Source organism: Carica papaya, chromosome 7 (assembly GCF_054855325.1).
Source record: "Carica papaya isolate Zhongbai chromosome 7, ASM5485532v1, whole genome shotgun sequence".
In the NCBI taxonomy this organism is placed as follows: domain Eukaryota; kingdom Viridiplantae; phylum Streptophyta; class Magnoliopsida; order Brassicales; family Caricaceae; genus Carica; species Carica papaya.
The window spans coordinates 23,684,058-23,970,739 of NC_142315.1; the positions used below are offsets into that span (position 1 = coordinate 23,684,058).

The 286,682-nt window shown below is 35.8% G+C and overlaps 22 protein-coding genes across 46 annotated transcripts; 12 read left to right on the forward strand and 10 right to left on the reverse strand.

Annotated features, from left to right (window-relative positions):
* The first annotated feature begins 11,858 nt into the window (after positions 1-11,858).
* On the forward strand, positions 11,859-32,213 carry LOC110820895 (homogentisate geranylgeranyltransferase, chloroplastic-like). Its single transcript, XM_088208525.1, is given in 17 exon segments — positions 11,859-11,929; positions 12,003-12,228; positions 25,256-25,369; positions 25,794-25,848; positions 25,962-26,026; positions 30,129-30,197; positions 30,301-30,378; positions 30,434-30,501; positions 30,648-30,735; positions 30,857-30,970; positions 31,064-31,165; positions 31,290-31,385; positions 31,545-31,616; positions 31,753-31,848; positions 31,928-32,005; positions 32,007-32,037; positions 32,122-32,213. Coding segments are annotated over 17 exon segments (1,515 nt in total).
* On the reverse strand, positions 32,211-39,442 carry ASP5 (aspartate aminotransferase 5). 2 transcript variants are annotated; one of them, XM_022050497.2, is made up of 12 exons: positions 39,226-39,442; positions 38,972-39,043; positions 38,567-38,644; positions 37,937-38,137; positions 37,724-37,762; positions 37,546-37,635; positions 37,315-37,423; positions 37,124-37,233; positions 36,615-36,758; positions 36,346-36,512; positions 32,841-33,105; positions 32,211-32,716 (listed from the first exon to the last, which is right to left on the reverse strand). In XM_022050497.2, exons 2-12 carry the CDS (start codon positions 39,041-39,043, stop codon positions 32,585-32,587), a joined length of 1,407 nt encoding a protein of 468 aa, XP_021906189.1. In that variant the 5' UTR covers positions 39,226-39,442; the 3' UTR covers positions 32,211-32,584. The 2 variants fall into 2 exon arrangements, with proteins under 2 accessions (XP_021906189.1, XP_021906197.1); XM_022050505.2 differs by having other exon boundaries at positions 37,937-38,131; positions 39,226-39,438.
* A 1,379-nt stretch (positions 39,443-40,821) lies between these two features.
* On the reverse strand, positions 40,822-41,572 carry LOC110820870 (Ribosomal protein L39 family protein). The gene is made up of 3 exons (XM_022050489.2): positions 41,412-41,572; positions 41,183-41,286; positions 40,822-41,074 (listed from the first exon to the last, which is right to left on the reverse strand). The coding sequence occupies exons 1-3, from the start codon at positions 41,412-41,414 to the stop codon at positions 41,026-41,028; spliced, it is 156 nt and encodes a 51-aa protein (XP_021906181.1). The 5' UTR covers positions 41,415-41,572; the 3' UTR covers positions 40,822-41,025.
* Positions 41,573-41,959: 387 nt separating this feature from the next.
* Positions 41,960-46,435, reverse strand: LOC110820859 (putative receptor-like protein kinase At1g80640). The gene is made up of 10 exons (XM_022050479.2): positions 45,958-46,435; positions 45,322-45,504; positions 44,931-45,193; positions 44,437-44,569; positions 44,206-44,269; positions 44,025-44,121; positions 43,789-43,891; positions 42,705-42,823; positions 42,471-42,560; positions 41,960-42,313 (listed from the first exon to the last, which is right to left on the reverse strand). The coding sequence occupies exons 1-10, from the start codon at positions 46,121-46,123 to the stop codon at positions 42,155-42,157; spliced, it is 1,377 nt and encodes a 458-aa protein (XP_021906171.2). The 5' UTR covers positions 46,124-46,435; the 3' UTR covers positions 41,960-42,154.
* Positions 46,436-64,916: 18,481 nt separating this feature from the next.
* Positions 64,917-66,200, forward strand: LOC110809237 (serine/arginine repetitive matrix-like protein). The gene has a single exon (XM_022034999.2). The coding sequence runs from the start codon at positions 65,161-65,163 to the stop codon at positions 65,722-65,724; it is 564 nt and encodes a 187-aa protein (XP_021890691.2). The 5' UTR covers positions 64,917-65,160; the 3' UTR covers positions 65,725-66,200.
* A 3,843-nt stretch (positions 66,201-70,043) lies between these two features.
* Positions 70,044-74,051, forward strand: LOC110809228 (uncharacterized). The gene is made up of 5 exons (XM_088207881.1): positions 70,044-70,625; positions 72,747-72,803; positions 73,038-73,100; positions 73,206-73,274; positions 73,375-74,051. Exons 1-5 carry the CDS (start codon positions 70,269-70,271, stop codon positions 73,654-73,656), a joined length of 828 nt encoding a protein of 275 aa, XP_088064007.1. The 5' UTR covers positions 70,044-70,268; the 3' UTR covers positions 73,657-74,051.
* Positions 74,052-78,438: 4,387 nt separating this feature from the next.
* ALF4 (aberrant root formation protein) lies at positions 78,439-84,499 on the reverse strand. The gene is made up of 14 exons (XM_088207998.1): positions 84,232-84,499; positions 83,468-83,644; positions 83,223-83,372; positions 82,186-82,258; positions 81,606-81,772; positions 81,460-81,519; positions 81,199-81,349; positions 81,010-81,078; positions 80,626-80,897; positions 80,477-80,548; positions 80,190-80,267; positions 79,895-80,086; positions 79,293-79,344; positions 78,439-78,738 (listed from the first exon to the last, which is right to left on the reverse strand). Exons 1-14 carry the CDS (start codon positions 84,322-84,324, stop codon positions 78,518-78,520), a joined length of 1,827 nt encoding a protein of 608 aa, XP_088064124.1. The 5' UTR covers positions 84,325-84,499; the 3' UTR covers positions 78,439-78,517.
* Positions 84,500-85,494: 995 nt separating this feature from the next.
* TRS120 (transport protein TRS120) lies at positions 85,495-103,416 on the forward strand. Of its 3 annotated transcripts, XR_015813209.1 has the most exons (12): positions 85,495-86,135; positions 86,468-86,674; positions 86,798-86,980; positions 87,402-87,511; positions 90,109-90,168; positions 91,140-91,419; positions 91,575-91,867; positions 92,164-93,041; positions 93,958-94,884; positions 95,382-95,650; positions 97,790-97,824; positions 103,193-103,416. XR_015813209.1 is itself a non-coding variant. In XM_088207163.1 (11 exons), the coding sequence occupies exons 1-10, from the start codon at positions 85,725-85,727 to the stop codon at positions 95,600-95,602; spliced, it is 3,570 nt and encodes a 1,189-aa protein (XP_088063289.1). In that variant the 5' UTR covers positions 85,495-85,724; the 3' UTR covers positions 95,603-95,650; positions 97,790-98,148. The 3 variants fall into 3 exon arrangements, 2 of the variants coding, with proteins under 2 accessions (XP_088063289.1, XP_088063288.1); XM_088207163.1 differs by lacking the exon at positions 103,193-103,416 and having other exon boundaries at positions 97,790-98,148; XM_088207162.1 differs by lacking the exons at positions 97,790-97,824; positions 103,193-103,416 and having other exon boundaries at positions 95,382-95,763.
* Positions 103,417-111,909: 8,493 nt separating this feature from the next.
* On the forward strand, positions 111,910-117,471 carry LOC110807039 (homeobox protein knotted-1-like 3). 3 transcript variants are annotated; one of them, XM_022032057.2, is made up of 6 exons: positions 111,910-113,060; positions 114,496-114,616; positions 115,985-116,178; positions 116,250-116,381; positions 116,776-116,912; positions 116,991-117,471. In XM_022032057.2, the coding sequence occupies exons 1-6, from the start codon at positions 112,308-112,310 to the stop codon at positions 117,040-117,042; spliced, it is 1,389 nt and encodes a 462-aa protein (XP_021887749.1). In that variant the 5' UTR covers positions 111,910-112,307; the 3' UTR covers positions 117,043-117,471. The 3 variants fall into 3 exon arrangements, with proteins under 3 accessions (XP_021887749.1, XP_021887750.1, XP_021887751.1); XM_022032058.2 differs by having other exon boundaries at positions 111,912-113,060; positions 116,994-117,471; XM_022032059.2 differs by having other exon boundaries at positions 111,913-113,060; positions 117,002-117,471.
* A 965-nt stretch (positions 117,472-118,436) lies between these two features.
* LOC110807047 (uncharacterized) lies at positions 118,437-121,776 on the reverse strand. Its single transcript, XM_022032067.2, is given in 2 exon segments — positions 118,437-119,194; positions 121,233-121,776. Coding segments are annotated over 2 exon segments (1,026 nt in total). The 5' UTR covers positions 121,653-121,776; the 3' UTR covers positions 118,437-118,588.
* Positions 121,777-122,235: 459 nt separating this feature from the next.
* Positions 122,236-135,057, forward strand: LOC110807040 (neurochondrin family protein). Of its 8 annotated transcripts, XM_022032060.2 has the most exons (20): positions 122,238-122,679; positions 122,760-122,853; positions 122,939-123,131; positions 123,450-123,612; positions 124,415-124,551; positions 124,818-124,921; positions 125,066-125,161; positions 125,704-125,797; positions 126,496-126,616; positions 126,705-126,901; positions 127,373-127,464; positions 127,529-127,584; positions 127,797-127,886; positions 127,975-128,074; positions 128,270-128,374; positions 128,489-128,561; positions 133,044-133,207; positions 133,543-133,597; positions 133,812-133,915; positions 134,462-135,057. In XM_022032060.2, the coding sequence occupies exons 2-19, from the start codon at positions 122,851-122,853 to the stop codon at positions 133,865-133,867; spliced, it is 1,899 nt and encodes a 632-aa protein (XP_021887752.2). In that variant the 5' UTR covers positions 122,238-122,679; positions 122,760-122,850; the 3' UTR covers positions 133,868-133,915; positions 134,462-135,057. The 8 variants fall into 8 exon arrangements, with proteins under 8 accessions (XP_088063158.1, XP_088063156.1, XP_088063159.1 ...); XM_088207026.1 differs by lacking the exon at positions 134,462-135,057 and having other exon boundaries at positions 122,239-122,679; positions 133,812-134,051; XM_088207029.1 differs by lacking the exon at positions 134,462-135,057 and having other exon boundaries at positions 122,239-122,572; positions 133,812-134,051.
* A 1,010-nt stretch (positions 135,058-136,067) lies between these two features.
* Positions 136,068-137,905, forward strand: LOC110807034 (flotillin-like protein 4). Of its 2 annotated transcripts, none has more exons than XM_088208198.1 (2): positions 136,068-137,120; positions 137,201-137,905. In XM_088208198.1, the coding sequence occupies exons 1-2, from the start codon at positions 136,188-136,190 to the stop codon at positions 137,726-137,728; spliced, it is 1,461 nt and encodes a 486-aa protein (XP_088064324.1). In that variant the 5' UTR covers positions 136,068-136,187; the 3' UTR covers positions 137,729-137,905. The 2 variants fall into 2 exon arrangements, with proteins under 2 accessions (XP_088064324.1, XP_021887743.1); XM_022032051.2 differs by having other exon boundaries at positions 136,068-137,096.
* A 1,107-nt stretch (positions 137,906-139,012) lies between these two features.
* Positions 139,013-151,850, forward strand: LOC110807046 (uncharacterized). Of its 2 annotated transcripts, XM_088207052.1 has the most exons (20): positions 139,013-139,412; positions 140,331-140,994; positions 141,087-141,175; positions 141,290-141,388; positions 141,820-142,504; positions 142,618-143,715; positions 143,816-143,936; positions 144,955-146,768; positions 147,472-147,610; positions 147,772-147,892; positions 147,987-148,070; positions 148,269-148,736; positions 149,145-149,240; positions 149,472-149,636; positions 149,775-149,951; positions 150,313-150,426; positions 150,505-150,687; positions 150,814-150,858; positions 151,382-151,535; positions 151,677-151,850. In XM_088207052.1, exons 1-19 carry the CDS (start codon positions 139,320-139,322, stop codon positions 151,514-151,516), a joined length of 6,390 nt encoding a protein of 2,129 aa, XP_088063178.1. In that variant the 5' UTR covers positions 139,013-139,319; the 3' UTR covers positions 151,517-151,535; positions 151,677-151,850. The 2 variants fall into 2 exon arrangements, with proteins under 2 accessions (XP_088063178.1, XP_088063177.1); XM_088207051.1 differs by having other exon boundaries at positions 151,382-151,850.
* A 1,231-nt stretch (positions 151,851-153,081) lies between these two features.
* On the reverse strand, positions 153,082-157,427 carry LOC110807050 (hydroxyproline O-arabinosyltransferase 1). The gene is made up of 8 exons (XM_022032070.2): positions 156,886-157,427; positions 155,564-155,631; positions 155,262-155,463; positions 155,080-155,177; positions 154,889-154,958; positions 154,156-154,227; positions 153,836-153,949; positions 153,082-153,350 (listed from the first exon to the last, which is right to left on the reverse strand). Exons 1-8 carry the CDS (start codon positions 157,291-157,293, stop codon positions 153,294-153,296), a joined length of 1,089 nt encoding a protein of 362 aa, XP_021887762.1. The 5' UTR covers positions 157,294-157,427; the 3' UTR covers positions 153,082-153,293.
* A 756-nt stretch (positions 157,428-158,183) lies between these two features.
* Positions 158,184-160,805, forward strand: LOC110807031 (small ribosomal subunit protein uS17-like). Its single transcript, XM_022032049.2, has 6 exons — positions 158,184-158,310; positions 158,415-158,455; positions 159,062-159,162; positions 160,150-160,294; positions 160,377-160,466; positions 160,551-160,805. The coding sequence occupies exons 1-6, from the start codon at positions 158,299-158,301 to the stop codon at positions 160,639-160,641; spliced, it is 480 nt and encodes a 159-aa protein (XP_021887741.1). The 5' UTR covers positions 158,184-158,298; the 3' UTR covers positions 160,642-160,805.
* Positions 160,806-163,010: 2,205 nt separating this feature from the next.
* On the reverse strand, positions 163,011-171,686 carry LOC110807037 (Ubiquitin-like superfamily protein). Of its 10 annotated transcripts, XM_088207498.1 has the most exons (17): positions 171,443-171,685; positions 170,479-170,614; positions 169,967-170,116; positions 169,577-169,694; positions 169,072-169,152; positions 168,087-168,214; positions 167,918-167,983; positions 167,614-167,769; positions 167,439-167,508; positions 167,131-167,306; positions 166,244-166,408; positions 166,055-166,126; positions 165,836-165,965; positions 165,250-165,657; positions 164,124-164,452; positions 163,863-163,937; positions 163,011-163,407 (listed from the first exon to the last, which is right to left on the reverse strand). In XM_088207498.1, the coding sequence occupies exons 3-17, from the start codon at positions 170,093-170,095 to the stop codon at positions 163,399-163,401; spliced, it is 2,112 nt and encodes a 703-aa protein (XP_088063624.1). In that variant the 5' UTR covers positions 170,096-170,116; positions 170,479-170,614; positions 171,443-171,685; the 3' UTR covers positions 163,011-163,398. The 10 variants fall into 10 exon arrangements, with proteins under 10 accessions (XP_088063624.1, XP_088063626.1, XP_088063625.1 ...); XM_088207500.1 differs by having other exon boundaries at positions 165,836-165,959; positions 169,967-170,614; positions 171,443-171,686; XM_088207499.1 differs by lacking the exon at positions 170,479-170,614.
* A 2,310-nt stretch (positions 171,687-173,996) lies between these two features.
* Positions 173,997-179,822, forward strand: LOC110807043 (uncharacterized). The gene is made up of 10 exons (XM_022032062.2): positions 173,997-174,214; positions 174,344-174,447; positions 174,882-175,084; positions 175,443-175,624; positions 176,093-176,377; positions 176,978-177,036; positions 178,262-178,298; positions 178,385-178,456; positions 178,727-179,051; positions 179,257-179,822. Exons 1-10 carry the CDS (start codon positions 174,156-174,158, stop codon positions 179,641-179,643), a joined length of 1,713 nt encoding a protein of 570 aa, XP_021887754.1. The 5' UTR covers positions 173,997-174,155; the 3' UTR covers positions 179,644-179,822.
* LOC148253077 (uncharacterized) lies at positions 177,357-178,807 on the reverse strand. Of its 2 annotated transcripts, XM_088207584.1 has the most exons (3): positions 178,669-178,806; positions 178,014-178,127; positions 177,357-177,878 (listed from the first exon to the last, which is right to left on the reverse strand). In XM_088207584.1, exons 1-3 carry the CDS (start codon positions 178,741-178,743, stop codon positions 177,756-177,758), a joined length of 312 nt encoding a protein of 103 aa, XP_088063710.1. In that variant the 5' UTR covers positions 178,744-178,806; the 3' UTR covers positions 177,357-177,755. The 2 variants fall into 2 exon arrangements, 1 of the variants encoding a protein (XP_088063710.1); XR_015813324.1 differs by lacking the exon at positions 178,014-178,127 and having other exon boundaries at positions 178,669-178,807.
* A 33,365-nt stretch (positions 179,823-213,187) lies between the features above and the next one.
* Positions 213,188-214,329, forward strand: LOC110807052 (serine-rich protein-like protein). Its single transcript, XM_022032072.2, has one exon. It carries the CDS (start codon positions 213,301-213,303, stop codon positions 213,913-213,915), a length of 615 nt encoding a protein of 204 aa, XP_021887764.1. The 5' UTR covers positions 213,188-213,300; the 3' UTR covers positions 213,916-214,329.
* A 2,508-nt stretch (positions 214,330-216,837) lies between these two features.
* On the forward strand, positions 216,838-220,508 carry LOC110807041 (calcium-binding EF hand family protein). Its single transcript, XM_022032061.2, has 7 exons — positions 216,838-217,366; positions 217,462-217,529; positions 217,698-217,921; positions 218,117-218,200; positions 218,416-218,629; positions 218,773-219,069; positions 219,665-220,508. Exons 1-7 carry the CDS (start codon positions 216,976-216,978, stop codon positions 219,869-219,871), a joined length of 1,485 nt encoding a protein of 494 aa, XP_021887753.1. The 5' UTR covers positions 216,838-216,975; the 3' UTR covers positions 219,872-220,508.
* Positions 220,509-221,973: 1,465 nt separating this feature from the next.
* Positions 221,974-227,584, reverse strand: LOC110807036 (AmmeMemoRadiSam system protein B). Its single transcript, XM_022032053.2, has 8 exons — positions 227,392-227,584; positions 225,205-225,289; positions 225,051-225,119; positions 224,743-224,855; positions 223,973-224,084; positions 223,726-223,869; positions 223,066-223,240; positions 221,974-222,277 (listed from the first exon to the last, which is right to left on the reverse strand). Exons 1-8 carry the CDS (start codon positions 227,441-227,443, stop codon positions 222,149-222,151), a joined length of 879 nt encoding a protein of 292 aa, XP_021887745.2. The 5' UTR covers positions 227,444-227,584; the 3' UTR covers positions 221,974-222,148.
* Positions 227,585-228,067: 483 nt separating this feature from the next.
* PHOX1 (Octicosapeptide/Phox/Bem1p (PB1) domain-containing protein / tetratricopeptide repeat (TPR)-containing protein) lies at positions 228,068-232,989 on the reverse strand. The gene is made up of 3 exons (XM_022032052.2): positions 230,118-232,989; positions 229,760-230,024; positions 228,068-228,498 (listed from the first exon to the last, which is right to left on the reverse strand). Exons 1-2 carry the CDS (start codon positions 232,174-232,176, stop codon positions 229,858-229,860), a joined length of 2,226 nt encoding a protein of 741 aa, XP_021887744.2. The 5' UTR covers positions 232,177-232,989; the 3' UTR covers positions 228,068-228,498; positions 229,760-229,857.
* Positions 232,990-286,682: the final 53,693 nt, after the last annotated feature.

Here is a 286,682-nt window from a genome sequence, read left to right on the forward strand (position 1 = left end):
CTTTCATTAACAATTTCAGAACAAGAGGATCAAGATCCAGATCCCGATTCACAAGAGGGTTGCGAATAGGATATTCAATTGTTTACTTTTCATTAATTTCTTTGATTTTTTGTTGTTCTTTTAGAATGGTCTTTCCCGTAGTCCTATTGGGTATTATGAATTATTGTGTGAAGAATATAAACCCTAACACTATTATTTCGCTTCTGCATTCAATTTATAATTTATTTCCTTTCCAGTTCCGGGCCGTTACATTTCATGTTTTTATAAAATGATTTATTGATTTTAAATGATTAATTTAAAAGTTTGATGGATGATTTAATTGTTGTCCTGAAATGTGTTTTACAAAGTTTCATATGTATGTGAGTGAGTGTGTATTGAGTGTCGGTGTTGTATAGGGTATATGTACAATAATATGAATACAGATATGTCGTGCATGAATGAATAGGTAAAGATATAGTATACATAAGCTGTTGTTTATGTAACATATAGGATTCCATATATAAAAAGTAGATGGATTCTAAGGTGTGTTTACATATGTAGCTATATATATATATGAGCATGTAATATGTGTTTTTTTATATATATATATGTTGATACATACGAAACTATATGAAAATATAAATAGATATATACGTATATTGGTATGAGCGTAAATAGTCCTACGCATTGAATCCATATGTGTGCATGTGTAAAATAATGTAGATAGTTACGTAGGTCTAGAAACTATTTATATGCATATTTGAAGTGGGAATATAGATATATGTATTTTGTATGAGTATAAGTGGTTTATGTAGGTTAAATCATAATTAGATGAAATATGTATATTGTAAGAAAGTATATATATGTACATAATTAGAATAGGTGTATGGTTAAATATAACGGTACCAAGATAAATTTAAGTAAGCAATGTGTGTAGATATGGATTGAGGTTGCTTGTTGCTTATGTAGTACGTTGGGTGTATGTTTAATACAATGTAAATTATATATATTGGACATACATGTATGCATGTAATTGCTTGCTCAAATGATTTTGTGTGAGTAATTTGTTTTTATGTATACTAGTTATGGGTGGAATAAGTGCGCATCTCAGTTGTTTAAATAGGTGTATGAGAGTGATATATTGGTTGTTGGCTGTGTGAGTGAGAATATAAATTGATACCATTGTTAAATGTGAATTTTCTTTTAAAAATATAGATCTAATATTTTGGTAGAAAAAGAATAAAATATTGAGAATGTTTGGGTTTATGAAATTAGAATATGAAATAGAAACAATCTTTAAAGAAGAAAAAGCTTACCAGGTATCATGGAAGAGAGTGTACGGACTTCGTACATAGGGTAAACCTTACTGTAGATGTGTTCTCAGTCGTACAGGGCTGAGAAGTCCTATACTAGACAGGGTTGGGAATTGATTTAATTACACTTATACCGGATGGAGTATTAAGACAGTCTATAATTGTGGTGCCCATTACCGGACAGGGTATGGGGACGGTCAATGAATTGTAAAAGAAATGTTTGTACATCTGCGTATAGCAGGATCCTTATGGGCCCCCAATGATACCGATAAAGAAAATGACAATATGTAATGGAAATAGAGGTGATCTGGATACGTATCTATTGTGGTTGATGGTATTTGTGAAAAGAAACGAAATTATCTTAATACGAATCCAATACAATATGATGATATTTATAAATGAGAATGATATATATGGTACCTAGATATAAATATATTGAAATGGGTAATGAAAAAGAATTGGTTCTTGATTGTTTCTTTTGTTATACTTTATGATAATGATTATGAATATGGTTGTCTTACAAATTGGATTTCTATGAATATAATATTTGTATTGGTTTTATCAAACCTAAATGAATGTGTATTTGCATATCTTTGCTTTGAACACTATTTTATTCTTACTGAGTCCGTGAAGCTCACTCCAATTCACACTCTCCCCTCCAGTGCAAATTAGTTCAGGTCAAGAGGGAGTTCAAGATCAAATGAAGACTTCGAAGAATCCTTTAGCCATCTTTGACACTTATTGTAAAGTAGATCTGAATGTATTATTATGATGTAATTTTGAAAGATGATTGTGAGCCTCATGAATTATGACTCTGTACAAGGGATGTATTGTTGATTTATAGATATCAACATAATTTTGTGCAGGTTCACATATGAGGTGACGCTCCTTTCTCTACCAGAGAAATTGGGTCATTACAAGTTTGGCAATTTTCTAACTAATTAAATACAGGTTACCGATGGAGCTGGTAATCGATTTGTCTACGTTCGTCACTAGTTTAATTGTGTTATCTATTTTTAATTCTATAATCATTTTATTGTCTATTTATTTTATTTTGTTCTATTTTAATTTACCTCACTTTATTTTGTCTTAATTTATGTTCTCTCAATCAGCCTAATATGTTTTATGTTCTTTTTGCATTATATCTATCTATAATCAATATATTAATTATGTATTTTGAATCATTGTGTCCTGTACCATCTCGATTCATCACCATGTCCTACTATACTTAACTTTACCTTGATTTATTCGTTCGTTATTTATTTATTATATTGCAACGATTGAAGTTCTTATTCTACTACCCTATTTTATCATATTTTTAGTTACGAGTTTATTCTTTTATTTATTCTGAAATATGAATTTTGTACTCTTATGTTGTTTGGGATACAAGCATATGTATTATTGGTGGCAAAATAATAAACAAAAAAAATATGTGTAAATTAATATTGTTGAATGAAAGGGCTTACCGTGTGCCATGAGAAAGAGTATATAGACTTGGTACATATGGTGAATCCTACTATGGACGTTACCCTCAGTTGTACGGGGTTGGTGTACAGGCCCAAAATTTAATTAAATAATAATAATATTAAATCTTATAGGATATTAGTAGAAGCAATTAAGGACTTAGGGTTTACATTCCTTGCACAATTTAATCAAAATGTCCAATAGACTACGGGAATGTCTCTTGAAGGAAATTAAAATAACAGAAAGAAAAGTGCAACTAGAAACCAATAGGGTCGACCTCTGCAGCAACTGGTAAAAAACATGAGGCAACATTTAACCGCTAACTTTCTTATTATTCATTATCTGGATCCTAGTCGTCCAGATATAAAATGGTTAAATAAAGGGGAATGAGTTATATTAGTCCAGTAAGAATATCAACACTTTACAACCAATACAGAAAATCAAAGATTGGTAAAAATTACAAAACAATCAATAAAGCTATTTTTCTTTTCAAATAAATTCATTTAATTTTAAAACGTTAGTTTTATACTCACCTTTTAAGTTCTCAAATATAACTTGTGAAGGGAAGAATCAATATAGCAGTCCATTAGACATTCTAAGAAATCAAAAATAATCAAGCTTTACTTTTTTACTTACTGTAACAGTGTTGCTGGAGGTCCATAGGGGTTCCCACTATACATGGACCCAATATCCAATCTATTAATTAGTCGATCGTCCTCATATCTCGTCCGGTAATAGATGCTAAGTATACTACTGCTTCAATACTCCGTCCAGTATGAAGGTGAACAAATACTTGTCAAACCTTTCTGATATAAGACTTCTCAGCCTTGTTCGACTGAGGTAACATCTACGGTAGGGTTTACTCTATGTACCAGGTCCGTACACCCTTTCCCATGACACTCGCTAAGTCTTTTACGTACATATTATCATTATCAACCAGTCATCAATCACATATAACAATCTTTTTTCATAATTACAGGGCAATAGAATCACAATTAAATAGAAAATATAAATTGATACTTTAATAACAAAAAAAAAGTGTAGTCGGGGCATTTATTTCAAACCAATCAACATATAAGGACAAAATAGTTAAGTAAACTATAAATGAGAAAGCAATTAAAATCAATAAAAAAGAACACGATGTAATAGTAAGCAATTAAAGCAAAATAAAAATAAATAGGCAACACAGATAAACTGACAAGTTATCGGCTCTAGCGGTGACCTATATTTAATTAATTAAAGGTTGTTAATATTCACAAAGTTGTTCATTTATTATTAGTTAAACTTTAATTAATCGTAACGGGAGAAATGATGAGGGATTTTTACATCGGGTTGGTATTCAAAATATCACCTTTTTCACTGCACTTCCGGGCGGTCCCCAGATTTCTTGAATTTTTCTATAAAACTGAAAGCACATGTCAAATATCTTAAAATACACAAAAACGGCCAAAAATAAGGGTTTCAAAATTTTCTAAACTGGTTTAGAGTTCCGGCACAGCGGCGCCGCCGTGCTCTAGCGTTGGCTCCACCACCTACGATGATGTCCCTTCTCAGTCTGACTAGTTTCGGCCAGGCCTGTGCAAAAACCTGTAAAATTCGAGGTTAGGAGGCTTTTCTTGGCCGAAAAAAAAAAATCAAAGCTTACTAACAGGGTGGGATTTTCGGTACAGCAGCTCCCCCGTTCCTCCCTCATGGCTGGGGGTTTTCTTTGGTCCTCATGCACCAGAAAAGATTCAAGAATCAAATAGTCAGAAAATGAAAGGAAACGAAAACAAGATTCAGGCTCACCGGAGGGGTTTTGAGTCGTAGGAGCGGCGGCTCGGTCGAGCTCCACCCTCTGTTTTCGACCCCTCCTTTGGTTTTTTAGTGCTGATATGGGTTTGGGGATGCTTAGAATAGAATTGCGAATCAAAAAGGGGAAAAAAACCCACCTTTTGGTTCAGCGACGGGCTCCGGTGCGGCAGCGATGGGCTGGGGTGCGGCAGCGACGGGCTTCGATGCGGCAGCGACGGGCTCCAGTGCAGTAGCGACAGTGGTCGGTCTTCTTCTCTAACGACTAATTCGCTTCCGGCTGCACCTTTTATTCTTCTCCAATTCCCTCTTGGCGGCTAGGATTTTTGGTGTCCAGGTGGAGTGGTTTAAACACCTCTCCACTTTCGATTTGGGTCGTCCATTCGGGGAGGCATGGCCTAACCTTAACTATTGGATCTGTCTTATTTGAGAATGAATCAAGACCGTTCAATCATACCTGAAGGTGAAACGAATCAGGGTCGTCCACGCGCGCTGGAGTAAATCTAATTATCTTATCCGTTGGCAACAAGATCGCCCACGTGGCTTCCTGCGTGGACGCGTGTCTACCATGCGGCGTACGGCGATTGGCCGTACTACTGACATGGCAGTCCACGTGGCCACTTTTATGTTTTTTTCACTTTTGTCCCAGTTTTCCATATTTCTTTTCAAATAATTCCTTTCTTATTTCTAGTTTGACCCTGACTTTTAAAAATTATTTTCAAATACACCCAAAATGTATATTTCTTTAAAATTTTAAATAAAAATTAAAAAATTAAAAAATTTAAAATTATTTATTAATAAAATTTGATTATCCCGAGCCTAAATCCCAGGCCCGAGTATTAAAACTCTCTCTCCTTTAAAAATATTTAGTCTCTCAAATTTGTCCATCTCTCACTAGTCAAACAATTGAGGGTACTGGGTCCTGAAATATTATTCAAACTCCCAAGGGGTCCCGTCTTGCGAGTGATTCTGCCATAGAACCTTGATTAAGAAAATTTTTCTGTTGCAAAGTACTCTACTCTTTCGGTCCAAAATACCAACTGATACCTTCTCATATGATAAATCCTCATAGAGTGGAAGTGGCTCATAAGACAAGACATCCGAGAGGTTCGGGTTGTACTTGCGTAGCATCGACATATGAAATACATTATAGACTCTTGACAGTTTTAGAGGTAGTGCTAGCCTGTAGGCAGATGCCTCAATCCTTCCCAAGATCTCAAACGATCCAGTGAATCAAGAGGTCTAACTTCCCCCTCTTCCCAAACCTAGTGATACGCTTAAAGGAGATGACCTTAAAGAGCACTCGATTGCCCCTCTCAAATTCCAAATCTTTCCTTCAGGTGTCCGTATAACTTTTTTGTCTACTTTAGGCTGTCTTGATGTTTTTTCTGATTTTAACTATCTTTTTTGTGATCTCGTCTAAAAGATTTGGATCAATTAATTTTTTATCACCCACCTCCTCCCAATAAATCAGCGATCTACAAGGTTGACCATACTCACTTAATAACTATTATTGTAGGTAAACTCTATCATTGATAGGTGGTCATCCCAATGCCCTCCAAAATCTAAAACATAAGCCCTGAGCATATCTTCTAATGTGCGAATGGTTCGTTCTGATTATTAATCAGTTTGAGGGTGAAATGTTGTGCTAAGAGAGAGTTTTGTCCCCATTGCTTGCTGAAAACTTGTCCAAAATTGGGAGGTGAACCTGAGATCCCTATTTAATACCACTGTCACTAGAACTCAATATAACCTGACTATCTCCTTAATATAGATTCTAGCTAGGTAGTCTAACCCTAAGATTCTAGCTAGGTAGTCCAAGGGGTTGGTAATTCTAATGACTAGGAAATGAGAGGATTTACTTAGTCGATCAATAATTACCCAGATTACGTGATGCCCTAAGCGTGCCCTAGGCAACTCTATTATAAAATCCATGATGATATGTTCTCATTTACACTCCGAGATTGGTAATGGCTAAAATAGTCCGTCTGGGCGTTGATGCTCTGCCTTGACCTGTTGACGTACAAGGCATTTGGAGACGAAATCGAAAATTTTCCTTTTTATCTCGTTCCACTAAAATCGAGGTCGCATGTTTTGATATATCTTAGTACTTCTGGGTTGCATGGTGAACCTTGAACTGTGAGCATTTATCATGATATCCTTTTTCAGTTCACTGTCATTTGGAACACATAATTTGTCATAGAATTTGTGTAACCCATCGGCAGAGACTCAGAATCCTGAATTTAAACCCTGTTCTGTATCCATTTTTAGAGCTGCTAAAATGGGATTAGTCAGTTGAGCTTCTTTTATTCTCTGAATCAATTCTGGTTGGACTACTAGATGGGTCAGGTGTAATACCCAATTAATTTTAATGTATTTAAAATTAATTTATAAATATAATTTTTTATATTTTTGAATTTTAAATTAATGTAAAAATGAAGAAAAATATGTGAATGATGAAATTGAAAATAATTTAGGGAAAAATATGTGAAAATTTGGATTTTGGGAGTATTTTTGAAAGAAAAATAAAAAACTGAGGGTTAAAATGCAGTTTTAAAAAGTTGTGCCATGTAGGATGCCCACCCCTCGAACCAGAATGTGCTGTGTGGCAACGGACGCTGACGCGATGCCACGCGGGTGATCCGCGTGCCTGCGATCAGACAGCCCAGATTCACTCTCGTGCGCACGGACGGCCTGGATGTGTTACCTCCCCAACACGATCGGACGGTCAGATTTAAACGCGATCAATGATTCAGATCCACTTCCTATTTAAACGTGATCAAATGACCCAGATCAGTTCGCGATGGATGGTTCAGATTTACTCCCTATTTAATCGCGATCGGACGGTCCAGATTAAACGCGATGGACGACCCAAATTAAAAAGAGACGGATATAAATAACTCTCTTCACACCAAACCCTAACCTTAGCCACCATACACCCTTACCAGAGAAGAAGACCCAACCGCCGGGAAGGAGAACTGTAGTCACTTGCCACTGCGCCGGAGCCAATTTCGACCGCCAAAAGAGGTAAAAAAAAATTTCTTTACTCAGAATTCAATTTTAAACACCCCCATAACCGAATTATAGGAAAATGACTGGCAGATTAGCCGAAAACTGCGGGCAAAGCCCAATAGTGCCGCCGCTGGAAATCTTAAAAATACCTCCGATGAGGCCCTTCTTGATTTCCGTTCTGTGTAATTCTTTCACCATTTTAACCACTGGTTTCTTCTCTACAAGTTAACTGAAGCAAAACACTCAACCGCAAAGGTGAGCCAGCGGAGCCGCCGCACCGGAGAACCCTGTCGCTGGTGACTTTCAATTTTTCATTTTTTTTAGGCCAATCAAAGCCTCTTAACGTATTTTCTCGTAGGGATTGATGCAAAACTGGCCGAATTCAATCGAAAACAGTCGACCCAAGGCAAACCGCCTCCACGGGTGATGGTGCCGTCGCCGGAGCACGACGGAGCTGCCGTGCCAGAATTCTGGAATTGCCCAAAAAGAGGTCCTGACACAGATTTTGGATTTTTTGGATATTTACAGGTACTTGTAGCACGTTTTAATCCCCGAGGAAAAATTCAAGAAACCCGGAGATCACCAGTAGGTGTAGTCAACAAGTTTAGCTTTTCGGACATCAATTTGAGTAAGAATCCCTCAACCTATTCTCTGTTATAGAATTGAAGTCAAATTAACAATAAATACGGTGTTTTGTGTAATTTAAAATATATCCATAATTAATTACGAGTTACTAATGGATCCAGAACAAAAAATTATTCAATGTTGATTCTGTTGACTGATTTTACAGTTTAAATACATGATAGTATATGATTGATCGATTTATTAGTTTTAAATGCATGTATTGTTTGTTTTATGTGATTACAGTTGAACTGGAGAACTGAAGATTAAAAGTAAATAGGGAACTGTGTGATTAAATGAATGGATGAAACGGCAGCCTTACTGGATATCCTAGGAGATGGCGGACGGACCAGGTGCATAGGGAACTCTACTATAAATGTTGCCTCATACTGGACGGGGTATCAAAGCTTAGTAATTTAGCGCTCATACCGACCGGGGTATGGGGATGACCCATTTTACCCTTATACCGGATGGGGTATTGAGGTTTTATAATTTGGTACTCATACTGGACATGGTATGGGGATGGCCCGTTAATTGAAAATGTTAAAAGAAAAGGTTCATGCATTGTGGGGACATCTCTATGAACCACCATGGATACTAGTAGGCTGATAAAAGAGAAAAATTATTGTTCCAACTGATTGCATATGAAATCATGATATATATTGTATTATTGACTTTATAGATTATTTTTTTAAATCTCGCTATGGTAAGTAGATGGTAAACAATTTTGTTCTGATAAATGAACTTGCTTAATTAAGAGCTCCATTAGTTGTTTTGATTTTTCTATCAACTTTCATTTATGTGTCGGTGAGTAATGTGATGTTTTTACTAAGTTAGTGTAGCTCCTTCCTTTATTAACTATTTCAGATCAAGAGAACCAGGATCTAGAATCTGATCCACAAAAGGGTTGCGAGTAGGATGCCAGTTTTATTTATTTTTTGTTTATTTTTTTAATTTTTGTGTATTTCCTTCAAAATAGTAATTCTTGTAGCACTATTTGGTACTTCAAGTTATTGTGTAAGGAATGTAAACCCTAACTAATTATTTCACTTCTACACTTAATTTATGATTTATCTCCTTTGAAATTTTTGGGGTTGTTACACCAGGCATGTGACCCTTTTTAAATTCAGAAGCTGTATATCTTACGTAGCCTTTATTACCTGCATTCAGAAACTATTATGTAAACTACCATATTTATATTCTTCCTGCTGAGAGCGTCGGCTACCACATTACCCTTGCCTTGGTGATATAAGATCTTACAATTGTAGTCCTTAAGGAGCTCTATCTAATACCTCTAATGCATGTTGAGGTCCTTCTGGGTGAATATATGCTTTAAATTCTTATGGTCTATATAAGTTTTAAATGTCTCCCCATATAAGTAATAGTACTAGATCTTTAAGGTGTGGATAATGGCGACAAGTTCTAAGTTGTTGGTGGGATAATTCTTTTCATGAGTTTTCAATTGCCTAGTCTCATAAGCTATGACTTTTCCGTGCCGCATCAGAACACAACCTAGTCCTTGGTAGGACGCAATATTGTATACTGTATATCTATATGTCCCACTCGGTAGAGCCAAAATTGGCGCAGTAGTCAATCATTTTTTGAGTTCTGTAAAACACCTTTCACATTCATTATTCCACTTAAACTTGATATTTTTCTTCGTAAGTCAAGTCATGGTGGCAGCTATACTTGAAAATTCTTCTACAAACCTACAGTAATAACCTATCATGCCCAAAAAGATTCGAACTTCCTCAAACAAAATCAACTACTTCTAACCCATCACTGCATCAATCTTCTCGAAATTCACTGACACTCCATCCTTTGATATTATGTGCCATATAAAGGAAGTCTACTCAAGCCAAAATCCACTTTTACTCAGTTTTTACATATAGTTTCTTTTTCTTGAGAATCTATAAGACCTAAGTCAGATATTGAGCTTGTTCCTCTCTACTCTTTGAATAGACCAGGATGTCATCAATAAACCCTATGACGAACTGATCTAAGAACGGCTTGAAGACCCTATTCATCAAGTCTATAAAGATAATAGGTGTCCGAATGGCATGACTAAAAACTCACAGTGCCCATACCAGATTTTAAAGGTCGTCTTGAAGATGTCTTCTTCCTTGATCTTTACTTGATGGTAACCTGAACACAAGTTAATCTTAGAGAAAACCTGAGCACCCTATAACTGATCGAAAATATCATCAATCCTAGGAAGGGGGTACTTGTTCTTGATTATGACCCTGTTCAATTTTTTGTAGTCAATACACCACCTCAAAGACCCATCACTTTTCCTTGAAAACGTGACTCCAGCACCCCATGAAGATATATTGCACCGGATGAACCCATTATCCTACAATTCCCTTATCTCTTTTTTCAGTTCTTCTATCTTAACACGACTTATTTGATATGGGGCAACCGAGATGGCTGGGTGCCAGACTAAATATCAATGGCAAATTCAACTTCTTGATCTACTAGCAGTCCTGGTAGTTCATTAGTAAATATGTTCGAAAAATCTCGGATCATGGGAATATCTTGAATGCAAATTTTTTTCTTATGTTTGCCTAACATAGAAAAGAATAGTTAAGGCATATGATAAACAATACAGTTACCATGGGTGAATAATATTTAAAATTTTTATTAATTTATGAAAAACTTTTAGTTAGGAAGGTTGAATAAAAGCTTTTTATAAAAATAATCTACGGTGGCGTGATACGTCGCTAACAAGTTCATTCCTAGAATTATATCAAAATCTCGCATTTCTAGTGCTATCAGATCTACACTCAATTTCTTACCTGCTATTTATATGATATAAGTCTTGTATATTGCACCTCCTACTAGTGTCTCATTCTCATGTGTAGACACAAACAACACATAATCAAGACCTCTGGGTAACACATTTAAATTTTTTAGTAAAAGCCTGTGAAACAAAAGAATGTGAAGCACTAGTATCGATTAAAATATGTGCAAGGTAGTTACAAATAGTGTATGTACATTATATCACATCTGAGTTGGCTTCAACATCCTAATGGGTGAAGATATAGACTCTGCCCATGACTAGAGGTCTAGCCTGATTCTGATTCTGCGGGCAATCTCTCGCGTAGTGCTAGACACTTTCGCACGGCAGGGGTTGTTGAGGCAATAGACACTTTCCCATGGTCCTTGCCACAGTGCTAGCTGGCAAGTCTTGCTGAGTCTTGAGGAGGAGCTTGAGTCGCGGGCCTAGGTCTCTTATTCTGCTGGTTCAGTTCAATAGGTGCTGACCTACAATGTGGAACTAAGGGGTTGGGGTTGCCCACTACTGGAGGAAAGATGTGGAGGTTCCTTTCTATCAGTTGTGCCTTGGCCAAAACTGTTGAGTAGATACTGAACTTAAAAACATACAGTTTTTGTCTAATCTCAAGACGAAGATCCCACTCAAACTTCTTTGCCTTTCTGCCTTCGTCCATCATGCTTTCAGGAGACTATCAGCCCAACTCCAAAAATTTCTAGGCATACTCAGACACTGTCATATCCTCCTAGGCCTAGTATGCAAACTTCATTTCTCTTAAATACTGAAGGTGTTTTGGGAGGCACTCTGCATTGAAAGTTGCCAGAAATTATTCCCAGGTGACTGGGATGGATAGAGTGGTCTGCTTTAGTTGGCTCCAACATCCTGCCTCAGCCACGAGCATGTAAATGGTAAAGATAACTTTCTATTCGAGAATCACTCCAAGAGTAGTGAAGGTCTTCTCCGTCTCTGCTAACTAGTACTCAACTTCTTCAAAAATGGATGCCCCTGCAAAAGTAGATGTGTTAAGTCTTTGGTACCTCTCGATATAGCCTGAGTCCATCATGGGTGGAGCTGGGTCCTTCTGAAGATGAATTGGATTATGTTGGGGAGGGACCGGGTGGCCATGTGATGGCACCTAATTGTATGATGGGGCCATCAGATTGTACTATGGCAGTGCCAGATGATACGGTGGAGGAGCAGGGTTGTACTGTGGTGGCACTAGATCCTCTCGTTGTGGAGGTGGCTCATACTGTGGCAATGGTGGAGGAGGATCAGGCATCTCCCTCCTCATTTTTCTTACCTACTAGGCAGGAATGAGTTTATCCAGCATCTCGAATAGTCGATCAACATCCTCTCAAAGTGACCCCTTCCGGACTACTCTATTTAGTGAGGGTCTTCCTCTTCTCATGTCCTTGTACCTATATTTCATAATAAAAAGTTGATATTTTTGTTGTATTAAATTGTTCTAACTTTTTGTGTAAGGAATTGTTCCGAGAAACGCGGCTCTGATACCAACTTTAAATGCTCAAAATTTAATTGAATAATAATAATATTATTATTATTAAATCTTACAAGATATTAGTAGAAGCAATTAAGGATTTAAGATTTATATTCCTTGCACAGTTTAATCATAATGCTCAATAGGACTACGAGAATGTCCCTTAAAGGAAATTAAAATAATAGAAAGAAAAGTGCAACTAGAAACCTTTAGGGTCGACCTCCGCAGTGCAACTGGTAGGAAACATGAGACAACATTTAACCACCAAATTTTTTGCTGTTTAGGATTCGGATCCTAGTCGTCCTGATCTAAAATTGTTAAATAAGAGGAATGAGCTACAGTAGCCCAGTAAAAATATCAACACTTTACACTCGATACAAAAAATTAAAGATTGGTAAAAATCGCAAAACAACCAATAGAGTTATTTTTCTTTTTAACTAAATTCATTTAGTTTTAAAATATTAGTTTCATACTCACTTTTTAAGTTCTTAATACAACTTGTGAAGGAAAGAATCAAGATAACAATCCATTAGATATTTTAAGAAACCAATAATAATCAAACTTTACTTTTTTACTTACTTACTGGTGTCACTGGGAGTCCATAGGGGTTCCCACAACACATGGACCCAATATTCAATCTATTAATTAGTTGGTCGTCCCCATATCCCGTCCGGTAATGGGCACCAAACGTACCACTCCTTCAATACCTCGTCCGGTATAAGGATAAACAAATACTTCCCAACCTCTTCCGGTATAGGACTTCTCAGCCTCGTTTAACTAAGGTAACGTCCATGGTAGGGTTTACCCTATGTACTAGGTCCGTACACCTTTTTTATAACACCGAGTAAGCCTTTTACATATATATCCTCATCATCAACTAGCCGTCAATCATATACAATAATTTTTTTTCATAATTACTGGGTAATAGAACGACAATTAAACAGACAATATAAATTGATACTTTAATAACTAAGAAAAATATAGTCAGGACATTTATTTCAAACCAATCAACAGATAGGGATAAAATGGCTAAGTAAACTAATAAACGAGAAGGCAATTAAAATCAATAGAATTAAAGTATACGATGTAACAGTAAGTAATTAACGCAATATAGAAATAAATAGGCAATACAGATAAACTGACCAACTTTCGGCTCCCTCAGTAACCTGTATTTAATTAATTAAAGGCTATCAATATTCACAAATTTCACTGTTTATTATTATTTAAACTTTAATTAACCGTAACGAAAAAATGATGAGGGATTCTTACACTGGGTCGGTGTTCGAAACACTATTTTTTTCACTACACTTCCTGGCAGTCCTCGAATTTCTTGATTTTTTCTGTGAAAACCGGAAGCGCGCATCACATATCTTGAAATATCCAAAAATAGCCAAAAACAAGGGTTTAAAGTTTTTTAGACCGGTTTAGGGGCCCGACACAGTGGTGCTAACATGCTCCGATGTCAACTCTGCCACCTACAGTAGTGTCTCCTCTCAGTTTGGCCAGTTTCGATCGATCTTGTGCAAAAACCTGTAAAATTTAAGGTTAGGTGGCCTTTGTTAGCCAAAAAATGAAAAAACCAAAGCTTACCGGTACAGGGGTATTCTATTGCGATAGCTCCATCGTTTCTCCCTCACGGCTGGGGGTTTTCTTTAGTCATCCTGCACCATAAAAGAGTCAGGAATCCAATGGTCAAAAAATGAAAAGAAACGAGAAGGGGATTCGAGCTCACCGGAGGGGTTTTGGGTCACAAGTGCGGTAGTTCGGCCAATCTCCACCCTCTGTTTCTGGCCCCTCCTTTGGTTTTTTGACGCCGATATGGGTTTGGGAGGCTTAGAATCAAATTGCAAATTGAAAGGGGGAAAAAACTCACCTTTTGGCGTCGGCGACAGGCTCCGATATGGCGACGATGGCGATCGGTCTTCTTCTCCGATAACTGGTTCACTTTCGGCCGCCCCTCTTCTTCTTCTCTAATTCCCTCTTGATGGCTAGGGTTTTTGGTGTCAAGGTGGAGGGGTTAAATACCTCTCCACTTTCGATTTGGATCTTCCGTTCAAGAAGACATGACCCAACCTCAACCGTTAGATCTGTTTTATTTAGAGAATATATTTGGACCGTACAATTGGATGCAATCAGAACCGCTCGATCGCACCTGAAGAAGAAACGAATCTAGGTCGTCCATGCACTCGGGAGTAAATTTAGGTCGTCGGATCTGTTGGCAAGCGGATCATCCACGTGGATGCGTGTTCGCGTGTCTGCCACGCGGTGCATGGCGACTGGTCGTGCTGCTGACATGGCGGTCCACATGGCCACTTTTTCATTTTTTCACTTTTGTCCCAGTTTTTTAGATTTCTTTTCAAATAGGTCCATCGTTCCTCCCTCACGGCTGGGGGTTTTCTTTAGTCATCCTGCACCATAAAAGAGTCAGGAATCCAATGGTCAAAAAATGGAAAGAAACGAGAAGGGGATTCGAGCTCACCGGAGGGGTTTTGGGTCACAAGTGCGGCAATTCGGCCAAGCTCCACCCTCTATTTCTGGCCTCTCCTTTGGTTTTTTGACGCCGATATGGGTTTGGGAGGCTTAGAATCAAATTGCAAATTGAAAGGGGGAAAAAACTCACCTTTTGGCGTCGGCGACAGGCTCCGGTATGGCGACGATGGCGATCGGTCTTCTTCTCCGATAACTGGTTCACTTTCGGCCGCCCCTCTTCTTCTTCTCTAATTCCCTCTTGATGGCTAGGGTTTTTGGTGTCAAGGTGGAGGGGTTAAATACCTCTCCACTTTCGATCTGGATCGTCCATTCGAGAAGACATGACCCAAACTCAACCGTTAGATCTGTTTTATTTAGATAATATATTTGGACCGTACGATTGGATGCAATCAGAACCGCTCGATCGTACCTGAAGAAGAAACGAATCTAGGTCGTCCATGCACTCGGGAGTAAATTTAGGTCGTTGGATCTGTTGGCAAGCGGATCATCCACGTGGATGCGTGTTCACGTGTCTGCCACGCGGCGCACGGCGACTGGTTGTGCTGCTGACATGGCGGTCCACATGGCCACTTTTTCATTTTTTCACTTTTGTCCCAGTTTTTTAGATTTCTTTTCAAATAGGTCCATCGTTCCTCCCTCACGGCTGGGGGTTTTCTTTAGTCATCCTGCACCATAAAAGAGTCAGGAATCCAATGGTCAAAAAATGGAAAGAAACGAGAAGGGGATTCGAGCTCACCGGAGGGGTTTTGGGTCACAAGTGCGGCAATTCGGCCAAGCTCCACCCTCTGTTTCTGGCCCCTCCTTTGGTTTTTTGACGCCGATATGGGTTTGGGAGGCTTAGAATCAAATTGCAAATTGAAAGGGGGAAAAAACTCACTTTTTGGCGTCGGTGACAGGCTCCGGTATGGCGACGATGGCGATCGGTCTTCTTCTCCGATAACTGGTTCACTTTTGGCCACCCCTCTTCTTCTTCGCTAATTCTCTCTTGATGGCTAGGGTTTTTGGTGTCAAGGTGGAGGGGTTAAATACCTCTCCACTTTTGATCTGGATCGTCCGTTCGAGAAGACATGACCCAACCTCAACCGTTAGATCTGTTTTATTTAGAGAATATATCTGGACTGTACGATCGGATGCAATCAGAACCGCTCGATCGCACCTGAAGAAGAAACGAATCTAGGTCGTCCATGCACTCGGGAGTAAATTTAGGTCGTCGGATCTGTTGGCAAGCAGATCATCCACGTGGATGCGTGTTCGCGTGTCTGCCACGCGGCGCACGGCGACTGGTTGTGCTGCTGACATGGCGGTCCACATGGCCACTTTTTCATTTTTTCACTTTTGTCCCAGTTTTTTAGATTTCTTTTCAAATAGGTCCATCGTTCCTCCCTCACGGCTGGGGGGTTTTCTTTAGTCATCCTGCACCATAAAAGAGTCAGGAATCCAATGGTCAAAAAATGGAAAGAAACGAGAAGGGGATTCGAGCTCACCGGAGGGGTTTTGGGTCACAAGTGCGGCAATTCGGCCAAGCTCCACCCTCTGTTTCTGGCCCCTCCTTTGGTTTTTTGACGCCGATATGGGTTTGGGAGGCTTAGAATCAAATTGCAAATTGAAAGGGGGAAAAAACTCACCTTTTGGCGTCGGTGACAGGCTCCGGTATGGTGACGATGGCGATCGGTCTTCTTCTCCGATAACTGGTTCACTTTTGGCCGCCCCTCTTCTTCTTCGCTAATTCTCTCTTGATGGCTAGGGTTTTTGGTGTCAAGGTGGAGGGATTAAATACCTCTCCACTTTCGATCTGGATCGTCCGTTCGAGAAGACATGACCCAACCTCAACCGTTAGATCTGTTTTATTTAGAGAATATATCTGGACTGTACGATCGGATGCAATCAGAACCGCTCGATCGCACCTGAAGAAGAAACGAATCTAGGTCGTCCATGCACTCGGGAGTAAATTTAGGTCGTCGGATCTGTTGGCAAGCGGATCATCCACGTGGATGCGTGTTCGCGTGTCTGCCACGCGGTGCACGGCGACTGGTCGTGCTGCTGACATGGCGGTCCATGTGGCCACTTTTTCATTTTTTCACTTTTGTCCTAGCTTTTTAGATTTCTTTTCAAATAGTCCTTTCTTATTTCCATTTTGGCCCTGATTTTTTATAATTATTTTCAAATGCACCCAAAATATATATTTCTTCAAAATTTTAAATAAAAATTAAAAAATTAAAATTTCTAAAAATTACAAAGAAAGTGTATATATCCACGTATAGCAGAGATCCCTATAGATCCCCCAGCGACACTGGTAGAAAAAAGTAAAATGACAGAGTAGTGATGGACATGATAAAGAATCCGACTTTAGAAAAGTAATAAAGAGTCAAATGTTATATGTCTATTGAAATGTATACTATTAGATTGTTATTCTGATTTTTATTTTAATATCTAGCATTTGAGAAGTTACATGTTAGGAAATAAAATACTAATATTTTCAGTTAAAACGAGTAATGAATATACTTGCATTCGAATTTTATTAAAAGTATACTTCATTGGTCGTTTTATGTTTTATACAATCCTTTGATTTTCCGTATCAGTGGTAAGGTGTTGATATTCTTATTTAGCTACTGTAGTTCACCTTTTTTCTTATTAACAATTTTAGATCAGGATGACAAAAACTCAAATCCTAAACAACAAGAGACCATCTAAACAATTAACTTTTATGCTTCATCAATCATATTTATTGTTAATGTTTTTTTCGATTTAAGTTCCAATACATTTTCATAACCTTTATTTTGATGTTTTAAGTAAACGTGTAAGAAATGTAATCTTTAAATTTTAATTTTTTTATTAAATAAAAATTTTCAATATTATTTATATCATTATTAGCATACTAAACGCTCGAAATCTCTGATAGGGATTTTTGCTTTTACAAATTTAATCAAAATTAACATTGCACACTTAATCATGATTATTAACAATGAGAAAACCCTCTTAATTGAAATAAGGTATTGTAATTTTATTAATAATCACACTTAACTTGAAATTACCAAAAATATTGATATTTTAAAAAAAAAAATACTTGTATGGGGTAAAAAATAAATAGGACATAATAATACAATTTAAGTATAAAATTTGTTGAAAAATGATAATTACGTTAAAAATAAAATATTATGTATTTCAAAATTAAAAATAATATTTTGAGAATTTAAAAAACAAAAAAAAAAAAAAAGAAAAAAGGTGGAAAATGAAAGAGAAAAAGGTCAAGGTAAACCACATGTTTGGTAAAGCGCGTATTAATAATTCCTGGTTGAGGCTAGCCATGTGGTTGAATAGCTTAAACACATCAATTTAAAACCTATAATGATTTTGACACATTTCTTTTTCTTTTCTTTTCTTTTTTTATTTTTTTTATCTAAGAAAAACTGAAGTCTAAAATATTTTTATATTAATTAATTAATTAATTAATTAAGATCAAATGTCATTCTCAGACCCATGTGCTCTTAATTACTTTTTTTAATCAAATTGATAATTAAAAAATTGGGATGAAATAAGTAATTTTCTTCTCTAAATCCGCGTATAATTTTGTGTTAATCAATCACTAAGTTAAGTTAATTAGAAGCTTTTTCCCTATAATTTTGCAGGATGTTCTTGGACTTGACAGCTTGAAATTGTAAAAGCTTTTGTTTCCTTTTCTTTTTCTTCTTTTAATGTAAGTAGAAAATTATTTGCCAAACAATGATAAAAAGGAAAACTAAGAGTGATAATTACACAGTTGACATTGTAACTATTATATGTATATATATATATATATATGTATATATACATACACACATACACACACACATAAGGAATAGAGGGATGAGACAGACAGATTTTACATCAATAAGACACGGTTAATGATTCCTTAAACAAAAAGTTTTGCTATAATTTAAGAGTTTTAATATGTTAAATAGGAAAAGTTTCATCTTTGCAAACCAGTTACTACAAATTTTCATTTTTTTTATGAGAGGTTTTTTCTCATGAATTTTTTTTTAATTATTTTGAAAAAAAATTTAGGTTCAAAAACTTGTAATATGATACTTTAGTTACTAACTTAAAATTTTTGTTCAAAAAATTAAATTTTAAATTGCACACAATAATAGTAAATTAAAAGTAGGAAAAATATATATAAAATTTAACGTGGTTCGATAGTATGTCAACATCTACTAACAAAATTAATAAAAATTTTAAATAATGCATCACTAATAAACTAGCAGACTAATTCCTAGAGAATTACAAAATTTTTTTTCACAAAATTCTCTAAAATATACATAAAATAATATTCACCATAAATACAAAAATATCATTATCATCAAATATAATATCCCCATAATTTAAGCAACATTAACAATTTCTATTTATGTAAATTACTTTATTTGTAACGACCTCGGAATTACCCAAAGAAAATAAATGATAATTAAAGTGCAGAAGCGAAATAAATGTTCAATGTTTACATTCCTTACACAATAATTTAAAGTATCAATTAGTGTTACGGAATTCACCCTTTTGAAAGAAATACAAGAAAATAAGGAAATGAACGAAAATTAAAGAAAATTAGCATTCTACTCGCAATCTACACTAACTCAGTAAGAATATCACACTACATCACCGAGACATAAATGAAGGTTGGTAAAAAATCAAAAACAATTAATAGAACACTAAATTAAGCAAATTTATTTATCAATAATAAAATCATTTACCGTCCACTTACCATAGTGAGATTTATAGAAAATAACCTATAGAAAACAATAACATTATAGATATCATGATTCCGTATATAATTGGCAACATAACACATATTATACTTTCATATTCAAATCATCAAAACAACAATTGTCCCTTTTTTTTTCACTAACCTGCTGGTATCTATGGGGGTTCATAGGAATGTTACCGCTACGCGTGAACTTTTTTCTTTAACATTCTCAATTACGGACCATTCCTATACTCCGTCTGGTATGAGGGTCAAATTTTTAAACCTTAATACCCCGTCCGATATGAGAGTGAAGCAGTTCGTCCTCATACCCCATCCAATATGAATGCCAATTTACTAAGTCTCCATACCCCGTCCGGTATGCGACAACATTCACGGTAGGATTCTCTATATAACCGGCCCGTCCACCATCTCCCAAAATATCCAGTAAGGCTGTCGTTTCATCCATTCACTTAATCACACAAATTTTTCGTTTACTTTTAACCTCCATTTTTTCAATTCTACTGTAAACACATAAAATAACAATACATGCATTCAAAGCTATTCAATCAATAAGGCACTATCATGCATTTAAACTGTAAAAATAATCAACAGAACAATAGTAGATAATTTTCGGTTCTGCCTCCATTGGCAATCCGTAATTAATTATGAACATTTTCTAAATTGTACAAGATCTCGTATTTATTGTTAATTAGACTTCAATTCTATAACAGAGAATAGGGTGAGAGATTCTTACTCAATTTAGTATACGAAAGGCTAAACTGTTGACCGCGCACACTGAATTTTTCTTCGAGAATCAAAATGTTAAATAAGTACACTCAATTGTCCCAACCAAACCCAAAATAAGTCTCAGGGCCCATTTTGGCCAATCCTGAAATTCCAGCACGGCGGCTCTGCCGTGCTCCGGTGACGGCGCGATCGCCTACGGCGGTAGTCCACCTCGAGTCGACTGTTTTTGACCGTTTTCGGCCAATTTTATATCAATCCCTACGAGAAAACATGTTAAGGAATCTCGATTGACCGAAAAAATACAAAAAATCAAAATTCACCGGTGGCGGGGCTCTCCGGTGCGGCAGCTCCTCCGACTCACGTTGCAGTTGGATGTTTTCCTCCGATTAACCTGTAGAGAAGGAAACGATGATCACAATGGTGGAAAAATTTTACCGAACGGGAATCGAGAAGGGGCTCATCGGAGACGTTTTGTGAAATTCTCTGCGGCAACACTGTCGGGCTTTGCCTACAGTTTTTGGCCAATCGGCCAGTCTTTTTTCTCCGATTTAGCCATGGAGGTGTTTAAAATTAAATTCCGAGCAAAAACAAAAATTTTTACCTCTTTTGGTGATCGGAAGTAGCTCCGGCACTGTGGCGGGTGGCGGCGGCTCTCTGTCCCGGCGGCTGGGTCTTCTTCTCCGGCGAGGGCGACTGGCAGCTAGGGTTAGAGTTTGGTGTGAAAAGGGTTATTTATACTCATCTGCTTTTGATCTGGGCCTATCTATCGTGTTTGATCTGGACCATCCGATCATGATTAAATAGGAAGTGAATCTAAACCACTCATTCCAATCCAATCTGGACCGTTCACTGCGATTTAATCTGGACCGTCCGATCGAATTCAAATCAGACCGTCCGATCACGTTTGGGGAGGGAACGCATCTGTGTCGTTTATGCGCGCAGGAACAGATCTGAGCCGTTCGATCGGGGGCACGCAGATTGCTCACATGGCCTCCTGCGTGGCACCGCGTCAGCGTCTGCTGTCATGCAGAGCATTCTAGTTCGTCGAGGCTGCTGACCTGGCATCCTACGTGGCAAAAATTTTTAAATTGCATTCTGACCTCCTGTTTCTGATTTTTCTTTCAAAAATACCCCCAGAACCCAAATTTTTACCCTTTTTCTCCAAAATTATTTTCAATTTCACCCCCCACCAAATTTACTTCATTTTTGCATTTAATTAAAATTTAAAAAAATCAAAAAATTATATTTATAATTAATTTAATTTATAATTAAATTAATTTGAGCATTACAACTCTCCCCCTCTTAAAAGAAATTTGGTCCCTCAAATTTGTCTCTCTCACTCTCAATCAAACAACTAGGGATATTGAGCTTTAAAGTCTGACTCTAGCTCCCATGTTACCTCTCTCGGTGTGTGATTCTGCCACATGACCTTAACAAAAGAAATTTTTCGATTGCAGAGTAATCTGCTATTTCGGTCCACAATACCGACCGGCACCTCCTCGTAAGAGAGGTCTTCTTGAAATGGAAGAGTCTCGTGGGCCAAGACGTGAGAGGGGTCTAGGTTGTATTTGTGTAGCATGGACACATGAAACATATTATGGACCATGAAAAGTTCTGGAGGTAGTACCAATCTGTAGGCGGCGATACCAATTCTGTCTAGAATTTCAAATGGCCCAATAAACCGAGGATTTAGTTTCTCCTTCTTGCCAAACCTACTGATTCCGTTGAAATGGGTGACCTTAAGGAACACCCGTTCGCCTTTCTCAAACTAAGTCCCTCCTCCGGGTGTCCGCATAGCTCTTCTGCCTGCTCTAAGCCATCTGAATATTCTTCCTAATCTTAGTTATTTTGGTTGTAGTCTCCTCTACGAGATCTGGTCCGAACAGTTTTCTATCACCCATTTCTTTCCAACATATCGGTGATCTATATGGGCGGCCATACAACACCTCATACGAAGTCATACCAATACTTGTTTGGTAGTGTTTGTTGTAAGCGAACTCTATCAAGGGTAGATAGTCATCCCAATGGCCCCTGAAATCATAAACACAAGATTGAAGCATATCCTCAAGTGTGCGGATTGTCCTTTCTAACTGTCCATCAATTTGAGGGTAGAATGCAGTACTAATGGATAGTTTCGTCCCCATGGCTTACTGAATGTTAGACCAAAATCGAGAAGTAAACCTGGGGTCCCTGTCGGACACTACTGTCACTGTCACTCCATGTAATCTGACTATTTTCCATATATACATTCTTGCCAACTTATCCAATGGATCGATCATCCTCATGGCCAAGAAGTGAGAAGACATGGTAAGCCAGTCAACAATTACCCATATGGCATCATGTCCTGAGCGTGCCTTAGGTAATCGTGTCATGAAGTCCATTGTGATCTGTTTCTACTTCCGCTTCGAAATTGGTAATGGCTGAAGTAGCTCACATGTGCATTGGTGCTCTGCCTTGACCTGCTGACATACCAAACATTTAGAAATAAAATCAGCTATATTTTTTTTATCCCGTTCCACCAAAATTGAGGTTACATACTATAATACATCTCAATGCTTCCGAGATGCATGGCAAACTTTGAGATATGGGCCTTTGTCATAATGTTCCTTTTTAACTCACTGTCACCTGGAACACACACTCTGTCCTAGAATCTGAGCAACCCATCGGTAGAGACTCAGAATTCTGAGTTAATTGCTTGTTCTGCATCTTTCTTGAGGGCTGCTAGAGTGGGATCAACGAGCTGAGTTTCCCTTATTCTCTGAATTAACTCAGGCAGAATAGTCAGGTGGCCCAAACATGTGACTCTCTTCAAATCTTGAAGCCGTATCTATTGTGCGACCCCAATCTGCTTGCATTTTGAAACCATCAAATGGGCTAATGTACTTGTACTTTTCCTGCTAAGTGCGTCGGCTACCATGTTTTCCTTACCTGAGTGATACAAGATGTCGCAATCATAGTCCTTGAAAAGTTATATCCACCTTCTCATTCGCATGTTGAGATCTTTTTGAGTGAATAAATGTTTTAAACTCTTGTGATCGGTATAGATCTGAAAGGTCTCCCCATACAAATAATGGCGTCAAGTCTTCAAGGTGTGGATGATTGCAGCAAGCTTTAATTCATATGTGGGATAGTTTTTTTCATGACTCTTCGACTATCTGGACCCATAGGCTATGACTTTCCCATGCTGCATCAAAATACAACTCAAACCTAGGTAGGAGGCATCACTGTAAACTGTATATCCATCTGATCCGCTCGGCAAGACCAACACAGGCGTAATAGTCAGATGCTTCTTTAGTTCTGAAAACTTCTTTCATAGTCATCGTCCCACTCAAACTTGATATTCTTCTTTGTGAGGTGAGTCAGAGGAGCAGCTAGACTATAAAACCCTTCCACAAACCTGTGGTAATACCATGTTATCCCCAGAAAGCTACAGATCTCCTTAACTGAGGTCAATTTTTCTCATCCGAACACTGTTTCAACTTTTTCGGGTTCACTGACACTTCATCCTTTGATATGATGTGTCCTAGGAAGGTAGTCTACTCAAGCTAGAACCCACACTTACTCAATTTTGCATACAGCTTCTTCTCCTTGAGAAGCTGCAAAACCTGAGTTAGATGGTGAGCGTGTTCCTCTCTGCTCTTTGAATAGACCAAGATATCATCGATGAATACAATGACAAACTGATCCAGAAATTTTCTGAAAACCCTGTTCATCAAGTTTATAAAGATGGCTGGAGCATTGGTTAGTCTAAATAGCATGATCAGGAACTCATAGTGTCCATACCTAGTTCGAAAGATTGTTTTGGAAATGTCTTATGCCCTGATTTTTACCTGATAGTAACCTGAATGCAAGTCTATCTTGGAGAAGAACTGGGCACCCTGTAACTGATCAAAGAGGTCATCGATCCTGGGAAGGGGATATTTATTTTTGATCGTGACCCTGTTCAGACATCTGTAATCAATACATAACCTCAATGTCTCATCTCCCTTTCTTGCAAATACGACTCTGGCACCCCAAGGGGACACATTATGTCGGATGAATCCACTATCCTGTAATTCTATGATCTGTTTCCTCAGTTCCTCTATCTCAACGCGACTCATGTGATAAGGAGCAACCGAAATAGGCTGGGTGCCTAGCTGAAGGTCTATGGTGAATTCGATTTCTCTCTCCACTGACAATTCAGGTAGTTCATCCAAAAACACATTTGAAAAGTCTCGGACTACTAGAATCTCTTAAATACAAATTTTTTTCTTGGATTTGCCTAGTTAGAGAAAACAGCTAGGTTAAAGTACTTGATAATAAGAAAATTTCCCATGAGGGAACAAATGTTCAACGATTTTATTAAATTTGTAAATGACTCATCATTAGGAGGGTTTAATATAACCTTCTTGCTAAAATAATCTACAGTGGCGTGATACGCCGCTAACCAGTTCATTCCTAAAATTATATCAAAATCCCCCGTATCAATTTTTATTAGGTCTACACTCAATTTCCTATTTACTATATCTATGACACATGACATGTATACAACCTCCCCTAGTAGTGTCCTACTCCCAGGAGTAGACACAAACAACACATAATCAAGTTTTTCAGGTAATACATCTAATTTTGATGCAAAAACATGTGAAACAAATGAATGCGATGCATCAGTATTAATCAAGACATGAGCAAGATGGTTACATATAGTGTACATATCTTGTACCATGTTTATGTTGGCTTCTGCATCCTACTGAGTGAGATTGTAAGCCTTACCCTGGATAGGAGGTCTGGCCTGATTCTGGTTCCTCGGGCACTCTCTTATATAATGTTGGGTGCTACCACATATATGGTAAATGTTGTTGAGGTAATAGCAAGGTCGATCCCATGATCCTTGCCATAATGCTGACAGATCTTGTCGCGTCCTGCTGCTGGAACCTGAAGGAGAGCCTGAGTCATCGGTCTGGTTCTCTTGTTCTGTTGAACAGGTGTAGTAGGTGCTGGTCTGCAACGTGGAGCTGAGGACTTGAGGTTCCCTACTGCTTGAGGGAAGGTACGAAGGCTCCTCTCCGCTAACTGTGCCTTAGCCAGAATAGTCGAATAAGTACTGAGCTCGAGCACAAACAACTGCTGTCTGATCTCAGGACGGAGACCCCACTCGAACCTTTTAGCCTTCCTGCCTTCGTCCATCATGCTCTCAGGAGAATATCTACCCAACTCCAGGAACTTGTAAGCATATTCTGATACAGTCATGTCCCCCTAGATTAAGTGTGCAAACTCCATCTCCTTCAGATGTCAGAGATGCTCTAGGAGGTACTTTACATGAAAGACCATCAGGAACTATTCCCAAGTGACTGGAAAGGGTAGGGTGGCCTGCTTGAGTTGCCACCAGTGGTCTGCTTCTTCTACTAGCATGTAGATAGCAAGGATGACCTTCTGTTGGGGGATCACCCTGAGGGTCTTGAAGGCATTCTCTCTCTCAGATAACTAGAACTCGACCTCTTCAAATAAGGATCTCCCTGCAAAAGTAGAAGGATTTAGTCTTTTATACCTCTCTATGTAATTTGGGTCCATCATGAGAGGAGCTGGGTCCCATGGACGAGGGACTAGGCTGGGCTGAGGATGGACTGAATAGCCCTACAGTGGTACTTAATGATACGGTGGAGGCACCGGATTGTACTGTAGTGGTGTCGGGTCATGCGGTGGCTGAGGCACCGGATCATACTGTGGTGGTGCCGAGTGGTACTGTGGAGGAGCAGGGTCATATCAGGGTGGCTCGGGATCCTCCCGCTGCAGGGGTGGCTCAACCTATGGCGGGGGGGAGGGTCAGGTAGCTCCCTCCTTTTCTCCCAGGCCTGCTGGGCAGTAATGAGTCTCTCCACCATCTCAAATAACCGATCAACATCCTCTTTAAGGGAACCCTCCTAGGCTGCTCGGTTTAGTGGGGGTCTACCTCTCCTAATCTATCTGTACCTGAATTTCACAAGGAATGGTTGAGTGACAATTCATTGATTTTGGTGTTTCCTAAGGGTTTTGTGTAAGGAATGGGTCCGAGGAATGCGACTCTGATACCAACTGTAACGACTCCGGAATTACCCAAAGGAAATAAATGATAATTAAAGTGCGAAAGCGAAATAAATATTTAAAATTTACATTTCTTACACAATAACTTAAAGTACTAATTAGTGTTACAGAATTCACCCTTTTGAAAGAAATATAAGGAAATAAGGAAATAAACGGAAAATAAAGAAAACTAACATTATACTCATAATCCTCTTGCGAATCAGGATCTGGATCCTGGTCCTCTTGATCTGAAATAGTTAAATAAGAGATGAGCTATACTAGCCCAGTAAGAATATCACACTACATCACCGATACAGAAATGAAGGTTTGTAGAAAATTCAAAACAACTAATGGAGCACTAAATTAAGCAAATTCATTTATCAATAATAAAACTATTTACCGTCCACTTAACGTAGTGAGATTTATAGAAAACAGCCTATAGAAAATAATAACATTATATATATCATGATTCCATATATAATTAGCAATATAGCACATATTATACTTTCATATTCAAATCATCATAATAACAATTGCTCTTTTTTTTTCACCAGCCTGCTGGAATCCATTGGGGTTCATAGAGATGTCTCCACTACGCGTGAATCTTTTCCTTTAACATTCTTAATTACGGGCCGTCCCATACCCCGTTCGGTATGAGCGCCAAATTTTTAAACCTCAATACTTCATCTGATATTATGGTGAAGCGGGATGTCCCCATACCCCGTTCGGTATGAGACAACATTCACGGTAGGGTTTCCTATGTACCCAGTCCGTCCATCATCTCGCAGGATATCCAGTAAGGCTATCGTTTCATCCATTCACTTAATTACACAAATTTTTTGTTTACCTTTAACCTCTATTTTTTCAATTCGACCGTAAATACATAAAACAAAAATACATGCATTCAAAGCTATAAAATTAATCAATAAGGCACTATCATACATTTAAACTGTAAAAACAATTAACAGAACAACAGTAGATAATTTCTTATTCTGGCTCTATTAGCAATCCGTAATTAATTATGAACATTTTTTAAATTATACAAAATATGGTTTTTATTGTTAATTAGACTTTAATTCTATAACAGAGAATAGGGTGAATGATTCCTACTCAATTTGACGCCCGAAAGGCTAAACTGTTGATTGCATCCATTAGCCGTCCCCGGGTTCCCTGAATTTTTTTCGGGAATCAAAACATGCTATAAATATATACAATTATCCCAAATAAACCCAAAATCGCCCATTTTAGCCAATTCTGAAATTCCTGCACGACGGCTCTGCCGTGCTTCGGCGACGGCGCCGCCGCCCGTGGCGGTGGTCCGCCTCGGGTCGGCTGTTTTCGACCGATTTTGCATCAATCCCTACTAGAAAATATGTTAAGGTGACTCAGTTAGCCGAAAAAATATAAAAATCTGAAACTCACAGGCGGCGGGACTCTCCGGTGGTGCGGCTCCTCCGGCTCACGTTGTGGTTGGTTGTTTTGCTCCAGTCAACCTGTAGGGAAGGAAACGGTGATCACAATGGTAGAAAAATTTTTCGAAACGGGAATTAAAAAGAGCCTCATCCGAGGCGTTTTGTGAAATTTTTTGCGACAATGCTGTCAAGCTTCACCCACGGTTTCTAACCAATCAACCGGTTCTTTTGCTCCGATTTGGTCATGGGGGGTGTTTAAAATTGAATTCTGAGCAAAAAGAGAAATTTTTACCTCTTTTGGCGGTCGAAAGTAGTTCCGACGCGGCGATGGGTGGCGGCGGCTCTCCTTCCCAGCGACTGTGTCTTCTTCTCCGACGAGGGCGACTGGCGACTAGGGTTAGGGTTTGGTGTGAAGAGAGTTATTTATACTTGTCCGCTTTTAATCTGGGCCGTCCATCGAGTTTGATCTGAACCGTCCGATCGCGATTAAATAAAAAATAAATCTAAATCGTTCGTCGCGATTCAATTTGGACCGTTCATTGTGATCTAATATGAGCCGTCCGATCGCGTTCAAATCTTACTGTCCAATCGCGTTTGGGGAGGAAACGCATCTGGACCGTTCGTACAGTGGGAACAGATCTAAGCCGTTTGATCGCGGGCATGCAGATTGCCCGCATGGCACCGCATCAACGTCCACTGCCACGCGGTGCGTTCTGATTCGTCGGGGCTGCTGATTGGGCATCCTAAGTGACAAAACTTTTTTAAATTGTATTCTGACCCCCAGTTTCCGATTTTTCTTTCAAAAATACCATCAGAACCCAAATTTTCACCTATTTTCTCCAAAATTGTTTTCAATTTCATCCCCCACCAAATTTACTTTATTTTTGCATTAAATTAAAATTAAAAAAAATCAAAAAATTTTATATTTATAATTAATTTAATTTACAATTTGGGCATTATATTATTAAAGTTTCTAAGAAATTATTCTACTAAATATGATTTAAAAAAACCACAGTAAAATTTGTAAAAAAAAAAAATGGTGTGTGATAAAAGTCTATTTTAATTTTTTTTGCATAATTATTGTTACGATAAAAAAATAAATAATTATTTTAAAAAAATTTACATGTAATTATATTCAAACATGAAAAAAAAAAAAACAGTGCATTTTGCTCCAAAAGTATGTAATTATTTTTTAATCCCAATTCTATTTAATTTCATAATGATTTTTATATTCTCAATTTTAATGAAGGGTAAAAGAGACTTATTAGAGAAGCATTTATTTACAAAGCCGAAAAGCAAGTGTAATTAGTGCTATTAAGCCCATAATCCCAAATGTTAAAAAGGGCTTCTTGAAAAATTACAAATTTGTGCTTAATTTCTCCAATACAAAGTCAAATTTAAACACAAAGTAATGACCGAAGCTAATGATTTATGGGCCTTGATAAATTATATTGCGATTCAAATTCATAATTTCTCATAAATGAGGAGATATACTAAACTACTCCATTAATAACTTAATAAATTCTTAAACTTTAATTTAATACACAAATTAGGGAAGAAATCGAAGTGTGTTCATTTGTAGTAGTACGTACTATTGATTTTGTAAATTTACACCTGTCACCAATTGAGTATAAAATCAAATCATTTCTCTTAATAAAGACAGACTTCTCTCCCAAACAAAACTCAAAAGAGACAGAAAAATAGGTTGAATCAATCAATCACCAAGTGAAGAAATAGAATTTGGTGGGCTTCAATTCCATGCTTGCTTCTGCTTCTCACCTCTTAGAATTTCATTTATTTTTCTTTTGTTAGGAAAACCAAACGGGTAAGCTTCATTTTATTTATTTATTTATTTATTTATTTCTCTTTCAAATTTTATGAGAAATATAGTTTTATGAAGTATTTGTTTTGGTTTCAATATGCTACTTGTAATTTTCTTGTAACCCTTTTAGTATGCTGTGCAGCACAATGGCGAATTTCACTAATGACAAAAACACAAATATATATATATATATATATATAATATATATTTCAAATGATAAGTAAAATTAAAATAAATATGTATTTAACTATCAAAATTAGCAATTGTTAATTTAAAGAAAATATAAATGAAATTAATAGTCATCATTTCAGGTGCACTTAAAAGTGGGCAGAGACGGGGAAAGAAGGAACAAGTTAGCTTATATTTATTAAGAAAAAAATAAACCATTAAAAATAATTGCCTAACTTTTTTCACGTTGCAAAATGGTTATGAAACAAAACAAACTTCTAGAAACTTCCACCTCACCTCCTTGCATTCTACACGTTCTCTCGTCCTCACACCGTCTTCGGAACTGTACACGCACGCGCACACGTGTATAATTTGCGGAAGTTACAATTTTATTTTTATATAATTTACAGTTAATTCTTTTTTTCTTATTTTTTTTTGGTTGGACAGATAATAGCAAATAACGTCGGTTTCACTTCTTCCGGTGCGAGCAATTACCGATTTGTCTCCAGCATTTTTTGTAGGATTACTGAAGGTAATTTTCTTAGAAAAAAAGGATTGAATTTGTTAATATGGACGATCATGATCAGGCGGTGGTGCAATCTATTCTGATGGGATTGAATCAATTGTTTGATGTTGATATGGACAAGGTAATTTTGTACTGTGTTATGATTAGTTTGCACATAATAATTAATTAATTAAAATTAATGAATTTTTATTAAGAAATTTATTGAATAAGCTATTAAATATTTAATAATATTAAATTCTCTAACTGGGTTAGTGATATTGTCTTCAAAACTTTAGTGATCCAAACACTATCTATCTCCCTTTGGCTTCTGGTGAATTCTCAATGAGAACTGGAACCACAATTGTTTTGACATCTCTCTTTATGGTAATTACTGAACTACAAATTAGATGGATTATATATGTACACATATATACATTGTAGATAATATATTTTTTTAAGTTGTATATATATTCACAATTAAGCACTTTTTTTATGTTTAAAACAGAGTCTGGGTATGGGAATTGTGTTCAAATCACCCCCACTTTTGGCTGCTCTTCTCGTTAGTTTTCTTCTGGGCAGTGCATATTCAATCGAACTATGTAATATTTTACGCATATATGTTTATATGTGTGTTCATGGGTATGTCATATACACACCACATATATATATATATAGTGGTAAAGGTGTAACTTTATCTGTTTGTGTGCTGTAGCTTCCATTACTCAGATGGAAAAGACATGCATTTTTAGCAGCTAGCTGCATCTTGATTGTAAGAGCTGTTGTTGTTCAGCACGCCTTTTTTGTGCACATCCAGGTATTTACGACTAAAATTCTATACTTACAATTTCACAACACATGATTTGACTGTATCGCCATTATATATATATATATATATATAAAAGATTCGTGATTGATTATGTGTAAGAATCTGGTGGCAGCAATATGTGCTTGGTAGGCCAACAGTGGTTACGAAATCACTAATGTTTGCAGTCAGCTTCATGTGCTTATTCTCTGCAGTTATCGCTTTGTTCAAGGTAAACTTACAAACATACATGTACATATATATATATATAATGATATATCTAATTTGCATTTTTGGGGCCCAAAAAAAAAGGTGGTTAAAGAAGGCAGCTGTTTTCACCTTCATTGGACATGAAATTGAAATAATTTCTCAAGTTTTGAACTTGAAACAGGACATTCCTGATGTGGATGGAGATAGAGAATTCGGCATTCAATCATTCAGCGTTCGCCAAGGACAACACAAGGTAACCTCACAAGTTTCTTCCTTGACAAACACATTATATATATATATATATATATAGTAACCTTCAATCATTTGGTTGGGATTTTTAACTAGAAAGGAAATGATTTTGATATTATGTATTAAAAAAAAAAAAACAGGTGTTCTGGGTGTGTGTTACAATGCTATTAATTGCGTATGGAGCTGCTGTTGTTGTGGGAGCAACTTCATCTGTTCTACCAAGCAAGCTTGTCACTGTACATATTTGATCTCCTCAAGACTTTTTCTTTATATGTATGTATGCGTATGAGAAGTGTATGTATTTGATGCGTGCAGATATTTGGCCACTCTAGTCTTGCATTGTTTCTATGGGTTCGAGCTTCTTGTGTTGATGTGACCAACAAAGTATCCGTTAACTTCTTTTTACATGTTCATCTGCAAGGCAAGTAGTTTTATATAATTATTTCTGTGATAAATTACTGGTAGACTTATGCTTTAATTTTGCACTTTTTACTTGGCTGTGCCTGCAGTTATTCTATGCCGAATACCTTGTAATCCCATTTGTACATTGAACAAAATCAGAGTCCAGACAATTGATGACGCATATGCAACTTCCAAATGATCAACTAAATCCAAATGTTAAATCATTCGCATAGAGAACTGATTCGTTTAAAATTCTCAAACTCTTACATGGATGGTTGTGTTAGAAACTTAAAAAGACAAATTAATCTAAAAAGAAAATATGCATGAAGCATCGTAACACAGCATACAACAGTGTATAATCAAAATGATTCACAAGGCAACTAAACTTCCTTTCCGAAGGAATAAACAGTCAAAATTTCAATTGCAAAACTTATAACCATCAACACCCCTCTTTATTATAAAATGTTTCTTTTTTCTCGTTAAAAATAATCACTAACTGGTGGTTCCGAATCGAGGATCTCAAAAAATATCCCCAAGCTTTCCTTATTGGATTTTTCAGGACCATTTGCTTCAACTGACATTATGGAATGAATCAATAACAGCGTCTGCAAGGTACTCGCATTTGGCCAAAGATAATCCTGCCAAGGATATTCTTCCATCCTTCGTCATGTACACATGCCATTTATTTGTCATATTATCGCTCTATTGACACAACAAGAACAGCAGACAAAAATATTGTTAACCTTAAGGAACTTTAAAAATGTCAAGAATTCTGTATGCTAGATATTTGGAACAGTTTGAAATATCCGTCCTGAGGGGCAAGTACCTGAGCCTTGTTCAAGCCGGTGAAGGAGAACATGCCAATCTGCTTTAGAATAAACGACCAGTCCTTCCCGCTCTTGTCTTTTGCAGTGAGGCTATCAAATAGTTTCTGTCTTACATTTTTTATCCTTCCAGCCATAAGCTCCATCTCTGCTTTCCATTCATTGAAGAGAGCTGGATCGCCAACAATGTTGGCAACAACTCTGGCTCCATGAACAGGAGGATTCGAGTACATTGGTCGGGCAAGCCTCTTAAGTTGGCTCTTTACCCTGCACATGCAGAAATAGATATGTTAGGTCCTTGACCATTTTATAAGCCGGGCAAAAATTTACCAGAGGAGCCAACTATCATTGCATGCATACATGAGTAATTAACTGGATCCAGATGCCAAATTGGATAGTATCTGATATCTTTTACACCAAACTATTCAAGAAACATTCTAGAATAGGTGCCAGAGGCCAGCAGAACGAATCTGAACCCAAGTGTTCATGTTAAGAGTTTTCAAAAATTTTATTCATTTTACCATATCAAGATCCGGAGAGGGACATGGCACCTAACGCAAGTGGTCACTGCCTAGTTTTCCCATTATCATTGGTTGGGTTCAAGCCCCATATGAGCTATTAGTATAGCAAAGAGAAAAAGGAAATATATCATGAGTATAGAAACACTCATGGTTCAGTAATTGCTTCAATATTCAACTCCACATCAACTGGTAAGACAATTTCTGGTGATGAGATAAAAACACATGTATAATTCTAATTATCGTTATGACTTCCTACTTTTTTTCTAGTTCCTAGATGAACTTGTAAAATGAATTTTTATTTCAACTAGAAAAAAAAAAAAAGCAATACACAAAAGTACCATTATGACTTTGTCGAGTAGCATAATTTATTATTTAACTATTTTAATTATTAGTTGATATTATATTATTAAAATTTTATAAAAATAATAATCTTATATAATTAGAATTTTAATAAAATAATTATTTTTTAATTAATAATTTAAAAATTCTATAAATACTCAGGTGTTACAACTTAAAATGTGAAAATAAAAATTATATTTTTTCTCCAAAATTCTACATGGTATCAGAGCAGAATAAGGATATTTTATGGTTTTATTTTTAAGGTTTCTTTAAAACCCTAAAACAACAAAAAAGAAGCTGAGGAGAAAAAGAGCCAGGCCAAGGGGAAGAGAGGAAAGATCAGAGGAAGGGAGAAGGCAGCCGGATCCTTCCTCCACCGCTGCCAGAGCCGCGCAAAGGGCCACCTGGTTTCTTCCTCCACTGCGCGCAGAGCTGCGCAGCCCAGTTCCTTCTTCCACCGCACGCAGAGATGCGAAGACGCTCTCAGTTTTCTTCTTCTTCAGCCATGCGCAGAGACACGCGACCCAGTTCCCTCTTCAACCACGCGCAGAGCCGCGCAGGGCACGGAGGTTTCCTTCTTCAGCCACAAGCAGAGCCGCGCGACAACCTCTTGTTTCTTCTTCCTCCACGCACAGATCTAATTTCAGTATTCTGTCATTTTTGGCTATTTTGATGCAAATTATGAGGTACGTTTTTATTATTGGGTATTTTTCTTCTTATCTTTAGCACTCTAAAATGATAGAAACAAAAAAAGTGATGGTTTCTTATTCGAATAACCCTTCATTGCAAATCAGTCCCGTAAAACTTAATATAACTAATTATCTTACTTGGTCAATATTTTGTTTATTGTTTATCAAGATTAGAGGATTGTAGGACTACATTACAGGTGATATGAAGAAACCAGAAGTAGGTGAATTGTAATATAACATACGGAACTCTAAAAATTCTTTGATAATATCTTGGCTAATCAATTCCATGCAACCACATATTGCACGAACATATTTGTTACTTGATACTGCAGCAAAAATATGGAACACAGCGTCTCTTACATATTCACAAGTGGTAATGATGCCTAAATTTATAAACTCTGCAATAAAATTCATGGCACAAACCAAAAAGAGATGAGTATTTCACAATATTTTTTTAAATTTAGTAGATTATGGCAAAAATTAGATTACTATCAAAATTTTTAAGCAGATTGTCTTGCAGACGCAATCAAATTTCAGAAATTGATAAAAAAAGAGCGAATTTATGATTTTTTAACTGATTTGAATACCGGATATGATCAAATACAAATCCAGGTGTTTGGTAAGGATATTTTTCTTTCATTAAAATAAACTTATACTTATATCCAGTAAGAAGAAAGTAGAATGAATGTCATGCTTTACATAGCACCACGTGAGAAAACTAAATTAGTTGCTCAGTCTGAACAATCCAAGGATCTACGAAAATGTGACTATTGTGGCAAGCTAAAAAACACAAGAAAGATTTGTTGGAAGTTGCATTAAAAGCCAACTAGAGATAGCGAGAGAAAGAATGGCAGACCTATAAGAGCTCAAGAAAATTTAGTTGATAAAAGTGAAACACCCGACACACTGACAGTTGGAGCTTTTTCAAACGAGGAGATTCAAGCCCTAAAATGTGTTTTGTCTCAATTTAATTCTTCATTAATTATATGTGCAACAAATCTAGTAAAATCAGAATTTTCGAACAACAAAAAAGATTGGCACTAGTAAACTGCATGATAACTCCTTAGAACCTAATCTGCAAGTTAGGCATGAGAGATATCCCTTCCCCAACTTGAGAGGAGGTGTTGAATAGTATAATTTATTATTTAAGTATTTTAATTATTAGTTGGTATTATATAATAGAATTTTATTAAAATAGTAATTTATATAATTAGAATTCTATTATAATAGTTATTTTCTAATTAATAGTTTAAGAATTCTATAAATATTCAGGTGTTACAATCTAAAAGGTGAGAATAAAAATTATATTTTTTCTCCAAATTCTACAGACTACCTACTTTTGTTTTCTAGTTCATAGACAGTCACAAAATGAATTTTCATTTCAACCAGGACAAAAAAAAAGGCGATAACAATATAGTATCCACAAGAGAAAACATTTACGTGTCAACACCACTAATTAGCATGCCAAATGCAGCATAAGATGTTTTATCTCAAGAACAAGGGATAGAATTCAAAATAATTAGAGAAATATACATGCAATAGATGACCTTGGGTTCTAAAATACACCAGTATGCTGCAGAAAATGGAAAAAAGGGATCTAACATTGACTTTGGTTCAAATTCCAATTCTATGTAACAGAATTGAGAGCACAATCAAAGATGAGAGTTTGAACGAAAATAATATCTTAGCTCCAAGTTAATTCTATGTCTATTTCAAATTAAGTGTTATGATTCAATGAGGAATGGAATAAATTTATAGTTGTGGAATTTAAGATACGAATAAAGTTAATTTAATTATATACTAAATATTAAGCTATAATTAACTTCTATATACCAAATAGCTAAGATCGAGAAATTAAATATGAATAAGATATGCTTAAAGCAAATGCATCATAAGGGAAAAGCCAACAGAAGCACAGACCACAAGGTAACCATTCACAAGAAACTAAGCTACCAAACCTTGCTGCTGCATCTGATGATGAGCATACAACATTGATTGCTCCAATCCTCTCTGCATAAAGGCCAAGATTTTTGCTGTACGATTGAGCAACCAGAAGCTCCATACCATGTGCAGCAAACAGCCTCACAGATGCTGCATCTTCATCAAGGCTTCCACTAGCAAATCCCTTGAGAATACCAAAGAGTTCATGTTTACATTTCTGATCAATTTTCTTAGTTTTTTGGAATAAAATAATTCTAAAATAATTCAGGGTTCAAGGAACCAGTACCTGGTATGCAACGTCAAAAAATGGAATATGGCTCTTCTCTTGAATGACATCAGCAATTTTTTTCCATTGATCAGGGGTTGGGTCAATTCCAGTTGGGTTGTGAGCACATCCATGAAGCAAAATGAAAGATCCTTCAGGAGCTGCCTGTAAAAGTGCAAAAACAAATCAAAAAAATTAAGGAGCCAGAACTGAGAAGTAACAAAAATAAGAATGTGCATATTAAATAAAATCTGAAACCAGTAAAGATGGTGGAGTAAAGGGGAAATATGGTAGATATCAACTGTAGAAGTTACAATGTGCTCCAAGAAACACCAACATGGTTTGAGTATGTGCCCAACCCTCCACAGTCCCAAATAATATAAGAAAAGAGTGATAGAGGAGATACATATATGACAAGTTACAAATGGTTCATTATGTTAATCTTTTGCCACTTTTTTTTAGCATATAGCATTAGATAACATACAATGTTAAGAAAATGTCAAAAAAGGTATTTTAGGTGAAGGGATAACCTTTATGTCAGATATCATCCCCTCAAAATCCAAACCAACTGTTTTTGGATCGTAGTACCGGTACTCAGACCATGGGACTCGAGCATCATTAAAAATGTTCTTATGGTTACCTGTAAGTCATTTTGCTAAATCTTACAATAATGTCACTAAGAAAAATCTCATAAACAAGATCACGACAGAGATGGACATACCCCATGTTGGAGATGATATCAGAACTTTTGCCCCTGGAAAATATCGCTCGATAAGAGCTGCAGCTAGTCGAAGCGAACCAGTTCCTGAAAGACTTTGAACTGTTGCAACCTGGTTAAGAGAAACTCAATAGATTAATAAGCAACAAAAAGGATCATTGCTTCCAATAAGGCCCTGATACTATTTACCATTAAGCTGTTCTCTTCTACAACATAGAATTAAATTCAACGTACTCTTTGTTGCTTAATAACTGGGTTGTCTGCTCCAAATAATAACTCTGCTGTCACCTTATTGAATGCAACCAATCCTTCAATTGGAAGATACTGCAAAGTTAACTAAGCGTCTGTTAGCACATGCAACATCAAATAAGAATAACTACCACTATCCACAAACTTGAACATATAGATTTACCTCCTTGTTTTCCCCTCTTTCCAGCATAAGATTCTCCGCCTGCAAATTAGAAGTTTTAGAATAACCAATAATCAATCATTTAATATTCATGGAACTGACTACAGGGTCACAGCATGAAAAAAAAAAGTCAAATCAAATTCACATGGTTAAGGAATTCGCAGTGAATTTTCATTCACAAATTGTTCATTGATGGATACAAGAAAGAATTCCAACCTTCCTAACAACATTAAGCACGTAAGGCTGTAGTTCTTCAGTTCTATAGGCCCCAACTCCAAGGTTGAGCTTCATTTCATGTGTATCTGCTCTAAAGGCTTCTGAAACTCCGAGAATGGGGTCAGGAGGAGCCATTGTTATGCCCTCAAAACGAGAAACATTGACAGCAACGGTCATGGATATCCGACCAAGAGACTGCAACTAACAATGTCTACATATCAGTTCTGGAAGTGAAAGATATAAAGCTAGAAACTAACGGGCCGAATTAAACCTGAATCCTTTTAGAAACTAGATGCATGCATAAGCCAACACTGGGAAAGAAACGATAAATCTTGTGAAAAGAACGAACGAAAATGAAAATGAAATTTAGAAACCATACGCATGGATAATCCAGAGCGAGACAAAAAAGTTGGTTAAATATTAGAAAAAGAAAGGTAAAAATAATTAAATGAAATTTACTTATTAATTTGATCTAACTACTAAGAAGTGTGTGTTTATGAAGGTGTGACTCACTTCAGATATCTTCAACACCTTATCAGATAATCTGCATGCAGTTGTCCATAACAATCGTGGAACTGTGAATCATAATAATAATAATAAATAAAGATGGAAGCTGTATGATGATCGTACCTTGTTCTTTAAGAAGGGATTACATTTATCCTTGTCCAAGCAAGGAATGAAACTGGCACTTCCAAGATTTAATTTTCCCTGTTTAAAAAAAAAAAAAAGACGCGAAATGTTTTCTTATAAACACAAACTTAAATGCCGAGAAAGAAAAGAGGAAAAAACATTCATGTGGCGTCTTAAAAGCGTTGTCCTGCTCAGCTGAGCCCAAGACAGCCGAAATCAACCCTGCTTACGATGTTTATATATCCGGATCTCAAGAGCAAAAAACTGCACCCAGACATCACTCTAATTTGTTCTAATTTCCATGCATTTTCTTGGCAACCAACAGTACGAGAAGGAACGGTATACTTGAGAAACATACGCAACAAAAATAAATATGAATAAAATCAACAGAGGAATAAGGCATACCTTGTTGATTTCACGCAGTGATAACGAAGATGAAGGAGAAGAAGAAGCCAGAGACAACATTGTCGAAGCCATCTAAAACAAATAAAATTGATCACTGATCCAGAAACCAGAAATAGGTAACTGATTTCTGAAAAGCTTGAATTGAAATCGAGAATTAAAAATGAAAAAGGCGACCTAAACGCGATAGCAGCGGATTTACTAAGAGGACAGTATAGATTTCACCGGAAATTTTTGTTAACAAATACAAAACTTACCAGTCTGATAGAGAGAGAGAGATGGCAGGCGACAAATACAAAGTGAAAGCCTCAACCGAGCTGCGATGTCGAGAAAGATTTTTAAGGCGAGTGTGGAGAGAGCAATTTGGCAATGGAGCTGAATCAGCCATCAGGAATACAGCGAGGACCGTAATTAATGTGTTCGGTCATGGGTAAAATTGTCACTACGTCGTGGTAATGAAATCCTTTGAGACTGGCGCCAAGCCAACTAATTGAATTTTTTTTAACATTTTATTTTTTAAACATGAGTTTATCAGAAATAAATCATATAATTAAATGATAAGAAAAGAATATATATCTAATTAAATATTAGTACAGAGCTATCATTCAATATTAATTATCTAAAATGGTTAATAAAGTTGTATATTTAGCTTTATACATTTCAAATAATTTTTTACTCAAATCATTAATATATAAGATACATATTTCTTAAATTTTTAGGAATATAAATTTAATTAAAATATAGTAAAAAATAATACCGTAAAAAATTATTTCTGTCTAAACAAATCCCAGAATAATAATTCAAGGCTGAGCAAGAAAGGAGTGACATCATGCCAACACTGAGATGAGAACCTGAGGCTGTGAACTCCCCGTTTCAAGAGCACATCATTTTCATCGAATCATGATTCGTACTTAAAACTACCTCTCAACACTTAAATTATGCGTAACGTGGTCTACTCACAACCATAAAATTAAACATATATATATATATATAAAATAATAATAATAATGACAGATACAACAGGGGTTCCTTCTCCCAGAATGATCAGCTAGATTTCAAAAGAATTAAAAACACCACAACAAAAGCCATGATTAAGCCCAAATCACGGATTCAACAAGGCCACAAATGTATATAAATATTAATACCCAAAACAACTAAAAGCATTACCCATAGATTAAAATCCCAAATGATTATATTATACCCTTCATAATAAAGTCTCTTAACTACCGCTGCACCCCACTACAGCATTACTAAACATATCACGCAATTGCTTTGTAAAACCACAAATCTTACAATTCTCTATCAAATTCATACTACTCTAGACAAAGTACAATAACCTCTCATTTTAACCATCCATCAAATAAGTAAAGAAATGGTTGCCGTATTGACCCTATCCTATGATGATAATTAATTCTAAGAAAGGGGGCCAATGGATGCTTCTAATTTTTGGTTTCTGAATAACCAAGAAGATATCAACTGAATTCAAACCAGTGTCCCAGCAGCTCTCTGGGTACTCCTCTGGAAAAGATTATCCGAATGGACGGAAGGAGGATATTCTTGGGGCAATACAGTTTTGAAGGCAAATTCCTTACAGAGCAGAGCACATTTAAATGGTATAGCAAAATAATTTGACACCCAAACTGACATTCACACATGAGCATATGGACAAGAACATGTTGTATAAACTGAACCTTACAATCCATGTGGAAAAGAAACAAAACAGACTTATCTCTTTTAGAAACTTATCTCTAAATAATCAAATGAAAGGCTAATATATACATTAATACATATACATATATACATAGATACAAAATATATGTGCAAAGATTAACCATAAAATCCACAGGAAAAAATAAATTGTAATCTGCATTTTCAAATTACTCCAAAAAGCTCAAACATGAAAATGCCGACTTTCAAAGTGTCCCTTACAATTGGCCTCTGAAGTAAATAATAAAAAGAATATCAATCATTTTTAAAAAGTAAACCTAGAAAACTATTTCAATAAATAATAAAAGCTTAAAAACCACAAAGCGCGCATAATTATGACCTAACACCTCTCAGAAGCCGAGCTTGGTGCGGCGCCAGTGTCTGCGCTTGGCGTTGTACCTGGAACAGACAGAAAAAAACAATCAAATTAAAGACAGAGATTCAAAATAAGAAAAACAACATAGTGAGAAGCGTACAAAAATGGTTCCATACAAATCGAGAAAGTACCTGATAGTGTTGTCAGTACGCATGCGGAACCAGGGAGGGATTGGCCTATTCTGCCTCATCTTCTTCGCGAGCTTCTTCTTTATCATGAACGTCTTGTGTGACGGCTGTTCATTTTAAGTCGAAAAAAAAAGGAACAAAATTAGCTTCTAATTTCATTGACATCCATCGAGTAATCCCATAATACAGTGACGAAGCGAGAAAGATAAAAAGTTAGAGACTAGACACGCACCATTTTCCCCGGAGTCGTGCGATCGGCCTCTGTTGTTTGAAAGATGGAGAAGCTGCTCGAGTGAAAAACCCTAAATCGGTTAAATTAGGGTTCTTATAGGAGGAGGTTGAGTCGGCTAGTTTTTTTTAAGATTGTACCTGGGCTTAGTTATTAGCCTCTTGAGTTTACCAGCACTTGGAGCGTCGCCGTTTCACATCTACGTCTAAGTCTGCTTTTGCGGATTTGGGCTGTTGGTCAAGCGGTTTAAGTCCTCTAACGACGATAGATTGGGGCTTCAAAAAATTGTTGATCCACAACGATGCCGTTTTTACATTTTACTTTTGTGATATTTTCCAAAAAAAAAAAAAAAATTGTAAATTACTGATTTATTTCTTATAAATAAATAAATTTCATTTGTAAGTGTTCTCACAGTTTAATAAATATGATTTAATTTTTTATTATTTTATATAAAATTCTGCCTTTCTGTCTTAATTAAACAATTTTTAAAACATTAAAAAAATCTATTATCTAATATGAAGAAATAAATCTGAGAACTCATTTACCCTAAATTTAATTCAATTTACAAATATAATTAACATTTCAAAATTATTTGAGGATCAAACAAAACCATTGGGGTGTTTACATCGAGAACAGATTCACAAAAGCCAATAATTTTCTATTTTATCATTCTCATATCAACTTGGGTGAATCAAGACTATATTACATTTCTCTTGGACAATCTTGAACTATATATATCATTGTCCTCAAGACATGGTGTCACATACAGGCTGTGCAGGTTGTGTGACTCTAAGTGTTCCTCCGAGCTCTAGAGGAACGAGAGGTACTAGAGAGTGCAAAACATCCATGATGAGAGGGCGGTAGCTTGGTTCCGGCTGCACACAAAGAACTGCTACTGCTGCAACCTGCATTATCAATGATTCATTGCCCAAACATCCAACACAACAAACATAATATCATTGCCCAAGTAATCTTTCCGATCATATCGAGTTTTCGCGAATGTTTGGATTGAGGTAAATGAGAGATAAAACTAGGATTGACCTGAAAAAGTTAAAAAAGTACCTGGTATAAATGCTTGAGATCCATTGTATCTCTTATGACAGGATCAACGATGTTTGGAAGTTTGGATCTGTCAGTAAGCTGAGGCATGGCCTGCAACATTCATAAAATATTCACATTACAAAGTTATATACAACTCAATTATATATATATATATTTCCAGAATTGGATATTTTAAAATAAAAGAAAACGGTTTAAGCATAATAAATTAGATTGGAGTATAAGAAGAAAGCATACCCATGTGACTATAGATTGGCAGTGAGCCGGTGCCAGTTTCTCCACCGGTCTTCTTCCCAGTAGAAGCTCCAGAAGCACCACTCCAAATGCATATACATCACTCTTATCCGTCAACTTCCCTAAAACGACGCCGAAAAGAACAGTAAATTTAAATTTTTTATTTAAAAAAAGAAAACAGTAAGCCCTATTTGATTTTTTTTTTTTTTTTGTGATTTTTATATAATTGCATGGTTTGTAAAGCACATGTAAACAATTTTACATAATTGATATTTAAAAGACACACAGGACTGAAACTGTACGACTATTTAAAAAGAATGCTCTCAGGGGGGAATAAAATAATTAGGCCATATGCAAATAAAATGGCAGTACACGTGCAAGCACCTATCAAGATCACCCAAGCCAACAACACTATCAAACAAATAAATCTTTAGAAAAAAAAGAATAGATCAAATTTCTAAACCGTTCTGATTATTCAAATTAAGAAAATTTAACTATCACGTAATGTTTTTTCGCTCATGAACTTAAATAAAATCGCTTAAACTTAATCTAATTTGGTTGGTCTCTACAAATCCAACACACTATTAAGTTAAGTTCTCGGTAAAAAAAAAATTATTTTCTAATATGAACTCATATGTTTTAATAATTAAGTATAATTTATATACTTATAATAACATGATGTTAACAAGAACATATGAAATCTACACTCATATTCACATTCTCATAAAGAAGAGGAAAAATGCATACTCTTCAACCAACGGGTTTTGACCCAGAAGTTATTCAATTTCTAATACAATGTCGATAAGAAATAAGAAATCTAGAACCTAAACTGAAATCCACACAGGAAAATATCAACTCTTCAACCATCGAATTTTGACCCTGCAATTATTCGAGTCTAGTTCCTAATAAGATCTAAGTTTTGACTTTTACCTAAACAAATTAATATATATATTACGTCCTACTCTAAAGGAAAAATAACAACTCTTCAATCAATATATAATATCACATTAAAAGAAGAAAGGAATTGTAACAACCAGTCAGGAGAAACTGAAAACTATACAAAAAAAAAACAATCTTGCCACCATACCATCTAAAAGATACTCTGGAGCTACATAACCGAGTGTGCCTGAAAGCTTAAGGTTATTATTGTTCTGAGAACCATCAGTGACAGCAAGACCAAAATCTGAAAGCTGAATTTAAAAAAATAATAATAATATTTGGTGAGAAGGGAAAGCTATATTAATAATTTGCAAGTAGAAATATTTAATCTTTACAAATAAAAAATTTAAACAAAGAATAATTTAGGTTTATAGACAATTTTACCTTCGCGTTGAAGTTAGAATCCAAAAGTATATTAGATGATTTCAGGTCTCTATGGATGACTGGTGGGTTACAGTGCTCGTGCAGATATTCTAATCCTCTGATAGTCAACAAGAACTTTATTAATATTTCGAAAGCAAAAAAGTACTAAAAAAGAATTCAATCTCAACAAAGAAGGCATCACCTTGCAGTGTCAAGAGCAATTTTCATGCGCATTGGCCATGTTAATGCAGATCCATTCGAAGGTCCTAAAACGTCATTAGCAAAAATCAAGAAGAAAAGTTTAGCAATTTTATATGTTGTGTTACAGGAGCTAACAACGGAAGTCAGTAAATGTAATTGACTTACTTTAAATCTTTATTAAAAGGTTATGATAGGTGAATTTACTATGAATATATAGAAAGAGATAATTTACCATGCAATTGAGTTTCCAATGAACCATTTTGCATCAACTCATACACAATGAATCTTGACTCTCCATTAGAACTATAACCAAGGAGTGAAATTATATTGGGATGTTGAATCTTACCCAACAAGTCCACCTCATTCTGCAAATCCAAACCAAAATCAAAGTAAGAAATCAAGAGCGAGGGCATGTTTGGAATTAATCTAAGAACTCTGTAAAGTTTATTTCCAAATTAACACTTAATTCAACTCTAAAATAGTAAAAATGCTTAGTAAAATGATGAAAACTAGCTCATATAAATCCATCCACAATGCTACCAACATCCCATATGTACTTCATGTGAAGTCAGTTTTATTATCTTCTTCTTCAGATAAAGTTCATTTTTTTTATGCTTGAATTAAGAATTGTAACTAGATTTCAAAGAATTATCCGAATTTGCTATTAATATGAGCTCAGATTTTACTATATCAAACACAAAAATTCCCCAAAAACAAAGACTATACCTGGAATTCTTTCTCGGCGTCCTGGCTGCTGCACTCCAGCTTTTTAACAGCAGCTAGAATGTTATTATCCAGCCGAGTCTTGTAAACACATCCAAATCCACCCTGACCCAGAATATTACTCTCCTTGAAATTGTTGGTTCCTTTTTCTAGTGTCCTAAAATCAATAAATGGAACAAATCCCTTCTTAAGGGACATTCTTGCTGAGGTCCTAGTTGAGCTGAATCTGCTCAAAAATGGAGCTAATGAGACTCCATTCTCGGCATCTTCAAAGTTTCAAACCCCATGAAACAGAACAAATCAAAAACAGGTTATCTCAGCCAACATACAGGAACCAAACAAGCAAATTTCAGTATGAGCAAACAAATTAAGGAGCTGAGCAGAAATGAAGTACCTGAGTTCTTAACATTGTTTCCCTTTGGCTTGTGGGAGAACTTCCTATGATAAATGTACAGACATAAAGAACATAAAATGATGCCAGCCATGGAAACACAAGCAGCAATGAGTGCAATGAGTAGTTTCTTATGGATAAGCATTTTGTTGTGGTCTTTAGTTTCACCTCCTTCCTGTTGAATTCCTGATTACATGACGGATTTATAGCATTAGGCCTCAACAGATTTGCAAAGATTTTCTCAAAGAAAACAGTGAGATTTCTTCAGGCCTTGGTTTGGAAATCTGATAAAAATCAGGCTAATGGCATGCAGAGAAGGATAAAGATGAAGAATAATCCAACATTTTCAGTCATTAATGGAGGCAACTATCAATCGGGTTCACAGATATGATAATGGAAAGAGAATATAAAACAGAATTTACTCTGCATTAATATCATTAAATGCCCAAAATCAGGGTTGATTTTTGGATTTTCAAACGGTGAAAACTCGATTTCCATATTCAAATTTTGAAATCAAGACTAAAACACCCACCAAAACCCACAGTTACCCACTTCTAAAATTTTGAATCAACCATAACCCAGATAGCAAAAAATGGAAGACGGAACACAGACTGGAAGTACAGCTACAAAGCAGACTACCTGGAGAAAACGCTGCCACGGAAGCAGAAACAGGGGAGATAGTGTCATCAGTCCAGTGAACAAGACCATCTGGTGCAGCAGCAAAAACCCATAAAGGATTACGAAGAGAAACAAGCAGAACAAGAATCGGAAGAACAATATCCTTCATCCCTTGTCTATTTTCCATTCTTCAAGAACACATTAAGATTTGTAAATTTCTTTTTAATCCCTTGCTAGCTGCAAATGGGTTCAAATCGAAAACAAAAATGGGGACAAAGAAATAGAATTTGAGGAACAGTTTTTGGATCTTCCAGACTCACTCCGCCATTTTTTTGAATCTATTTTTATCGTTGCTTGTCTTTTTGAACTGTCTTTTTCGCTCTCTCCGCAAAAAATAAAGAGTAAAAGGAGACAAAAAACGATGCAGAGGAAAGTAATAATGAAGGAGACGAGGCAAAGTGCACGACAATCATGTGGGCAGGTAGCAAAGGAGAAGAATTTTTTTGCTTTTTTAATCCAGAAAAAAAAAAAAAAAAAGGTGTTTACTTTTTAATTTTTTCTGTGGTGGTTTTTTGCTTGCATTGAAAATGGAAATAGGCAATTCATGCACAGGGAAGAAGAGCTGACAGCAACCAGAGGAACAGTGGACCAGCAAGGAGGAAGACGGTTTTCGGCAATAATTTTAGTTTTGAGTAACTTTTTTTTCAGACGAAATAAGTTCTTTACCATAATTGTAGTCTTAGGAAAAGTTATAAAAGTTTTTATTTTTTATTAAATATTTAAATTTAAAATTCCAAAATTTAATTTCCTCAAATAAATAATTTTAATTTTTTTTATAATTATTTTTATTTATTAAAAATTCATAACATAAAATGTTTTTAACCCAAACATTAAGTAAATTCTTACTTTTCTAATTCACGGTCAAATGGCATGTAACTATTATTTTCAATAAAATGATTTTAGATAGCCAAAAAAATTAGCCTTTGAATTCTTATACTTTATTAGACGATGGTAATATACTTTTTAATAATTATAATTTATATCTAATGTTTTTGCAGTGAATTGGTACGTCAATAGTAATGCTAATGAGAAGAAGCCAACCTCTTTGTTATTCACATCCCACCTTTTTGCTCATTCAACATATATAAATTATTTAAAGTGGTGAATATTTATGTAATCTATTTTTTGTAATTTCTAATAATTTATATTAAAATTTTGTAATAAATATTTAGATAATAAACTTTATACAACAAACATCGAGGTAGACACACACGCACAAAAAAAAAAAGTAAATTTAAAAGTCTACTTATTATAAAAGAAACCGTACATTGTGAATCGTAATATTATTTTTTTTAATATTATTTTCTTACATATTTATTATAAAACTCATTGAAACTTAACCAAATTCATTCATTATAATTCAATTAATAAATTAATTATTTATAAAATAATAAATTTTAAATTTTATATAAAATTTAGATTCATAATATTAAAATAAATTATAAAAAATTTAATCACTGAATTAATATATTATTTATTAAAATTGCAGCCAATCAAGATTCTGTATAAAATGAAATTTTAAATTATTTAAGACCAAAGAAACAAAGTGACAGTTGTAAATGGGATATATTTTGAGATCACGTTGGTCATAAATAGGTGGAAAGTGATTCATATTGGTAATTCTTCACCCGAAGTTTTCATTGGGGGAAAAAAAAGTCATTTTTTTTTCCAAATGTGAATAATTAGAATTTTAAATAATTGAAAATTCACTTCAAATAAATAAATTAATATTTATTATTTACACGTAAAAATTATAATATAATATGATTGATCAAAATTATATTATACCCATATATATAATTAACGTTAAAATATAATAATGTCTTATATGTGAGTGTATAGTGATACATTGCATGGATTGAGTATTTGGATAAAATCTTACCAACCAGTTACAAAGAGATCGAAGCTCATGATGTGGTCTCACATACAATTAACGCATTGTCTATGAATAATTGAAGACAAATTAATCAAAGACTCGTGGCTTATTATTCCTTAACATTATTAATTAATTAAATTGTATTTAAGACATCATGTCGCCTAAGTAAGTTACATAATATTTTTATAATTTTATATAATTGCTACAAAAATTATTTTAAAATATTTGTAAATTAAGTAAAATTGCTCCAGTTTTCTGAGTTAATCGCATTGAATTAGATTTTTTTAAAATGCTATCTTTTATCAATTATTTTATAATAAAAAATAATAATTTATAATAAGTTTTTTTAATAAATACAAATAAATAAATAATAAAATTGGACTTGGTTCACGTGTTAGGTAAATAATGGATTTGAAAACCAAAGGCCATCCAAACAGGCCACAGCTGTGAGGTCAAACACATGACACCAGCCATTTGCATATATATATATATATATACACATATTTTTCCATTTATTTTATAAAAAAAAAAAGTTTATTTATGTTCACAATATTTTCCACGTCACCTCTTGACGACTACGCAAATAATCGTTGACGAATGCAAACCCATTTGATGAAAATTGAATGGACCCCACATGGGATCACCATCAATATGATCAACAGGTGGGTAGAGTGTCACTATCTGAATCATTTACTTAATGGGATTTCACTGAATTAAATTAATTAATAATTTGTAATTTATTTAAAAATTATGAATTTAAAATTAATTATTTTATTAACATACTATAAATTAGTGACGATTGATCTATAAATTCAAAAAAAAATTAATTTTTGAACCAAATCCTTATAATAAGAAGAGTTAGTTCTTTAGCGAAATTCTATGAAAAAAAAATAAAAATTCAATGGCAGATCTATAATGTTTGACTAAATAATAATAAAAATTTAACTCATTAAAATTAGATTAAATATTAATGAATCTTTTATGGGTAAAGATAATATTTTATAATGATCAAGTTTGTTAGTTGAATAGTTATAGTAACTACAATTCCACCAATTTTTTTATTTTATTTTTCAGAAAAAATTAAAAATTAATTAAGGATAAATAATAATTGTTTTGTTTAATTGTAAGTATAATTTTTTAGTAGCTTACTAGTTTATAATTTATTTATTTTTAATAATTTTATATCAAATTAATAGTTTAAATAACTAATTTCTACTTTAATGTATGAATAATTATTGGATTCTAAATTTTTATTATAAGTTCATTGACAAAATTATTAAATTATCTTAAAATATAAATTTTTAATGTTTATCATACAAAAATCATGAATTTAAAATAATTTTATAAGTTAAATGACTATATTGTATGAAAATAAAGATAAATAAGATTTATTTTAACATGAAAAACATTTTAAATAGTAAAATAACTATTTGTCATTTTGGTCTAAAAAATTTAGTTGTCAAATTAAATGAAAATTAAATCATATACATTAAGATTAAAAAATTGTAGAAATGACCAAAATTTATTGTGATCCCTTTAAGATATAATTGAATATTGGAACTCAGCTTATAAATTAAGATTTTACTTACTTAAATTTACATGATTTTTGATCTTGTTACTTCCCTAGTTGTTGCTTAATTTAGCAAATACATTGGTTTAATATTTACTTTTTCACATATTTGTTCGTTAAAAAATGCTAAGGTCGTTTAATTATATATAGAATAAAATAATTCACAACATGATCTACAAAATTATTCATCTATAAGAGTGAATATTATATGGTTTGAACTGAAAAACAAGACTGGACTTGCAAGTTTAAATCGAAAATTTTAATATGATTTGGTTCAAATAAATTAATATTTTTTAATATTAAAATTTAAATAAATAAATATTAAAAATATTATAATATTTTCGAATCGAACTAGAAATCCCCCGCTGCGATCGAATAAGAATAGATAAGAGGCTGGTGGGATTGACGTGAGGGAGTAGGGACGACTATATTTATGGGAGCAAACTCTAGAAAAATATGAAACACATGGATACAAGTTATGCCGTAAAATGAAAGACAATTCCGAGTCAGTTTTATCTACGAACAATGAAGCTATAAGTAATGCAACTATGAATCAAATGGAGAGTTCGATCCTGACTCAGGTAAACGATGGCAGCATGCTTAACACATGCAAATCGGACAGGAAGTGGTGTTTTCAGTGGTAGACTGGGGAGTAACGTGAAAGAACCTGCCATTAGAAAGGGAACAGCAGCTGGAAACGGCTACTAATATCCTGTAGGCTGAGGAGCAAAATGAGGAATCTGTTTGAGTAGGGGCTCTGTAAGGACTAGAAAGTGGAAAGACTAGAAAGAAAAAAAAATAATATATATATATATAATAATTAAATAAATTTCCATCAGGTAGGAAACGACGTCGTTTTGGAGAGGGGAAAAACGACGTCGTTTTGAAAGAAAGAAAAACGACGTCGTTTTGGGATGTAGGAAAACGACGTCGTTTTGGGGTAGGCTGGCAGAGTATAAAGGGAGGTCGGGAAAGGGAGAAGAAAGAGGGAGAAAAGAAAAAAAGGAAAGAAAAGGAAAAAGAGAAAAAGAGAAAAGGAGGGAAAGAGGGCAGCGGAGACGAAGAAGAAGAGGAAAGTTCCAGAAGGAGAGAGGAGAGAGTCGGGGCGGAGGGGAGCGAGAAGAGAGAGGAAAGGAGGCCGTGGACGGACGACGCGACCGGCAGGAAGAAGGAAGATGGAAACGGGAGGTACAGTGAAAATTTGAGCTGTTTTGTGTGGTGTGTGTGTGTAGAGAATTTTGTTGCAGGTTGCGGCGTCGGCAATGGCGCGACGGAGTGGAGCAGTGAAGGTAGGCCGTAAGCGTGGGGTTGTCCCGCGCACTCACAGAGGTGATCGGGGGAGGAATTGAAGGTGTGGCGGTGTTGGAGGCGTGTGGGGAGCCGTGGGGAAGGATGGGGGTGGTGCGGGTAGAACAGAGTGAGGAGGATGTGAGAGGACAATCTAGGGGGCGCGGGTGGGATAAAAACTCGAGAGGACAGAAGAGGTGTGTGCGTGGTGTGTGCGTGGGTGGGGATGTGGAGGGAGCCGCTAATAGGCGGCGATGTGTTTCCCCGAAATGCACGGTGGTGAGGGCGTGTGTGTGGCGTGAAACGGTGCAAGCTGAGAGGTTAATCGCCCTAGGTAGGCAAGAGTGTATAGGAAACGGGAGGAGGCAGGAGGATGGGGGAGGTATCGGGTAGGGGGCAGTAGGAGAGGGAAGGGGGCGGGAAGGTACGGCAGAGGGGACTAGGAATCAGGATTTGAGAAGGATTGGATGAGAGAAGAGGAGTAATGTGGTCAGTAGGACTTAGCAAGTTAGAACGCTTGGGACTAGCATGGTATAAGGGGAGATAGGAGCATGCGGTTTGGGATGGGAGATTTGGAGGCCGTTGGTGGGGGCGGGTTGAGTTGCCGATGTTGGTGGAGCAGGGAGGGGATATGTGTGTGGGTGTGGCCTAGCAAGGCCGAGAGGGGTAGGAGGGTGCATGAGTCACGGATGGTGGTGACGGGAGGTGGAAATGTTTGTGTGTGTACGTGGCCCAACGAGGTCGAGAGTTGGAGGAGTGAGTATAAGTCGCCGATGTTGGTGACGCGAGATGATGGTATTTGTGTGTGTGTGTGGCCTCTTTAGGTCGAAAGTTGGAGGAGTGAGTATAAGTCGCCGATGTTGGTGACGCGAGGTGATGGTATTTGTGTGTGTGTGTGGCCTCTTTAGGTCGAGAGTTGGAGGAGTGAGTATAAGTCGCCGATGTTGGTGACGCGGGATGATGGTATTTGTGTGTGTGTGTGGCCTCTTTAGGTCGAGAGGTGGAGGAGTGAGTATGAGTCGCCGATGTTGGTGACGCAGAATAATGGTGTTTGTGTGTGTGCGTGGCCTATTAGGTCGAGAGGTAGAGATATGGGTATGAGTCGCCGATATTGGTGACGTGGAATGAAGGTGGTTGTGTGTGTGTGTGTGTGGCCTCGTGAGGTCGGGAGATGGGGGAAGAGTGTATGAGTCACCGATGTTGGTGACGGGAGTTAATGGATGATTGTTGGGTGGGTGTGGTTGTTTGGCCGTGCTATTTCCTTGGAATAGGACCTTGATGATTAGTGTAGGGAGGGGGTTATGAGTTGTTTGGGGTTGGGTAGGATAAATGCATATAGACATTTCTAGAAATTCTTGTCACTGCATATTGCACTTACAACTTGATTTTTATCGTATTGAGTTATGTGAACTCACTTCTCATCATTCACAGGTGGAGTAAGAATGGAATTGGGATCCGAGCGGCTGGTAACGGAGCCCCGTTGGTAGTGCCATAGGGCACAAGTTTTGTTTGTGATTTAAAGTAGTTTGAAAGGATGGTTTAGTCTGGATATTGAATATCTAGGAGTGTTTGATATTGTATTACTATGTGTTGTAGAGGTGGAGATGTATGTACAATTGATTTGGAACAAGGAAGGTGGACAAGTTTCTCTTGTGCATAGTTGGAATAATATAGATTTCGGTATTGTGTTATATGAGTGCTTTATCGTATACCGTTAAGAAAAAAAAAAACGGGGTGTTACAGGCTCGCACCTGATTAGCTAGTTGGTGAGACAATAACTCACCAAGGTGATGATCAGTAATTAGTTAGAGAGCATGATCAACTATACTAGGACTGAGACACGACCCATACTCCTACGAGACGTAGCAATGGGGAATGTTTTGCAGTGGTCGAAAGCCTGACAGAGCAATGCCGCATAGAGGTAGAAAATTCACGGATTGTGAACTACTTTTCTCAGAGAATAAGCAATGATGGTATTCGAGGAATAAACATCGGCTAACTTTGTGCTAGCAACTGCAGTAATACAGAGGATGTAAGCGTTATCTAGAATGAGTAGGTATAAAGCGTCTGTAAGTGGCTTTTCAAATTCGCCGTCAAATCCCATGGCTCAACCCTGGACAGGCGGTGGAAATTACCAAACTAGAGTATAATAGGGGCAGAGGAAATTTTCGATGGAGCGGTGAAATACGTAGAGATCGGAAAGAACACCAACGACAAAAACACTCTGTTAGGCCCACGTTGGCACTAGGAGATGAATGTTAAGGGAGTGATGGGATTAGATACTCCAGTAGTCCTAGCTGTAAATGATGGATACTAGGCGTTGTACATATTAACTCGTACAGTGTTATAGCTAACACATTCAGTATCCGGTCCAGGGAGTATGTTCGCAAGAATGAAACTCAAAGAAATTGACTGGGGCCTACACAAATGGTGGAGCATATAATTTAATTCAATGCAAAGTGAAGAACCTTACCAACACTTGACATGCCGCGAATCCTCTTGAAAGATAGGGATGCCTTCAGGAACGTAGACATAGGTAGTGCATGGCTATCGTCAGCTCGTGCATAAGGTGTTGGGTTAAGTCTTGCAATGAGCACAACCCTCATGTTTAGTTGTCACTGTTGAGTTTGGAACCCTGAGCAGACTGCCGGAGATAAGCCAGAAGAAGGTGACGATGACGTCAAGTCATCATGCCCCTCATGTTCTGGGTGACACACGTGCTACAATGGTCAGGATAAAGGGTCTTGATCCCGCAAAGATGAGCTAACTCCAAAAAGTTGTCCTCAGTTTGAATTGCAGGCTGCAACTCACCTATATAAAGTCAGAATTGCTAATAATCATCAGTCAACCATATGATAATGAATTCATTCTTGGGCCTTATACACACTGCCTGTCACACTATAGGAGTTCGCCATGCTCAAAGTCATTACCTTAACCGCAAGGAGGATGATGCAGAAGGCAGGGCTAGTGACTGGAGTGAATCGTAACAATATAGTCGTACTAAAAGGTACGGTTGAAATACCTCATTTTCAGGGAGAGCTAATGCTTGTTGAGTATTTTGGTTTGACATTGTACCCATGAGCTTATTATCCTATGTCAGAACAAGTTGATAGGATACCCTTTTACTCCTCTTATATTGCCACACAGGAGGGCATAGGGGCATAAAAAGGAAAGAGAGGGATGAGGTTTCTTTAGCTTTTGGCTTAGCATAGAAGGCCCTTAGAAAGAGGCCCGCACAATGGGCTATTAGCTTAATAGTAGAGCGTGTCTCTAATAATTTCATTGTTTGGCTGTGAGAGCTCTCAGTCACATGGATAGTTCAATGTGCTCATCAGCACTTGACCATGATATGTGGATTATCCAAGGCACAATAGTATGACATACTTCTTTTGTTCGAATCGGGGTTTGAAACTAAACTTTTCCTCAGGAGGATAGATGGGGTGATTCAGGTGAGATCCAATGTAGATCTAACTTTTTATTCACTCCTGGGATCTGAGCGATTCGGGAGGGACTACCACGACTCTTCTTTTCTCGATAATCCATACATCCCTTATAAGTGTATGAACAAATATATCTCGAGTACATATTTAGGTTTGGCCTCAATAAAAAAATAAAATGGAGCACTTAACAACGTATCTTCACATACCAAGAACTACGAGATCACCCCTTTCATTCTGGGTTGGCGGAAGGACCATACCATTCGAGCATTTTTTTTTTCATGTTTTTTCCAGAGGTCTAGAGAAAGCTGCAATCAATAGGATTTTTCTACTCCTCCATTCTCAAAAGGAAGAATGAGAAATTCTTTTTCATTTCTGCAGGGATCAGGAGATTATATCTAATTGTAAAAAAAAATTTGGTTGATAAATAACTCACTTCTTGGTCTTTGACCCCCTCAGTCACAACGAATGCCCCCGATCAGTGCAATGGGACGTGTTTATTTATCTATCACTTAACTCGAAATGGGAATAGGTTTGAAAAAGGATCTTAGAGTGTCTAGGGTTAGGCCAAGAAGGTCTCTTAACACCCTCTTTTTTCTTCTTATCGGCGTTATTTCATGAATACTTGTCGTGGTAAGGAAGATGGGTGAAACAAGCACACTTGGAGAGTGCATTACAACAGAGAGTTGTATGTTGCGTTTGGGAAGGATGAATCACTTCCAAAAAGGAATCTATTAATTCTCTCCCAATTGGTTAAACTGTAGATGCGATGATTTACTTCACATGAGATGTCTCTAGTTATAGTCCAGGATAACCTAGCTGCGCCAAGAAAAGGAATATAAACAACATCTAACTCCTTCATGCATACTTTGCTTGGCTTGGGGGGATATAGCTCAGTCGGTAGAGCTCCGCTCTTGCAATTGGGTTGTTGCGATTATGGATTAGGTATTTAATTACCCAGGTGATAATGATAGTATCTTATACCAAGAACATCTATGAGGTAGGATGGTCAATTTGTCGTACACGGATGGTAGTTGGAGTCGGTGACTCTATTAAGGTTCCCTTATAGCGACCCACTTTCTCGATTGAGAAATGAGCGTTATCTCATACATTTAACCTGATAAATTTACACAAAAATAAGTAAAACTTAAGATTCAATCACCCCCTATATAGAATTACAAGTCATGAGGTTTACAAAATTCTTTACATTATATCGCTATAATATATATAAACCGACTTAACACGACAAAACTCTCAAAATCACTAAAGGTTCTTTAAAGTCTTTTCTCAAACTTGAAGGTTATGAATTGGGGTGAGCCTCACGGACTCAATAAGGAAAAGGGGTAGTGCCCATAACAAAGACATGCACACACTTAATCACTGAATTTTCTAAATCTGTTTATTCAGTAAACATTCAGAATTTCTTATTTTAGTATTATAACTTAGAGCATAAACAGTTTCATAAATAGCATCATTCAGTATTCAGTATCACAATTTAAGTAATAAGCAATTTAGTTGATATTAGTTCAGTATTTTAGTATTGTAAACTTTACTCATGACTTTTTATTCTTTTCTATCAGTTTATGTTTTAGTAAAAATAATTTCGCCGTATGATACGTTTCCGTGGCGTCAACGAGGGCAATAAAGATCCCCTCTACCATGTGAATACATTACAGTTCAGTTTACAGTTTACAGTATACAGTATATGGTTCATAGTTCTTATCACTTCATCGCGTTTGAAGCTGTATCCACGGATAGAGTTTACCATAGTCACACGCCAAAAGGCTACACACACACACATACACCCCTCGGTGATACCGGTTAAATAGATTTTCTCATCTTTTAAGGATTCTTATAGTGTTCTTTTACTAATCAGGTTCACCACCAGATGACTTACTCAAACATGCATTTATTTATATATCACATATATATTATACATCAACAAGTCTACACAACAAACACAATACATACACTTTATACGCCAAATTATTGACTCAAATAAGTATATATAAACACGCAACACATAAAATAGAAATATATTTATATATTCACACGAGACATATATATATTCCAAAGGTAAACACAAAAATTGTTCACTCATACATATACACATTGCACAACCTATAATTATACATATATATATATATATGCATCACACACACTTATAACTCGATAACTAGCATCTATAAAATCTGCATATACATATAAGTAACAGTATAAGTACATAATTATGTGTCATACATAACATTATATAAGTTTCTAATCATATACAATTGCACATATGCTAATATGAAGAGTTTGCAGAACTCGTGGTAGAAAATCTGAACAGTTTATAAAGTCTGTAAAAAATTCGTTTTAACAAAAAAAAGTTTTCATAAACCATGGGAGCCTCTAAATGATACTAACACAATTCCTTACCTACAATTGAATTGAAAAGTATTGGAATCGTTATTGGTTCGAGTCTATAGTCTTCTATGAATCCTAATTACTGTTTAGATAATTTTCTCATTTAAAAATAAAAACACGTAGGTTAAATGATAAATACTTGTGAAAATAATTAAAATAAAAAAACGGATTGAGATTTACCATAAACACGCGATCCAAGTCACCGAAATCACCATGCGACACCACACGTGTGTCCTTAGTTCACAACGTGCCACTGCCAGAGCGTCGTGGTTAGACCACCGCGCGTCATCGCAAACCACTGTGAATCGACTGAAATTCACCATGAAACATTTCACGCACTTGGATCCAATGCATACATGGCGAAATCACGCCGAAAGGAGCTAGGAATATGTGAAATCGTGCGGCCAACCGCCATAGATCTCCCTCTTCTTCAGCTGTAAGTTGTCGCGTGATTCCTCTGGGTTTCCAATCGCACAGGTTGCGGGGTTGTCTCAACTCTTCTGCTTATCACGAGGAGAGTTGCACATCATCACAGATTGCCTCGCGAAGGTTAATGGTAGCCGCAACTCCCACTCACTGGTCCCTTTCTCTCTCTTTATGCAACCCTTTTTCTCTCTTTATGTACAGATCTCTCTCTCTCCTTCACGGTTTGCTCTTTCTCTATTTTTATAGTTGGAGAGAGGAGAGCCCTATACGGGCCTTCTTCCTCTCTCTTCGGTGGAGGGAAAAGACATACATGCCTCTTCTTTCTTTTCTTCTTCGGTGGCTAGAGGTGTACACGCCTCTGGTTGCCCTAATTTTTTTTTTCTTTTCTGTCACCAAAACAGCGTTGTTTTGATGCTCTCAAAACGATATCGTTTCACCTCCCTCTATTTTTCCTTCCTTCATATCAAAATGGCGTTGTTTTTAGGGTTTCCCAAAATGACATCTTTTTGGCTTTTTTTGCTTCTAACAAGCAGGTGAACTGGGTTTATTTCTCTTGGGCCATCTTGTTACATCCCTCATCTGGGATCCCTGGGGAAGAGGATCAAGTTGGCCCTTGCGAACAACTTGATCTATAGACCGACTTCATCGTCTCCACTCCGTAGGAACTTCTAGATTACCCCAAGGACACCTTCGGTATCCAGGAGTCACAAACCAACCATATAACCATGTTCAATAAGTGGAATACATTAGCTATCCACTCTCAATATCTCATTGAAAGACAATATCTCATTTTTAAAACCAACATTCGAAAAAATCGAGTCAAAAAAAAGGGAAAAGCTCTATGTTCCTGGTCTCCTATATCTGGGTCCTTTGGAACCACAAGAATCCTTAGTTAGAATGGGATTCCAACTCGACACCTTTTGAGATTTTGAGAAGAGTTGCTCTTTCGAGAGCACAGTACGATGAAAGTTATAAGGTGTGTTCAGAGGGGAGTTATTGTCTATTATTGACCTCTATGGTAGAATCAGTCAGGAGCCTGATAAGCGATGGTTTATCATGTGGCGGATGTTAGCGGTTTGAGTCCGTTTATCTCCAACTCATGAACTTAACTGATACAAAACTATACGATAACACCATATTTTTTTGATTCAGTAGTTCGATCTATGATTTCTCATTGATGGACATTGATAAGATAAAATTCTTCCATTTAGCAGTATCTTAGGATGTCATAGCCATAAAGTTAAAGGCAAGGTTCAAATAAGGAAAGACTTATGGTAGATAACTAGGCATCCAGAGAAGAGGAAGGGCATAGTAAGTGATGAAATGATTCGAGGAGTTGAAAATAAGCGTAGATCTAGAGATTCCCGAATAAATCAACATTTCGAACTATTGTTGAATCCATGGCAGACAAAAGATAACCTGGCTAACTGAAACATCTTAATAGGCAGAGGAAAAAAAATAAAGGGGATTTTTGTAGTAGTAGTGAACAAAATGCGAGCAGCCTAAACCGTGAAAACAAGGTTTTGGAAGAGCAATAAAAGCATTATGCTACTAAGCAAAGTGGTGGAGTGTTGTATCCTAGATGGTGAGAGTTCAGTAGCCCAAAGCATCACTAGCTTATGCTCTAACCCAAGTAGCATGAGGCACGTGGAATCTTATGTGAATCAGTAAGGACCATCTTGTAAGGTTAAATACTTCTGGGTGACCGATAGCAAAGTAGTACTGTGAGGGAATGGTGAAAAGAACTCCCATTGGAGAGTGAAATAGAATATGAAACTATAAACTCCTAAGTAATGGGAGGAGCCTAGGGCTCTGAGCACGTGCTTGTTGAAGAATGAGCCGACGACTCATAGGCAGTGACTTATTTAAGGGAACCCACTGGATTCATAGCGAAAGTGAGTCTTCATAGGGTAATTGTCACTGCTTATGGACCCAAACTTGGGAAATCTATCCATGATCAAGATGAAGTTTGGGAGAAACTAAATAGAGGTCCGAACCAATTGATATTGAAGAATCAGTGGATGAGTTATGGTTAGCGGTGAAATTTCACTCGAACCTAGAGCTAGTTGGTTCTCTCCAAAATACATTAAGGCACAATAGTTGTCTGGATATTTAGGGGTAAAACACTGTTTCGGTGTGGACTGTGAGAGCAATACCAAATCGAGGCAAACTCTAAATAATATATATGATCTCAAAATAACAGGGGTCAAGGTCAACCAGTGAGACAATGAGGGATAAGTTTTATTATTGAGAGGAAAACAACCTGGATCACCAGCTAAGACCCTTAAATGACCGCTCAATGATAAATGAGGTAGTGGTGTATAGACAATCAGGAGGTTTGCCTAGAAGTAGTCACCCTTGAAAAGAGTGCATAATAGCTCACTGATCGAGCGCTTTTACACCGAAGATGAATGGGGCTAAGCGATCTGCTGAAGTTGTGGGATGTAAAAATGTATCGATAAGGGAGCATTCCACCTTAGGGGGGAAGCACCCGTGCGAACAGGGGTGGACGAAGCGGAAGCGAGAATGTTGACTTCAGTAACGTAAACATTTGTGAGAATCCAATACCTCGAAAACCCAAGGGTTCCTCTGCAAGGTTCATCCACAGAGGGTGAGTCAGGGCCTAAGATCAGGCTAAAAAGCGTAGTCAATAGACAACAAGTGAATATTCTTGTACTACCCATTATTCTTCTCAAGAGATAGAGGAGGCTAGATTAACCGAAAGATGGTTATCAGTTTAAAGACATAGGGTGTCCTTGATTTTTTAGGGTAAGAAGGGATAGAGAAAATGTCTAGAGCCAATGTTCAAGTACTAGGCGCTACGACACTGAAATAACTCATGCTATACTTTCAAGAATATCTCGAAAGACCTTCAATAAAATGACACATGTACTCAAAATCGACACAAGTAGGTTGGTAGAGAATACCTAAGGGCGTGAGACAACTCTCTTTAAGGAACTCCACAAAAAAGTCTCATAACTTTAAGAGAAGGGGTGCCTCCTTATAAAGGGAGTCACAATGACCTGGCCCGGATAACTATTAACCAAAAATACAAGTATCTGCAAAGTCGTAAGACCATGTATAGGGGCTGACGCCTACCCAATGTCGAAAAGTCAAGGAAGTTAATGACCTGATGACAGGGGAGCCGGTGACCGAAGCTCTAATAAACGGTGGTCGTAACTATAATGGTCCTAAGGTAGCGAAATATCTTGTCGAGTAAGTTCCGACCCACACAAATGGCGTAATGATCTAGGCACTATCTCGGATAAGGGCTCGATGAAATAAACATGTCTGTGAAGATACAGACTACCCGCACCTGGATAGAAAATGAGCTCACATCGACGGGAAGGTTTGACACCTTAATAACAGCTATTCACCACCTGGGGTTCTAGTATGTTCCAAGGGTTGGATTGTTTGCCCATTAAAGCAGTACGTGAGCTGGCTTCAGAACGTCGTGAGATAGTTTGGTCCATATCTGGTGTGGGTATTAAAGCATTGAGAGGACCTTTCCCTAGTACGAGAAGATCAGGAAGGACACACCTCTAGTGTACCAGTTATTATGCTTACGGTAAACGCTGGGTAGCAAAGTGCGGAGCGGATAACTGCTGAAAGCATCTAAGTAGTAAGCTCACTCCAAGATGAGTGCTCTCCTATTCCGACTTCCTTAAAGCCTCTGATAGCACAGCCGATACAACAACGAGTTCTCTACCCTTGCGGGGATGGAGTGACAGAAGTTTTGATAATTCAATAGAATGTCACAGCAAGGCGAGCCGTTTATCATTACGATAGGTGTCAAGTGGAAGTGCAGTGATGTATGCAACTGAGGCATTTTAACAGACTGGTAGACTTGAACCTTGTTCTCACATAACTCGATTAATTCAATTAGGCACTCGCCATCTATTTTCATTATTCAACTCTTTGACAACATTAATCATTGCTTAATCTTTAATTCAATGAAAACAAAAACAAATAGGTTTTTCTAATTTCATTCAATTTAGATTAAAGTTATATGAGGTTAATCTTTAATTCAATGAAAACTTTAGTGGTTAAAACTACCACAACGTCTCTTTGTTTTGTCATAAAGAATTTCCGAAGTCAGTCCTTTTTTATTTTCTTTTTTCATGTATGTTGGAATAAAGTGTCTTTTTTCTTCTTTTAACTTTTTTTCCCCAAAAAAAAAAGAAGATTCTGTATGTACATGATGAGTACAAGGCGGACTCTGGTTTATTAGAAAATAATTAAAAAGGAACATTCTTATTTTTGTTTTATACATATTAAAGGCAAGCTTGCTTGGAAAACATTTATAAAACCATATATATATATATATATATTATAAAACCAGATAATCACATGGTCATATTATAAGATACATGCAAGTTTTATCTAAATATTATAATTCATTGTTTTATTTTCTTTAAATATTCTGTATTTTATGGTACAAATGCTTATTAGAAGAAAAAAAAAAGTAAATTTTAGTTTCACCGCTTCTAATTTGATTAAACTACACCTAACAAATATGCGGGGCTTTTTTTTTTTTTCTTTTTTGTACTCGTATAGAAATATAAGGTTTTGAATTAGAAAACTTTAACCATATTAAATTGAAATTTAATCATTAAAAAATTAAATTTTTATTTATTTTTTAAAAAACTCTTCGTAGCATATATATATACATATATATATATAGGTGTGTATATATCAGTAGGTCGTAATCAAATAAATTTCTCTTCCTTTTCTTTAACAATTTCCAGACATTAGCGTTACAATTATGTTAAATATTATTGGATAATAAATAATTATTATCTGTATATTTCAAATTCAAATGCATTATGTGTATGAATTTGAAACCATACTCAGGAAATACAAGACAAGTAAGCCCATTAAATGATGCCCCATTAGGGCCCATTTGCTTGTTATGTGGAATCCTCCTGTAAATAAAATTTCTAATTAAATTAAATATATTTCTACAATTTTTATGAATTTATTTTAAATGTAACCTCAGATTTAAACTTCTAAAACACGTATTTCATGCGGCTATAAGATTTACAGAGGAAGAAAATAAATTATATGTGATTATAAACTTTTTAATAAAAAAAAAAAGGAAAATAATCAGATTTGTTTTGAAGGTAGATTGCATATTCTAAATTTTAATTTTATTGATTTTATTTTATGTGATTATAAGCTTTTAAATAAATAAAATAATCATATTGAATTTAGACCTAAAAGAATTAGATAATTGGGTTGAAGCCCAACTTAGAAGAAATCAAACGACGTCGTGTTCGTCTAGATTCCAGATCCTTCCAAGCGTATTCGAATTCAAATAATTTGTATTATAATATTTTAAAAAATAAAATAAATAATCGAAGGGCTGACCGCCCGATGCAAAGAAATAGGTTGACCGACTTTCCTACCCCGTCTCTCTTGACGGCAACGACATTCCGCGCTACCCTGACCGACACGTATACCTCTCGAGTTGCTCCAGCTGTTATTAAAACTTGTGGACCCCACTGATGATGTCCTTTTCCGTAAAATTACTAAATTGCCCGTGATAGGAAATTCACGTGTTGGTGGTGCTCTGTTCCCCTCACTTTGGCTTTTTGTTTTCCTTACGCCATCAAAAGGAGCTTTTTTCATTTACTACGTGGCCTAAATTTACTGGTCAAAGTAAAAAAATCAAGCCTTCTTTTTTTCCCCTATTAAAAAATTTACAATTTATTTTATTTTAAATCATATTTTATGCTATAAACACTAATTTAACTAATTAATTTAAATAGTTAGTCAAATTTATTTTTTTAAACTTCTAAATATGAAATCTAATAATGAAAAAATATTAAATATTAAATAAATGCGAATAGTCAAATAGTTTTTTACTTTTAAAGATGTATTTGTTGAAGAATGAGGATGGAGACCGATTCAACTAATAATTATTTTAATTTTTTCTTTTAGTTAATTTTGAAAAAAGATAGTGGTCAAAATTCAAATATGCTAAAGTATCTGGGTCGTTTTGAAAAAAAAAAAAAAAAAAAAAAAAAAAAAAAAAAAGGAAAAGTCGATGAAATGATGATGGTGGTAGGCGGCATTTGCGAGAAAGTAAATGGCATTACCGTAATTAAAGTAAAAACCAGGGGGAGATAAGTAAGGCGGGGATAATTATGCCCCTGGGTCTTGTAACCACGTCAGATTGACATTTTTTTATTTTTATTTTTATTTTTTTAGGAGTTTTTAACAAATTTAGAAACCATAGTTTTTGGTTTTGGTGGGCTCCTTCCATTAATGACTATCCCCCACCTTCCCACGCGCCTAACCGTCTCTTGAAGTACACCTTAAGTATTATCTTCTAATAATAATAATCTCAAGCTTTTTCTGTAATTTACTTTATGACGTAATAATTAACGGAAATTATGATTAGTAATTATAAGATTAAAATTAAAAATTATAAATAAATTTTATTTTTATTAATCTTGCGAGCTAAAATTGATTAATATGTTAAAATGATTTGAATAGTAACATTTTTAATTTATGAACAATGAATTTTATATCGTCTTTATTAAAATTTGAACTTCATATGATTGTGTAAATTAACATTCTCTTCTTTCACACGTATGTGTGTGTGTGTGTATTTGTGCGTATACGTAAATCCACACACACACACACATATGTATTAAAAATATTGTATTTTATTTTAGAATTTTGTACTTCACAATAAAAAATATTAATTTATGAAAAACATCGAACATATTAGTATTTATCGTATCAAATTAACATGCATATATTTGACTTTCATATTAAATTTTCATTGTTTTATCAATTTTATATTATTTTTATGATATATTTTTATTACTCGAACTTATATAAAAAGATATAAAGTTAATGAGAAAATATTCCTACATTAATTTACATAATGTAATAAAATATACTAAATGAACAAATGATAATATATCCATAAAAATTAAAGTGAGTTACTTGCTAAAAGATTACGAGAACAAAGAGAATAAATAATGGTGGTGCCCTAATTCGTATCTTGCTCTCATGTCTTAATTCGGTAATTTCAAAAAAAATATTTTATATCTTAATATAGTTAAGTAGCGTTGAATATTTATTTATTTATTTATTAATCTGATTTGAATGAAGTTGTTAATTGTTGAGTGAAAAGTTATAATTTTAACTAAAATTTGAATGCTAAAATTATTTGACGTAATTAGGATAAGCTCTAAAACAAAATTTTACATTGGATGTATGTATACATACACGCGGATCCGTGTATATAGGTATTATGATACAAAAAAAAAAAAAAAAATATTTTGTTATTATTTATATTACGTATATTAATAATTTAAATTAATTTTTAAAGTAAAATTAAATAATTAAATTAACATATATGTACATTTAGCTAAGATTTATTACTTTTAAATTATTTTACGTGTGCAAAAAAAAAACTCATATTTTAACAAATGCATTAAAGTTTAATATTAATGACCCATATACTTTTAAATATATATAATAAAATTAATAATTTGGTATGCTAATATTAAAACCCAACAATAACCTCCATAGTTTACTAGCGTGTTCCAGTTGGATAATTAAAAATAATAATAATAATATATATTTATTGATATGTAAAATATAGAGGAGGAGATGTTTATTTATTTTAAAATTAGGATTTGAACAAAGTTGTTAATTGTTGGGTATGATTAAAATTTGAATGCTAATGAGGATAAATTATAAAACAAAATATTTAAACTAAAACAAAATATTTGTTATTAGTTACAAGAAGAAGATTAGAGAAATATCAAAATCTGGTCATGCAAATTAAAAAAAAAAAAAAAAAAGGAGGACACCGTGTACCGCACGGACTAGGAAGAGAGTGGTTATTAACCGTCTCTCACACTCTTAAGCAGCGCTATAAAATCCCTACTCCGCCCATTCAACTCGTTCTAAATCACATAATTTTATTTTCTTCTCTTCTTCTTTTCTTTTATTTTCTCCTCTCTGTGCAGCCTGTAAATTTTTCATCTCTCTTCGAAACTTTGATCCGACTCTCTTCCCTGTCCAGCTAAAAAGCTTTAACGCTCTCCTTCCCTCTCCTCGGAAACCTCTTTCTCCATATTCAAATCCGTCTTCGATCTCTTATTCTTTGTTTCGATCTTGTTTTTTTAGCTTCGATCATGGGTGTTGCCGTTCTTAATCCCCAAGATTGTTTGAGAGATCCTTTCTCCAAACAGAACCTGATTTCTCCTCATATGAAACATCCCCGAAACCCTAACACTAACCCGAACAGGTTAAACCGGAACCATGCGAGCCGCGGGAAGCGGGGTCTGAACCGGTCGCAGAACAACTCGCCTCCGGCACGCGCGGTGGTGCCTCCGAGAAACCCTAGCAAGAACCTCGCCATGGGTCAGGTCAAGATCCTGAAACGGGGTGAAGAACTCAACAAAACGGTGCCGGATCCGGTCAGTGAGACCAAGAAAATTGAGACCCGAGAGGTTCCGGGTCTGTCCTCCACTGAACCACCAACTCCGAAGCCTGAGACGGAGCCTGAGTTGGTTTCGACTCGAACTGAGTCGGTCCCAGTCTCCCCGCTCTACTATGCGGGATCTGCCTTTTTTGCTTCTCCCCCACCGAGTTCTCTTCCAGTTCCTGCCTTCTTCAGCAAGAAGACGATCAGTGGCAACAGATACGACGACGCTACAAGTAATTTGATAAGGATTTTGCGTTTGGATCTTGCTTAAGAGTTGGATCTGTGATGGATGGGTTTTAAGTTTTATCTATGTCTTTTTCCGCTTGTTTGGGTTCGCTAATCATCGTTCTTCTCTTATTTTTTCAACGGGAAGATCGAGTTGGCTGACTCAATTTACTTCTGAGCTCTGCAACTAAGCAAAGCTTGCGGTACTTGTGGGTTTTTAGGTTTTTAGATGTTTGATAGACATTTGCTTGTATAGGTTTTCTTTCTTTGGCTTGTTTCTTTGTTTTTCTTTTCTTTTTTTTCTCTTAGGTAAAGCTTTACAGTTTATGGTATTTTCATCTTCGTTATGGTAGATAAGTGGGAAGGGTATGTCAGATTTGTAATATGCTATCTTATATCTTAGCTATATCGTTGTAGGTTTAGAAGATGTGCAAATCTGTAATCATGTTTCTGTTGTAGTAGTTTTACATTATGGAAATAAAAAAATAAAAAAAAAAAAAAAAGTATATTTTCTTAGTAGAACTGAAATCTCGTTATCCCTTCCCCCCCACCAATTTCCGCCATTGATGATGATTCTTGCAGGTCTAACTAGGCGAGCGTGGTCAGAGGAATTGAAAAAACGGTGTCGTTTTCGTTTGTCTTGTGATTCACGGTTGGAAATATTAAAATTGATTTTATTGAATATTTAATTAAGTCATAATGAAGAGACGAATTCAGTATGAGCATTGGGTGATGAATTTACAATATTGTCCCTCCTGTTGAGAAAATGGATGGGCCGGGTTAAAGAGAAAAGGCTCATTGGGCCGACCCATCATATGCTTGAGATTGGGCGAGGATTTTAATAAAATCTAAGATAATGAGGATTCTTATGTTATGGTCGAATAGATGTGAATATATATTTTCAGACACTGAAAACATATGGGAATTTATAGCACAATGAAATTCTCTTATTTAAAATATTTACATAGTAATCATGATTTTATCTCTAAATTAATTCAATGAAGATCTGATTTCTCTAATCTAATCTTTTGTTATTTTGCATAAGAGTATCTTGTACTCTTTTATTTTAACTTATTAAGCATTATATATATATATATATATATTTTTAATAAATAAAGAAGTAACCATATGCAGAGCTACTTTTAACTATAAAAAATATGGAGAATTAATTTGTTAATGATGAGAAAAATATTTAAATAAAGTCGCAATAAATAGTGAATAATTTGATTATGGGAAAAAAAATTAAATTGTTTGGATTATGTGATTCTACTTTTTATTTTTTATTTTCACAGGCCAAACAGGGAAGAGAATCTGAAACGTGTTCTCGCCGAAAGGCACACTTGTCACCCACGCCACCGCTTCTAATCATTCTCTGTGCCGGATTGGAATGGACTTTCACACGTGCCAGGTTGTTCAAATTACTCTTCCTAATATTTAACTTTTGAAACGTAAATTATTTATGAGTAATTAAAATTATAAAAGAACAGTTATTTTTCACATACTATATTGTTGTTTTTTTTTTTACGTAATTTTTATAATGGATTTAAAAAAAAAATGAATTGTGCTCGAAAATTTACAAAATATAATATTATTTACTTAAATTTTTAAATAATAATAATAATATCTCTACTGAAAAAAATATATATATACAAAACTTTAAATAAGATATTGTAAAAATAAACTACGAATCATGAATACGTGGGCAGAGGAGCGGAGAAGGTTAGTCTAAAATTATTATAACATTTTTTTTTTTTTTTGTAACAAAATATTATATATAATGCTAATTGAAATATCTAAAATAAATATTTTCCTAAAAATTCCTATAATTAAATTCATGGTATAATTTTTAAATCATTTGAGTAATATTTTGTCAGTCTACGAATTAATTCTTTTATGGTATAACGATTAGGTTAGTCCGCATAATAGTTGTTTGTGTGAGAGTTATAATTAAATATATATATATTTTATTTAAAAATTAGAGTTAATTGTATATTTAATTAATTCAATGACAATATATATACATAAATTATAATTATACATATAAAATAAGTGAAGTACATTAATACCCTCATACATGATGACGTGGCAGGAATTGATGTGGAAATTCAGTTTGAGTCATAAATCTGTGAAACTGGGAAAGATCAGTAAACGGGTCGGTGTTCGGTAATCAGTTTAAGCAACATACACACAACCGCAAAGTACAACGATAACCTCTCTCTCTCTCTCTCTCATTTAACAAATCAAAATTGTTAAAAGAGTACTAATTTTTATTTGTATTTATTACTTTCCAGTAAAATAAATAAATAAATAAATTCAATTTATTAATTATTTTAAAATTGAATAATTAGTCATAATATTATATTTTTTACCCTTTTAAATTTAGTCATAAAAGTGCTAGATAACATTAAATTGGACTCCTACTTATCTTTAATTGGATGAATATTTCTCACAACTACCACGTGTCACATCTGGTAATTAAAAAACTATTTTAATTTTTAATATAATAAAAACATTTAGAAAATTAAAAAAAAAAAACAATAATTTCTCTTCTTCTTACACCACCGCTGCGCCGCGCCAGCCTTCAAACTCGCTTCAAATCGGTGGCGACGCCATTACCTCGCCGTCTTCTCTTGCTTCGGCACGGTGGTGCTCGCCAACACATCATTGTCGAGATCCATCCGCAGCATTGACAAGGCCACGGTTCTTGTTGCTCTAGTGGACGCTATAGGCTGACACTTGCTTGATCGAGAGCTTAGCTGGTGTTGACAGGATAAATTCTGTCCTCCAAACGGCCGACCTCTTCGTCGTCTCCTTCCTCTCTTCCCCTCCTCATCTGCAACTTTCTTCGAGACAGATTTTGTTTTGCTCTTTTTTTTTTTTTTTCCATTTTATTTTTCGTTTTTAAAAGTTGATAACATAATTATTTGTGGAGTGGGAGATTTTGTTTCTTCTGGTCATGCGAACTCCATCTTTTGGTTATCCCATTTCTTAAGCTCCCTTTCCTATATTTTTAAGCTTGCAGATGATGAGGGAAAGACATTGTTACATATGATCGAAAAATTAAGAAGAGTTAGCATTCAACTTGGACACTTTTAACAATGGTGTTAGTGTACACTAATAATTATATATCAAAATACAAACTTTTTCAAACTATAATCATTATAAGTAAATATATATATATATATATTGAAACTAATTTAAATATTTAAAATAATACAGAGAACTACTTAATTTATCAGCATAAATAAATAGGGTGAGAAGATAAAATTTATATGATTTAATGTACTACGATGTTTGTATCATTTTTAAAACTCATATATATATATATATATACATTAATTAAAATTATTTTTATTTTAATAATAAAATTTTAATTTAAAAGTTTTAATATATAGTGACTATCATAACTAAAATAATTAAACTACAACGGAGTGTTCATATTATATATGAACGTAATAAGTTCGTTAAAATTTATTTGTACTTAGATGTTACAACTCTACTAATTCATAATAGAATATTCGTTTTATTTAAAAACTTAATAGTTAGATGAGATTTATCTTAATTTGATCACTATAACTCTATTAATATATTATTACGATAAATTATTAATTTTAATAAATTAAATATTATAATTTAATCATATTCAATTTATAATATGTGTAAAAAAATGATAAATTTTATGTTTTAAATAAAAATTAAATTCATAATATTCGAATAGGATATAATGAATGATTTTAATCACTAAATTATTGACTACTAAATTATTTTTATGTATTATTTTATTTGTTGTCAAATGTATACATGCTGTAAAATCTTAAATATAATAAAAAATAATTTAATATTAAACACAACAAAATTTTGATATGATATAATAAATTAATACAAATACAAAAATTTATTAATAATTTTAAATATAATCAATATTGTTTAGAAAAAGATGTGGAGTAATAATTTGTATTTTAGTTATTGAAAAATATTTGTTTGCATTGTAATTTGATATAAATAATAATAAGCCTTTAAGGGCAATAAATTATATAATTTAACAAAAATATTATATATTTAAATTTAAATTTATAAAATTTGAAAAATACATTCAGCATTTATTATATAAAAATGTTAGACCCATACACATCAGGCAGTCTCTTCCTAACAACAAGAAGGAGACTACTGGCTGAATGAATCACTGGAATCTACTCCACCCCACCACATATAAAAATAAAAAAAAACCCAATAACTTTAAATTCTAATTTTAATTTTAATTTTAAATTTGAAAACAAACCCATTAATTTACCAAAATAAAAGAATAAAATTGGAAAGAAAATAAAGACAAGCGTCATATATATAACTCCCTCATCTCGCTCCTACATTCCTTTTCATTTTTAACTTTTCTCTCATTCTTCGCCACCCTCTCACCCTTTTCTCATTCTCCCATTCTCTCTCTCTTTCTTCACTACTCCGTCGTCTACCCTCAATACTATAATCACTGTCTATCATCATATCTTTTCCTTTCTTTTCTTCTTCCCCGTTTCTAGGTTTCCGGACCTGTGTTGTCTTTTTCCTCTGCGGAGGTGGATTGTCTGGGTGTTGGCCATGGTGACGATGGTCAAGGACGATTGGGTGAGGGCCGCGATGATGGACGACAGCGTGGTGGTGGAGCTTCTGGTGCGGCTCAAGCAGGCGCAGGCAGCGCCGTCGGTGGGGGTCGCTAAGTCCTCGGTGGCGTCACTCAGGTGGGGAATCCGTCAGCCGCGGTCGCGGTCCCTTAGATGCGACGCCGTTTCTCACAAGAAAGAAGCCGATTCCGCCACCAGAGGCAGTCCTACAACTCCGCTATCCTGGAGCGGTGGCGGTCGCGCTGGCTCTGCTTCGCCTTCTGCCACCGTTGACGGTTTCGAGGAGGCCAGCCGCCAAACTTCACGTTTTCCAGTCGTCGGCACCAGATCCAAGGTTTTTTTGTCTCTCTCTCTCTCTCTCTCTCTCCTTCTCTCCATCTGGAACTCTCCTGCTTTCTTCTTGGCGAGCTGATCTCTGTTGTGTGTTAATGGTGTGTTTGTTGTTTGACGGAAATGCCCTTCGAGTAGTGTGCGTCTGGAGTCGAGAGAGGGTTTGTATGAGGAGCGGCGCTGGCGTTTTTGTGTGTGTCCATCGATGAGACATTCTTGTCTTCTAGAGTCCGTTTCCCATGGGTTTTGCTCTTGACCATTTTGCCCTTCTTTAATCTCCTTGTTTTCTCTGGATTATTCGTGCCTCGTTAAGCGATTTTCCCGTTTCTCGATCACCCTTCGCCGAGTCACGAGTCACGACTCACCTTCTTCTTAATCTTCGTCTCGTTTTTATTTTCAAATGAAAATGTCACCGGAAGCAGTTGTCAAGGGCAAATCTGTCCATACACAATTTCTGTCACCTAATTCCTGAGTAGGTTGGAGTTGATCTCGCTTGTGCTGATCGGCAAATAGTCGTCGGCCAGGTATTAGTTATCTTAGAGAGAAAGTGTCATACAGTATTTATTATTTTTATATATATCTATGTCTATATATGTATATGTGGGTAGATTCTTGATTAGTTGGACGAAAATGCCCCTGCGTGGTTGAGGATTTTTCATGTCACGTGGGGTTCAAGCTTGATGGTGGAGTGGGCTTCTCACGTTTTCTTCTCGCCTCTTTCCGAGTCGCTTGTAAATCCTGAGTTCGCCCCTCCATCGGCCGATTCACCTACACAACTCGGCAACTCGCCTGCTCGTTTAGGTTCTTCTGAACTGAGTTTAAGCGCCCATCAATTGGCTATTTTACAAGTTTTACTTACCCCACCGTAAGAACAAGGAACCTTCTCGTGCAGGATCCTAGCCTTTTTTGTTTTCGTCGTGACAAAAAAAGCCCCACCCTCCGCGGTCAAATCTCTCTCCCTTTGTGCTCCCCCGCGAGGGCATTTTGGTCATAAAGCAAAGTGGGTGTGTCGTTGTCAGTACCGGGTGGGACCCAGAGATAGGGGTTCTTGTTTGCGTTTAGTAGCCATGGGTCTTGCGTTTTGGTTTGTTGCGTTGTATATGTGTGTTTGATGGCCCATCATTTATCGCTTGGTATTCGTATTGGCATCCGTTTCTCGTGTTTATCTAAATCTTGTTCTCAGCATTCTTCTCCCTAAGCGACGTCGTTTTCCGGGCACCGGAGCTCTTCAAATACTATTACTCGTAACAATTTTCACTGCCTACTCCTATGTCCAAGCGTTCATGTTTAGTCAATAGATCGCTCGGTGAAGCTGATGGTTTGACAATTTTTTTCTCGTCTTGTATTTAATTATGTTAGAGGAGGATGTGAATGGAGACTTGGGAGGAAAAGGGTTTAAGGCAAGTGCCCCAATATCTGCCGGCCATGTCAAAGGAGGCTCCCTACTCATGTGAGCAAGTCACGTGAGCTTTCCCAACTTTTGTCACGTGCCGCCACGTGGCTCTTGTGATGTGGCGTGTGTCTACTGGGTCAGCAGGGTTAATAAAAAGGGCGGCTTGGTCTCACACGAATTTGTCTCTGTTTCTCTCTCCTTCTCGGCTCTGCTTCGGATTATGATGTGAGCGTTGACGTTCTCTGGTGTGGAAACGTACACCTGGTGAGTTAAATACTGATGGCCAAACCACCTTCGTCATGGGATGAAGCCCAAGATGGAAGATATGAGCGGATGGAGCTGAGGCAATCAGAGATTATTACGGGGTGTGTTTGGATGAGAAGATAAGGGTATATAATGTAATGTCACCTGTGTCATGAACTCATAGGTAGGTCTGTACTCTGTATCTTGTTATTTCTATGGGTCATAATGGTGGAATTGAACTAGGGTTTCGTTATTTTTAGTTCATTTTGTATAATGGGTGCTCATTTTGTGATGCAAGAAAATGGGTCTTTGTTGGTCAAACTCAAAATTGTTAGTGTTAATCCATGCTTGCCAATTTGATCCAGAGTGTCTGTAAGGCATGATATGCGGGATCCGGCTGCCTTGTGTTTGATTTTTTTATTACGCCATACTTTTTGCTTCCCAATTTCATTCATATGTCGCCTAATTTCGGCATGATGGTTTATGCAGGTTTCTCCCATAAATGAAACCACAAGCAGCTCTAACAGAAGATTGAGGAGGAAAAAGGTAAATTTTAAGGGAATTATTACAGAAACTCATCATTGAAATGCAGATATTAGAAGCCTAATCCCTAAATCCATCTCTGTTTTTTGGATGGTTTTCTTCTAGATCATAAGAAATAGCTTGATGGGTCTCTGGATATGGATTCTTTTATTTTGAATTATGAAGTCACTGTGTGTCCTGCATTTCTATGGACTTCAGTCTCAGTTAATATTCATACTTGATTGATGACTTCTCCAGACATTTGCTGAACTTAAAGAGGAAGAGAGTCTTTTGTTGAAGGAGAGGGTGAACTTGAAAAAGGCACGTTCTTGGTTTTCTTTCGCTAATTTTGTTTGTTTGTTTGTTTGTTTTTTCTAATTTTTAATTGTTACTCTTATCTTACTGTATTATGTATTCTCCAAACAGGAAATAGCAACATTGCGTGCTACTTATAAGGAACAGAGTGCCAGAAATGAGAATTTGAAAAAGATGAAGGTGAGCAAATTTGTTATGATAAATATTCAAACACGTACTCATAAATTTCTGGATAAGCAGTCTTTATGAAATAAATTCAAATTAATATTCTGCTTTGCAGATTGATTTGAACTTGCAGTGTGCAAAGAACTTGTGTTCGACTTCTGACGAGTCTGAGAAAGAGATATCTGAACAATCCCAGCAGAGACTAGCCTCTTCTGCTGACCAAGTTCCTACAACCCTATCAAGATATGCTTTGGTTGATGATCATCAACAATCAGATTCTTGTGAGACACACAAGCATGTGCCTGCTGAGGAGGAAGGTCTTTTCTTGCTCCCTGATCTAAACATGATGCCTTGTGAAGATGATTCCGCCATTGAAACTTTATATGGGACAAGCTAGAGAAGGAGGTCATTCTTCATCTCCTAAACTCATAAGCATGTGGCTATATAACCTTCATAAGATTGGTAGATGCTTACCAGAAAAATGACTACTGCTAACACCATGTACATTGGGAAAGAAGGAGGTGTTTGCAGAAGGATGTATAATTTTCGGACTTGATTGAAGTCTCGGGTAATACGACTTCGATATCTGCTTCTTCCTTAAAAAATGGCAAAAGAGGAATTGAAGGTAATGAAGAAGGATTTGAGGGTAGTGTAGAGATCCTGGCTGGTAGATTATAGAGATTCTTGTCATTTTGCAGGTTCCTACTGTTCCTCCGAAATTCTTTGGGGTAAGCCCTCATTACTTCTTGTTTTCGGAATTTACTGCAGAAATAAAAAAGTTTGTTCTCATTCTTTGTAGGGGTAACCAGTTCAAGTTGTTTGAACTCTGTTAAAATCTTTTATAAAACTAAAATTTTATAACTATTCCATCACCCTGTTTTACCCGGGGGTTAAAAAAAATGTGAATTCCGCCAAGAGGAATCCTGGATAGAGTTCGGTTTTTGTTCTTATGTAATTACACGTGTGTGTGTATAGAGAGAGTCTGGTTGATCAATTTTTAGTTGAAGATGTAGTAGGCAAAAAGGTTATGTTCTATTTGTATAGCCGGGCAGAAGCTCCTTGTTTGGGGGTGTGGTAATTTCGTAAATATCGTTTTACTCTGGCATAATTCCAACAAACGATTCTAGAAAGAATAAATAAATCTAACTGGGTTATTACATTCCAAATTTTGTATTTTCGATTATTCTCCCTAATTATCTCACTAAAGAATATTTGGTCTGCCGTAGGATTTTAAAGGAGGTGTAGTTCATACGGGTTTCCAACGGTACTTTTTATTTTTTATTTTTATTTTTATAGTTATTATCACCTTTTATTTGAAGTAACCTGACTGCTACTTGTAGGGAGATAAAAATTCCTTAATCGGAATCATTTAAATTAACATTTACTGTGGTGTCTCAGATTTTTGTCAGGAAAATTATTACTAATATTCTGACAAATTTAATGGAATCTAACACTATTTAATGTTGTCTAACAAAATTTAACGTGGTCCAACGAGAACTTTGGATGAACCATTTCACATGAAATAATTTCTCATTGAAGGCGACATATTAATTGTTGGCGTTTTTTGTCAAGATGGCAGATCAAGTTTTAGTATATACATATATATATATATATATATATATATATACCAATTTAATATTTTGTGATTTAAAAAAATTATTAATATTTAAAGTATAATCTTCAAATCAAAATTGTTTAAATTTTAGTTTTGCAGCTTTAAAGCCTTTACCTATTCATGCTTTAGAGGTTTTGGTTTCTACAATAATAACATTGCATTTGGTTCTATTTTGTCATGATCAATATATAATAGATAATTAAATTGATATACTTAATTCCATATTGATAGAGTGTATTCCCATTTGTTGGATGAGAAATTAAAAAAAACATCTAGTCGGAATTAAATATGAAGCTGACTTAAAATTAATATGTTATTTCTATTCAAATTTCTATATCCATTTGTTTGTGTTTTTTTTTTTTCGTATTTCTATTATATAAAACTAAAATTTGATTTCAAACTTAACCTAACAATTCCATAGAAAATGATGAGAATTTCTGCTATAGCAAAAATTAAATCACAAAATTTCTTAGTTGTATTTTTTTTTTTTTAAAAAAAGGTAACTAAGTTATTTTGAAGCGAGCAGGAACTCAGCGTTTGGTTGAACTTGGAATCCATACTAATGAAAAGATCGAAAAGTACAAGCAGGCAAATTCCCATGGTTATCTTTTTGAGGGGTTTAGCCTCCATTGAGAGTCCTGAAGAAAACATTACCCAAAAGACGGACAAACTGTTTCCCTGAATTAATTGTCTTAATTCTTTTGGTCAGAATGGTAATTTCTCAAGTTAAGTTTGATTGGCCAGAAAGGATAATAAACTTTTTTTTTTTATTTTTTTAAAAAAACTAGTGTTGGTAGGAAAAATTCAAATTTCTAATGATGCCATTGCAAAGAACAGATGATTACTCTGTTGCTTTGTATATAGAATAACGTTATAACGAAGAAAGGAAGGACCCATCACTTGAGACAAAACAACCAAGACTTAAAAACAATTTTCTTTTTCTCAATAAAAAAAGCAGAAGATCAAGGTTCATTTTGCTTCTAAAGGGTGGACCAACAGAAAGTATATATTTGAAGACGTTTTAGCACAAAATGTAAAAGTTGTCACTTCTGACTCATATACAATTCTTTTGATAATAACACTATTTATATACCATAATACAAAAATTTATATTGTAAAGGAACTGTTATTAAATTTAAATGCCATAATATCTTATATATTATGTGTATAGATTCCATTGAATATACACAGGTTTATAATTACGTATCAAGTGAATACAATATGTTAGTAGATCATAGACTTCCACTATCATTTCATTTTTCACATATTTCACGAGTTAAACATATATAAACACTCTTGTTAAGGGAATTTAACTTGTTTTACTTTAATTTCTAATAGATATAAATACGTTAATTACTCAAACTCATTTGAAAAATCTTGTTTATTTTATCTATCTATTCTAATAGTATAAAGGTATCTTATCAAATACTCAAACTGCATGTTTTTTCTTGTAATTAAAAAAAAAATTACTAAAATCGGGAGAGAAAGTTGTAATAGTCTAGATCTGTGAGGGAGGGTGAGATGAACGGTTAGGATGAGATGCGCGAAATCAACAGTTGTCATGTGGAGTTGGGATAAGTATAAAAAGGGGCGTCGGGGGGGGGGGGGAAGGAGAAAAAAGAAAAAAAAGGGAAAACAGAGAAAAGAGAGGGAGTAATGGCGGTGCTTCTCGTCAAGGAGATGGAAGTCGAGGCGCGATATTAGCTGAGGAAGTGCAAGAGTAGTCAAGGTTTAAGAAAGGAGAGGGAGTAAGCTGTAGGGAGGTGTGTACCTGTGGGCAGTCGGTTGTGTGAGGGAGAGGAGTGAACGGGAAGTGACGTGACGATGGGAACGGAGCATGTGGATGATCAGTTGTGTGTAACCGAGGGGTGAGATAACTCTGAGAGTGGGATGCATTGTTATATAGGTATAAGTATAGGCGGCGAGTGATTGGTGGTGAGTGTAGGTTCAGTTGTGTGTGTGGGGGGCTACTTGCTAAGGGTGACACCTTCTGCTGTACAGGGATGGTGGCTCGTGGGTCATATGTGTGAAGCTGTAGATGGAGTGGGGTTTACGTGATACAGTGGGGACATTGGACACTCTGTGGTGTGTGTATGCATAGGTATTTAGGTGTGGGAGGCCTCTTGGTCGGTGTTTGTGTATTCTGGTATAATGGTGTGGAATGTAGTGGCAAGCTGTGTGTGCATGTGTGTGAGTTGTGTGTGTGTAAGGCCTTTGGTCGATGCTTGCAGATATGAATGTGCCGATATGATGAGTAGTGGCATGTTGTATTTATGGCCACTCAGTGGTCGATGTGGCACTCCCCTGGTCAGGTGTATGGGAGGTAGTTTGGCCGACATTGGTGGAGTTTGGTGGGGCTATTTAGCGGTCATTGTTGCGGGAATAGTGGTGTGTATTTGACGTTGTGGTGCGGTAGTGCACAGGGCCATGTAACGGTCGATATGAGAATTGTGTTTGTTGTTGGGGGCGGAGCCTCGATAGGCAGCAAGGGTGTGCATGTGTGGTTTTAGTGGACCGTTATTTATTGAGAGGGTGTATAGGTGTGGTATAGGAACTACCGGAATGGTGTCGAGTTGGTAAGATGCTCTGGCTAAAATAAAAGGGGCTGAGTGCAGGTCCATTATGTGGTTGGGAGAACGAGGAGCTAATGGTAAGGAGTTAGGTGGGATTAGGAGGGAATAATATTGTTTTTTAATAGTTATAAGAGAGGAAAATCAAATGATAGAAATAAGGAAAATGATAGTAAGGAGGGAGGTCATTTAATTGCCATTCATTAGTTTTAGTTTCAAATTTCATTTTATTAGGTTATGCATATTCATTACTCTCATTTCGAATACTTTGATATGGGAACCAGAAATGGGGAGCTTAGCAACAGAGCACCGAGCTTCAGAGTAGCAAGATGTTATCAATCACAACGAGACATAATAGTACACTTACAGTATTGGAATAGTGTTGGAACTCCTATATGTAGTGTGATAATTGAATAGTTTCTTTAATTATAGAGTTATTCATTTTATGATAATTGAATGCATTTTAAACTAACAAGTATGTGTGATTTGGTTAGAGAATTATAAATATCTTGTTTGGGATGGAAGAATGAATAGTATATAATCCTATAATAAAAACCGTTTAGGGGTGTCACAAAGTGGTATTCAGAATCAACATTTTGAGTTTCTTCAGCACATACTAGATGTCGGCAGGATTATAATTTAGCCGAATCAAACAAAAAAAAAGTTTACGTCTTGGAACTTGGGACTCCAACTAAACTATTTAATTTGTTTAGCATGTTTTTTCATGATGACAAGACGTAGAGGAAGTGGAAAACCATCAGCCATCAATTCTGGGCCTTATCTGCAAATCCAGGTATCATCGACTCCATCTCCATGTTTCAAGGCAAACAGTGATGTGTGTGTGTGTGTATTGTGCGTCTGTGTGACTGAAGAAAGTTTTTCTATCAGACATTTTCGATACAAATTTTCTAAAAATTGAAGAATATTAACATATGATCCGGCATCTGCTTTGGGTAAAAACAGATTAAGATTGTAAGAAAGAGAATTACAAAAATGAAACTGAAAAGGAATTATTTCATCACTAAGAAAAAGTTGGATTGTTTACATTAATAGTTTAAGAGATATGGGATTGTTTAGGTTAAATTTTTCAACCTTTCTTCAACAAGCTCGATACATCGATATAAAACTAATTCAATTGGGTTTAGAGCACATACCGTCTCGATCGCTATTTGATCATACTCAGTCTTGTTTTCTGCTGCAATGCCAGTCACTAAGGTTCGAAGAGGTAGAAGCCATTCATTGTAGGCCTTCTGTAAATTGTGCTTGGACAACATTCCTGTGCAATTGATTTCCCCTGGTTTGTTTTCGAATCAATAGAAGATACAAATAGCACCAAAAAGATCAGACTTACAGCAATTTTCCTTTTTTATCCAATCTACATTCTAGATGTTGGTTAGAAAATTGTTCAATGAATGAGCAATCTCACTAAATGCTAATTTAACTCAACTGCTTGAGTAAAGCCAAGAAATGATGAATTAACAACTCAAAATGATCAGCTTCATAAACTACATCCCAAACATTAAGGATTCAAGTTAATAAAATATCATAGCATTTCAAATAGTCTTTCAACCACCAAAAATAAAAGTCCAGCTGTCTAAGAGAACATCAGACAGTTCTCAACCCATCTAAAGCAAAGGGAACTTAAAATTAACTCAATAGACAACACAAGGAATATATTGCAGGTGCTCATATGCACAGATATAGAGAACAGAACAACTACTGAGACGGAGCAAAAAAAAAAAAATCTTATAAAGATATACACTAACACAAAGCAACTGGCAAGCATACCCAAGAAAATACAGTACAGATAACACCTTTAACTCCTTAGCTTTATAGGTCGTGTCTCACCTTTTGACTCTGTTAGCAATGCAAATCTATACAGATTGAGAGCTGATAGAACCTGCAAAGATCAAGAGCAACATTGAATATTTCAAATATATTTGTTTTGTATCCAAAGAGGGATTAAAAGAAAATGCACTCTTATATGAGGATAATCGGGAAAATTATGTCAGAAGAAAATTAGATCAATCGCATCCCAGATGTTAATTCCAGGTCCAGGATGCAAAAGGAGACAAAATTTAACACAAAGGATGACATTGGTAGCTTTCTCACAAAGAAGAGATTTAGATCGATATGCCAAATGTTACAATACTTGAACATAATATGCATGTTCTTCTAGAAATCACGAATATCCAGCATTCTGCTTATCTCAAACATAATAGAGGAATTCATTTTTTTTTCTTGGACCACGCATGTCTTTTGGGTCTGAATGCATTTATAGTCCGTACTGTCATAACATTCAAAAATGTAAATCTAAAATGCATTGGATCCAAAATAAAATCTAAAAAGCAGATGGGCAAATCCATATGAAAATAACTAAACGCAGTGCTGCGAAGTAAAACAGTCATAGGAAGCCAAAATAAGTATGAAAAATTGATTGAAGCTAATACCGCATCTCCCTCCTCTGGAAGGGAAGGAGGTCCTCCCTTGGAAGGTCTTAAAACTGACACCACCAATTCAAGAACATGCATACTGGTGCACGCACAATTTCTGGTTTCTGGGTTCTCATCTTTTTGCACTAAAGCTCTTTGTGAACTTCCATTATGCATTTCATTTCGAACCAGGTCTAGAAGAATTGCAATCTGTTTAATGTTGTAAAATTATTTCAAATCATAGATGTCCAATTCAAAATTTTAATGAACATTGAAGCTTTCAAATAATTAAAATTGAAATAAATATGTTTACCATGGAGGAGGACTCGCAATTTCTAACCAAAGCTTTTAAAACATCAAACCTCTGAAGAGTTGGAATATCAGCAAGAATCTGTTTTGGCAGGGTTGATTCACATTGATAAATTAATTTCTAGCTAATCATATTGTTTCATGTATTAAAAGAAATCACAGAAGCAAGAAAAGAGTAGTACAGAACATAAAATTGAATTTTCATGTTAAAACTGGCTAAAAACTGAAATATATAAAAAGAATATATATATATATATGTTTTTCTTACGGTAAAGTGTATAATGTTCATACCCTTTTTAATGCATCAAATGCTTTCTTCCTTACAGCTGTATCTGGTGCATAAATGATGACTACCGTAATAGCCTAAAAATGCTGATCCTGACAGTGAGAAACAGAAAGAGAAGCTAAATTCTTTATAGTACCAGCTAGAAAGATACTACCTGCAAGGCAGCGAACAGACTAGGTGTATAAATTGAACAGTCAATTATTTCATTGCTGCACTTTAGCAAGATATTTCCACTTGTTATGCACAGCAAAAAGTCAATGGCATGTGTCCTCAGTTCCCATGGCAGATTGGCAGAAGATAGAATTTGCTTCAACATGCCAACTGCTTCCCACCTTTTTATCTGATTAGTTTGAAGTTCACCCTCAACGACAGTCAAATCAGCCTGAGCAGCCTGAGGAATCTCATCAGAGACTTTTCCCCAAATTACTATCACAAAAGAAACAGGAAAACAATATAAGCTTAGGAGAAAGAAAAATATAGGACAATCAATTCCCCTGTGGAAGGTTAAAAAAACAATATATCATTGGTTAACACAAACCTGCAAGAGATGCACCAAGTTTGACATCAAACAAACAATTCATATAATAATATTCATTGTCTGTGCATCCTGTAATCAATGAGAATATATTTGTTAAGAGTGAGAGAAAAACTGAAGATGAGTATTAAGTTATATATTTCTCTGGAACAACAGGGAATGGGTATAATCTAGTCATTTCTGAAAACTGACCTTCAGCAACAATGTTAGTAATTGCCTCAACATCACTCCCAGTTATTAAACCAAGGTATGATAAGCCACAGTATGGAAGGAAACGTGCCAATCGTTCAACTAAAGGAATGTAGCCAGCAAGTTCATATTTGATGCTGAGTGAAAGAAAAACCTGCACATCCAGGGCGCATCATAAGACAATACGCGCAAACACATATATTATCTGGAAACTTCAGGCAAAATAACCACCAAAAACCTTCACAAAGGAAGAAGAGCACCTACCAGTATTTGCAGAACATATAGACCAAGTAGCGAACACAATCTTTCATTTCCTCTGCCTTCCTAACATATAAAAAAGACTGAGAATATAGCAAATAATATCTTGAGATTTTAAGAACAATCTTTGGGATTATCAAAATGTAACATACCAGTTTTATACAAACTCCATGGATGGACTCAGCAATGGTTATAGGTCTATCAAAGAAGTCCTCAAGTTCCCCCTCTGACTCTGACAACGTGTCCTTTAGAACCTTGATGATAACAGGAATAGCGACTTTTATTTGCTCAAAGTGACGCCTCTGGGTGGAAAGGAAAACTGGAAACAGAATAGAATCATCAACAAATTTCATTCCGCAACAGGATAAATTTTAGTATCCATCTGAAATCCATGAGCAGATAGACTTGAATATTCAGTCTTAACAATAATAGAGGGTGTTTTGATTTAGTGAAAGAAATGTGCTTAAAATGCCAGATACTTCTAGCTCAAACAATCAATACTCAGAACCAGAAGGACAAGAAAAGTGACAAGATACAAAGGTTTCAATTTTATTATGAGAAGAGTGATATTCAAACACTAAACCAGCAAAAAGACTGCAGCCTCTTCCTTGAATATATCAAAATATCATGACACTTTCGGTGACATCTTAAGTTAAATCTGCAGATTCCTCCAGACAGCAATAAAATTTTATAAACAAGAACCTAGTTAATCTTTCGTTCATATATGATTACCTCTTGACAGTCCACGTAGAAGAGGAGAAGAATAGCTTGGACCATTGACCATCTTCCCTTGGCAATCTAATGCCTGATAAATCAATATTTAAAGAGTTAAGTAATTATTTTCTAACTAATACCACCCTCTGATTATGAGAAGCTGCTAAATGCATATGGATGGCACAGGACCAACTAAATATTCATGCTTCTTGCACTAGTATTATATTAAAAATCCATGAAATATTGCGAAAATGAAACAGAAGCTGCAGATGAAGGCCTTCTTTTTCTTATTTATATAAAAAAGCAGGAGCTCAAAACAAATAAAGTAAAACTCAATTTGCTTCATGAGACGGTGTTTTATTACTTTTATCTTTCATGAATGATAAGTCATCCTCCTGATATCTACCGTCAATCTCTAATTATTCAAGAATGGCCCGCCATGTCATAAGTGCATTAAAATGCAGGAGATGTGCATTCCTCTGCTTTGTGGAATAAACCTTTTCTCTTGAGAAATGGAAAATCACTGAGGTCTCCATTTCAGTACAAGAGATGAACTTCATATTCTAAAACACGTAAGTAAATAACAAACAACAAGCTGAAGAACTGTCTTATGTAATTTCAGATATTTTGTGATTAGCACACCCGGAAAATTGAATATATATGTAATTCACTCACTATAATGGAACTATTCTAGATCTTCATAAAATAAATTTTAGGTGACAAACAATTTTCCAATTGACTTAGGTAGGATTACAAGGATAAGAAATGGCAGATGCAATTTCAATCTTAATTATTTTACATATCAATTGTGCTTGATGCCCAGTACTAATATCCCTAATATCCGTAATATGCTAACAAAAGATTCAGTGCAATAATGAATTAAAAACACAAACAAATTCCAAGGGATGTTACCAGTTGAGCAAGCTCCTAGAATGCCACTAACCAAAAATGTTAAGAAGCTAAATTCTCCAGGAAAAGAAGCAAATAAGATATAATCATATGCAACATTCCATATTTCTATGTTCATCAATTAAACTAGATACAAACGCACATACCTCGCAGAGAATTGAAAGCATGTCGCGTGGACTACATGTTGCCACAAAACATTCAATAATTTGATCAACAATCTCCAAAAATCTACTTGAGAGGCCCGCAAATTTTGAAACCGCTTTTGGCAACTCAAACGAAAATGTGTCTATAACGGTCTGCACCAGCAGAAGGAAATCAACAAAATCACATAAAAAAAATAAACAAAAGAGAAATTAGAAAAAGATGATAAAATTAATAAAACATAAGAAACCTGGTCCAGTGAAGAAGAAGACAATAATCTATTAAATTCCGACAGAACTTCAAGTGCAACATTCTGTAACTCTTCATTGTCAGGGTGAGATGTAGCATCATCTGATATTGAATCAAGAAAGCTAACAAGTTCAGACAATAAGCTCTCTGATTTTTGAAGATCTCCTCCTTCAACTGACTACAAAATTTACCGATGATATTAGTTAATAGCATAGACTTCAAAAGTAAGTATTATCTTCTTATCCTACGTTATAACTTTCTTCATATGCATGCTGGGCTTCTATGCATGTATATATTGTGCTACCATTGAGGGCTATTCTTAGTTCTATTAGCAGTAGAATAAGAAAAATATATAAACATACTAACTGAGAGCTTTTGAACCATTCTACATAACCTAAATTAATCTTGACCGCCAAACTAAGCGACAACGCAGCTGGTTGATAAGGCTGGCAAGAAAAATTACTATACAGAAAAAAATGAGTATATTTAACATCGATCCTCAATAACCAGAACAAAATAAAAAGCAGAAAAACACAGAGCTAAACAAAGCAAAGATGTATGCAATAGTTTTATCAACATCAGTTTACAAAATCTCTTCGCGACCTTCAGTCTCAGGCACCGGCCGTATAGAGTTTCCTGCCTTAATTTATCAAATAAGAATATGATATACGATTGAAGATTTTGATTTTCGCTGAACCATCCATCATTTCGTGGGAATCAGACAGGAACATGTAAAATCATGAAGGTTGCAATGAGGAGCCTTACTTTGGAACATAACGTCACGATTTCTTGGAGACGAATCACGGGATGAATAAGAGAGTAGTGTTCCCCAATCTCCGTGCTCTTTGCTGTTGACATGACTGAGCTACGAGAGTCTGCAGTAACACTGTCACGCACCTTCACTGTTTTGGACTCTAATTAGAGCGAGCAAGGCGGGGGCGCTGCCGCACAACTCTCGCGAGTTCTTGTCTGGCCTGTTTGGTAACTCGTCTGCAATAAATCCCATTCCGGGTTCGGTTGGCTTTTCAGCCTTTTATGGTTTAATCAAATATCGGCTAATTGCCGTTGTTTGGAACGGGTGGGATAAAAAATGATATAATAAAAAAAGGGAATTTACTTTTTTGTGTCTTGGCATTTATTGTAATACACAACTGGCTTGTAACTCTACTTCTTCGATTGTGATTTATTATGTATTATAATTTACAATTTATAATATTTTATTTCCTATAATTTTATTTTTAAAAATCAATAAAGCCATCAGAAAACAAATAAAATAAAATATTAATAATTAATTATCTATTTGTAAAATATATATGAATATATTTAGATTATCGATTGTGATGAAGTAGAATATTACAGTTTTTAAATTATAATATCTTTTGTTAAAATTTTCTGAAAAACAAAATAATTTTTATATACTACAAATACTTCCAAAAATGAAATATAATTTAATCATAGAAAATAAAATAATATAAAATGTAATTATGATGGAATTTAACAATATATTAAATTCCAATAACTACATAGTAAAGTAAAGTTTAAAATTAAAAATATCATATGAAATAATAAAATTCTTAAGGGCTTATAAATTAGAGTTATTTTTTTTTTGTAATTTTAGCTAAATCTGTATTTATAATAAAACGATTATTTCTTGTTGATTATATGTAAATATTTGTGCTTAATTAAACATAATACAATACAAATATTAAAAAAAATTGAATTAATATGATATTTTGAGTTAAGTTGAAAAAATATATTTTAAATTTTATCAAAATTTTAAAAATAAAATAAATACGTTGGTTTTTTTCCAATTACAAATTTATATGTGGCCAATTTTTATTGTTTTATGTATAATTTAAATAGTACTAATTTATTTAAAAATATTTTTTATTTAAATAAATAAGAAAACTATTTAAAAGAAAAGAGAATAGACAATTTTAAAATAATTAAAAAATTAGAAACAAAAATTAAAAAGTCATGCGATGACGAAAACTACAGAAGAGTGGTGATAAGAAGTAGGAATCAAATTTTCAAGCAAATCATTTCTATGATAACTGTATCTCGCCACTCCCTCTCCAGACAAGCAAAGACTGATACCCAAACAAGTCCTTCCCTTCTAAATCTAATTTCTATTGCCGCGATTCGGTGCTTCCATTTCCAACTCCTGTTGCACATTCCCGTTGTTTAGCAAATCTGATGCGCCCATTTCTATAATAACACTCCTGCACTTCAATCGACTCCACCTTCCGATCCCTTCAATGGAACCCGACGTGAGCGTCGAGACCTCTTCCATGATTCGGATAGCCGTCCTCCCGATCGGCCATGTCCCACCGGGGATCCTGCGGGACTACCACTCGATGCTGCTGCGTCACCAGACGATTCCTCTATCTGCGATCAGCTCCTTCTACACGGAGCACCAGAAGTCGCCATTCGCCCATCAGCCATGGGACTCGGGCTCACTCCGGTTCAAGTTCGTCCTTGGTGGGGCTCCGCCGAGCCCGTGGGAGGATTTCCAGTCGAATCGCAAGACTCTCTCGGTTATCGGCATATGTCACTGCCCTTCCTCTCCTGATCTGGATTCCGTCATCGAACAGTTCAATGCCACCTGTAAAAGTTACACCTCTGCTCTTGTCGAGCGATGTTTTGCGTTTTGTCCCGGCGATTCTCATGTGAGTAGTTGAGTGTTCATGCTCCTCTCTTTTGCTTGTTTTGTTAATGGAATTCTGGATTAACCCGGAAAACAATATCTCGAAACTAACTCCTATCGAGTTTTTACTTGTTTTGAGATCGATCAGTTTAAATTAATTAAGTTGTTTTTTTTTATTATTTAACCATTTGAAGGTATTTCATTGTCTCATCAGGAATGCGATGTCACCATGTTATGTGATTAGGAGAATGCTTTAAACGTCTTAACTAAATCCTAATACATACTAATTATGCTGTTCAGTGGAAAGTTTAGCGGGATGTGTCATTTAATACCAATTTTGCTTTTCTTTTGCAGCTAGAGGATGGAGGTAAGAAGGCCGACAACTTGATTTTGTTTCCTCCTGCCGATCGCCAAACACAGGAGTTTCACTTGCAAACTATGATGCAAGACATTGCTGCTTCCCTTTTGATGGAATTTGAGAAGTGGGTCCTCCAAGCAGAATCTGCAGGGACTCTTTTGAAGACACCATTAGATTCTCAAGCCAGTCTCAGCTCAGAGGAGGTTCATGTTTAGGTGTCCTAAGAATTTGCATGCGCATTTTTTTTTCTCTGTGAGGCTTCAGTTAACTTGAGATCCAGGATGTGGATCTTTGCAACTTAATCATTTTAAATGTATACCATTTAGGTTATCAAGGCCAAAAAGCGAAGGCTAGGTCGTGCACAGAAGACCATAGGAGATTATTGTTTGTTAGCAGGATCACCTGTTGATGCGAATGCCCATTATCAGACTGCACTAGAACTAGCCAGATTGACTGGGGATTACTTCTGGTATGCCGGGGCACTGGAGGGCAGTGTTTGTGCTTTACTGGTATGCTTATCTACGGGCCAAGATCAATTTTTATTACATTTGTATTAAGTACGATGCTTCACTGAGAAAATTGCATATGTCATATATGCATCACGGTATTTTAGAATTAGACAATAAGAAATTAAGGTTTTCTAGTTTGAAAATCGTGAAATGATATAGCCAATTCCACTTTCCATTTATATAGGATCTGAGCCCAATAGGAATCCCAAGTATGTTTTGTTATACAAATTGTGATCAAATAGTTCAACTGTATAATGGGATGCTTTTTCTAACATCAACTGCCCTTGATATGAGAAGTTTATTCCTATAAATTGCCAGCCAGTTAGCAGAATGCTTCTGAATTTGGATGTTGTTTTGTTTCTTCCTATTTCTCTATTTTGTATTTGCAATTTACTTTTATATTTGTTTTCCTCGTTGTTAGGTAGACCGCATGGGTCAAAAGGATTCTGTTGTAGAGGATGAGGTTAGATACCGATACACTAGTGTCATTGCATATTACAGAAAGTCATTCACACAAGACAATGCTCAGAGGTAACGTTGATTTTTCATTCTTTTATATATTACAGAAAGTCAAGGTGTGGAGGACAGTTCCCTGATGCTGAACCTCTGATCAAGAGGGTTGCAGTATAATATTAATGTCCTGCTGAACTTTTTATGTTGATAGGTTGCGTGCGTTTTGCTTCTGCCTGGAAAATTTTCTATATTCTTGTTATACTACTGTATAATAATTCTTAAAAATTTTACGTTGAAACTCTGATATTGTGATACGTAAAAGAGTATATTATAATTCTAATACAATAATACATAAAAAAAAAAACATATTTTTTAGAGAAACGAAGGAGAGAAATAATATTAACAGGCCTCCAAGGGATAATATTTACAGGCGGGTATATACAAGAGATTTACATATTATTAACAGAAAGCAAAGTATCTGTAAGATTCCCTAATCCTTTCTAAAGAGGAGGATGGGCACAAAATAAAAAACTTAAGGCATGGAATTGATGATCTCTAGTAATTGCAAAAGGTGAAAAATGCCACCAAAAGTCTTCTTATTCCTTTTTTATTGATCTTCCCAAATGATAGCCATCAAAATGAGGGATTATGTAGTTGCAGGTTGTAATCCATACCCAAATCTCAACGACAATAGAACCACTAGCCAGCCAGGACATGTTGAGGAAAGAAAGTTGAATCCATAACTTTTTAGTCTTAGTGCAACAAAGGAGGAAGGGGTCTAGGGATTTACTATCTTCCAAAAACATAGCACGCTTGTTGACAATTTGCATCTACCATGCTCTCTCAAGTTATCGAAAGTGAGGATTCTATCCCATGCAAAGAGTGCAGTATAGAGGGGCCTTTTTTTTTTTTTTGCAAATTTGCTTCGAGGGAATTTAGATGCGACCTTGGGTTAAAGAAGACTATGTAGAAGGCCTTGGGTTAAAGAAGACTATGTAGAAGGAGTTGACTGAAAGCAATTATATTGCTTTTTATTTGTCTTATTTCTGCAAAAGGACAAATACAATAGGTTTGATACGACTGCTGAAGATGGCAGTAGTTTCAACAAGGTATCAAGATAATAGTCATCTTAAATTAAGAAATTGCAATGATAAAATGGAGCTTTGAGTCATTCTTCTATGAGCTCAGTAAAAAAGTAACTAGGAGAAATTAGACAACTAGAGTGTATACTGACAGGATTAATAATGTAAATTTTAGCTTATTATGAAACATATATTTCTATCAAGTCTCATAGTTGACAGGATAAAAGCAAAGTTTAATTGAAGGGCTAGCCAGAAGGTGATAATGTTGCATGTTCCTTTTCAGTCATGGCTGTGACCTATGACAAGATGATATTAGAACTTGTGATGCCACATAGACTATAGAGAGGTGTTATATATATATTTTTTAAGAGCATAAAGTAGTAGAAACAGGCATATTGGTTTAATTCCATCAAAATATTTCGCTTGGGTTGTTAACAAGCATGACAAGCTTGCTGAAAGCTAAAATCTTGTACCTCAACTTGATCTTTGACAAATAACAGGCTACTCAAATAGTGGCATAATACATTATAAAGTTCCTGAGAAAGTGGTAGAAACATGTCTAGGACAGAGTTCATTGGTTTTCACCAAATTAAATCTGTTAGACTATTTTATTTGTTCTCGAGATAATTAGGTCCAATAACCAAATATTATGAGTGCTTCAAAATAGTTGGTTTGTACTTTGTAAAGGTAATAAAGTCTTAACATATCTTATCTCTTGTTGATTTAGGCTAATCATTTGTGCATGGTTCTTTTTAACTGACAAAATGTTCTGAAAAATGACAAATAAAATAGGTAGGTTGTGGAAGATGGTGGTGATGTCAACAGGATATTAAGATTATAGTCTTCTAAAGTTGAGAAGATGCAATCTATAAAATGAAGACTTGATTCATTCTTCTATGAGATCAATGAAAACAAGTAATTAGGAAAAACTGGAAAACTAAAGTGTATAATGACAGGGTTAATAATGTAAACTTTAGTTTATTATGAAACATATATTTCTATTATTTGCCAAATTGAGGGGATAGTAACTAAGTTTAGTTGAAAGGCTAGCTAGAAGATGATAATGTTGCATATTTTTTTTCAGTCATGGCTCCCAGCTATGACAAGATATAAAAACTTGTGATGCTGCATAAAATGAATATATAGGCATTGGTTTTATTTATGTTTTAGAGCACAAATATAGGATAGGCATTTTATATTAATCCCATCAAAATGTTTTGATTGGGTAGGTAACAAGCATGACAAGCTTGTCAAAAGCTAAAATGTACTTTATGTGATCTTTGACAAATAACAGGCGGCTCAAATGGTGGCACGATACAAGTATAAAGTTCCTGGGAATTGGTAGAAACATGTTTAAAACAGAGTTTAATGTAATTGCAACTCTTGTTTGATAATTAAATCTGTAGGACTTTTTTATTTGTTATCAAGACAATATAGGTACTGAACTCAGTGTGTTTTGTGTATGCTTCAAAATAATTTTTTTGTACTTTGGAATGGTAAGAAGTTATAACTTAGGCTAATTGTTTATGCATCTTCTTTTAACTAACAAAATAGTTTCTGACTAAAAAAACATTTTCAACTATTTGGATGCAGAGTTTCTCCTCTGAGTTTTGAACTTGAAGCTACCTTGAAACTGGCCCGATTTCTGTGCAGGTATTGATCTCTAGGAAAACATTTTCCCTCATTATCATAAAAATGCAGCATCTCTGAGATTTACATTGAAGAGTTCCTCAAAAAAAAGGACGTTGAAGAAATAAGAGGGGGATGATGCTGGCATATCGCCTTTGGGATTACGTTTACATGATGTGTCACATATAAATTTAATCTTTAGCTTCCTTTTTGGTTGCATCATACTTTTGACTTATTAACTTCATGATTTTTTCTTTATTGTTTGTTGGTACCGTACTCATGCCACTGCAAAGTTATATCGATATATGAAGCAATAAATTTTCAGAGAGAACTATGCCTTTCCTTGTTAAAATTGTTCTTCTAAAACTTGTGGAGTCTTCTGTTTTGTTTGGTTTTCGATCCTCTGTTAGTTTTGTTCCCTCTTGCTAGGTAGGGGAAAGAAAAGAAGTCCTCCCTTCTACTTACTCCTTTAAGTTTGGTGAAAACCAATGAACTCATTTTCTATTGATGAAGCAATTTTTGTGTCTTTTTCTCAAATGTGATGAAAGAAAAGAAAATCTAGAAATTTGATAGGAACATCTCTGATTATAATGCAATTCTTTGTTTTTTTTCCAGTATTAGTTTGCTGTCATTCATTTTTTAGTGCTTTGTGAAGATTTTTTATAATTGGGAGGGGAGGTCAGTGGGAGTGCTTTAGGGTGGCTGGAAGCACTTAGCTAGTAACTTATGGTCGTTGAGTACTATAGTTTTCTTTTTCCTGCTTAGATCAGAGAAGAGGAACTGCAGCTTCTAAGGGTCTGTGTTGTGGTTTTCATGATCTTTCTTATCATCTTGCAAACTGTCAAATACACATTTATGTTTATTCATGTATATATATTGGATAAGTTTTATCTCAAAAAGAAAATCGCTGAGTTTGCAGGTGCACCATTTTTAGTCAAGTGTGTTTTGATATTTTCTAATTATTTTCTTTTTGGCTTTTTTCTGGTGTTTTACAGGAGAGAGCTGGCTAAGGAAGTAGTGGAGTTGTTAACCAGTGCTGCTGATGGTGCAAAATCTTTGATTGATGCCAGTGATAAACTCATATTATATGTCGAAATAGCGCGGTTATTTGGTATGCTTGGATATCAACGAAAAGCTGCCTTCTTTTCTAGGCAGGTAGCTCAGCTGTACTTCAGACAAGAGAATAGACTGGCAGCTATTAGTGCCATGCAAGTTCTGGCGATGACCACAAAAGCTTACCATGTTCAAAGTAGAGCATCCTTCTCCAATTCTAATGTAAGTTTGCAAGCATGGGTGAACAGTTTTTTTAAAAGAAGTTTGTATTCCATCTATACTGTTAAAACAGAGTAATATCATGTAAATTATCTTGTCTATATTGCTTAGTTTAATCATGTTAACTTGCTTGATGGTTTTTATTTCCTTTGCAAAAGGAAGCTGGATCAGGTCAGATTGACAGTGGAAAAATGCATCACCAATCTGTAATCTCGCTGTTTGAGTCTCAGTGGAGCACTTTGCAGATGGTTGTTCTGAGGGAGATATTGCTTTCTGCAGTTCGTGCTGGAGATCCTCTTGCTGCCTGGAGTGCAGCAGCAAGACTACTAAGATCTTATTACCCTCTAATCACACCTGCTGGGCAAAATGGCCTTGCCAGTGCCCTTACAAATTCATCGGAAAGGTTGCCATCTGGAACTCGTTGCGCTGATCCTGCCTTACCTTTCGTAAGGTATGTGCTATAGTGCAAATGTCATATAACTTCAGGGAATTAGATACTTGTAAAACAACTTTAAGAAATTCACCTTTTAGTTCAAACTTTGAAAAGCTTTATTTATTTTTGGGTTTCTGGAAAGTACACTGCAGGCTTGAAAGTGGGCACGTATTGTCTTCCTTCTACTTGATAACTGCCATATGATTGACATTAAGATTGTTGCCTAAGTATTTTTTTTTCCTCGTACATTTTAATTATAATTAGTTTGATCTTCTATAAAAGATTGGGAACTAATCAATAATTTGTACTCCTAGGTTATATTCTTTTCCTCAACATCCCTCACAGGTAGATATTGTAAAAAGAAATCCAGCTAGAGAAGATTGGTGGGCTGGATCTGCTCCCTCTGGCCCCTTTATCTATACACCATTCAGCAAAGGGGAATCAAATGATACTAACAAACAGGAGCTGATTTGGGTAGTTAGTGAGCCAGTCCAGGTTTTGGTGGAGTTGGCAAATCCATGTGGCTTTAATTTGAGAGTTGATAGTATATATCTCTCAGTCCATACAGCAAATTTTGATGGTTTTCCTATCAGTGTTGATCTCCCACCTAATTCATCAAAGGTAATCACATTATCTGGAATTTCCACTGCAGTTGGACCGGTGGCAATTCCAGGATGCACTGTCCATTGCTTTGGTGTGATTACTGAACATCTTTTTAAGGATGTTGATAATTTGCTTCTAGGAGCAGCACAGGGACTTGTACTTTCAGATCCTTTCCGATGCTGTGGATCTGTGAAGTTGAGAAATATGTCTGTTCCAACTATATCTGTGGTTCCCCCTTTGCCATTGCTAGTGCCACGAATTGTAGGTGGGGATGGTAATATTGTTCTGTATGAAGGTGAGATCCGTGATGTGTGGATAAGTCTGTCGAATGCAGGAACAGTTCCTGTAGAGCAGGCACATATCTCATTATCTGGAAAAAATCAGGATGCTGTTATCTCAATTGCATCTGAAAGTTTAAAGTCTGCTCTTCCTTTGAAGCCTGGTGCTGAAGTGACTGTGCCTGTGACCTTAAAAGCCTGGCAACTTGGGCCAGTGGACACTGATAATGCTGCTGGCCGGGGTGCCTCAGTAAGCACAGGAAGAAATCTAAAAGATGGAAGCAGCCCCTCATTATTAATCCATTATGCAGGTATTTCTAACCATATTTAAATTTCTTATTTTGTCATTAACTTGTATTTATTTAATAAAACTTTAAAACTTCCTTGCATTTTTTTAATGAAGGCTCAAAGCTATCTCTCATGTGTGTTCAGGAAACCCAACAAGATTAACAAAAAATTTGAAGCACTTCACTTTTTTCTTTAACATGTATGTTTGAAGTTAGACTGATATAATGGTTAAACATGATGGAGAGATAGGACAATTTAGGGGATAAAATTTAGAGATAAAAAATCCAACAATTGAATTAAGATTCTGGTTTGTCCAGAGCATAGAGAGAATTTTTCTCTTGGATGATTCTGGTTTTGTGTCAACAGAATCTAACTCTTCGAAAATTTAGATGTGATATGTAAACCTCCTTATATATAAGGACAATTAACTCTTAACTTTTAGGACTCATTAGTTAATAAGAAGAAAACATTTAATCAACTAATTCTGGAAATCTGCATCATAACTAGATTACCAAAGTAACCCACATAACTAAACCAAGGAGGTTCTGCCGTTGAGAACAGGAACTTCATGCTGGGAAATAATAAAGAAGAAAAAGCCTGGTAGGAGACTCAAATTGATAATTATTGATGATCAGGTTGAGCATGATTCTCTGCTCCTGTTGATTATTAGGGAACCTCACACATCTAGATTTAAAGCATCTGGAAGCTATAATAGAAACTTTATTTCCCTATACAAAGGATCTCTTGATAAAATTGTAATTGTTTGTCGGGATTCACCTTTGTACGTAGGTAGCTACAAAATTTCTTTCTGATAATAATCTTTTTCAATCCAAAAGGAAAAAAGAGTAACTACATTGAACTGTCAAATACATGTTTGAGTAATTTAAAGATATTTTACTGTGAGCTTTGGAGTGCTTATTTTTCAAATTTCTTTGTCAGGGCCACTAGCTAATTCCAGAGATCCTCAGACAAATGGATTTACTGTGACTCCTGGTAGACGACTTGTTGTTCCCTTGCAAATCTGTGTTCTACAAGGTTTATCTTTTGTAAGAGCTCGCTTACTTTCAATGGAAATTCCTGCCCACGTCAGTGAGAACCTTCCTAAGGAGGCAGCTGGTTCAGAAGATAAGATTGACAGCTTAGTGAAGATTGATCCGTTCAGAGGAAGCTGGGGGCTGCGGTTTCTTGAACTCGAGTTAGCTAATCCAACTGATGTTGTGTTTGAAACTAGTGTATCTGTCCACTTGGAAAATTCTTGCGAGGATGAATACCTTCATGTCGACCAACACGCTACTGAATTTGATTATCCTAAGACGAGAATTGACAGGGATTATTCTGCTAGGGTATTGATACCCTTGGAGCATTTTAAGTTGCCCATCCTTGATGGTTCCTTTTTTGTGAAGGATTTTCGTTCTGATGGGACTATCAGTGGCAGGAACTACAACTTCTCAGAGAAAAATACCAAGGCTGAACTGAATGCATCAATTAAGAACCTGATATCCAGAATAAAAGTCAGGTGGCAGTCAGGACGGAACAGCTATGGAGAACTAAATATTAAGGATGCTATACAGGCAGCCCTTCAGACATCTGTTTTGGATGTATTGCTTCCAGATCCATTGACGTTTGGTTTTAGGCTTGTTAGGAACAATAGACATGTCTCAAAAGTTGATTTTCCAAGAGAATCTAATGTAGAGCCTATTTCCTCTGGGTCTAAAGGTTCTGTGCTGGCACATGACATGACTCCAATGGAAGTTCTTGTTTGTAATAATACTAAGGAAATGATCAAGTTGAATCTCAGTATTACTTGCAGAGATGTCGCTGGAGAGAATTGCGTAGAGGGTGCCAAAGCAACTGTCCTGTGGTCTGGTAAGTTTCTCATATATCTTTAACTAACTTTTTCGTTTAATATTTTCTGTTGTCTCCCCATTTCAATAAGAAAAATCTCTAATCAATTTTTTAAGGTAGAATGTCGCATAGAATTCTCCACCTATATGGAATGTCTTATTCAATTCCTAATCAATTTCTAATGCTTATACTAATAACAGTCTTAATTAAAATATAATCTGTTGTGTTTGAGTTACTACTTCCTCATCTTCATTTTCTTTATTTTGGGAGTTCAGCACCCACCTTGAAAGCTAGGAATTGAATTCTCACCATTACGCAATTCAATGTGAACTGGTATAAACTTAAACACAACTAATTATGTTCTAATTATGCGTGTTTATTATGAAAATTAGAAAAAGACTGAATGGTAATTGAACTGAATAGTTAGAGTCCATATGTAAGTATCTCTTCCTTCACCGTTGCTGCAAACTGTAAATTTGATAGCATGTCAATTTCATAATCTGTAATATAATTGTTAGGTGCTTTGAGTGGAATCATGATGGAGGTTCCCCCACTTCAAGAGACCAGGCATCCTTTCTCTTTATACTTCCTTGTACCGGGTGAATACACAATGGTAGCTGCGGCGGTGATTGAGGAGGCTAATGACGTTCTTAGGGCACGAGCGAGAACTGATTGTTCTGATGAACCAATATTCTGTCGTGGTCCTCCATTTCATGTTCGTGTCATCGGAACTGCATGATGGGCTCTTTTGGTCCATTGGTATTGTATCAGCACCAATTATGTCTAGGTATCTATTTGATCATCATTTTATCTGCCTATGGTCTTCAGTTTTCTGTTGTATATCCAAATTTAGTCAGTTTAAGCAATTGAATCAAGTATAAATTTGTGATGAGTCTTTAATTCCCCTGTCTAGTAACTTTTCTTTTCCATTATCCTTCTAAAATTCCATTCCCCAAGTATATATATTTATTTATTATTTTCTGTGGATTAAATACAAATGGAAAGCCTGCAGTAACTTGTCATAAATTCTAAACCCACACTACGATAACTAAATTTCTATTTTCTGCTAGACTTAATAAAACCAAATGTAAACTAATTGAAATCAGGATTCAGTTTAAACACAGAATTGGAAATCTGTTGATTATCTTAATATGCAAGAACAACTGGTGGTGTTTCTGTCTGTTGCTTTCTTATTAGTTACTGTAGTTTCTCTTGTATACGAGTGGCATCTTTTTGGCGTCTTGTTTATGCATATTTCTTATCCTTTTTCTTTCAAAAAAATGAAAGTTACTGTAGTTGTTTTTCGGTCTCTGGTTGTCTCGGGATCTATATTTGCTGTGAGCCAGCCCAATTATCGGTCTGTTTTTGGTGACATTTTTTCAAACAGTTCAAAGAGAATTGATTTTGTAATCTTAACTCTGATTTTCGTTTGTTTGGGGTGATCGCTTGGAGGATAACTGATAGCTCTAGCACGCAGATGGTAGTTCAAGTCTTCAAAATGTTCCATTTTTCTCGGAGAAGTTACTAGTTTGAATTAGTTTATTAATAGCAAGGATGCATTTGGTTCAATTCCTTGTCAATTCTTATTTTTAATTCTCATATTAATTTTAATATGTATAATTAAATATACATATTTGATTGATTGTGGTGTCCTACAACTTATAGATTATGGTGCTTGATCTATGGTCTTCTAGGGGAGAGATAGGAGCTTGGGAGAGTTTGTGTGTAAAAATAAATTATTGTAGGACATTATTCCATTAAACTGTTTCTTGTGCCATTTGGAAAGAGAGGAGTAGAAGAGTTTTTGATTGATAGTGTTCGGAATAGATCAATTAGATTAAAAAAAAGGTGAATACATATTTTTAGATTAGTATTATTAAATTATAACATTATTAGTGATTTAAATTTTAAAAACGTGACTGATATTCTAACATCTTTATAAATACTTTTGTAGATGGTAATATAAATACCCGTGTCTTTTGGTACTCAGTTACTTCATACTTTACAATTTTTTATTTTATAAAAAATATGTATAATTAAATATAATTTATAAAATTACAACTATCCTACACTTTCAAACAAGACAAATTTTGTCTTAATTTGTTTGTCAGTCCTCTTTTTTATTATTTTTTTTTTTATGGTGAATTAAATGAAAGGTAGGGACTTGGAACTCAAATCTCCTTGGGCCAAGGTTGTATTGGAAAATCCCATTGGGCCAAAGATTAGATCTTATTATGGATTAGAAAAGCTAGGGAGGAAAAATTTTCTTTTAAACACTTGCCCACATGGTTTCCAACTGGTCATAGGTATGGCCTTATTAGCCTACAAGAAAAACAAAGGAATTACAGAATTCAACTAATCTTGTCTAGGTTTCGTTAGTTGTGTGTGTTTTATTCTCCTTGCTCTTCTTATATTTATTTATTTTAATGCTATGATTAGGATATATTCAGTCTGGAGTTTTTTTTTTTAAATACATTATTTGATTTCCACTTGAAATTTTGACTCAGGTTCAATTTTTATCAAAAAAGCAACTGCGTAGTTATATCTCTTCCGCAGGTCTTACTATCTAACAGTTTCATCTCTCATATTTCTCTTGGTTATGCATTAGAAACTCGTTTGTCAAATGCTAGAACGAATATATGAGGAGCTTTATTGGCATCGGTTGTTAGGAGAAAATGTCTTGCCGACACTTTCAATTTTCTGATGGCTATATATATACCTAAAATCTTTTCAATGTGCTTAATAGGCTTGATGGGGGCTTTCTTTTCATTTTTTTTAAAAAAATCTTTTTTGCCTTATTGGATTCGTACGTATTATTATTAAATTAAAATGACATCAGATTACTTGGGTTAGAGAATGGTTGCTGAAGAGATTGATTGGATTCTTAGACTAAAGTACCCTGTTCCTTCTTTCTCCTTTTCTGCAGATTGCAAGTTAATATATTGGACTTAGAAACAAGAGGTAATTTCTTCTTCTTTCAGCTCTGTTTGCAACTTTGCTTTAATTAATGTCATAATATATATTAGTTTGGAAGGCATAATTTTGTTTTTGGCTAGTGGGGGGTCAAGTTTGTTATCATATACGGAAAGATGAAAATAAAAAAAATGTGAAAGGGAGACCTTATGGAATGGGGAAATTGTGTATGAATGTGACTGATTGATGAACTCACATCAAATACTTTTTCTTGCATGTATTTTTCAAATTTCTACTGTAGGCTAAATTTCATGTGACAATTATTTATTTGAAAAATAAATAAATAATATTTTGTTTTATATTAATTTTGAACATTTAACATTTTTCTCCAAAGATTATCTGCAAAAATATCAACCTGACTTTTAAGTACAATTTGGTGTAGTAACATGTTTTATCTATTAAGGGTTTTTCATAGTATATGTATATATATAGGGCTCAGTATCAACTGCTTTTTTATGTTTGACTATTTTTTATGTTTAATTTATTGTAAATAATAATATTTATAAAGTAAAATTTTGAATTAAATAGAGTATAAATCTAAAAATGTCAGTAAAAAAATTACATAATTTTGGGGGTAGAATAAAATAATCAATTATTAAGAAGGGGAAAAAAAATGACAAATATCTTTATGAGCAAACGAGTTAAATTCCACATTTCTGGCTAAAGAAAACCCAACAATCATGGCTAGAAAATTTCCATTCATGTGGCACAAACGTCAACATTCCATTAAAACACAGTATTATAACTCATAACTTCATTGTACCAAAATATTCTTGCCCTCAAAATCGCAAATTTTGTATATAAAAACACCTTTCAAAGAGAGGAACCCCAAGTCTACACGCTACAAACTCTTACCTCTTTTCTCAATAAACCCTCGTTTTCATGTCACCATTCCCATTAATTTTATACCTTCAAATCCAAATCCAAATCCAAATTCCATTGCCATTGATAGAGAGACTTGTCCCTTTCTTTTAATTGAGAATATGCCTATCAACCTCATGGAGTATGTATAACAACAGGATAAGTCTCCGTCATTTCCTCTTCCTTTACTTTTTTTAATTTTGATATAAAAATAAATTTTTATCTTTAAAATTTTCTACTCAACGTAAACAATGGCTCGATAAAAACTTGTTTTTTACTGTAATAACCAGAAAAAGGGAAAAGAAAAAAAAAATTGTTTGGAGGAAATGACGCCGTTTTGAAGAAGAAAAAACGACGTAGTTTTAAGAGGGAAAAAACGATGTCGTTTTGAGTAAGCTGGTAGGATATAAATGGGGGTTAGGGAGGAAAGAAGAAAAAAAAAAGAAAAGGGAAAAAGCAGGGAAGAAAGAGAGCGGGAAGGAGGAAAGAAGAGAGGGAAGAAGGTTCCAGAAGAGAGAGAGAGAGGGGAGTCAGAGTGGAGAGAAGCGAGAAGGGAGAGAGAAGAGGGCCGCGGACGGCGAACGGTGCGATCGGCAAGAGGAAGGAAAATGGAAACGGGAGGTACGGTAAAAAATTTGGTTGTGTAGGTGTTGTGTGAGTTGTGATGTTATTTGCAGGTTGCAGAGGCCAGGTAGTTCGTAGGTAGCTGGGCGGAGCGGAGAGGTGGAGTGTAGGACGGAATGGCGAAGGCGTTCGCGGAGGAGGCCGTGGGAAGAAGAGGATGGCGTTGCTGGGGCATACGGGAGGTCCGTGGGAGAGAGGGGAGGTCGTGTGAGGAGAGTGTGAGCACCAAGGGAAGGTCACTGAGAGGAAGAGTGAGTAAGGAATTTGGCGTGTGTGGGGGATCCGAGATGACGAAGGGAGTGGTGTGCGGGAGCGGGAGTGCGGAGGGAGTCGCGAGCGGAAGGAGCAAGAAGAATGACTTCGGTGAGTGTCCAGTGAGAGGGGTGAGCGTGGTGAGGGTGACAGTGAGAGTCCAGACTGTGCGAGGGAGGGGACTATGGAATAGGAATCGATATGTATGAGGAGTTTCGGGTGAGGAAAGAGGCGTATGAAACAGTAGGGAGAGGTAGGTTTAGAGGGGGATGAGAATGTAGTTGCTGGAGATGGGGATGGCACAAGAGGGGATTGTAAAGTGTGGTTTAGGGTGGGAGAGTAGGGGCGCGTTGGTAGTGGTGTAGCGGGAGTGTGGTGAGGGGAGATAGGTTGGTATAGATGCTGTAAATTTAAAGGTTGGCGAGGGAACATCGTCGGCGTATGTGTGAAGTGTTGGTGTGTGTGGCCTATTGGGGTCGAGGTGTGGAGCGAACATGAGTCGCCGATGTTGGTGACATGCGAGAACGGTATTGTGTGTGTGAGTAGCCATTGGGGCCGAGAGGTGGAGTGAGTATGAGTCACCGATGCTGGTAACGTGAGATAATAGTATTTATGTGCGTGCGTGGCCTATTGGGGTCGAGGTGTGGAGGAGCGAGCATGAGTCGCCGATGTTGGTGACGTGCGAGAACGGTATTGTGTGTGTGAGTGGCCATTGGGGCCGAAAGGTGGAGTGAGTATGAGTCACCGATGCTGGTGACGCGAGATAATGGTACTTGTGTGCGTGCATGGCCTTTTGGGGTCGAGGTGTGGAGGAGTGAGCATGAGTCGCCGATGTTGGTGACGTGCGAGAACGGTATTGTGTGTGCGTGGCCATTGGGACCGAGAGGTGGAGTGAGTATGAGTCACGATGCTGGTGACGTGAGATAATAGTATTTGTGTGCGTGCGTGACCTATTGGGGTCGAGGTGTGGAGAAGTGAGCATGAGTCACCGATATTGGTGACGTGCGGTAATAGTATTCGTGTGAGTGTGTGGCCTCTTGGGGTCGAGGTGTGGGATATAAGTCGTCGATGTTGGTGACACGAGATAGTGGTGTGTGTGTGGCCTAATGGGGTTGAGGGATAGAGAATGGCGTACGGGTAGTCGATATTGGTGATGAATGTGAACAGGGGCGCTTAGGGTGTGACTTCGGCCGGATAGTCACGTTTGATAGGCAACCCGAATAGTCTAGCGGGATAAGTGGGGCTAGTATTGTACTAGGGTATTGTTGAGGCAGGAGGTAGGTGGTATAGACATGGTACTTATGGGGATACTGGATTTTCTATTGTTGTATGTGTTATTGAATATTTGGTCTTTCGAGATAGGTAAATGACAGTTAGTTGTAAGGTGGTCCTAAGGCATGACTTGGGTGGTGTAAGAGAAATGCATATAGATATACTAAATTCCTTGTCACTGCATATTTGTAACACCCCGTTTTTTTTTTTTCCTTCTAATGGTATAAGATAAAGTACTCATACGACTCAACATACAATTCTCATATCATTCCAACCATGCATAAGAGAAACTTGTCCACATTCATTGCTCCAAATCAATTGTACATACATCTCCACCTCTACAACACATAGTAACACATTATCAAACATTTACAGAAGTTCAATACCCAAACTAAGACACCTTTTTCAAACTACTTTAAGTCACAAACAAAACTTGTGCCCTATGGAACTACTGACGGGGCTCCGTTACCAGCCGCTCGGATCCTGACTCCGTTCTTACTCCACCTGTGAATGATGAGAAGTGAGTTCACATAACTCAATACGATAAAAATCAGGTTTTAGGTGCAGTATGCAGTGACAAGAATTTTCAGAAATGTCTATATGCAGTTATCCTACCCAACCCAAAACAACTCATAAACCCCCTCCCTACACTAATCATCAAGGTCCTACCTCAAGGAAACAGTATGGCCAAGCAACCGCACACACACAACAACCATCCATTAGCTCACGTCACCAACATCGGTGACTCATACTCTCTCCCCCATCGCCCGACCTCATGAGGCCACACACACACACAAGCACCTTCATTCCACGTCACCAATATCGGCGACTCACATCCACTCCTCCACCTCTCAACCTAAAGAGGCCACGCACACACACCAGCACCTTCATTCCACGTCACCAATATCGGCGACTCATATCCACTCCTCCACCTCTCGACCTAAATAGGCCACACACACACATAAGTACCATCATCTCGCGTCACCAACATCGGCGACTCATACTCACTCCTCCAACTCTCGACCTCGTTGGGCCACGCACACACACAAACATTACCACGTCCCGTCACCAACACCGGTGACTCATACACTCTCCTTCACCTCTCGACCTTGTTAGGCCACACACACACACGTATCACCTCCTCACGCCACCAACATCGGCGGCTCACACTACACCCCACCAACGTGCTCCAAATCTCCCATCCTAAACCGCACTCTCCCATCTACCCTTACACCATGCTAATCGCAAGTGCTCTACACTATTCGCCCCCCCTCCCCCCCCCCCCCCCCCCTCCCTCTCTAACTTACTAACCCCTACTGTTCATATCACCCCCCTTCTCTCATCCGAACCCCATCAATTCCTGATGCCTAATCCCCTCTACCGTACCATCCAACCCTCTTCCCTTTCCTACCGCCCCCTACGTACCACTCCCCCTATCCTTCTGCCTCCTCCCGTTTCCTCTACACTTTTGCCTACCTAGGGCGGTTAAACCTCTCGGCTTGCACTGTCTCACTCCATACACACGCCCTTACCGCCGTGCACTCGGGGAATACGTCGCCTCTTATTAGCAACTCCCTCCACGCCTCCACCCACGCACACACCTCTTCCTGTCATCTTGGGTTTTTCTCCCACCTGCACTCCCTAGACTGCCCTCTCACTCTTCCTCACTTTGTTCTACCCGCACCACCTCCATTTTTCCCCCACGGCTCCCCGTACGCCTCCAACACCGCCATACTTCCGTTTCTCCCCCCGGTCTCCTCTGCAAACGTGCGGAATAACCCCACACTTTACTGCCTACCTCCACCGCTCAACTCCGTCGCGCCATTACAGACTCCGCAACCTGCAATTAAAATTTCACAACACACACACCACACCAAAACAACTCAAATTTCCACCGTACCTCCCGTTTCCATCTTCCTTCTTTCTGCCGGTCGCGTCGTCCGTCCACGGCCTCCTTCCCTCTCCCTTCTCGCTCCCCTCCGCTCCGACCCTCTCATCTCTCCTTCTGGAACTTTCCTTCCTTCTTCTTCTCCGCTCTCTTCTTTCCCTCCTTTTCTCTCTTTTTTCTTTCTTTTTTTCCTTTCCCTTCTCCCTTTCCCGACCTCACTTTATACCCTACTAGCCTACCCAAAACGACGTCGTTTTCCTTCATCCCAGAACGACGTCGTTTTTTTTTTCTTTCAAAACGATGTCATTTTTCTCCTCTTTAAAACGACGTCGTTTCCTACCTATTATAAATATATATTTTTTTTTTCTTTCCTTTTTGTTTCTAGTCATTACAATATTACACCTGCGACTTGATTTTTATCGTATTGAGTTATGTGAACTCACTTCTTGTTATTCACAGATAAAGTAGGGATGAAGCCGGGATCTGAGTTGCTGGTTACGGAGCCTAGTCTTTAGCGCCATAGGGCAAGGGTTTCTTTGTGGCGGGTCGCCGCCTGTAATAGTTTATCTTTGTATGGATATTGACTTGCTGAAAATGTATGATATGGTGTTGTTATTTGATGTATATGTAGACTGCAAGTTTACATTGGGTTTGAACAATGAACTGTGGACAAGTTTTGTTTATGTGAGATGTTATAGGTATGCGATTTGCGTGTTGGGTCATAGGATTGTTTATCTTACGCCGTTGGAAGGGAAAAAAAAACGGGGCGTTACATTTACAACTATATTTTAAGAGAAATTAAGAAGGGAAAAAAAGTGAATGGATTACGTAGAAGAAGAGAAACGAAGGCATGTTAAGGAATGATGATTGTTGATAGATCACTTCAAATACTTATCTTATTTGATTAGCGCTGAAATACAATAATTAACATACTTATTTCATTTAAAATGACTCATTTAGATTCTCTTAGGTGGGTGAGAAGTTTTGCTATTTCAATCTGGTTTAAGTTTAATAGCAATGACTTTGTTTAAGTTCAGCATAATATATTATTTTTGGTAGTTTTATGAAAAACATTCACAATAATAGGGTGTTGGTTTTATGTGCAACTTTGTTATCAATGGCATGTTATTGGTTAAAAATTTTAAAATCTTTGCAATTTTATAGTAGTTGAGATACGTAAATCACATTTGTCGATAAATAAGATAATATTTGTACTAATTATTTGATAACAAGGTATTTCAAATTTTAAAAAGATATAGTATGATCCATTGTGTTCTTGAGGATTTGCATAGACTTAGTAAAATCGAAATTAAAATTTAATTTTGTTTTGTATTTTTCTTATTTGTTTGTAATTTAAAAAATAAATAAATTTAATAATAAATTACCATAATTTAGTACTGTTAAGAATGATTGTGATTGGAAGTCTAGAGCTCTAATGAACACGCCTACACAGAAACCTCTTTCAAAGTTTTCAGCGTATGAATGTTGTAATGGTGAAGCATCAATCAATCAAACAGAAGAAATTAATAATACGTATATATATAGATATATAGATACGTACATCTTCTTTTACTGTTTAACATCTTTTCATCTATAGAAATTTTCAGACAGGAATTCTGAGTTTTCCTCAATGAAGCAAAATGGTAATGACATCACTAAAATGGAAAAATAAAAAAAATAAAAAAAGAAAGTTGAAAGCTCTGCCATATAATCATTAAATTAAATTCTTTTATGTTTTAAATAAATATATTATAATTTAATACAAACTGACTGGATAACCAAATTTAATTAAAATTGTTATATTTTTAAATAAATTATTTTTTATTTTTGGTACCGACTCGTTTAAAAAAATGAAACTCAATATTTAATAAATTTAGGTTGAAAATATCTGGCAATAATAATAATAATAATAAATTTAAAGAAGAAAAAATGTCGTAATTTGATGCCTTTTTCTTCTCATCTATCAATTCAGCTGGTGGGGTTTGTTTGTCGTTGCTGCGCTTTACCCTCTTCTCTCTCACTTCAAATTTTTTTCAACTCTTACATTTTCTGCAAGAAATAATTACCGCAGTAAAAAGGTAAGAGGTAAAAAAGGACATGAATTTGTCATTGTCTTGGGATTTTGCCACTCATTAACTACTGTTATTTTAGTTTTTTAGTGAATGGAAAAATTTACTTTGTTCATGCATGTTTTTTTTTTTAAGTAATTAAAATCGATATACTTGTGATTTATGATATAAGAAATACTTTTTACACGTGTAAGTAGTAATATATTATAAAATATTAATTATTTTCTTTTTTAAAAAAAAAATAAAAAATAGTTTGAATTAAATTGTGGAGTGTACTGTTGGTGGCGATTGGATATATGCGTTGAAAGAAAGGGGATGTGGGTGCAGACGTGGTCCATGGTAAGAGTTTGAAGGTGGTTTTGTGGTCCTTCAAGAGAGAAAGCCTAATTTCAGGGGGGTCAAAGCGACACCACAAAACTCCCCCACTTTTACTGCCATTCATTTCTTTCTTTTTCTAAAATAATAATTTATTTTAACTTAATTTTTAATTTTACTAAAAAAAATCATAATACATTTATAAATATAAATAATAACATATTGAATTCAATTTGAATAAAAAATGTAAATTATTATTATTATATACATATTTAAAACATTAAATAAAATAATAATAATAAATCAACTGATTTGATTAAATTATTTTCTTTCACAAAGAAAATCCTATTTATCGTTGAAAATTAACCAAAATAATTTATGTCCTATTAATAAATACATCAAGACTTTATTTGGAACAACTTTTTTTTTTTTTTTTTTTTTTTTTTTTTTTTTTCTCCTCCCCCACTATATTCCCCTCTTTATTTGTTCCAATTTGATACTCATTTAATCTTTTTCTTTTTTTTTTATTTTTTTTTTCTTTGCAAAATTCGATGTGTACATATATATGTATGTATGTATATATATATATAGTGGCAACTAAAAAGAAGTCTTGTAGACTTTTCATAATTGTGGATAAGGCGAATCGTGCACACCGTTTGTGGGGGCATCTCCTCAAATGAAGACGTTTCAATGCATACGCATCCCCAATTAATTAGCTTATAATCCTACCCAAGTTATCGTCAATGGTAAATTTTCATTATCTTAAACAAAAAATAAAAATAAAAGTAGATTTATATTTATACATTCATTTATTATATGATAAACTACAATAGGATAGAGATAATGGTGGTATTACGATGACAAGTAACAATTTTATTTACCACGTAAAACAAAAGTGAGACTAAAAAGGGCCATGAAGAATCAAGCTTGAGAAGATAAGCCCATTTCCAATGCCAAATACATCACGTTCGACCTCAACTACCAATCAATTCCCTACATCCTTTCCTTAAATATTATTGGGTATGTTGTAGTATATCCAAAATTCAATTTTTTTTTTTATTATTATTATTATTATATACAAAAAAAAAAAAAAAAAAGAGTGAGTGGGCGAATGGAATCATATTAGCAATCCTTGTATTATATTTTAAATCATTAGGACTAATCCAAAATAATTAAAATAAGCAAGATCTAAAAATATGACATAAAGGAAGATGATGATGATGATGATGATGAAGAATTGGGTATCACAGAGACTTTCGTTTTCACCAGAGTGGTCAAAAGGGTATGTATAAAATTGAAGATGAAAAATGTAATGACCAAAATAGCTTTTAGCAATTTTGGTTGCTCAAACCTTTTTAGCTCCAAAAGGCATGTTGCCCCCACCCTTTGTAAATGCTGCTGCCCTCCCAAGACATCTCTTGTCTTTGGATTATTAGATTTTGTTGTACGTAATTCATTCACATTCATATGTTTGTTTCGGCATGGGCTTATCTACATCACTCTCTATCCACCAAAACCTTCAACATCATTTTCAAACTACCTCATCCAGGGGACCTATATGTATACCTTAATTATATTACACACCACGTATATCGAAACATACTTCAAACCCTTTATAGTTTGAAGTTTTTCGATTTAAAATAGTTACTAGTATTTACTATTTTATAATCTTATAATAATTAAAAAGAATACATTTGTTTTATGATGGTTTAAATTCATTACGTTGTCGTTGTTGTTATTACTTTAGTACAAGACTCAATCTTCATCATCGATGCAAAAGATACATCAGTCAAAATTAAAAACCTAAAAACATGCTGTTTTTTCTGGATAAGCGAATGTGACATACAGTAAAAATTTGAAATTTTGTTTTGGACATACAGTAAAAATTTAATCCTTTGGTCATTTAATTTACCATTTAAATCAATTAGCATTACTTCAAAACCTTGTTGCTTTTAGAAGTGTCTTTGTTAATATGCAAAAAGGTTCCGAAAGTGACACAGTTTAATTAACTTATATACATATATATATATATATATATAGAGTTTACTGATATTTGATTTAAATTAATTATTATTATAAGAATTTATCATTAAAAATAATTCTAACACATAAGATAAAAATAGACTTTATTCAACTAAAAAAGCATGCATGAATTTTAATAAATTTAAATTTTGTAATATATTAATTTCTCTAGCAATAAGTAATTAGTAATAATTATATATATATATATATATATATATATAAGAAGCCATAATAATATTGAAGTGTAAAAAGAAGGGAGAAGGGGGGTATCCTTTAAAGCAACAGCGGGGACATTGATTTCTTTAAGAATTTCTTTTCACACACAATCAAGACAAAGACACGGACATGAGACAAGTCTTGTATTAAGACTTTTGCCCTCGACACCTTATTATATAATCTTGTTTTCCACAATTATCAGAATCTGGGTCCCACCTCCCTCAGTTAAAATAATATTTTTTAATTTTTTAATTGAATTAATATTTTAATCCAACATTTACCAACCATTTTTTTTTTTAATTATTTAATTATTATAATCAATTCCATCATTACCTTATCAAACTGCACTTGTTTAATATTTCATTAATTTAATCAAATGTGATTTAGCTGATATCTCATGGTAAATCCCACCCTCACAAACGGAGAGAAGAATGGCGCCCTTTCATTGGCTAACGGTGACGGCACCCGTGAGAATTACACGTCGGACAACCAAAACATTGGCGGGTATCTCACGAAACCTATACCTCGTCTCACCAGATACTCACTCTTGTTGATGTTCGATTGGGACACGTGTCATCCGACTAGTGACTCTACCCGCGCTCTGTTCGCATATTTTGACGATCCAAGTTTTTCCCTCCCTCCGTGTCGCGTCGACAACACTCGTTGATCTTGAGCGTAAAAATATTTTATTTTAAATTTATAAATTATAATTAGTTTTTTGTTTATTTGCGCACGTGTAACCGTAAATGATAAGTAATTAAGATTTCTGTCTATTAGATTTTGTATTAAAATTAATTTATTTTTGTTTTCGAACACAACATAATTCATTAATATTTATTATATAAAAAATAATTGTATTTTAATCTTATAACACTAAAATTCAATTATGTTTGTACTTTAAAATATAAAATAAAGAGAGAGAGAGAATGAGAGAGAAAAAGCAGGCCTGGCGTGGGAGAGGAACAGAGATTGCGAAGAGACGTGTAAGTTGCAATCCCAATGAATCTCACATTTCCTTCCTTCCTTCCATTCCAACATTCAACCTCAGTTTCGTCAATGCCAGCTCACCACCTCTTTTTCTCACCAATTTTTTATTTTATTTTATTAATTTAATTATCTGTGTAAAATATTATTTAATTATTTAATTATAATACATAATAATAATTTTAAATTTAAAAAAAAAAAATGAATTCAACATAATTACATCCCAAATTTAATCAACTTTGTGCATTTTATCCCAATTAAAGAAACTACAGACTGAACTTATATATTGATGTGTGTTAGAGAATATTTTTCCATATATATATGTGTGTGTGTGTAAGAGTATCTATATTGTCATTGTCCAAGTTAACACGATCAAATATTGTCGTGTCCTAAAGTATACTACCTAATTTCTCTTTATACTTTGTGATAACGTAGAGTAATACCTACCATTACATATATATATATATATATCTTTACTTATAAAGATAATATTTATTACATTCATTACTTTATTCTCATTTAAAAAAAAAAAAAAAAAAAAAACCCGGATTGTGTTTTGTCCCATAAAGTGAATTAACAATAGCATAAATAAATTCATCCTCTGCTGCTAAAATCTAGATTGTAAGTATACGAAACTTTTACTTAAAAAATATATATTAAAATTTTAATCCGTAATTAAAAATTATTTAATTTTTTAAAATTTATTTATTTATGTAGATGGATTCGGCCACTTGGGGTATCTGAAAATGGGACCCACGGCGGGGCCTTCCAAGAAATTACATTTGGGCCCTCCATGTTTTAGCTTATTATGGTTTGCTTCTGCCGTTTGGCCGACGGCACGTTACAAATATCACAAAAAGTAGTAAGATTTTTAGTCCTTCAAAAGCAAATTAAATAATTAATTTTTTATCAAATTAAATATTATGGTATTGACATTTTTAAATAATAATATTTTTTTTGAAAAATAGAATAAACCTAAATAAATAAAAAAAACTAATATTATAATTATATTACTCCAAACAAATGCTCACACGCCCACGCAAACACACGCGCCTATGCTTTAACGAAAGAGGCCAACAAGAGCTCTGATAGGTGGGAGGTAGGGGACCATTTTTGGCATCGCAGGTGGACAGTTTTGCCATAAACACCAAACGGTACCTTCTACACTGCTGGGTCCCAATCTTTTTTTTTTTTTTTTTTTTTTTTCTCCTCTCATTTGCGATTGGACCCCACCTCCCTCCTAGGGGACCAGCTACCCTCGCATTCATTAAGCCGGCGGCTGTCAGACAAGTCAAAATTCTCGATGGTCCCCACCGCCCTCCATTGCTCCACGTGTACGGCCTCGATTCTCTTACTCGGCGCGTGCTTAACGTGGGACCGCCATAAGTGGTCCAAGCCACCACAGACCGACGCGTGTCCACCTGTCGTTGTCCCGCGAGTGGCGGAGAGGGGAACGACGTAATTTATGGTCCCCCCCCCTCTCATCTCTCAATTTTTTCCTTACCATTGTTATAGTCCTGGCCACCGGCTACTGGCTAATGCCGGTCGGTTGAATCGCTGAACCGCCGGTGATACAGGCTAAAGTGAGATGCATTCAAAACGCGTACAATAAATTTTTAACCTGATATAAATGTCTTTAATTTAAAAAAAATTAGTTAATAAAAAATATTTTTTTTTAACAGTACATAATAATTTCAGTAAGGCTTGCTAAATGTATAAGTTAATTCAATAAATTTTGTTAAATTAAATGTTATAGATGTTTTACTAATAATATATAATATATTTATAAAATAATAATTTTTATATTTTTGATAAGATTTAAATTTTATAATATAACCGTACGTGATTGAAAAAAAAAAAAAAAGCTACTAAAATATATTTATTTCAATAATATATATGTGTTATTAATAGAAGGTAATAATAATAAATTAAAGGTTTTTGAAGTTGAAAAGGAAAATCCTATTCACTATAATAATTTTGATTTCTAAATTAATTTAAAATTTGTGGAAAACAGGCTCCAGTGTTTTAGGGGATCATTAAAATAGTTTAATTTTAAAAACAAAAAATAAAATAAAAATTAAGTCAATACAAAATACAATGATGTACTTTTTGTTGGTAAGTACAAGTACACATACTTTACATGGAGGGTACGCGAGGTGGCTATTGTTTTCTGGTAAAAAGGTTCAATGTCTGTCACTTAGATCCTTGATGCCACGTGTTACCAATAACTTTTCTTTTCTCAATACTTAGATTTTAACATCACATTATGAAAACTTAATTTTAATGGATGGATTTAATTGGGTTCTAATAACAAAATTATTTGTTGTGTAATCCCGAGTGTTTCATTTATCAAGCCTAATTCTACCGTTAAAAATTACTTTTTTTAATTGTCACATACTGTTTAAGTTTCGTGAATTATTTTATTCATATTTTTAGTTTCATAATAATTAAATTTAATACATTAATTAATTTACAACTAAAATGTTACTCTCGATTATTTTTTATTGTAATCCATTATCATATTATATGGTAATTTAATTCGTTTAATTTAAAAATATTATTTTATAAAAGATGCTAAATTATTGAAATTAATTTAATAATTTCACCTTTAAATTTAGATAAATAATTAACGTAAATTTATTGTTAGCGTAATTTACAATATAATTAAAAAATATATATTACAGAACACAGAAAAAAAAAAACCAAGTACAGTGTCACAGGAGCAGTATCGCAGTGGTGTGAGGGCATAAATACGCTTCCTGCTACAGTGATGCGAATTGCGAAAACCTGCACCTTTCAACCGCCCTATACGGTACCTGTACGCTCTACTGCTTGAATCGTCCACGCTCACGCGCTTCCCTCACCAAAACGGTGTCATTTCACTCCGCAGACACACCAACACTTTCTCGCCACGACGACGTTTCTTCACGGTCCGATCACAATCAACCTAACGCCCTCCGTGCAACAGATCAACGGTTCGTAAACGTCCAGCGAAAATATTAACCTAAACTTTACGACCTACCCATTTTCCTTTTTCATTTTCGTCGGTTTAATTTATTAAATTAAAAAAAACGTGGCAGTTGACATGGAGAACATTACCTTCCTAATCCGTCTTATAAATTTTTTTTTTTTTTTTAAAAATAAAAAATTAGTCTCTTCAAAAGAAATATTTAATTAATTAAAAAAACAATTATATAATTATTTAAATATTAAAATTACTATTTTGTGAAATAGGAAACTAATCATTTGTAATTTCAGAAAAATCAACATCGGTATGCATGTAGTAAGTTTACTAAATGTTCAAAATTTTTCTGAAATTAAGAAATTGAAGCTTGAAAGGAAAATTTCAAAGTCCATGGAAATTTATTATTAGTTTTAATTTAAAGTTTAAATTAAGATTTGATTAATGTGTTAATTAATTTAATAAAATAATTAATAATTATTTTTTAGGAAACCAATCATGATTTTTCTAAAAAATGGAAGAAACCTAATGTGAGCAGAAAAGTCTAAATAATAATACTAATAAAAAAGATGGTCCCCTCCTCCTTACTCACCACCACCCTCCTTCTCCGCCATAAAAACTCCCACCATTTCATCATAACCTGTTTTCTTCCACCTGAAAACCGCTCTCTTAATACCACTCTTCTCTCTCTCTCTCTCTCTCTCTCTGCATCTTCTTCTTAATATTATTATATATACTAATCCATATGATCATTTCTCTTTCTTTCTCTCTTTAACACCACGTATCTTCTTCACCATAGTTTTCACTTTCTTTTCTCTTTCCTTTCTCTGTATTCTGTTTCTGCAACTGTCTGCCTGGTCCGAGCTTCGCGCTCTCCCTGTCAAGCCATGAACATAGAGTTACATAACAATCATTGAGAGATTGTTTTCTTTCTTTGTCTCTCGAGCACATCGAGTATATACCTATATATATTTTATACACTGTATACGGAAGGAAAGATAGGTACATGGCGTTTCATCATAACCATCTCTCGCAAGAGCTTCCTCTCCATCACTTCACCGACCAGCAACAGCAGCAGCAGCAGCAGGCACAGAACCAGCAGCACTTGCCGGAGACGACGGCACCAAGTTGGTTAAACACGGCGCTGCTCCGCTCCCAACAGCCGCAGCCACCTCCGCACGCGCACTTCTCAGACACCAATTTCCTCAACCTCCACACTGCGAACACCACCAACCCCGGAGCTGCCAATAACGCCAGCGCCAACGCCAACTCCGATTCGACGGCCTCGCAGGCGCCAAACCAATGGCTGTCCCGCTCGTCTTCCTCGCTGCTCCACCGTAACCACAGTGACGTAATAGATGACGTGGCAGCTGCAGCTGCAGCAGCCGCTGCTGGAGGAGGAGGAGCCGAGTCGATCATCGGCGGCGGCGTGGAGTCGGCCGATTTGAAGAGTAACAGCGATAACATGAACAATAATAACAACAACAAGAGCGAGGGGGTTGTGGTTGAGAGTGGAGGAGGAGGAGAGAGCGTTGTGAATTGGCAAAATGCGAGGTACAAAGCGGACATATTAGCGCACCCGCTGTACGAGCAGCTCCTCTCCGCACACGTTGCGTGTCTTCGAATTGCCACCCCTGTCGATCAATTGCCCAGGATCGACGCCCAGCTCGCTCAGTCCCAGCACGTCGTCGCCAAGTACTCGGCCTTGAGCGCGGCTCAAGGTCTGGTTGGAGACGACAAGGAACTCGATCAGTTCATGGTACTCTCTTCTATTCTTCTTCATGCATCTTTTATTTTCGAGGATTTGAGCTTTTTGATTTCTGGGTTTCGTCTGAATTTTGCCATTTGGGACGGTATTCTAATTTCCGGCGACGTCTGAATTGCAAATTCATTAATATGGGCTCCGTTAATTGATTCTTCCAATTTTAGGCGTTCCATACAGAGATTTGAATTTTGGTTTCTGGGTTTCCAATTTTTAAATCCTTATTCGAGCGGTTCATCAATTTGAGATGATTTAAAGATTGAATGAGAAGAACCCTCTAAAATAATCCTGCAAAGGGTACTTCATTTTTGTCAGATAAGAAAATGGGAGTGATTTGATTGGTGGCAAAAATTATTGAGAGAGAAACTTTTTCCTTTAAATGCATTTTGGCTTTGTGTGCTTCTCGTTGATTTTTGAGTCTTTTTAAAATGCATTTTACCGACAAATGGTTCTGCCATTATACGGAGATGGCGTCTTTTTTAGTGGTTTTCTTTTGTACTGGCAGAAAATGTTTGAATTTCTTTAGGATAAGCTCATCCTGGACAAACCACATTTTTTGCTTAAAAATTCAGTAGAACCTAATTTGGTGTTCTTTGTTATTGAGGTCAAATTGTAATCAATGGTGCAGACAGATTTCTTTACTTTACATAAAAGTACAGGCGGTTAGACATTTGAGGGATTGATAATCATGTTTTGAAGCTAATTTGATGACTCTCTTGTCAATATGCTGTTTATCATGGAAGTAAGAAGGAATTTCATTTTTTTCTTTTTTGAGAGAAATGGAAATTTATTAAAGGAAGATATTTACTACCGGATTAGTAGTGTACTATTGGTGCGTGAAAATTTCGGGGGCGGTGGAGAATGCAGGGTATTTCATTTTTTTTTTTTTTTTGGAATAATTTGAAGACATTATATTCGTAGATTAGAATTAAATACCATAGTTTTATCTTCCATGGGAGTTAGTTTTCATCTCCAAGATTTTAGTGAAAGCTTGTTGAGATGATGGCACTCTTGAGAAGCTAAGCCTAGGAACGTAAATATCATTGGAAGAGCACCTGAAATGCTTATACTGCAACTTCATGGTTAAACTATGGAAATTCATTTTCATGATGTCCAAATACATTAATCCAGTCTAGTCTTACTATTCAGCCTAATTGAGCTATTCAGATTTCAGGATGATTCTGCGATTCTCTCACTTTTTTAATTACCTCTGTAATCAATTTTAATCGCATATGCAGCAGAAGCACGAAGAAATACTCCATCTAACTAATAATATAAAAATAAGATATTCTCATTTTACATTTGATTGGATGGTGGAGAAGTAATTTACTTTGCTTCTACTTCTTATGATTGTTTATTTTAACCTGTCCTTGATCAATTTGAAAGTAAGGCAAGATTTGGCGAAGAAATTTAAATCTTAAATATTTCACAGACACATTATGTTCTCCTACTCTGTTCGTTCAAAGAACAACTACAGCAACATGTCCGGGTCCATGCAATGGAGGCGGTAATGGCTTGCTGGGAGATTGAGCAGTCCTTACAAAGCTTAACAGGTCATATTTTTAATTGCATTTCTTTATTTGTATCCTTAATGAAATTGGAGAAAAGAAATTGGATATTTTTCAGAGCATCAGATGCAAGTTGAACAATCCATTTCATATTTGAAAAATTCAATCCAACACTTGATGCTCTTGAGGAGATAAATTTAGTAACTGTGGAGTGACTGACTGCTTTTTCTCCCTATATTTCTCAAAGAAAGACCTTCCATCTCCTTTATCCTTGTTCTTGCTGAGGCACGTTGCCCTTAAACTCTCTTATGTAAATAATTTGGATGATTGAAGTTTAACATCATTGTTATGAAATCAGTTCCAAGTGTAGAAGCATGAATAAGAACTAGTATGTTTTGATTTTTTTTCCTACTGGGATTTGTTTTGGATGTTATATATTGGGGCAAAATGGGAAGGGAAAGGGTTGTTGATGAGTGATATCATAATTTTTTATTCGGAGGATTCTTGAATATGGAGCTGTTAGCTAGTCCTGCTCACCTTCCTTTCCTTTCTTTTCCTAAGTTACTAAATTTTATAGTTTTCGTACTCAAAAGAAAACGAGACTTTATCGCTCTAATTAGTTTCGACACTCTCTAACTACGATTTTCATTTCACCCGCTTAGATAATGAAATTCTTCGTCTACCATGATTTTTCTTATACTGTATTATGTTGAAATCTATTTTATTATTACTTGATATATAAATTTTAGTTATAATTTATGTATTTGTTGATGGAGGCAATTAGTGGACCTTTTTCCGTTCACTATCTTTTGGGTGATTTGAAATAAGAGGAATAAACGAGCTTCCTACGGGGTAGATGATGTAGGGGATTTTGATAGGAGTAGGAATAGATGGTTCTATAATATGGACTTTTTGATTTTGGGTCATTCTCTATATTTTTTGGAAAATTTTAGAATATTTTGATAAATAATTATTTTTTTGTCGTGCTTGTTTATCATTTTATTTTAAAAAAGAATAATTTATGTATTTGGCACATAATTAAGCCAACTCTACTCACATTTTTATTTCTATAATGGTAAATTTTATTTCTAATATATAAGAAAAGAAATACAAGAGCAACCAATTTAAATTGGATATCAAATTAATTAGAAATTAGAATATTACTTTCATTCAAATCTTTAACCTATTTGTACTGTGCTCATATTTAAATTATATATAATTGAAATTTGAATTAATTTAACTTTAATATAGACGAAAATTTATATGTTAAAAAAGTGTAGGAAACTCGAAATAAGGAATGTCCAACCTCTCCCCGATGACTTGAGTTGTAAGTGTATGTTTTTTAATGTGAAGTATAGTTCAAAATCAAAGGTTACTGAAATTCTAGCATCTGTTGCACGATGTCATAAACAGGAGTTTCCCCAGGCGAAGGTACAGGCGCTACCATGTCTGATGACGATGATGACCAAGTAGATAGTGATGCAAACTTGTTCGATGGAAGTTTGGACGGTGCAGACAACATGGGGTTTGGTCCTCTTATCCCAACAGAGAGCGAGAGATCCTTAATGGAACGTGTGAGACAAGAGTTGAAGCATGAATTAAAACAGGTAAAGAATACTATTTATTGTGAATTTTTTTAACGTTATGCAATGTGACCAATTTTAATCCGTTGTTGTAGGGTTACAAGGAGAAAATAGTAGATATAAGGGAGGAAATTTTGCGAAAGAGAAGAGCCGGAAAACTACCTGGTGACACAACCTCTGTTCTCAAAGCTTGGTGGCAATCACATTCTAAGTGGCCATATCCAACGGTAAGTGCAGCCTCATTACTTTTTTTAATTTATACATTTTTTTTTTTTTTTTAATATAAATACGTGTATTTTATTAATAAAATGAATGCATATAGAGAGAAAAAGATATCAACTATTTTTTATACTCTAGCTCTAAAAAAAATATTATTTATACAATTATTGCATATGGTCATACTCCCAACCACAAGTTGTTAAAAATACTTTTTTTATGTATTTGTTGGAATAAGAAAAAGTTTCCCAAATGGATAATAAATTACTTAGGTTCTAATACATTATTTAACAGACCAACTAACCAAACTGAAAGAGTAGGTTGAGGCATTACAACTTTAGCTCTAATACTTTATTAAATAATTGACTGAAGTCTAATCAGAATGTCATATCTTTGAGTTAACAGGAGGAAGACAAGGCAAGGTTGGTGCAAGAAACAGGTCTGCAATTAAAACAGATAAACAACTGGTTCATCAATCAGAGAAAGAGGAACTGGCACAGTAATCCATCAACTTCGACCGTCTTGAAGAGCAAACGCAAGAGGTACTAAAAACCTTAAACACGTCTTTCTAGTTAATTTTAAATCTACGATGAGCTTTGCACCAACTTTGATTCTGAAAGAAGTAATGCAGGTGAAAATAGCAGCGATCATTTCATGCAAAATGCGATATAAAACATAGAAATTGCGACTGATATATGGAGTTGAAGTGAAGGGACCATGTTTTGATTCAGAGAGAAAAGTAGGCTAACACAGAGGATTGGGTTTATGAGCCAAGAAGACGGACAGGTCGGGTAGTGGTGGTGGTGCAATGTGATATTATGCCATATCAGTAGGAAGTTGAAGGTTAGGAGTTTATATATTACTGTAACTTGATTTGGATCATTTCACCTGCAAATTTTTTTTTTTTTTTGGGAGATTTATGATTTTTGTTTTCTCTTCATATCTGTGAATAAGATAGCAAGGGGTTGTGGTTGTACAGGGTAATAATATATTTGCATAATTCCTTACAGTTATTATTATATACTAGTGAGTTATAGATTTTTGGCAATGTAATGTAGAGTTAAAATTATTAGCAAATATGTAATTTTAGCACATTTTTCATATTGCATGTCAGTTATTATTATTTTATTTTATTTTATTTTTTCTTTTCAAAAAATGAGAGGTCTAATACAATTCCATGATGTAAATATATATTTCTGATGCATTTTATATAAATCTCAAATATCTCTAATGTCTATATAATAATAGACAAATATATATATATATATGTAAGAAAACTTATCTTAGATATTCGCAATTATCAGAAAGATTCCGAGAGAGAATAGAGTCGGCTGAGAGAAATCGTAATAGGATTTTTATATCAAATGATTCTAGCGGCTTACGTCATAAAGATGTATGGTTAATAAATGTGGTGCACCCACTACACCTTGCACCCACAATAAAAACACCCCTAATATATCGATATATACACACGCACACACACATAACTTCTCTTTTCATGGGCTCGGGCTTCTGGGCTTCACAGACAGGCCCTTTGACTATATATATATATATATAGACTAGCTAGAACTCCAACATACACAAATGGTATCATTTCTCTCAAATTATTTACTTGGGCATCAAAATGTTACGGCCTTAAACATCTTTGATTAATTTGTAAGTTGAGATGTGAAACAATTCTTAACAACAAAATAAATTATGTTAAGAGACTCACAAAAATCTTTAAAAGCATTGCGCTCTCAACATCCTAAACAAATTACGCAAGTTTTAAAATTCAATTATTTTTAAAAATCGACTGCCTTTTGATTTAATTGCAAAAATAATTTAATATGATTATGAAAAAATTGACTCAAGAAATTAATTTTATGACTTAATTATTAGAAAAACAAAAAAAGTGGTGTTTATAGTAAAATTTACCAATTTTCAGATAAATTTAATCAGATTCTTGTTATTAATATGAGGAGGATTGGGGGGGTACTTATACCAACCAGTTTTACTTTTCAAATTTAGTTTTGCTTCTTTTATTTACAGTGCTGGTCAAATTGTTCATACTTTGCTTTTAATGATAATGAAACCCCGACGAAATCGTTATATTACAATGTAATCAATCTAAAGAATCTATCACCCTTTCCACAATTTTTACAATAGAAAAACAAAAACAAAGACTAATTCAACGAATTAAAAAGAAAAATTAAACCCAAAAAAAAAAAAAAAAAAATCAATGAAGAACGTACACAAATCGGTGGAGTAATTTAAGAAGACGAAAATCCCAATTGGTCGATATCCAAACACAGCCTTGTCGTGTCACGCCCCCGGCATTTGTTCGTCTACCCGTCGGAACGGCCGCAAACCTTGCCGAGAAATCCCGGTACGCGCCGTCAATTACTTCTCCGTCTCACATTCCATCGTCGAAGTTTAGAGCATAGCTTTGAGGATCATATTGAAACTGCATCTTCCTGATCTTCTTGCTTTGGATCCCGTGATGGCTAAACCTTCTAATAAAATTCTTCCATTTCGGTCCTGCAACTACCTCAGATAACTCCTTTACCTTCTTCACTCTTCCGATCAACCAGCTCTCTTGCTTCTCCTGATCTTGTTGATGATAAGGCTCGTATCTATGTCCGCCATCGTTGTTTTTGCCACCTCTTCTCCGCCATCTTAACCGAAATCCTTGAAAACAATTTCCACAGCACAAAGACGACACCGTTTCTTCTCCATCTTCCGCGTAAAAATCGTCTCCTGTCAACGCCGTGGTTTCGCTAATCGCCGGCTGTTTTTCTTGCAGGGATTCCATCCGAGAATAAAACGTATAGGTTTGGAGAAATTAATAGAACCGTCAGTAACGAGACTCGAGATTCTCACGAAGAGAGACTGTTTCAGTGGATTTGAGAAGAAGGAAGCTATATGTACATATATATGTACGTGTATATACATATAGCTTCCTCCTTTCCCCGATTCCTTTTCGTGTATGTGTTAGGCTTTATAAAAAGGAAATAATGGGAAATGAAAATTCGATTATTTTTAGTGTCAGGGTCTTTTTAAGTTTTGTTTGGTTGGGTTGTCTTCGAGCTACTTTGACAGCTGGGTGAGTGTATCATCATAAAGTAATAATAATAATATTTAAATATCAATTAATTAGAGAGATTCCCGTTAGGAATTAGAGGACCCGCTGGCCGGTCAATCATAAGCTGTGACCTGCGGGGTGCCTGCTAATTGACAGTTTGACTTTTCGACGGCCAACGGCTCTTTTGGCAATTTCGTTATAGCTTTAACGACTCTTCTAGTACATTTTAATTTTATATTTATTTATTACGAAATAAATAATTTTATGAACATATATACATATATATACACATACATAAAATTGCGTATGATTATAAACTATCGGTTTAAAATAAAATTAAATGAGACTATACATTATTGATTTGAAAAATTGTCAGCATTATTTTTGGATTTACAATAAATTGCCAGCTCAAAAATCCAATTAGGGGACGTGGATGCAACTAATAAAAAAATTAAGAATATTGTACGACTATAATGTACATTATTAATGTTATTATTTATTCATTTCGGTAGGTATAATAAGCCAACAAAGTTTAAGCAACCTAATTTTATTGAGAAAATTCCTTTTTTTTTTTTTTTTTTTTTACGTTCTTCTTATAAATGAATGAAATTTTATTTGTTTCCAATGAAAAAGGCGTTTACCTTTTTTATTTTTTTCCCATTAAATTTTGAGTTGGAATGAAATGAAAATGAATATTAAACTATAATCATAATTTAAAAATCATATATAGGGGTCGGAGATATAATTGAGTATGCGATTGTATGTTTTACTTAAACAAATTCATCATAAGAAAACAAAAGAATCAAAGTTATCTCTATTTGATTATTAAAAAAAAATTAAAAACAACAACTATAATATAATGTTACAGCATATTTGTCATCCATTAAATCTTTAAAAGCTGGGCCTTTTTTTTTTTTAGGAACAACAATTCTTTAGCTCTTACATATATATATATATATATATATATATATATATATAACTGTGTGTGTATATGGATGGCTGTTTCAAAATTATTTGAAACGTAGCTTTGCTTTCCCCCCACCACTCGGGCTTGTTAAATTTTCTAAAATCTTTCAATCACTTTTATTTTTTTATATATTTATATATTATAAAATTATTACGGTTGATAAATTCTCATTACAAAAAATTAAGATATATTTATCTGGTATTTTTTTGTTTTAACTTATGATGTGTTTGCAGTAAACTTAAATATTTTATGTAATTCATTTTTAAATATACATTTAATTTAATTTTAATATTTATAAAATTATTTATGGAATAATAAAAATTGAACTAATGTAAAACTTTACGTTGGAATTTCATTTTTAATCATTTCAATACGATCTATAAATTTTTATAGTCAAACTAACTATAAATATAGTCTTTGGACAATTCTAATATTAGCAATAGAAATCAACTTAAACTTTAACATAATAAAATTAATTTTAATTTTCAATATTAAAACACTTATCCATAATATATTTTGAATTTTATTGGTTTTCGTAAGATTTAAAATTTTATTATTTAAATTTAACATAAAGTTTCACGTAACCTTAATTTATAACTAAAGTAATTTCTTTTACAGACTTAACCTTAATAATTTTCCATTAAAATTTCTTCTGATAGCTTCTGGAACTGACAGCATATTACATTTTCGTGGATTCAGATTCTACTTCGAGGCGAAAAGAATCATAACTAGCAATCCACAAATTCCATAATTTACATTTACGGTACAAGATAAATATTACATACATTTCAAATTCAATGCGCGAGCCTTACCTTCAAATCTGTTGATTCATGGGAATCTGACGCTCCGTGAAGCCGGCAACCTCGACGCGTATACGGGATGGAACTCCTCGTCGTAGACACGATCTTCTTCGAAGTTCAGCGCATAAGTGAGCGGGTCGTAGCTGAGATCGGCAGAGCCATGGCGCTTCCTGCCACCCTTCCGGCCGATCCTCGCCACGAGACTGCGACATTTACCTTTGATCTCCAGCTCGTGCGCCGTCGATTTCAGCCATTTGTACGGAGACTTCGTCGTCGTTCTCCCTCTCTCCGTCGCATCCACCGCCACCACGTCTGTCGAGCTCGTACGCAAGCCGCGTATTGTGGACCTGAATCCGCGCCTCGATCGAGAAGAAGAAGAGGATAAAGAGACGAAGTCGTCGTACATTTTCAATTCTTTTTCAAACAGAAGGGCTTCTCCTTTCTGATACATGTTTGAAGAGTGGTTTGTTCTGAGTTGAACGCTGATGGAGAAAAGGGTAATATATACACATATACGTAATAATGTGTGTCTGTGTTGGAAGTCCTAAATGGATAATGATTGACAAGTAGTAAGTCGTGTTTGGTTCCCGCGTTTGGGGGCAGTTGGATAAGCTCAAGAGACTTGGCCCAAAGGCAAGGCTAAAATTAAACCAACTGAACTGTCTGATGCATAAATGTACAAGTATTTTATTCATAAATATGCGTACGAATCAATAATATCTTTAAAATGTTTAATATAAAAAATATTTTTATTTAAATTTAATTATTTCAAAAAACATTTTAACAATATTTTTATTAAGAAATATATAAATGCTAAAAATTTTAAAAAATAGAAAATAGAAATTATTTTCCGATAGTAAATGAAACCTAATTAATTTTTTTTTAATGAAAAATGTAACAAATGAGTTTACTGTCATAATTTTTCTTTTTTCAAATAAAATGTTTTTTATTGTACAGAATTATGACCGAAAAAAAAAAAAATCACATAACCAAAAATTTATCTTTTTTTGGGTTAAGAGGGATAATTTTATAGGCCGAAAACCAAACTTAACGGAAATAAAGGCCGAAGCCCAGTAAAGCCTAAAAGAAAAAAAAAAAGTGAGGGAAATTCTGTCCGTAGCCGCCACCGTCCCGGTCACCACGCTCTCTGCCGCCTGAGTCCACTACCCGCCGGTGTTTCCATCTCTATGTCACTCATCTCTACCTCTTCTATGTCCTCGTTTCGTGAAGCCATAAGCTTCCGTCAACCATCGATTGCGGACCACCAGCGCACTCCACCACTGGCTGCCACTGCTTTTTTGCTGCAAAATTTCCTACTTCCTTTGTGTTTCATTGGCGATTGGTTGGTACACCATCTTCTCTTTCTGCGAGGTTTCCAGTCTTCTCTGAAATCTTTCCAGTCTCGTTCGATTTTGGCCATGATCTAGTTTTATCTGTATCCGTAACAGTAAATTTCAAGTTCTGAAGGGGATATTTTGGTAATTTCCTTCGTTTCATATTTTTTATCCAGGACGGCACATAATTTCCCTCTAATTTCTGCTTGTTATGTATGCTTTAGAGCCCTCTCGAAGCCTCCAAAATAAATTCAAGCACGAATTGCAAGAAATTCTCTTCTTCGCCCGTTTCCTTCCATCGAATACTGGATTTCAATGGTGAGCAAGTGGATCTTTTTGAGTTACCTTTCACTCTCTCTCTCTCTGCACTTTCTCTGTTAATTGCTGTCTTTTTCTTTTGTAGGACTTGCAACTGCAGCAAGAGCAATCTCCGTCTCTTGAAGATTGCTTGAAGCTGTTGAAAGGCGAGAGAGACGAGCAGCGACTCGCTGGTCTCCTTCTGGTCACCAAGTTCTGCGAAGGCAACGACCTCGCTTCGCTTAAGAGAGTTTACGATGCTATCGGTGCACAGTTTCTGGTTCGCCTATTGAGGACTGGTATTTTCTTTGCATTTCCGTGTGGTTTCCCTTAAACTGTTGAAAATTCATAATTACTTTTTCTGCCTATTCACTTAAAATTATGGCAGTAAAGTTTGTGGGATCAAGTGTACTCCACAATGTATTTCACTCTACATCTCTTGGATTTGGGCTTTATGGTTCCTTTTTAATATTTGCTTATTGGTTCTCTTGTTATAAGTTCACAACGAGCAGTAGGAGATCAGTCTAAGTAGAACTTTGAGTTTGTGCACTTGGTTTTGTGCTTATAACTGAAGAGCATTGTTTCTCATATTCTTTCTTTTCTCTTTTCGGGGTTAGGTTTAGGAAAAGGAATTACCAGTTCCAGTGGAAATGATAATCGTGAAGCATATTTGCAGCTATCCGTTACAGTCCTTGCTGTATTCTGTCGTGTTCCTGAGATTGCTTCTTCAGATGAGATGGTTTCGAAGATTCCATATATACTGGAAATAATGTCGTCGGAGTATGGTTCTTATCTTTGGAACTTTTTCATATCTGTTGAAAACTGTCGTTTAATTTTGTTGACTTCTTAATATACTCGTTCATTTCCACTTCATGTTTTAGACTCTCACAGTGGATTCTAGTTAGTACGGAAGGACATAGAATGATTGATATGATCCAAAATAAAGGTCAATCAATATCGTTGTTATATCTTGTGGTGCTTCAGAATGAAGTCACTTTTGAGAAATTATTTTAAATATGGGACTTAAGAAATTGTGTGTCTTTGATATTTAAGTAAGTTATTGTGGATGACAACAGTTCCTTCAAGCTATTACTCTTTGTGTTTGTCTACTGATCTGAAGGAGAATTTGACTTTGAGGGGTTGTTCTGGGATGAGTAATTTGATTTTACTGTTTATTTTTTGATAAGTTAATTAGTTAACGGTTTTGGCAGTAGTTGGTAGTAGTTATGCATGGTTGGGGAAAGATAGATGTATGTCGGTACTGACATAGCGATTGGGTGATGGGTGGTGGAACAGAAATCTATTATGTATTGTTGAGTGATCTATTTAGCAGAAATTGCTGCAAATATGGGATTTTTTTGTGTACATTTAACAGAACCCACTACAATGAGAAAGTACTCTTATGCAGAAAAAAAAAGTTTTCACTTAGAATCAAATTTATGGAGAGATATTGGTTATCCTTTTTTTTATAGTGCTTGGTTCTCTTGCCTTGCCCAGGATAGTTGCTTTTATGTCACAGGGAGAACTTGTGAATTCTTCTTCTTTTTTCCATCCTAACTTCAATTGTTTTTCCGGGAATTAGATCGGCTTCACATGTTCGTGAAGAATGCTATGAGTTTCTCTATTTGGTGTCAGCTGCTTGTGACGAGGGAATCAAGACATTTTTCAGTACTGGAGGCTTGAAAGTACTAGCTTTTCAGATGTCTACTTTATCTGATGGTAAATCATGCTAAAAACTTTTTTATTCATCTGCTGTTGCATTCTGGAAAATTTTTTGATGCATTTCATTTTGTTGCAATTCGTATGTGTATGTATATTCAAAATTTCTGAGCCTAGTTATATTTCCTACTGTTTTTACTATAATTATTACCATCTATGTACTTTCAGTTCTTGTGGAAAAATGTTTTGTGATTGATTTGATTTATATATATCTGAGTAGAGGAAAGCCAACTGTCAAATAGTTCATGCACATATTTATTCTACAGGTTCTCATGCGACGGAACTTGCTATTAAACTTCTGCGCTTATTGTTAAGCAAGCTTTCTCGAGATAGCATTGACAACAACTGTCAATTAGAGCTGTCTATGGTGGTGAGTCTCAAGTTTTCAGTAGCCTTATAATTAACTATTCTTCTTGTATGGGTTTCAATTGTAAAAGACTAAAATTTTCTGTTTGACTTTGCTGTTCACCTTTAATAATGTTAAGAAAATCTATGCATTTGTTTCTAAATTTAGGTGGGCACAGTTGCTCGGACATTTTCTGCTTTGCATAATGCTGTGAAGTTTGAAGCACTTCACTTACTCTCTGGAATCTTCTCTTCAGATTATTCTGTATGTATTCATCTCCATAGTGTCTGTTAGAAAATATCATAGGATGATGTCACTGATTAATTTGAAGAGTTTTTGGTGATTGTTAATGGCTACACATTTATGACTTCCACTTCAGTTTAGTATTGGGCCTATCATCTAGCACAGAGGGCTTGATTTTTGACAATATGTAGTTTTGTCCCAATAATATGGTATCTGTCTTTAAGTACTTGATTTCTTTTTCCTTTTAAATGTTTTTGGTCAACTTATTGAGCTCTGTCACTTTAAACATGAATCCAAAAAAAAAAAAAAAAAAGACCTACTAAAAGGGTGGATGTCCTTGCTACCATTCCTATAACATACACAGATTTCATTTCGAGGCTGGAAAATGTGTTTACATGCTTAGGAAGTCACAGCATTTCAATTTTTTTAGTCAAAACTTTCAGATCTTGAATCCATTAGAATTAATCTGTCATTTACCCATTATTGTTCTATGACATGCATATGGATTAGTAGCAGATTGACCCTCCTTTGAAATTCATTCTCACCCTTTATGGCATCTTTAGGCACTTCTTCATGGACCTCTTCGTGTAATTCCAGATAAGAGCTGGTCAAATTATATGCGTATTGGTATTGTGGCCATTTTACAGAATCGTGTAGGTATGTTGAACAGTTCTTGTTTTCTCCCGAGTTCTTTGGGTTCCGTAGAGTACCTGTGCTGTACAGATATTTCTAAAAAGCGTTCTGTTGTTTTTTATATACGTTTTCCGTTATAAAATAAAAGATGCCAAACTTGTTTTTTTCCTCATTATGGATATTTGATAAAATATTTCAGGGTTTGGGTTGCCAAATACATTTTTTCTTTTGAGTAGTTATTCTTTCATAGAGAGAGGGATCTTTGTTATTCACAAGTAGTAGCTGTTATCTTTGGTTTGTTCCAGAATTATTAGAACTTAAGAGGTAATTTGGGACAGGTTGCTCTCGTATTTGTTGAGTGTAAAGGATCAAGATGGTAGAGTAACATCACATATATAAATTTCATGTGAATCATTATCTAGGTTGTCTTTGGTCAAGTATTTTGGTTTTTATTGAATGGAATTAATTATTTTTGTGATTGGCTGCTCTTCCTTGGTGCTTGTGGGTGAAACGGTTCTCTTTCTGTTGAAAAAGAATTAATTATTTTGTTAAGTATTTGGGTGCTCTCTGGTTTCTGACTGGTACATAGTCTGTGTACACGGCTTGGGTTCATTTTCCTGAAGTTGATGATTTGAGTTATAATATATTTTTCTATATCAAGCCGCTTCCTAACTTCCAAAGAATTTGAATTGTTTAATTGAGTTGAGAATTTGAATATGCAGCCCCGGCTGACAAGCTCCACGCCCTTATTCTTGCTGAGTCTATGGTGTCGATAATGGGTGAAGAATGGCTGATTGGACAGGTAAAATTATCCAACGTTGAGGACCCTATTCCAGCAGATAGGTAAGCAATGTATGTTACTATTGGGGTACTGAAAAAGCCTTTATTATTGGCTGGGATGGTTCATTTGTATTAGATTTTTTCCCCTCAGGTGTCTATTGCTTGTCTTAGAGTCATCAAGGGTTGAAGTTGCTGTTCTGCTAAATGAACTTGCTTACTTGAAGTATGAATCTTCTGGGAGTTCTTCAACTGCTGAGACTATTCTTTTAAAGCAACGGGAAGTGGCTATTGCCTTTTCTTTGGTGGAGAAGATAATCAAGTTGATATCTAGAGTTAATGAAAATGAAGGTACATTCTGGATTTGCTAGCATGCTAACTTTTACTTTTGTCCTGGTTGGGAGTACAAAATTAGCTCATCTCTTCAAGAGCATGTGGACATTAAATTATTTTACACAATCTCTGAGCTAGAGACTCCGTCACTTAGAAATCCACAACTACGAGGACCTCATTAATTTGAACCCACAAACTTCTAAGGAGAAAAGATCTTTGCACTTTATTTTTAATGAATAACATTTCAGTTTATGTCTTCCCAGATCTTATGTTCAATAAAACCTTTTGGTTAGCATCCGATGATATGTTTTTTTTTTTCTGAGATAAAGTTAGCATATGATGATTGTGGTCAGGGAACACTGCTCATTGCCCCCATTTTGTAATCATTGAGCCTTCCATTCAAAATTTTTTTCCCTGGTTTTTAAATTTTGGAAATATGTTAACTTTCTTTTTTCCTAGGAAGTTTTATTTACTTTGAAACATTTTCAGAAAACCTCATCGACGAAACTGTTTTCCTGAAGGTGATCAAGGCTCTTAATGAGACAATGATTGTTGTTCTGGAGTATCTACAAGATGCAAAGGTACTTCCATTGTTGAATTTTGTTGTGCTGTTCTGTTGTTTTATTCACAGTGATGAATCTACAGGAACATGGTCATAAGAAGGGAAATGATCTTCTTGCTTCAGTGCGTGTTGTTGGGAGGTATCATCTCTTCATCTACATGTGTTTAAGCTTCTCTCTAGCTTTATAGTGAATCAATAAATATCTGGAGATTATGTAGTTAATTTCGTGGAGAAAGTAAAAACGCATGCAAGCTAATACTTGTGAATGCTAAGTTGTCTTTTTATTTACAAGAAAGCCTTAGTAATAAATAACAAATTCTTTTATCAACGTTGTGTATTTATTTATTTCAGCTATCTTGCCGAAACTCCCATTGCTTGCAAAGAGAAGGTTAGAGAACTTTTGAACTATATTCTCACAGTTGAAGGTGAAGATGAATCAAGGTTCAGCAACTTTCAGATCATATTCATAAGTTTCTCTTTGATTCGTATATATGGAGGATGGTGTACCGAATTTGTATTTAACTTACAGGCCATTTTACTCGGCTTGCTTTTTGCTTCCAATGCTGTGCCAAATTACAATGACGGTTGAGGGGTGCAAAGTTTTGGTTGGTTCTGGAGGGTATAAAGCTGTACGTTGGAGTCACAATTTTGCTAATGTTCAATCATATTTTGTATTTATGATGTTAAATTAATGAGCTGGGCTGCAATTGTCCTCAGTAATGATTGCTGAGCTCATAGTATCATCTACAATGTGAATTTTTGTACATATGTAATACTCTTACCCTAAATCTTGAATCGTAATAAGCATATTGAGATATTTGCAGGTTGTGGAATGCCTTATAGAATTAATTGGACCAGGCAGGCAAAATGTAGAAGACAATGGTTGCATTTTCTTGGCATGTGATACAATCATGAATCTTCTTTTGAAGGTATCCTCATTATTTAATATCTAATGCACTTCTTTCCATTCAATACATTGAGATCTTTAGTATCACTATTATTATTATGATTATTATTTTATTATTATATTTTTTGGTGAATAGAGAGAACAGGTGCAATTTTCAGCTGATATATCCACATTTGTTGATCTCTTGAAGGCATTTGCATACTGGGGAGGTACTCTTTTGTTATTGTTCAAATACGTTACATGGTTTTATGTACTGTTTTTTTATTGGTTTGAACTCATAAGTAAAATTTCCTACTTAGCAAAAAAAAAAACGGAAATCATAAAATTTCATGTATATCTGTGTTCCTTTTCTTACCTTTCCTATATCTTTTTCTTTTGAGACTCTATACTCCTAGTTGTTATAAGCTTCTGAATGTTCCATCTGAATTATTGCTTCTATAAGCGAAAACCTTAGCCAGAAATCTCATCATGCTTGAATGAAGTGAATGTCCTTTTATGTTTTTAAGAGGGGATTTATTCAGTTATATTATCGTTTTTTGATGGAATTGAGTTAACACTGTCTTGAACTTTATACCTGTTGGTTCTAATCTTTGTTAGATAGAACCTGAAACGAAAGGCACAGCAGATCTTAGCAAAGCAGTGATGGGTGAATCAGACTGTCATAAGTGTGGGAAAGTTATCTAGGTTTCTATTATTTAAAGTTGAGCTTCTTCGTGGTAATTGGAAAGGATAAATGTTATGAGTCCTCAACCAGCTAGTGAGGAAAATTCAGAAAGGGCAGCTAATGAGTGTTTAATTTTGTTTATGCAGTAGAGTTCTTGTGTTTAGATTTGTAAGAAATTGATTGTACAACACAAGTTTATGCAGTTAAGTTAAGCAGTCAGCAGTTTCTTAAGTTTATTATGTTCGAGAGATAGCCCTTTATGTTGGTGGGTCTTGCCAATTATGTAGTCGGTAAATTATGAAGCTTTCTTTCTATGGTATTTATAGACTAAATGAAGGTGAAAAAAGGAGATAAGCAGAATATCTCTCAAACACTTCGAGTGTCTTAAACTCTTGATGTCACTGCATTCTCTTTTATGACCTGCTGGATTCAACATAGGTCCCAACAGCAGAAAATATAAGAAGTATTCTGCTCACTTTCTTCTCCTAGGTTTCTCTATAAGTAGATCCATAATTACATTGAAGGTAGTAACTAATGCAGAATGAGTTATGCCTAAATGGGAAAGAAATAATAATTTTTTTTAATGTAAAATTACTATACTATTTAGAAATATAATATTATAGTTTTAGTAATTTAGAATTTTTATTTTTATTAATATTTTTTTATTTGTATTAGGATCAGTATTCCTAATATTATTAATATTAGTTTCTTGTCTTATTAGAATATCAATTCTAATTCTATTAGTTTACTATTTCTTAGTTTAGTTCTAGTTATGAAAAATTATTTAGAAATTATTATAAATAGTTTTATAATTTTATTTATTGATCATTCAAGTATTCAATAATTTTTTTTTTAAATTTCTCATAATTGATTATGTGACTTAATCAACTCTTTGGTGTGATGCCAAAGAACTCTAGGTGTAATATTTAGGTTTTTCTCAATTTCTTAGTAGGCAAATTAATCCTAATTTGTCCTACATTAATTTCATATCAGAGTTTAAAGTAATCTACACCTACATTCTCAAAATCCTACACCCAAACAGTCCCAAATCCATATGGAAAAGAAAAATAAAAAAACTCTAAAACAGCCCCCAGCACCGTCGACTAGCCACCTGTTGGAGGTGGGTGACATTGCCAGTACTACCTGCTCCAGATGCCTGATCGGTCTATCCCCAAAGCACTGCTGCAAAACTCCACCAAAAATTGCCACACTGGTCAGCGCAAGCCCCCATACTTGCTGCCTCTCTCAAATCTGGACTTCCGGGCCATCGTGTCCTACACCGGCCTTCTATCTGATACCGGCACCTTCAATCAAGCTGACTGCCGAATGGAGGTCGGGGCATGGACCCCACACACACGAACCTGTAAATGGGCCTTTTTGTTTTGTTGCTTTGTCTTGATTTTTTGAACTGGGTTTGACCAGATTGGTTAACCTAGACCGGTTATTCTCTCTTGTACTGGTTTTCAGCAGTTCAAAATGATATATTCTTGTCTACTATTCTTGTTTAAAGTCTCTTTTGCAAAAATGTGAAAGAAGTTTAAAGCATGTGGAATTGTGAGGAAGAGAATGAATCACCACTCAATGATGATAGGATTGACAAATCTTTTTTAACTGTAATTGAACACAATTGTGTAGTTAACATAGAAAAAGGTCGAAAGTATTCTCCAATTTTTCAAATTGTGAGTCATTGTGAAAATAAATATAAGAAGCTTGTCATTCACAAAAAAAATGTTGCAAAAGTTTTGTTTCAATATTTATAATTAAATGACTCAATCTTTGGACGCAACCGCATCTCTAACCGTATAGACTAGCATAGGCAAATAAATCTAGCATTTTCGTAACTCAGCAAGTCTTGTTTCTATTTGTCACGGTACTTGTAGTGATCCAATCATGTGTAATGTAGTTCTTATGATGTTCACACATGTTATTCTCGGTCAATCTTGGCTATTGATAGTAGGGTTCAGTATATAATGAGATAACTAGCACTTATCATTTTACGCATGATATAAAAGATGTAGTTTTAAAGTCTGACTATAGAAGAGATGAAAAAATGTAAACGTTCAAAAGCATCTCCAGTCAGTAGAAAACAAAAAGATAAGGAGTCTGTCAACGTTGAGAAACAAGAAGAACTGTTATGTCTTCCTAAAAGTGAAGATATTGAGGTTATTCAAGATCTTTCACTGCCCATGAAGAGTTCTATAGAAGTTCAATACAATGAGGAATGTAAGTAGTGATGTTCACTCAAGGATGAAGTTGAAGCATAAATTGGTCAATATGTTGATTTCATCCTACCATTAGGATTCCACACTCATAAACAGTTACGTGTTTTGATCATGTTTGCTGCTAAAAAGAATAATTAAGGAAAAAGTTTCTAAATTTTTACAGGAAAGCTTGAGTATCAAAGTTCCTTCAAAACTCGTGGACAAGTTTTCTTCAACCAGGGAAGAATAATGCAAAATGAGTTATCTCAAAAATGCAGAATGAAATATGCTTAAAGAGGGTAAAAAATAATAATTCTTTTAGATGTAAAACTACTGTGTTATTTAGAAATATAATGTTATAATTTTAGTAACTTAAGATTTTTTTTCTTTAATTAGTATTTTCCTATTGTATTAGGAGTAGTATCCTTAATATTATTAGTATTAGTTTTTTATTCTTAGTATGATTAGCATTTCTAATTCTATTAGTTTACTATTTTGTAGTTTAATTCTAGTTAGAAAAAATTATTTAGAAATTATTATAAATAATTTTATAATTTTACTTATTGATTATTCAAGTATTCAATATTTTTTTGAGAATTTCTCATAGTTGGTTGTGTAACTCAATTAATTTTTAGGTGTGATGTTTAAGAACGCGAGGTACAATGTTTAAGTTTTTCTCAATTTTTTAGTAAGCAAATTAACCATAATTTGTCCTGCATTATTAACCATAACAAAAATGAGTGTTCCTATTACTAGTGGTGGTTGCCTACTTTTCTGATCTTTGTAACTCAGGTAGCTTAATGGATCTTTTATCTTGTACTTAATGTACATCGATTCTTTTGTACATGGATGGTAATTCCATGTTGCATTAGGAGTAATTATCACACTCAGGGCTCAAGCACCACTGACCTAATAACTTTTAGGACTCAAACCACCAACTCTCAAAATCTCAAGTTAAGTTATTATAGTGTTTGGCTTTAACTTTTATATATAAAATCTCAATAATGATATATTTTTTCAATATGGGATAGAGATATTATGATTTTTACCTCTCAAGTTCTTAATATGTTCTCGTCAAGGTCATACATTATAAAATCAAAAATTTTAATCCAAATGCCCCACAAAGTCCAAAATCGCTTTAACATGTGTTTTAATATCATTTGTGAGACTGCAGACTCAAATATCACTTGCTCAATTACTTTTCCCATCCAAATTACTGGCTCTCAAATGTTTAAATTCAAGTCATTAGTAGTACGTGACTTTAGCCCTTTATATGAAATTTAACAATAGCATATCTTTCCAATATGAGATTGGGATATCACAGTAATATTATTTTGTTGTTCTTAAATAAATAAGTTCTAGTATACGTTTTTCTAGCGAGTGGTTTTATAAATTGTTCGGATGTTGCTTTAGTTTCAGGTTTTTATTCTTTCAGCTTCTTTGTTGAGACTTAAGAGAGATTGTTCACCTAGCTTTTATGGGAGTGTAATTAGAACCTGGGCCAACTATTCTCAGGAAATTGGTGACATGAATTCCTTTTAAAAGAGAAGAGTAACTAAGATATAGTATATCTTTTTACTTGCACTCTAATTCTATCATTAAAATGTGAAAAGCAATTTTTCTACCGGAAAAAATAATAAATTATAATTCCAATTTTAGTAAACTTATTAGCAAGGATGATAGACTATAGACTACAGTTATATTTTGGAATTGGTGATGGACTGCATGACTAGCAGTGCTTATGGTCTTTTATTTCCTTTTCATAAACCCGTTTGCATTCAAGGTATATGCATTGTCGAAATTTCTCGACTTTCTTTCGTTTTCAGGGAATACAAATGATCCATCCATTACTATGATGGCTGCTAGCATTTGCGCACTAATATTTGATTTTACATCGGAGGATGCACTTATGAATCACCTGAACTTTGAACCTAGCTCTCTTGGCAATTTGTCTCAGCTCATTGCAAAAAGTTTGGCTGCTTGGGGTCAGGTAAAATTCATAAAATCTCAGATCTGAACCTCAAAATATGTTTTTAAAAAAGGCAATGTCCAAGGAACAGAGACCCCATGGCAAGGAGTAATTTTGAGTTTCAGATTTTGATTAGTGTATATTTCAAATATAAGTTCCATGCTTGTACATGTTAAACTACTACGTTTTTTTGTGTAGATATATATCGGACGTTAAAGTTTCTGCATTTTGTACTAAAGTAGTATTGAAATAACTTCGTCCGAAAAAGTTTATGTTTTTTTAGCATTTTGACCATTCAATATAGCATCATTGTGTGACTGCCATGTTAAAAGCCTTTTAAATTTAAATCTACGCAGGGTATTTCTGATGCTGCTGAAGTAGAATCCGATCTTCTTGAGATTATTACTGCAGGTCTATCTACTCTGACAACTCTTACCGTATTGAAATTGGAATTTGATGCATATTCCATCCGGTCTTGCTTCTACAGTAAAGACACTTGTATATGATTTCTTACTTTCTTCAAAAAAGAAAAAAAAAAGAGAATCTTGTATATGATTATTATATGGGTAATATTTTGGTCGAATCTCTTGAAATTGCTTTTAACTATTCGGCCCTGGCAATACAGGATATTTTCGATGGGCGGATCGGTACCCTCAAGTGAGAAAAGCAGTTGGAAGATAGATAATGGAATGGAACTTGCATTCGGGTTTCACACAAATTGTTTAAGAGGTGGAGTGCTTGACAAATTCTTATGCTTGTTCTTCATTGTATTTATTAAAATCTGTTAGTCGTTTAAATCTAAATCACAACTTCACTTCGTGTAATTTGACTTTATTGAAATTCAGACTTTGTGATTTTTTTTTAACCATTTAGTCCCTGTAATTTTATCTTTTGTCATTCTAGGAAATTGTTAGTCTTTTTAAGTATTTTCTTATATATATATATATATATATATATATTTTATATAAATTTACAAATTTTGATTTGTTTAGCATTCAACTTCTACGAATTTGCATTTATAGTGAAGATATACTCAAGCATAAACTAAGAAGCTAATGGTTTTATGTAGAATAACAAAAAATAAAAGCATGGGACTGAGTTGTTGGAAAACAAATCACGATAATTGAATTGCAGTAAGGTCAAACAAGATGAAGTAAAGCTGTATTTTGTGCTTAATTTAATTATATGTATACAAAGGAGAGAGAAAGAGGTTTTAAGAGAGAGGAATGTATTGTATTGCTGTTATCAGCTTGATTCTTTCTTTGATTTAATCAGGGGAACACGAAGGATAACATGATCGAGCCTTTGAGATTCTCTAGTGGCTGAGGCTCTGCCTAAAAATTTGTTGAAGTTTGCCTAAGCCCCACGAATGGACGCCGGAAGCTGTATGAGAAGAGCTTTATAAATTATACTGGAAACCTTGGTTTATCCGTTCTGTTTTCTAGTTTCGCATACTGTCAGCATCCTTGAGTTTATTACATTTCTCATTGGCCTGTTATCGTACTGCACTGCCATACAGCACAAGAAGTAACTCGCCAAAAGCTGAGTTGTGCTAGAGCTCGTTGTTGATCCATACAACTCCAGTTGGATTGTATTCTGATTTTTAAATTTTAAAATCTCTACGCTGCCATTTGGTTAAGGATTTGGGACAATCCACTCCCTCATTAAACCCACAGTTTCTTTTTTTTTTTTTTTTTTTTTCTTTAAATGTAGCTTTCATCCTCGCTGGTCTCTTCTTAGAAGTAATGTCGTTGATAATTGAGTGTACATAAGAGACAATAACGTCAAGTAATTTTCCTTGAAGATGATAAATTATTCGTCTATTCATGTCATAAATCAGAGCTGAAGTTTTCTTCTTCTGGCCTAGTGAATAGATTTAGTCAAAACAATGTACTGTGCGAATGGGACATCTACCAGGTTGGAAGGGGTCAATCCTTAGCCAAACGGCAAATGTACATAGATGATCATGCTTGAAAATAATTTAGGAATTAGTAGTTTTTGTTTACCGTTCATAATTAGTTTAATTGATAGTCATGATTTTGTTAGAATGAAAGAGACAAAATATGATATCAAATGAAATTTTATATGTAACTGGAATTAATGGGTTCTAAGTTTTACTGAAATTAATAAAATTAGGTACGCCAGAGTTTTGGTCGATCAACATTCTGTGTTTTTTCCTTTTTTTGTTTTAAAAAATAAACAATCCGAATGGCGTTTACTGAGTTTTGTTATTATTTTTAATACATGGAAGAATACTTGTAACTAGATCTCTTAATTAAAAGCCTACCGTGTTGACTGAAATAAAAAACATGTATATATTAATTGACAAGGCACATAATATTACACTTACACAAGTCTTGTATCCGCTTCTTAGCTAAAAAAAGGTATTGTAGATGCCAAAATAGACGTGAGCATTTTCACACATCAATTATTTGAGCAATATATAAGAAAAAATTATTTTATATATACGAGTTAAACTGTGAATTAAATACACAAATAAAAAATTAATGATTATAAAAAATTTTAAAAATTCTATAATTAAAAAAAGGTTCTGATTATTTTTATAGTCAACACCTTACAAATCTCTTGATGTATATAAATATTTTAAAATTAACTTACTAAATAATAAATATCTGTTAATTTTTTGACAATTCATGTTTTATTTTTCTTTGACTTTTCATGTACTCAAAAAGAATTTTCTACTCTCGTTTTTTTGAGTTCCCTGCGCCTTTTTATTCTGCTTGACTCTTTTTGAGCTTCAACCCTCTATTTTTATAATGATTTCTTTTGTACTTGGTCTTTAATTTCTAATCCAAACAAAAAATACACCAAATACAAACAAAATTAACTGTATATATACACTTATATATATATATATTTATATGTGTCTGTATTTGTATATACGTACATAATATTCACAATTCCCTAATCTTCACATCTTCCATCCAAACAAATTGCTCTCCCTTTCCCATCTCCATATAATCATATATTATCAGCAAACATGTACAGAGTAGCCAAAGCGTCAGAGTACTTAGTCATCACCGGTGGGGGCGTCCAAGACATAAAGCTAGCCAAGAAGGCATGGGTTTTCCCAGGTCAATCCTGCACCGTCTTCGACCTCTCCCCCGTCAACTACACCTTCGAAGTCCAAGCCATGAGCGCCGAGAAACTCCCCTTCCTTCTCCCGGCAGTTTTCACCATCGGCCCACGTGTCGACGACCCCGCCAGCCTCCTCAAATACGCCAAACTCATCTCACCTCACGACAAGCTCTCCAACCACGTCAAAGAGCTCGTTCAAGGCATCATCGAAGGCGAAACCAGAGTCCTCGCTGCCTCCATGACCATGGAAGAAATCTTCAAAGGCACCAAGGAATTCAAACAAGAAGTGTTTGCAAAAGTCCAGCTGGAGCTCAACCAGTTCGGTCTCCTCATCTACAACGCCAACGTGAAACAACTGGTCGACGTTCCGGGTCATGAGTATTTCTCTTACTTGGGTCAGAAGACCCAGATGGAGGCTGCTAACCAGGCGAAAATAGACGTGGCAGAGGCGAGGATGAAGGGTGAGATCGGAGCTAAGACCAGAGAGGGACAGACACTGCAAAACGCGGCGAGGATTGATGCGGATACGAAGATTATAGCGACGCAGAGGCAAGGGGAGGGGAAGAAAGAGGAGATAAAGGTGAAGACGGAGGTTAAGATTTATGAGAACCAGAGGGATGCAGAGGTGGCGGAGGCGAATGCGGAGCTGGCGAAGAAGAAGGCAGGGTGGGCCAAGGTGTCCCAGATGGCGGAGGTGGAGGCGTCTAAAGCTGTGGCCTTGAGAGAGGCTGAGTTGCAGAAAGAGGTGGAAGTGATGAACGCCATGACACGGACGGAGAAGCTTAAGGCTGAGTTCCTTAGTAAAGCTAGTGTTGAGTATGAAACCAAGTTAACAGTGAAATTTTATATTTACTTTACTACGGTTAAATTAATTTATTTTAAATTTCTAATAAATTTTTTTTTCTATTTTTGAAGGTGCAAGAAGCAAACTGGGAGCTTTACAGGAAGCAGAAAGCAGCGGAAGCAATTCTGTACGAAAAAGAAAAAGAAGCAGAAGCCCAAAGAGCAATAGCCGACGCTGGCTTCTACGCCCGTCAACAAGTCGCCGACGGAGAGTTATATGCGAAGCACAAGGAAGCCGAAGGTCTCGTGGCACTCGCTCAAGCCCAAGGCGTTTACCTACGCACCCTCCTCGACGCACTAGGCGGCAACTACGCCGCCCTTCGGGACTTCTTGATGATCAACTCCGGTGTGTTCCAGGAACTTGCCAAGATTAACGCCGACGCCGTCCGTGGATTGCAGCCCAAGATCAGTGTATGGACTTCCGGCGCTGGCGACGCAACGGGAAATGCCGCCGAAGGTGGAAGTAACGGTGCTGGGTTGAAGGAGATCGCGGGGGTTTATGGGATGTTGCCGCCGCTGTTCAAAACGGTTCACGAGCAAACCGGTATGTTGCCGCCGGCTTGGATGGGGACGTTGACTAGTACCGAGTCTTCGAATTAAACGATGCCGTTGAATTTATTAACGGTGCAGATCAATTTGCTGACGTTATCATTTTATTCATCTTTCATATATATATATGTCTGTGTGGGTATGATAAGTAATGTCATATATATATATATATATATATGTGACGTGGATATTAGTATTGGGAGTTTTATGGGCCCCTTTTTTCCTTTTCTTTCTCTTACCATCTTTTCCTATTTTTTTCTCTCGTCTTCCTTTGTTTTTTTTTTTTAACTTTTTAAACAATAACAATAATAAAAATAATAACTCATTAATTTTTAAATTAATAAAAATAATCACTAATTACCGATTTTTTATTGCTTTTAATTTTTTTAGATCTAATCAAGTATTTGAGTAAAATAATTACTGTTATTATTATTGTTAGTCAATTTCTAAAATATTAATTTTTATCAAAGATTAAAAAAATTAAATAATGAAGAATGTATTTGAATTTTTTATTTTTTATTTTTTGGGTTCAATTATGAAATATGAAATGCAGTATAAATATATTATAGTGTATATATAAAGTAAAGTGTGGTTTTATAGTTTGATTCAGCCCATCCAGTGGCAGAAATATCTGGGCTGACAACAAAATATCTCGTGTATTTTTATGGCTCAATCTTTTTGCATATAACTTCCTTTTTTCGGATACTCTTGCTATGACCCAGCAATAATAACAATACAATTAGATTTTATTATGGGCCCACTTTTCCACCTAATTTAAACATTTATTAAATAATTAGAAAAACTTATTTTTACCTAAAACAAGAAAAAACACGGCCTAAAACCCCTAAATCCCCCACCCTGTAATTGTGCAAGTGTCACTATCCAGGGCAAGGATCTCCACATCAAATCCTTGGATTAAGAGCTTCCGTACTCGGCATTAATATTTTTGCTACCCGTTATCCAAACACAACCTATTCTCTTCTGTGGGTTGTCACCCCATCCCTACATCACCCACTCATATTTCTCCACGTATATTCTACAATCCTTTTCTATTGGGCCCCACGCCACTCTTCTGCGCGCGCGTGCCCCCATTGTCTTGTGACGCTACAGTACCCCACTCCGCCACCAATCAAACTACTCCCCAGCTGTATGCACAATCAACAGCCCACAGGCTATCTTACCCCACCCGGCTTTCGCCAAGTTCAGTCATCCAACGGTCGACATTCCGCTGTCAATACACGCGTCAACGCGTCAGTGTATGGTCAACCGTCGCCTCGAAGAAATTCATTTCAGATGCTTTCATCACTCTCTCTCTCTCTCTCTCTCTCTCTCTCTCTCTCTCTCTCTCTCTCTCTCTTTCTCCCGTAAAGCCACCCCTTGCTCTCTTTTTTTTCTCAGTATCCTCAGGTTTCTCTTCCAAGACCTCTCTCTCTCTCTCTCTCTCTCTCTGATCACACTGAATCTGCAGATTTAGGGCTCATCCGTTGCTAAGAAAATCTCTCCACTTCCCTCTCTAATGGCTTTTCGTGAAGGTCATTGATGATCGCTGGGAGTTTCTGTTATTTATATTTCCAGCTTGTTTCTTGGTGAGAAATCCGGTGATTTTGATGGAGGAGGGTTAGGTATTTGAGAGGATTAACAGATGGAGAGTTCGTGGCAGATGAAATGCGGTTCAGCATTGCAGTCATCGGTACTACCGGTAGGCTCGTCGGCATCACGAGAGCCTCAGAATCAGGTGATTTTATTTACTTTTTCTTCGTTGTAAATGTTTGTTTTGGAGGCATTGCTTTTATCGTTTCATGCGTGTACAAGTGAGGAGATACTGGCTTGTTTTATTAACACGCGATTGAGATAATCAGCCTGCGGAAAATCTCACGGTTTTGTTTGAGTTTGGTTCTCGTTACGGATATTCATTCCGCATTGTATACAGAAATTTCGGGTGCCAAATGGATGAGATGATATAATCGTTTGGGTAACTGTGGAATTGGATAAGGTTGGGGCTGTATTGCCATTGGGCTAACATCTTCTGCTTTATCGTTACACTTTTTCTCCTGGTGCTTTTCAAGTGGGAACTTGTTTGTGCGTCTTTGTACCGGTGGGTTGCGTAAAGCCATAAATCTAGCAGAACAAAGTTAAGTGCCATAATGTAGTGCTATATGCGAATCAATGCTGTAGTATCATATTGAAGAGAATTCCCTTGGTCGCGTCATTGAATGCCAGGCTTTAGAATCTGCATGTACTGTGTTCCACAGATTGGGGACCGTCCATCAGTGTGTTGACGCGTTTGTATTAAGTTTGGGGAGGTTCATTTTCTTTAATCCCATTTTTGAAACTTACGGGTAATCTGTTTTTTTGCTTAATATTCTCTTAGCTTTTTGCTCAAGGAACTAGGGCTTACATTATTTTTGTACTCCGGAGTGAGGGGGAAGGTAATGCTAATCCTTACAAAAGTAGAGAAAAAAAAAATTCCACAATGAATAATATATGCCAATCTGCTCATATGAGATTGTTGTATTTTGCATGCGTGTTCTCTTTTTCTTGGTATGATTTCATTAAATTGGAACGTGCAGATGCACTATTGTTCTAATCTTTGGCCCCAGAATATGTTTTCTTTTTTATGCTAGACCATCACTCTTTTAAAATCTGAATGCAGGTGGAGATGAATCCAGATACCCATTTCTATTCATATTTTGCACAAGATTCAAGATCAACTGTGCATGGTAGGATGCAAGATCCCTTGGTTCCCGGTACTCTGAACTCAAGTACTTACGGGTCAGGTCATTCTGATTTAGGGAGTTCCTTCCTGGCTCTCTTATCTGGGCCATCATCACTGTTGCAATGTGATTATCAGGACTTATCAAATCTGAAGGAATCCCACACCTCCAGCAGGGTTTCTATCAATAGCTCCAGTGTCCCTGTTAATGCCTTTGTAACTGGGATTCAACTGATGTCTTGTGGGATACTCCCAGAAAATCTAAGCAATGGAAATCTTCGAAATGGAGCAAATGTTTGTCCTCCTGTTTTGCCCCGAGAAGTGGGGAGGTCCAGTGATACTGATGATTCTGTCTTGCAGAGCAGTCAGGCTGCTAACTTAAATTTTCAGAGTTTGGACCTCTCCCAGGGTGTCATTCAGCAATTAGTTCATGGTAACGAGAAAACGAGGAATTTTTCTCTGAAAGGCGAATTGTTTGGTACAAGTACTGCAACTTCTGAGAAGTTCCATGGGACAAATACTCAAGCACTACCAATATCTTCTGCTCCCGAGCAGTTATCGAATCTTTTGGGTGGTTGCCCTCGTGTCTTTTGCTTGAATACTAGTGAGTGCTTGGTGCATCTTGATCCGTGCTTATAAAAAATAACCGTATTTCTTATCATCTTATCCTCATTGTTATTTTGATTCATTGAAAAGGTGGATATCTACTTCTCAGCAATATTGGATTTCTTGGTATAATTTGTTCATGCCATTTCTTCCACATGTCTGTTGCCAAATTTTGTGAGGTAATTTCTGCTTATGTCAAACATTGATTCTGTGCAACAAATAGTCTTCTTGCTGTCTTTTACAAGTGTGACGCAGTAAGCATGTGATTGTGCTTATAGTACTACGTTTTCCAGCATTCAGGATTTTTAGGCATTAACCCTGGCGATGCTGTACGTATGGAGAGTGGCGAAACTATTGCTCAGTGGCGTAAGCTCTACTTTCAGAAGTTTGGGGTAAGATCCTCATATTTTCTTAGGCATAGGGTTCGTTCAAGTACATAGGGGTTTCGTCTCTTTTTCTTTAGATGCTAACTCACAATATTTTTAATATAATGTTCCAAAATTCATTTTTGACTAATATATTTTGCTTCATAAGAGTATTCAGTAAAGGTTTAATGCTTTAGCAAAAGTATATGTCAAGCAACACGTCTTTTCCCTGGATCAATCAAGATTCAAATGTTATCGTCTTTGTTTTGTGTGTCCATGCCCCGTAAAGGTGTATTGATTGGTCAGTAGTGCACGAAGGTTCTCAAGATAATGATGTTACTAAAAATGTAATTAGTTTTTGCTTTCTTTACCTTTGGAATTGAGAGCTGTATTTCTTATTGGCATGTGTTTGAAGCAACGAGAACACTGGATGGTGACGTTTTCTATGATGACTTTAGATCAGGGTTCTGGAAGATCATGGTGGATGGGACTGGCCTGAAGGATTGTCAGCATCTGCTAGTTTGCTGAAGTCTAGGGCAACTGTGCTGAGCAGATCTAATGTTTCTGACTTGACAAAGCCAGTTGGTTCGCCAGGAGGTTCATTGATATCTGCACAGCCTCAAGATAATATCGTGTCTCCAAAGATCCTTGAGCCAGGGCAGACTCTTGTCACGGATACCTTGCATAATAAACAACAAAGAAATGTTCAGGATTGTAATAACTTTCCTTCCAAGGGTGTGAGTAGCATGCCACAAAGCAGTCTATGTGCTATGGGTGATGACCAGATAATTATGTCTAGGTTGTCAACTGTGTCAAAATTTGTTGGTAGAGGAGCAGATAAGTCTACATATGCCCCTATGAACTCTATCCTAAAGACTGGAAATCCAACAGGTTTAGAACATACTTCGCAGAATCTTAGGGTCCCTACTAGACCTAACGATGTTAGAAGAGTTGACAATGTAAACAGTGTTGTGATTACAGAAACTGATGTTACTTCGTCAAACATAGAGTTGAAGCTTGGGCAACCATATCAGCAGAGTCAAACTTCGGGAAGTTTGTCTCGATCAGTTATTGGACAAAGGCATTTAAACACACTCATTTCTCCTCCAAAGTCACATTATCTGGAGCAGATGATTCATAAAGGTGGGTGATCTTTTTTCCCCTCGGCTTTTTCCTTAGAGTATCCAATATTCTTGCTTTCATCTACTTTACCCTTTGTTGAGTAAGCATTTATGATCTTCTCCTGAATGGTGCAGGTGGTAATTATGGGGAAAAGGGGGAAACCAAGCAACAGCTTTACCATGGTGATGGTATGTCCTATCACCCCACAACGAGGGAAGTAGGTCAGGTGAACCCTGGCTGCTATGTATTAGGAGCAACTAATCCTATTGATGATTCTAAACTAGAAAAATTGGGAGGCAATGCCATCAAGAGTTCAGGGGTTCCACTAGTAACTCTCAATAATATGCCACCTGAGGATTATGCACACTCTAAAGATACCAATGTTGCAGTCAATATGAGTGAACATGTTATTCCTAGAATGCTGCATTTTGAATCTCATACTGGAAAGTCTGATTCGATTAATGTCCCCTCTAATGTTAGTACTGTTCTAGAAAGGCAATTTAATCTTCCTGATCTGGATTTCTTCAGACTGATGGACAAAGGTAATGTACTGGGATGTGTTTCCGATGACTCTAATGCTGTGACAGATTCAGCATTTAAAGTTCATAAGCAGATGGAAAATCCATCTTCTTCAATTGGACATATGGGCAGAAGCATTGATCCCGGTTTTTCAGTGGTGCAGGACAAGGACTATTATTCCTGTCAGACATCTAATGTACATCCAGATGCTTTTGATACCAGAAACTTATTTAATTATCCTGCAAAAAATCCTAATCATGTAGATAGAGAGCAATCCGATCACATTGCTCTTAGATCCATGGCTTCGTCCTCGCGAATGTTGCAAGCACCAGCTGTCTCGATGAGTTTCCCTTCTGCAATTTCAACTTCTGCACCAGTTCTTGCTCCTGCTTTGTTGAGACAAGAGAGTATGGGTGTAAACTCTTATTTGCTTGATGACAACATGAGATTACTTGCATTAAGGCAGATCTTGGAGTTGTCAAAGCAACACCACGCAATATCTTCACTTGGAGCTAATCAAGAGCCTGAGAAGTGTGGTCGGCCTTCTGATGTCAAAATGCTTCATTCTCTCATAGATCTGTCTGCATCTGGAGAACAAAGGTTTGGTCCTGATCTTAGCAGTAAGCAGAGTGTTTCGGTAGTTACTGGAACATCACTTCCATCTGGTGCTACTAGTGTCGCTGGTGATTCAAATAAACAAGCCCCTGATAGAGGCAAGTTATTTTATTCCCCTAATGTCCATGCAATTCTATTTTAGTTTTTTGGTTATTTTATGAAATTTCATAATCTCTTGGGATAACTATGTTATTCCAGGTCTCAATGACTGGTACAATATCTCATCTATGACCCATGGAATTTCTTTGTGTGCCATGGAGAAGTACATGTCTGCTCCATTTTCCTGGAATCCTCTTCTAAATAAGCAGGATGAATTGAGGTTAGTTAAGTAGTTTAACTGGTTAGAGTTCGAAGTTTATATATGTTACTGCAGTATATTATCTTTGGAACTGGACTTAATTTTGTGGTTACTCTGCTTATCTGCTTGTTTGTTACCGTTTCCTTGGCTTGAGATGTCATTGTTCCAAAAAGACTCTTAAGAAAGAACCAATTGGGATGATGGCATTTCTGGATTTTCCGAATATCTCTTTGGATGGCTGCATATCCAATCTTGATATTATTTGATTTTGGCTGAATTTACATTGACGGCAACTTAAGCTGAATTTACTGCGCAGTTATGCAAGTAAAACTTGTAATAAAAATTACAATACTTGCGTTTGCTTAGAATGCTGTCATAGATATGATCAATGCAGTTTTTTTCAAGCCTCCAGTTTTGGGCTTCGCCAGGTGTTACTAGTGCTGCACATTCTTTTTGACATGCATGGACTGGTAATAGTTTCTCAATACCTCCATGTTCCAATCTCTCTGCAGACAACACTGTATCTTTTGTCCTAAATATTTCTTCTGTGTTTTCTATGTTGCAAAATTGTGTTTGTTATAGAAAACTGGGGAAAAAAAAGGATCAGGAATTTTTCCCATGTTTCTATGGCCTGACTGGTCAAATTCTTATTGTTTAAAACTGTGAATCATTTTATTTACTTTTTTGTGCCAAGGTACAGTTTGCAATGCAAGCTGTAACTAGAACTGGCATTTAATCTATTTGGAAGTTAATGCATGTGTAAAGGCTTTTCTGTTCAAAATGTTGGTAAACAAATTCAAAAAAGATGTGCTAAACTTGACAGAATTAGACCACATTAAAAGTTTATGTTATTCCTGAGCTATGCTAATTCTATTAAAAGTTTTGTATTTTTCTGGCATGTATTTTGTAATTGTGTTGTTTTTATGTTGGTTCATCTGTAGTAAGCTCTTAACTTATAGCTTACCTTAAGTTTTTATTTTATTTTAGTTTTCTTTAACTTTATTATTAAGATTTGTTTTTTGATATTTGACTGTTCTAGACTTGGTAGAAAAGAAAATATCAATCAATCAGGTGATTGTGAAAAATATTGTCAGAGGTTACCTTGTATGTATTTCCATGGAAACTGTGGCTGTGCTGCCTGCACAAAATGTTTGAGAGGAAACTGTTTTCCAAGAGTTGGGAGCTCTTCTAACTGCTCAAAGCAGCAGACGGGAATTGTCAAGTGTGGACCATCTTCCTTAGTTGCTCCTGAATTTGCTCCAAATGGTATTGCTCTTAAGGAAAATAGTTCTTTATTGGACCAACAGGCGAAATTGAATGAAAAATTAACTAATGGAAATGTTTGCTGTGCATCTCAATGGAAGGATGTGCCAAGCTGGCAGAAAAGGGCCTGTGATATAGAGTGTATTGACCAGTCAGCTGATGTGTTGAATGGGGCAGCACGTGATGAGGGTAAGCTTAGAGATCCTTGTTCTGTATGCCTTACTGGAGTTGCACAGATATCTGATGCCTTGAAAGAGCAAGAGACTTCTAACATATCTTCTGGATCTTCTGCTCCTGCTATTACTGAGGCATCAGTTGAGGTTAACAACATAGATTCTTCGACTGCTGATGGTGGGGATTCTGGATACAAAAATGATGTCATAGTTGATGAAGGATCAGGTATTGATAAATGCTGGTCATCAGATGATTGTCTTGAAAGTGAAAGAAATGATGAGCTCCATACTGCTACTTGTAAAACTAACACAAGAGGAGTGTCCTCCAGAGTTTTCAATAATCAGTCATCCCGTACTCTTCTTGATGAGCTTAAGCTCATAGATTCTCTGACTTGGAAGAAAGGGCGAAACCAAATTCATTCTGAGATTCCAATTCATAAGAATAGTTGTTTAAAAACATTTAAGACGCACTTGAAAACTGGGAAAAGAAAAAAATCAGTAAAACTGAAGATGCTGGATTCATCGGCTCCTCGCATAGATCTAGCAATACATGATGATGAATATCCAAAAAGTTCTCACGCTGTTGAGCAACTAACTTGCTCATCTAAAGGTAAGCAGATGTTTTTACCTTCTGGCCAAGATCCATTTACAGCTTTTGCCGCTTCAATTCAATCTAGTCCTAAAAATAGGAAGTCTGTGCTCTCTTCAGCGAAAATGGGATGCAGAAAAAGAAACTTGCATAAGATTTATGATGAGCAGGAGATGGGAGATGACTACCAATTAGGATCAAATGGTGATACCAACTTTCAGAAGATCATTCCAGTTTCTGGCAAAAAGAAGGTAGGACCGGCTCAGAATTCCGAGTCTTTTGGGAAGTGGGAGATACAAGAAGAAAATCGTGTGGGCAGTGTGAAGCCCTCTTGCAGTCATCAGGCAAATGCTTGTCATGATAAGCCAAGGCCTGTAGTTTGTGGAAAGTATGGTGAAATATCTAGTGAAAAACCTGCTGAAAATGCTTTGAGGAAAACAAAGTATGTTTCTCTTAAGAGAATTCTTAAAACTGCCCCAAGATATACGCTTCCCAATGGTTACAAACCTGAACGGACTTCTACTATGGAGTTTAAGAAGAGACGCTTAGGCAAAAGCTATGCGTGCTTTGATGGACTATCGAGTTTGAAAAAAGAGGAAGAACAGAAAACCCAGGGTACTACATTTAGTTGTGAGATGAGTCTTCAACATTCTATTGAAGAAGATAGTGTAGGCAACAAGGAACTTGCTGATGATTTGTCCGTATCTGGAGGGAAAGAAGATCAAAGCAAGGAAAATTTTGCTGCTTTGCATGGTAATCAAAATACTAAATCAAGGCCTGCAATTAAGGAAACTCGGAAGCGCAGCCTTTATGAACTGGCAGTCAAAGGTAAACATATTTACTTTTTGTTTCTGCTGTTTCCAAGTCATCCAACATGCATATTTTTAAGCTGAGTTTATGTAGACTAGAAAATTTTGCATTATTTTGATTTTTATATAATACTGATTTTTTACTCAGAAAATCCTTAAATTGGAGTTCAATTATTCACCTTCAGCCACATGTTTATATTGTAGATTAACAGTTCATATATAATGACTTGGTTAAGTGTGCAATGCTGACAACTTGTATCCTGCAAACTGTACCAGTGTCTTGTTCACAAGCAGTACCCTCTTGGTGTTTGTTAAATAAATATTATACCTTTTCTTTAATATATATATATCTATACACATATAATTCCTATTGTATAGATGCATGTGTATACCTTTTCTTTAATATATATATATATCTATACACATATAATTCCTATTGTATAGATGCATGTGTATCAAAACTTTGTCATATATTTATTTCAAAAAAAAAAACTGTCACATATTGTGACTTGTTTAAGTCTGCAATGTGGACAGCCTGTGTCCTGTGAACTGTACAAGTATCTTGTTCACAAGCAGCAGTCTCTTGATGTTTTGTGAATAAATCTGGTTTTCTTTAATTAATTGCCATATGTATGCATGACTATTAATAATTTTCTCTAGATACTCCTCAATCTTTTTTTTTTTCCGTTTGTCTTTACATAATTTATATACTCAACTATCAGGAACAAATTCTGGTTCTGAAACCTTTTCCCATATGAAGATCTCGAAATGCATGCCAAAAATGGAAGTGGACAAATTTTCAAAGATTGCTGATAACGGTAAATTTCATGAACAGAGATATTGCAAAATCAATGGGGAAAAGTAAGTCCAAAAATTGATTTTTACTGATAGTTGATTTTCTTCTTGAGTACACTCTTCCAACAGAACCAGGAAGTTTGGTTCGTGCTGGGAAAGTTCTGGTACGCCACATTTCTGACTAAGAGTTCATTTTTGTGTAACTTTTACCTTTGAGTTTTCTACAGAACTATTCCAGACAGCAGGTGTCTGCCTAGTACTGATTCAGATGCATCTTGCTGTGTTTGTGGAAGTTCAAATAAAGATGAATTCAACTGTTTATTGGAGTGCAGTCTTTGTCTAATTAAGGTACGTTGCATGTATATTATACTCTGTTCAAGCTTCTTTCTATGTTTTCTCCTTTAGGATTCTCTATACTGGTCACTGTTGTGGTGATATGCAGGTGCATCAGGCTTGCTATGGTGTTCTCAAAGTACCAAAAGGGCATTGGTGTTGCAGGCCATGCAGGACTAATTCTAAAGATGTTGTAAGAATTGTAGCTTATAAAAAGTACTGGGAGGTTTTTGAATGTTTTTTTTTTCTTGAAAAAAGAAATTGTCATGCAGATGGTCTATGTGCATATGTGATGTCTCTATCTATTTGTGCAGATGCTTAGGTTAAGGTAGTTTTTTGTTGTTTCATATTTTTGGTGTTCTAATGCATGTTTATATTCTTGTCAATCAAGGTGTGTGTTCTTTGCGGTTATGGTGGTGGTGCAATGACTAGGGCACTGCGAAGTCGCATAATTGTGAAAAGCCTTCTGAAAGCTTGGAACCTTGATGCTGAATGCAGGCCGAAGAATCCAATTTCTTGCACTGAACTTTTGCAGGATGATCTTACTATGTTGCAATCTGCAGAATATTCATTTGAAGATGATTCATTTCCTACTCTAAGACCTGCAAATATTGAGCCATCTGCTACTGCTGTGTGGAAAATTGATTTACAGAAGCAGTTGAATACTATTTGGAGTTCCCCATCACGTGTCAAGAACTTGAAGATACATAATAGCATTACAGCTGGAGTGCTGGATTCAAATGTAAAGCAATGGGTACATATGGTTTGTGGACTCTGGACTCCTGGGACACGATGCCCAAATGTTGACACTATGAGCACATTTGATGTATCTGGTGCTTACCGGCCCAGACGAAATGCGGTATGTACTGGAATTCAATTCACTGAATAATTTATCCAGGTTCTACATATGAACTTACCTTGTGTTTCGTCTACAAGTGTATATGATGCATAACCAAACATTAACATTCTAATTTTTGGCGATATGATACATGTTAATATAACCTTACATGTGTGATAATTCACAGATGAATATCAAAATTTTTAAATTTCAGTTAGTAAGAGTCAATTAGAATTTGATAAGTAATTTATTACTCTTATAAAGAGCTATAAAGTACTCAACAGTATTGCATATGTATTTTATTTTATTTTGATAATTTCATTGTCTTGAGATGTCTTTAAGAATTGTTTTGTAGAAATAAGATTGGCTGCCCAATATCTGTGCTTTTATGGGTAGTGTGAGCTGTAATTGATGTTTTTCTTTTCCCAGGTTTGCTCATTCTGTGATCGACCAGGTGGCTCTTGTATTCGGTGCAGGGTTATGAATTGCTCTGTTTATTTCCATCCTTGGTGTGCTCACCAAAAGGTTGCTGCCCCGAAAATCTCTGAAACTTTAGTGACTCTACATTTATTTTATATGGTGGGAATGCTCCTTGTGGTTATTAATAGCAGAAAGCCTAGACTTCTTGTCCATTTTTGTCCTCAATGATAAAGCTTTTTGCTGTTAAACAAAAAGCTTTATGTGTTCATGGTAGTTATCAACAATATGGATCTTCAAGGAATGTATTTTCACAAATGCATGGGATTTTGGTTTCAGGGTCTGTTGCAAAGTGAGGTTGAAGGTGTTGACAGTGAAAAACTTGGTTTTTATGGACGATGTGGACTTCATGCCACTTTTCCCAAATCTAAATCTGGTGGCAATTCTTCAGCTACTAAAATGGATTGTATGGTGGAAAGAGAATCAACCTGTGCTAGGACTGAGGTGCTTTGCTGATTAAAAGTCTTTCTCCTCTCTCCTCCTCCTCCCCCTCCCCCTCCCCCCCCACCCCCCCCCCCCTTTTTGCGGGTGGTCAAAATTCTGCAGAGAACTGAGGCACTGTCTTGTGATCATTTTAACTAGGGTTACAAGGGCCGCAAACGAGATGGCTTTTCGCATAACCTTTATGGTGAATCAAGAGGAAAAGGCGGGTGCTTTGTTCCCCAGGAGCAGTTAAATGCTTGGATTCACATCAATGGACAGAAGTCATGCACACAGTGGCTTTCGAAGCTTCCAACAACTGTTGAGTATGATTGTCGGGTAAGTTCCTGTTGCAACTTAACAAGTATGCCATTTTTTTCAACTATGGGTGAAAGAAAAAGATCCATACAAAGGTTAGAAAAATGTAATTTAATAAAAGCTGCAACTCTCTCTAAAAATCCTGACATGGATCAATTATTTTGTTAATCTGCTATTGTTTTAACAAAGCCATGTTAGACATTGCTGGAGAAGCAGTCAAAAGTCCTATATTCCAGTTCTTTCTTCTTACCGGATAGTTCTGAATTCTTTCTGATTGCTAAAGGAAGCATGGATCATCCGTCTGTTAAGAATTTTCCAGATGATAAAATTAGTCCATGCTATATTTGTGTTGCTGTACAACTGAGTTTTGTATTACTTGCAGAAAGAATATGTCCGCTATAAACAGGCAAGGGGTTGGAAGCATTTGGTTGTTTACAAGTCTGGCATACATGCTCTAGGTCTTTATACATCTCGGTTCATTTCCCGAGGCGAAATGGTCTGAACCTGTCCTTTCAGCTATCAAGATAAAATGTTGATCATGATCTTTAAATTTGATTTACTCATGTTCCATTAGGTGGTTGAGTATGTTGGGGAGATTGTGGGACTGCGTGTGGCTGACAAGAGGGAAATTGAATATCAGTCTGGACGAAAACTGCAGTACAAAAGTGCTTGCTACTTTTTCAGGATAGACACAGAGCATATAATTGATGCAACCCTCAAAGGGGGAATTGCTCGCTTTGTCAACCATTCATGCTTGGTAATTTTCTCACTTGCATTCAGGGACAGTTTGTTTAAAGCTAGAAATGAGATAATATGTTTTAATAGCAGGATTTTTGATTCTAATGCTTTGATTTCTAACTTAGTTCTTAATTTCTTTGACCAGCCGAACTGCGTCGCCAAAGTGATATCAGTGAGGAATGAAAAAAAGGTAACTCGAAGTTCACCTATGAGTCTCCATATATTTGTAAGAGTTGGTTGGTTCTTTGTATTTGCCTTTCAAAGTAGAATGGTTGTTTTTAGCTACGATATTTTCTTGGCCTTCTCTGTATTCTCTCATATAATTGATTTAGTGGCAGGTCTCGTTACCCTCATTAGTCATTGGTGTAATGCCTTTATGTAAACCACAATCCCTAACCCAAAAACCAATTCAATTCCTGAGGTTCTTGTTGGTTCATTTCTTATTTAATTCCAATTAAATTTTAATTATAGTCTTCATATTAGCTAGTATATGCTCAAATATTATGTCCATCAAGACTAATAAAAATTAGAACTATAAATTAAATTAGAAATTGAGAGAAAAATTAACAAACTGGCCATCAAGGTTTACGTGCTCTGAGCAAGCACCTTTTTTTCATTATTGATTAGCTGAAACCAAATAGAATTTCATGTTAACTGACGTTTATCCAGTCCCAAAAGCAGAATCGTCTTGATCATTCAATTCAGCATTGCAGGTTGTCTTTTTCGCAGAGAGAGACATATACCCAGGAGAAGAAATAACATATGATTATCACTTTAACCATGAGGATGAAGGCAAGAAGATACCGTGTTTCTGTAATTCAAAGAACTGCCGGCGTTACCTGAACTGATGATCAGGTCTACTTTTATGTAAGTAAAAGAAAATAATTCTTTTGTGGTAGCATCGTTAATCCCATATATTGTCATTTTGTTCATGTGGAACTTGGAATATATTTCCATACTATGTATATATACATGCAAAAGCTGCCATTTTTTTGGTCCTCCTTGTAGGTATCTGGAATAGCGTTGGTTTCAGTGAGGCAGATTTGTAGGTGTTAATGTTTCACAATTGTTCCCATGGAAATTTCTACTTAGACGGGTTAATCTATATTCATTTTCAATGCGTTGCTTATGGATTTTTCGCATGGATGTTCGAATAAATCACTATTGATCTTTTGATTTCTAGTTATCTTTTACGTATGTATGTATATATATAAGCTGTTGTGCATAAGATATATAATATTTACCGCTCATTTGGTTCAGTTCCTGTTTGATTCTCAGTTAATATTTACTTCCTAGCTTCCGTAGTAGGAATCAATTTTTTCTTACGCAATCAGAACCTCTGGCACAAAAGAATTTAATGAGGGTGGGGATTTCATTAAATAAAAAACGTTGTAATTATTATTTAGAGACTAAAGTTTTACTATGGAGATAAAATGAAAATTGAACCTAATGGAAGTTTATAGCCAAAATCAGCTTTAAGCCCGTGCGAGAATTTTGTATTGCATAATTAACGTAATTAACTCGAAGTTTATGCTGTTTAATTCTCTTAAATTGTGAACTCAAAATTGTTTGAAACCATGCATTATAGTTGTCTAAAAATTAAAATACACATATATTTTTATGAAAAAATAAATAAATATCATTACATTCACATTTTATTTTTATATTCAGAATATTTTAATAATAATTATTATATATTATTAGATTAAATAGATATTTAAGTATTATTTATATTATCACGATAATTTTGTTTTAGTATATTTAAAAAATTTTAAAAATTAATTATAATATAGATTATCATCTTCTAAGTACAAATTAATAAGTTTTAGGAAATGAGGAATTCACGTGTCAAGACTCCTCATTTTCTTGTATATTCATTAATGAAATAAGATCGAATTTGTTTTCCCAAATAATAAAGATTTTATAACTGAATACCATTATATATATATATATATATATTAATGTACTTCCACACAAATATGATAAACTAAAAAGTAATTAGTTCTAAAAATTTATTACAATTATTATTAAATATCTTATAATAAAGTAAATTAAAACATGTTACCATTATGTGAATCAATTTATAGCAGTACTCAGTTAAAATCTTCTACGTGACAAGCCAAACAAGAGAAAGGAAGAACCAGCCAATTTCAAAGAAATCATGACATGTCGGATGACGTATTGAAGTCATGGTTGGGTTTAGATTGATTTCAATTCTTTTTAATAAAAATACGACTTCAACATTAATAAAAGAAATATTTAAATAAAAATAATATTCCAACTATAAATCAATTCTCAAATTCAAATTTAGGTGTTTGTAATTCATTTTTCACAGGGGAAAAAAAATATGTATATTTATCATTATAGAATTAAATAAGGTAAATTAAACTTCACCTACCAAATAATTAGAATCTGAAAAAAAATAAAAATACAATAAATTTGAACCAATGCAGCGTGGCATATATGGTTATTCGACAAGCTTTAGGATACATAATCATCTATAGTACATTGTCAGTTGCCGCATGTCAACTGGAATATATATATGTAACTAAGACTAAATACATGGAAATCAACAAGTCATCTTAATTTTTGCAGTGTGGCTCTCAGTTTGACAGCATTTTTGTACTATCCCCAATTTGGAATGTTGGCTGTGGCTTCATTTACCATTTTTACCAGCGTCACCTGCATCATATTCACTTAAAACCTAAAATCCAACAGCAGCAACAGCAGCAGCCCCATAACAGATTCACTTGTGTATTCGAGAATGTTAAACAGAACTTAGTATAAGCATAATAATCCCACAGATCAAAGTATTCCATACAAGGTCTCACCCTCTGCCGCTATGTTTAGCTTCATCAATATGGAAATTCTAATGTGCTTCACAGACATGATACCTCCGAAGAATGATTGACTAAAATTAATTGGTTTTCAATTTTTTCTAGAATTTTTGAATGCTTAAAGTATTTCTTTCTTTGGTCTAAAGGTTTAAAGTGATGAAAGCATATATGCCCATGCGGCACTATAATAGCACACACCCTTGTCCATGTAAAAACAATTTGATGCAATGAAGAAAATTGGAAGTTGAACTTGACAGGATATACGTATTCCTTGGTAAATGCCAAATATACATCGATAAACAAGCAGTTATAAGGTGTTGGAAAGCATACCACACTTTCAGGAACTCCAGGAGGAGGCAGGGGAAGGTTTCTTGGGGGTACGGTATTATCATATGATCTTTTGTCAAACCTCCATTCTCCAATCTTTCCATAGGTAAGCCGACCCTGAACAGTGAAAAAGAGATTGGCATTTTTGTCAAATATAATCTTAATACTAAATAAAAATCCAAAGGATATTAATGGACATTCTTAGTACTGCTGATTCATCAACCTAGCTATCATCTACCTGTCTGTATAAATTTTAAGTTGGAAGCCATGAGAATGTTTATCTCTTTCGCAACAAAGGCAGGAACTAATCATCAAAATAGTACCTTCATATCATAGTCACATCCATAAGTGTAATGAATGATGAACTTCTTGCCAACTTCTGTATCCCAAGGAGGCTGAATGTCATAAAACAGGCAACTGCTGGTAAAGATGATGGAAACTCAGCAAGTAATTGGCATCACAATGAAGTTCACAAGCAGCAAATTCAGAATAAGAAATATTCCTTTTGTCTTCCATTTTTTTGTTTTTGTTTTATTTTACTCATAGTCAAAGGAAAAATCAAGAGAAAGCAAGAATCAATCTTTATTAAGGAGAAAATGCAAGCAGCTTGATATCATGAATACATCTTTCCACGTAAATGCCAGAAACCCATTTTCTTCCTTTTTCTGTTCTTTTTTTTCTCCAATCGTCAAAGGAAAAAAATCAAGAGAAAAGCAAGAATCAATCTTTATTAAGGAGAAAATGCAAACAGCTTGATATCATGAATAGATCTTTCCACGTAAATGCCAAACACCCATTTTCTTCCTTTTTTCTGTCTTTTTTTTTTTTCCAATCTTTATTTAGGAGAAAGCGCAAGTGCTATCATGGATCTTTCCCATATAAATGCCAAACACCCATCTTTTGAGAATGAACGGCTGCATAAGGTACAAACTTAGGGAAGACTTAGAATTAGTCATTTATGTTTTATGATGAGATATTCCAACTTTGGTACAGCTTCCAATTTGCAAAAGGTCACTAAAACTTTAAGGAAAAAAATGAAGACGAGCTTCATCAAACCTGAATCATAAAATCCTTGTACAAGATGTTTCCGACTCCATGCAGGGCAGAGGAGACAGCATATGCATACCTGTATCCATGAAGGAGAGCAGAAAAGAACAAGGGGCTTCAGACAGTAAAACATGATATTAAGTTGAATAGGAAGTTCACATCTCAAGAAAACACAACATTAAGTAGAATAGGAAGTTCACATCTCAAGCACCCAGCCAAAAGCTTTATCTGCTTCTGAATCTTTCTTCATAGCCAACGAAACATTCATCCAGGTGGGAGCAATCTTCTTAAGAGAATCCTAACAATATTTGTAGAAAATACCCAGGTGATTCCCTATCGAGTAAACAAACCATTAAAAGAGCTATATATTCAAAACACAAACCTTCCCAATAATGACAGGAGAATTTCCGATGGGGTCAATGTTGGTTATTGGTCCTCTATCCTCTGGGAAGAACTTTCTCAATACTGATTCATACTTTTTTGGTTCAATATAAAAGAAGGGAAATGCAGCTCCAAGCCCATCTTTAGATAGATTTGGTATAGGCTTGACAATGATGTGATCTGGCTCTGCCATCAGAATATAACTGGATACACAATAAAAATAGCTCAAGTTACGGAGCATCTACAAAATGGATAAGTTACATCATTACTAAAGCTAAAGATTAAGTAGATAAATATTCATACTCTTCTTTTATGTCGGCTTGTTGAAGCCACTGTACAAATGCCCAAGGCCTGTTTAGGACTATATAACCCTGTAATTATTAGATTCGGAAATTAACATCAACAGAGAATATTATATGATTAAACCTGCAAGAACATATTTCATCCCCGGCAAATGGATATGAATGTTATTATTCAGAGGAATTGATGTGGTGAACTGGTGATACTGGAAATTCTAAAGTAAGTATTCAACAGCTAGACATCAAGAAGGCAAACTACTTTCCTATGCACAAAGGAAGTGCGTCTGAAGTATCTGAGCAAGCATAGAAGCTCTTTCCAACTTGTTCAAGAAGGGTCGCCAAGCCACTATTCTTGCAAAATCTCCTTTTATGAGACAAACAATAAACCAGCAATCATCTTCCAACTAATTAAGATGAACCTAACCAACTGTTTATAAGTTCACTATTCTGTATAGTAGTCAAATACTTAGGCTCCATCTGCTACATGCATATTTCCAGTTTTTATTACCTAAAATTGTATATATTTATCCACAAAAATGTACTGCTGGAAATGAAAACAAAATTTTGAAAGTTACATCGAAAATTTGGCATGACTATTTTTTATATTTTTATTTTAGTAGTAAGTGTATTCTTTTGTCAACTTTGATGATACGAGACTAAATCCCTTTGAGGGATCTTAGTACAAGCTTTATATACTCATAAAGTGCCAAACCTGACAGAGGGATCTCAGAACACATATTCCAATAATCATAAATTGCTAAAACTATTCAAGTCAGCATAACTAGTAGCCAAAGCTAGTCAAGAGAGCATCCAACTTGCTAAAATTAGTGAGTGAAGCACAGCCACTTATGCTAATTAGATTTATGCTAATTAATATGGTGTGAATTTGAAAAGAAGAAAACCCATGCTTTATTTATGTTTTAATGTATTTTTATTTATAAATTTTGAGAATTAAAATCAAAAAATACTTTTACCAAACGGAGCCCTAATATTTCTTATTTTCCTTCCTCCATGCTCCCAACTGTAAACCTTCCAAGGAATTACAGTAATCTCGACTTCCATATCAACAAAATGCACCAAAATGAAATAAGCTAATAAAAAAAAATTTCAATTCACGAAGTTACAGAGTTCTCCAAGCATACAGATCCCCCAAATACAGAAATCCACAAAGAAAACCAATTCAAATTTCTCAGTGACAAATTCAAAACGATATTAACGGCCAAAGTATTAATAAAATCACCAAGAACACTGAAGTACCAAAATTTAAACCGATACTCAGAAAAAAGGTCAGAAATTTCTGCAGTAACTGAAATGGTGGAAGCTTACCTGATCCGTTCCAGCTGGTAAAGGCTGCGCAACGAATGTGGGGATCTCATCCATAAAATTATCGGGTTTTCCCGAGTGCAATATCCTGGTAAACGCGCCCATTTCCGAGTTAGGTCCATTTTTGAACTTCTTAAACCAGTAGTACATGATCCGACACTGCCATGTATTGTACACGGAGTTTGAGGCCGTCACTGCTGTGTGGAACAGCCTCTTCCTGGAACCAGAACCGTACAATTTCGATCTGTCCATTGGCATTTTGATTACCGGGTCGACGTAGATTGAAGATGATTTTGATGGGCCGGGCAGTTCTTGTTTGAGCGGAGCATTTGCGGCGAGTATGATGTTATAGGTGATCAGAGCTACTGAGAAGGTTATGAGGAGTGGATAGAAGAGATTCCCACAAGCCATTTTCTCTGTATTCCTCGGGCTCTTTCTCTCCGAATGGGAATCAAAGGGAGAGAGAGAGAGAGGAAGTCAGGAAGAAGACGATGGCGGTTTCATGAAGTCGTCGGGTGCTAAAGGAGTAGTTGAAGAAATTGCTGGCCATGACTACTTAAAATTAATTAATTAATACCTCTCACAAAATAAATAATTAGTTGACATAAAAATAATCTTAAAAAATATTTTCCTCTTTATAACTAGAAATTAAAAAATTATATAATATTAATATTAAAGGGTCCTTTCATTCCATATTCCATAAAGCTATCATATTCGTATTTTTAAAATAAAATAAATTAACTATTCTTTTAGTTTATTAGAGTTAATATTTATATATTATAATTTTTAAAGTAGATAGTAGATAAAAAATTTAGAAAAAATAAAAAATTTCTATTATTTTCTATTTAAAGTATCATATATTCATAAAAATACTATAGTCTTAAATAATTTTAAATGTTAATTGTTATAAAAGAATTATGTTCAATTTTATATTATATGACATTATCACATTATTTATCATAGGATGTTAAAATTAAAAAAATTTGAAATGAGAACTAATTTAGTAAAATCTAATAATAAATTATTAAAATGTAAATATTCCCTTTTTTTAGTGAAGTGTAAATGTAATTTTAATGTAAATACAAAAAAAAAATGAAATTTTATATTATCTACTTCTTTTATTGAGTCTACTGTTTAATTATTGGGCCAAAGGCCTGCCATTACTGGGTCAAATGCCCGAAATTATTGGGTCAAGACCCGCAATTAGGGTCAGGGCCCACAATTATTGGGTCAGGGCCCACAATTAATGGACCAAAGGTCGTACTTATTGGGCCCCCAACAAAAATGTACTTCCGTAATAAGTTTTCTCCGAGTAGCAATGCACTAGGGTTTTCTCTGCTTGCATACTCTTGCGACCTCTATATCCACGAGGGTTTTCTTTCTTACCAGTTCTGAATTCAATCTTCATATCTAATCATGGCGGAACAGGTTCAGATTCTTCTCGCCATCTGGCTCTTCACATGCATATACATACGCAAATATATTCCTTGTCCTTTATTAGTATTTCTAATTATGCTGCTATTGCGTTTTAGACTGAGAAGGCGTTCCTGAAGCAGCCGAAGGTTTTCCTTGCGTAAGATTCCGACTATAGCTGCAATTTATTTTTGAACTCTATTATAGATAAGTGCATTTTGTCGCCGTTTTTGGTTGCTCAGTGTTGAAAAACTGGAATCAAATCTATCATCAATCTGTAAAAATCCTCACGATCTGGTTTGAGTTCTAGGAACCAGAGAGGGAAAAGCTAGAGGGAGAAAAGGGAACGTCGAGTTTGAGAGGAAGAGAAAAACGAGAGCTGCTTTGCATTAATCATGTTCACAGTATAAATATGATGATAATCAGTTTAATTAGCCACTAATTGCAACTAATCACTCAGCAACTAATTACAGTTAATTGTACTAACCAACATCTGACTTTGGTTAGCTTTTATCTAACTTCAGTTATGTGATGTGTCTAATCATCATCAGCTACAGCTATATTTATCTCTAATACTCAGTGAATGTAGTAGAGAACCGGTGGTAATCTTTTAGTACATGTCTCGTTGAAGTTGATTTTTTTGTCCTTGTGATCGACTGTGCAGCTTGTTCTTTTTAAAACTAGATTTCTAATTATTTCTTATTTAAAAGAGAAGTTTAATTTGTTAGCATATACTTATTAGAAGAATTTTCTTGCGATTTTGTAGCTCGAAGAAGTCAGGGAAAGGAAAGAGGCCAGGAAAAGGAGGCAACCGGTTCTGGAAGAGCATTGGTTTGGGATTCAAGACACCAAGAGAGGCAATTGAAGGTTTATTCCTTTTCGTAATCTGGTAGATTATGTCTATTTTTTCATAATTAAGTGCAGTGCTTAGTGAGCTTTTCTTGGTCCTCGACTCATGAAGCAAGATTATTGTGCTTATCTGTGTATGTGGAATATGGATGTAGATATTTTGTAAAATGACTAGTATCTGGATTGTTTTATGTAATGGTTAGTAGGTACATAACAGAGCTTTCTATACGGTTTGGCTGGAAACATTTAATGGGATGGGTCTAATCAATTATCTATTCATGAATTCGTATAAAAATTTTGGAATACTGTGTTTTAAGTTCTGTTTACCTAGAATTTATTGACTTAAGTTGTTCCGGGCTCTTTTAGAATGTGGCTCATCAGTTGTTTATCTTTGTCGCGAATGATATCTACTTCGTAACTATATTTTATGGAGTTATAGACTGGATGTTTAACATTTTTTTGGAAGATATTATGTTCTCTTCTAGTTTTCAAGCATGTTTAGGATTTCATATGCAGAATCAGCGACCTTTTCTTTTAAGCGGGTTGTTAAAAATATAATTAATCTGGAATTAATAGTCTCATGCAATGATCATATATCTCATTTTATGGCTGCTTATATATTGGATTTCTTGTGGTTATTTTTAAAAAAAAAAAAAAGTGATAGACTTTTTGTGGTTGTTGCATCATTAATGGCTATAACGGTTGGATCTTGCATTTTGGAGTTTACTAATTGGATATTTGGATTCCTAGATCTGTTTGAAGGAACATCATGGTAGGAAAACATATAATGTCCTTAACTTTCAAGCATAGAACTGATTCAACCAATGTAGTGGTTCTTATTGGGTTGCATTCAAGTGGAACTAGGGGAGCATACCATTATTTTATTTGTCATGAGTCATGGTGTCATTTGGTTTTAGGAGACTTTCTTGAAGGTTTTTTATTGTACAAGTTCTGTATCTGTATTTACAGAAACATGACCTGAATTCGCTTGCTTTACTTCTTTAGGCGCTTATATTGACAAAAAGTGCCCTTTCACTGGCACTGTTTCCATCAGGGGTCGCATTCTAGCTGGTACTTGCCACAGTGCAAAGATGGGAAGGACCATCACTGTCCGACGCAACTATCTTCATTTTGTTAAGAAATACCAGAGGCAAGGCTCTTAACAATTTTAAGTTGCTTTTTATTCCTAACCTTTTTCCAGGCAATAAATTTTACTGTGTTGTAATTCTTAGATATGAGAAGAGGCATTCTAATATTCCAGCGCATATATCACCATGCTTCCGTGTTAAGGAGGGGGATCATGTTATTATTGGCCAGTGCAGGTGAATACCTTTTTAATTTTATTTTTCTATCAGAATTTCAAATTCTCTGGTTTCCTTATTGCTCATAGAAGATTCTTCTTTTAGGCCTTTGTCGAAGACAGTCAGGTTTAATGTGTTGAAAGTGATACCTGCGGGGTCATCTAGTGGGGGTAAGAAGGCATTTACTGGGATGTGAACTTTAGATCTTTTATTCCAGAAACCTTTGAATATTGCTAAAAGTTCTTACGAAATGTTATTTAATTTTTCCTCTTCATAATGAATAGTTTCTTTTCATGGAATGTTTTTGTATTTGGAAAAATTTGCCACTTTGTTCTTCAATGGTTACAAGTGCTTTGTTCAGTGCTTTGTATCTTTAGTATACTTTCTACTTCTCTTGTCATGCTACTGTTGCTATAGGCGAAATGTTGACTCTATTATATAGTGCTTTGTTTAAAACAAATTCAGAATTTTTGTGAATGTAGTTCATCATTCTAGAGGTATTTTTGATCCTTTTCTACTTTAACTACGTAAGGATGAATATCTAAATGAATTGCCAGTTGATGTAGAATTCTTGCATTATGTGCATAATAATACTTAAAAGAAAAGAAAAATCAAAGGGATCTCAACGCATTAAATTGACATTAAGACGCTAAAATATGGCTTCCAAATTTCTGTACTACTAATCACATGGTTCTTTAATAATTATTTGAAATGAAGAAGAAATATTAAGTTCTGAGCTCAAATTTGTTGCCTTTTTAAATTGAATACCACGAGCTATATTAGTTGTAGCTCTATAAACTATTTTCTTCACTTCTAACTTTTTAGTTGGTTTGTGTAGAACTGATAAAGTTTGTGTATTAAAGTTAATGTTCAAGTACTTTGTGCTACTATTCATGATTTTAGAGATTTAAGAAAATTTTGGTGTTATTTTCTAATTCTGTCCTGCAGTTCTTTTAAAATAAAAATTATTAGTATTCAAGAGAGAATTTACTCCCAAGATCACACTCAGAATGCAAAATTAGCTTTTTAAATTTCAAGTGTGAAGAGTTATTGTTCGTTCGTGGTTTTATGAATTTCTTTAATAATTTTGATATGATAGTTGTCTGTATTTAATCTTAATCATGTAGACTCCGAAAACTCACATGGATTTGAAGAAAAACCCATTATAAACTTATACTAAATTGCGTCCCTATAGCATTTAAAATTAAAACCTTTATAAGTAATAATAAATTCACAATTTAGAACGTTAAAAAATTATAACATTGAATTCACAAATTTGTTTGGAGCACATTGAGGTATCCTTTTTTTTTTTATGACAGATTTACCCCTTTTTGTGTGGCTTTGGTGGGCCCTAATATTTCCAGCAATTGCAATGACTTTTTTATCCTTTCATATTCAACAAAAAAAAAAAAAAAAAAAGATTGTTTAGATCTCATCTATTTTTTATTTTAATATTTCTATTTAACGGACGTGATTATTGAATTCACCGTCCTGGCTCGTGATAAATTAAAAAGTTGCTCCTGACACTCCGAAATAAAACCTTGAAACTCATCATATTTTGGGTGAAATTGCTATCTTTTTAATTTGTCATTTATACACATAAATCATTCATTTTTATCACGAGAAATTAATATTCTATTAATTTATATTATTTCGATTTTATTTATATTATATGTTAATATTTAAATTAAATAAAATTAATAATACAAAATATTAAATCTTTTCGAAAAGTGATTTGGTCTAAAAACATAAGATAAAAGAGAATTAAACTTTCATACATTTATTGATTTACTCATTGTTAAGATGAAATAAGCATATTTTTACGTTCACACACAATAGATATGAAAATCTGATAAAAATGATATATCAACAAATTTTCAAAGATTGTTTATATATATATATATAATTTTAATTTAGGGGACAAACCGAATCTGTTCATCACATCCTTCGATGAAACATTTTGAATCTGTATCGAATCGCTAGCTACATGTATATCTCAATCAAAATAAATTTTATTTTATTTTAATAGGATAAATTAATATCAATTTTTAAAACAATTCATTCTATTGGTATTTATCAAACCTAATATCACTAAATTTATTTTTAACTTATACCCATTAAGTAATTTTTTTCGCATAGAATAGTAAAATACAAATTCTGTTTCAATAGAGCATATATTTCTATTACCATAAAATTCATAAATGAAGTGGTTTATAGTGAGCTTATCTTTATCCTTCTTATCATGATGACTCTTGTATGTGTTCATAAGAAAATGAATTTGTCAATTTTTCTAGGCCTTAAAAAGGGCGTATAAACATATAAGAACTCCTGAACAAAAATAGAAAAAAGATGTAACTTCGATTCCTTCTAAAATGGGAAGATTTTTGGCACAAGAACAGGTTGATTTGTATAATCTTGACATGGTTTTTATTTTTTGATTTTTTAAAAAAAATAATATCATTTCTCCTAACTGTATTGAATAGAACATGTTGAGCTTATTCTTTTGAATTTATGTAATCTCACGAGAGATCTGTAAGTTTAAAATTTATGTAGTAAGAATTTGCATGATCATGAATAAAAAATCTGTATAGTTTGTACCTGTATTTTGAAACCTAACAAATAATCTACTAAAAAATCTACAATTCTTTGGATATTAAAAAAACTAACACATAATCAACTAAAAAATAAAAACCTAACAGTCAAGCAACTCGCTGTAACTCTAGAGGCTTTCAGAAATACTAATTTAGCTACATAAAAGTTTTTAAATGACATCTAAAGCTACCACCTTGCAGAATCAACATTTAACAGATCAAATAGTTAAATAAAAAAGCTGATATGTTCATCAACTTGCCTATTGATGCCCAAAAGAAATTTTATCTTTTGGGATGCACCACTCCACTCATCCCCCCAGACATTCTACGAATGTTCCGGTTGCAGGACTTGGTCAGAAGGATTACTCTCTCTGCATCAATAAGAGCCAAAACACAGTTAAAACTGTTCAAAGAAACAGTTAGAAAGCCCAAATTACAGTTTCCTCTAGTGTTTTGCGTGACAGTATAATCAATGTCATTGAGTTTTCATTATTTTACATCATAACCATCCAATTTTTTGGGGTATTTATCTTATATATATATATATATATATATTTTTTTTTTTTTTTCTTCCTTCCCCTGAGTTCTGATTTGTTTCTTCTTGAACTTTCCGTATTTGTATTTAAAAATCTAGACATGTGGAAATGTTTTTTTAAAAAAAAATTATTTAAAGTGACAATTTAGTACAAAATGACAAAAGATTCAACTCTCACAAAACAAACTAAAATTTGAATTACAATAAAGCAAAGGGAGAAACAATATCAGTTTTTAGGTTTATGCAGGTATCATTATCAAAACCCTAATTCCTTTGGGGGGAATGGCATACCTTCTGGCGTTTTGCATTTGGTGGGGATGAAGGCTCAGCGTGTGGCCTTGACGTCCCAATATCTGAGTCCAACTCCTGCATATGAGAATTAACCATAAACCCAGATTAACTGTGGTTCCCAAATTTTCAATCCTAAATGTAGAATCTAAAACTCAAAGTTTCACACTTTGCAGCTGATTCTTCAAGTACATGTACTAGATACAAAGCTCATATTCATAGGAAGAGACATCAAACAGAGAGAAAATAGGTAAGTTTATCAACCTGTCTTTGGGAAGCTTGTCTATTAATAGTATCTTCAGAAGATGGACCACCTGAACCAATAGTGTTTTGGGATATAAGAGGCATTATTTGGCGAAGCACATTAGAGAGAAATGCTCCTTCCTCACTCACTCTTGGAGATGCTTCCTCTGTGTTAGCAGTAGCCTCAGCTATTTCTGAAGGTTCTACAACAGAAGAATGTGTTGCACTTCGAGAATTGCCACGGGCAACATCTAACTGCTCATGCATAGACCTCAGCATCTGACTGAATCTGGAATGCAACTCCGGAAATCCTCCACCATTTTGAGTGCTAATACCAGAAGGGTTATTCCCTGAAGTATTATGATTGCACAAATGAATACAGACTAAAAAGGCAGAAGGGAGAGGGGAGAGGGGAGAGAAGGATTCTTTTGTAAAATATGCACAATTGAAGGGTGACGGAGCACATAAATTTATTTGCAGAATGCACATATTTTCCTTTCACCTTCTACATGTATCATAGTCTTAAGCTAGCATAACTACCATAAAAACAGAACTCTCAAATTATAGGCTGCTGTTCCTCATGAAAGGAAGTTAGGAAAATAACGGGAAAATGGAAAATTGTCAAATAAACTAAATAGGCTTTTGGAACGCATCAATCAAACAAGTATTCTTAATACTCAATTTTGCATGTACATTGCACTAGTAGAGATATAAATGTTAGTAGCTTTAAACAAAAGCCATCCACGAAGTCAACAAGGTCCAACAGCAACAAGATTTCAGACAAACACACCACAGCAACAATTCAGAAAGTGAGGACAAAGATAGCATGAAGTGCAATGAACACCAGAAATAATTTGGCATGACTTGAGAACAATTTTAAAAAGGGAAAATCAACTGAAACAGAAATAATTCTCCAATAGTGAGAATACTTTAGCATAAAGATGACGAGAAATCATCTGAAAAGACGAAACTCGATCAGGTCCATTACATATTAGATCCTGAATCATCCATAAAAAGAAATGGTAATACCAGCTTATCCGAAGATTGATTGAAAGCAAAAGAGAAGCCTCCCCAAAACAAGAATGAGACACCAATCACAATACCAAAGACCTAGCTGACTGAGAAAGTAATTTTAAACTGCCAATACCTTCTCTGGCAGGAAACCCAGTGTTCTGTTCCTGCCTATCAAATTCAGGAATTGGTAACCTCTCAGCATTTGGTCCATTAGGGTTATGTTCAGCAGATGGTTGAGAACCTCCAGCAGCACCTATATTACCCAAAGATACATGCTGAACTCTCGCAAATACTGGTAAGACTAATCCCACTGATCTACGTGAAGGACCAGAAGATGCAGGCCTAATACTAGGAATTGCTGCTACCACAGTCCTAACAGGCAAAACTCGTACTTCAGGTTCTGTATTTGCTGATGGAACCCCAGCTGCTCTTGCCACAGCTTGATTCATAGAATTTGCTACACCAGAAAGTGGTGGATTTATTTGTCGCTGGGATTGGTTTGGACCACTCTGTTCCGTGTGGTTAACAGAAACTGACGGACCTATAAATGTGGAGTAACGAGATCAGAAATCAAATATGGCTGACATGATCAGTTAAGGTACAAAAAACACGCAAAAAGTTATAAGATGAAAACTTAACAGTCTTATGATAACAAACAGAGACTTAGAATCTCCCCTATCGTGATGCACCACATTATAGAAGTTGACTGATCTTCATACCTGTTCGTATTGATATGTCAATGTTCCTAGGGATGGCTTCAGAACCAAGACTTCCACCAGATGAAGACCCAGGTTGCATGGTTCCGATTGGAAATGCCCCAAACCTTGTTCCTAGTTGAAAAGGCTGTGGCTGCTCATTAGTTTGACCACAGGAAAAAAAAATCAGAAAAGGGAAATAATATACTGATTTAAAGATGGGCATATGTACGCAGAACACACCTGCACCATTATAGGATTGGGGCCTGTACTGGATATAAATGCTGCAGGTCCAGCATTAACCACAGCATCAACCTGAGGAAGTCATAAACAAGCCCCCAATGAGAAGAATGAGCATAGATGCCTTAGTTCATGCACATTCCCACACCGAGTTTCATTTAGAAAGCTAAGAAAACAGGGAAATAAACGCACCGGCGTTTGGCCCAACCGCAACATCATAGTTGTGCGACCAAGCTCAAGCAGTGAAGCACCTAAGTTCTGCAAAAGCACCCCCGATCGAAGCATGTTTAGCTGAAAGGCTGTCCGCGTTGATGGATCTGTCACATTTCCATGATCATCTAGTTGGCTTGCAAGATACTGCATATGTGTAAATACCAAAGGACACAAAAATCAGATAACAAAAAAGGAACAGGAATTAATTTTCTCTTTAAGTCAAATAAACCCTAGAACCAAACTACCGTAATCTCTATTCCTTTGTGTGCAAAAACTTAGTTCAAGCTCTCATTCCCAGAGAGCTTTAATTTCTCTCAATATTTTTCAATAATTATTTATTACAAAATTTTCTTATAACAAATCTTCAAAGATTCTATATTCTTAAAAATACACAATCCCTCTCCATTATGCCTCTTCGGAATTCTTCAGAGTTTCCTGATCCATATTTCATCCATTACTTGTAAGATCTGGATTCGCACTTTTCAGGACAAACTTACATTGCAGAGCAATTGGATTCAACTGGATTAAGTCAAGAAATTTTTAATGCAGGTCCCATCTAGATTCTAGGTGTATTGAGACTTAAAAAATGATCTGAAACATTCCTTTGTCACCACAATATGTACATGTCGGCGAAATAATTTTTGTGGCACGAGTAAATCAACAGTTCAGATCAACTGGATTCAACTGGATTAAGTCAAGAAATTTTTAATGGAGGTCCAACCTAGATTCTAGGCGTATTGAGACTTAAAAAACGATCTAAAACATTCCTTTATCACCACAATATGTACATGTCGGCGAAATAATTTTTGTGGCACAAGTAAATCAACAGTTTAGACATGCTACGAAACTTCACCAAAAAGACATACAGATATGCATTCTACTGCTTGTTCAGTCAATAGTTGTCTCATTGATCGCATCACTTCCGCTAAGGACGATGGACCTGGGAGCCCATTCTGCTGTCCAGTTGTCTGCGGCATGAGACCAGATTCTACCACATTACTTCCATGAACAGGAGTAGCTTGTAAAATGTTTCCGTTAGCCCCTAAAGCAAATTCAAAATTTCAAGATCTGAGGATAGAGAAAAGTGAAATTGAAAACAAAAATCAACATAATGCCAAGTTTTTTTATTAAGGGAATGATTTCTTTGACAAAAAGGTGTAAATTTTATACTAACCATTACTAACAAATTCATTCCTCAAATGATTTAGATATTGAGATAATGTTGTCAAAGAATCATGAATAACCTGCGAGAGCCACAAGGAGCCTTACTTTTCTTTGTAGTTAGAAGAAGAAACAGAAGATTGAGGGAAGCAGGCAGGGGAAAAAAAAGAAAAAAAAGATGCACCGACTGGAAGCTGGAAAGGCTCCAAATTATTAGCAGTTCCAGGTACAACACCCAGAGGACTGGAGGGATTCCCTGCTGTAGCCTGGTTGGCAAGCTGTCTGCTGGAATCTCTTGCACCACTTGCAGCAGACACTCTCGAAAGTCTCTCCAATGCATATGCCTGCCACAAAAGCAACGTTTACATGTAACCCACAGATGAAAGAAGGTTTTTTGATAATGCTTTAAGTGCTTCAAACCAACAAAGAGACTCTATGCAACTACTATTCTTGAACTTGATGCCAGTTCATGAAGCAAGTATTTGTAGTTACCCTAAGATCATCCCATTCAGTGCCACTTCCGGCACTTGAAATTCCGGAAGAACTCAGACCTGTAACCTGTCATTTGAGGGAAAAGTTAAGCAGAGAAAAAAAAAAAAATTATTTGCCAAGTAAATGCATGATTAAAAGCAGTTATCAGTTCAGAATTTTTAGCACCAACCTGGCTGAGATCTGGAAAAGTTCCATCCCCTTGTTCAGAAATATTGAAGGTCCCTACTACTATACTGGAACCCCGACCACCGTAAGAGTTCTCAGTGTTTGAAGCAGGATTAGTTGCTGAAAATGTTGCTAAATAATCAAATTAGCAGATGGAAAGTTAAACCTATCTCTAGATATCATTGGTTCAGATATTTATAAGGAGACAATTAGATTCATTAGGAGAAAAAACAATTTATTAAAGCAGGAGGAAGTACCACAAAGATTTCTGATTGGTTTGTATGTTGTGTAAGGAATTCAGTTGTTGGGCCACACAATAGAATAGCAAAGGAATTGCCAATAGAAAGTGTAGGAATGCAAATGAAAAATGCATCAGACTGTAAACAACTTGAAGAAAAAGAAAAGGCTAAATATCTAAGGGAAAGTTTTCATGAATTTAATGCAACCTAGATCAGCCGTCTTAGAGAAGCAACATTTACAATAGTACAGAAATGAGAAAGTGGCCTGTATATGGGTCACACCCTTGTTGCTGTTAATAATATTTCTATCTTCTCTAAAAGAAAATAGGGAAAGGTATGAAAAATGTTACCCATTGTTGGATTTCTTTTTTATGACTATTTTTAAATAGAAAAAATGTGCAATTAACTGATAAAGTTTTGTTTGTTCCGCCAAAATTTATAATACTCCTATGCCTTTTGTATATCATTTCAAATGATAGTCATTTTATTGTTAATTTTAACAGAAAAATTGAAACATCCCAGTTTTGTGGTATTTCTCAAGCAAAGCTACACATCTGAACATGAAATAAATGCCCACCATCAAAATTATGTTTAGAGAGAGGAAAAAAATGCATGCTATGGAAGAAGTTGGGTATATCTTAAACAAAAATCTGAAGTGCATACAATGGACGATATATCTTAAACAATTATATAAAGTTATGTCACCAGTTAAATTTCTCAAACAGATAAGAGACTTATAGAAAATCCTACCTGAATGATCAGGCAAGGCCTCAGACAGTGAGGGAATTGGCTGCCTGACAACCAGATGCAACGTGTGACCATCTTCCACATCTGAGCTAAATTTATTAAGGAAGCCATACAAATAGGTTGACAAAAGATTTAAGAGAATTTGTATCACTAATATCTATTTAATCTACTCCACCATGTTACTGAAGATCCATTTTCCAAGCATTGGACAACTCTTTATAAGAAATCAACTTTAATTTCATAATGAAACACCAACATTAACTTAAATAGCAATTTTAAGCCCCAAGTTGAAATGTTTTTTCAGATCCGAAAAAGGAGTCCAGAGTAGAAAAGCCACAAAAAGGGGTTTTTAACAGAATAAAAACTAGAGAAGAATAATCAGCTATATTTACTTGCATTCCATAATCCTAGCATCCACAGGTTCACCTAGATATTTATTTCGTGAACTGGAAATATACAAATATAGGACCTGAACATCGAAGCAATACTTTTTCAAAATAAAGGATGCGGTAAGCTGAAAGGAGCTGATCATCCTTCAGAACTTTTCCACGGCATATCAAACGTTGTTGTTCTGACACAACACCAGTCACAGAAGCAATTTGTTCCTTCAATGCAGGAACGGGAACCTGCAAGACAAGACAAAATCAAGAACAGAAACAGACGAGAGAAAACATAGTATAGGTAATGGAAACTAAAAGCTGCAAATTATAGTGTAGACGGCCTAGCAGCAGGTAGTCTGCGTGCAGCACAGCAAAGACACTAATTGGAAAAACTTATAAGCTATCTGTCCCGCGATCAACAGAAAAAAACCAGTGTCTCAGACAAGAATTGCAGACTTGTCCAGGAACATATCAGGAAGCCATCTTAGGTATGTAATGAAGAAGTAAATGGCATTTACGCATTTATCCACTCTTAAGGTGTAGGTTTGAGAGTCCAATGTTTTTATCTTTATCTCCACAGTAGCTTCAGAACAGCCAGCCTCGTGACTTCCAGAAACCATAAGTTCGTCTCCACCACTGATTCCCATTTTTTCTACAGCTTCACAACACTTAAAAAAATATCCACACTTTCAGCACGTACAAATCAAGAAAAAACGGGATTACTAAATCAAACAATATCAATCAAAAGAAAAAGTGTCAGGAACACACCAATAGCCACCAAATTCTCAACAAGCAGCATCCATTAACCATAAAAAACCCATTTGGATGCCTGATGCCGAGTAAAAATATGAAATTCTCACAACTTAAATTTTTTGAATATATATATATGATATATGTAGAGTTATCATAATATATTGATTCCTAAAAGTGTTCCATTTAAACCATGTAGTGTTTGACTCATTGTAGCAGAAACTTTAAGAAGAAAAACAACACAAGCTATGTATCAGCCAGCCAGTCTTAAATATCTTGCCTTTGCTTAATTCAATCAACCAAAAAACCAGTATTGGATCGTGAAGACTTAGAAGAGTGCTCAGCCTGGGTGAACAATTTTAGGTGTCAATCAACCAATTTGACAAGCAGAGAACGTTCTCCATTTGAGAAGATACCTTGAAATAAAAAAAAAATAAAAAAAAAAGGAGTTTGCTCAATGGTTAATAAGGATGCTGCTCAGATATGGAAAAAGTAGCAAATTTACTGAAAGACGAGAATCAACAAAGCCAATAAAGATCAGCAGCCCAGCTTACTCCTCCGTATTTAAAGACATCCTTGACGAAAAAAAAAACGAGAGAGAGAGTAAAGAAACCAGCTCTAAGCCCCAAGTCCGAGAAAGTAATAGGCTCCAAGCAAGACATAAATCAACTTGAATTCGGGACACTTACTAGAAATCTTAGAGGAAAACTGAACTTGATAACTCATCATATGAAGAGAAACAATTTCTCTGGGGGGTTTTTCAGAGTTGAAGATAATTAAGCTATAACGAAAAACCAAATAAAATTTTATTGTTAAAAAAATATACATGGAAAAAAATCTAACAGGACAAGACAAAGCCAATATTAACTCTATTATCCATCAAACTCAATTCAATTGCGATAGCATCAAGAGGAGAGTTCAAAGAAAAGAAAAAGAAAGCCGAATTGACTAAATTACTCCATAAAGCAGCGTTGCTCCTAACTGTATACCCAGCCTCAGTCTCAATAGCTCCTATCGACGAGACATAGAAAGCTTCAAGGTACTAGCAACTAAAAAAGCACAGCTCAATTCATCATCAAGACAATCAAAAGACCAACTTTTGGCTTCTATGAATCAAAAAGTAACAGAACGCTGCAACCAAACAGAAAATCGGTGCTCCCCTATCCGATACAGACATTTAAATGTACATCATAATTTTTCATCCGATCAATTCAACGCCAGAAGAAGTAGATAGAGATTGATACCTCCGTTGATTGAAAAACAGTGATTGTATGTTCGACAATGGATTTTTCCTCCGGAAAGGAAAATCTGAGACTGAGAGGAGAGGTAAAAAAGATATGCCGCTGATTTGTCTCTCTCCTCTACTCTTCTTCGCCGTTAGTGCGCTCGGAAATTCGCAGGAGTCAGTTCTTTTAATCACCGCCCGATGCCATTACTATCACGAGTTAAGGCGGAGTCAGTTCACTTTATCACCGTCTGATGCGATTAGTATCACAAGTCAAGGCATTTTTAGTTTTGTCTACTATTTATTTGTGTCCTGTTGTTTTATCCGAATTCTGTTAACTCCGTTTCCGTTTCGTCTGTGGAAGTTTTCCCGTCAGATTGACCGTAATTTTTGTAATTTTTTAAAAGTCTTCAGTAATTTTCAAATAAGCTTTTTCCTGGACAACTAATTTATCTTTTTTTTTTTTTTTTTTTTTTGGTATCTTCCTTTACGTTGTATTTTACTCAACTTCTACTTTTATAATAATATAAATAAAAATTTATACGAAAACAGTGTTATAATTTTTAGTACAGATCAAATTAATTAGCTTTAGAGTTCTAGATTTTCTTAAAGAAAATAAGTGATATTTATTTAATCATACATTGAATACATAAATTATTAATTTTTATTTGTTAAATAGCTAACATATACATATAATAATAGAATAATTTTGTTTTACTATGATGCTAAATTTAATTTTTAGACATTACTAAAATATGAGATATAATAAGCGATTTAAACAAATAATATTAAATTAAGTGAGTGATCTAAGTAACAATGTAAATTGAAATGATAATAAAATATCATAATTAAAAACTAAAAATTAGTAAAAATAATAAAACTAGTATCAATCAATTGTAAACAAATTCATTTTTTTATTGTTATTTTTTAATTTACATTTATGTACTATGTTGGCTCAACCATTCTTAACAAAATTTTGGACCGTTTTTATATATTTAAAAAACTTATTCCTAACTAAATTTATGTGTATTGAAATTCTTCCTTTTTTTTCACTATGCATACTAATAGATAAAATTATTTTATAATATGGGTAGTTATATAAATTAATGTAGTATCCTATAAATCAAAGTAAAAATAGAATTTGAGGTTTATATGAATATACATGAATCTGATAGTGCCTTCACAAATATAATGTGTGCAAATAGCAAAAGAATCTACATATATGTTTGTTTATTGAAGTGCATGGAAAATGTAGACCTCTCATACCGTGAGACACGAGTCTTTTTAATTGATTATCTACATTCAAATATTCAATTATCTCACTTAATTATAATACATGTACAAAAAAAAAAAAAAGTTTACTTCGATAATAAACTTCTTGATGCCCTTATATTGTACAAACCTGATTCTTATAATGACAAGAATTTGTGTCATTATATAATTCGTATAATTAAAATTATATGTGAAGTTGGTCACCCAAATAAATATTATTGTCACGAATGAGGCTACCGCCAGTTGTATTGTTAGGATCATCATAAATCGAACAATGTACATATTAGTCTTGCACCGCTCTATAGGAAGAGGGGACTATACCATAGGGTTATAGACTTTTTTTCTTAAATTTTACTCATGAGATTTTTACCTGTACGCAAACTAAAACTCAAGAGTAAGATTAATCAAACTACTTAGGGATATAAAACTCTCATTATTTTTATGTACAAATTTGTTTATTCTTCTCTATATGAGTCATATTGTGATTGAAAAAATTATTTTATAGTTTATTAGCTAATTTTTATAATCAAATTTCATATCATTCACATATTAAAATGAAGAAAAAATATTATATTAATATATTATTTATTAATTAATTATTTACATACTCGTACTTTTACCAATGAAATAGAAGAGACTTTAGAGTGAATGTAATACCATGAAAATTAATCATAAGAACTTTTTAAGTTAACTAAAGATGAATCACTTGCTACTTAATTTAATTAAAATATATATATTTTGCAAACTCATTTCAAACAAAATCTACACCTTCTCTATCTCTATGTATTAAAATTTACCAACAAAATAATCACTTGAAACTAGTCCCTTTAGTTGTAGTTTAATGTGAAGGAAACATAAATATATCAACTTAAATTTGAAAAAGACATCTTTAGGGACCATGTTGAAAAAAAATCTAAGGGAAGCAATAATTTAATGAAGATTAAATATTAATAATGAGAGAATTAACAGATGAGAGAACCAGGAGAAGAAGAAAAAACAAATGAGAGTAGGACATAGACAAGAGCTGTGCTTTGATTCATTAGTCAAAAAATACACAGTGAAAAGGAGAGATTGTAGTGGCAGCCAGCCACCACAATTCCTTGGAGAAAGAGCCTTGAATTAATGACATGTTTCCTGGAACTCCTGGGTCCTTCCCATTTTCCTTCAAATCATTTTCCTTTGTCTGTTAGCTTTTTTCCCCTTCTTTTAACATTATTTATTTTCCATCATTTGATACCCACATTCTCTTAGACAGATATTTTCTTTTAAATTATTCAATAGGAACCATATCATAATTTATCTTTCATAATAAAAAATAAAGACTTTTCTTTTCTTTCACATAAATTTGATAATTTTATAAAATGATCTAATAGAGTCATTGAACTTTTTGGCTCTTAACCATGGTATCAAACTTTCCTGTTAATTTTTACATGTAAAGTGTAAAAAGTTTAACGTTTTAAATGAAGAAAAGATTGGATTTTTGGTTAGGAACTGGTATTTTGACATGTTTGGCTAACTGGTAATCTGCGAGAACCGCCATTAGTACAAACTATTCAATGCTTGGTTTTGGTTCCCTCTCTCCTCTCGCCTAACCGCCACAGTCATTTTTCTCTTTTTCTGCGTTTGTTGCAATGGTGTATTTTTACAGGTTACTGCAATTTTCCCTGGCAGTTGCATTGCTCTTCTTTTCTTGCTTAACATTTCTTCCTTTCTCCCACGGAGCCTCTCGCTTCCTCCCTCCACTTCCTGCAGGTACTTCTCCTTACATACTAATGTCAGACTTTTTTGTTTTCTGTTTGTTTCCCTCGAAAATCTAGCAGAGTGGAGAAAGAAACTTCTCATTATTTTAGTTTTAAAACCCGAGTAGTGGATTTTAGTTTTTGAGCCTTATTTCTCTCTCACAGACAGACAAGCTCCGTTCTTGTTCTTTTGTTCTTCATACTTTATCTGTTTTCCAAAATGTATCAGAAAGAAAAAAAAATCAACAAACTATTTCATCTTTAAATGTTAAATACTGGGTTTAACTTTTCATCAAAAAGTTCAAAATTTAATCTTGTGATTATCTTAATCTTTCTGTTACTCTCCAAATTGGCTATCAAAAGTCTATTTTGCTTACCTTTTTTAAACAAAAGGAAATTAAGGGCCCTGTTTGGCATTTTCCTGCTGATTTTCTGTTTCGTTTTCAGGGGGAGAAAATAAAGCAAGGTATGGTTTGGAGCTTTCATGGCGGAATACTAGCAGGAGGTCTGTTGTGGAGGGACCCATTGGTGAACCAGTCGAGAACCCTTTACTAGTTCTAGCCCCCGAGCGCACCTACAGAAAAGACCCTCTTGATGGGTTCAAAAGATACACTGGAGGATGGAATATCAGAGATCGCCATTACTGGGCTGTAAGTTTCATCAGATTTGCCATGAGAATCATTATTGGAATTACACATAATAAATAAATATATTTATAAAGCTGGGTAATTTTTCTTTTTCTATCTGAAACTTATATCACTTCTGCATTGCTTAAAGCTTTTTTGAAAAAATTGTTTATAAGCTGTCTAAATTATGAACCTTTTTACCATTTAACAATGATAAACTTCTGGTTAGAGAGCTTATAAGCTTATCCCATATTGACCAAAACAATAAGTTGAGTTTAAGAATTTAAGTTTTTGTTTTCAGGATAACAATGTCACATAGGAAATTCGATCTGTGAAACTCTTTCTTTCTTAACTGATTACTTCATCACTGTCTTAAATGCAGTCTGTGGGCTTTACTGCAGTTCCCTTTTTCGCCATTGCTGCAATCTGGTTTGTACTCTTTGGGCTGTGCTTATTGCTCATCTTTCTCTGCCATTTCTGTTGTAAACGAGAACCTTATGGCTATTCTCGAGCAGCTTATGCTCTCTCCCTCATTTTCCTCGTAGCTTTCACCATACTTGCAGTGTAAGACTTCTTTCTGACTCAATTCAAATTTATGTTGAAGGGTTTTTGTGGGACAGACGAGAAGAGAATAGAAGTAATTTGCCTCACTGAGGAATTTTGGTTCAATGCATTTTGGCTGTTTTGAACAATTGTAAAGTTTGTATGAGATTTATTTGCGAACAATGCTTGCTTCGACTAGAAGATTATGAGTTGAATCCCATTGATGCATTTCAAATTCTCTCAAATTTAATAGAATTTGAATGAATTGTTCTAACTCGGCATAACATTTTCCAATAAACTCAAATTTATTATCTCCTAATCAAATTTGCATTTCTCTTGTGGACTTGTGAACGAATTTCATATGATTTACTTCATTCTATTTTACTGAGCAAATAACCCTCTTCCCGTTCTTCCCCTCCTCTTCATGTCCAGTCCCAAAGGAACCTGTGTTTTACTGCGAGGATTTGATATTTTTTTCTGTAATTACAGAGTTGGCTGTGTAGTTCTATATGCTGGCCAGGGAAGGTTCCATAGCAGTACAAAAGAAACACTGGAGTATGTTGTGAATCAAGCTGATGCCACTGTGGTGAAACTGAAGGATGTCTTAAACTATCTTTCTGCTGCTAAGCAGATTGGTGTTGACCAAGTGTTTCTGCCTTCCAATGTCCAAACTGACATCGATCAGATCGAAGCAAAAATCAGCTCTTCCGCTGACAATGTTGCCAAAACAACAATGGACAGTTCGGATGATGTAAAAGATCTTGTGGATTCAGTGTAAGAGAATGACTGTAAGACCTTTGATTTTTTTCTTTATTAGTGATTTTTGAAGTAACCTATGTTAAGATACAGTATAAATAATAAATTTATCACAATCTATTATAGTTATATGGTATTAGGGTTTGAGATCTCCATTTGAGGGGATAGGATGCAAGATGTCCAAAATTAGAGAGAGATGGATACACTATATTGGCTCTTTGATTCTGAGTCATGACATTTATAGGCCAGAGGATTTTAAAAATGTTATTGATATACTTGTTAAGATGTAAATATTTGTAAATAGGATGCACCTCTTTGATGTCATATTCTTAATATACATCTTACACTTTTTATTTTTACAAAATAGGGTTTGAGATGTTGGTTTTGAACCTTTGGTTTTGCAAATTCGTTATGTGTTCTAGTAATTTGTATGTGCAATGTTTCATGTGCTTATCTAGCACAAGCATAACAAACATAATTATGCTTGTGCGTGAGAGGAAATTTGAAGTTATAGTATAGCAAACTGTGTCATTTTCTACTCGTTTACATTTTTGAGAAATCTGATTACGACTTATTAATCTATAATTGTGTAAAAGGAGCATGGTAACGTTCTTGCAGGCGGCTTGCACTTATTGTAACGGCTGGAATTATGCTTGTCTTGACATTTCTTGGGTTCTGTAAGTCTTTTCCATTCCCTTACTAAGATACTGAACAATTTCCTTTTTTTAACTATTTGAAATTCTCCATCTTGGTCTTAATTTAATTGCACAAATTATTAATTTAGTTCATTTATTATTTTAAATATTTAAATTAGTTCCTGTACTTTTTTTTTTTGTTACTTTTATCTTTGTACTTAGAAAAAAATTTCTATTTCAGTCTTTACTTGTTAACAGTGTTAATGGAAGTACCACATGAACCCAAATTGGTCGCATGACACATTCTGAGTGAGTCTTTATCCACATTAGATGCGACATGTCTGATGACATGGTATCTGACATATACTTTTTAGTTCATACAACTTAAACTGGTTCAATTAAAAAATTTTAGTCTAGGTAAAAAACAGACCGATCCACTAATTTTAACCCGAAAATCTCAAATTTTCAAATTCACCACTTCTTCTTCCTCGCCTTCTCTGTTGTGATTCTTCCTCCTTGCGCTCTGATTGGAGTAGTGTTTGCAATCTCCTTCTGGTAGCTTTCCCCACTCCTTCTGATGACTCCTCCAGTGAACTAAATGTGCTTTTCCAATCACACAACCCAAGATATTCAGATGCTTTCTACCCTTTGTATATTATAATGATAACTTCCTAGGGTATGAGGACATGAGTTTTTTCTTGCATTTCAAATAAAGTGAGAACAAATGAATCAAAGTACAACTGAAGATGAACTCAAGATGCTCAAACAAATGAGAGCGCAACAAGCAGCCACCAGTGAGTGAGACGAGGGACAATCAAGCACCAGAAGAAGCCACCAGCAAACGAGAAGGAGAGAGCGCAACTAACAAGAGATCTCTGTGCAACCTGCCGAGAAGAAGAGCACGACGAAGGAGATTTAGGGTTCGGTGAATTTGGGATTTAGGGCTAAAAATGATTAACTCAACCTAGTGTTTTCTTAACCTGGATTGACCGGCTTATTTATAAGAAGTTAAATCTTACCATGTCAAGATGCCACGTCATCCATCTGATGTGGATGACGACATATTCAGAATGTATCACATGGCCTGTTTGGGTCCATGTGGCACCTCCAATAACACCATTAACGGGTAATAACTGAAATATAAATTTTTTAAAAGTACAAGGCATTACAAAAAAAAGTACATAGACTCATTTAAATATTTTAAAAAAGTACAGGGACTAAATCAATATTTTGGCGTAATCTAATCATATTCTATGCATTTTTCCAGTGTTCTCAGTTTTCGGAATGCAGTTTCTCGTGTATATGTGAGTAAAGCTCTGATATATCCCACAAACTTGATTTTCTTTTTCCTCACGCCTTTTCCTAACGATTGATTCTCTATACATTGTAGCCTCGTGATCCTAGGATGGATTCTTGTTGCTGGAACATTTATTTTGTGTGGCACATTTCTCCTTCTCCACAAGTAAGTTTGAATTTGAATGTTATGAGTTTTATGAATTTGAATGTTAAATAATAGATTAAGTTTTATGAATTTGAATGTTGAATAATCGATTGCTTCAATCATCCAAATTGCTTTTAATTATCAGGAATGGCCTAATCTGTTATTTATAACATGCTTTGATACCCTGATTAAATTGGTCAAAATCTGTTAACAATTAACTGTTTATATCATACCTTAGCTTCTCCGAGAATTCGGGTAAGTTGATTCTTCTTAATTTGCTTGACTTGCCAGTGCTGCCGCGGATACATGTGTTGCTATGGAACAGTGGGTTGAAAATCCCACTGCTCACACAGCTCTAGATGACATACTCCCTTGTGTTGACAACGCAACTTCTCAAGAAACCTTGATGCGAAGCAAGGAAGTAACTTCTCAGCTAGTTGATCTAGTTAACGAGGTCATAACAAATGTTTCCAACATTAATTTTGCCCCCAACTTTGTTCCAATGTACTACAATCAGTCTGGTCCATTGCTGCCACTGCTCTGCAATCCTTTTTTCTCCAATTTTACTGATCGAGCTTGTACTCCCGGTGAAGTTGACTTGAATAATGCTACTCAGGTAAGTCTAAAGAAAATATAGGTAGAATCATCATAACTTGTGAATCAAGTATTAGAAGTCAAAACATTGAAGCTCAAACCGAAGTTTTATTTGAATTTTACTTGGACTCTGACTATGGTTCGTTGAAATTAAAGATGGATTCGGAGAGGCGGCAAACTTTGAACAGAATATTGAACATGATATTAACTTGATTCAATGGAAGCAGGTGTGGAGCAGTTATGTCTGTCAAGTTTCACCAAGTGGGATATGCACAACAACCGGCCGGTTGACTCCAGCCATATACAGCCAGATGGTGGCGGCCGTAAATGTGAGCTACGCACTCTACAACTATGCTCCTTTCCTTGTCCAGCTACAAGACTGCACATTTGTGCGGCAAACATTCAGCGATATATCCAGGGACCGGTGTCCCAATCTGCGTCGATACAGCCGATGGATCTATATTGGCCTGGTCATGGTGTCGACGGCGGTAATGCTGTCGCTGATCTTCTGGATGGTCTATGGAAGAGAGAGGCGTCGCCGGCTCTACGCCAAAGAGCTCAGAGACCACAATGGAGAGGACAAGGATGTTCCGCATCTGCATGAAACAATTTGAGGTAAGGTCCTGAAGAGAAAGGGTTAAGCAAAACGGTGTCGTTTGGTTGTTTGCAGATCAGTTTGATTTCAAGCTCTGTAAATCTTGAAGTTTTAACGTATGCTGAAGTATGAGATTAATTTACCAAATAACTAATCCTCAATCCTTAATTATCAATTTACAATTAATAATTATTTTCATGGGCTTTACACGGGTTTGACCCGAATCCAGTCCGTACTGGGCTATGTTCAACCATGTCGGACGGTCCAAATAATTCAGTCCCAATGCTCCCAGCCCGGTCTGATCCACCCAAAAAAATAGTTGGCCGCTAACATTTTTAATGTTCTAATAGTGTGACCTTTTAAGCATATGGTGGGGCGGGGTTCTCCAACGCTAAAGGTCAGTTAATAATTTCAATGTTGACTTCCAACCATTAATGAGGTTTGAATCAATTCTAAAATGCAATTTTGACCTGATCAAATAATATTTTTGTCAAGCATTGAATTTAATTTACTCGTATTCAATTCTACGTTTTATTTAATTAATATGTAAAAATGTATCATATTTTATATATTTGATGTATACTTAAATCAATAATTATTTACATTTTTAATTATGTGAAGATGAATTTGTATTATTGTGTTGAACTTATAATTAATTTTGAGTTTAACATGATTTAATCATGTTTATATCTTTTATTTGTATTATATGAAATAATATAATTTGGTTGAGATTTTTTTTTTTTTTTTTTTAGGTAAATGGGAATATTCCTTTTAAATATTTGAAATTATTGTATTTGTATAATATGTTTTTATGTAATGGGCCCTTTCACGATGCAATCGGTGGGCTAAGACAAGCCGACCTTTGACAAGGCAAGCACTTACTTTGTTTACAAGTTGCTGGCAGTGGGTCCCATTATTATAATTAAAAAAAAAATTTAGCATTTTATTATGAAAGATAAACTTTAAATTTTTATATTAGCTTGTAACCATTTTTTTTTTAAAAAAAATATAAAATTCACATTATATGTTAATACTCACTCCATCTCATGCCCAAATGAAATTACACATACAAGTTCCATACCAAGGGTATGTTAGATTTGCATTTTAATTAATAAAAAAAGTACTTTATTTATTATTTATTTAATAACTTAACATAAGTATCACAATTATTCAATAAATTTTCTCAATTTACGTTTACATTATTTTTTACTCTCTAGGGGTACTAATATTTTATATTTCAGTAAAACACGAAATAATAATCTGTTTTATATTAACTATTATTAGTTACAAAATTTTTATTGTGGTATTAATTAGACAAATTACTACATTAATCTTTGAAAATTTATATTTATTATAATAAAAATTTTAATATTTTTTATTATAATGTTTTTCTCTGACTTCTTAAATATGTTTAAAAAATATATTTTTCTTCAATTTATATAAAAAAAAATTAATATAGTTAGACTACCTTTGAATGTTTTAGAAAATATTTCAAAATTTAATTTAATTATCTAAATGCGGATTAATTATTTTAATATTTTAACAATAATGTAAAAATAGTATGAACTAAATTATTAGAAAAAAATATTAGGAACTATCTTATAATTAGTGCTAAATTATTTATTTATTAATTAATTAATAAAAAAATAAAAATTAAATTATTAACAAATAATAATCAAATATAATTATACACTGTATTAAAAAAGAGACTACTATATAATTTATTTTTTCAATATAATAAAAAATACACATACACACGCATATAATTAATTATAATAAGTTTTGGATAGAAGTTGGAAGAAAAAAGTTAAAAAAACAGAAACCATGAGCAAAGTTATGGCAATCTTCAACCTTACCCATACTAGCAAGTTGGTTGGTTGGTTGGTTTGTGGGGGCGATGTGGGTTGAGGGTGGTGCCTTTACACTCCAACCATTGACTTAATTCCAACAACTCCAAAAATACTTTTTATGTCTCTTCCTCCACTTGACACCTTCTCCATGTGAGATGCCTCCTCCCCCTTGCATTCCTCATCTATCCATTTCAATGATTAACAATTATTTGACTTACCCATATAATTTTAAAACTCCTTTTAATGCTTCCAACTATCTTTTGTATTTTTCTATCATGGGTAATTCACAATAGAAGTGTTGATACACACAACAATTTTTTTAAAAAGTTAAAAAGATTATATTAAATTTTTTTATTCATTTTGATTACCATAACTAAGAGAATGTAACCGTCACGAAATATTTATTTTATTAAAAAATATAATAAATTCATTAAGATTTAAATCATATTAGACTGTCGCAGCATACTGAATTATTTAAATTAGTTTGTGCATAATTTGTATAGTAAAATATATCTTAAGTCATTTTTAAATGATCTTGATATTATAAATGTGTCTATGTGTGGACTAGAATTTGATAAGGTTTTAAGGACCCCATTATGCTCTATAGGAAAAAAATAAAGAACATGGGCAAGACATGATTCTACTAACCTATTGTTTCTGAATAATTTATTGCAACTTATATTTGCTGCAAAAAAATAAATAAATTTAAAATGATAATAAAAAATATTTGAATACCTCTTTCATATATAAAATTTAATTTAAAAAATATTAATTTATCATATTAGCGAAATTGTTATTATAGTTTCAATTTAAGTGTTTTGAAGTAGCATTATATCTAAAAATATGAATGCTTATTCAATATATAATTCCAGAGTTTTTTTAAAAAATATATTTGGATCTATCAAATTGATAGAAAAAAAAGTTATCATCATCATGAAATATTAATAAATTTTAATTTAAGAAGCTAACTTGTAAAACCCAACATTTATTGAATATGGAAATTTTAAATTCAATAACTATAAGCGGAAGCAATTTTAGAGTTTAGAGTTTATATTTCTTATACAGTAAATTAAAATACTCAATAGAGTTATTAAAATATCACTTTTAAGGATGTTCAAATAACAGAATAAGTAAATAAAACAAAACGTAACTAAAAATCCTATAAGATTAACCTCCACTGGGCAACTCTGATAGGATCTGGGAGACAGTTTTTATTCACAACCTTCTTACTATTCAGGATCTGGATCTTATTCTTCCTTATATGAAATAGTTAAATAAGGGAGATGAACTACACTAACCCAGTAAAAATATCACGCTCAATCCCGACACCGATTCAGAAAACCATAAGTTAGAAAATATTGTTAAACAACCAATGGAACAATTATTATTTTTTAAATAAATTCATTTAACTTAAAAATTGTTATTTCATACTTACCCTTATGAGTTTCTAAAATCGATTTATTAAGACAATAACCCAAATAAAATTACGATATCATATTCAATTGAGCAATAACAATAACTTACTTTTTTACCTGCTTACCAGCACTTTTGAAGGTCCATAGGGATCCCCCTACGTATGGGATCTAATATCCAAATTATCGATTAACGGGTTGTCCACATATCTCGTCCGGTAATGGGCGTAAAACATATCACTGCTTCAATATCTCGTCCGGTATGAAGGTGAATTATACCTCCCAACCCCTTTCGGTATGAGACTTCTCAGCCCCGTTCCACTGAAATAATGCCCACAGTAGAGTTGTTCCTATATAGTGGGTCCATACTGTAAAGGCCCCGGAAATATTAAAATGAAATGAGTATTTAAATATATCAAATGCGGAAGCGAGATCAAAATTTCAGTTAACATCCCTTACACGAAAAACCAAAAACGTACTTAAAATATAAAAGATTAAACTAACTAAGAGAGAAACTCGAAAATAAAACTATGAGTATGACTACAGAGTCTCTAGGCATCCCCTTCGTCGTCCTCCTGCGGAACAGGCTCGGGAACCATGTCTTCCTGATCTGAAATGGTTAAATAAGGAGTGAGCTACACTAGCCCAGTAAGAACATCACGATGTCTCACCGTCACGGAGGTAAAGGTGGGTAGAAAAATACAAAAAGACCAATGGAGCATAATTTACAATAAACTCGTTTATTAACATGAAAACCTTTACCATCCACTTACCTCGGTGGAATTTATGAAAATAATATAAGAAAACAATAACATTATCATAATCATGGAATAATATAAGCTGTAAAACATAACACTTATCACGCCTCTTGTAATTCAATCATTGTACAACATATCTTTTTCTCATTTACCAGCCTACTAGTATCCGTGGGTGTCCATAGGGGTTCCGCTACCCGTTAACCTTTAACATTCATAATCAGTTTCCAGGGCCGTCCCCATACCCCGTCCGGTATGGGCGCCAAAACCATGAACCTCAATACCCCGTCCGGTATGAGGGTGAAACGGGCCGTCCCTATACCCCGTCCGGTATGGGCGCCAAAACCATAAACCTCAATATCCCGTCCGGTATGAGGGTGAAACGGGCCGTCCCCATACCCCGTCCGGTATGTGAGACCACAATCCCGGTAGGGTTCCCTACGGACCCGGTCCGTCCACCATCTCCCAGGATATCTAGTCAGGCTGACCCCCATAATACAATTATCAGTCTACACAATCTTTCTTTTTCCCTTTCCTCAGTCAGCATCATCAATTCACATACAAACCAGCAAAACAGTAATTCATGCCAAACAGACAACATACAGTATCAGTTTTTCAGTCATTCAACCCATGATTAATAAAAACGTAGTATATGCACACAAATCTGTAAAATGAACACATCAAACCTCATTTTGCATTTAAAGCTGTAAACAGGCCAAATAACAGTAAATCACCAATCACACTATACTCGGGCTCCATTAGCCGCCTTAAGCAATTTCACACATTCGTTAATTCAAGAAATACCGTTTTATCATTTTGAACTTTAATACCGTGATAGGAAATAGGGTGAGGGGTCCTTACTTATTTTCGGGATCCGAATACGATTCACAGTGCGCCTGCAGGCCGTCCCTAATTTTCCCTGAATTTTTTTCGGGGAACCGAAACACACTAACAGTACCTGCACGTGTTCCAAAAAAAAACCCAAATTAGGCCCAGGGCCTCTTTCGGCCCAAATCGCAACTCCGGCACGGCGGCTCCGCCGTGCTCCGGCGACGGCGCCGTCGCTGGCGGCGGCGAGTCGCCTCAGGTTGGCTGTTTTCGGCCGAATTCGGCCACACTCGCATCGGTCCTTGTGAGAAAACAACCCTAGGGCCCTCGGGGGGCCAAAAAATCACGGAAAAACGGAGCTTACCGGCGGCGGCGCTCTCGGGTGCGGTGGCTCTCCGACGAGGTTCGTGTTTTGGTGATTCGGCTCCGGTCAACCTGTAGAGAAAAGAATGGTGATCACGGTGATATAAAAATTGCATCGAACGGAGGCCGGGAAGGGCCTCGTCGGAGGCAAAAACCGAGAGGGGGCGCGGCGGCGCCGCTGGTCTTCAGCCGCGTATTCCGGCCATTTGGCCGGGATTTCGGCTTCGATTTGGCCATAGGAGGAATCAGCGTGGAAAAACGAGTCGGGGGTATGAGATTTACCTCGATCGGCGGTCGAAAATTTCCCCAGTGCGGCGGCGGGTGGCGGCGGTCGGCCTCTGGTTCGTCTTCTCCGGCGAGCGGCAGGCGGCTAGGGTTTGTGGTCTGGTGTGGGGGTTCTATTTATAACCCCTTGCCTTTTGATCTCAGCTGTCCATTTTGTTTTAATCTGGGCCGTCGGATTTCACCCACGCGGATCGCCAACGTGGCTACCCTTCGGAGTGACGTGGTCTTGCCACGTGGTAGGCCCCGGTTGGCCGGGACTGCTGACCGGGCCTGCTGACGTGGCTGCTGACGTGGTTTTTTTTTTTTTCCTCCTCCTTTCCGGGTGCTACAACTCTCCCCCCATAAAGAAATTTGGTCCCCAAATTTGCCTCATTACTCTTGATCAAACAGATAAGGATATTTGGCCCTAAATTCTGATTCCAGCTCCCAAGTCGCCTCCCTAGGCGTGTGGTTCTGCCACAAGACTTTTACAAATTATATTTCCCGGTTACGGAGTATTCTGCTTTCTCGGTCCGTGATACTGACCGGTACTTCTTCATAAGACAAGTCCTCTCGGAGTGAAAGCGGTTTATGAGCCACGACATGAGAAGGGTCCGGATTGTACTTGCGCAGCATAGATAAATGAAACACATTGTGAACCCGGGAGAGCTCAGGGGGCAGTGCAAGTCTGTAGGCAGTGGTACCAATCTTGTCTAAGATTTCAAAGGGTCCAATGTATCTGGGGTTTAATTTTCCCCTCCTGCCGAACCTACTAATTCCCTTGAAGGGGGTGACCTTAAGAAACACCCGGTCACCTTTCTCAAAGGCCAAGTCTCTCCTCCGGGTATCAGCATAGCTCTTCTGCCTACTCTGAGCTGTCTGGATGTTCTTCTTGATCTTAACTATCTTGGACGTGGTTTCTTCCACCAAATCCGGGCCAAACAATCTTCTATCGCCCACTTCCTCCCAACAAATCGGTGACCTGCACGGACGCCCGTATAGCGCCTCGTATGGGGCCATCCCGATGCTTGCTTGGTAACTGTTGTTGTAGGCAAACTCTATCAGGGGTAGATGGTCGTCCCAATGACCTCCGGAGTCAAGGACACAAGCTCGGAGCATATCCTCCAGCGTACGGATTGTCCTCTCTGATTGTCCATCGGTTTGGGGGTGGAAGGCAGTACTAAGGGACAGCTTTGTTCCCATAGCTTGCTGGAAACTATTCCAAAACCGAGAAGTGAATCTGGGATCCCTGTCGGATACCACTGTTACTGGGACTCCATGCAGTCTGACTATTTCCCGGACATACATTCTTGCCAACTTGTCCAAAGAATCAGTCATTCTGATGGCCAGGAAGTGGGAAGACTTAGTGAGTCGGTCAACAATTACCCATATGGCATCGTGTCCCGATTGTGCCTTGGGTAGTCCCGATACGAAGTCCATGGTGATGTGTTCCCACTTCCATTCTGGAATCGGTAAAGGCTGAAGCAACCCCCCTGGGCGTTGATGTTCTGCTTTGACCTGCTGACATACCAAGCACTTAGATACAAAGTCGGCTATATCTCTCTTCATCCCATTCCACCAGAATCGGGGTCGCATAGTTTGGTACATTTTTGTACTTCCTGGATGCATGGCGAACCTTGAACTATGGGACTCTGTCATGATGTCTCTTTTTAATTCATTGTCGTCTGGGACACACATTCTGACCTTGAAACGAATCAATCCGTCGGCAGAGATCTGAAATTCTGAGTTCACTCCCTGTTCTGCATCCTTCTTGCGGGTTACTAGGGCGAGGTCGATTGACTGGGCTTCCTTTATTCTTTGGATTAACTCGGGTTGGACTGCTAGGTGGCTCAAACATGTGGCCCTCTTCAGATCTCGCAGTCGAACCTGCTGCGTAGCCCCAATGGACCTGCATTCTGAAACCATCAGATGGGCTAGGGTGCCTGCACTCTTCCTGCTGAGGGCATCGGCTACTACGTTGCCCTTACCTGGATGGTATAGGATGTCACAATCATAGTCCTTGAGGAGTTCCATCCACCTTCTCTGACGCATGTTGAGATCCTTCTGACTAAAGATGTGCTTTAAGCTCTTATGATTGGTGTAGATCTGAAAGGTCTCTCCATACAAATAATGGCGCCAGATTTTCAAGGCGTGTATGATTGCGGCAAGCTCCAAGTCATGGGTAGGATAGTTCTTCTCATAATTCTTTAGCTGTCTAGACCCATATGCTATAACCTTTTCATGCTGCATCAGGACACAACCCAGGCCCAGATAGGAGGCATCACTATAAACTGTATACCCTCCTGATCCACTCAGTAGAGCCAGCACGGGTGCAGTAGTCAGTCGCTTCTTCAATTCTGAAAAACTCCTTTCGCAGTTCTCATTCCAATCAAACTTTGCATTCTTCTTTGTGAGTCGGGTTAGAGGGGCCGCTAGACTGGAGAACCCTTCGACAAACCGGCGGTAATAACCCGCCATCCCTAGGAAACTGCGAATTTCCTTAACTGTTGTCAGCCTTTCCCAACCAAGTACCGCTTCAACCTCTTCGGGGTTCACCGACACCCCTTCCTTCGATATAACATGTCCTAGGAAGGCGGTTTGCTCGAGCCAAAATCCACACTTGCTCAACTTTGCATACAACTTCTTTTCCCTGAGTACCTGGAGGACTTGGGCAAGATGATGAGCATGTTCTTCTCTACTTTTTGAGTAGACTAAGATATCATCGATGAACACGATGACAAATTTATCCAAAAACTCTCTGAAGATTCTGTTCATTAGATCCATAAAGATGGTCGGGGCGTTGGTTAGCGCAAACGGCATAACCAGGAACTCATAGTGTCCGTACCTGGTTCGGAATGTCGTCTTGGGGATGTCTTCTGCTCTCACTTTTACCTGATGGTAACCTGATGGTAGATCTATTTTAGAAAAGACCTGTGCACCCTGCAACTGATCGAAAAGGTCATCAATCCGGGGAAGAGGGTACTTGTTTTTAATTGTTACCTTGTTTATCCTTCTATAATCAATACACAGTCTCAACGTTCCATCCCCTTTCTTTGCAAAAGTAACCCCGGCACCCCATGGGGAAATGCTGTGTCTAATGAAGCCACTGTTTTGTAGCTCAGTGATTTGTTTCCTTAGCTCTTCCATCTCGATGCGGCTCATTCGGTAAGGAGCTACCGAGATGGGTTGGGTTCCTGGCTGTAAGTCTATGGTGAACTCGACCTCTCTGTCCCCTGGTAGACCGGGCAGTTCATCCGGGAATACGTCTGGAAAGTCTCGGACTACTGGAATCTCTTGGATACAAACTTCCTTCTTGGGTTTACCTAGTTAGGGAAAATACAATATCAACGCACTGGGAATTAAGAAGAAAAGAATTTGTCATTAGGGAGAATCAGTACCGAATAATTTTATTAACTTGTAAATGGCTCCTCGTTGGGAGGATTAAATACAATCTTTTTATTAAAGCAGTCTATGGTGGCGTGATACGCCGCTAGCCAATCCATTCCTAGGATTACATCAAAATCCCCTGTGTCTAACCCTATCAGGTCTACCCTCAATTTCCTATCTGCTATCTCCACGGCACATGCCCTGTAGACAACCTCTCTTAGCAATGTCTCCCCCCCAGCGGTAGATACAAACAATAATGAATCAAGTCTATCAGGTGATACACAAATTTTAGAAGCAAGAACATGTGAAATAAAAGAATGTGATGCACCAGTATCAAATAAAATATGAGCAATGTGGCCAGAGATAGTATACATACCATGTACCACGTCCGGGTCTGCATCGGCATCCTTCTGGGTAAGGTTGTAAACTCTGCCCTGGATTGGAGGCCTCCCTTGATTCTGGTTCCTAGGGCACTCCCTCGCATAGTGCTGGGCACTGCCGCATATGCGACAGGTGTTGTTGAGGCGGTAGCAAGGTCGGTCCCCATGATCCCTGCCGCAGTACTGGCAGATCTTCCCACGAGCTGCCCCCATAGCCTGAGGAGGGCCCTGAACGGCAGGCCTGGGTCTCTTACTGGGTTGGACAGGCATGGTAGGCGCTGGCCTGCGGAGCGGGGCTGAAGGTCGGGAACTTCCCGCTAGCTGAGGGCGGGTGTCGAAGCTCCTTTCTATGATCTGCGCCTTTGCCAGGACTGCCGAATATGTCTCGAGCTCCATCACCAACAAGTGCTGTCTGATCGCTGGGCGGAGGCCCCACTGGAATTTCCTGGCCTTTCGGCCCTCATCCAACAATGTCTCCGGGGCATGTCGGCCCAGCTCCAGGAACTTGCGGGCATACTCCGACACTGTCATATTACCCTGGACCAATTGAGCAAATTCCATTTCCTTTAAATGTTGGATGTGTTTAGGGAGATACTCCGCATGGAAAGCTGCTAGGAACTGCTCCCAAGTAACTGGTACAGGCAGGGTGGCCCGCTTGAGCTCCTATCAGCGTACTGCTTCCCCTACCAGCATGTAGGAGGCAATGGCAGCCCTCTGCTCAGGAATTACTCCCAAGGTCTCAAAGGCTCTCTCAGTCTCTGCCAGCCAGTATTGGGCCTCTTCGAAAGAGGATCCCCCTGAAAAAGTTGAAGGGTTCAGTCTCCTGTACCTCTCTATGAAGCCGGGGTCGATCAAGGAGGGAGCGGGGTCCCGAGGTAGAGGGACTGAGACCGGCTGAGGGTGAACTGGGGGACCCTGTGGTGGCGCCTGCTGATGGGGTGGGGGCACTGGAATGTGCTGTGGCGGCACCTGTTGGTACTGTGGCTGTGGTACCGGGTCGTACCGCGGCTGTGGTGCCGGGTGGTACTGTGGAGGAACAAGCTCCTGCCGGGGTGGCTCGGGATCAGCCTGCTGTAACGGGGGCTCAACCTGCGCTAGCGGAGGAGGTCCGGGTAACTCCCTTCTCTCCTCTTGCCTTCGCTGGGCAGCTACGAGAGCTTCCACCATCTCATATAATCTGTCCAAATCCTCCCGAAGCGAATTATTTTGGGCCGCTCGGTTTAGTGGGGGCCTTCCTCTCCTCATTTCTGTGTACCTGCATTTACAAGGAATGATTGAGTAACGACCAATCGGTGAGTATTTCTTTAAAGGACTATAGTGTAAGGGATGGGTTCGAGGAAATGCGGCTCTGATACCAACTGTAACGGCCCCGGAAATATTAAAATGAAATGAGTATTTAAATATATCAAATGCGGAAGCGAGATCAAAATTTCAGTTAACATCCCGTACACGAAAAATAAAAAATGAACTTAAAATATAAAAGATTAAACTAACTAAGAGAGAAACTCGAAAATAAAACTATGAGTATGACTACAGAGTCTCTAGGCATCCCCTTCGTCGTCCTCCTGCGGAACGGGCTCGGGAACCATGTCTTCATGATCTGAAATGGTTAAATAAGGAGTGAGCTACACTAGCCCAGTAAGAACATCACGATATCTCACCGTCACGGAGGTAAAGGTGGGTAGAAAAACACAAAAAGACCAATGGAGCATAATTTACAACAAACTCGTTTATTAACATGAAAACCTTTACCATCCACTTACCTCGGTGGAATTTATGAAAACAATATAAGAAAAACAATAACATTATCATAATCATGGAATAATATAAGCTGTAAAACATAACACTTATCACGCCTCTTGTAATTCAATCATTGTACAACATATCTTTTTCTCATTTACCAGCCTACTAGTATCCGTGGGGGTCCATAGGGGTTCCGCTACTCGTTAACCTTTAACATTCATAATCAGTTTCCAGGGCCGTCCCCATACCCCGTCCGGTATGGGCGCCAAAACCATGAACCTCAATACCCCGTCCGGTATGAGGGTGAAACGGGCCGTCCCCATACCCCGTCCGGTATGGGCGCCAAAACAATAAACCTCAATACCCCGTCCGGTATGAGGGTGAAACGGGCCATCCCCATACCCCGTCTGGCATGTGAGACCACAATCCCGGTAGGGTTCCCTACGGACCCGGTCCGTCCACCATCTCCCAGGATATCTAGTCAGGCTGACCCCCATAATACAATTATCAGTCTACACAATCTTTCATTTTTCTTTTCCTCAGTCAGCATCATCAATTCACATACAAACAAACAAAACAGTAATTCATGCCAAACAGACAACATACAGTATCAATTTTTCAGTCATTCAACCCATGATTAATAAAAACGTAGTATATGCACACAAATCTGTAAAATGAACACATCAAACCTCATTTTGCATTTAAAGCTGTAAACATGCCAAATAACAGTAAATCACCAATCACACTAGACTCGGGCTCCATTAGCCACCTTAAGCAATTTCACACATTCGTTAATTCAAGAAATACCGTTTTATCATTTTGAACTTTAATACCGTGATAGGAAATAGGGTGAGGGGTCCTTACTTGTTTTCGAGATCCGAATACGATTCACAGTGCACCTGTAGGCCGTCCCTAATTTTCCCTGAATTTTTTCCGGGGAACTGAAACATACTAACAGCACCTGCACGTGTTCCAAAAAAAACCCAAATTAGGCCCAGGACCTCTTTCGGCCCAAATCGCAACTCCGGCACGGTGGCTCCGCCGTGCTCCGGCGACGGCGCCGCCGCTGGCGGCGGCGAGTCACCTCGGGTTGGCTGTTTTCGGCCGTTTTCGGCCGAATTCGGTCACACTCGCATCGGTCCTTGTGAGAAAACAACCCTAGGGCCCTCGGGGGGCCAAAAAATCACGGAAAAATAGAGCTTACCGGCGGCGGCGCTCTCGGGTGCGGCGGCTCTCCGGCGAGGTTCGTGTTTTGGGGATTCGGCTCCGGTCAACCTGTAGAGAAAAGAATGGTGATCACGGTGATATAAAAATTGCATCGAACAGAGGCCGGGAAGGGCCTCGTCGGAGGCAAAAACCAAGAGGGGACGCGGCGGCGCCGCTGGGCTTCGGCCGCGTATTCTGGCCGTTTGGCCGGGATTTCGGCCTCGATTTGGCCATAGGAGGAATCAGCGTAGAAAAACGAGTCGGGAGTATGAAATTTACCTCGATCGGCGGTCGAAAATTTCCCCGGTGCGGCGGCGGGTGGCGGCGGTCGGCCTCTGGTTCGTCTTCTCCGGCGAGCGGCGGGCGGCTATGGTTTGTGGTCTGGTGTGGGGGTTCTATTTATAACCCCTTGCCTTTTGATCTCAGCCGTCCATTTCGTTTTAATCTGAGCCGTCCGATCGCGCGATTGATCTGGGCCGTCGGATCGCACCCACGCGGATCGCCAACGTGGCTCTTTTCGGAGTGACGCGGTCTTGCCACGTGGCAGGCCCCGGTTGGCCGGGACTGCTGACCGGGCCTGCTGACGTGGCTGCTGACGTGGCCCCCCCCCCCCCTTTTTTTTTTTTTCTCCTCCTTTCCGGGTGCTACAGTCTGGGTCCATCATGAGCAGAGCTAAGTCCCATTGAAGAAGAACAAGATTATGTTGGGAGGGGTTGGGTGGCCTTGTGGCGACACTTGATTGTATAATGGGGACATCGGATTATACTGTGGCAATGTCGAATGATATGATAAAGGAGCAAGGTTGTATCGAGTTGGAACTGGATCTTCTCGTTGTAGGGGTGGCTCATACTATGGTAGTGGTGGAGGGTCAGACAACTCTCTCATCTCTTCCTGGGCCTACTAGGTGGAGATAAGTCTCTCTAACATCTGAAAGAATCAATCGATATACTCTCAAAGCGACCCATCCCGGGCTGCTCAGTTTAGTGAGGGTCTTTCTCTCCTCAAATCTTTGTATCTGATTTACACAAGAAATAGTTGAATGTCGAATTATATTTAAATGATTTGAGTCTTTGTGCAAAGAATGGTTACGAGGAACATGGATCTGATACCAACTGTAAAAGTCCAGCATTTATTGAATATGAAAATTTTAAATTCAGTAACTATAAGCAGAAGCAATTTTAGAGTTTAGGGTTTACATTACTTACACAGTAAATCAGAATACCTAATAGGGTTGCAGGAATGCCTCTTTTAAAGATGTTCAAATAATAGAATAAGTTCAAATAACATAATAAGTAAATAAAACAAAACGTAACTAAAAATCCTATAAGGTTAACTTCCGTTGGGCAACTCTGATGGGATTCGGGAGGCAACTTTTATTCATAAACTTCTTGCAATTCAGGATCTAAATCTTGTTCTTCCTAATATGAAATAGTTAGATAAGAGGGATAAACAACACTAACCAGTAAGAATATCACACTTAACATCGATACAGAAAATCAAAGACTGGTAAAAATTATTAAACAACCAATGGAGCAATTGTAATTTTTAAATAAATTTGTTTAACTTAAAAACTATTATTTCATACTTACCCTTATGAGTTTGTAAAATCAACCTATGAAGACAATATCGCGAATAACATTATGATTTCACATTCAATTGAGTAATAACAACAACTTACCTTTTTACTTTTTTACCTGCTTACCAACACCCCTGGGAGTCCATAGGGATCCCTTTTTCGCATGGAACCCAATATCTAAATTATCGATTAACCGGTTATCCTTATATCAGGTCCGGTAATGGGCACCAAACATACCATCGCTTTAATATCCCGTCCGGTATGAGAGTAGATTATACTTCCCAACCTTTTCCAATATGGGACTTTTCAGCTCTGTTTGACTAAGATAATGCCCACGGTGGAGTTTTTTCTATGTATCGGGTTTGTACACCATTTCCTAGGATATCCGATAAGCCCTTCATACATGGATCCATACTATCAACCAATCACTAATCACATACCAACATCTTATTTTTACTAATCAATAGTAAGTCATGCAAATAGACAATACGTAAATAAAAAAATATGATTATAACATTTATTTGACTCGATCGGAAATAAGAGAAACAGTTAGGCAATCAATGACGAGAGAGCAATGAAATCTGTAAATAGAGGTGCATACAACAAACCAACAAATATATTAATAGATAAACAATATAGACAAATAGGTAATTTTATACTGATCAGCTACCGGCTCAACTAGTGACCTGTAATTAATTTTAGAATTTTTTAATTTTTATAAAACACAACGTTATTAATTATTAAACTTCAGTATACCATAATCAGAAAAATGGTGAGAGATTCTTATCCCGGATCAGTGTTCAAAATACCATTCTTTTCTCTGCACCCCTTGGCGGTTTTCGAGTTTTTTGAGTTTTTCCTGTAAAAATTAAAAAATATGCATCATGTTTTTAAAAATACCATAAAAATGCCAAAATAAGTGTTTTTGAAGTTGTCTGGCTGGTTTAAGGTTCCAGCTCGCCGCGGCGGCGGTTCCTCTCAGGTTGGCCATTTTTGGCCAATTTAGACCAGTTTTGCATGGAAACTTGTGAAAAACAATGTTAGGAGGCCTGTAACACCTCGTCCATCATTATATTAAAATGATTTAGAAATTCTATGTAGTTGGGCCTTTGGTTGCTTTGAACTTAATTAATTTATGTTGTTTAACATTTATCATAATTCGTAATTTTGGATTGATTTATATTTATTTAATTTTAGTTATATTATATTTTATTTTATTTTAAATAATTTTAATTTAACTAAATTAAATTGAAAATAAAATTTTTTAAAAAAATCGAAAAACGGCGAAATAGGGAAAAAAAATATCGCAGAAAAATCCTGCGAGAAGGCTGGTTGCCCGCGCAGGTGCTGGGCACCGTGCACATGTGCGTGCGCGCACAGCTCGCACGCCTCATCTATGTGCACAACGTGGGGTTAGGACTTGTGTGTGCGTCCTATCATGCGTATGCGGACCGTCTGTGCGTCACCTCCTGCTCTGATAGGCGCTGCACACTATGCTCATGCCATCCACGCAGTAGGCTTGCACAGATAGGCCCTATGCACCTGGGGCCTGCGCAGATAGGCCCTGTGCGCTTAGGACCTGCGCGAAGTAGACCTGTGCACATGACAGGAGACTTGTGCGCCTGTAGGCTAGCCTGCAACACACTGGCCGGAGCATTGCCACCTCGAGCAGTGCACCGCTGCTGCCTCGGGCGGCAGACCGCCGGTGGAAGAGGCCCTCATTCCTTGTTTTTCATGCCAAGTATTTTTTTCTCCTCTATCTTCACCAAATTTTATCACTTGGCGCGAATTCAAAAATTTTGAAATTATATAAACTGCCCTCCCCCCTCCTTTCCTCTTAACATTTCCATTGTTCCATTTTATAAAGGTTTAGAGAGAGAAAAAAAATAGTAGTCTTGTGAGACAATAAGAGAAAGAAAGGAGAACAGTGAAAGAGAAAACATCAAGGCTTCGGTAAGGAATCTAATATTTCTTTTGACGTCTTAAAGATTATTTTTAGCTAAGTTAATTTAATATGATTGTAATTTTGTCTATTTATTATGCCTTTGTGTTCAGATGAGTCGAATTGTTCTTGTTTTCAAGCTTGCTATGTGAATTGCTGATACTTAATGAATTTGTTTAGGGTTCCAGCATGCCGCGACAGCGGTTCCTCTCAGCTTGGCCATTTTTGGCCAATTTAGACTGATTTTGGCCAGTTTTGCATGGAAACCTGCAAAAAACAAGGTTAGAGGGCCTGTAACACCCCGTTCATTACTGTGCTAAAATGATTTAGAAATTCTATGTAGTCGGGCCTTTGGTCGCTTTGAACTTAATTAATTTATGTTGTTTAATATTTATCATGATTTGTGATTTTGGATTGATTTGTATTTATTTAATTTTAGTTAAATTTTATTTTAAATGATTTTATTTAACTAAACTAATTTGAAAATAAAAATTTTAAAAAAATCAGAAAATTGTGAAACAGAAAAAAAAAATTACCGCGTAAAGGTTGGTTGCCCGCGCAGGTGCTGGGCACTGTGCGCACACGTACCATCCGCGCACACAACGCAGGGTTAGGACTTGCACGCGCGTCTTGTTTCGTGCAGACGGGCTGTTTGTGCGTCACCCCGTTCATGGATAGGCGCTGCACACTATGACAGTGTAGGCCTGTACAAACAGGCCCTGTGCGCCTGGGGCCTGCACGTACGACGGGAGACTTGTGCGCCTGTAGGCTAGCCTGCAACGTGCCGGTCGGAGCACTACCACCTCGAACAATGCACCGTCGCTGCCTTGAGCAGCGTACCACCGGTGGAAGAGGCCCTATTTCCTCATTTTTTGTGGCAAGTATCTTTTTCTCATCTCTCTTCATCAAATTTTACCACACGATGTAAATCCAATAGTTTTAAAATTCTATAAATTACCCTTCCCCTTCCTTTCCTCATCACACTTCCATTCTTCCATTTTATAAATGTTTAGAGAGAGAAAAAAAGATAGTAGTCTAGTGAGAGAAGAAGAGAAAGAAAGGAAAACGGTGAGGGAGAAAACATCAAGGTTTCGGTAAGGAATCTATTATTTCTTTCGACGTCTTAAGGAGTATTTTTAGATATGCGAATTTAATATGATTGTGATTTTTTCTGTTTTGTATGCATTTGTATTCAGATGAGTCGAATTGTTCTTATTTTCAAGCTTCTATGTGAATTGCTGATACTTGATGAATTTGCATGTAATAAATATAATATATAATCAATAAAAGTAAAAAACATAAAAGAAAAGAAAAAAGAAAAAGAAAAGTAGCATGAAGCCTGTATGGTCCAAAGTGTATCTATATTGACATGCATATTGCATCAAATGTCTCATTATACTTTTTATCTCTCAGGGGTATCTGTTCTCCTTGACCTTTAAGGTATCTATTTCTCCCTCTCCTATCTTGTCTGAAAAGACGTAAGAGGACCATTACTAGTGGATGACGTCGTGCCCTCTGACGAAAGTGGTGTCGCACTATCTGTAGGAGTTACCTATGGATAAATAATATCGTGAGTATAGATATCTGTTAGGCCACTATGGCTTATATGACCGTAGTCATAAATCTACCATGATTTGACCAGTCGGAAATGGGCCTAAGCAAATTGTCGTATCTGTATCTGATCTGATCATTCCACTTGGGTAGTTGAAAATCTGTATCTTCCCTCAGAGATGAAAGTTGTAACTATTTTGCGAAGTATGATACAAAAATCTGAGCATTTCATGATTTATTTGATTTTATCTATTATCTGACATTATGTATGTTTGATGGTCTGTATTAATGTATTATTTTCTTAATAAATAAATAGTTTTCCATAATGTGAGATAGGTAAGTGAGGGACTTAAATGGTAAGATGAAACAATTAATCTTTGAATTCTTACGATGTTAATTTAATATTATTTTTCTTACTGAACATGTGGAACTTACTCTTTTCATGTCTCTCCTCCAGATGAGGAAGAAAGTGAGGAACCACAGGCTGACCTACCCTTGGAAGTCTATGAGGATCCCATGGATCCACAAATATGAGTGCATGATTATTCCCGCACTCTGATGAATCCAATAGCATAGTGAAAGAAGTGGCCTTTATATTTGTGTTGTATTTTGCAGCCACTTCTGGCCTCAATATATGTATGTATTGGAACTCATATGTATTTGTAAGAGATTTGTAATAATTTTATTCTGCTGCATAAATTTTATCATGCACTCGTTATTCTAAATCTGTATCTAATACTTATTTGCCTTAATTAGCACTTGGGATGTCACATGACATTTATCGGCTGAAAAATAGGTAAAACGAGACCTTATTGGAAGAGGGGTATCCGTGTATGGCGGCTCTGCCATTCCTCCTGTGCGGTCGGTGTTTTCTTTTGGCTAACATGTACCAGAAATAAACGAGGAAAATGATGGTAAAAAAATCGAGAGAAACGAAAAACGGAAAGGGGCTTAGCGGATGAGGTTTCAGGTTTCAACCGAGGCAGCTCGGCCAGGCTCCGCTCATGTTTTTTGGCTCAACCATCGGCCTTTCGGCTCACCCATCAACCTTTTGGATTCGATATGGGCATGAGGAGGTTCAAAATTTAATTCCGAGTGGAGGGGAGAAAAATCTTACCTTTTCGGCATCGGTAGTGGCTCCGCTGCGGCAGGGACGTTGGCTAGTCTCTTTCTCTAGCATTTGGTTCACTTCTCGACAGTCCCTCTTCTTTTTTTCCGATCACCCTTTCGTCGGCTAGGGTTTTGGTTCCCTACGAAGAGAAGTTTAAATACTCATCTTCATTAAATCTGGGTCGTCTATTTGAGGCAACGTGGCTTATCCTCAACTATTGAATCTCTCTTATTTAGAAAATTAATTTGGACCGCATGATCTGATCAAATTTAGTCATTCGATCGCACCAGAAGAGGAAACGCATCTGTACCGTTCGTGCGCGCGAGATGCAATCTAGGCCGTTGGATATGCTGACATGTTGGTGGCTTGCATGGCCTCCCGCGTGGAACCGATATCAGCGTATCCGTCATACAGTGCATTCTAACTCGTTGTTGTTGCTGTCGTGGCTATCCCACGTGGTCGCACTTTATTTTTTTACGATTTTACCCCATGTTTTAATTTTTTCTTTCAAACACACCTCTCCTTATTCATAATTTCATCCTTTTTTAAAAAAAAATTAATTTCAATTTCGTCCCCAAATTCATATTTCTCCAAAAATTTCATAAAAAATAAAAATCAAATTATTTTAAATACATTTCTTATTAATATAATATTATTTCTGTAACACCCCAAAAAAAAATTATTTTTATTTTTTAATTTATTTTAATTTATATTAGAATTTTAGTTTAATTTTGTATATATTTAATTTATAAAGTTTTAATTTAATTTAAATTAAATTAATTTAATTTAATGAAAGTAAAAATAATGATAATGATAAAATAGGGTAAAATTATTTTTGGATTTAATTGAAATTGATTTGGGAAAAAATGAGTAAAAATTTAGATTCTGTGGGTATTTTTGAAAAGAAAATCAGAAATCGGGGGTTAAAACGCAACTTAAAAAATTTGTGCCACGTCAGCAGCCTAGTCAGCAACCCCGGCCAACCAAGACACGCCGCGTGGCAAGGAACACTGACGCTGGACGGGGCCACATGGGCGATCTACGTGCGTGCGATCGGACAGCCCAGATCCGTTCCCGCGCGCACGGACGGCCCAAATCGCATCGCGATGGACGGCTCAGATTTAATTCCAAATAAATCGCGATCGGACGGTTTAGATTAAATCTTGATGGACGGTTGAGATTAAAAAGGGAATGGTATAAATAACCTCACCCACACCCGACCACAAACCCTAGCCGTCAGTGCCTTTCCGGAGAAGAAGAACCAGACGCCGGAGGAGCCGGCCGCCGCCACTCGCCGCCGCATCGAAAAATTTTCCGACTGCCAAACGAGGTAAATTTTATCCCCTTGGCTCGTTTTTCGATGCTGAATCCGCTTATGGCCAAATCGGAGCCAAACCACCGGCCAATCGGCCGAAAAATACCGCTGAAGTCCAGCAGCGCCGCCGCGGCTTCCCTCTGTTTTTGCCTTCGATGAGGCCCTTCCCGGTCTCCGTTCGATGTAATTTTTATACTACTGTGATCACCGTCCTTTTCTCTACAGGTTGACCGGAGCAAAATATTAAAACGCGACTCGCGTCGGAGAAGCCGCCGCACCCGAGAGCACCACTGCCAGTAAGTCTCAATTTTTCGTGATTTTTTTGCCCACCGAGGGCCCTAGGGTTGTTTTATCGCAGGGACCAATGCAAATTTGGCTGAATTCGGTCAAAAACGGCAACTCGAGGCAGATCGCCGCCGCTGGAGCACGGCGGAGTCGCCGTGCCGGAATTCTGATATTGACCGAAAGGGGCCCTAGGTCTGATTTGAAATTTTTTGGGACACGCGCAGGTACCGGTAGTGTGTTTCAATTTCTCAGAAAAAATTCAGGAAATTTAGGGACAGCCCGTAGGCGCACTGTAGAGTCGATTTCAGACCCCGAAACAAGTAAGGATCTCTCACTCTACCTCCTATCACAGCATTAAAGCTTAATAAATAATTAAACGGTATTTTATGACTTTATAGATATGTATAGTTGATTGAGGTTGCCAATGGAGCCCGAATCTGATACATTGTTGGTCAGTTCTTGTTTGATCTATTTTTCAGTATTAAATGCAGTATGATATTTGATGTAATTATTTTATGGTCTCGTATGCATGAATCATGGTTTCTTTTATTATGGTTTGTATTATGGTGAACCCGATACTATGTTGTCTTATTTGGTGTCAATTAGTGGTTTACATATTTGTGTACGATTGGATGATTGAGACTAAGGAAAAGGGCAAAAAAGTTATGTGAATTGATAAATGGATAATGTTGACAGCCTGACTAGATATCCTGGGAGATGGTGGACGGACCGGGTCTGTAGGGAACCCTACCGGGAACGTGGTCTCTCATACCGGACGGGGTATGGAGACCTTATGTGTTTTGGAGCCCATATCGGACGGGGGATGGGGACGGCCCGTTTCACCCTCATACCGGACGGGGTATGGGAACGGCCCTGGAATCAGGTTATTAATGTGAATGGTTCACGTGTAGCGGGGACCCCCTATGGATCCCCATGGATACTAGTAGGCTGGTAAAAAAGAGAAAATTTGTTGTCTGATTATTGTAGTGCAAAAGTATAACATGTGTTCTGTTACAAAGTCGATATGATTTTATGATGGTTATAATGTTATTGTTTTCATATGTTGTAGCGCTCGAAAAAAGGGGCCGAAAAAAAAAAAAAAGCCACGTCGGCAGACACATCAGCAGGTTCGGTCAGCAGTCCTGGCCAACCGGGACCTGCCACGTGGCAAGACCACGTCGACTGGGGACGGGCCACTTTGGCGATCCGCGTGCGCGCGATCGGACGGCCCAGATCAATCGCGCGCACGGACGGCCCAGATTTAATCAAAAACGAACGGCCCAGATTAAATCAAAATGAACGGCTAAGATCAAAAGGCAAAAGGGTATAAATAGAACCCCCACACCAGACCACAAAAACCCTAGCCGCCTGCCCTCGCCGGAGAAGACGAACCAGAGCCAGCCGCCGCCACCCGCCGCCGCCACCCGCCGCCGCACCGGAGGGATTTCCGACCGCCGATCGAGGTAAAATTCATACCCCCAACTCATTTTTCCCCGCTGATTCCTCCTATGGCCAAATCGAGGCCGAAATCCCGGCCAAACGGCCGGAATACGCGGCCGAAGCCCAGCGGCGCCGCCGCGCCCCCTCTCGGTTTTTGCCTCCAACGAGGCCCTTCCCGGCCTCCGTTCGATGCAATTTTTATATCACCGTGATCACCATTCTTTTCTCTACAGGTTGACTGGAGCCGAATCACCAAAACACGAACCTCGCCGGAGAGCCGCCGCACCCGAGAGCGCCGCCGCCGGTAAGCTCCTTTTTTCCGTGATTTTTTGGCCCCCCGAGGGCCCTAGGGTTGTTTTCTGACAAGGACCAATGCGAGTGTGGCCGAATTCGGCCGAAAACGGCCGAAAACAGCCAATCCGAGGCGACTCGCCGCCGCCAGCGGCGGCGCCGTCGCCGGAGCACGGCGGAGCCGCCGTGCCGGAGTTGCGATTTGGGCCGAAAGAGGCCCTGGGCCTAATTTGGATTTTTTTTTGGAACACGTGCAGGTACTCTTAGTGTGTTTCAGTTTTCCGGGAAAAATTCAGGGAAAATTAGGGACGGCCTGCAGGCGTACTGTGAATCGTATTCGGATCTCGAAAACAAGTAAGGACCCCTCACCCTATTTCCTATCACGGTATTAAAGTTTAAAATGATAAAACGGTATTTCTTGAATTAACGAATGTGTGAAATTGCTTAAGGTGGCTAATGGAGCCCGAGTCTAGTGTGACTGGTGATTTACTGTTATTTGGCATGTTTACAGCTTTAAATGCAAAATGAGGTTTGATGTGTTCATTTTACAGATTTGTGTGCATATACTACGTTTTTATTAATCATGGGTTTAATGACTGAAAAACTGATACTGTATGTTGTCTGTTCGGCATGAATTACTGTTTTGCTTGTTTGTATGTGAATTGATGATGCTGACTAAGGAAAAGGAAAATGAAAGATTGTGTAGACTGATAATTGTATTATGGGGGTCAGCCTAACTAGATATCCTAGGAGATGGTGGACGGACCAGGTCCGTAGGGAACCCTACCGGGATTGTGGTCTCACATGCCGGACGGGGTATGGAGATCTTATGGTTTTGGCGCCCATACCGGACGGGGTATGGGGACGGCCCGTTTCACCCTCATACCGGACGGGGTATTGAGGTTTATGGTTTTGGCGCCCATACCGGACGGGGTATGGGGACGGCCCGTTTCACCCTCATACCGGACGAGGTATTGAGGTTCATGATTTTGGCGCCCATACCGGACGGGGTATGGGGACGGCCCTGGAAACTGATTATGAATGTTAAAGGTTAACGGGTAGCGGAACCCCTATGGACCCCCACGGATACTAGTAGGCTGGTAAATGAGAAAAAGATATGTTGTACAATGATTGAAATTTCAAGGGACGTGATAAGTGTTATGTTTTACAGCTTATATTATTCAATGATTATGATAATGTTATTGTTTTTCTTATATTGTTTTCATAAATTCCACCGAGGTAAGTGGAGGGTAAAGGTTTTCATGTTAATAAACGAGTTTATTGTAAATTATGCTCCATTGGTCTTTTGTGTTTTTCTACCCACCTTTACCTCCGTGACGGTGAGATATCGTGATGTTCTTACTGGGCTAGTGTAGCTCACTCCTTATTTAACCATTTCAGATCAGGAAGACATGGTTCCCGAGCCCGTTCCGCAGGAGGACGACGAAGGGGATGCCTAGAGACTCTGTAGTCATACTCATAGTTTTATTTTCGAGTTTCTCTCTTAGTTAGTTTAATCTTTTGTATTTTAAGTACGTTTTTAGTTTTTTCGTGTAAGGGATGTTAACTGAAATTTTGATCTCGCTTCCGCATTTGATATATTTAAATACTCATTTCATTTTAATATTTCCGGGGCTGTTACAAAAAACCTCATTCTTTTCGCATCATGCTTGTGTTGTGTTCATTCTTTTGTTTCTTCCAATCTATTGAAATCAAATTAACTTCATACTTCTCTAATTATAACTTTTTAATTATGGTATAAATAATGATTTCAGCCTCAGTACTTTTATAATTTGTTTAGATTAATTTTTGGTGAAATAAATTCTATGTACTTTTACAAAAATTTTAATTTAATCACTATTTATTTTGAACTGTTACCACCGATAGATTATATCTCTGTTGGGTTAGGTCAATTACTTAAAGGACAGAAGATAGGTAATATAAAAAGTGTGAGATGGTGAGGAGAAAGGATGGATTTAGGGCATGACTGGAGCCAATCGATTTATATTTTAATTTTTTAATACCATGTTAAATTTAATACGAAATATAATATGATACTTAGATAAATCAAATAGTGTCACATATAAATAATTTTAATATATATGACATAAGTTAATGGTGCTAACGGAAATATATTAAATGAGAAAAATTTTAAAATTCCAAAATTTATTTGACTGAAAATTCAAACAGGGACCAGTTTGAGTAAATTACAAAAATACATGGACTAAAGTATTATTTTTGTTTTTTAATTATTAGACAGACAGATAATATCAAACTCCTTAGTAGGCAATTAAAGATTTTGATTATGTTTTAATTTTTTAATTGGCAGATAATTGGTAGCCGGTTTCTTAGTTAAATTAATCAAGTTGATAATCAACCTTATTAAATAATAATTAATTATTGTAAATAATTGCTATAATATTCTATTAGTATTTCGTGTTAACAGCTGTCATGTTTTGATAATTTCGTTAAATATACTAAGGACGTAATTTGTTTATTATTTTCATTTCATTGGCCTTGGATTTTCAAACATTAAGAAAAAAAACAAAAAAACTTTGTGCGCCCCATAATAGGGTTATTCGTAGTAGTTGAGCCAGGACTTTAAGTGAGATTAACTGTTAAATAATCAATATTTAATAATAAATAGGGTTGCAAAGTTCCCTATTCTATGATACTAATTAATTAAGCTTAATACTTATTATCTTTTTTGAAAAAGTTAATAATTCAAGTACCATCACGAGTAATTATATTAATTAATTAATTAATTTATTTATTATATAGGATGGTACCTATTTCTAGCATTATCTAGTAAGAAAGAGATAATACAAATCAATCCAAGATTCAAATCTTTGGTAAGTTAATTAGGTAGTTAAAATTAAAAATATAAATTTACTTTTTTATTAAAGATAAAATAAATTTAAACATTTAAAATAATTAAAAATATCAGAAACTAAATTATAATAAAAAGTATTATGAATTAAATTATAATAAATATTAATATTTTAAGATTAATTTAATAACTTATTTTAATATATGTAGATACAAAAAATATGAACCAATATAATATATTATTTAATGGATTTCCCCTTTATAATAACAATCACATATAATGTCCACGTCCATACTTTGGTATTAAAAATATAATTAATAATAATATAGGATTAAACTTATTTGAAACATGCTTAGTAAAAAGAGACAACACAACACAATCAAGACGAGATGGTGATGTGTGCAAAGTTAACTGGCCAGTTAGGAATTAAAATTAATTCCCTCGTAACTCTATATATTTTTCTACTCAATAATTCGATTTGATAGATATTAAAATCTACAATAGAAATATTAAAAAAAATAATGCTGTTAATAATTAATAATTAACGTAATTAATTAATATTTAAAACGCAGTTCCTTGGAGGTGAAGCTGATACCAATACGACTAACGGATACGCAGCATCCACCTCAAAAATAACAAAAACACATGATATAGCCCACCCATGTGATCTGTTAGTAAGGTAAGGTGTGTGTAACTGCGATATATATAAAAATATATAATTAAATAATTGATTCAACCCAAAAATAGTGGCATTAATTATTTATTAAATTTATGTATAAATTTGTTAATTTTTTTGCAAAATTAATTCTTAATACAAGTAAATAAATCATAACTAAAATATATTGTAGAATTTATTGTTTAATAATTTGTAACTACTGTATTGTCCCTATAATAGTATAAATTTTATGAGCAATTAATTTTAAAAGGCTAAGTTTACAATAAATTTAACATATGTGTTGTAACGACCTTGAAAATTTTAAAGAAATTAAATTATAAATTTAGTACTGAAGCGAAATAAATAGTTAGGATTTACATTTTTTACACAATAATTAAAAGTACCAAAAAGAGCTTACGGGAATAACACTTCTAAATGAACAACTAATAAATAAGGAAATAAATTAAAATAAATTATTGAATGTCCTACTCGCAATTCTCTTGTAGATCAGTCTCTGGATTCTAGTTCTCTTGATCTGAAATGGTTAATGAAAGAATGAGGTATACTAGCCCAATAAAAATATCACTTACTCACCGATACAAAAATAAATGTTAGTATAAATAATAAAAACAACTAATAGAGCTCTTAATTTAACAAAATCGTTTATTATAAATAAAATCATTTATCGTCTACTTACCGTAACGAGATTTACAAGAACAAACTACAGAGACAATGACATAACACATATTATAATTTCATAAGCAATCGGTTGGAATAATAATTTTTTCATTTATCAGCCTACTGGTATCCATGGGGGTCCATAAGGATGTCCCCACAATGCGTGAACCATTTCTTTTAACATTTTCAATTAACAGGTCGTCCACATACCTCATCCAGTATGGGCACCAAATTACTAAATCTCGATACTCCGTCCGGTATGAGGGTCAAACGGGTCGTCTCCATACCTCATCCGGTATGAGCACCAAATTATCAAACCTTGATACTCCGTTCGGTATGAGGCAACGTTCACAATAGTGTTTCCTATGTACCCGGTCCGTCCACCATCTCCCAGAATATTCAGTAAGACTGTTGTTTCATCCATTCATTAAATCAAATAGTTTCTCAACTTCTTTTAATTTTTAGCTTCTCAATTCAACCATAATCACATGAAGTAAGCAATACATGCATTCAGACTATAAAATCAATCAATCAGATATTATCATACATTCAAACTGTAAAATAACTCAACAGAATCAACAATGAATAATTTTTTGTTCTGACTCCATTAGTGACATGTAATTAATTATGGATATTTTTTAAATTTCACAAAATATCATATTATTTAAAATTAAACTTTAATTCCATAATAGGGAATAAAATAAGGGATTCTTACTCAAATTGATACCCGAAAGACTAAACTTGTTGACTGCACCTACTGGCGGTCCCTGGGTTCCCTGAATTTTTTTTTTGAATTAAAACGAGCTTTAAGTACCTAAAAATATCCCAAAAAATCTAAAGTCAGTGTTAGAACCCATTTTCAGCCAATTTCAGAATTCCAGCACGATGGCTCCACCGTGCTCCAACGACAGCATCGCCGTTTGCATCAGTGGTTTACCTCAGGTCGACTGTTTTCGACCATTTTCAGCCAAATTCAGCCGATTTTATATCAATTCTTGTGAGAAAATACGTTAAGGGTCTCAGTTTGCTCCAGAAAATCAAAAAAATCGAAACTCAACAATAGTTGGGTTCTCTGGTACAGTAACTTTGCCGGCTCACCTTTGCGGTCGGGTGTTTTGCTTCGATCAACATATAGAGAAGGAAACAGTGATTACAATGGTGGAAAAATTACGTAGTTTTCGGTCAATCCGCCAGTCCTTTTGCTCCGATTTGATCACATGGGTGTTTAAAATCGAATTTCAACTAAAGAAAATTTTTTTTAAACCTCTTTTGGCGGTCGGAAGTGATTCTGGCACGTCGGCGGCTGTGGTCGGCTTCTTTTTTGGTGGCTGGGTCTTCTTCTCCAGCAGGTAAGTCTGGCGGTTAGGATTAAGGTTTGGTGTAAATAGAGTTATTTATATCCATCTCCATTTATTCTGGACCATTCACCGCGTTTGTTCTGAACCATCCGATCGCGATTAAATAAAGAGTGAATCTGGACCGTTCATCGCGATTTAATTTAGACCGTCTGATCATGTTTAAATAGGAAGTGGATATGAACTGTTCATCGCATTTAAATTTGACCGTCCAATCGCGTATGGGGAGGGAACGGATCCGAACTGTTCGTTTACGTGGGAATGAATCTGGATCGTCCGATCACGGGCACGTGGATCACTTGCGTGGCACTGCGTCAGCGTCTCTTGCCACGCGGCGCGCTCTTATTCGTCAGGGCTGCTGACTGGACGTCGTACGTGGCACAATTCTTTTAAATTATATTTTGACCCATAATTTTTGAATTTTCTTTCAAAAATACCCACATAATCTAAATTTTCACCTTTTTTTTTTCAAAATTATTTTCAATTTCATATTACATTTATTTATTTTTTATTTTTTATTAATTAATAATTTAAAAAATTAAAATTAAAATTTTATATATTAAATAAAAATTTAAAAACTCAAAAATTATATTTACACACTAATTTTAAATATTTTTTAAAATAAATTAAGGGTATTGTAAGGAATTAATTTATAAATTTATACTTTTAATTATAAAATATAAATTTTGTTATGAAACTAAATTATATAAGAACTAATATATTTTAGAATATTAATAATTATATAATTTTTTCGCTAAATAAAACAAGTACAATCTAATAATGAAATTAAACCAGTAAAGAAAGGTACTTACATATAGAAGAGAGAGAGAGAGATATATATATATATATATATATATAACTGGGAAGATAGTTAATTAATAAACAGATAAATCATCAGCTGCCGTGATTATTCTTTCTAAAAAGCTCTGTGGTAATGAAATATTTCTTTAATAAAAAAATATAATCAATTTACGATTTTAATTAATCGTAAAATACTATTAATTCATAACACATCAATAAAAAATACTATTAATTCATAATACATCAATAAAATATCTTATTATAAAAATTTAAATATATTATTTTTAAATAAAATAAAAATATATTAATTTAAAATAATGTATTATTATATATTAGATCACAGTTACTTTATAATATACTTGGAATATCAAATTATTTGTCAAATAAATCACTAAAAAAAAGTCATCAAAATGTTTTGACTGATAATTAATTTGCATGGGAACTGAGTGATTAATGTGGATTTGACTGGGTTGGTTGAAATTTCAATTAGTCCACGGTTCAGAAATGTCAACAAAGTCAGGAGCCCAGTCTTGAATATGCCGCCTGCAGCTTCGTCGCTCATACCAGTTCACTTTCTTTGAATCAGCTCTGAAGTTGTGTGATTTAAGTGAAGAACACCTGCTCGTACAGTGTATGTATAGTTTTCGTAGTAATAATAATAATTTGTTGCTTTTTTTTTTTTTGTTTTTCTAAACTATAATATTTTTTTTATTTTTATTTTAGACAACAAGCTAAATTTTTAATTTCAAATTTTATAAAAATAATCAGCACCAAAATTATGTGTTTTGTTGAATTTTATTGCATGTATTTATTATTTATTTATTTTTTTTTTGTGAACAACTTTGTTTTTTTCATGTGTGAAAACGTGAAGAACTATAATTATTTGTTGGGGAACTGAGTTCGCATATTCTTCTGATATTAATTAAATAAAAATTGAATTAATTAGATATGTCGCTACATGTGCATATGATCTTTATTTTATTTTTTTTTTTAACGATGCCATATGAAAGAGTTACGATGTACTCGTACTCATGTACTTCTATGATTAAATATATTTAATTTTTAAATATTAATATTTAAATATAATTTTTTTAACCTATAGTTTAATAGAAAAGCTCTAAATGCTCAGAATTAATTTTATGATATCAAATGACTTAAAGTAAACGTAATATTATTTATGTACACATTTTCTTATAAAAATATCATGTGTTTAATAAGATAAGTCTGATTTATTATTTACTATAATATTTTTCAATTAGAAATATAATATATGAAAGTGTCTAATGACACTTCTTTTAACGCTTTTAATTTTAAAGCTCTTATTTTGCCTCTTATCAATGGATATCCAATTAACTCTAATCAAAACAATAAGTAAATATGTTAACAATAAATAATTTTTGTAACGTTTGTTATTGGTATGTAAAAAATATTAATATAACATTTTTAAATATATTAATTTTGTTAAATCAACATGACTAATTAAACTATCATATATTATATAATATTTAAATACAGTTATTATTATTAAATAATTTTTTATTTATTTATTACGTATCTTTTATGATCAAATTTTATAAATATTTTTTAAATTTATAACATAAATATTATATTATCGGTAGTTCAAAATCTTTTTGTCTTTTAATATTACTTTTATTAATTTTGACTATTTAATAATTTTCTTAGTCATTACACAATAACACATAATCTCCATTGCCATTCTCATTCATTTTGCAAGTTAGGAGTTATATGTTTAACTTTTACAATAGACCTACTAATTCTTTAATTTTTGAAAACAATTGTTTTAATATGATGATATATGTAATATTTATTTATTTAATATTTTAAATACAAAAATAAATATTTTTATGATATCAAAATAAAATTCATATAATGATTTTAAATAATAATTATTTACACATTTAACGTATTAATATATAATATAATTTAACTTTTAGTTAATTATAAATTAAATATTAAGTAATTTTTAACATAAAAATTAGGTTAATACGATAACATTATTATACCGTTTTTAGTTATCTATAAAATATAGAATATGTATTATATAAATTATTGATTATATATTTTATTCATAAAACCTCATGTAAATCTTCTATTGTAGAATTATGTACTATTGAATTTTTTATAACATATTTTTCTCTAATACCTTATTTTATATTTTGATTAGAATATAAATATTTAATAAATTTATTTTGTAATACCCGAAATTAATTTTAAAATTTTTAAATTAATGTATAGAATATAATTTTTAAATTTATAAATTTTTATTTAATATAAAAATTAGGAAAAAATAGGTAGATAATAAAATTATAAATAATTTTAAGAAAAATGAGTGAAATTTTGAGTTCTGATAGTGTTTTTGAAAGAAAAATCAGAAATTATGAGTCAAAATACAATTTAAAAAAATATGCCACGTAGGACTGCCTAGTCAGCTTCCCCGACAAACTAAAACGCGCTGCATGGCAAGGTAAGCTAACGCGATGCCATGTTAGTAATTTGCGTGCCCGCGATCGGACGATCTGAATTTATTCCCGCGCGCGTGGATGGTACATATTCGTTCTCTCATAAGGGACGATCGGACGATCACGATTAAATGTGATGAACGGTGCATATTTATTTTCTCTTTAAACGCGATCGTACGGTCTAAATAAAATAGCAATGAACGGTCCATATTTATTTATTCTTTAAATACGATCGGATGGTCGAAATCAAACGCAATGAATGACCCAGATTAAACAGAGATGGATATAAATACCTCACTTCACACCGAATCCTAACCTTAGCCGCCAGTCCCCCGCCAGAGAAGAAGAACCAATCACCGGAGAAAGGAACCGACCATTGTCCGCCGCTGCGCTGGAGCAACCTCAAAAAATGTAAAAAAAATTTCATTCGCTCAGAATTTAATTTTGAACACCTCCATGGTCAAATCGGAGTAAAAAGACCGGTGAATGAGCCAAAAATCGCGAGTAAAGCCTAGCGGGGCCGCGACAGGAAAAATAAAAAACAGTATCCGATGAGCCATTTTCCGACTTCTATTTCGTACGATTTTTTTACAATTGTAATCACCATTCTGTTTTTCACATGTTGACCGAAAAAAAAATACCTAACCGCATAAGTGAGCTGGGGGAATTGCCGCACCAAAAAATTCCACTGTTGATAAGTTTTTATTTTTTGACATTTTCAGCTAACCGAGACCCCTTAAAGTATTTTCTTACAGGAATGAGTATAAAATCGGCCAAAATTGACCAAAACTAGTTGAAATTAGCCAGTCCGAGGCAAATCGCCGTCACAGGCGGCAGCGCCGTGTGCCGGAATTTTAAAATTGGTCAGAAAAAATTTTCCATACCGATTTTAAATTTTTTAGGGTATTCTAGGTACTTGAAGCGTATTTTAACCTCCGAATGAAAATTTAAAAAATTCGAGAATCACTAGTAGCCGCAGCTGAAAGTTTAGTATTTTGGATACTGATTCAGATAAGAATCCCTCACCTTATCCCCTGCTATGGAATCGAAATTTAATTATAAATAATATGGTATTTTGTGTAATTTATAAAATATCAATAATTAATTACAAGTTACTAATGAAGCCGGAACCAGTTATTTATTACTGTTTGTCATGTTTTAACTGATTGTTTGATCTTACAGTTTTGAGTGAATAATAATAAACTGAAATTGGTAAGATGATTCAGTTGTGTTTTCTTGATGCATGTATTACTTGTTTTGCATGGGTTGAATTGTAAAACTAAAAATTAAATGTAAACAAAAAATTATTTGATTAAGTGAATGAATGAATGATAGCCTTACTGGATACCCTATGAGATGGTGGACGGACCGAGTACATAGAAAATCCTATCGTGAACATTGTCTCATACCGGACGGGGTATTGATGAATGATATTTTGACGCTCATACCTGACGAGGTATGAGGACGACCCATTTCACCCTCATACCGGACGTGGTGTTGAGAGATTATATTTTTTGCGCTCATACCGAACGAGGTATGTGGACGGTCCGTTTCACTCTCATACCGGACGTGATATTCAGGGATAGTATTTTTGACGCTCATACCAAACGGGGTATTGGGACGGCTGATTAGTTGATAATATTGAATAAAAATTCACGCGTAGTAGAGACATCCCTATGGACCTCCATGAATACCAGTAGGCAGATAAAAGGGAAAGTTGTTGTCCTAACTAATTGAAAATGAGATTATAATGTTGTTTGTGTTATTACCTCTATATGTCGGTTTTGAAAATCTTACTACGGTAAATATATAATAAATGATTATATTTATGATAAATGAATTTACTTAAATTAAAAGTTCAATTAATTGTTTTTATAATTTTTACCAACATTTATTTTTGTATTAGTGAGTAGTGTAACATTGTTATTGGGTCAGTGTATCTCACTCTTTTATTAACCATTTCAGATCAAGAGTACCAATATTAAGATTCCGATCCATAAGAGAATTACAAATAGGATATCCAGTTGTTTACTTTTCATTTATTTATTAAATTTTTTATTTATTCTTTTAGAATAGTCATTCCAGTAAACTTATTTGGTATTATGAATTATTATGTAAGGAATATAAACTCTAATTTTATTATTTTATTTTTGTATTTAATTTATAATTTATTTATTTTTAAATTATGAACTGTTACACATTTATCTTTAATGACAATTCGATATTTTTTTATAAAAATTTATAAATTTTGAGTATGGATTTCTATAGTTCAATTTTAGGTACTAAAAAAAAAAAAATAAATGATACATTCAAGGCATCAGAATTGATTACACTTTCCCGTATTTTGTTTTTGGCGGTATATTAATGTTCAAGGAGTGGGAAACGTTTCTTTCCGGTGGAGTAAGGCTGAGCTTTCAGTATCTGAAATGAAATACGCGCCAGCATCTTTGATTTGATTTTTCATTTCGGAATCTATTACAAAGAAATTCGCTGCCTTTTGATTATTCTCAAAATATCAATAAATTACTACCTACCATTAATAAACTTTAAAATTTACTATTCTAAAAAATATTTTCAATTTTAATTATTATAAGAAATTTTGGATTAACACGTAAATAATAATAATAATCAAAAAAAAAAAACGGAAAACCAAACAATTTATTTTTAGCTGCAAGACACGTTTGCTGTGACTTGTGAATTTCGAGTTTGACCCACATCGAAAACAACGGGCGGTGGCAAATTTGTAATTACGTGGACAAATCAGGATCTTTCGAGTAATTTTAAAGAAGACCGTTTCCTCATACTTCTATACGTGGCTGCCTTTCCAGCTGTCCAGTAAAGCGGTTTCGTCGTTACACAGCAGTTCCCATCACATCAGCCGTTGGATTGGAATCACACTCTCCAAAAACGGCAAACAGCTAACTGACCACGAGTTCAACCAAATCTCCGAAATTAACTATGGTTAAGTTCATCTCAAAAATTGTGTAACCAGAAATACCCCAATGTATTTCCCTTATTTACCGTTATACCCTCGTCCCTCAAATCTATAAATCTAGCGTTTGAGACTCGCTAGGTTTGCCGAACTCACCAGGCAAAGTACCCTTTAGCAGAACCCTAGAAGGGGGAAAAAAAAAAAAAAAAAAAAGAAAGAATTTCTTTCGAGTTCTCTCTCTCAACCATGGCGGCGTCTTCAAAGTCCAGATCAAGTGGTCCTGTACTGCGCTCGCTTTCTCCATCAGGTAGATTCTATACCTGCACTTCTCAATCGTCTTCTTCCTCAGCCTTTGCTTCTTCGACAAGCTCCAGCTTCCACACTCATTCATCGACGTTCTTTAATCACCACGAGCATCCCCGATCAGCTTCGCCTACCCGTGTCAATCTCTATGCATCAAGTCCTCTCGCTCAGTCCTTCCGTTTCTCTATCGATAGTAGATCTATCTCTCCTAGCCGATCCATCACCGTCTCCAAACAGAAAAATCACCCTATCTCTGCCCCTAGGAAGACCTGTATGTGCTCCCCGACTACACATCCCGGATCGTTCCGATGCAGTCTCCATAAGAATACGGCGAACAGTCACGGACACAGCTCAGCATCTTATCCGTCCACAAGGTTGAATATGCGGAGATCGGCGATGACGAATTCGTTGGTACGGATAGGCGGTGTTGAAGGAGAGTGGGTCAAGAGGGCATTGTCCGCTCTTATTCGTCCATCTTCGCATCAGCAGAGGAGAAGAGCCGCTTTTCAGCCGAGGCCTAGCCGGCTTTCCGTCATGTTGAAAGCCAACGGCCAGTAATTTATTGTGAACTGTTGACAGGTCTGTTCTTGTTTCTTTATCGGTCATCTATTACAAATTTTCTCGCTTAGCTTTGGTCTGAGGCGGGAGAATCCAGCGAAGATGTCATGTTCAGCAGCGTAGGGCCGGGTCGGCTCGGCCGAGTCGGCTCGGCCGAGTCGACTCATGAAGTCCACTCGGTGTAACTTGCAGCGGCATCCGGTGCAAAATTGGCGACATTCGTTATCGTCCGGGAGACAAGGAGTCGCGGTGGTACCGAGTCAAACCGGACGAGTTTTGTATTCGGAGACGTTCGAGATCTTTAGAATTTTTTGGAGGTGGAGAATTGCTTTTGTACAAATCATTTGCAATGGAAGGAGAATTTCGGACATAAAACTTTTCCAGAAATTAATGAAAAATTAAAATTCAAAACTATCAGACCTAAATGAGCATTTGCTTGGGGCTTAAAAGAATAATTAATTCAAACTCTCAAAAACACTGGCATTGCTTGTTTGAGTTGTAGGCGTTTGTTGCGTTCACTGCAACGTTTGCCTGCCATTCCCGTTCTACGTCCCGTGAACTTTCCCGATTTCCGGTGACCGTCCCCTTCCCCTTCCCGTCCCGTCCCGTCCCGTCTCGTTCCGTTCGTTCGTAGTCCATTTTTCCGTTAATTTTGTCCGTTTAATTCGCCGTTATCGTGGACCAGGTACGTTTCGTTGTTTATGTTGTAAGGTATACATTCTTTCCCTCCTTTATTTTCATTTATTTATTTATTATATAATTTTGTTTTTCCTTTTGGTTGCAGGTGTGACGTGAAGTATTGGAATTGGGGTTTTAGACAGGAAATGAGTCCCTTTACCTTTGCGAAATTGTTAATGTGAAAACTGGACTTCAAAATTGAATTCCCGAGGATCCTAATTTTAACTCCGAAACATAATCAAAGTTCAAATTACCAAAAATAAATAGTGATAATTAAAATAAATGATAATAATAAATGCAGTTAAGATATGCAAAGCTGGAATTGAATAAGGTGGACCCTTTTGAAAGTTTGAATTCCCAGTTTGGAAGACAAGATGCAGTTTAAATTGCCAAAACAGCTGTGCTTGGAGAAAAAAGAAAAGTTGCATACAAGCTTAATGATTCTTGTTGGAATTAAACAAAAAAAGTCATCAACTGCGAAATCGTAAATGTCAAAGACCCAACGGCAACGTAGCCATAATTGACGGGGGGGAAACCAGGAGACCTCGAGAAAAAAGGGTCAAATCTACGCTCACTCAAGAGTCTCGACTTGAAGAATAATTTGGACAAAAGAACTGCCTTTTGGGTTACTTTTTTTTTTTTTTTTTTTTTTTTTTTTTACTCAATTGAAATTAAAATTTTTAAAATTAATCTCGTTCGCTAGGAAATTTAAAAACTTGAAAGAAAAGATTTTTGGGTGGTACCTAAGATAGGCTTTGTGAATCTTAATGATAAAGCAGTTGGCATGTCCATGTCGTATTATACGTGTCAAAGCGGCATCCCGCATTTTTTGAAGATGTGATCTGAAAAAGATATTTCGTGCAAACCAAGTGTGTCTGTATTTGTCCAAGGAAACCCAATTCCAGGAAAAGAAAATTAAAAACAAAAAAAAAAAAGCTAAAGATTTTGGTATCTAAGCCGACCAAAACTATGGTCCAACTTTTATCTCCACGGCACCGCATTTTTTCTCATACAAATATAAAAAAACATTTAGAATTTCAGACCTACCACATAAACGTAAAAAAAAAGAAACACATTGATATGCTGCTATGACATGCTATACGATCCTCCTGCAAAATATAAGCTCATGAAAGACACACGTAGACATTTAAATGTTATATTATTATTATTATTATTATTATTCTCCTAGTGATTTGATTTGGATTTGAACAGTTATTATTTACAGAAATAGAGATTAGATTAAATATTCATAAAAAATTATTGATTTATTTTAAATTTACAAACAAAATTTGAAGTTTGGTGATCGCATATACTTTTGTATTTCACGAAATGACAGAAATAAGTAATGGTCTAAAGTTCAGGGAAGGATGGTGAACGAATTTGTTTGGTGTGAAAATGAATGGTTGGTGTATTTTTATTTATTGTACATCATTAGATGCGTTAAGCATAATGTCGGCAGCATAACACGCCAAGCGAAAGCCCACCTCGGCTGAGAGAAGAAGATTGTAGATTGTCCGTAGCATGTGTAATTTGGGCATTACTCTTCCATGTCTTCATCCACATGGGAATACATCCTACAATAATAAATATTTTCATTTAATATACCTTAAAAAAGCCAAGAATCATCAGGACCACACACACACAAACCACACGTACATAAAAAAAAAACCCATAATTATATATAAATTATTATTAGTTTAAATCATCTGTAATTTACTCTAGAGAACAATAAGTTTAGGGATAGGAGATTATATTTGTGGGTCTGTCTTTGATGTACATTAAAATTTCAGATGGTTGGAAAGAGTCAGTTATCCGATGGATTCTCCCCCCTGTGTGGGAAGCATGTGATGAGTTATGAGTTTCCTTATGGGCGCCACCCACCTCTAGTTTGATGCTTGCGCGCAATTGCTCGTGACAGATCATTCTCCATCATGTGTCATCAGTGCCACGTGAATGGACAAGAGCCGTCTTCAAATCCACTATTCATAACATAAACAAACCACATATTTAGTGGGTTTCTCTGGAAGAGTACTAGCCCAAATGGGTTGTCCTCTTCTGTTCAAATTCATAAGAAGACGTGTTAAAGAAAAAGTCCTAGCCCATCTCCGAGTCGGATGAAAAGTGGACTCTGCAGACGACAACGTTTGATGAGATCGGTTGGATCCAGAGGTTGCGGCCCAACCTCTACCCCATTTAAGAAGTTCAACTTCAAATACGACGCCGTTGATTATAATCCAAATTCCAAGTTCAAAGGGCACTCTAAAAAAGGGAACCAATACGGTTTCGTTTTACCGTTTGGCTTTAAATACCACCCGCCTCGTGAGCTGCGTCATCCCTGCAGTTGGATCCAAGTTCGTCGCTTGTCACGCGCAAACTCGAAACATGCCTCCCGTAACGCACCTGAAAAGATCTCAACCGTCGATCAACTACTTATTCACAATCCAACGGCTTCAAACCCGCCAGTTCTCTTCTCCTGCACGACCTTCCTCTTCATCGCCGTTGATTCAAGCCCCGTGTTTCACCGCAGACAAGCAAAACGAATCTCGTTTGACGAAGTGGATCTCAGGGATCCTACTTGGCTCGAGCTTAGGGTTGTTGTTTTGGTCTTCTTCGTCGGATTCCAAGTCTCCTTTCTTGATCAGTCGGTCGGTTTTGTCTTTTTCTGATTCTTCGTCGCATGCTGAAGAATCGATCGTGGATGATCCACCTTGGTCGAATTCGTTGTTAAGGAAGTTTTCGCTGCCTGATTACAGCTCTAAGTTCATCTTCGGAGGTGCTTATTTGAGTTACTGTCTTAATTCTGTTGTCAACACTTTGTTTCGTATATTTGTTTGTTTATTTTTTAATCTTGCGTCTAGCTAATTGCAGATGCATATAGGAGAAAGGTTTTCTTTAACTACGAGAAGCGCTTACGGTTGCGGAGCCCGCCGGAAAAAGTGAGTTGAAGATTGTCCTGCTCTAATATAGCTTTTGTTTTGTGCTTAGTAAACGATAATTCTCCAATCTCCTAATAATTCCGTGTTTTTTTATAGTAAAAAAGTTTTCCGGGTTTTTCTTTAGGTTGATTGAGATTGCACTTTTTTTTTGCCTTTATGAATTTTCAGGTCTTTGAATACTTCGCATCCGTTAAAACACCAGAAGGAGAAATACTTATGAGACCTTCGGATTTGATGCGAGCAGTTGTTCCTGTTTTCCCTCCATCTGAATCCAACCTCGTGAGAGATGGTTATTTGAGCGGGGAAAGGAACCCTGGCGATTTACGATGCGACCCTTCACAATTTTTCATGCTCTTTGACGTGAACAATGATGGACTTATATCTTTCAAAGAGTGAGATGCTTTTACTGCGTAGTTCTGTATATGGTATTGGTATCTCCTCATATATCTCTCATATATGGTATTGCTATTACTACTATATATGGTATTGGTGTCTCCTCAGAATTGAAGTCACCCTTTTGTCAGAAGTCTTTGTTTCAGAATTTTCTCTTCTTTGGAGAATGAAGATTTTGATTTCCTCTGGACCAGGTATATATTTTTCGTAACATTACTCAGCATCCCAGAATCGAGCTTTTTGATGGCTTTCAAAATGTTTGACATGGACAACAGTGGGTGAGTACTCATGCAAAGTTTACACAAGAGATGAGATTCATTTTTGGTACAATATGTCCGTTTAGGGTATTATTAAGGTGATATCTTTCCATATACAATTCTGAAAAATGCTGAATTTTAAAGTAACGCTTTGTACCTGATATGTTAGTGCAACTTATTGAGGTCGCCTGTCTTTTTTCTGTTATCTTTCTTTTGTGTTATGCTATCCGCATCAGGGAGATTGATAAGGAGGAATTTAAGAAAGTGATGGCTTTGATGAGAACTCGTAATAGACAAGGAGCTGTCCACAGGGATGGACTTCGCACTGGGTTAAAGGTCAATGGTTCTGTGGATAATGGAGGTTTAGTGGAATACTTCTTTGGCAAAGATGGAAATGAACGCCTCCAGCATGATAAATTTGTACAGTTTTTGAGAGAGTTGCGTGATGAAGTAAGTCCGAGTATCCCCTTTTCACATATATTTGGAGAATTCGTCTGCTAGAATTTTGTCATTGCTAATAGTCCTTAATTACAATAGTTTATGCTTCTGATTTTAATATAATTATCATTATTGTGTCTAATTATAAACCATAGATGCTAAGGTTGGAGTTTGACCACTATGACTACAAACGACAAAAATCCATCTCAGTTAAGGATTTTGCTCTCTCAATGGTTGCTTCTGCCGATATGAGCCATTTAGACAGGTTGCTTGATCGAGCTGATGAACTAAATGACAGACCACTACTTCGGGGCACTCGCATCACATTTGAGGAATTTAAAAACTTTGCAGAGCTACGAAGAAAATTGCACCCATTTTCTATAGCCCTTTTCAGTTATGGGAAAGTAAATGGCCTTTTGACAAGGAAGGACTTTAAACGAGCTGCATTCCATGTAAGATTTTAGTTCACTGCGTACAGTTAATTTCTTTTATTTCTCTTGCAACAGACAATCTTACCATTAAAAATATTATTGTTATGAAGTCCTTTTTGGATAGCCAAGCAAAGGCTATTTGAAATTTATTTGTAAAAGAAGCATAGGCCATTTGAAATGAAGCACAGTCATGCCATCAGTATGACCTCCGTTCAGGGCTTACCTAGTCGGGAAAATTCAGAAGTTAACTAGGAATATGATTGGGCAGGATATGGAATTATTCTTCTGCCATTTTGGCAGTACTCATGATGCTTTGAGTTTCAAGCTTATCAGTTTTTGAAAGAGACAAAATTGGTGATTTTATAAAGCTAACATGTGAATTTTTTTTTTTAATTTATAAAAAAAAACTTGTGAACTTTTTTTTAGGATTGCAATGAATTATATAAAAAATCATTTCCTTGTTCATGTCAATCTGGTGGTCTTATATCACTAAGACTTTTTTGCTTTTGGCTTTTGAAGCTTTTGATATAGCTTTGATTCTCTACCTATCAAATAATTTCGATTGCAGTTCTTTTAAATTGAAATTTATTGATGAAGTGATTTCTTAACATGTTAGGTGTGTGGTTTATCACTTTCCGACACTGTCATTGATATCATTTTCCATCTGTTTGATGCAAACCGGGATGGAAATTTGAGTGCGGATGAGTTTGTTAGTGTTCTATGCAGAAGGGAAAAGGATATTGCACAACCTGTGGGGAAAGGACTCTTTGGTTTCTTACGGAACCGTGGAAATAATTTCTCTATCAGCCAGTTTCTTCCTTAATACATATCACTGTACAAATGGCCCCTGAAGTTATGCAAAGGGTGCTTCTAGATTCCTGAGTATTCAAACTTGCTGTCAGCCAAGAAGTTCCCGTATGACTTGAGTTGCTGTTAAAGAAGGCGTTCAGGAATTCTGATGAGTTGATACAGAGCTGTTGACAAGTGGGCAATGTTCAGAAACAGGAAAAGTGATTATTTCCCAACCTATTGTGCCAGGAATATTTAGATTTCAAACTTGCAGCTGGAATTGGAGATCTAGCAACATCATTTTATTTCCTACATCAATCAAGGATTCGAGGTGCATTTTCTTACCCTTGATGTGAAGATGTTATCAATAGTTGATGTCCATGCAATTTATAACGTAATGGCAGTTAAATTGCTAGCTTAAGTTTTGGATTCAAGTTTGACTGATCTGCTTGGGATTCTGTGGCACATGAGGTATAGAAGATTGAAATATGAAACTATTTCTTAAAAATCCCAGCACGAGACAGTTAATCCTTGCACCTGTACATATACTTCCAGTGGGTTATCGATCCTTACACTTGTTCTCCTATCGGTTTGTCTTTGTCAATATCTTGAGAGAACTGAGAAAGTTAATGTACATAATGAGTTCAATAAGTATTTCTATTGGTTTATTACTTCTGGTATCGGAGCATCATAGTATTGATTGCTGGATCTGCTATTTGCATTCCGAAGATCTATATTACCCACTCACTAATTTTTATTACATGAGTTGGGAAAGAGATCTGGGAAGTGCTAATATAAATATTTGAAGTACAAATAGCACAACATCATCGTTGAAGATAAAATATTATTTGGGTTTTGAATAACCATTTGAGGTTCACTAACTTGCTGATATTTCTTAAAAGAGAAGAAATGGGAAACCTAGTTGCATCTGTTGAATGTGAAGTAAAAGGCTTAAAGCAAGGAATAGATGACCTGCGAAGATTATTTGCGAGTAATTCAACATTTAGGTTATATTTTGAATAAATAAAGTGATTTATTTTTTCTGTACAATTTGATGAAAATTTTTTACTTGGTTAAATTGGAAGAAAAGATAAATGTGTTTAAACATGCTCCATTTATTCTATCACGCTTTTCAAAACATAGCTTCGTTTTTATCTATTTTAAACTCAAACATCAAAGAAATTCAAGTTAAAGTCAATATATTTTTTTTGGGTGCAAAGTAATGCAGTCTAATCCTCCTCTCTTTCTCCCTCATCTTTCCTGTTTTATCTCTCCTCTCCCATCTCTCATTCCCTTCGATCTCGTGTGAGTAGTAGATAGGAAGCTGCAATCTAACTCTAACCTGATCCAAATTGACAACATGAGATTTGAAAGCTACATGTCTAGTTCCCTCTTCCATTTCCTCAAGGTCAACCCAAGTCGAAGCCTCCAAAGCTTTGAGTTCTTTCTAGGCTCCAACATTGTTTTCTGGTCTTCTGCGTTTTGTTTTCATGTAGGACTATGCATTTTCCGCTCGGGGTCTCCAACATCGTTCTATTGTCTCCCGCCTTTTGTTTTTATGTAGGGGAGTACGTTTTCCAATACTGCATCGGGCTGTGGGTTTGCAGTAGAATGTACAAAACATTGTTTTGGTCCAGTTATTAGTCCAGACGCCACGGGATCAAGAGGATAAAAAACAATCGAGTCCCTACTCAAACTGAAATGAATCTGTTTGGACTTAAAACCGTAAGAAAATAAAAATGTAAAATATATTTTTTAAATTTAGTTTTATTTCTTATTTAATAAACTAGAAGTAATCTATTTCAGATTAAACCAAGTCATTCTCTACTCTGAACCTCTGTTCTTGATTAGTTTTAGGTTCGATCTACTTCTAGACAGGTTGACGCTTCTATTTTTATGTGGGCAAGCTTGATCTAACAAATTTGTTTTTGCAGATCTGTCAATATCATATTGTTCGTGGGCCTGTTTTCCTTGTGTGTTTTTCAACTTCTGAATTGAAAATCATTGAAGTTCTCTTGGTGATATTTGATTTTTTATGGGTGATGGAATTTTTTGAACAAGTAGGAAAACAGAAGGGTAGATTGGGTAGTCTACATAAAATTTTAGTTATAAAAATATAAAGCTGTGGGCTTAGGCTTGCCGAACTTGATTAAATTCTCAATTTTATGATGGCCTATGAATATAAACATGGAGCCCCGGAGCAATCCATCCTTTCCAATTTAACTTTACATATTACATCCATCCCAAAACAAATTTTAAATTAATGACAATTCTGACATTGACTGTTTTTGGAATGTTAATTCTTTGAGCTTCAAGCATCATCAACCTTTGCTGCCGCAGATGCATAACTCACACTGCTGTCTCTCATAGTTTTGCAGTGGCTTGACTGCTCATACCAGAGGAATTTGATCTTTATCTTCGTTGAGCAATACCTTACAATCTGAAACAATTATAGAATTAGAAAAGTCCATATAAAATTAGTTCAATCAAATTTATTTGATGGGCACTACTGAAATTGGTGCCAACTAATGAGTGCTCGCTCAATATATTACGGAGGAGAAATATCTGGCATGTTGCTCAAATTAGCATTACTAATCAAATTGATACCAGATCTTCTAGAATTTAAATAATCATCATTACCATTGTTATCACCACTGTAATGATCTTACAACTAGGAGAAGGGCAGTATCTGGGATGCCTATTCAATAGAAAAACAAACCACTATTTGATTAAAGTTTAAGCCAATTATCCTGCTAATGCCTCACAAAACTATGGATAGGCGCAAAACATGGTGCCCATCAATTAGGTACAACACTTTTGATGCATATTTAAATATGATGACTGATTTAAAGGCCTCCTGTTTCTATGGTTTCGAATCCAGTTGATCATTATAACTAAAGTGAAGCAGAAGATAAATTAAACTAGATGGGAAAAATTCATCAACAGTTTCCGACCAAAAAAGAAACATCTACCATATACATCTCATTGTTTGTGTATATATAGGTTTTAGCACTTTATATTTTTTAAAAAATGTATATAGGTTTTAGTACACTAGCTTACACAATATGGAGTAGTAATACACAGTTGACTTTCTTTAGAATAACTGACAATCAGATTTTATGTGTATTTCAATTTTGACATTTACTCAACTATTTCATTTGAGGAGAAGCAATTATTTATGGACTTACAAAACTTTCTTTTATCATGAGAAAAAAATAAGGTACTTACATGGAGGAAAACACTAATTGGATGGCGTCCGCAAATTGTGTTTTCATACTTCGACAAATATGTCTTGAAAGCATCTGCATCTCCTGTTTCTATTATATCCATTCCCATCTTATCCAAGGCCTCGATAGATTTGTGTATGGGACCATGTTTCTTGTCATAAAACAGGTAATTGAACCTAACAAAGCCACATAACACTAGTTATGTCATAGTTGAAATGATATTGTTCAATCCTGATAACAAAATCAATGCCATCCTATCCAAGGACCTAGAATGTGTGTATGACACCATGTTTCTTTTCATAATGAATGTTAGTGAATCTGACAAAAGAACCATATCACCAGATGAAATAAATCATGAAACTTATCACGTAGGCTAAGCGTACATAGACCAGCTTCATAATGGTATTAAGCAAGCACGACCATGTGGGTTACAATAAGAACAAGATGAAACAATTAGGTTCAGGAAAATTTTGATAAGATATGTACAAATCTGAGAGGTAAAAATATTCGACATTGACTGCAAGATAATGTATTGGCAATCATATTAATGCAACCATGTGAACATAACATAACTCTTTTATAACAAACATAAAATCTCAAATTGACCAAGTCAAGAGCTAAAGTATAATACTTTGTCAGAAGTGGATTTCGTGAAGCATACCGAGAACCCCAATGGCAGAAATCTGATGACACAGAGAAGAAATTTTTTGGATCATCCATGTATTTGGCTAACAATTGACCATACATGGCTTCATTTTCAGCATTAAGAGCACCAACTAAAATGGGTACAACTTTCACTGGGTGCCTAAATCAGTACAAGTAGGAGTTAGCGCAGAGAAACAAAGAAAAAAAACAATAGTAACGGTATAGATGACAACATTATTTAACTGTAAAATAAAAAAATTTACCCTTCAAATACTTTAGCAAGATATGGCAAGTGCATTTCCATGCTATGCTCAGCCTCATCAACACGAAGATCCATTGATTCAAATTTTCCTGTAGCTTTGAGCTCCAGAATGACTGATAGACAGGACAAATTAGTTCAACAGGCCAAGCAAATAACAGAAGAAAAAAAAATACATAAAACAAAACACAGCTCTGTACAGTCTCTCTATCTTAGACATATCTCTACGTGTCTCTTCATATGTGCAATACTGCAGAATTTTGAGTATGTAAGGAAAATATTTATGTATCATATATCCATGCAAGTTTCAAAAGCAAACTTCACTAGGCAATTACACCTACACTCTCTTTACAATTTTTTTTTTTGGTTAGATTAATGTTTTACAATGTTTGAAATGAATGAATTCCAGAAAAAAATGTGGAAGTCATTTGCAAATTTAAATTTTTATCTTTGGAATTATTCCAAATAACTTATTTCTAATAAATTCCACTAGAACTAAGAAGATACATTTGAACTGTTAGATTTGATGAAATTCAGAAATGAAATAGAGGATTTAGAGAAAAGAAGCTTGAGCTCCGTTATTTAAGTTCGCCAAATATACTAATTGAATAGAACTGTATACAACAATTTAACCACTCATAGTTTATTTCAAACATAGTAATTCATGTATCATTTGTTCCAAACAAACCCTTAATTAGTTACCTTTCAGGAAGAAAAAAAATCCACAAATCACCAAGCCTTAACCTTTCACATGGAAGAAGAAAATCACTATACCTTCCAAATCAATAGGCAAGTCACCTATAGGGGTCCTGTAAACTGTAGCTGTTGAAAGGGCACATTTTGGAGTGTAATAGTGGTGAGATGGACCAAGAAGGAACACCCGAGAACTGAAATCATACATGTACCGATGTAAAGAGAAAAAAATAAATGGCTAACTCATAAAAGCTATTAAAATAAAATTATGGGCAACAAATAATTAATAACAATCACTTTATGTCAAATATAAATTTTCAAACCAGTGAAGCATGGAAAACTAATTAAAAATATACTTCAAACCAAAGGGATTGGCGATAAACACCTACATGTTTGTTGGGTCTATGTTTCCAAATGCATAAGCTGCAGCTCGACCTGAATATGAATAACCGGCATGCCTAGAGTTCCAATGCCAAAAGATGATAAGATATATTAGAACTTGTTACAATTATGAAGAAATTGAATAGACTTACGACAACTTACGGAGCAATCACGCCTCGTACATCAGGAGATTTAGCCAAACCAGATGATCTTAGCCATCCATCAAGCTCTTCAGCCAATTTTTTGGCTGAACAGGGAATTGAAAATAGTTTAGAACCACTTTTCGGCAACAATAACTGATTTCACAAGCTATGAGAGTTTTGATATAATAATGTGAGGATAATACATAAAAAAAAAAACTTAATGTACTCTTTTAAAAAGTTTAAATCAGCCCATGCACCATTTTTCAGTTCAAATAAAATTTAAACTTCCAAACTTTATGGACTAGGCTCTTCTTACTAACAGTGTGTCTAATACTCTTAGGCATCTAAGATGAAAGACAACATATCAACCTCGGCATCAGGTTTTAAAAGCATTGCTAGTATGGCAGCCATGTAGCTGCAATACTGACAACCACTTCACCTCTTTCTCTCTTTTTCTCTATCTCCAAATAGTTATAAATTAAACACTAATTCACGCAAAGCTACCAATAAGACATAAAACCATAAAGAAATCCTCAACACCAAAACTACTCATATGTTTTTCTACCCTCATTTGAGCACCATCACTTAACTCAACAGCACCTGAAAACACAATGCTACCGAAAGCAGATTACTAGTGGCAGAACTAGTCACATAGTTGCTATGCTGACAATATTTTTAGATCTTGATGCCTACGTGGACACGTCTTCTACCATGTGAGCAACGGTCTAACGGTGTTAGACATACTGTTAGTGATAAGTACTTATTCAGACAACATTTTAAAAGTAAATGTTGTATTTGAAACCAAAAAATAGTATAGAGGTTGATTTGAACTTCTTTAAATAGTCCAAAGGCTTTTCCAAATTATATAGGATCATGTATCATTATACTTCTCGTTTTGAAAACTAAAGGGCCAACACAGACTACATTATCTTTAAGATTCTGGTTGCGAGAGGGAGAGGGAGGAAATTGAATGAAATTACAAGATCCTCTTTGCAAATTATTTGATGGAAGAAATGAATAAATAAGAATCATTCGGCGACGGAAGCCAATTTTTTTTTTTTTTCAAATTACCCCCATTCTAGTCCCTCCCCCTCCACCTCTCACAATCCAAACCAAAGTGTCAAGCAATAACAATCCTTTAAGACAAGCTAAACTCAGTAGCATTTTAAAAATTACTTCATAAAATTTACATACCACAACCTGATAAGGTGATGCATAACGAACCAGACATTTTAGGCTTGCAAAAATAAAATCAATATATTATGCTCCCTAAATTATCAGAGCATGTAGAGTTAATTTTCAAATAAGTGAAAAAAAAAGAGGACGACAAGAAATACTATGGTACCACCCCAACTTGAGCATCCAAATAGTGTAATTATGATACCAGAAACGGCAATGCAAAATTTGCACAATATTCTACCAAGTTGCACTGACATCAGGTTAAGACATATAAAATTTACTTTCGTCACAATAAAAGAAAGGGAAAATTGCTGTTAACAGTAGTTGCGGGATCATGAAACTTCAAGTACTGGTACCAAAGGTATCAGTCATATCAACGTAAAGTTCATCATTCTCCAGCAGCTGGGAGTAGTTGCGAGATCATGAAACTTCAAATACTCGTACCAAAGGTATCAATCATATCAACCTAAAGTTCACCATACTACAACGGCTGGGGGTAAAGGTGCACTGATTAAATTCCCTTCTCCCAATCAAATACATAAGTATGTTATCAAGGCAACCACTCATATTGTTCATAGACATAGCATCCGCCAATTTTATTCTAGTAGAAGACATCCCATCTTCAACTCTTGTTTACTTCTGATTAAAAAGTTCAATGATTTGCCCGTATCATCGCTAACATTCTTCATCGATTCCTAAATCGTCATCTCCAAAAGCAATTCTTAAGAGAGAGAGGATATCTATTTCCTACTTTCTGTTGCGATCAACTACCGTTCTTTCTTTAAACCAGAATCATCTAGAAAAACCACCTACTCTATTGTCAAAACTCTTTTTCAGCTGAAATATCCATATTTCTCAGCGATCAAATCAGAATGCTTGCCAGCTCATCCACGCAAATCAATACAGATAATTAAATAAGAACAAATAGACGTTTTCCCTACCTGTTTTTAGCTAAATACAAGTCTCTCTTTGTACAATCAGTACATTCAAGTAAAAAAAAAAAAGCAAGAAATAATTTCGAACTCACGATTATCGGTGTACCAGGAGCCTGCATGCGATGCCCTCCTCACTCTCTCCATGTTTTTGACGGGACTGAGATATCGAGATCCGATAAGAACCCTAAATTTTCAGTGATTATTTGAGAGATGCTTTGCTTTTGCTTTTTCTTCTCCTGGATTCTCCTGCAAGAGTCGTGAGGAGAGTGATAATAATGGTAGAAATAGAATAGAAGTGTGTTATTATACTGCGACTCCGAATCCCTGACGGATTGTAACGACACCGTTTTACTGATTTCATCTTTCGCGATCTGCCGTATGATGGTCTGGCGTCAGCCCAGTATAAGCACAAAAGGCCCACTCATAAAAATCAATTTATTGGATATTCAAAAATAAGATTCTCTCTCTGTTAATAATAATATATTATGACCTTGAACATAATTACAATCAAATCATTGCTTTCTAATTCAATTCAATTTAATATCTTAATATTGTATACAAATTATTTACTTGTTATGCATCAGTTATCTACTTCTAAAACAATAATACAAAATTCTATTTTCTTTGGAAAGTTATATAAATAAAAGTAAAAAAGAGAAGTGTATATTTTAACAAAAAGAAAAATACATATATAATTAATGTCTAGTTAAATAATATTATTTATTATTTTTAGAAAATGATAAAACATAATTTATAATTTAAACACACTTAATCAATCAAATATTATATAAGTTACAGCCAAGAAAGATTTATAAGAGTCTTAAGAGGCAAAAACAGTGAAAGAGTATCCACCCCAAGCTGCCTAAACTAAAGAGCAGCAGATCCACAACCTATGAAAAATAAATCAATCAAGATGGTGTTGTTTCATTGCACCCCACTTATTTCTTACATTTAACCAATCAAATAAATATACTAATTTCCAACTATCGAAAACTCAAAATAAAAAATATCCCACCCAAAAATGAAATCCAAGAAAAAAAAAAAAAAAAAAAAAGAAAGAATCAATGTAATTGGCTCCTTAGCCTAATCACAGAATTTCAAACCAGAAACCAAAACTAGACAAACTTCCATTCTTTGCTACCTAAGCAAAGGAGACAGAACGACAGAACATGGCACGACATTGGGGTGAAGAAGAGAACCTGCAATGTGGAAAGAAAGATACATCACGATAAATGAACAGATTATAAAATTAAAAATCTATTATCAAATGTTAAGATGAGCCACAATTCAATCCTTATATATATATATATATATATATATTTTTTGTCATTTAATATAAATCATTAGCGTGCAGAAAACATTTGCTCCGGTGAGGACTTCTAAATACCATTTTGTAGAAGTTCATGCCTAAACAAATTAAAATCGGAAGAAAAAACAAATATGGAAAGACAGTAACCTAAGAACTATCATTTTTATGTGAAATAACAAAAGAAGTCAAATCATAAGAACCATAATTTTCAAAGATAATCCACAAATTTCATTTACAACACAGAAAAACTAGGGGAGATGGAACTGGAATCTTTCTTTTGTAATCAGGAAAGAATAAATTCAAATAAAAAAGGCAAAGCTATCAAAAATCCACTTCACATGCAAAATTTAAACTTGCAGCAGTTGAAATAAGGATTGCAGCTACATGCGCAGAAAAGCAGTAGAGACTGTCTCACCCACTCTTATAAAAAATCTGCTCATGAACACGGCAGCCTCGGGGGGGGTCCCAACTCTTTTGGGTGAAAAGGTTTTGCTAGGACATTTTGGAAGGACCCAGTGCAGGGGAGGGGCAGCTGGATCAGAGAAAAATAAGGTCTTGCATTTACTACTCATTGTCTATTTTATAGATCTCTTTGAGAGAGAAATATGAGGGGGTTTGAGGAGTAGATGGTAGATACTACCCCTCCATAAGGTCCAAGATGCTTGGTTGAGCTTGAAGACCCCACACCTTCTTAACAAACTCTTACGGAGGAAAATGATCATGTAGACAGAGTTGCTTATTCGATGTGCCCCTAACTTGTATACGAAGCACAATGAGGAATTCAACTCCTAGAGGGTATGCATAGACAATCTGGTTACAGACAAGGTATCAACTAAATCAAAAGCGCTCCTCCTCTCTATGGTGTTCTCATCATTAATCCAAAAGAATGGATTCATTGGCCAAAGTTTTTTACTCAACAAAAGGAGGATTCAACACGTTTAGAGGCTCATGAATTCCTCTCTCCAAAGAGTCCAGAAAACAGAAGGCAGAAATAAGACAAAAGATAGGTGCTGAATTTTTATAGATATTGTGAAGTAAAGAGTCGTAGGTCAGCAATTTTTGGTTTATAATTAAATCATGCCAATCTCCAACAATAACATGTCAAGCAGTTAAAAGAAGATTAACATCCTGAAAAGTAGATACAAACTTACCTATATTCCTCAGCCACCTCGCAAGACTTTCAAAAGAGAACTGATGATTTGCTCAATGCCTCTATACAGTATATAATCAAGAAAATCCCCAAACATGCTCAGTCATGGTGTGAGAGATGTACTTGCTCTAATATAGAATGAAGTTTTGGAACCCGTCGACGGAACAGAGGTTCCAGCCGAAAAGACGGAACGCCGATCTGCCATCTCTTAGCATCATACATTTCATTCCATGCCTGTACTATCTCATCAATTTTGAACCCTAAACCTGCAATCAGGCAAAGTGGTAACTACTTACAATACAACCCAAACAGTTTTGAAACTGGAAAAGAAAATGATTCTGTAATCACTTCTATTTTACCTTCTAGTGCCGTTTCATTGGAGCAATGATTCTTTATCATAACAGCAATATCTGTTGGAGAAGCTCCAGCAAGTTCAAACTTCTCAACTGAAACCTCTAAACATTCTTCCCAAGTTGGTAGTCCAAGCTTGTATTCCACAAGAGACCGCTCATATAGCAAGGTACCCCATAAGAGGTATATTTGTGAACTCATATTTGCAGCCCGGTCTGCAGCTTCTTCAGAAGATGCATCATTGAACAGTCCATCTAAACCTATTTTCTGCAACTGGTCTTTATATCTATCAAACTTTGAGAGTCCATTTAGTCGTTGCTCCTCCATCTCTTCCCACATCTGCATCCCCCTCTCCATGCTGTCCTCAGCCTTGTTATACAGCTGTAGGACCTCTTGGGAAGGGCCACTTTCTAAATCAATCTTGTTTCCGATTGCATAGTACCAGGAAAGCTTTGCCTGCTCAAACTGCTGTTGTCCCAGCGCGAGAAGGGCTTCATAGAAGTCAGGCTTGATCTTTAGAGCTTCTTCATACCTCATTCCTGCCTTTACATACTCTTTCTGTGCCCATTCATATGCAGTCTTAAGCTGCACAAGAATGGATTCCTTTGAACTATCTTCTGGATAGAACACCCTCTTCCTTGCTCTTGACATATGAACATTTCCCCAGTTGAACATTGCAAGAGCTGCCATCTCCTGGAACTTATCGGCAGCAATTTCAAAAAGTTCCTGGCTATCTTCACTTGTAACAGTATCCTCCATTGCTTCTGAATATAACTTCATTCCGGCATCATGAAGATCCAAATAAGAATCGGAATCAAATCCAACATGGTTCTTGAACAATCGTGCAAACTGTATAATCCAGTCCTCTATGCAAATCAAATCAGTTTCAGATTCTGCAGTTTCCCTTGAGTTCCCATTCTCAACCTCTTTACTTGGTCTCTTGTCAACCATATGCAGTTCCTCATCATTCACCCCTCCGTAATCCGGTTCTTGATCAGGGCTAACTTCGAAAATATACAATCTAAGTGAACCCTGGGAATCACCTGAGGCTTCAGCCAATCTAAGCTCATCCGTGGTAGTTATGGTAATCAGATCACCCTCTGGGTCCTTGTATTTCACAAGAGCACCCTTCAAGCTAGGGAGCCTATCCTGAACTATATCTCGCACCAATCTAATACTACAATTCAGTGGCAACTGTGCCCATCTAATATCCTCTAAAAACACCAACTTAACTGTCCTAGTAATCACCTTCTCTTCCTTATTAACAGCCACAGTCACAACTTTTTCTTCTGCCTCAACAACCTCTTTATCCTTAACCAGGCTCACCTTCTTCTCCTCCACAACAACCTTATCCTCTGATTTCTTCTCCTCGGATTTATCCACCTTCTTCACTTCACCACTTCTATCAGCCCTCTTTACCTCACCTTTGTCTACCTTCTTCCCCTCACCCTTATCACTCCTCTTCTTCTTCCGCAGTTTCTCTTTCACCACCTTACGCAAACGTGAAGCACCAATAGGTTGCACGTCAACTAAACTACTTTCCATTTCATTGACATCAACCCCCTTCTCCACCAAGGCCTTTTTCACCCTCTCGAAAATATCAGAGGCTGTTAAATTATTGGGTTCCATGTTTAACACAATATGAGCATCCCTGAAAGCCAAATCCAATCTATTCAAAGACTCATAACACCTAGCCCTCTTCAACAAAGCCTTGCTATACCTAGGGGAGACCTCTAACGCTAAGTTACATTCATTAATTGCTCGTGGGTACTCGCCCAGACCCATTTGCATGTAACATGCGGCCATGTTAGTGTGCAAGTAAGCTACATCGATGTGGTTCCTAGGCAGAAGTTTAAGGGCCTTCTCGTATTTTAACATGGCGCCTTCATGATCGCGCTTTTGAAAGAGTTTGTTACCTTCTTCTTTGAGCTCCTGTGACATGTTGATGAAGATAGCGGTGTCTTCGTCAAACGCCTTCGATGTTCGATCGGAAATTTTGCTCGGCTTACCGATGGTGTCAGCGGCTTTCGGCGAGTCTTGGTTCTTCTTCCCCGTAGGCTTTCCCATTGATAATTCAGTTCAGAAGGAACACAAAGAACCAAAAAAAGATAGAAGAATCCTAAATCCAAACTTATGCTATGAAATATGATTATGATGAAAAAGACGCTATGCGAATTGATAGATTATGAAAAGATTGAAAAAAAAACAAACAGGTTCCGGGAATCAAACGAATGAAGAAGGCAAATACGGATGCAAAAAAAAGTATAAACAAACACAAAAGAACACTCGAACCAGAACCAAATTACAAAAACTTTCAACTAAAATCATACACAAGAAAAGAAAAAGGAAACGAAAAGGAAAATCTCTCTCTGGTTGCTCTGTTTTGTAATTGGACAAAGCAGGACAAGAGAGAAATTCCAAAGGCTAAATTCTATGAGGGCTGAAATTGAACGTAAGAGATAAGGATGATAACACGAGAAATGGAGGATCGAGTCCTGTGCTTATTGTTATCGAGAATGGCGCTTGGTTGCAGAGGAAATATTGATGCAATAAGAGGGAAGACAAACATTTCTGCATCGTCACCTAGGGTTTGGGTTTTCTCTCCCTCCTTGAAGGTCAACGTTCCCACGGGAAAGTTTTGACTCCCACGTTCTATTGAACCACGTGGCGTCCACGCTCATAGTTCAGGTAAAAACATGGCGGGTGTGGTCTTGCCTGGTAGTAACTGAGAAATCTCCATTGAAAACTGGTATTGCTCCTGATCGTCCCGGGAAAATTTGCAAGTCAGTCTGAATACTAATTCGGCAGTTATTTGAAAAAAAGTATGATCTGCTTCTTTTCTTTCCTAGTTTGATACCAACATATCCCTGAAACACATAAAAATCTCAACAACTGAAGAATTTTGGTAAAAAAAAAAAAAAATGAAAGAAGAAAGTTTAGAGAATTAAAATAGATAAACTTAGCCAATTTCTAATTTTGGTTAGGATTTTTTTAATTCTTTAATATTTTTATGTTTTATAAAAAACTTGGTATTTTTTTTAAAAAATTATATTTGCTATAATGACAATTATGACATTTACAATATTATATAAAAATTAAATTATAATGTCAAAGTAACACATTTGGTTAGTTTTTTTTTTTTTTTTGGTAACCCCAGTGTGATTTCCAAAAATGGCTAAAAGGATTTAGAAGAGAAATCATGACTGAATTAAATGGATATAAAGATAGCAGTAATACTCTAATTATTTGTTTTTATTTGTTTCCAAATAAAGAATTATCTATTAATTAAAAAATTATCTATTAATTAAAGCTTATTATTATTATTATTATTACTATGATTTTTACCAACAGAGTTACAGGCAAGGGAGAGTGTAAGTGCACGCGCCTATAACAGATTGGGCCTGTCAATTAGGTGGTGCAGCATATTAATTCTTCCCTGTACTTTCACCCGGAAAAAGAAAAAAAGAAAAACGAGAAACGAACTCCTCCTCTTTATTTCCTTACGGCAAGAAATTCATTTAGAAAAACGTCAGTAATAAAATCCCAGTGGGCCCCATAGGTCAGTCCCTGAATATAAGTAATATCCTTCAAGTTCCCCAGAAGGGTTCCAGTTCAATTTGGTTGGAATGTAAGATGTTAAAATAGTATAAAAAATTTAAAGTAAACAACAGTTTCAGGTTTAAACTTTAGAAATAATATTATAACGATCTCCTTTGATAATTTCTTAATTCTAATTTCTAAATGATATTCTAATTGCAATGTACATGACTTGTTTTTTATTATACTAAAAAAAAAAAAATTAAGGGTTAGCAAGTAAAATTTAATCTAAAAGATTTTTAATTTGATGCATCAAGAGAACTAAATTACCATGGGAACCATGGTTTTTGAATATTAAAAAAAAATGTAGTTTAAAAGATTATCTGAACTTTAAAATTCTTTTATGCCTTTGCTAAATGTTATTTTACTCAAATAATTTAAATCAAACATCATAATAAGACAAATTTGCTGAAGAACCAATCAACATATTTCAAACTAAATATTTCAGTGTAAAAGTAAAGTAGCACATTAATAATCTATGCACTTATTTTTATTTATATCGAAAAAAAATCATCGACCACTTACCTCATAAACCTTACCGGTAGAAGACATAAAAATTATGTAATTAATAGTCATGAGATCAAATACAAAAAATTATAATTCTTAGCATCCATTAATAGATATCATGAAAAAACCCACAAGCATGTACGTATGCCAAGCTTGCTTAATGAAGCCTCGCTTTCACAAACCCTGCGAGCACATTCATTAGTAGATCCTTCAATGACACTATGTGATTATTCGGTTTTACCCAGGGGCATCATACCCCCATTTGCCACTAGCTTCTTCAGGCTCAAGGACAACCGCTCTGCCATCGGTTAGTCTAGTAGTAAATTGAGTTGGTCTCTAAAGCTGCGCAGCCATGGAAAAAAGATAAACATAGGGCCTGCAGCCAAAAAACACTAACATTATTGTGGACCTTTCTCATCATGAAATCGAAGCTGTGAAACAGATTTATCATTATGAGAATGAGATGTAAAGTACTTGTCAGGAAAAATTTAAGTTGACAACAATTTGGGATTATCAGAAGCAAAATTCTTTAGTGCTCTGGAGGAGTGAGGCACCATAGTAGCATTTCTATAAGAGGCGATTTCATTGAAAACTAATCTTAATGAATAAACTTCAAGATTTGATGAATGAAAATTCTATAATTTCTCAAGCGTATAATGCCTCCATAGTAGACCTCAAGTATGACATACCTTGTACCAGGTGGAAGGTAGACAATTGGAAAGATACGATAGTGTAGTTCAAGATTTGAAGCATCAAATATGGTATAATCTCATCAACAAAGCTGACATATACCATATTACTATCGCATATAAAAAGTTGCTTGAGATATTGGTATAGAGTCTTTTGAAACCCACTAGAAATATCAAATAGAAAATACTTTTCTTACATCCTAATAAAACAGTAGAAAAAAAAAATTTTCCTGCTAGAGAGAGAGAGAGAGAGAGAGAGAGAACTTACACATGAGCGGCTTCTGTGAAACCCTCATTAGAAGAAACTGCAAGATCAAGAAACAAGTTCCTTGGTGAGAGTAGAAACACATTTGGTAGCCTCTTTTGTCTTCAAGACCTTAAAAGAAACGCAATAGTCCATTCGGTAAACAAAACAAAAATTAGAGAATAAACTTAGTAAGTGTTGAAAAAAATTAATCCTTGAAGCACGCACAATCACACTAAAGTAAAAGTAGAAATAAAAAGAATACAAGAATTTTACGTGGTTCGACAGTGTGCCTACATCCACAAGTAAGACTAGTAAAAAAGAATTTTATTATGTAATCTGAGAGTACATCACCAATAAGTTAGCAAATCTATTTATAGAGAGATTAATAGAGTTTTTTCACAAATAAATTTTTTTTAGAATATACATCAAATATTCTCTAAGATAAATACAACAAAAAAATCATATAAATTATCCCCAAATATATAGATAAATATCAGAAAAATTCAAGACACATCAATAAATCTTCCCATTAACTTGAATTTCCTCTATCATCAAAGCAGTTAACTATTTTGTCGCACTATTTAGCCAACATGCCCCCATTGGGACGCTATTGAGTATCACATACTCCATCCAAGTTTAGACTGCACCTAAACTTGCTATCTAATCCCTGAGCAGAGTGACATCTGTCATCAAATTCTTCACACACAACAACAATCATCTAATCAGCATTTGTACACCCCGATTACTGTAAATCAACTGGCCCTACAACTGACAAGTTATATACAATCAGATTCTCATATCTCTATGGTTGTTTAATCTATCTTATCTTCCTGTTTGTTGCAATACTATATGGTTGTTGTTGATCAGATGCACTATCACCTTCTTAATTAAAATCATGTACTTCATTCCCTGTACCATTAAACTGAACTTCTAACTCTGCTTTTTCTCGGACACTGTGATTTGATTCTATTATTGCCTTCCCCTTCTGACTATCTAGTGAAGCACACTCATTAAATGTCACATCTTTATTGATAATTAACATTGGAGACTTAGGATCACTACACCACAACTTGTACCCTTTCACTTTAGATGCATTTCTTTACCCTTGGCTTAAGGTTACCATCTTTAACATGAGCATAAGCAAGACAACCAAACACTTCCAACTGAAAGTAATCAACATATGACACAGACCATACCTTAAAAGAAGTTTTACTTTTAATAGCTGTAGATAGAGATCTATTAACTAAGAAACTAGTAGTATTCATAGTTTTAGCCCAAAATTCCTGTCCCACACCAGAATGAGACATGTTTCATGCTCTATCATAAAGCATCCTATTCATGCGTTTTGCAATACCATTTTATTGTGGTGTCCTAACACAAGTAAGATGTCTCACTATACCTTTTGTACTGCAGAAATTATCAAACTCATGATTGTAAAATTTCAACTCATTGTCAGTCATAAAATATTTGATCTTTCTCTCTGTCTGTTTCTCAATCATGGTCTTTCATATGACAAATATTAAGAATGCCTCTTTTTTGGATTTCAAAAAATATACCCATATCTTCCTAGAGTAATTATCGATCAATGTCATGAAATACTTGACACCACTATTGGAAGAAATTATGTATGAACCCCATAAGTCAAAATGAACATAATCCACCTTACCTTTGATCTTGTGCACTGCTTTTTTTTTTTAAATTTCACTCTGATCTGCTTGCCAAACACACAGTGTTCACAGAAACCCAAAGCTTCTTCTTTATATCCGTTCAACAAACTCTGTTTGCTCAAAACAAATAATCCCTTGTTACTCATATGACCCAAACACAGATGCTATAACTGATTCTGATTACTGTTTCCTGATGCTACAACAGCTTCCCTTGAAACTAACATTTTCCTGAAGAACATACAATTTCAGATTCCAAATTGCCTTTCATGAGTACCTTAAAGCTTTTACATATTTTAAGAGTACCATTCTCTGCATGATATTTATAACCCTATGTCGCCAATATAGAAAGAGAAATCAAATTCCTCTTCATATGAGAAACATGCCAACACTTAACAATTCTGATGATATCATTAAACATTCTTAATATGATATTACCAATCTCAGCGATAGATTACGAACTGTCATCTCCCAAATACACAATACCACTCATCTGCTTGTAAGTAGCAAACCAATGACTATGTGGACACGTGTAGAATGTAGCACTAGAATTAAGAATTCAAGAATTCTTTCTATGATCTGAATTCACAAATAAAATTACCTCAACACTGCTGCTGTCACTATCATCAGAATTATCTATGTCGACTATATTAGCAAAACTCTCCTATTCATTTTCTCTCTTCAACATAGGACAATCTCTCCTAAAGTGAGCATTCTCTCCACATTTAAAACAATTTCCCTTTTTACCTCTAGATTTTGATTTACCCTTTCTCTATCTTATACTTTATAGATATCATCTCGAATCCCTAAATGTGCACCAAAAACCTAAACAGAGAGAAAAAAAACACTGTTAGAAAATAAAAAACACTCATAGAGAGTCGCCACTACACAAAAAACCACCGAACATAACCACTGGAATATTGCACACGCCTCCACGTGCTGCCACGCACTCCTTCACACTCTGTTGCATGCGCGGTCGCCGGAGTTGCCATACACTACCACTGGAAAATACCAAAAATGTAAAGAACTATGCAACTCTACAGATTCGGCACGGGTTTGGTGAAAATGCATCGAAAAAATGTCGGGAATATCGCAAATCGAGCCTCGCAAAAATCGGGTGCCACCGCGCTGGTTCATCTTCTCTGAGAATTTGGGTGACCTTTCTCTGGTTTTTCGGCCTTCAATTTACATAGACATTACTAAAAAAGGCATATGTAACCTTTGATTTGGTTTCCCTGATCGAATTTCCTTCTCTCGATGCGATTTACGTTCTTTCGCACGAAGAAGAGTTGGTCGCTGCTTAGTCTTCTGCTCGTCGCACGACCTTCTCCGCTCAGCCCTTCTACACCAGTCGCTGTGACCTGAAGTTGCTACACATTGCTCACCAAACTGCGACTGATCTGAGCCTCATCCGTGCGCAAAAACTGAAGGTCACACAGATAAGGTCTGATATGTTTGTTTTGGGTTTTTTTTTTGTTTTCTTTCACTCGCTGATATGTTCTATCTCTTTAACCCAGCTCAAACCCAAGCTCTGATATCACTTGTTAGAAAAAATTAATCCCTGAAGCATGCACAATCACATCAAAGCAAAAATAGAAAGAAAAGAACACAAGGATTTTACGTGCTTCAACAATGTGCCTACATCTATGAACAAGATCGACAAGAAAGAATTTTACTATTTAATCTGAGAGTACATTACTAATAGGTTAGAAAACCTATTTACAGAGAGACTAGTAAAAGTTTTAATAAATAAAAACTCTTTAGCGTATACATCAAATATTCCACAAGATAAATAAAAAAAAACTCGTATAAATTGTCCCTCAAAATATAAATAAATATCACCAAAATTTAAAACAAATTAATAATAAGGCCTACATGGTGCTTAGAGTAAAGAGAAGACAATAAAACAGTAGAGTGAAGGTCTCTTGCCTAGAAAGACTCGAAAAAAAAGGCGGAGGAAAATAGAGCAAACTTGAAAAGGTCTAAACAATATATTAATTTTTATTTATAAACTGTAAATATGGTAAAAATATTTAAAAAATCCCATAAATATTGAAGATCAAACAACTAATTTATCCTTTGTTTCCATGGAGAGTTATCAGGGGGGAAGGGGAAAAAAAGATGAGTAAACTAATCTTTATCGCTATTATTAAAATTCCATAAAAGAAGAATAATAAGTTGTTAATTCTTCAAGACAACAAGTTTGGCTTAAAAGTAAACAAGCTAACAAACATGTGCATTATCGAGGTAAAAAGTTCAAGTCATAATCGATAAGTAACCCAGAAAGGTTACCTGAGGCTGAGAGTACGCTCTACCTCCACTTCCTCGATGCATCCGCTTAACACTTCCTATGCAAACAAATAAGGAGTTCAAGTTTTCAATTGTTGAGAAATTATGAATCCGAAAAACGAATTAGATATAAAAATTAATAGAATTCATCAATTATCTTTGCAAATGTACAAGTCACCCCCAAAATAACCGTACCACTTATGAACATGAATATGCTATGAAGAAGAGTTGATTTTCACATAAATTTGATTAATCAATAAATTTTTATGCAAAATAAACGGAATAAAGAGAATATATAAATAGATTAGGGTGAACCTTGAGTGAGATGGGAAAAGCGAAGACAAAACACAATATAGAAGCTTTCCTAGTATAGAAGACAAAGTAGAGATATTGATGGAGAAATAGAGAAATAATTAATAGGTCTTCAGAGACTTTTTACTCTTTCTTTTCTCTTTATCTCGCTATTTCGACTCTTACAGAGAGAAATGTAGAGAAAGGGTAAGTGTAAATCAGCTGCAAGGCAATGTGTCTGAGATGACAGGTGGAGAAAGACAATGTTCTTTGGACTAGTAAGCAAAATGGCTGATAAGAACAACTACTTATATTATCATTATGTGGGCCATCTAAAAAATGGGCTAATGAATCCGCTACTTGAATTTTTGTGTTAAAAAATTAGGATTTTTATTTAATTTAATTATATTTTTTATTACTGAAAAAACTTATATAATTTTATAAATAAAATTAATATAATTTCATATTTATTAAAAATAAAAATAATTACTCATCTCTTTTAATAATTTAACTAAAATTTTTTAAACTCGTAATTCACCAAATATTATAATTTTTTAAAGTTTTAAAAGTAAAAAAAGACAGACAATTCAAACATCTTTTGGCTTTGAAAGAATTATGAGCTAAAAGGTCATTAGACTAAAAACTATAAGAGCTAGCTTAAATATTTTAAAATTATCTTATATGTATGTACGCATGGACAACCCAGATTTGTTTTCCCTTTAAATGTGATCGGATAGTTAAGATCAAATTGCGATGAACGGTTCAAATTTATTCTTTCTTTAAATGCAATCGGATGGTCGAGATCAAACGCGATGAACGATCTAGATTAATGTGAGATGAGTATAAATATTTAGTATCACACTGAACTCAAACTCTAGCTGCTAGCCTCTCGCCGAAGAAGAAGAACTAGTCACCGGAGAAGGGAGCCGACCGCCGCTGTACCGGAGCTACTTTTGACCGTAAAAAAGGTAAAAATTCTCTTATCCACTTGAAATTTGATTCCGAGCATCCCTATGGCCAAATCGGAGTAAAAAGAATGACGGGTGAGTCGAAAATCGCAGGTAAAGCCTGGCGGCACTGCCGCTGGCAAAACCTGCAACCTCCTCTGATGAGCCCCTTTTTGTTTTCTGTTTTGTGCGATTTTTTCACCGTTGTGTTTACCGTTATATTTTCTACAGGTTGATCGAAGAAAAACTCCCAGCTGCGAAGGTGAGCCGGCGGAGTTGCCGCACCTAGAAAATCCCACCGTCAGTAGGTTTCTGTTTTTTGATTTTTTCAGCCAACTGAGGTCCCCTACGTGTTTTTTCGCAGGGATATGTATAAAGCTGGCCAAAATCGACCAAGATCACTAAAAAAGGTCAAACCGAGGTAAACCGCCATCGCGGGTGGTGGTGCCGTCGCCAAAGCACGACGACACCACCGTGCCGGAACCCCAAAATTGGCCGAAAAGGATGTTTTTTACCAATTTTGGATTCATAAGGTATTTTTAGGTACGTGGCAAGCGTTGTGGATTATGTAGGGATAATTCTGGAATTTCAGGGATCGCTAGTAGGCGCAGTAGAAAATTTAATATTTTAGACACTAATTCGGGTAAGGATCCCTCGCCATTTTCTCCGTTATGGTAAATTGAGACTTAATAATTAATAATTATATATTTTTATAAAAAATTAGAGAATCTTAAAAATAATTACAAGTCGCTAGTGGAGTTGAAACTAGTGAGTTCATAGTCGTTTCGATCTTATTTATTTTTCTATATTACCTATATTTGTTTATTATTATACTCTACGTAACTTAATTGATGGTCTTTAGGGTCTTTTTGGTTATTTTGTTATTTGTTTTCCCTGCACTGTGTGCTGGTATTTCAGTCATTGGTTATTTGGCTGTGTTAAACTATATTGTTGCCTAAATGAACTGTGAGTATAAAATGAGATATAATTATTGCATGATTGATTGTTATACTGATGAAAATCTGTATAGGAAAGACTTACTGGGTATCCGAAAAAAGGCGGACGGGCCCGGTACATAGGGAACCCTACCGTGAACGTTACTTTAGTCGGACGGGACTGAAAAGTCCCTTATCAATAAGATTTTGGAGATACGGTTCACCTTTATACTAGACAAGGTATTGAAGTGGTAGAATATTTTGCACCGATTACCAGACGGGGTATGAAGATGACTAGTTAATTACTTAATTGGATATTGGATTCACGAATAGGAGGACATCCCTATGAACCCCTAGGGGTACCGGTAAGCGGGTAAAAAATATAAAATGATTGTTCTTGTTATCCTCTATGTGATAAATAATAGTGCATGAATATGAGTTTTCATAAGTTATTGTTGGGAAAGACTTTTTACACAAAATGAAATAAATGACTTTCTTTATAATAAATGAATTTACATTAAATTAAAGACTTCATTGGTTATTTTTTTATTTTTACCAATTTTTAATTTTTCGTATCTGTGATTAGTGTGATATTCTTACTGAGCTAGTGTAGCTCATCCATTCATTAACTATTTTACATCAAGAGAATCAAGATCCAAATCTCGATCAACAAAAGGGTTGTGAATAGTTCACCACCTGAACTCCCTTCAAAAGCTAGTGAAGGTCGTCCTAGGATTGCTTAGTTAATTGTTTTTTATTTATTTCTTTGATTTTCGTTTGTTCTTTTAAAAAAGACATTCTCGTGGCCCTATTGGGCATCCTAAAGTATTGTGTAAGGAATATAAACCCTAACTCTATTTTTTCGCTTCCGCATTTAATTTATAATTTTATTTTATTTAAGGTTCTAGGTCTTTACTGCATGGATAGTTATTAATTCATATTTGGACTTCTTCCTATACAAGTCCACACTAATTTGGACTTTTTTTTTCAAACACCCAATTACATATATATATATATATATTATATAATTGTCAAGTCCAACTTCTTGTACCCATCCAAACTAATTTGGACTATAACAACTAGGCCCAGGGAGAGGAGGAAGCCCAGGCCAAAATAAAAAAAATAAAAAATAAAGAAAATAAAAAATAAAAAAATAAGGAGAAGCCCTAGTAGAAAGGGGAATAGAGGTGGGGAAGCAAAGAAGAAGAAAAAGAAGAATGAAGGAAGGAAGGAAGCGTGGGCACGACGCGAGTGGTGCACAGGGCCGAAAAAGAAGACTTGCACATGGTGTTAGGGGAACGGTGTTCGTTGCTGGAGAAGAAGTCGCACACAGTGTTGGGTGGACTTAGTCCGCGTGAGGTAGATTACAGTGCAGTGTTCTGGATCCGTTTAAGATCCATGCGAGTCCAAAAATCAGGGAACCGGAGAGAGAGACTGAAATCGCACTCCTTCAGGTCGGAAGCCTGAATCCAGTGCTGAGTTTGGTAAATTTTCTTCCACCTTATATTCAATTATTTCTCTTTTAAATTAAATCCTTAATCATATGTATGAAATTTTTAGGAAAATCGGGAATAGGAAACTAAAAAGGGGCCCGATTGTATGAAACTAAAGTTATTCGAAAACTTTCTAATTTCTTCTTCCGTTGAAGATTTTGGTAAGAATTGAGTTAGTTTTCATTCGGAGATTTCATGCTTTTGTGAAATAATTTATTTATTTCAAAATGATTATCCAAGTTTAATGGATGATTTTAGAATGTGTTTTCTTATAACTTATCATTTGTATGTGAAAGTGTGTGAATGACTTCTTATGATTGTGTATGTATACTATAGAGGTACAAATATGCCTTGTGTGGTAATTCAATGTGCGCTTGGATGCAGCAGTGAATAAGAGGGTACATGCAGTGAGATGTATATGAAGCAAAAGTTTAAAATATACGTTAAGTAAATTATGGGTGTTTGTGTAATTAAACATAATGTTGAAGCTGCATGAATACATAACTGAGTATATTTGAATGTATGTGGGTATGCCAATAGATACATATATAGGAGATAATGGGTGAGAGTGTATGTCTAAAAATTGTATGTCTTGATATATACATATATATGATTATGTAGGGAATTATTTTGAATGAGCAGTATATAATTTCGTATGGGTATGTGTGATATATGTTAAATATATACAATATAGAGGTAATATGAATGCATGTGTGTAGAATGGTATATACATATATATGAATATTATTATATATACATATGTGCATATGTGAATGAGAGTGAAGTGCATGGGTGTCTTAATATGCAAATGTATGAGTGTTTGGATGTGTATAAGTATATCTAAGTTTTCAAAGTGTGTTGTATGTGCTGATAATGAGTGCAAACATATGTATATATTAAATTTATGTATATACACATAAGAATATGAGGATAAGCGATGTGTGTGCGTGAGCATATATAATACAGTGTATGTATCGGTAGGTGATTAAAGCTGTTGTAGGAGTGTGGGTGTAAATATATAAGTTTTTAATGGTAGATATGATTATATGTAAAATATGTGTAGGTGTAGTTAAGATATATATTGTTGTGCGTGTATGTATATATAATATAAAGTCTACTATATACATATAAATTATATGTATAATGGATAGCGAACAAGTATGTGTGTAGAAATATGGGAATATGTGTGTTTGTGATTGGTGTTTGAGTTTCTGAAATTGGGATATGAAATAGAGATAATCTTTGAAAAGAAAAAAACTTACCAGGTATCTTGGGAGAGAGTGTACAGACTTGATACATAGGGTGAACCTTACCGTGGATGTGTCATCTGTTGTACGAGGATGGGAAGTCCCATATCAGACGGGGTTGAAAATTAGTTTAATTCGCTCATACTAGACAAGGTATTGAGATAGTTTATAATTGTGGCACCCATTACCGGACGGGGTATGGGGACAACTAGTGAATTGTAAAAGAAATGTTTTGTATATCCGCGTGTAACGGGGATCCCTATGGGCCCCCAGTGATACTGGTGATGGAGATGACAATATATAATGGAAATGGAAATGGAAATGATAAGTAATCATGATTCTGATTATATTTTAGTCTATTGTGTTTGGAAGATTACTAGTAAGAGAGAAATAATAATATTTTCAGTAAAAAAAAAAGGATTATGATTATGATTGTTATTCAATTCTGGATTTTATTCGATAAAATTTGCATTTGCTTTATTAAACTTGTATGAATATGTGTTTGCATACTCTGTTTTAAATACTACTTTATTCTTACTGAATTTGTAAAGTTTACCCCAATTCACATCCCCAGTGCAGATTAGTTCAGGTTAGGAGTATGTTCAAGATCAAAGGAAGACTCTGAGGAATCTTTTATCTATTCTAGATCTTTATTGTAAAGTAGATTTAGATGTATTATTGTAATATAGTTTTGAAAGATTTTATGAGGCTCATGGATTGTGACTCCATACAAGGGATAGATTGTTGATTTATAAATATTAGCATAATGTTGCACCATATTTATCAGGTTTATGTGTGGCAATGCTCATTTTTTAGCAAGAGAATGCGGGTCGTTAGGTGGACTCCCTAGGTGGACTCCCTTTTTTTTTTTCAACATCCAGTTATATATATACACGAGATATATATATATATGTTTCCTTTTATTTTATTATTATTATTTAATAAAATAATTTTATAAATAAATTTAATTTCAAATTAGATTTTACAATAATTTCTATTATTATAATAGACATACATATTATATTATTACACTAATAATATAATAATTAAAAAATATAAATATTAACTTTCTATTTCTAAAATGGAAAATTTAATTTGTCTCTAATATTAATTATATATCATGTGCTAGTAAAGAATATAATCATATTTCATTTAGATTAAAAATTTTATTTATTTGATTAAATTAAATTGTCTAATTTAATTATCAAATAATTAAAATAATTAATCTATTTAACAAAAGTTAAACTACTTGTTAGTGTGTGACCCCATATGTTCAATACTAAATCAGTAGCAAATTGATCAAACTAATTTACTAATTAAAGTTGGTGTCTAGCAACGCTCCTTAATGACCAGATAGCATGAAGTGTAAAATCACTCGTAAGAATCTGCAAAAGAAAGATGTAATGTTTCATTCCATCATTATTAATATGAATTAACCCTAGGATATAATTTAACTGTCAAATTTTAATAGGTAACCAATTATGTTTCATGTCAATTATAACTAGCTAATGAACTACATAAAAAACTCTTTTCTTCTTTCATTCAATTGCTCTACCCACGGTCTTAATTTAGTCATTATAATAAATGACAATATAGAGCTTAAACATATTACCAAAGTTGACAGATTCTGTTTTAATCAATCATTAATTTTACAAGTATTTAATCACATCTAATATTATTTCAACTATAATTTTATGACTATAGGTGTTCAGAATCAAAATATGATAAATAATTTGTTAAACTATTATGATGATCTCATGTTAAAAAAAATCTTTACATTTCATCATTTTAAGAGATTGACAGTTTAAGATAATATTAACTATTATATAACACATCGAACCTAGAATTTAGGCTCGGAATGATAAAATTTATTTTAATAATAATTAAAAAAATTGTTTATTTTATTTTATTTTTTAGATTTTTAAAGAAATATGCATTTTGGATATATTTGAAAATAATTTTAAAAGGGAGAGGAGGAGGGGAAACTCTAGCCTTGATGGACCCATGTTACATCGAAAAGTACAAAAGACTTAATCCATATACTTTTATAGAGACATCCACTTTTGAAGAAGCTGAATATTGGCTAGTAGAGGCAGGAAGGCCTTCGCGACTCTTAGAGTAGTTCCCAAATATAAGGTTATTCTTGCCACTTACATGCTCATAGGTGAGGCAGGATGTTGGTGGCAACTGAAGCAGCTACCTTAGTCACCTGAAAACAGTTTCTGATAGCCTTAAATGTTGAGTACCTTCTAAAACACCTCTGACATCTTAAGGAGATGGAGTTTGCATACTTGATCTAGGGAGATTTATCAGTATCAGAATATACTAAAAAATTCATAGATTTAGGGCGATACTCTCCTAAGAGCATAATAGACGAAGGCAAAAAGGCAAGAAGGTTTGAGTGAGGTCTTTATCCTGAAATTAGATAGCAGTTGTATGTATTCGATCTCAACACTTACTCAGTAGTTTTGGCCAAGGCACAATTGAATGAAAGGAATCTCCGTATTTTTTCCCCAGTAGTGGACAGCTCCAGGCCCTGGTTCCACATTGCAGGCCAACAATTACTGCACAGAACTAGTAGAACAAGAGACCAAGCCCTGCAACTCAAACTCCTTCCCAGGCCCCGGTAACAGGACGTTGTAAGATTTGTTAACACTATGGCAAGGATCATGGAGACCGACTTTACTATCACCTCAACAACACTTGCTGTATATGTGAGAGTGTCCAGCACTATACGAGAGAGTATCCGGGAAATCAGAATCAGGCTAGACCAGCAGTCAAGGGTAGAGTCTATACACTCACCCAGGAGGATCCTGAAGATAACCCGAACGTAATGCAGGGTACGTAAGCTATTTGCAACCACCTTGCACATGTTTTAGTTGATGTTGGTGCTTTACGTTCTTTTATTTCCCATATTTTTATTCAAAATTTAAACGTATTACCTGAAAGTTTTGATTCTGTACTGTTTGTGTCTACACCTGGGAATGGGACACTACTGAGGATTGCTATATACAAAGCTTGTATAATAGAAATAACAAGTAGAAATTGAGTATAGATATGATAGCACTTGATATGTGGGAATGAATTACATTGTTAATCAAATACCTTTAACTCAGCTATTCTTTTCCACGTTAGGCAAATCTAAGAAAAAAATTTGCATTCAAGATATTTCTATTATATGAGATTTTCTAAACGTATTCCCTGATGAATCACTAGGACTACAAGTAGATCGAGAAGTCGCATTTTCCATAGATCTTCAGCTTGACACTCAACCCATCTTGATTCCCCCATACCGAATGAGTCGTGTCGAGATGAAAAAATTGACGAAACAAATCAAGAAGTTACAGGATAATGGGTTCATCCGATTTAGCATATCCCCTTGGGGTGCCGGAGTCACGTTCGCAAGAAAAAGTGATAGGTCCTTGAGGTTGTGTATTGACTACAAAGAACTGAACAAGGTCATAATCAAAAACAAGTATCCCCTCCTTAGGATTGATGATCTTTTCGACCAATTACAGGTGCTATGGTTTTCTCTAAGATTGATATGTGTTTGGGATATCATCAGGTAAAAGTCAAGGCATAAGACATCCTTAAAATGACCATCAGGACCTGGTATGGGCATTATGAGTTATTGGTCATGCCATTCATATTAACCGATGCACTTACGATCTTTATGGACTTGATGAACAAGGTTTTCAGGTAGTTCTTAGATCAGTTCGTCATAGTATTCATTGATGATATTATAGTCTATTCTAAGAGTAGAGATGAACACGCTCAACATCTGACTCAAGTCTTACAGGTTCTTAGGAAAAAGAAACTGTATGCAAAATTGAGTAAGTGTGGGGTTTTAGCTTAAGCAGACTTCTTTTCTAGGACACATAATATCAAAAGATGGAGTGTCAATGAATCTTGATAAGATTGATGCAGTGATGGATTAGAAGCAGTTGACTTCGATTGAGGAAGTTTGAAGCTTCTTAGGTATGATATGTTATTACTGTAGGTTTGTAGAAGGATTTTTAAATATAGACGCCCCCCTGATATAACTTACAAAGAAAAATGTCAAGTTTGAGTGGAATGAGGAATGCGAAAAGAGTTTTACAGAACTTAAGGAATGACTGACTACTGCACCAGTCTTGGCTATACTGAATAAAATAGGTGGATATATAGTATATAGTGATGCTTCCTACTAAGGACTGAGTTGCGTTCTGATGTAGCACATGAAGGTCATAGCTTATAGGTCCAGGTAGTTGAAAACTCATGAAAAGAATTACTCTATCCACGACTTGGAGCTTGCCGCCATTATCCACGCTTTAAAGACTTTGCACCATTACTTATATGAGGAAATATTGAAATCTATATAGACCATAAGAGCTTAAAGCATATATTCACCTAGAAGAATCTCGACATGCGTAAGAGCCGTTGGATATAACTTGGATTACAATTGCAAGATCTTGTATCACCCGAACAAGGATAATGTGGTAGCTGACGCCATCAGTAGGAAGAACACAAGTATATTAGCTCACATAATAGTTTCTAAGTGCAATATGATAAAGGCTACACAGCAGATACAACTCCAAGCCTTGAAAAGGGCCATATATTTAGCTCATTTAGTAGTTCAACTCGAACTAATCTAGAGAATAAGGGAGGTTCAATTGACTGATTCCACTCAAACAGTTCTAAAAAAAGACATAGAATAAGGTTTGAACTTAGAATTCTGAGTCTCTACAAATGGGTTCCTCAGGTTTCAGAATAGGTTATGTGTTCCCATTGATAGTGAGCTGAAAAAAGATATCATGATAGAGGCCACAGTTTGAAATTCACCATGCATATGAGGAATACTAAGATGTATCAAAGCATGCGACCTCGATTCTAGTAGAGCGGGATGAAAATGAAAATTATCGATTTCGTTTACAAGTGCCTTGTATGACAACAGGTCAAAACAGAGCATCAATGCTCAGGCAGACTACTTCATCCATTACCAATCCGGGAGTGGAAATAGAAATATATCATCATAGACTTTATAACAGGATTGCCTATGGCACACTCGAGACATGAAGTGATCTGGGTGATTGTTGACCGACTCACTAAGTCCTCTAATTTTCTGGACATCAGAATGACTAATCCCTTGGATAAACTAGCTAGAATATATATTCGGGAGATAGTTAGACTACATAGAGTTTCGATGATAATGGTATCGGACCAGGACCCCAGGTTCACCTCTCAGTTTTAGACAAGTATTCAACAAGCAATGAAGACAAAATTATCTTTTAGCACAACATTCTACCCCCAGACAGATGGACAATCAGAGTAAATTATTCGCACACTGGAGGATATACTCAAGACTTATATTCTAGATTTCGAAGGGCACTACGATGACCACCTACCCCTGGTAGAGTTCGTCTATAATAATAGTTATCAGACAAGTGTTGGTATAACTTCGTATGAGGCATTGTATGACTGACCTTGTAGATCGTCGATATGTTGGGAAGAGATGTGCGGCAGAAAATTGATTGGCTCAGATATTGTAGATGGGATCATAGTGAAGATTGTTAAGATCAAGAAAAATATTTAGATAACCCAAAGTAGACAGAAAAGTTATGCAGACATCCAAAAGAGAGATTTAGAATTTGAGAAAGACGATCGAGTGTTCCTCAAGGTCCCCCTTTTTAAGGGTATCACCAAGTTTAACAAGAGCGAAAAGTTGAACCCCTGGTTCATTAAATTATTTGAGATTTTGGACAGGATTGAGGTATCCACCTATAGACTAGCATTACCTCCAGACCTGATCCTTCACATGTCTTGTCTTATAAGTCACTTCCACTTCAGGATGATTTATCTTATGAGTAGGTACTGGTTAGTATTTTGGATCGGAAGAGCAGAGTACTTCGCAACAGAGAAATCCTTTTATCAAGGTCCTATGGCTAAATCACTTGCAGGATGAGGCCACCTGGGAGTTGAAATTAGACTTCAGAACCCAATATCCTCAATTGTTCGATTAGTGGGAGGGCAGCAATTTGAGGGATCAAATTTTCTTTAGGGGGTAGAGTTGTAACACTTCGAGCCCGAAATTTAGGCTTGGGATGACAAAATTTATTTTAATAATAATTTTAAAAATTGTTAATTTTAATTTTTTTTAGATTTTTTAAAAAATATGCATTTTGGATATATTTGAAAATAATTTTAAAGAAGGATTCGTTTAAAATGAAAATTTGAAAATTGGGGCCAAAGTACAAAAATAAAAAAGTGGCCACGTAGGACGACCACACCAACAGTACGACCAGTCGCCATGTGCAATGTTGCAGACACACCAGTACGCATTCCACGCATGCAATCCGCATGCCAATCAATCCAATGGTCCGGATTCACTCTCGCACGCACGACCCAGATCTGTTCCCCTATTAGGCATAATCGAAAGTCAACGTGCCTTCAATCGGATGACTCTAATTTGTTTCGCAAATAGGTGAGATCCGACGGCAGAGATTGGCCCATGTAGACACAAATGAACAACCCAGATCGAGAGAAGAGGAGTATTTAAACTCTTCTTCCACCAAAACACTAACCCTAGCCGCACCCAGTTCGCTAGAGAAGAAGAAGAATGGTGGCTGGAAGAGAAGCCGACCATCTTCTCTGCCGCACCAGAAAACCATAACCACTGGCAAGTTTCAGTTTTCCTCATTTTTCCACCAACAGAAGCCACCTAACCCCAAATTGTGCAGATTTTCACTCAAAACCATCCTAAACTGGTGTGACTGAGAAGAGGAGCTATCGTAGAAGGCAGAACCGGCATCGTCGCTGTGCCAGAAGCCTAAACTGGCCCTTGATGAGAATGTTAACCCTTTTGGCCATTTTTTTTGCCTATTTTTACGATATTTGACATAAGTTTTGATTTTAGCAAGAAGATCCAAGAAAAAAATCTAAGAACCAAAAACCGTTGGGAATTGTAGTGAAAAAGGCAGTGTTCCTGCCCAGGGTAAGAATCTCTTACCATTCGTCCCATTATAGTTAAATTAAAATTAAATTAATAATAAATAGAAAATTATAAGTGTTGGTGACCCCTTGATTAATTAAATATAAGTCACCAATGGAGCTAGTAATCGGTCAGTGTATAATTGTTCCTACCTTATCTGTGTTGCATATTTGTTATATATTGCTTTAATTGCCTGTTGTTACTTTGTGTACTTTAATTTATTAATTTTAATTGCTTTTCTTACCTATTTAGTTTACTCAAACCGTTTTCATCTTTATTCTGTCGATTTAGTTTGAAACGAATGTCTTAATTATGTTTTCTTGAATCATTGTATCTTAATTTATATCGCCTATTAAATGATCATTTTATTTTTCTGTAATTGTGAAATATGAGTTTTGCACGTATTAGGTGGCTAGATGTTAATGAGAATTTGTATTTGTATGCAATGTTGTTAAAGTTAAAGGGGCTTATCAAGTGTCATGAGAAAGGGTATACGGACTTGATACATAGGGTAAACCCTACTGTAGACGTTACTCTCAGTCAGACGGTAGTGAGAGATCCCATACCGGAAGGAGTTGGGAATTGTTTTGATTACGCTCATTATCAGATGGGGTATTGAGGCGGTGATGTGTTTGGTGCCAATTACCGGATAGAGTATGGAGACGGTCGATTGATTCATTGAATGGATATTTGGTCCACGTGTAGTTAGAACCCCTCTGGACCCCTAGCAACACCTGTAAGTAAGTAAAAAGATAAATGTTAATTACTGTTGGTTTTTTAGAATGTATAATACGAATTATATTCTGGCTCTTTCCTTCATAAATAACATATGGGAACTTAAAGGTGAGTGAGGAATTAATATTTTCAGTTAAATGGATTTACTTAAGAAAGAAAAATAAGCTCCATTAGTTATTTTACGATTTCTACAACCTTCGATTTTCTATATCGATGGTAAGGTATTGATATTTTTACTGAGATAGTGTAGCTCACCCCTTTATTATTAACAATTTCAAATCATGACGAATAAGACCCGAACTGTAAAAGCCTAGAATTTTATTGAATGGAAATATTGAATTAATAAAATAATAGCGGAAGCAATTCAGAGTTCAAGGTTTACATTCCTTGCATAGTAAATTAGGATGTTCAATAGGATTATGAGAATATCCCTTTAAGAAAATTAAAAATAATCGAAATAGAAATGTAACTAAAATCTAATAGGGTCAACCTCTGCAGGGCAACTCTAATAGGATGTGGGAGGTAACCTTTAGTCGTTAACTTTTTTACTATTCAAGATCCAGATATTAGTCTTCTTGATCTGAAATGGTTAAATAAAGGGGATGAACTACACTAAACCCTACCATTGGTAAAAATTATAAAACAACAAATAGAGTTATTTTTTTAAAAAATAAATTCATTTAATGTAAAAACATAAGTTTCATACCCATCTTTTAAGTTTTCAAATTCGACTTATGAATGCAATAATCAAGATAGCAATTTATCATACATTCTAAGGACAATAATAGTAAACTTTACCTTTTACCTATTTATCGGTACTTCTAGGGGTCCATAGGGGTTTTCCCTACTTGTGGATCCAATATCCAATTTATCAATTAACCGGTCATCCCCATACACCATCCGATAAAGGACACCAAATGTACCACCGCCTCAATACCCGGTCCGGTATGAGGGTGAACAAATGCTTTCCAACCCTTTTAATATAGGACTTCTCAGCTCCGTTCGACTGAGGTAACACCCACGGTAGGGTTTGTCCTATGTACTGAGTCCATACACTCTTTCTCATGGTACCTGGTAAGCCTTTTATACACATGGTCACATCATCAACTAGTTACCAATAATATACAACAATCTTATCTCATAATTACAAGACAATAAAATAACTTTTAAACAGGTAATATGAATTGATACTTTAACAATTAAGAAAAACGTAAATAGGGCCTTTATTTTAAATTAATCAACAGATATGGATAAATGGTTAAATGAATCAATGAACAAAAAGATAATTAAACATATGTGTAGCGCCCGGGGAAATTGAAGAAGAAGAGAGAAAAAAAAAAAAAAAAACGCGTGTGCCACGTCAGCAGTCTTGGCCAACCAGGACCTGCCACGTGGCAAAACCACGTCGACCGGGGACGGGCCACGTTGGCGATCCGCGTGCGCGCGATCGGACGGCCCAGATCAATCGCGCGCACGGACGGCCCAGATTTAATCGCACGGACGACCCAAATTTAATCAAAAACGGACGGCCCAGATTAAATCAAAATGGACGGCTGAGATCAAAAGGCAAAAGGGTATAAATAAGACCCCCACACCAGACCCCAAACCCTAGCCGCCTGCCCTCGCCGGAGAAGACGAACCAGAAGCCGGCCGCCGCCACCCGCCGCCACACCGGAGGGATTTCCGACCGCCGATCGAGGTAAATTTCATACCCCCGACTCGTTTTTCCACGCTGATTTCCCCAGTGGCCAAATCGGAGCCAAAATCCCGGCCAAACAGCCAGAAAACACGGTCGAAAGCCAGCGGCACCGTCGCGTCCCTCCTCGGTTTTTGCCTCTGATGAGGCCCTTTCTGGCCTCCGTTTAATGCAATTTTTATATCACTGTGATCACCATTCTTTTCTCTACAGGTTGATCAGAGTCGAATCACCAAAACACGAACTTCACCGGAGAGCCACCGCACCCGAGAGCACCGCCACCGGTAAGCTTCGATTTTCTGTACACGTGCAGGTACCAGTAGTGCGTTTCAGTTCCCCGAAAAAAATTCAGGGAAAATTGGGGACAGCCTGTAGGCGCACTGTGAAGCCGTGTTCGGACCCCGAAACGTGTAAGGACCCCTCACCTTATTTCCTATCACGGTCTTAAAGTTCAATAAATGATAAAACGGTATTTCATGAATCAACGAATGTGTGAAATTGCTTAAGGTCGCTAATGGAGCCGGAGTCTAGTGTGTTTGTTGGTTAACTGTTATTTGGCCTGTTTTACAGTTTTAAATGCAGCATGAGGTTTGATGTTTTCATTTTATAGTTTCGTGTGCATATTTTACTATTTTACTGACTATGGATTGAATGATTGGGATATTGATACTGCATGTTGTCTGTTTACTATAAATTATTGTCTTGCTTGTTTGTATGTGTATTGATAATGCTGACTGAGGGAAAAAGAGAATGAAAGATTATGTAAATGGGTAATTGTATAATGTGGTCAGCCTGACTAGATATCCTGGGAGATGGTGGACGGACCGGGTCCGTAGGGAACCCTATCGGGATTGTGGTCTCCCATACCGGATTGGGTATGGAGATCTTATGTGTTTTGGCGCCCATACCAGACAGGGTATGGGGACGGCCCTGGAATATGATTTCAAGTGTTAAGGGTTAACGGGTAGCGGGACCCCTATGGATCCCCATGGATACTAGTGGGCTGGTAAATGAGGAAAATATGTTGTGTAACGATTGAATTACGAAAAGCTTGATAGGTATTATGTTATACAGTTTATATATATGGTTTCTTGATGATGATGATGTTATTGCTTTCGTATATTGTTTTATGAATTTCACCGAGGTAAGTGAATGGTAAAGGTTTTATTATTAATAAAAGGATTTGTTGTAAATTATGCTCCATTGGTCTTTTTGTGTTTTCTACCCACCTTTACCTCCGTGATGGTGAGATATCGTGATGTCTTTACTGGGCTAGTGTAGCTCATTCCTTATTTAATCATTTCAGATCAAGAGGACATCGTTCCCGAGCCGGTTCCGTAGGAGGACAACGAAGGGGACGCCTAAAGACTCCATAGTCATATTCGTAGCTTTTACTTTCAAGTTTCTCCTTTAGGTAGTTTGATCTTTTATATTTTGTGAGCACGTTTTTGGTTTCAGTGTAAGGGATGTTATTCAAATTTTGACTTCGCTTCCGCATTTGATATTTTTAATATACATTTCATTATGAATTTTCGGGGCTGTTACAATATGAATTAAAGTGCATGCAGTTTATGCAAACAATAATAGTCTAGCAATAATTGAATAATATAAATAAAATAAGTAATTTCGTATTGACTAATTATCGGCTCCACTGGTGACCTATATTTAATTAATTAAGGATTTTTAATGTTCATAAATTACACCGTTATTATTTATTAAACTTTAATTAACCGTAACAAAAGAAAAGAGTGAGAGATTCTTACCCTGGGTTGTTGTTCAAAACACTACTTTTTCCATTGTGCCTCATGGGGTTCACAGATCTTTTGAGTTTTTTCTACGAAATCTAAAAATACACGTCACGTATTTTGAAATACCTAAAAAAGCCAAAAATAAGGATTTTCAAATTTTTCGATCGGTTTAGGGTTTTGATATGGCAGTGCTGCCGTGCTTCGGTGTCAGATTTGCCACCTACAACAACATCTCCTCTCAGTCTGGGTGGTTTCGTGCAAAAACCTGCAAAAAACGAAGTTAGGTGGCCTCTCTCTTAGCCCAAAAAGGGAAAAACCAAAGCATTATGGGCACAGGGGAGGGGGGGGGGGTTCTGGTGTGGTGGCTTCGCCGTCCCTCTCGCAGTCGGGGATTTCTTCGGTCAGCCTGCACCAAAAAAGGGTTAAGGACACAACGGTTAGAAAATGGAAGGAAACAGAAAGCGTGATCGGGCTCACTGGAGCGTTTTTGGGTCGCAGGTACGGGAGCTCGACCAAACTCCACTCTCGATTTCTAGTTTCCCTTATGGCTTTTCCACATCGATATGGGTGTGGAGATGCTTAGAATTGAATTCTGAAGCAAAAGGGGGAAAAAACTCACCTCCTAGGTGTCGATGGCGACTCCGGTACAGCAGTGACGGTGGGTGGCTTTTCTTCCGACCGCCCTTCTTCTTATTCTCCGATGGGGTCAGGTGCGGCTAGAGTTAAGGTTTTCTGAGAAGCGACATTTAAATACCCTCTCCGTGTCGATTTGAGCTGTTTGTGTAGTGACACATGACCCATTCCTAGTTGTTAAATCACTTTTATTTAGAGAACTAATTTGGACCGCACGATCGAATTAAATCTGACCGTTTGATCATGCCTAAAGAGAAAACAAATCTGTATTGTTCGTGCGCGCGGGAGGATATTTGGGCTGTTGGATCTATTTTGAACGTAAATCGACCGCGTGGCTTCCTGCGTGGATACGTGTCCGCATGTCTGCCACGCGGTGCACGACGACTAGCCGCGCTTCTAACGTGGCGGTTCACGTCGCCAAATTTATGTTATTTTCACTTTTACCCTAGTGCTCCCTTATTTTTACTTTGACCCTGATTTTTGAAAATACTTTCAAATACATCCAATATACAATTTTTTTCAAAAATTCAATTAAAAATAAATTTTTTTCCTAATTTATCTTATTATTGTAATTTAATTATCCCGAGCCTAAATTCTGGACTCGGGTGTTACAACTCTCCCCTTTTAAAAAGATTTGGCTCTTCAAATTTGCGGCTCTCTCATTAGTTAAACAATTGAGGGTATCAGACCGTGAGGTCTGATTCTAACTCCCAAGTGGCCTCGTCCTTCGAGTAATTCTTCTATAGGACATTGACGAAGAAAATTTCTTTGTTGCGAAGTACTCTGCTCTTCTGGTTCAAAATAGAAACTGGTACCTACTCGTAGGATAAATTTCCTTAGAGTGGAAGTGGCTCATATGACAAGACATATGAGATGTTCAAGTTGTACTTGTGTGGCATAAATACATGGAATACATTATGAACTCTGGATAGTCCTAACAGTAGTGTTAATATGTAGGTGGACGTCCCAATTCTGTTTAAGATCTCAAACAGTTCGATGAATTGAGGATTCAACTTCTCTTTCTTTCTAAACCTGCTGAAACCCTTAAAGGGGGTGACCTTAAGGATTGCCCTTCTCAAATTCCAAATCTCTCCTTCAGTTATCCGCATAACTTTTCTATTTACTCTGAGCTATCTAGATGTTCTTCCTGATTTTAACTATCTTTATTGTGGTCTCATCTACAAGGTCTGAGCCAATCAATCTCCTATCGCCCGCCCACCTTTTCCCAACAGATTAGTGATCTACAGGGTTGGCCATACAATACCTCATATGGAGCCGTGCTAATACTTCCTTGATAAATGTTATTATAGGTGATCTCTACCAGGGGTAAGTGATCGTCCCAATGCCTTTTAAAGTCTATAACACAAGCCTTGAGCATATCCTCCAGTGTACGAATGGTTCGTTCTGATTGTCTATCTATCTGAGGGTAGAATGTTGTGCTAAGGGATAGTTTCATTCCCATTGCTTATTGAAAACTTATCCAAAACCGAGAGGTAACCCTAGGGTCCCTGTCTGATACTACTATCATCAGAATTCCATGTAGTCTGACTATATCTCAAATATAGATTCTAGATAGTTTATTCAAGGGGTCGATCATTCTGATGGCCAAGAAATGAGAGAACTTAGTGAGTCGGTCAACAATTATCCAGATTGCATCATGCTCCGAGCGTGCTCTAGGCAACCCTGTTACAAAATTCACAGTGATATATTCCTATTTCCACTCCGGGATTAGTAATGGTTGAAGTAGCTCGCTTGTGTGTTGATGGTTTACCTTGACCTACTAACATACAAGGAACTTAAAGACGAAATCGACAATTTCCCTTTTCATTATGCTCCACTAGAATCAAGGCCGCATGCTTTGATATATCTTAGTACTTCCGGGGTGCATGGTGAACCTTGAACTGTGAGCCTCTATCATGATATTCCTTTCTAGTTCACTATCATTTGGAACACATATCATGTCCCAGAATCTGAGCAACCCATCGGTAGAGATTCAGAATTTTGAATTTAAACCATGTTTAATATCATTCCTAAGTGCTGCTAGGATTTGATCAGTTAGTTGAGTTTCTTTTATTCTCTGAATTAATTCAGATTGGATTGCTAGATGGGCCAGACATGTGGCCCTTTTCAAGTCCTAGAGTTATATATGGTGTGTAGCTTTTATTACCCTATATTCAGAAACCATTATGTGAGCCAACATACCTGCACTCTTCCTACTGAAAGCGTCGACTACTATATTTACTTTGCCTGGGTGATACAAGATTTTACAATCATAGTCCTTGAGGAGCTCTATCCAATGTCTTTGACGCATGTTGAGATCCTTTTAGGTGAATATATACTTTAAGCTATTATGGTCTGTATAAATCTCAAACATCTCCCCATACAAGTAGTGGTGCCAGGTCTTAAAGGTGTGGATAATGGCAACAAGTTCCTAATCGTGGATGGGATAATTCTTTTCATGAGTTTTCAACTGTTTGGACCCATAGGCTATGACCTTTCCATGTTACATCAGAATGCAACCCAGTCCTTGGTAGGACGCATCACTGTATACCATATATTCACCTGTCCCACTCGGCAGAACCAAAATTGGTGCGGTAGTCAATCGCTTCTTGAATTCTGTAAAGCTCTTTTTACATTCATCATTCCACTTAAACTTGACATTTTTCTTCGTAAGTTAGGTCAACGGGGTAACTAGACTTGAAAATCCTTTTATAAGCTTGCAGTAATAATATGTCATATCCAAAAGTTTCAAGCCTCCTTAACCGAAGTCATTTTCTCATAACCCATCACTGCCTCAACCTTTTCGACACTGACACTCCATCCTTTGATATTATGTGCCATAGAAAGGTAGTCTGCTCAAGCTATGACCTACACTTACTTAGTTTTGCATAAAGTTTTTTTCCCTAAGAACTTGTAAAACTTGAGTCAGATGTTGAGTGTGTTCCTTTCTGCTATTGAAATAGACTAGGATATCATTAATAAAAACTATGACGAACTGATCCAAAAAGTGCCTAAAGATCATCAAGTCCATAAAAATAACAGGTGCATTAGTTAACCCGAATGACATGATTAGGAACTCATAGTGTTCATACCGGGTTCTGAAGGTCATCTTAGAGATGTCCTCTGCCCTGATCTTTACCTGATGGTAACTCGAACGTAAGTCAATCTTAGATAAAAATTGAGCACCCTGTAACTGATAGAAAAGATCATCAATCCTGGGGAGGGGGTACTTATTCTTAATTGTGACCCTGTTCAATTTTCTATAGTTAATACACAACCTCAAGGACTCATTACCTTTCCTTGTAAATGTGACTCCAGCACCCCAAAGAGATATACTTTGTCGGATGAACCCATTATCTTGCAATTCTTTGATTTATTTTCTTAGTTCTTCCATCTCAACACGACTCATTCAGTAGGGAAGAACTGAAATGGGTTAGGTGCTAAGCTGAATAACTATGGTAAATTCAACTTCTCTATCTATCGGCAGTCTTGGTAGTTTATCAGGAAATACGTCCGAAAAATCTTGAGCTATAGGAATTTCTTGAATGTTAGATTTTTTTCTTAGGTTTGCCTAACATAGAAAAGAATAACTGACTTAAAACATATGATAAACAATGTAGTTACTATTAGTGAATAATATCTACAACTTTAATTAATTTATGAAGGACTCCTCATTGGGAAGGTTGAATACAAACTTTTTATGAAAACAATCCACGGTGGCGTGATACACCGCTAACCAGTTCATTCCTAGAATTACATCGAAATTCCCAGTGTCTAGTACTATTAGATCTACACTCAATTTTTTACTTGCTATTTCTGTGATACAAGTTTTGTATATGACATTCCCTAATAGTGTTTAATTCTCAAGTGTAGACACAAACAACACATAATCAAGACTTTTAGGTAACACATTTAAATTTTTTATAAAAGCATGTGAAACTAAAAATTGTGAAGTACCAGTATCAATTAAAACATGTGCAAGGTGATCATAAATAGTGTACGTACCCTGTATCATATCCGGTTTGACTTCAGCATCCTGCTGGGTGAGGGTCTAGGCTCTGCCCTATATTGGAGGTCTGACCTAATTCTGATTTTATAGACACTCTCTCACATAGTGTTGAACACTTCTGCATATGCGTAGGCATTGTTGAGGCGATAGCAAGGTCGGTCCCCATGGTCCTTGCCATAGTGCTGGCAAGTCCTGCTGCATCTTGTTGCCGAGGCTTGAGGAGGGGCTTGAGTCACGGGCCTAGGTCTCTTGTTCTATTAAATCGGTGTGGTAGGTGCTAGTCTACGATGTGGAATCGAGGACCTAGAATTACCCATTGCTGGAAAAAATATGCGGAGGTTCCTTTCTATCAACTGTGCCTTGGCCAAGACTACTGAGTAGGTGCTGAGCTCGAATACATATAATTATTGTCTAGTCACAAGACAAAGGCCCTGCTCAAACTTCCTCACCTTTCTGCCTTCATCCATTATGCTCTCAGGAGAGTATCGGCCCAACTTCAGAAATTTTTGAGCATACTCAGACATTATCATATCACCCTGGACTAGGTGTGCAAACTTTATCTCATTCAAATGCTGAAGGTGTTCTACAATGTGCTATGCATTGAAAGTTGTTAGGAATTATTCCCAAGTTACCAAAATGGGTAGGGTGGCCTACTTCAGTTGCCATCAATGACCTACCTCACCCATGAGCATGTAAGTAACAAGTATGACCTTTTGTTCGGGAACCACCCCAAGAGTTGCAAAGGCCTTCTCTATCTCTACCAATCAATACTCAGCTTCTTCGAAAGTGGATGCCCTTACAAAGGTAGATAAGACTTTTGTACCTCTAAATGTAGCTTGGGTCCATCACGGGTGGAGCTGGGTCCTATTGAAGAGGAACTAAATTATGCTGGCGAGAGACCTGGTAGCCCTGTGGCAACACCTGGTTGTATAGTAGGGGACTGGATTGTACTGTGGTAGTACCAGATAATACAGTTGATGAGCAGGGTTGTATCGAGGTGGCACTAAATCCTCTCGTTGTAGGGGTGACTCATACTGTGGTAGTAGTAGAGGGTCAGACAACTCCTTCCTCTCTTCCCTGGCCTGTTGGGTAGAGATGAGTCTCTCCAGCATCTCGAAGAGTCGATCAACATTCTCTCAAAGCGACCCATCCCGAGCTATTTTGTTCAGTGGGGGCCTTCATTTCCTCATGTCCTTGTACCTGTATTTCACAATGAATGGTTGAGAGTTGGGTTGTATTGACTAATTCTAACCTTTTGTGCAAGGAATGTTTCTGAGGAATCTGACTCTGATATCAGCTGTAAAAGCCTAGAATTTTATTGAATGAAAATATTGAATTAACGAAATAATAATGGAAGCAACTGAGAGTTCAGGGTTTATATTTCTTGCACAATAAATTAGATGCCTAATAGAGTTACGAGAATATTATTTTAAGAAAATTAAAAATAATCGAAATAGAAATGTAACTAAAATCCTATAGGGTCAACCTCCGCAGGGTAACTCTGATGGGATGCGAGAGGCAACCTTTAGTCACTAACTTTCTTGCTGTTCAGGATCCGAATCTTGGTCTTCCTGATATGAAATGGTTAACTAAGAGGAATGAGTTACACTATCCCAGTAAAAATATCAATGCTTAACAACCAATACGGAAAACTAAAAGTTGGTAAAAATCATAAAGCAACCAATAGAGCCATTTTTATTTTTAAACAAATTCATTTAATGTAAAAACATAAGTTTCATACCCATATTTTAAGTTTCCAAGTTTGACTTATGAAGGGAATAATCAAGATAATAATTTATTATACATTATAAGGACAATAATAGTAAACTTTACCTTTTACCTATTTATCGGTACCTCTGAGGATCCATAGGGGTCCCCTTTACGGATGGGCCCAATATCCAATTTACTATATACCGAGTCCATACACCCTTTCCTATGGTACCCAGTAAGCCTTTTATACACATGTTCACATCATTAACCAGTTAACAATCACATACAACAATTTTATCTCATAATTACAAGACAATAGAACGATTTTTAAACAAGTAATATGAATTGATACTTTAACAATTAAAAAAATGTGATTAGGGCATTTATTACAAATCAATCAACTGATATGGTTAAACGGTTAAGTTAATCAATGAATTAAAAGACAATTAAACCTATGAATTAAAGTACATGCAGTAATGCAAATAATAACAGTCTAACAATAATTGAACAATATAGATAAAATAAGTAATTTCGTACTGACTAGTTACTGGGTCCATTGGTGACTTGTCTTTAATTAATTAGGAATTTTTAATATTCACAAGTTAATGTTATTATTTATTAAATTTTAATTAATCGTGATGGGAGAAAAGGGTGAGGGATTCTTACTCTAAGTCGGTGTTCGAAACACTGCCTCTTCCACTGTACCTCCTGGTGGTTTTTGAATTTTTTGAGTTTTTTATGTTAAAACAAAAAAGTACAAGTCACATATTCTAAAATACCCAAAAAGACTAAAAAATAAGGGTTTTTAAATTTTTTGGCTGGTTTAAGGTTTCGGCACGGCAGTACCGGCTCCGCTGCCTATGATGGCGTCTCCTCTCTGTCTGATCGATTTTGGCCGGTTTCGGCCTGTTTTGTAACGACTCCGAAAATCCAAAGGAAATCGATAATAACTTAAGTGCGAAAGTGAAATAAAAGAGTTAAGGTTTACATTCTTTATACAATAACTTAAAAGTACTAAACAACATTACAGAATTCACTCTTTTGAAAGAAACACAAGAAATAATGAAATAAATGGAAAAAAGAAAATATATAGCATCTACTCGCAATCTTCTTACGGATCGGGCTCTGGAACCTGGTCCTTTTGATTTGAAATGGTTAAATAAGGAATAAGCTACACTAGCTCAGTAAAGATATCACAATATATCACCGACACAGAAATAAATATGAGTATAAAAATAAAAACAACTAATGAAGCACTAAATTTAACAAATCCATTTATCAATCATAAAATCATTTACCGTTTACTTGCCACAGTGGAATTTATGAAAACAACCTATACAAATAATAATATCATACGGATCATAATTTCATGTAAGATCAGCAACATAACACATATCATAAATCTATACACATCGTCAAATAACCAAATAATAACTGTCACATTTTCACCAGCCTACTAGTATCCATGGGGGTTCATAAGGATGTTCCCGCTACAGGTGACCCATTTCCTTTAACAATCTCAATTACGAGCTGTCCCCATACCCCGTCCGACATGAGCACCAAATTATTAAACCTCAATACCCCATCCGGTATGAACGCCAAATTACAAAGTCTCCATACCCCGTCCGGTATGAGACAATGTTCACGGTAGGGTTCTTTAGGTACCTGGTCCGTCCACCATCTCCTAGGTCGTTCCATCTGTTTATTTAATCACATAATCTTTCCGTTTTCCTTTAGTCTCCATTTTTTAAATCAACCATGATCACATAAATAAACAAATATGCATAAGGGGATGCAATCATATCTCAATTTTCAAATCAAATAGTAGTCACGTAAGACAGCAATTCATGCATTCAAACTATAAAATTGATAAGCTAGATACTATCATGCTTTTAAACTGTAAAATAAATCAACAGAGAACAATTTTTAGTCGGGGCTCCATTAGCAATCCATAATTAATTATGCACATTTATTTAATTTTCACAAATACCATATTATTATTGATTTAGACTTCAATTCTATGATAGAGAATATGATAAGAGATCCTTATTCGATTGACGCCCGAAAAGGCAAGCTGTTTACTGCGCCTACGGGTGGTCCTTGGGTTTCCTGAATTTTTCTCTGGGAATCGAAACACACTAATAGTACCTACAAATGTTCCAAACAAACCCAAAATCAGTCCCAGGGCCCACTCAGCCAATTTCAGAATTCCGGCACGGAGGTTTCGTTGTGCTCTGACGATGGTGCCGTCGTCCGCGATGGCGGTCCGCCTCGGGTCGGCTGATTTCGTCCGATTTTGCATCGATCCTTGCGAGAAAATACGTTAAAGGGTCTCGGTTGATCGAAAAAATACAAAAAATTGAAAATCGAAACTCACCAGCGGCGGAGCTCTCCGGTGTGGTGGCTCCTCTGGTTCACACTGCGGTTGGGTGTTTTGCATCGGTCAACCTGTAGAGAAGGACACGGTGATCACAACAGTAAAAAAATTATATATAACGGGAATCGGGAAGGGCCTCATCGGAGGCATTTTGTGAAATTCCCCGCAGTGGTGCTGCCGCGCTTTGCCAGTATTTTCGGCCAATTAGCTAGTATTTTTGCTCCGATTTGGCCATGAGTGAGCTTAAAATTGAATTTCGTGGAAAAAGAAAAGTTTTTACCTTTTTTGGCTGGGGGTTGGCGATGGAGGATGGCAGTAGTCTGCTCTTCGGTGGATGGGTCGTCTTCTCCGGTCAGGGGGTTTGGCGGCTAGGGTTAGGGTTTAATGTGAATGAGAGTTATTTATATCCGTCTGCTTTTAATATGGACCGTCCATTACATTTAATCGGGACCGTCCGATTGCGATTAAATAAGTAGTGAATCTGGACTGTTCATCGCGATCCAATTTGAGCCGTCCATCGCGATCTAATATGAATCGTCCGATCGCGTTTGAATCTGGTTGTTCAATCACGTTTGGGAGAGAGCGCATCCAGGCTGTCTGTGCGTGCGGGAACGGACCTGGATCATTCGATCGCGGGTACGGGGATCGCCCGCGTGGCTTCCCACGTGGCATCGCGTCAGCGCCTGTTGCCACGTGGCACGTCCTGGTTCGTCGGGGCTGCTGACCGGGCGTCCCACATGGCAAAACTTATCCAAATTTCACTTTGACCTCTAGTTTTCGATTTTTCTTTCAAAAATACTCCAGAACCCAAATTTTTACCCATTTTCCCCAAAATTGTTTCCAATTTCATCCTCATTCAATTTTTACTTCATTTTTATCCTAAATAAAATAAAATAAAATACAACAAAATAAAATAAATTAATAAAAAATTATATTTATTAATTATTTAATTACACACAAATTTTTTATTTATTTTATTATTATTATTATTATTATTATTATTATTATTTTTGGGTGTTACATGTTTCGTGCAGAGATGGCCTCTGTTGGCTGGAAAAGAGAAAAATCGAAGCATTATCGGTGGGGGAAGGGTTTTCTAGTGCGGCGGCTCCGCTGTTCCTCTCATGCAGTCGGGGATTTTCTTTGGTTGACTTGCACCAGAAAAGAGTTAGAGACAGAACAGTCGAAAAATAAAAGGAAACGAAAAGCAGGATCGGGCTCACCGAAGCGATTTTGGGTCGCGGGTGCGACGACTCGACCGACTTCTGCTCCTAATTTTCGGTGCTGATATGGGTGTGGGGATGCTTAGAATTAAATTTTAAAGTGAAATGAGGAAAAAACTCACCTCCCTGGTGTTGGAGGCGGCAACGGTGGTCGGCTTTCCTTCCGACCGCCCTTCTTCTTCTCCAACGTGGTCAGGTGCTGCTAGGGTTAAGGTTTTCTGAGAAGTGATATTTAAATACCCTCTTCGCGTCGATCTGGGCTATCCATGTAGGGACACGTGGCTCATTCTCAACCGTTGGATCGCGCCTGAAGAGAAAACGCATCTGAGCCGTCCGTGCCCGCGAGAGGAGATCTAGGCCATTGGATTTGTTTGACATGTGGATCGCCTGCGTGACTTCCCACGTGGATGCATATCCACGTGTCTGCCACGCGGCGCACGGCGACCGACCACGTTGTTAACGTGGCGGTCCACATGGCCAAATTTATGTTATTTTTATTTTTACCCTAATTTTTTAGATTTCTTTTCAAACAGGTCCTCCCTTATTTCTATTTTGGTCCTGATTTTTGAAAATATTTTCAAATACATCCAAAACACAGTTTTCTTTAAAAATTTAATTAAAAATTAAAATTTATTTTTTTCTAATTTATCTTGTTATTATAATTTAATTATCTCGAGCCTAAATTTTGGGCTCGGGTGTTACACGGATCCTGAACAGCAAGAAAACTATCAAAAAGGTTGCCTCCCATTTTTCTAGTTGCACAGCGGAGATTAATCACGTAGGTTTTCATAATTACACTTTTCTTTCTTTTATGTTGTTTAAAGGCATTCTTGTAGTCCTATTGGGTGTTTCAATTAAATTGTGCAAGGAATGTAACCATAAATTCTAAATTATTCCCGGAAACTAAAAAATTTCAATATTATTTAATTAACTATTTTTGGGCCTTTACACGTTAAGAGTTCTCAATTAGGTCAGTTCAATGATCATATCTCTACATGCATCATATATATATATATATGATTTAGTTAATGAGATTAGCTAATTTTTATATTATAGAGACCACTACATATATAGTAGTCTTATCAGATCATTAATGTCATATTTTGATAATCAAATAACCAAGAACATTTTAGATTAACTCATAAAAATATTTACTCTCATTATTAAGATCTCAATCTTAATGTAAATTTTCTAAATATAATTATTTATTGTATAAATTAAATAACAAGATAATAAATATGATAATAAAAATATTATTGTCATATATTAAAATAAATTATCAAATAAAAATATATTCAATATATTACACGAATAATTAGATATTGAACATAAGAATTATATCTCTAACAATAATATATAATAATTATCTAATAAAAATTTGAAAGTATAAAATAGAATGTGACTTTGATGATATTAATTACTACGTAATTAATTTTAAATTATTTTATATTTAATATAATAATGTATATCTATCTATATAATAGTTACCTTTTATATTTTTTAAATATAGAAATAATTTTTAAATATATTTAAAAAAATTAATGTAAAAATATAAATAACATTTACCTATATATTTAATGTAACACCCGGGCCCAAAAAATGACCCGAGATAAATTTTTTATTCTTTAATTATTAATTTATTTTATTTTTATTTAAGTAAAATTTTGAGAAAAAATGAATTAGGGACAAGATTGAAAATAATTTTGAAAAAAATGGGTAAAAATTTAGGTTTTGGGGGTGTTTTTGAAAAAAAAAATTAGAAACATGGGGTCAAAGTATAAATAGAGAAAGTTCAACCACGTAGGATTACCTAGTTAGGAGCCTTGAGAAACTGGAGTGTGTCGCGTGGCAAGGCGCGCTGATGTCGGTGTCACGCGGGAGCCATACTGGCGATCTGAGTGCCTCGCGATCAGACGACCCAGGATCGATCCCATGCGTGTGGACGAGTATGATCCATTTTTTTCTTAGGCACGATCAGATGGTTGAGATTAATCGTGATGAATGATTCAGATTTTTTGCCTCTTTAGGCGTGATCAGATGGACGAGATTGATCGCGATTGACAGTCCAGATCAACGCGAGATGGTTATAAATACTTCGCATCACACGAAAACCTAAATCTTAGCTGCCAGCCCTTGCCGGAGAAGAAGAAACATACGCTGGAGAAGGAGGCCAACCGTCAACTGCCGTCGCACCAAAGCCACCACCAACTGCCAAAAAAGGTAAAAATTCTCCCTACCCACTCGAAATTCAATTTCGAGTACCCCTGTGGCCAAACCAGAGCAAGGAGGGCAGCGAGTGAGCCGAAAACTGCGGGCAAAGCCCGACGGAGCCGCCATGGTTAAAATTCCAAAATCCCTCTGATGAGCCCTTTCACGTGATTTTTCGATCATTGTGTTACCATCCTTTTCTGTGCAATGTAGCCGAAGAAAAAACCTCAACCGCGAAGGAGGATCGGCGGAGTTGCCGTACCCAGAGGTTCCCCAGCCGGTAGGTTAGATTTTTTTTTTTGTGATTTTCTGGCTAACTGAGGCCCCTAAAGTGTTTTTCTGCAGGGATACAACCAAAACCGGCCAGGCCAAGGCAAACTACCACCATGGACGGTGGAGCACGGCGGTGTCGCTGTGCCGAAATCCTAAAATTGGTTGGAAAGATTCTGGATACTGATTTTGGACTTTTGGAGTATTTCTAGGTATGTGATGAGTGTTTTGAATTTTTAGAAAAAATTCAGAAAACCTGATACCCGTTAGAAGGCGTAGTAGGCAGTGCGATGTCTCGAAACACCGATACGGGTAAGGATCCGTCACACTATTTTTTGTTACAGTAAATTGAGACTTAACGATATATAATTTTGTGTTTTTGTGAAAAATCAAAAAATCCTAAAAATAATTACAAATTACTGGTGGAGCTGGAACTGGTTAGTTCATAATTGTTTTGATTCCTATTTATTTTTCTATACTGTCCTACTCACTTGATTTTCGTACAGCATATGTTTTTAATTTATAGTTCAATTGTCTTATCAACTTATCTGGTTATTTTGTTTATATACCGTCAGCATGAATGTAGTAATTAATATGAGATATTAGTATAAGTTTGTTGGTTGTTTGTTAATGAAAATTAATATATGAAAGACTTATTTGTTACTCAGGGAAAGGGTGGACGGGTCTGGTATATAGGGAACCCTACCGTGAATGTTACCTCAGTCGGACAGGACTGGGAAGTCTTTTACTAGAAAAGCTTGAGAGATATGGTTCACCTTCATATCGGACAGAATATCGAAGTAATAGAATATTTTACGTCCATTACCAGACGAGCTATGGGAACGATCGGTTAATTGTAAAATTGGATATTGAGTTCACAAGTAAAGGGGATACTCCTGTGGACCTCCAGGGGTACCAATAAGCAGGTAAAAAAGAAAATTTTTTATTTCTCGTTCTCTTATGTGTGGAAATAGAAAGTGATATGGATATAAGTTTTCATAGGTTGTCTTTGGAAAAACTCGTTATGGTAAGTATTAAACAAATGTCTTCATATTTCAAATGTATTTAAATAAAACAAGGGCTCCATTAGTTATTTTTCTGATTTTTTAACCAATTTTTAGTTTTTCGTATATGTTATTAGTATGATATTCTTACTGAGTTATAGTAACTCACTTTTTCATTAACTATTTCAGATCAAGAGAATCAAGATCCAGATCCCAATCAACAAGATAGTTGTGGGTAGCTCACTATCTGGACTCTCTTCAAGTGTTAGTGAAGGTTTTCCTACGATGTTTAGTTTTTTTTATTTTTCGCTTTATTTCTTTAATTTTAGTTTATTTTTTTGAAGAGACATTTTCGTAACCTAATTGGACATTCAAAATTATTGTGTACGGAATGTAAACCCTAACTCTATTAATTATTTTCGCATTTAATTTATGAATTTATTTCTCTTTAAATTCCGAATTTTTACATTTAATGTGACAACATATAATAGTTATTAATTTAAACATAAAAATAGAATATGACTTATTTTTTTCTGACTATAAACTTTAAAATTATACACTATATAAGCTCTTAATAACCTATTTTCTCCTCTCATTCATCGAGGAGATCTTTCCTAAAAAAATGAAGATATAATAATTTTCTTACATGTTCTTTATAAATTTTTTACTTTTACATAAATTTTGTTTATATAAAAAAATATTTATATTATTTCTATATAATTATAAAAATTTATATTTTACGCATGGTACATAATATGAACCTAGCAAATATATAATTATAATCATACAATTAATACTCATATCATTATATCTAAAATGACAAGATATTCATTTGTTATGAGGTGAATGTGTTTACTTATGCATTTATTTATTTGCTATGAGGTGAATGTGTATAATATCATTTATTTTATTCCTTATGGATGCTAAAATTTAATAAAAACAAATAGGTACATAGAGAGTTAAAAAAAACTATCATTTTTTGCATTATTATTCAAAGGCCAAATACAACATCAATAACAACGATGTATTCACTATGGTTTTCTGTGGGTACTAAGTAAAATTGAATTTTTTCTAAGCTAAATATTTAATTATATATTACAAATTTATTATCGCAACAACTATTATGATTATCATCATTGTTGTTGCTACTATAAATCATTCAAGGTTGGTTGATTTGTCTAAGGTATCGTCCTTTAGATTCTCTTGTTTGATAATTGAGCAGCTAGCCTCAGAGTCATTTTGAGCTTGGAATTGGATCGATGAGGCAAGATCTCCACTCAAAAGTTGGCCCAAAAGTGCATTTTGTTCTGTATCTCCTTCATAAAATTTTAACTTGCCTTGCAATTTCGGATTTGCTTGCAGGAGCGGCTTTAGAGATGTCACTAAATGATGCCTCTCTTGCTTCGACGGCCCGTAGTTTAGAAGTGATTTATGTTTCCTAAATTTTTTATACATCATACCAAAAATAACATAAGTACTTATGATTAATTTAGTTCTAAAAATTGTTAATACAATTAAACTTAAGTTGTCAAATAAATACATATATATATATAGCTACTTGATAACTAGATTAACTCATTTGGGTTGCAATATGATTAAAACAAATTCAATAATAAATTTTAGTTAATTAATTAAATTATTACCTAAAATCATCCAAACCAAAAAGTTGAGTGGCTTCATAGAACATGGATTCACTATAACGATTGAAATCTTTGAACTCGTTTGTGACGATATCAATAGCCAAATCTCGCTCGTGCCTGTTAATAAAAATAATAATTATCATTCGGTACTTTGTAACTAGAGATGAGTTTGCATACCATAAATATTATTATTTTATTTCACATATTTTATCTATTAAAATTCTTAGTATGATATTATGAGTCGTTTATGCTCGTAGAGTATACCTGTCAAGAACTTCAAGGAATTTCTGCTTTCGAATCTCAAAATAAGTTCTAACCGAGTATTGATTGTCGTCCAACTGAGTGAATCCAGAAAGGTATGTCTCAACATCCTTAAACTTGCCCTCGAGAATCATTGTTTCAAAATAATTCATATCAAAGAATACACTTGATTCTTTCTCCAACCTGCATTGATTTATTATTTAATAATTAATAATTAACAATTAAATGTAAGAAAAATAATTAAATTAATAAATATAACATATATATTATATAGTTGGATATTTTTATGATACCTTATTAGTATTGTATCTTTTTTTTTTAATAGAAAAAAATAAATTTCGTTGGAAAAAATTAGATAAGATTCAACTTTATATGAGAGGAGATAACGTATTTACTAAGTATTATATTCTTTTATATATGTATCATATACATAAAATAAAACAATAAATTAAACTACTCCATACATGTGAGCAGATTCTGACAAGTTTGCATCCTTGAGAAGTTTGATAATCATCGATGTTATCATTTGTGTCTCGAGAATTGGTGACGCGTCCATTATCTAGCGCTAATTCCAATTCTAATTTTTCACCAAATGATTAGCATCAGGTAAATAAAATCAATACTCAAGTAATGATAATAATAAATAAGAAGAAAAAAACGAACAACAACAACAACAACAATAATAGAGCGTGTTATATCTTTTTATCATACAAGTATATATATATATATAAGATGAAAAAATAGTAGAAGCAGAGAAGTAGATGTAGAAAAACATACCAGAAAGAATAGAGTAAATTTAGTGAAAACTGCTACTGTAATTGTGATTTGAAATGAAAGAATGAGACTTGAATTTATAAAGTTTGAGGTTTTGTGGGGGTTGGTGGAGAGCCGAAATTGTGGTAAGGTATTCCCTTATTTGAAAATTTACCCCAAGTGTGGGCTGATATATACATTGAATTTCTATGGGCCTTGCAAAAAACGGGAACTATTTTTCATGTCTTTAATAGCGTTTGAGATATTAAAGAATAATAATATTTGATTAAGGTAAATATACTAATGAGAAGAGTTGACTAAACCAAATGGAAAAGCTTTTAAAACTTTGGATTATGATGAAATGTATACTAATTATAGGTTTTAAAGAAATTAGTTTCCTCAATTTTCTAGAAAAAAATAAAATTATGAAAAAAAAATTCAAATATTTTATAATAATTTATTGTAATTGAACTCGATATTTAAAAAATCAATTATAAGATAAATTATCCGACAATTTACAAGCATGAGGTGAATTTTACATTGCATTTTATGTATTTAATAATTCCTTTAATTTATTAACAAAGCTCAATTATTTTTTTAATAATAAAGAAAATATAAAAGAGTTATTACTACTGAAAATTTCCTCAACTTATTTCTTTTATTTAAATATTAAAAGAACACACGGACTCTAGCGAGAGCCTATGAAAAGCTCTATGGGACCGACCACACTGGAAAATTAGCACTACGAGGAGCCTGGAATACCAGTATCGCATTTCCTTTTTTGTGGGGTCCACACAAAGCGCTGCTGTAGCACTCTGATGAGCTGGCACTTCCATTTTATTTTGGGATGCTGACTAGAGAACGTCAATGATCACTTTACCCTTGTACAGCTCAGCAGTACGATGTAGCTCATGATATATTTGTCGTGTTTAAGGCAGGAAAAACAGCTTCATGCCAATGGTCCCAAAAATGTGACAGAAAAGGGAAAATGTCCTGAAATGGCATGTCTCATTCTTACCATTTTTGGAAAAAGACAAAAATGAAGATATCACCATCATCTTCATGGATTATGTTTTTTTTAAAAAAAAAATTTAAAGATTTTAAATGTCATTGAGTTAAAATAAACTAATATTTCAATTTTTATAGTATTTTTATAAACTACATTATATCTTTAATTAATCTAATATAGTCAAGGAATATTAAAAATTATAATTAATTTATATATTGGGAAATTATTTCCTATAAAAAAATATAGAAGGATAACTTGTTGCCATTTTTTAAGAGGAGATAGTTGCCATATCTAAGACAAACATGAAACAAAATTTATTATAGAATATGTGGCTACATCCAATATATTTAAGGATAAATATAAACCATAATATTTTTTATAGAATATGAAAACATATCTGGCTGTATTCCAATATAGTTGTCATATTTAGGATAAACATGAACCATAATTTTTTATAAAATATGGAAATATATCTATTTATACCCAATATACGCTTTAGATTTATTTCCATAAAATGAATATGCAAAAAACACAGCTTTGTTTCCATAAGATGAATATGCAAAATTTATGTAATATTATTTGCATTAAATATAGAATCTGATTTTTTAAGGATATATTTGTAAAAATTAAATAAAAATTTAAAATTATTTTAATTATAAAGTGATAAAATTTTAGTAGAAGATGACTTTAACCGATATTCTAAAAATTAGTTTTTCAAACATATGTTGACTTTCATAAAGTAAGCTTATAGAAAAAAAAAAAAAACTGTTCTTATACTAATGCGCATCAAAAGTGTGGCGCAAGAGAACAAAATTTAATAGTTTTTATGACATAATAGAATAATATGCTACATAAGTTAGTGTTTGCAGAATGATTTAAGACCATTATCTATGCTAATATGTGAGTTTACTTAATATTTATTGATTTCTAATCTAGTTGTTTTATTGTTTCAAGTATCACTGAATATAATATCTAAAAAGATTTTCTACCTATACTCAAAGCATAGTATAAACTTTACCAAATTTAATGAATTTAAAATGTATTATTCTATTTTCATATGAATTTTATATCCGATCAATTTTTTAAATAAAATTTATTTTATGTAAAGTTAAACTTGATATAGGCGGCGGCGAGTAGAATCTCGCACGTCCTGATAACCCCGTGCGAGCTTTTTCTTCTTCTATCAGAGGCGTTCACCCCTCTTGTTCTCTCCTTTTTTTTTTAATCAAAACGACGTCGTTTTGGTCCTTTTCTGCTTTTGATGCCCAACTTCAAAACAATATCATCTTGAAGCTGATGGGTTAGGTCCTATTTTTTTGAGTCTGGGTGTTACAAATTGGGTAAAGATCGAAGAAATAAAAAAAAGGATGCCAGAAAGGGGATAAAATAAAGGAGTAACCTGAGAGACTTAAAGAGAAAGTTGACAGTATTGTAGGAAATGGGTAGTTAGGACAAAACTCTGGCTGTAGAGTTTTCTTTCCATATATATGATTTACAAATTTTTCTTATAGGATAAAGTAGCTCATTATGTTATATATTTCATAGCAGATTAAACTCGAACAAAATCAAAACGTACCAAAAACGTGTTTCCTAACATGATAAGAGTACAGAGGACATCCTTATGACCATAAAAAATGCAAAAGTATGGTAATCACGGTAAATGATAGTGTGTGGTAATTACAGAGTGATGTTATTATTTTTATATAGATAATTGTGATCTCAATTACTCATTATTATATGTGATACTGAAAAAAGATATGACTAATGATTGACTTAGAGTTCAGAGATGTTCATACATACATTGGTAATGAATACTCATTTAGCCATGTTTTTCTTCCATCTCTGTTGGGCCTATTATGTTAATAGGAGAAATAGAAGTTGACTTCTCGTCCTTTTAAGGATGGGGGGTGTCACATTCTCTCCCTTTTTTTTTTTTTTTTGTAAATATAACCCCTTTATATTATATTAAGTGCAGTTAGATCATGGCCGCCCATTAAGAGGTAAGATTTAGGTCGTTTAAATCATTAACCATAATCTTAGCTGTGCGATTTGTCACACAACATGTGTGATAAGATCATATCCATCCAACGCGTTTTGACATGGTTTGTCATGTATCTATCTTTGAGTAGTCTCTCAGGACACCTCAGCTCCTGAGGTGTCAGAAATTTTAAAATTTATGCTTTTACTGCAAATGGAAAGTTCTTTTTCGTTTTGATTCTTTTTGAAATTATAGTTTTTCCTAATTTCTTAAATTGCTTTTACTTTAACCCCTATGAACAATTTTTCTTAATTTTTATAATTTCATATGTATCTAATTTTTAAACAAATTTTATTACTACTATTATTTTGAATTAATATGTGTACATAATTTTATTAATTGCATAAAAGTATTTAGTGTTAAATTTCTTTTGGGTTTTGGAAATCTTACACTTCTTAGTTGTTATAGTATTGATGAGTCTTGTGGTTGGCATTGCAATCAAGGGAATGACGGTACTGCTCGTACTCAGTTTTTTTTCTATCTTATAGGAGAAAGAGAATAGGAGGTGATGAGGTCGGCTAGTATGTATCAACTCTTCCCTTTGCTTTAGGCGTAAAGGTGAGTTCTTTTTACTCTAGTGATATTTACGCAAGTACTTAAGAGAAGTAAAGATGACATTATTCGCTAATTGCCTTTTATCGTAGACGCGACTAGACCATAGGGCCGGGAGGTGGAGAGCACAAGATTTCTTAGGTGAGAGCTTAAAAAGAGAGAAAGAGAAAAGTAAGAAAGAAAAGCAGATTGAGGGAATTAGAGAAATGAGGAAGAAAATAGGAAGAAAGAGAAGCATTGCCCTTTTTTTTTAATTGTGTACTTATTAGGATCAATCTAAAAATAAATTATTTTTTCCAAGTTAGATTTCATTTAGCATCTAACGTGATATTCAACTTGTAATCGAATTAATCAGAAGTTATCATTATCAATAAACTTGACACTTGAAACCTAAGTTAATGATATTAACATTTAACAAGAAGAAGAAGCTGATTCAAAAAATTTCTATATATATATATGAATATATTTGATACAAAATAGAAATAGAGACTAAAAGTAAATAATTTTTTTTTTGGTGGTTTAACATCAATCGTAACCATGTATTCACCATGGTTTATGTGGGTACCAAGGAGAACATAAAATTTTCTAAGCTATAATATTTAATTACATATTACAAATTTATTGTTGCAATAACTATTATGATTATCATCATTGTTATTGTTATTATAAATCATTCAAGGTTCGTTTACTTATCCAAGGTTTCAGCCTTTGAATTCTCTTGCTTGATGATTGATAGCTAGCCTCAAAGTCATTTTGAGCTAAGAATCGGATTGGTGATGCAAGATCTCCAACTAAAAGTTGGTTCAAGGGTGCACTTTGTGCTGTAGCTCCTTCATAAAATTTTAACTTGCCTCGTAATTTTGGATTTGCCTGCAGAAGCGGCTTTAAAGATGTCACTAAATGATGCCTCTCTTGCTATGATGGCCCGTAGTTAAGAAGTGATTTATGTTTCCTAAATTTTACATACATCATATCAAAAATAATATGAATACTTATGATTAATTTACTTTTAGAAATTGTCAATACAATCAAACTTAAGTTGTCAAATAAATGCGCATATATATATTGATAACTAGTTTAACCGATATGTGTTATAATATAATTAAAACAAATTCAATGATAATTTTAGTTAATTAATTAGATCATTAACTAAAATCTTCCAAACCAAAAAGTTGAGAGGCTTCAAAGAACATTGATTCACTATAACGATTGAAATCTTTGAACTCTGTTTTGAGGATGTCAATAGCCAAATTCTCCTCATGCCTGTTAATAAAAATAATAATTATCATTAGGTACTTTATAGCTGGAGATAAATTTGTATACCATAAAAATTATTCTTGATATGACCATATGATTCGCTTTTACTCATAGAGTATACCTGTCAAGAACTTCAAGAAATTTCTGATTTCGAATCTCAAAATAAGTTCTAACTGAATATTGATTGTTGTCCAACTGAGTGAATCCAGAAAGGTATGTCTCAACATCCTTAAGCTTGCCCTGGAGAATCATTGTTTCAAAATAATTCATATCAAAGAATAAACTTGATTCTCTCTCCAACCTGCATTAATTTATTATTTAATAATTAATAATTAAATTAATAAATAGAATATGTATATCATATTGTAGGAGATTTTTATGATACATTATTGGTATCGTATATCTTTTTACCTAAAGATATTTAAGAAATAAATTTTATAGAAAAAAACTTATATAAGATTCAACTTTATAGGAGAGAAGATAACGTATCTATTAAGTATTATATTCTGCTATATATTTATCATATACGTGAAACAAAAAATTAAATTAAACTACTCCATACATGTGAGCCGATTCAGATAAGTTGGCATCCTTGAGAAGTTTTGTAACAGCTCCAAAAATTTAAATGAAGATGTATGTATTAAAAATCTTAAATGCGGAAGCATAATAAAAATTTTGATTAACATCCCTTACACAATAACCAAAACGTACTCAAAACATGAAGGAATAAACTAACTAAAAGAGATACTCGAAATAAGAACTATAAATATAACTATAAAGTCTTTAGGCGTCTCCTTCGCCGTCTTCCTGCGGAACGGGCTCAGGAATAACGTCTTCCTGATATGAAATGGTTAAATAAGGAATGAGCTACACCAGCCCAGTAAAGACATCACACTATCTCACCGCTACGGAAGTAAAGGTGGATAGAAAACAAAAATGATCAATGGGACATAATTTATAACGAACTCGTTTATTAACATAAAAACCTTTACTGTCCACTTACCTCGGTGAGATCCATAAAAACAACATATGAAAATAATAACCTTATAATATCATGAAATCATACACACTTTATAACATAACACAAATCATACTTTTACATTTCAATCATCAGAAAACAGATTTCCTCTTTTACCAGCCTACTAGTATCTCTGGGGATCCATAGAGGGTCCCCGCTACACGTGAACCATTAACATTTACAACCTGATTCCAGGGCCGTCCCCATATCCCTTCCGGTATGGCGCCAAAACTATGAACCTTAATACCCCGTCCGGTATGAGGGTGAAACGGGCCCTCCCCATACCCCGTCCGATATGGGTGCCAAAACACATAAGGTCTCCATACCCCGTCCGGTATGTGAGACCACGTTCCCGGTAGGGTTCCCTACGGACCCGGTCCGTCCACCATTTCCCAGAATATCTAGTCAGGCTGTCCACATTTTCCACTTATCAATTCACATAACATTTTTACATTTTTCTTTAATCTCAATCATCCAATCATACAGAACATGTAAACCAGTAATTGACACCAAATAAGACAATACAGTACCGGGTTCACCATAACATAAACTATAATAAAAGAAATCATAGTTCATGCATACGAGACCATAACATAATTTCATCAAACATCATGCTGAATTTAGTACTGAAAATTAGATCAAACAATAACAGACCAACACTGTATCAGACTCGGGCTCCACTGGCAACCTTAATCAATTATACATCTATAAAGTCACACAGTACAGTTTAATTATTTATTTAGCTTTAATACCGTGATAGGAAATAGGGTGAGGGGTCCTTACTTGTTTTGGGGTCTGAATTTTGACCCTATAGTGTGCCTACAGACTGTCCCTAATTTTCTTGATTTTTTTTCGAAAAACTGAAACGCACTACCAGTACTTGCACGTGTCCCAAAAAATCCCAAATCAGACCTAGGGCCCCTTTCGACCAATATCGAAATTCCGGCACGGCGGCTCCGCCGTGCTCCAGCGACGAAGCCGCCGCTTGCAGCGGCGATCCGCCTTGGGTTGGCCGTTTTCGGTCGAATTCAGCCACACTTGCATCGGTCCTTGCGATAAAACAACCCTAGGGCTCTCGGGGGGCCAAAAAATCCCGAAAAACTAAGACTTACCGGTGGCGATGCTCTCGGGTGCGGCGGCTCTTCCGGTGTGAGTCGCATTTTGATATTTGGCTCCAATCAACCTGTAGAGAAAATAACGGTAGTATAAAATTTGTATCGAACGGAGGCCGGGAAGGGCCTCATCGGAGGCAAAAATAGAGGGGGGTTGCGACGGCGCTGCAGGACTTCGGCTGGGTTTTCCGGCCGTTTGGCTGGTGGTTTAGCTCTGGTTTGGCCATAGGCGGACTTTGCATCGAAAAACAAGCCAGAGGGAGAAAATTTACCTCGATCGGCGGTCGAAAACTTCCCTGGTGCGGTGGTGGGTGGCGGTGGCCGGCTCCTCCAGCGTCTGGTTCTTCTTCTCCGGCGAGGCACTGGCGGCTAAGGTTTTGTGGTCAGGTGTGGGTGGGGTTATTTATACCTTTTGCCTTTTAATCTCAACCGTCCATCAAGATTAAATCTGAACCGTTCGATCGCGATTTAATTGGAATTAAATCTGGGCCGTCAGTGCCTGATTGAATCTGGGCCGTCCGTACGCGTGAATCTGGGCCGTCCATGCGCACGTTTGATCTGAGCCATCCGTGCATGCGGGAACGAATCTGGGCCGTCTGATCGCGCGCACGCGGATCGCCCACGTGGTCCATCCCCTGGTCAACGTTTCCTTGCCACGCGGCGTGTCCTGGTTGGTCAGGGCTACTGACCGGGTCGCTGACGTGGGTGCTAACGTGGCACAACTTTTTTAAATTGAGTTTTGACCCCTGATTTCTGATTTTCTTTTCAAAAACACCCCCAGAATCCAAATTTTCACCCATTTTTCCTAAAATCAATTTCAATTAAATCCAAATAATATTTTTTACCCAATTTTATCATTATTATTATTTTTATTTTCATTAAATTAAATTAAATTAAATTAAATCAAATTTAATTAAATAAAAATCTAAAAAATTCAAATACAAAAAAAAAAGAAAATAAAAATAATAAGAATAAAATTAAAATACTTGGGTGTTACAACTCTCCCCCCTTAAAGAAATTTGGTCCCCCAAATTTGCCTCTTACTCTTGGTCGAACAAATGGGGATATTGAGCTCTAAATTCTGATTCTAGCTCCCAGGTAGCCTCCCTGGGCGTGTGGTTCTGCCACACGACCTTTACAAAAGATATTTCCCGGTTGCAAAGTATCCTGCTCTTTCGGTCCGTGATACCGACTGGTACTTCTTCATAAGACAAGTCCTCTTGGAGTGGAAGCGGTTCATGAGCCAAGACATGAGAAGGGTCCGGGTTGTACTTACGTAGCATGGATACGTGGAACGCGTTGTGGACTCTGGAGAGCTCTGGAGGCAGTGCTAGTCTGTAGGAAGCAGTACCAATCCTGTCTAAGATTTCAAAGGGTTCAATATATCGGGGCTTTAATTTTCCCCTCATGCCGAACCTACTAATTCCCTTGAAAGGAGTAACCTTAAGAAACACCAGGTCGCCTTTCTCAAACACTAGGTCTCTCCTCCGGATATCTGCATAACTCTTCTGCCTACTCTGAGTTGTCTGAATGTTCTTCCTGATTTTAATTATTTTGGACGTGGTCTCCTCTACCAACTCCGGGCCGAACAATCTTCTATCGTCCACTTCCTCCCAACAAATTGGTGATCTGCACGGGTGCCCATATAACGCCTCATATGGAGCCATGTCGATGCTAGCTTAGTAGCTGTTGTTGTAGGCAAACTCTATCAAGGGTAGATGGTAGTCCCAATGGCCCCCAGAGTCCAGGACACAAGCTCGGAGCATATCCTCAAGCGTACAAATTGTCCTCTCTGATTGTCCATCAGTCTGGGGATGGAAGGCAGTACTAAGAGACAGCTTTGTTCCCATAGCATGCTGGAAGCTACTCCAAAATCGAGAAGTGAACCTGAGATCCCTGTCGGATACTACTGTCACTAGAACCCCATGCAATCTGACTATCTCCCGGATATACATCCTTGCCAACTTGTCCAATGAATCGGTCATCTTGATGGCTAGGAAGTGGGAAGACTTGGTAAGTCGGTCAACGATTACCCATATGGCATCATGTCCTGAACGTGCCTTAGGTAGCCCCGATACGAAGTCCATGGTGATATGTTTCCACTTCCACTCCGGGATTGGTAAAGGCTGAAGTAACCCATCTGGGCGCTGATGCTCTGCCTTGACCTGCTGACATACCAAGCATTTAGATACAAAGTCGGCTATGTCTCTTTTCATCTCATGCCACCAAAACCGGGGTCGCATGCTTTGGTACATTTTAGTTCTTCCTGGATGCATGGCAAACTTCGAGCTATGGGACTCTGTCATGATATCTCTTTTTAACTCACTATCATCTGGGACACACACCCTGTCTTGAAAATGAAGTAATCCATCTGCAGAGGTTCAGAATTCTGAGCTCCCTCCCTGTTCTGCATCCTTCTTGCGGGCTACCAGAGCGGGGTCAACTGTCTGGGCTTCCCTTATTCTCTGGATTAACTCGGGCTGGACTTCAGGCGGTCCAAACATGTGACTCTCTTCAGATCCTGAAGTCGAACCTGTTGTGTGGCCCCAATTGGTCTGTACTTTGAAACCATCAAATGAGCTAAGACACCTGCACTTTTCCTGCTGAGAGCATCTGCTACCACGTTGCCCTTACCTAGATGGTATAAGATATCACAATCATAGTCCTTAAGGAGTTCCATCCACATTCTCTGATGCATGTTGAGATCCTTCTGAGTGAATATGTGTTTCAAACTCTTATGATCGGTATAGATCTGAAAGGTCTCTCCGTACAAATAATGGCGCCAGGTTTTCAAGGCGTGAATGATTGCGGCAAGCTCCAAGTCATGGGTGGGATAGTTCTTCTCATGATTCTTTAACTGTCTGGACCCATATGCTATAACCTTTCCATGCTGCATCAGAACACAACCCAGGCCCAGATAGGAGTCATCACTATAAACTGTATATCCTCCTGATCCACTCGGTAAAGCCAGCACGGGTGCAGTGGTCAGCCACTTCTTTAATTCTGAAAAACTTCTCTCGCAGTCCTCATTCCACTCAAACTTGGCATTTTTCTTTGTGAGTCGGGTTAGAGGAGCTGCTAGACTTGAGATTCCTTCAATGAACCTGCGGTAATAACCTACCATTCCCAGGAAGCTACGGATTTCCTTAACTGATGTCAGCTTCTCCCAGCCAAGTACCGCTTCAACCTTTTTGGGATTCACTGATGCCCCTTCCTTCGATATGATGTGTCCTAGGAAGGCAGTCTGCTCAAGCCAGAATCTACACTTACTCAACTTCGCATATAACCTCTTGTTTCTAAGGACCTGCAAAACTTGGGCAAGATGGTGAACATGTTATTCTCTACTTTTTGAGTAGACTAAGATATCATCGATGAACACGATGACAAATTGATCCAAGAACTCTCTGAAGACCCTGTTCATCAGATCCATAAAGATTGCAGGGGCACTGGTTAGCCCAAATGGCATGACCAGGAACTCATAGTGTTCGTACCTGGTTCGGAAGGCCGTTTTGGAAATGTCTTCTGTTCTTATCTTCACCTTATGGTAACCTGATCGTAGGTCTATTTTAGAGAAGACCTGTGCACCCTGCAGCTGATCAAAGAGGTCATCAATCTGGGGAAAGGGATACTTATTTTTGATCATAACCTTGTTCAATCCTCTGTAATCAATGCACAGTCTCAACGTTCCATCTCCCTTCCTTGCAAAAGTGACTCCGGCACCCCAAGGGGACACACTGTGTCTAATAAAACCACTGTCTTGTAATTCAGTGATCTGTTTCCTCAGCTCTTCCATCTCAATGCGGCTCATGCGGTAAGGAGCAACCGAAATGGGCTGGGTACCTGGCTGTAGGTCTATAGTGAACTCGACTTCTCTGTCTATTAGCAGACTGAGCAGTTCGTTCGGAAACACATCTGGGAAGTCTCGGACTACCGGAATCTCTTGAATACAAATTTCCTTCTTGGGCTTGCCTAATCAGAGAAAACAGCAAGATTAAGGCACTAGAAGTTAAGAAAACTTGCCATTAAGGAATAAGTACTGAATAATTTTATTAATTTGTAAATGACTCCTCGTTAGGAGGATTAAATACAACATTTTTGTTAAAGCAATCTATGGTGGCGTGATATGCCGTTAGCCAATATATTCCTAAGATTACATCAAAATCCCCCGTGTCTAACCTTATCAGGTCTACACTCAGTTTTCTATTTGCTATCTCCACGGCACAAGCCCTATAGATAACTTTTCCTAGTAGTGTTTCACCCCCGGCAGTAAACACAAACAACAATGAATCAAGTTTATCAGGTGATACATTAATTTTAGAAGCAAAAATATGTGAAACAAAAGAGTGCGATGCACTAGTGTCAAATAAAACATGAGCAATATGGTCACAGATAGTATACATACCCTGTACCACATATGGGTCGGCGTCTGCATCCTTCTGGGTAAGGTTGTAAGCTCTGCCCTAGATAGGAGGCCTTCCTTGATTCTGGTTCCTCGGGCATTCTCTTGCATAATGCTGGGCACTGCCACAAATGCGACAAGTGTTGTTGAGGCGGTAGCAGGGTCGGTCCCTGTGATCTCTGCCACAGTGCTGACAAATCTTCCCACGTGCTGCCCCTGGAGCCTGAGGAGGGGCCTGGATGGCTGGTCTGGGCCTCTTATTTGGTTGGGTAGGACCAGTAGGTGCTGGCCTGCGGAACGGAGCTAAGGGTCGGGAACTCCCTCCTGGCTGAGGACGGGTGCTGAATCTTCTTTCCACGATCTGTGCCTTTGCTAGGACTGCTGAATATGTCTTGAGCTCCAGTACTAACAAGTGTTGCCTGATCTCTTCTCGCCCTTGCTGGGCAGCTATGAATCCTTCTATCATCTCAAATAACCTGTCTACATCCTCTCGAAGTGAATTATCCCGGGCTGCTCAGTTTAGTGGGGGTCTTCCTCTCCTCATCTCTTTGCACCTGCATTTCATAAGGAATGGTTGAGTAACGGTTTATCGGTGAATATTTCTCTAAGCATTATTGTGTAAGGGATGGGTCCGAGGAACGCGGCTCTGATACCAACTGTAACGGCCTCGAAAATTTAAATGAAGATGTATGTATTAAAAATCTTAAATGCAGAAGCGTAATAAAAATTTTGATTAACATCCCTTACACAATAACCAAAACGTACTCAAAATATGAAGGAACAAACTAACTAAAAGAGATACTCGAAATAAGAACTATAAATATAATTATGAAGTCTTTAAGAGTCCCCTTCACCGTCTTCCTACGGAACGGAGTCGGGAATAATGTCTTCCTGATCTGAAATGGTTAAATAAGGAATGAGCTACACCATCCTAGTAAAGACATCACACTATCTCACCGCCACGGAAGTAAAGGTGGGTAGAAAACAAAAATGACCAATTGAGCATAATTTATAATGAACTCATTTATTAACATAAAAATCTTTACTATCCACTTACCTCGGTGAGATCCATGAAAACAACATATGAAAACACCAACCTTATAATATCATGAAATCATACACACTTTATAACATAACACATATCATACCTTTATATTTCAATCATCAGAAAACAGATTTCCTCTTTTACTAGTCTATTAGTATCCTTGGGGATCCATAGGGGGTCCCCGCTACACGTGAACCATTAACACTTACAACATGATTCCAGGGCCGTCCCCATACCCCGTCTGGTATGGGCGCCAAAACCATGAACCTCAATACCCCGTCCGGTATGAGGGTGAAACGGGCCGTCCCCATACCCCGTCCGGTATGGACGCCAAAACACATAAGGTCTCCATACCCCGTCCAGTATGAGAGACCACGTTCCCGGTAGGGTTCCCTACGGACCCAGTTCGTCCACCATCTCCCAGAATATCTAGTTAGGCTGTCCACATTTTTTCCTTATCAATTCACATAACCTTTTTGCATTTTTTCTTAATCTCAATCATCCAATCATACACAACATGTAAACCAGTAATTGACACCAAATAAGACAATACAGTATCAGGTTCACCATAACATAAACCATAATAAAAGAAACCATAGTTCATGCATATGAGACCATAACATAATTTCATCAAACATCATGCTGCATTTAGTACTGGAAATTAGATCAAACAATAACAGACCAACACTGTATCAGACTTGGGCTCTACTGGCAATCTTAATCAATTATACATCTATAAAGTCACACAGTACAGTTTAATTATTTATTTAGCTTTAATATCGTGATAGGAAATAGGGTGAGGGGTCCTTATTTGTTCCGGGGTCTGAATTCGACTCTACAATGTGCCTACAGGCTGTCACTAATTTCTTTGAATTTTTTTCAGAAAACTGAAACGCACTACCGGTACCTGCACGTATCCCAAAAAATCCCAAATCAGACCTAGGGCCCCTTTCGGCCAATATCGAAATTTCGGCACGGCGGCTCCGTTGTGCTCCGGTAATCCACCTCGGGTTGGCCGTTTTTGGCCGAATTCGGCCACACTTGCATCGGTCCCTGCGATAAAACAACCCTAGGGCCCTCGGGGGGCCAAAAAATCACAAAAAACCGAGACTTACCGGTGGCTGTGCTCTCGGGTGCGGCGGCTCTTCGGGCATGAGTCACGTTTTGATGTTTAGCTTCGATCAACCTATAGAGAAAAGAACGGTGATCATAATGGTATAAAATTTGCATCGAATGGAGGCCGGGAAGAGCCCCATCGGAGGCAAAAATAGAGGGGGGTCGTGGCGGCGCGGCTGGACTTCGGCTGGGTTTTTCGGCCGTTTGGCCGGTGGTTTGGCTCCGGTTTGACCATAGGCGGACTTAGCATCGAAAAACGAGCCAGGTGGAGAAAACTTACCTCGATCGGCGGTCGAAAACTTCCCCGGTGTGGCGGCGGGTGGCGGCGGCCGGCTCCTCCGGCGTCTGGTTCTTCTTCTCCGGCGAGGCACTGGCGGCTAGGGTTTTGTGGTCAGGTGTGAGTGGGGTTATTTATACCCTTTGCCTTTTAATCTCAACCGTCCATCAAGATTAAATCTGGACCGTTCGATCGCGATTTAATTGGGATTAAATCTGGGCCGTCCATCGCGATGCAATCTGGGTCGTTCGTGCCTGATTGAATATGGACCGTCCGTGCGCGTGAATCTGGACCGTCCGTGCACACGTTTGATCTGGGCCGTCCGTGCCCACAGGAACGGATCTGGGCCGTCCGATCGTGCGCACGCGGATCGCCCACGTGGCCCGTCCCCTGGTCAGCGTTTCCTTGCCACGCAGCGTGTTCTGGTTGGCCGGGGCTGCTGACCGGGCCGCTGATGTGGTTGCTGACGTGGGTGCTGACGTGGTACAACTTTTTTAAATTATGTTTTGACCCCCAGTTTCTGATTTTCATTTCAAAAACACCCCCAGAATCCAAATTTTCACCCATTTTTTCCAAAATCAATTTCAATTAAATCCAAATAATATTTTTTATCTAATTTTATTATTATTATTATTTTTATTTTCATTAAATTAAATTAAATTAAATAAAAATTTATAAAATTTAAATACAAAAAAAATAAAATAAAAATAATAAGAATAAAATTAAAATACTTGGGTGTTACAAGTTTGATCATTATTAATGTTATCACTTTCGTTTTCGAAGTTGAAGATGCATCCATTATCTCGCGCTAATTCCAATTCTAATTTCTGACCAAATGATTAGCATCAGAGAAACTAAATTAATACTCAAGTAATCATGATAATAATAATAATAATAACAATAGAGAGTACTATACCTATATATATATACATACACACATACGTATACAATTAAGATAAAAAAAACAAAAACAATAGAAGTGGAGAAGTAGATGTAAAGAGACATACCAGAAAGAATAAAGTAAATTTAGTAAAAAACTGCTACTGCAATTGTGATTTAAAATGAGAGAGCGAGACTTGAATTTATAGAGCTTGAGGTTTGGTGGAGAGCCGAAATTAAGATGAAGGTAATCTTCTTCGAAAATTTACCCCAAGGCGGGGCTGATATATACATTCAACTTCTATGTATTTAATAGCGTTTGAGATATTAAAGAATAATAATTTTTGATTAAGGTAAATATACTAATTAGAAGAGTTGACTAAACCAAATGGAAAAGCTTTTAAAACTTTGGATTATGATGAAATGTATACTAATTATAGGTTTTAAAGAAATTAATTTCCTCAATTTTCTAGAAAAAAATAAAAAATTATACAATTTACAAGCATGAGGTGAATTTTACATTGCATTTTATGTATTTAATAGTTCCTTTAATTTATTAAAAAAGCTCAATTATTTTTTTAATAATAAGGAAAATATAATTAATTTATATAGGAAAATTATTTTCTAAAAAAATATATATCTTACTTCTAAAAGGATAACTTGTTGCCATTTTTTAAGAGGAGATAGTTGTCATATTTAACATAAACATGAACCATAATTTTTTTATAGAA

What these genes read in the sequence shown, in the direction of transcription:
- LOC110809228 (XM_088207881.1), top strand. Translation starts at nt 70,269, where the DNA reads ATGGTGACGATGGTCAAGGACGATTGGGTGAGGGCCGCGATGATGGAC. An exon ending in AGAGGGTGAACTTGAAAAAG is followed by an intron (nt 73,101 to 73,205) that starts GCACGTTCTTGG and finishes TTCTCCAAACAG; the next exon opens with GAAATAGCAACATTGCGTGC. An exon ending in AGAATTTGAAAAAGATGAAG is followed by an intron (nt 73,275 to 73,374) that starts GTGAGCAAATTT and finishes TCTGCTTTGCAG; the next exon opens with ATTGATTTGAACTTGCAGTG.
- LOC110807046 (XM_088207051.1), top strand. Translation starts at nt 139,320, where the DNA reads ATGGAGAGTTCGTGGCAGATGAAATGCGGTTCAGCATTGCAGTCATCG. An exon ending in TAAACAAGCCCCTGATAGAG is followed by an intron (nt 143,716 to 143,815) that starts GCAAGTTATTTT and finishes ATGTTATTCCAG; the next exon opens with GTCTCAATGACTGGTACAAT. An exon ending in TGCAAAATCAATGGGGAAAA is followed by an intron (nt 147,611 to 147,771) that starts GTAAGTCCAAAA and finishes AGTTTTCTACAG; the next exon opens with AACTATTCCAGACAGCAGGT.
- LOC110807041 (XM_022032061.2), top strand. Translation starts at nt 216,976, where the DNA reads ATGCCTCCCGTAACGCACCTGAAAAGATCTCAACCGTCGATCAACTAC. An exon ending in GGACTTATATCTTTCAAAGA is followed by an intron (nt 217,922 to 218,116) that starts GTGAGATGCTTT and finishes CCTCTGGACCAG; the next exon opens with GTATATATTTTTCGTAACAT. An exon ending in TTAAACGAGCTGCATTCCAT is followed by an intron (nt 219,070 to 219,664) that starts GTAAGATTTTAG and finishes TTAACATGTTAG; the next exon opens with GTGTGTGGTTTATCACTTTC.
- LOC110807034 (XM_088208198.1), top strand. Translation starts at nt 136,188, where the DNA reads ATGTACAGAGTAGCCAAAGCGTCAGAGTACTTAGTCATCACCGGTGGG. An exon ending in AGTATGAAACCAAGTTAACA is followed by an intron (nt 137,121 to 137,200) that starts GTGAAATTTTAT and finishes CTATTTTTGAAG; the next exon opens with GTGCAAGAAGCAAACTGGGA.
- LOC110809237 (XM_022034999.2), top strand. Translation starts at nt 65,161, where the DNA reads ATGGGTGTTGCCGTTCTTAATCCCCAAGATTGTTTGAGAGATCCTTTC.
- LOC110807031 (XM_022032049.2), top strand. An exon ending in CAGCCGAAGGTTTTCCTTGC is followed by an intron (nt 158,456 to 159,061) that starts GTAAGATTCCGA and finishes GCGATTTTGTAG; the next exon opens with CTCGAAGAAGTCAGGGAAAG. An exon ending in TTTGTTAAGAAATACCAGAG is followed by an intron (nt 160,295 to 160,376) that starts GCAAGGCTCTTA and finishes TGTAATTCTTAG; the next exon opens with ATATGAGAAGAGGCATTCTA.
- LOC110807040 (XM_022032060.2), top strand. An exon ending in GAAGGTGAAGATGAATCAAG is followed by an intron (nt 127,887 to 127,974) that starts GTTCAGCAACTT and finishes TTTAACTTACAG; the next exon opens with GCCATTTTACTCGGCTTGCT. An exon ending in GTTTGGCTGCTTGGGGTCAG is followed by an intron (nt 133,208 to 133,542) that starts GTAAAATTCATA and finishes AAATCTACGCAG; the next exon opens with GGTATTTCTGATGCTGCTGA.
- LOC110820859 (XM_022050479.2), bottom strand. Translation starts at nt 46,123, where the DNA reads ATGGAAAATAGACAAGGGATGAAGGATATTGTTCTTCCGATTCTTGTT. An exon ending in ATTGCTCTTGACACTGCAAG is followed by an intron (nt 44,122 to 44,205) that starts GTGATGCCTTCT and finishes GTTGACTATCAG; the next exon opens with AGGATTAGAATATCTGCACG. An exon ending in TCCAGAGTATCTTTTAGATG is followed by an intron (nt 42,824 to 43,788) that starts GTATGGTGGCAA and finishes GCGTCGTTTTAG; the next exon opens with GGAAGTTGACGGATAAGAGT.
- ALF4 (XM_088207998.1), bottom strand. Translation starts at nt 84,324, where the DNA reads ATGTCAACAGCAAAGAGCACGGAGATTGGGGAACACTACTCTCTTATT. An exon ending in TCGTGACGTTATGTTCCAAA is followed by an intron (nt 83,645 to 84,231) that starts GTAAGGCTCCTC and finishes TAAATTTTGTAG; the next exon opens with TCAGTTGAAGGAGGAGATCT. An exon ending in TGCTTTCAATTCTCTGCGAG is followed by an intron (nt 82,259 to 83,222) that starts GTATGTGCGTTT and finishes TTGATTTATCAG; the next exon opens with GCATTAGATTGCCAAGGGAA.
- ASP5 (XM_022050497.2), bottom strand. Translation starts at nt 39,043, where the DNA reads ATGGCTTCGACAATGTTGTCTCTGGCTTCTTCTTCTCCTTCATCTTCG. An exon ending in TTTTTGACGTTGCATACCAG is followed by an intron (nt 36,513 to 36,614) that starts GTACTGGTTCCT and finishes GGTATTCTCAAG; the next exon opens with GGATTTGCTAGTGGAAGCCT. An exon ending in CCGGCTTGAACAAGGCTCAG is followed by an intron (nt 32,717 to 32,840) that starts GTACTTGCCCCT and finishes TTGTGTCAATAG; the next exon opens with AGCGATAATATGACAAATAA.
- LOC110807037 (XM_088207499.1), bottom strand. Translation starts at nt 170,095, where the DNA reads ATGGGAATCAGTGGTGGAGACGAACTTATGGTTTCTGGAAGTCACGAG. An exon ending in CCTTAAGAGTGGATAAATGC is followed by an intron (nt 169,695 to 169,966) that starts GTAAATGCCATT and finishes CTTGTCTTGCAG; the next exon opens with GTTCCCGTTCCTGCATTGAA. An exon ending in TCAGCTCCTTTCAGCTTACC is followed by an intron (nt 169,153 to 169,576) that starts GCATCCTTTATT and finishes AATTTAGCTCAG; the next exon opens with ATGTGGAAGATGGTCACACG.
- LOC110807039 (XM_022032057.2), top strand. Translation starts at nt 112,308, where the DNA reads ATGGCGTTTCATCATAACCATCTCTCGCAAGAGCTTCCTCTCCATCAC. An exon ending in AGGAACTCGATCAGTTCATG is followed by an intron (nt 113,061 to 114,495) that starts GTACTCTCTTCT and finishes AATATTTCACAG; the next exon opens with ACACATTATGTTCTCCTACT. An exon ending in GTCCTTACAAAGCTTAACAG is followed by an intron (nt 114,617 to 115,984) that starts GTCATATTTTTA and finishes TGTCATAAACAG; the next exon opens with GAGTTTCCCCAGGCGAAGGT.
- TRS120 (XM_088207163.1), top strand. Translation starts at nt 85,725, where the DNA reads ATGGAACCCGACGTGAGCGTCGAGACCTCTTCCATGATTCGGATAGCC. An exon ending in CCAGTCTCAGCTCAGAGGAG is followed by an intron (nt 86,675 to 86,797) that starts GTTCATGTTTAG and finishes TATACCATTTAG; the next exon opens with GTTATCAAGGCCAAAAAGCG. An exon ending in CATCCTTCTCCAATTCTAAT is followed by an intron (nt 91,420 to 91,574) that starts GTAAGTTTGCAA and finishes CCTTTGCAAAAG; the next exon opens with GAAGCTGGATCAGGTCAGAT.
- PHOX1 (XM_022032052.2), bottom strand. Translation starts at nt 232,176, where the DNA reads ATGGGAAAGCCTACGGGGAAGAAGAACCAAGACTCGCCGAAAGCCGCT. An exon ending in CAATGAAACGGCACTAGAAG is followed by an intron (nt 230,025 to 230,117) that starts GTAAAATAGAAG and finishes GCCTGATTGCAG; the next exon opens with GTTTAGGGTTCAAAATTGAT.
- LOC110820870 (XM_022050489.2), bottom strand. An exon ending in CGTACTGACAACACTATCAG is followed by an intron (nt 41,075 to 41,182) that starts GTACTTTCTCGA and finishes TGTCTGTTCCAG; the next exon opens with GTACAACGCCAAGCGCAGAC.
- LOC148253077 (XM_088207584.1), bottom strand. Translation starts at nt 178,743, where the DNA reads ATGTATCCGCGGCAGCACTGGCAAGTCAAGCAAATTAAGAAGAATCAA. An exon ending in GAATTCTCGGAGAAGCTAAG is followed by an intron (nt 178,128 to 178,668) that starts GTATGATATAAA and finishes TTTATATTTCAG; the next exon opens with TTATTACCCGTTAATGGTGT. An exon ending in TGACGTGGCATCTTGACATG is followed by an intron (nt 177,879 to 178,013) that starts GTAAGATTTAAC and finishes TCTTCTCGGCAG; the next exon opens with GTTGCACAGAGATCTCTTGT.
- LOC110807052 (XM_022032072.2), top strand. Translation starts at nt 213,301, where the DNA reads ATGGCGGCGTCTTCAAAGTCCAGATCAAGTGGTCCTGTACTGCGCTCG.
- LOC110807036 (XM_022032053.2), bottom strand. Translation starts at nt 227,443, where the DNA reads ATGGAGAGAGTGAGGAGGGCATCGCATGCAGGCTCCTGGTACACCGAT. An exon ending in CTTGCCTATTGATTTGGAAG is followed by an intron (nt 224,085 to 224,742) that starts GTATAGTGATTT and finishes CCTGTCTATCAG; the next exon opens with TCATTCTGGAGCTCAAAGCT. An exon ending in CAATTAGTGTTTTCCTCCAT is followed by an intron (nt 222,278 to 223,065) that starts GTAAGTACCTTA and finishes TAATTGTTTCAG; the next exon opens with ATTGTAAGGTATTGCTCAAC.
- LOC110807043 (XM_022032062.2), top strand. Translation starts at nt 174,156, where the DNA reads ATGAAGAAAAGATTGGATTTTTGGTTAGGAACTGGTATTTTGACATGT. An exon ending in TTGACATGTTTGGCTAACTG is followed by an intron (nt 174,215 to 174,343) that starts GTAATCTGCGAG and finishes GTATTTTTACAG; the next exon opens with GTTACTGCAATTTTCCCTGG. An exon ending in CTTGACATTTCTTGGGTTCT is followed by an intron (nt 177,037 to 178,261) that starts GTAAGTCTTTTC and finishes GCATTTTTCCAG; the next exon opens with TGTTCTCAGTTTTCGGAATG.
- LOC110807050 (XM_022032070.2), bottom strand. Translation starts at nt 157,293, where the DNA reads ATGGCTTGTGGGAATCTCTTCTATCCACTCCTCATAACCTTCTCAGTA. An exon ending in CAAGCCGACATAAAAGAAGA is followed by an intron (nt 155,464 to 155,563) that starts GTATGAATATTT and finishes TTGTGTATCCAG; the next exon opens with TTATATTCTGATGGCAGAGC. An exon ending in GATGTGACTATGATATGAAG is followed by an intron (nt 153,950 to 154,155) that starts GTACTATTTTGA and finishes TTCACTGTTCAG; the next exon opens with GGTCGGCTTACCTATGGAAA.